This window comes from Danaus plexippus, chromosome 24, assembly GCF_018135715.1.
Source record: "Danaus plexippus chromosome 24, MEX_DaPlex, whole genome shotgun sequence".
NCBI classification, from domain to species: domain Eukaryota; kingdom Metazoa; phylum Arthropoda; class Insecta; order Lepidoptera; family Nymphalidae; genus Danaus; species Danaus plexippus.
The window spans coordinates 1,227,072-1,515,429 of NC_083552.1; the positions used below are offsets into that span (position 1 = coordinate 1,227,072).

The window sequence follows — 288,358 nt, forward strand, 5'->3', positions numbered from 1 at the left end:
GAAAGGGTGGGAAAAGGGAAAGAGCAAACGGCTCTATCACTCATCAGACGAAACGCAGCCATTTAAGACTATTTCAAGCCGGTCTTCTTTTAAAGAGTGGTATTTCTCCAGTTGAATCAGCTCATGTTGGAGCTCTAGTAACTTCACCACAGCTTGGCTATACCACCTTATAAAATTATACCGTATAGAATGATCGAGAATTAACAAAAAAGAAATATAATTTAACCAGCCCGTACTTTCTAAATTGGTTCAGGGGATACAGGAGTACGGGGGTTTTAGATTGGTTAAAAAGAGAAATAGCGGTTGTTTTGGGTTCCCACGAAATTAAGCCTCGCTTCGATTACAAAAAGAAAAACATACCTCCCAACATATGTATACATAGTAATAAATGCTTCAGCGTTTTTTATATATATTTCGGAGAGTTTAAAATCTCTAGGTGTCTACTTTACAAAAAGTGACTTTTTAATTTAATTAGACGAGTTTTTTTTTACCTGCTAATAAAATAACATTATTCGAACAAGTTTCCAAATCTTTTGACTATAATATCTACCAACAAATAGTAACACTTAATATTATATGTATCTTTATAACGTGCCCCTCCCATTTTTTTTATTATTTTCATTAATAAACGTCAGTTCGAAATTTCTGTAAACTTTATTGTAATTGATATTCAATTCGATACATATTCAATTGAAGGATTATAAGATTCGATTCGTCGATAGCAATCGATATAAATAGGTCTATTGAGTATGTATACATCATATATATAGATAATAGATAATCCCTTAGGTTTTTTTAATAAACAGATAAAATGTACGTGCATAATTGACAGTACCAATTATCTTAGTAGCTCTTATAACTTATTGGCAATATATAGCATGTTTATATAAAGCACTTTTAAAAAGATACTAAAGAACATTTTTTTTTTAATTCATTTAATAAGCAAATTAAACGGCTTTTGAAAATTAAGGAGAAATAATGACATCAGGAATTCATTCAAAGCAACAATTTCATTGACGTGAAGTGGGAGAATTTAGAAATAATTGTCTGATAATTAAAATATATTGTCTCGTTTCATCTTTAGAAATATTTCACTCATTACTTCCGCAATATATTAAGCTGGTTATTGTGTTAATCTATATAACCATTTTTTTTATTTATCAAATAACAAAATACGTACGCTACATTGCAATAGCACACGACGAAAATGCATAACGTGAATTTTAAACATGCTGTATAAATAAAAAAATAAGATATACCTAGTAGATATTTAACAACATTATATATAAAGGTTGATGCAAATTCAGAAAGTAGGTTGCAAGTCTGTTCTGTACATCGAAACATCATGGTTTTCAAAATCGTGTTGGTAGCGGTTTGCTTTACATTTGCTGGTAAGTTTTTAACTATCACTGAATCTTCAACATCTTAAAACTTATTAAATTTACAATATTACACTATATACTATTATTATCAATGTAAGGAAAGTGCAATCAATTGAACCTGTTTTAAATTTAGCTTAAAAATTCCTTTAATATATAAATCCTTACTTCTTTTCCTCCTTAAGACCAGATTATTAACATGTAAATACGGATCTTATGAGTGGTTTAATTTAATTAGTAGACTTAACTGCTAATAACTATTCTTTTGTTTTGAATAACAAATGTGTTCATGTATTTATATGTATTATTTCGAAGTTCAACATTTATCTTCTGAATTTTTTCTTATCATACAGTAATTTAAGAATAGATTCGATAGAATCGTCCCTAATTTCATTTATTGTAATAGTTTTTTCGACCGAAAAACAACTGAGAGGAACTTAAAAATATATTAAATAGGGAATACATATAATATAATCTGTGGTTATTTTTGTCACCTTTAGTATCAGCTACTTCTGAAATAGCGCAGCCTCGCATTGCTGGTGGTACACCCGTTCCCGTGGAACAGTACCCGTATGTATCCGCCTTCGTGTACTACTATCCTCGACCTGACCTCTGGGTACAGAGATGCGCTGGGACTATAGTCTCCTCCTGGCATGTCATCACGTCAGCTTTTTGCTTTACGTAAGTTAATACACCACTAATTGTAATATGATAAACGTCTTGTTAGAAATATTCATTCCAAGAAAAAAATATACATGTATATACATTATACATGCGTGTATCTCATAATGAATAGCCACAAATATTGTGATTTTAATTTTATTATTGTCTGAATATTCAAATTTATAATATCAATTCTTTTTTATACTTAAGTAGTAAGTAGAAAAATATTTTCCTTTACAAAAACAAAAAAATAATTGTCTGACCAATAAATCGATCTAAGAAGCAAGGTTTGTAAATTTAAATATTTAATTTCAGGGGTGCCACTTTACCCAATTATCGTATTAGGGGCGGTTCCACTTATAGTATGAACGGCGGACAAGTGGTTTCCATTAGAGAAGTCGTTAAACACCCTGAGTTTGTTGAAACTCCTCGTAAAAACGACATCGCGGTTGTGATTCTTCAGGAGGTTTTCAGATTAAGTGGCAGTCTCAATATCATGTACCTCCCTCCTAAAAATATTGACATCCCAAATGGAATACCAGCTACTGTTGTTAGTTGGGGATTTGAATCAGTGAGTATTGTTATACCTATTTCAGACATTTGATCAATAATTCAGTTGGCACAGATTTGGACTCTTATATTAAAACTAGTAATGAGATCTAAGACTTTCGCGAGTTTTATTCATTTAAATGAAACTAATGTATATCGGATATACTACGCGATTTTATTATTTTTAAACTACATTATCCCGACGTTTCGGAAGCGTAGTAACCGAAACGTCGGAACTATGTAGTTTTAAAATAGTAAAATTCGCGTAGTATATACGAAATATATTAGTTTCATTTAAATTAAACCTAGTATGTTACTATTTACAAGCATGTTAATTTTTTTACAACTTTATTAGGAACAAGGCCCTATCCATAACTCTCTCATGGCAATCACCTTGACCACAGTTCCTTTGGAACAATGTCAGCAGATCTACGCTGACGATGCTGATATTAAAATTAATGAAGGTAAGTAATGTTGCAAGAAAGGCAAGACTGCCATTTATTATGAAAATATTAAAGTTCATTATTGCGTACTTTAATATATTTCAACGGATTAAGTCGAATACACAAGAATATTTTTTTAAATGGGGACACTTTTCATAATGTTGCAATATAAGTATATATTTAATAAGGCTATGTATGGTACGTTTTACACGTCTAAGATGTGATTACAATAGTATATTATTATTTGCTAAGTTGATAATCTCAGATTAAAATATCCTTTCTTAAAATAAATCCTAATCACTCTTGACTCGCTGTCATCGACTGTAAATGTCACCAAATGACATAAAATATGTCAATACGTTTAAAAAAACTTGACGTTTTGACATATTTTATGTCAGTTTTAGCAATAATTTAAATGTTATATTGCAGCCGTTATATGTGCTAACGCGGCGAACTCCGGCGTTTGTTCGGGGGACATGGGTGCTCCGCTTGTGTCCGGTGGTGTATTAATAGGAGTGGCCTCCAACCATAAGGGATGCGGTTCGCAGAACTATCCTGATGTCTTCACAAGAATCGACGCTTACGTAGATTGGATCATGGAAGTGGCTGTTGCGCCGTCAAGTTAAATGTATCTTAATTAATTACTTAGGGGCCGATCAGTTTATGAAAATAAAACAACAATCGTTATAAAAATATGTGTATTTACTTATTTAATGTGACCGTTGAATTTACATAATATTATTGTCAAATTATTGGTACAAATGCGAAATCCATAGAATCTTATTTTGCATTAAAATTACTGACGTTCGTTATTATTGTATATGTATAGGTACATATAATTTTATTCAACCTCCATGGACGTGATCATATTACTTTATATAATTTAAGTTTTTAACCATAGGTTTTTATGAGGTTGATTTAGTTAAGACTTTATTTTAAACTAAAGTACAAAATGGGCATTTCCAACATATGATTAAAATTTTTATGAATAAAATTAGAAGATTGGTAGAATGCATTTACACTATTTTTTAACTATAATATAATTTAAAAAACAACTGGAATATATAAAAAAAATTGCCACCGCAGAGTATAAAACCTAGTTTAGCATCAATTGATATATTATCAATTTAATGTCACGTCATAAAATATACAATATGTACTTAATAACAAGGCACATTATAATTTTTCTATAAAATCTTAACTAAACTAATTCTTAGCGTACAATATTAAGAATAAAGTTATTTAAATACGCAAATACAAAGACAGGACAAAAAATCCGAGCACTCTTTGGGCGTTAGTGTTGTAAGGCAAGAAGGATTCTACCGGGCACGGTTATATCTTAAAGTAGTTTTTATATTTATCAATTATTATACCTTAACACTCCATTCGGTGGTTCCTTTTATTATAATATTGATTTCATACATTTAAAATCCTTATTGAGATTGTATATAAAAAAAATAATATTTGACAATACACTAACATATATTATCCTTACCTATAAAGTGTTTTTAAGTGCATCTTGTAATTAACATTTCATCAGTGATGATTGAGTAACAATAGTTAATATTTAAATCCCGCAACAAACATGCATATTAATAATATTATATACAGTAAGATCTGATTTTCTTTTCTCAACTCAATTGAACAGATCTTGAGCAAATACACATATAAAACAATGGAAGTAGGTTAATTTGAATTTTAACTTCATTGCGTATAGAAAATTTGGACGGTAAATTGGAAGGGAATTAACACTATTCTATGTAGATTCCAAACTATTTTCCTATTGATAAAATATTCTATTCCTTACTTAACAATACATTTGATATTAAATTAAAGCTATCGGATGCAATACCCTATGCAAAGGACAGTGGCAACACTCATTGAAGTTCGTTATCAAGCTTTTGTGAGCACTGAAAAGGAAGTAGGCATTTTTTTTTGTTGTAATTCAATTACTTCGACTTTAAATGGCAAAATTTTGAAAATAGTTATGTATGTAGCAAATTATCTAAAAAATATTTATTATATTTTGTTTGTATCAGACATCATTATTTTGATAAAGTTTGTAAAAAAGTTATAAGTGATTCAAGGTTGGATAGCAACAATACTATATCAAGAAGACCCATTGTATGAGTACATAATACTTGGACAATTTAATGGGAAAGTTGTATGATATGTGAGAAAATTTCTTGTCACTTTTTATAAAATTTTGACTTATAGTTTTATGACATAATCATTGCATTGACTGGATCGTTAAGACTTGTTGTAAAGCTTGTGTGAATGTTGTATCAGTCGTGTCGCAGGTCAGGCGGGGCTACGGTCAATGTGACTGAAGCCCCGGATCGCTTGATGAGTGACACAACTTCAGGATGGGGCAGGGCGCGGACTGCGGTGCCGTTGATGGCCACTATGGTGTCCCCCACACGGAGACGACCACAACGAGCCGCTGGAGAGTTGGGTATCAATTGACCTGAGGGTAGATCCACAATGGGAAATAATGAATATTATTTTATATATATATAGAGAAATAATATGCTTATGATATTTTAAAGTTATTGTTTTTATTTTCTACAACAATACATATTTCAAACTTAGAATCTCTGATTAAGAAACATTATTTGAAATTTTGACTTAAAATAACTATCTGTATATTTTAACTTTTTTGTAATAAACAATGTGATAATGATTTAATGTTGTTAAGTCGTAAATTTCGTTCAGTAAAGATTAATATGCGTGGCCAAATTTACAAAGCGGCCCGTAACGAAGGCTCACCTCGATATACAGATTAACTGAATCTGTATATCTATGTGGAAGGTGGAAGTGTTACCAGGATAATCTTATTTTATCGTTTTTGTATGGTAAATTAATTTATGAATTTTATATAGTATAGTAGAGATGTTTTATCTATCAATTATGTTCTGATTTTACGTACATAAAAAATAAAAATAAGAATACATTATGAAGTGACGGGATAATTCTTTTTAAATGATCTTACCTATAGTACTGGTAGCTTTGTTTGTGGACGATATGACCACAAACCCGAACCCCTCTCCGTCATTCCTGGTGACCGTGACGTCATAAGGCGCCGAACACCAACCAGCGTTAGTGTCATATTGAACCCCATACCTAGGACTGGTTATATAATATAACTAAATAATAACACATAGATTCAATATAATACAATACTATCAAACTTCATTTTAATGAAAAATTTTTATATACAGGATGTTAAAAATAAGGTGATTATGAAATATGATGTAAAGACATGCGGGTAATACTCAATGATAGACGGACATGGCTGTATTGGAAGAGTAGAACGGCGCCGGGTGCAGGATGTTGTATGTGGGGCCGTGCAGGGGCTCGCTGGACCGTAACATGATAATGATAGTCAATGATACCATTAGTGATGTACGATAAATAGTTTTAAAATAATCGATAAAGATTAATTCTATGACAGATGTTTGTGACATTCTTTAGGTGATTTCACTGTACAATGTTTGGCTTAATTTATTCAATATTTTAATAAAGGTTTCTTATTTTAGACCTTATTTATATGGAATTAAGACTCACGCTAGCAATGGTTGTGTCGGTAACGCGGGTAGTCCTAGCGCCTGTATGTCGGCCCGATTGTGTCTCACGCCGAGCGTAACCTGTTGCGATATAAACAACATATAGTATGTTGGCCAATAAGCTCATGTATATGCTGATAATATTGCTTGCCACAGACAATATTACATATAAATCCCATATTATTTTTTAACAACTTTGTTTTTATTTTTAATACAAATTTATTTTATACATTTGTTATGTATTTAAAGAGCGTCAATAGTGTTATACTGTTATCACTCACATGACCCCTGGAGGCGGCTTGGCAAACATATGCCACTGCTAAGGCGTGTGTGGCCCCCGCGAGTGGGATCCCATCCACAGAGGTCAAAAGGTCACCAGGTCGTAGCAAACCATCGGCTGGACCCCCTGTAAATAAGGTGTATTTATAACTCCTATTTTGCGCCTTATGTAATAATAGTCCATAAAAACCTTTTTAATATTACCTGGTACAACGTATCCCACGGCGACTCTGCTGCCGTCCTCAGTGCCTCCTACTATCCTGAAGCCGAAACCGGCTGAGCTGCGAGCCAGACGGACCAGGACATCCGCTTCCGGGTCTGTGCTGCCACCTGCTTCCACCTGGAAGTTAGATTGCAATACTTGTAGTACTCAACAGCTTTGAAATTTACTTCAAATTCTAAGATAATAATTAAACTCTTTAATTTCAGTTTATAAACCTTACTTTTTTGTTCATTCATACTATTGTGAAGATAAAATATTTAACTAATAATATGTTGGAGTAATATTCAATTTTCTATAATATGAATTTTCGACAGTTTTTTGCTTTTTTAAAGTATAATTCATTTATAATTTTTTATTAGCAACAAACTTCCAAAGTATGGTCATTTACTTTTAGAAATAACATTCAGTAATGTATGTATGTACGTATGTGTACAATGTTCCAATTTCAAAATAGCTACTGTTATTTTCTAAGGTTTTATGCACTATGTAATAATATATAAAATATAAATCTCTTAATACCTGAGGGTAGTTCGCGACGTATAAGGCTGGGGGCGCTTCACCCTCGAACCTAGGAGAATGTGCCGGGGAGTTTCCACGCAGACTGAGAAACAGTTATAGTAACTTTAGTAACTTATAATATATATATATATATATATATATATGATCTATCTTACGATTACTATTAACTATTAAGTGGAAAATTAGCATATTGTGATCTAAAAAGCTTTTATGTAATTGTTTTATTAAGTATGTTGTAATAATAGCCAAGTTATTCGATAGGTAGCAGAATTATTGAGATTTTATTTTCATTTCACATTTATAGTACAAACTTTGTTTCTAGCTTACGTGGCTTTGTTTTTAGCTTTCGTTGTATTTTTTTTAACCAATATATATACATATTATCAAATATATATATATATATATATATATATATATATATATATATATATATGATTATTTACTGATATTTTTTTTAGCAGCCAGATGTCGACAATGATTACAAAAGTTTTAAAACCTAAAGGTACACTCAATACGATTTTTAATTAAGGAAATTGGAATATAAGATGCTGCCAATGTGAAAAAGAGGGTAAATAAAGATAATATCATTATTGTATTTATAATACAAATACAAGAAAAATAGCTTTTCAGAACACCAACTCAAAATTTTATAAATGACTTACTTATATATAACAATAGTAATAGGTCTGCATCTCCTATAGCAGCTTAGGAGGTAAAAAAGAAATATAAAAAAGAACAAAATTATTTGAAATAAGAAACTTTTTTTAAATGCCAAGTGCATAACTCAAAACAAACTGAAATAAGATTATGAACTAAGATTTCAATTAAATTGATGAATTAATCTATACCAATATATTGTGGCTATCACTAACTAAGTAATTTATATACCGTAAAGGAGAGCCTTTAACACGACTGCTGCTGGAATGGTTTGAAGGGGATTGGCTTTGAAGCCTGGAGGGAGAGGAAGACAGTAGACGGTCTGTGGCACTCGCTGTGGACGGAGAGTGAGACCGGAGACGACCTGGAACAGTTAGGAGATAGAGTTGATATAGTCTAATAATATATGTGGGTGTGATTGAGCTTTGAAATTCTGTAAAACCTACTTTAAAGCTGTTATCTTAAGATTTATAATCGCAATTCATTAAGTACATATTTCTATAATGGTGATTATATAATTTGTCACCTGTAGAGTTGTCTGGTGAATGCGAGCTGGGCCCCGGCCTGGCGGGTGACGCCCCAAGCGGACAGCCCGCGGGGGATGGCAGGAGACCGTCCTCCGGGAATCCTGGTACATAGAAAATAATCATCAAAGATAATTCACCATAAACAATAATAACGTATATTTTCTGGTGTACTACCTTATTTAAAATTTTAATAACTTCACTTAAAGTATGATGTTTGGTTAAAGTCATATTTTTTTTAAGAATTAACGGCTAATTTAAACTAATAACAATAATATAGTCTCATATAATTAAATTTTCAAGACATTGCATATTAAAAAAGATTTTAATAAGAGGATTCACGAACTACGATATGACTATGTTTCTATGGATATATGATTTGATTGAAATGAAGAATGGACCAAACATTACCTCCATGATCGCTACTGTCAGCAACACTCGCATTTCCCCTCCAATAACCAGCGTTCATATCCACATGCACTGTGGGAGTCGGGACTTCCCCCCAATTATTGTTCCACCGCTCCCCGTTCCCCTCCCACCCGTTACCCTCTACCCTACCAATATATTCAGTATTATTTCCATCCCATTTTTGATTCTCATCCCATTTTTGGTTATTTTCAGCCCAGTTGCGTATAATATTTGTGTTGTCCGTTCCCCTGTTCCACGGATGTTGCCAGTCTTGGTACTCGTTCCATGGGGTAACAGGAGTAACGGGGGTAACGGCTGGCAGCGTGAGTCTAGCTCCCGGGGTGCTACTTCTACGACGCCGTTCCATTATACTCTCTCTGTTGTCCCGATTTTTATGAGTTGGGACCGCATAAGTAGCTTCTACTGTGAATGATTCGTTTAATGAGTCCCATGGACACTATTTATAATGAAAAAAAAAAAAAAACTTATAATATAACTTTAATATTCACCTGAATCCATTCCGTTTTGTATATCTCTTATATCACTTTCCGTGTGTAAGGTAGGCGGAGACCTCAACTGCTCGGCTGTTGGTGTCTTACTTCTGCCGAGTTGGTTGTTGTTGGTAGTGGCTGAATAAAAGATATATATCATATTAAGTTATCATAAAAATTATGTTGTATCAGAAGAATAAAATATATAAACATATTATAAATTTTTTAATTACATAAAATACTATATGAAGAAAATATTATGTACAAATTGAATGTTCAAGCAAAAGTGAGACGAAACTTCTAAGCATTCCATGGATTCACAGTGCGGGTGCCAGGTCCATCGTTGTAGAGAGAGGAGCTTCAACATTGCCAGGGACTTGCCACCCAGGTGAAGGTTTAAGGGGGGGGGGGATTTAAAATAAACGTACTTGTTTGAACTCTTGTGGCGGATCTGCTTCGTGGAGCTCTTGTGATGGTGTTTCGTCTCCAAACCCTTAACGTCGTTTCCAACATAGCTGGACAGTCTTTGAGGACCTGGAAACATTGGAAAAATATACTTCATTTATAATCTTGTTAGCATTTAATATGAATTTTAATAGTTCATATATTAATACTTTGTACTAAATTACTTGATAAACGCGTTATCGTCCGCATCGTTTGTTGAGTTGACACAGGAAGAAAATGTGTTAGTATATCGCATTCTAACACAATAGTATCCATGCTTATGAATAACTTGGGTTAGTTGTGTACGATAATTTAAGATTTTTCCATACAAAAAATTTCTATAGTTTTACTGATATCATATATTTATATCTTCGCTTCATTAGTTGTTTAACTGTCTATGTATGTATGTATGTTTGTCCTCACCTGAACAACGTGTTGGTGTCGGGCGTGTCTGACGTCATTATCCCCGATGGTCAACAGCAGGTCCCCCTCGCGGAGACCAGCACAGCGGCTGCGGTCCAACACCTGGAGAAGAATATATAAACTTTTTACAACCAAAATAAGCTCATTAAAATCTTACTTTAAATATATACTAGCAATATGGTAGCTATTTACATATAAGAGGATCTCCTATATTGTTAGTACTTATTTTTCTCACATTAAGTAGTTTTTAGGTTATACTTGAATTAAAAATCCAATAGATATAGTAAAATAAAAAATTGATCAATATAAGTAATAATCATTGGAAACTGTGACTTCTGGAATATAGCATTCCAATTTCAAATGAATGAGTTTTTCATTCTATTTTTAAATATGTTTGAAATTGTTTTTTATACGTATATTCAACAATTATTAATAAAATTATATATTCAATAAATTAATATATTAACGTTCAGTAATATTCAAAATTTAGGGCCATTATTTATGAACTTTGCTATTGTTTATATAAGTTACCTTTTTAACTTTCTGTCCGTGTACGCTGTCAGCTATGGTGAATCCAAACCCAGCGGCTCCTCGTCGTAGAGTCACCTCTAATTCCCTCCCCGGCTCATTTGCTACATTGTTATTGCGATGTTGATCTATAAATATAATCAAATGGAAACTATTTCTTCATTTAATACATATACAACTATTCATGTACTGTTATCAGTGTTTTAATAATATGAATGTATCCTATGAGTTGATTGAAATATTAAAAAGAAATGTAGTTTATTCATTTTTTTTTTTTGATATTGCAAGGTTCAGCATATGTTTCTGAACAGCGCTGTCTTTAAATTTCGAATTAGGAATGCTAACAAGTTTTAATATATATAAAACATAACACATGTCAGATGTTCTAGAACATTATATATATTTAAAAATAAATGAAAATTATCATACCAGTGACTAAGCTGAGCAGGTGATCAGCAGATGGACACCTAGGAGGTACAGTGCTGGACTCATTGTTCAGTTCATCCAAGTCAAAGGAGCGAGACATAAGCCGTCTCTGGTCCGGACTGTGTTCTGGAACTGAAGTGTCCGGCTCGTCTCGACTTTGACCATCACTTGGAGAATCCAGGTTAAACCTTGAATATTATAGTTATGTATCAGTCAAATTATTTGTATAACTAAGTTATATATATTTTTAAGATTTGTTTTATTCAAATGACAAGAATTAAATATATTATTTAGCTTTTGTAGATCTGTGCTTATCACAGATAATAATAACTAATAGTTCAAATTTTTAAGTCTTGGTTCAAATGCTGTTATTTAATTGTTTTATACATATTTAACCTTTATTATTAATTTCGTTTTTTATATATAATAAGAATAAATAAATGTACAATTTATGTATTAAGTGTATGTTCAAAATAAAAAAAAATTATACACATATTGAAAGTACTGGTAAATTTTGAAACGAGTATTTGGATAGTGTACATTAAAATATTTACCTAGTTCTAAGTGCTCTTGTTAGTTGTTGCATGGCCACTGCATCTGGTGTGGTAGGGTTGGCATCAACCGCTAGGGTTGACAACACACGCGTGTTCGGATCCTCGGAGTCAAATGATAGTGGATATCCTGGAGAAAATGGCCAGGTTATTGTTCTGTTTATGTACTGTGCCTTGAGTATTCTCGAAAAATTAATACATATATATATATATAATCTTTTAAGGTATTTTAAGTGTTATAATTTGTGCCAAATAGTATTTTTGAAGGGGAAAATAATGAGTTTGAAGTAAGATTTGTTTGGTAAAGTTTCTATAGTGTCTACATTAGTTATTTTTTCCTTGAATTTGAGTCAATATATATATTTTTTTTCATATGAACTCATCATTAAGCTAACTACTTTCTTATTAGAAGATTGTTTGTTTTTCTGACCTGAGCTCTGAATTCTAAAAGATATAATAGCAGATGCAAATTAAATATTACAAGTAACTTCATTGACCTCTAACGACTTGTAGTGTGACGTCCGTTCCGGCCGGTATGGATTGGAAGATCTGTGCTACTTGAGCGTGGGTTAGACCACGGACCAGTCTGGAGCCCACGCCCATCACCACATCACCTGGCCGAAGACCACCTGATGGGAGAGAGACGGAAGATTAGCGTCATATGGATAGAAATTGTTGTTAAGACATGACATTACCATATAAGTAGGCATTTTCCTCAATATGACTTAAGAAAATTATTATATTAAGTTATTTAAATGTTTGTAATATATTGATTGTTGAATGACCCAGGATTAATAATATTTTCTGTAGTAATTACCATCAATCCAGGCCGGGCTGTTATGGACAATACTTCTGATTTGTAAGTAGCCATTCGTTTCAGGTGTACCTTCAGCGCCGATCAAAGTGAAACCTAAACCCTGGAATAATAGATTTTAATGAAGAAACCAACAATCATTTTGGTCATATATTATGATTACTGAACTATGAACATGTTGTTTATGATAGAAGTGTAATAAGTGACACAGAAAAATAGAGTAAATACAACAGTTTTTTCATCTGCCCGCGATCACGGTTGCTGCAAAGTACTCGAAACGTCGGGAGTATGTAGTTTTTAAATAATAAAATACGCGTAATAATCCGAAAAATATTAGTTTCATTTAAATGAATACTCACGAAAATCTTATCTCTCATTAAAAAGAAGTAAATAAGTTATTTGCATACAGACAAGGTGTCAGCTAAGTGTGTTATTTACCTGAGTTCCCTTAGTAAGTGTAATAGTGAATCTCTCCCCTCGTAATTCCCCAGCAGGTTGAGGTCCATTTACTTGATTGTTATTTCCATTCTCTGCAGCCACTTTTTCAGCTAAAAATATATAGATATTCTCAAGAAATTACGCTATTACAGTTTTGAGCAGATCCTCACTCAACTCACCTCTTAGCCTCCGAGCCTGTAACACGGGATTTTCATATTGTGTTCTTCTATTGATATGGTCGACGTAATAGGAACCATATCTCTCATCCGTAACCCTCTCCCAGCCATATGGCAGTTCATCTTCACCACATTCACCGAGAGAATGCTTTCTAACCCTCGCTAATCTAGGGTCCAACCAATGTGATGTGCCAGTGTTGTTGCTAGAATAATAGACACTATATTTGCACAAGTATAATCTATAACTATAATATTTATCAAATTCTAAATTTCATTTATATACTATTGGCTTATAATTCAGCGAGGTTAATGTGAAATGTGAAATTAATTTAAAATTTCTATGTAACTTGCATATAAATCTTAATGTACATAATTTATAAATACGATTACATTTTAACACGGTAAGTATTATATAAGTAAAGGTAATAATTTGATTGAATTAATGCATTGTCGCCAGTCATTGTTAGGTGTGCAAAGTTTAAAAGGCATCTGATCGCTGGAAGTAGTGCGGAATCAAGCTCAAAGACTTAATACATGTAAACAGATATACACAGCTAACAAAAGCATGAGCAATTGTTACATATATATATACATATTTATTTAGCATAGATAATTTTCATTAAAAAAATATCCAAGTCGTCTAGATTCGTTACAGGCACAGATATCATAGTAATTCCCTTACAACTCGATTGCATTTACACTCTATACATAGTTTTCACTTTTTTCATAACCATATGTTGGTAATATTATGTGCAAAGATTGTTCAAAGGTATAACTCCCAATTATTAGTATATAGTGTACTACAAACATGTGTTAAGGATATAATTAACTATACTAAAATTACAGCATCTTAATGAGTTATTTGATATAACAAGTTACCTAGAATAGTTAATTTTTGCTGAAAATAATTTTACCATTTAGCCGATAATGTTAAAAAACTTTTGAAATATCAGCCATTATATAAAAAGGTTTTATATGAGGAATAGTTTTAATTATTTTCTTTGTGAATTTGTATATAGAACTCAAACTACAGATACCTATCAATTACATTATACATAAACCAATTTGTGCCATCCTAGAAACCTTGTGCCAGTTTCAATAGTCAGTGTTTACACTAACAAATAAACATATTATTAAGTCAAGGCTTTACATATATTTTATTTACTGCCAATACTAAATATGTCTGCAATGCACTCTTGATATATGTCCTATAGAGATATTTACCATTTCCTTAGCTTCTGTATTAAATAACAAGTAAACATATTTAAAATCACTATTTCATATGCTGTTATAAGGTTTAAGGTAATTTACAGGCGGGAAAGTTACAACACAACTGTTAGATAAAAATCAGAATGAAAACAAAGATAAAAAAACACAAGAATATCATGAGAACACATCTAACAACTAGATAAGACTAAACTATTCCTCGAAACTATTTATAGTTCAGCAAAAACACTATAACACAAACCACTGTTCAACATCACTAACAAGCAATGTAAACATTTTCTATTGATTGAATTGGTAATGCATGAATTAATTACTGAATTCAGTAAACATGCAAGGTTATCTAATTTCTTTTGGATATTATTTGAATATTACTCAAGTGTTAAAAACTACTTACTCGATGAAATATTTCTCCCCAGAGGGAGTAAATGCTTTCTCCCACATAGGTGGTAGAGGTCCCAAGTTATAATCATCTTCATCTTCCCTCTTAAGATTTGAATCTCCCACTCTCACACCAACCACTGAACCACCAACTGTACCAGCAGTTCCAGAACTGTGAGTTGATATACCTGCTGATGACAGTCTATCGGAATCTACAGAACTCTGCGCCATAGCAATAATGAATAACACAAGTTCTCAGCACATAATAACATCACATAAATCTTCCCGCCAAACTATGAAATTATTGACGACTATCTTCTAAGTTGCATTCCTCGGTTCTTACTCATCGGATGAGCAGGTATTGAAAAACAAAACAATAGCGGCATGGTATTGACCACTTGTGAGTCATTTTGTGATCTGATGACTCCTCTGTTGTCAGGTTTGTGTTTTTTTTTAATATTATTATTACAATAAATGGTTCCACGTAGCTAACGTTACAAGTTTCACTAATTCACCTCTTCCATGTAAAACAACGCTCACAAGCTTCTGTGCGTAACGTTAATCAACGCTTGATGTATCTGCACTGCAGGTGCATCGTAATCGTAAGTCGTAACGGATTAAGTTATCACAAATAACACACATATCCGTCTCCCCTTCCCTTAATTTAACGGTAAAATAGATAAAATATTTTAAAACCAATACTACGACATGCTAATTAGATATCGTGTTCACTTTCTTATATAAACAGGTAAAAATTCAACTTTTGAAAGTAGGTGCAACAAGTACTTTGTAGATATTTTACAAAAAAATTGAACATCAGGTATGCCATACGCTGAGATGCATTCAGCTGTTTGTTTATTTTAAGGCAGATGTACACTGAAGTACAAAATTTTGAGATTCATATATATATTTCCCTTTTAATAATTGTTATATATATATATATATATATATATTTCTTTATTTATTTACACTTGCTGATCTTAAGAAGTCACATAACTTCTAAGTTTTGTATAGAAAAATAATACACGGCATTGTTCTACACCGCAATTTTACTAAAATAAAAAAAACATTGAACTATAGGGAATTGTTGAAGTTGTTGTTCTATTATATTTACATACAGTAATATGTTTGTGTATTCTACTATTCTGATAAAAACTATGATAACGTTTACAGATTTTTTTTTAATAATATGGCCTTCATTCGTGCAAAGACGTGCACAGTATATTCTGAACGTTTACAATTATGAATGCATTGCCTTAATTCATACTGTCAATTTCAAGTGTCAACTTTCTTAAGACGTTGAAAAGTCGTTATCATATTTTTTGACGTCTTTTGTATTTAACCGTTTTTAATATTTACAATTAAAATTTTTAACTTAAACTAAATAGTTTTTACTTCTACGCCTGTGATGAGAATAGGGAAGAAGAGTTTAAGATAAAGTAATTTATGGAAAAAAAGTTTTTTCATTTATTTTACCCTTAGATTTAAGAATAAAAATAAGACAAGTATTATTCAATAACAAAAACTTTCAATTTAAAAAATGGACTTCACCGTTTATGGGGAAGTAAGATTGAGTAAAAAATGAATCGGTTGAAATTTTAAAAAGGTGTAAAAGTTTCAGAAGATTGTTTATTAAATCCAAGCTTACTATTAGGAACATTTAACTTAATTGATTTGTAACAATTAAAACTATCAAAGAGCTATTGAAGTTTTGATATTTGCTCTGAGGTTTGATTTTAAAATGCGCTGTTTTGGGTTGTAGACTACCAATAATGATTTTATCGGTTATATGTAGAATATATTTACACAAAAGTAAGATGAAATTTTGTGTAGAAAAATATTTTATTTGTAGGATTTAATACTTGTCATTTTGCTTTCTATCAATGTCTATAATAGACAGTTTTTAAATTAATGGATTAAAGTTTTTAGCAGCAAATATCATCAGCTTCGGTGTTTATTTTAAATAGAGCCAATTGGAATATTCGATGTTTTGCAATATCGTTTAAATCAAAATGTTTCTTATAATCGATTTTATATATTTTCGAAGTTTATTTTTGCGAGCTGGATTCCCGGATCTTCAGAGGTTATCAAAAATAGATTGTTTATTTTATTAAAATCTATATTACTTTAAAAACGGCCATTTTTGTTTTAATTAATCTTTCACATGTCATGGCTCATTTGTTTATTCCATCCTGTTTTAAGACCGAGAACATATCTCTATAATATTTATTTGTCACGAAATCTTTTATCGTGAAACACAGAATGCTAATTTACTTATAGGACGTACCATTTAAGGATTTGTTTCTATATATATATTTATCTCTAAAAGGGTTTAAATTTAGTGATGTTTTTAAGTGTGTAATATTTGTACCTATATTTTTGTAAATCTTTATTATAGTTTTCTTTTTTAACGCGTGATGCAAAAACTGGGGTGTAACTATTAGTCAGGTGCCGATGTCTGTCTGGCTGTGGCATCGTAGTTCTCAAACGGATGGACCGATTTCAATGCAGCTTTTTCATTTCTAGTTTCCTTGCGTTAGATCTAAGCCAAGTATTGTTTATGTATAGTATTAGCTCTTTTCCAATAACATTTAAGGCATTTTAACGTTAGATTACTCGATTTAGTATTTTGCACTTTTGTAATTCATTGTTAATCTTGCCCTGACGCTGCAACAACAATCGTAAATAGTAGGAATCTAACAAAGTTTATTTTGTCAGAATCTATATTTCAGCTAAATAAGATCTCAAATACATGGGACCTGCACCGTAAAGAACGACTCGTTAGTTGAAAATTTGAAATTAAAATTTTATTTGTCTTAACGCTTTATTTGTTGGCCTTCGGTCTGGCTCTTTGTCCGATTGTGTTTCCTACAGTGTTGGACTACCAGCCTACTAATTGGCATTTTGAAAGAGTAATCGATGGTGAATACCATCATACGTCAATCCATTATCGGATTTGGCAAAACAAGAGAGGCGGGGTTAAGGAAGACTATGCTTTCATGGGAAGTCTCGATATCTTCAACTCCTTCGGGATCCTTCCTTGAAGCACAATAAGTGAGGTCCTTGAGTATCACGAGTTGTATTTTTAACTATGTGTCTTTTGTGATTCTAGCTGTGTGACAAATCGTTGAGGTTCATTGATCAGCACGGTAGAAATGCTCTGAAGAATTGTTTCATGGTTTCCCATTCTGGTGGACTACTGTAAAACCCCTACTATGAACCTTGCCTATGACACGGGCCATCGTACTTTCTCCCTGGTTCTGGTATGGGAAAAATTGCCTTCTTTGGGGAGTAAGAAAGTTTCGTGCTATAGATGTGTGAATAGCACTTCTTAAATACAAATTGAGGTACTACAGCTGAGGTAGTGCTAATTTTCAGGTAAATAAAGTACATGGCTTCATCTTGGACAGCCGGTACGTTAGGTCTTGATAGTAAGGGGTCCTCTCAACCATCTGCTGCTCAACCCCAAGGAATCACCGGAAGTAACTCCACTTTACAGTATTATCGACGGATCCATGGCCTTCTGCGGGAGGCCATACTATGTACATGACATCATTTATGTTTCCCAATAGCATAGCTCTACTTTGTTAACTATAAGTTGGAGAGAACATAGATGCAAGCAAACTGTTGCGATCCTTTGTATAATTTCGTTAGAATACGACGAAGATCTATAACAAAACCACAAAGGATCGCAATACGTCTGGTTATGTGATGTTAAAAATAATTTCACTCACACCACTCTCGAATCAGAGTTAGGCTCTGAACGCATCTTCAGAGTTTATACTGATTTCTTGAACTGCCGGAGAAGGCTGTATTGTGGTTGTAATAGATTTGTCCACTTTAGAGCCGATTCTGGCGTCTGGGTATGCATAATTTAAATATAAAAAGTTGTAGGGACTGAAAAGTAGGAAATACATCATAAAATCTAATAGTTATAATCGTATTTCGTGTACTGTATGTAATCTTACTAAAAGTTAGCATTCCCATTGACCACACTTCAAACGGCGCGTTAATAGTCTTTCATTCATCAATATTTGCACATAGCAGTAACAACGTGGATTATTAAATGGGAACCGAGAAACTATTCGCATCTAAAATGACGTTACCAACATGTAATTCAATCTTTGTACCGATGCTTTTTTTGTGTCCAATGTATGACAAGCTACAGTCCCAATCAAGTTTGTATACACTCGCTTATTGTAAAGTAAGGTAAATGTGATATAAAAAACGATGCAGTGAATCCGTGTATCATCGTTTTATATTAATTGTTACTTTCGAAAACCTGGATACCTTTTTCAAAAAAGGTTTTTGACTATGGAGCCAGCACAGAAGATTTCAATGATTTCTATATACTTTTTTCTTCGCTATACATTTTCATTATGTATTAATAAATATAAATAAACGTGTGAAAACTTAAATAAAATTGAATTTCATATAAATTAATAACAATGGTACATAAAACGTTTTATAACCGACTGCTCGTTATAAGTTTTTCTCCAAACTGATTATTAAATTACAAATCAGTAAACTGGAAAGCCATATCCTTAATACGGCTAGCGTTAATGAATGGTTTAATCTGCATTGTCTCATTAAATTTTAATATATATTAGTATACTTTTTTAAGAGTGAATATTTGAAATCGTCAACCCGTCTTCAGCAAGCTTGGTTATTAATGCTCTAACCTTCTCCATGTGAGAAGAGGCATTTTCCCAGCAGTGGGCTTCGATTACCTGATAAAGATGATGATATTGATTATTATTTTAATAGATCAAATTGAGACTAAAGTTGTGACTAAAAATCCAATCAAATGTCAGGTTTCAAAATTTAGAACTATAGTTTTATATAAATATAAAAAAAATCGTCCAATTCTTAGCATTCATTAATTATAACTAAGCTAATAAATAAGTATCATTATCTTGCCTTAAATAACATTTAATAGTCTAAGAGCTAAAGCGGTGACAACGTATAATTTTTATTAGAAGTAATAACCGAAAGAATTAATATAGAAGCCGATGTCGTAAATGAAAAAAGATTTAGTTCGTAGCTATTAGCGGCTGATGGGCTTATGTAGTTCATAAATATTCTTAAGATCGGATATTTTTAAAAATGCCGGGATAATTATACATATTTTTTATATAAGTCTAGTGTTAATTAATGGAGCTCACTCACCATGGAGGTTATAATTAACGGCTTTTAGGAATTCAGCTGAATGTATATGTGCCAAAACCATTATAACATATACATATATTAGTATTAAATCGACCTTTAAAAGTAATGTGTATTGTCACGAGTTTGCAATGATTTAAGACTGTATAATTCAAGCTGAACCCCTACGATATGAATAAAATAGGACGGATTGGCTGAATTTTTTTTTTTTTATCACAATAAAGCTTTACGTTTCTGTCCAGGGTTCATCGTATTATAATTCAATGCAAGTGGGAAATGAATGCAAGATTTACGCGTTCCAAAATACATCACACTAATTTTCTCCGGAGCCATCTAAAATTTACATTAAAGCACGTGAAACATCTTTAGTCACGTATATTCCTTGGCTCCGTGCACACCCGCTTTAAAAATTGTCCTGGAATCATTAATATTTAAATTTTCATATACAGTAGGGTAGTATATTAATTTATTTGAATTTAAAATAACGTCGGATCCCGCGCCATAAACGTTCCCGCCATCGAATACTTTTTTTTTTATTAGACGTAAGTGATATCAAGATTTTATGATAACTGCCAATGTTTTGTAATTTAAGTGTGTGATTGTTTTAAAAGCAGGTAAGGTTTTTAATTTGATTATATAATTATAATAAATAACATAATAATAATTCATATTTTAAAGTGAGAACGCAAATTTCTTGGAAACGACACATACATTTGATAAATGGTTGTCGTCTGTTTAAGAAAGCAATTATTACTAAGAGACATATTAAATTGGGTTTTGAATATCGCACAAGTATATGTAAATATAGTATAGACGCCGTAGATAATGTCAACAAGTGATGTAATCGGTAGTGAAATCTCTCTATTTTCGGGTTACTGCTGTCCTAATCCGACGAAATCCGGAGCGTGATCAGTTATTATTTTTAATACGTAATCCTTACATATCGGATGTAGTAACGTTGTTACACACTTAGTCATCGTGTTTGGTGCCAAAAATCCTTAAGCTGTGCATTGAATCGTGAAAATTTTGTCGAACTGAAATCATTAAAATCTTAAGGCTAATAAAATAGCGTTATTTCCTTATTAAAAATTGGTTATGGAAAAACTCTCATCGTGATAATCAATCACAAAAATAGTTTTAGTTTTCAAATAATATTATAGCACCGAAATATTATTAAAAATATTAAATTCTATGTATGGTTTTTTTTCAATATAAAATGAATATTAAATTGAACATTGTATTTCACACATCGCCTCAAATTCAGTTCAGGAATGCTAACATCTAAATAAATGACAGCGTGACATCCAGACATACTCGCGGGAGGTGTTACATTACTGTATTAATTTGTTCTGTACTGCTGTAAGATATTAATTAATATAAAACGAGCGTTTTGTTAATACTATGAGAAACATGAACTTAAATTTTCGTATGAAAATTTAAATTATTTATCAGTTTATATATATTCTAAAGTCATTTGTACATTAATGAACAGTTGTGACTCGCGTCGACGGTCAGTCTAATGCCAATTGGGCATAAAAGGTGAAGCGCCGATACAACAAACAATTTTAATGTGATATTATATGTAATTTGCGTTAAATTATTGATATAACAATATATTTACAAATGTCATACCAGGAATATGACTTTTAAATTTGTTGTATCAAGTACATTTTAAACGTCTGTTGGACAGAAAAATATTTTTTTTTTTTTGATATCAATAAGATTATAATATATTCTATTGTAATTATTTATGTAGTTTTTCCTACAAAGCGAATCCGTGCTGGACATTTCCCTAGAAACTAAACTAAATGCGTGCTCCACTTGCAACTTGCAACTGATTAATTAATGGCGGACAAATTTTATAAATAACTTCACTTTCCAGAAATGTTATACAATTAGGAAACACTATACATTAATGATTTTAAAAAGCTTTTCTTTTTATCATGTATTAATTTATATATATTTTATTGAATATTTAGTAAAGGAGGAAAATATAATAGACCTTCATGGACACAACTGGCAATCAAAATCGCAGAGAATATTTTTATCACAGATAAAAAAATATTCAGAATTAAAAAAACTTTTTTCAGCATTTTTAAAAATGGCCATTATTTTGGTCAATATTTAAAGGTTAATTAGTACAACACTTAATAATATAAGTCAAGTATAAATAGAAAACAAAGAACTCAACGCAGGTAGTACAATCTCTCTCGGTCTATTGCATATAAGAGCACTAAATTATTCTAGACATTTATTAGTCTAGTCTAAAATGATTCACAGACATCCAGGTTTGATATTATATATAAAATTATAGTATTATAAGGGTGTTAATATAAAATATACCACAGATATCTATAATAACTTAATTTCAAAACGAATACGTTTGTTGTAATTGAAAATTTAATTAGCTCGAAAAATTAAATGGTGTTTATTATCAATTTAATTATTTATTATTTTTAAGTAGTGTAAGTAAGGAATTAATTTATGTAATGACAGATATCATCGTCAGTTTAGTTTGTTAGCAAATAGGTTTCTTTAAATCTCTACCAGAAGTGTTCGTTTTGTCAAAATGTATCACGTTACACGGCCATGTTATAAATCTATAAATACAACGTCAGCCATTTTAATTAACGATACAAAATAACGTTATTTTTAAGTTCGTTGTAATCCGGGACGTTATGGAAAGTTGTCTTATGTGAAAATAGATTATATTATAGATTTGATAAGGACTCGTTTTGTCTGAATTTCATTTAAAAAAATTTGAAGAGTTTATACTAGATTAGTCTTCGATATGTTTAAATCTAGGCTACGTTTCGTTTCATTTTAATTATTCGGAAATATAATCCAGAGACAATTACTCAAGTTCCGTTTCGTCCGGTCTCAATCGTGACTTAAGCAAAGTAGTTTAACGTACGGTATAACCTTCCATAATGTAATTTCAAATTTAATTCCTAAAACAAACATAATTTTATTTCGACGATTAATTAAATTAAAATCACATAATCATTGTAGTCTTAATTTTTATTTAAAAGGTGATACATAGAAATGTCAAATAGGTTAAAATTTCGTTAGTCATTTAAATATTCTATTCTAAAAATGTTAAAACCGAATAATAACTTTCTTTTGCCGAATACAATTGTTAACTCTTAACAAATAATCTGTATTCTTCTCAAATATCAGTTTAGAAGTTTTTATACTTAATGATTTCTTCTCAAAATGCCTCAATTCCCCCATCAAGTTGCTTAGTAGTTACTTGCAAATTTTTTGTATTAAAATTTAAAATTGAATTTTAATTAAATTTAATATATATGGGTAAGCACTTTTAGGGATCTATCAAATTTATACCGCGTTGTGAAACCATGGAATGCTAAGAAGCTTCGACTCAGTGTGTTAAAAAAATGATAGGATATTTCTTTGTATTTTATCGTTGGTGCAGACTTCTTTCCGCATACGAATACGTCGCGATACTCTCTATCGTCAAAGTGGTTGAGCCAAGCTTCTGTATTCTGAAAGAAGTACAAAGTAAGAACTGCCTCATTATCTTCTGTGGATAAGCCTGATGGTATTAGCATTTAGCTCAAAGAAAAAAGCAACCCTGTTCGCTCAACTTCTTGCTTAAAATTCACGTCTTAACTTAAAGCGAGTATACTTCCTAAATCTTTGTTGTTTGCCAGCCTGCTACCTCGACCTAAAAAAGGTAATATGCTGGCCAAACCATACGATTTCAATTATGTTCCTCTGTAATCTGCCAGATTATGAACCGGTATTGAACGGACATCTCCTGGCATACCTAGAAGATAAGAAACTTGTTAGTGATCGACGACACTGAATTTGCCGATACGGTCATCCCCTGGTTTACCTCATTGGTGCTGGTACTTACAGTAGAACTTACGATCCACATTTATGGGAGAAGGTTCAAGAAAAAAATTGTTGGAGCACTCGCATTGTCTCGAAAGCTTTCGACAGGGTTTACTGCGATAGGCTTGTTGGTAAATTTTCTAGCTATGGTATTTATTGCAGTCTGATTTTTTTGCTTCTGACTTTAAGGTGCACAAACGGTCAAGAAAAACCAAGTTTATATTTAAAACAATTATCTGGCGACGAAAATTTGTGCTAAACATACATAATTTTTTTTTTTTAATTTGGTGATAACATAGTTGTGGGACGTAATTGCTAACTAGAACTTAAGGCTTATGGAATTATATTGTTCGTTTTACTATACTATCAACATAATTTAAGCTTTTCTTCAATATAGTCGTGAGTGCGAAAAATATTTTTTACTTTATTTGTTTCCAGCAACACGCCTCGGTTAACAAAATAAATGATTAAGTTGGCACTGATTTGCGACAATGAATAAATGTATCATCAGTACGCTAATATTATTTGAGATTTTAATGTGAACATTTATTATATGAATTAGATCTGGAATATTTGGTTATAAAACCCAGATTACACTGGTACAATAAATAACCATTCAAAATAATAAATCAAAACACACAAAGATTATTAAAATCTGTACAGTAGCTTCTATTCATTATTCGTAAGAGTTGGTCTTTTTATTATTTGCGATGTTGAATAGTATTTTTTTTTAACAATAAGGTCAATAGACCCAAAACAAACATCTCTGATAATTATAACATATCTTAAATTGTTTAAGTTAACACATATAAGAATAATATAAATGACATATATATTCAAATATAATCCAATAATATATCCAAAATAAAATAAAAAGATCTAAGACTTTCTCGAGTATCCATCCACATAAAACCGATATTTTTCGGATATTATTACGCGTACTTTATTATTCGTCTCGTCTGCCCGTGATCACGGTTGCTGTAAACTAACGGAAACTTCGGGTGTATGTAGTTTTTTAAAATAATAAAATTATCGTAGTATAATTCGAAAAATATTGGTTTTATTTAAAAATAAAATAGTTTAGTTTGACCGGCAATCGGGCATTGAGCACTAACGCTTGAGGGACAGCGTTTCTCATTTAAGAGCACGTGTCAGTTGTCACAAATAAGTTAGATCACGAGATTTATGTTTATATATATATACATAAATATATTACATATATATATGAAAATTTTTATATATACACCACTCATTACCTTTCTTTTATGTATTTAAATAAATCTTTTTAATTTACGTGGACTCTAAATAGATTTTATGTCTGAGTATTTATATATAGCGACGCTATTGTTTGATGTCGAAACGATAAAATAGAAAAGAAACTGTTTTCAAAAACACATTATCTTGTTCGGTGACACTGAAGTATTTTATTTTGTAGACGTTCCAATGAGAATAAAACTTGTGAATATTTGTAAAAAAAATTGAGACATAACCTCTTAGCATCAATGAATTCACCGTACGGGTGTCGAGTCCATCGCGTTGCAGGGAGAGGAGCTTCAATAGTGTCTGGGACTTGCAACCCAGGTGTAGTTTTAAAGAGCCCCTATCTGACGCGCATTAAACGCTCACCTCCACCGTTCAAGCTCCACTCTCTACCTAACCAAATTTAAAATGAACATAATAGGACTGTCTTCGACGCACGTTCCAAGAAGGAATTGATATTAGTTCTGGACAGGCCCAAGTGTTTTAGTAGGTTGTAGGGAGATCTAGTCGTTATACCTCTCGCTACCACTTCTAACGTGTACAAATCCACGACGAACCTATTTCTAATGAGTTCGTTAGTGAGCTCTTAATATTTATTGAATTCGATAGTATGGTCTTTGGGAACTTGGTTTCCCAAAGAACCGTAAGCTCTATTGTCACATCGCGCTTTAAAATTCGCGATTACATAAATATGTCTGTTCTGGGCGCCGACACACAAATATTCTCTGGGTTTTTGTATATTTTCTCATATGTATCCATCATTATAGTCTTATCTGAAGCCGCTTTAAACCAATGATGAATCAGCCGAAAAGGGTTTTATTAAAATCATAGACGAAGACAGGCCAATTTAAAAGTGAAGTTGGGCAATTATCGTAGATCCAAGCTTTTTTAACGTTACTGATCTGTTGGCTATCTACCTTGTTGAGATCGTTTAAAAAGCTATCTACTATTCCTTCTAAAGATGGTGTACGAGTACGTATATATTATCAATCTTTACGACCGAGAAATTTAAATGGTGCATTTTCTGTAAGCGTAGAAACGAATTGACCGCCTAACTATAATCCCGGATCGCATGAGATATATCTTGTAATCCGCCTACCGAGACACAGACAGTGACATTTACTTGGTTTTGTCCTCAATCCATCCGTCCACTCACAGAATTTATGCACTTCATTTAATAGTACTTGACAGTGTTTGGGATTACGTGTCAGTATTGCGAGATCGTGAGCGAAGGCTAAAACGGATTCTGTCTATTCTTTTTTTAACATGAACCGATACCCGCATTTCTTCTCGGTGCTGATTAGTTTATCTACTAACATATTAATTACAATATTAAATACTACTGGAGATAACCAGCAAAACTTTGAAATAGTCCTACATTGCAACTCAAAGTTTTTGAAGAGCCTTCTTTAGTTATTATAGATAACTTTAATTTTGAGTAATATGACGCGATCATACCACTAACTAACGGTAGAAAGTTGTAACATCTTAGCGCAAATAGCATTAATTCATGTTGTATCGACCCGAACGCGTTCTAAGTCTATCCAACAAACTATAATTTGCCTCCAACTTTTCCTAACCTCTTTTAAACTCTCCGACAGCAAAGTATTGTGTTCTAGGCTTACAGCAACCCGCCGTAAAAACCCTTTCTGGTGATTTGGCCTAAAATACCTGTTGCTGAGCATGAATCGCGTCATTCTCGTTTGTAGAACTCTGAAAAAGATTCTAGATATAGTATTTGTTAAGGCTATCGGTCTAGTTTCTTATACTTAATTTTTCATATAGAATTTTCTAGATGTTACGTTTTCAATTATTCCAGACGACTTTGATGTGAATATCCAGATGTTGAGATTTTATAGCGGCATGACATTTGTTACATTTTAACGTTATATAGAACGTGAATCGATCATAAAATTAAAATTATTACATTATGTGTGAAGAAAAATTATATGTAATATCCTCTTCCGTCGCAGAAAACTTCGCAAGTAATTAAAACGAGAACATTATTAATTTGTTTGCTGACGCTGAATTTGTATATAGACTAGGGATGTATTACACTTCACAATTCTCTAAATAAAACAGATAAAGAATGAATTTACATTAACGTGTTGTAAATATAGATTAGAAGGATCTCCAGCCATGAGACGGCTACGCAAAAATAACCGAATAGATCATTAATTTTTTTTTATAGATTTATTGTATAATATTTATGTCACGAAAAATTTTAACAATGACATCAGAAAATTTTATGGAAAAGGTAGCAAGCAGTATTGAAATTTTTGCGATCTTAATACTACAAAACAATGTTATCTTTCAGATTTCTTTATTATCAGAAATATTGGAATAACCATTGATTTATTCAGTTTGAAGTAAGAAAAAACAGTTTTTTTTTACTCTAAATAACATCTACACTGGCGTGTATAATTCTTTCATCTAGATATAATACCTTAGATCTAGCTTTACTATGAAATAAATTTAATTTGAAAAAACCGCAATATTAGAACTTTTTGCTTTTGAGTAAAATATTTTTATATTTCAGGGGCCGTAGTATATCTATATCTTGTGATGACATATACAGTACACGAATTATTTCATACTATTAAAATAGACTAGTTTTTAATCAGAGTTTAGTTCTGATTTAGTTCAAAATATAATAAATAATAGCAGAGACGAAACCTCTTAGCATTCAAAGGATTCAGCGTGCGGGTGCTGGGTCCATCGCGTTGCACGGAGAGGAGTTTTAACAGTGCCTGGGAGTTGCGATCCAGGCGTAGGTTTCAGGGGCTACTATCTAACGCGCGTTAAATGCCCACTTCCACCGTCCAAGCTTCGCTCTCTAACTAACCAAATTTACAACAAACCTACTAGGGCTGTCTTCGACGCACCTTCCAAGAATGAATTGATATTAGTTCTTGACAAATCTTTTAGTAGGTTATAGAGAGATTTGGCTGTTATACCTCTCGCTCCTACTTTTACCGTGTACAAATTTACAACGAACCCAATCTTAGTGTGTTCGTTAGTTAGCTCGTAAAACTTATTGACCTCGATTGTATGGTCTTTAGGGATCTTGCTTTCCCATGGAACCGTGAGCTCTATTATCGCAACGCGCTTTAATATTCGCGAATATAAAAATTTGTCTGGTCTGGACGTCAACGCACAAATATCCCCTGGGATTACATATTGCTTCTCATACGTATCCATCATTATAGTGCAATCAGAAGCCGCTTTAATGATAGAGTAAGGCTTGACGTTAAATTTTGTAGTCCTAGTGCCTTCTCTCACAAAACCTATTATATTATAAATCGTATAGTGAACCGATAAATAATAGTTTTATTTAACCTGTACTTTTAATTTGACCATTTTAATATCGAAATTGTATTTAATAACTAATAAAAAAGACAAACTATAAGTTTTATTTGATAAAATTATACGTAATTTACTGATGTATTGATTAAATCATTACTTTACATTATATTATTACATAAAACATTAGACTCGCAGACCAGAAGCAGCGTTTGTATACATTACTGAGATTCATCGGACGGTAATTTCCGTATTAATAATATTTACGTTTTGTATTATCAAATAAGCTTTGATTCGATGTTTAAAATGTTATGTAGCTGCTAATTTAACGTTATTTATATTTCCAAAAAGGTTTAATAGTTATGGCTAAAGAAGAATGTATTTAAATAATATGTTGCGAAATTTTTTAAGACTTTTAAGCCACTCAATAGGTTTGATTAAAGTAGTTTTTATATGATGTGTTATAATTTTTTTTTTGCAACGGCTGCGTTCAACAACAAAGGTTTCTATTCTGTATGTTTGATTGTATATGTGTGTCTCTGTTTATGATTTTTTTATTACAAAAAAGCAGACAAATCGTCTCACGGAAAGTATTCCATAAATATTTGTTGCTTTTCATAAACATTCTTCTCTGAGGAGGATGAGTTTTCTTAGTAATTTTTGTTCTGTTTACATTTTGTTTATGAGTACTTAAGAATTGCCACGGACAATATACTTTTAGTGGTTGTAAGTGTAAACGAGTTTTTAATAATACAACATTTCTTACATATTAATTCATCTTATTACGGAATGAATTTAAATTATCGCGGACATCATATTTTTGGATACATTAAGCAACACCCGGTAAGCGCTAATTGTTATCGTGATCTTACAGAAGATAATTTTGGTTAATATGGCTTATAAGAATATTTTGATATATTAAAGAAGAAACAAAGTCAGAGAAAAATCTTACATGTACGACTAATATTCATTCTATTCAATTATTCACATAGATTAATGCATTTATCTCTATATATATTATAAATCATGGACATAGCTGTAAAATATAAAAAATAATAATCGTTAATAATTATAATTTAATATATCTATGGGCGGTATCGATGACACAAATCCCTTTTTGACCCCATAAAGTTTATGTTAACATGGAATTTTCATTACGATTTCAGCTGTATTTATAGAGCCGACGAATTTCCTCACGACGGCAAACATCCGATATTTTAAACCTTTATTACTTGTACGAACGCGAACACGTTTAATTCTGACTTTACTTGCTGTGTACAGATAATAAAAAAGTGTCAGTGTATCAATTAAAAACGCGGTGAGTTCGATTTATTTAAATTTCCGTGACTTTTAGTTTTTTTTTTTTAATTTATTTTATGACAAAATACCTACTGGCCAGTATAAAAATATTTTTTTTATTACATAGTTTTAAGTGAATACATGTTTGAAAATAAAAAATAGAAAATAAAAGAACAAATTAAAACAAGTATATATCATTGCCTCGAAATTTAATTCGTAATGTGATAGCTTTTTAAGTTGTCTGTCTACTAATATAGCTTCGGATCGGTCACTTGTGTCTTCGTAATTATAATGTTTTGATACATTTATTTTTAAATACAGAACGTATAATTAATTTCACTGTATAAATTAATTATAACAAACAAATTTTTGCTTCGTGACAAAATATACTTTAATATTTTCTTATAAATATTATTCAAATATATATAATTTTTAGGTTCTGCTTAAAGAAAAAAATATTAAGGTTAAATTTGAAATGATGTTGGCTGTCTGTCACAACATATCGTGTTACAGAAGCTCATTGTTGAACTTTTATTTTTAAGCCTGTCAACAATTTTTCTATATGCAAATGGCGTCTGAGATATCTTTAAATTTGTTGACTTAGAATAAAAATATATAATTGTTTGAATAATAACATATTAAATATAGAGCTACATTATGATATACCACTGAAATTACACTTTTTTAATAGTATTTTATTATAATTTTACAAATTTTCTTCCTCTTATAGTTCTGAATTAAGATCAGAAAGGAATCCAACATATGCAAACGGCAACAACGTATATGTCATTTAACTTCAAGTAAAATATAATTGTTATGCATGCATTTTAGCCAATATCGCATTTTGATCACAATGTTACAATGTTGTAAAGTGTTATTAAAATCTGTTAAGTAGTTTTAGAGTGAATGAGGATCAAACATCTATACGTTCTCACAATTTTTCGTGTTTATTACATTGGTAGGTTTTCATGCTGATATTTTCGAGTCATATCTATATATGACAAATTTTATACATATTTTATGTGGAATAACAATTATTTAATTTCTAGTGGTTCTATTTGAATGAAAACATTCAAAATTTTCCTCTCAGTTTCCCGCTAATTCTTCGTTGGTGTATAATTTGTAAGAAAGTATAAGTTAAATTTAGTAATGAGATTAAAAATATTTCTAAAGTCGTTTCCGAATTCATTCGTATCTTATCACAGCGCTCTGGTTACTTTCAAGTGATCATGTTTATGACATTATAGGTAAAAAAAAAACAGTACGTATTAGATTATTATTAAATATTTCGAAGTAAAAAAAAACATAAATCCTAACACATTTTATTCCTGAAGTCAATAGATTTGCTAGCGATGATAAAATATATAAAAATTGTGCTAAGTTAAGGAGATATAATGAAATCGCGGGCCTTAGTTCTAGCGGTAACAATACTATGGCAATGATTTTTTAAAAACGCGTTTAACATTACTAAATCTGTCAACAAACTAAACTGGACTCTATAGTAAAGATTAAAGGTTTAAATTATTTATTATTAAATGCAGGCGAGGGACACGTTCACTGTAAAACTATTTCTCTCGTAAGAGAGATATTCAGATCGCTTTGGTTAACTACTATGATGTAAGCAGATAAATGAATAAATGTAATATGTGTAACGAAAACTCCTTTCCCAAATAAACCTTTATGAAACCTTGACCTGAAGGTCGCGAGGTCGTCCTTGTTCCTCATCGAGGGTATTCCACATGGCCTTGTTTCAAGGATAGACCCTGAATGAGGCCGATCAAGTTCATGAGGGCCGCGAGATTTAGGGCAGTCTTCGTTCTCGTTTCACAAGGATACCGACCGGGGTTGTAACCTCGTTTGTTCAAGCTAACCTCACCTTGAACTCCGAAGATAGCGTTACCGATTCCCCCTGACTACGAACGAACCTCTTTTGGTTTATTTTAATTTCATCTTTTTTTTTTAATTATATTATATCTTGAGATATTTTCACATGACATTTATAGAACATAATTCTTGTTTGTCATTGTTCTAAGAAAATTAATTTTAATTCATCTTGAGATAAAAAGGAAATAGTCACATATGGTCTTGTTGGAGTAGAGACAAAGCCGACATATCATTTTACAGTTAAATTGTAAGCATATATCTAGTATTAAATTTAGTAATAAATAAGCTAACGTAAACATGTCTTCAAATTTATCTCAAGAAGATCTATTATCTAATTTAGAATCAGATACGAGTATATAACATAATGAAAGTAATACGTAATATACAATTAATATTAAACAGAGAAAAATAATCGTGATATCAGGAATTATTCTCACAATAAGTTAATTACTTCGAGATTGTCAATCAAAAGACATCACGGGCGGGCGGTGCGCCAGGACACCTGCTGTCACACATCACCGAATGACTTTAGGAATCCGTTGGTAAATACAAAAACCTCATTATAAATATATAATATAATAAAATATCATATTGTTAGAGGGGATTCTTTTTAAAGAAAAATTTTATTCTAAGTTTTTTTTTAATGGTAGAAAAAAGTTTGTATAATCTGTATTTAGTCTGATAATCGTTCGATTTATGAAATAATCAGATTAAAAATAACTATGTGTTATTAGAATAAAATTACTAATAAAAGGTATGAAGATGTGTTATTAACATTATGACTATAATTTATTATACTTTATATTAAAAAAAAGGGTTACAAAAATATTACAATGGAAAAAAGTGACAAAGCTTTATATTGAATTTAAAAAGTCTATTAACTATAAAACTAAAGCAACGGAACCTAAAATAATTAACATTATAAACACACTTGACAAAATTTCAGATATAATTCTAATCGTATATGACGTCAGAGAAGTTTTATTGCAAAGAAATTTATTTTTAAACTATTAAACGGTGTTTACTTTAACACAATTTATATTCTAGTATAAATTGTTTAAAAAAACGTATGGATCGATGCAATCGCCTTCGGATAATCGATTGCTTTAAAAAAAAACTTATTATAGTCTATTATAGCATACTTAAAATTTTAGAAATAACATTGAAACAAATTAACAGTATTTTATATATTTGAGACGCCATTTTGAAATGTGAAAATGTTAAATTTTATTTCATTCCAATGTAATCCTCCCGTAATTTGTATAAATAACAATCTTGAGAGACTGTTAACATTAATTGTAATGTCAATTAACCCGCCATTTTAACTGATGCCATTTTTCTTTGACAGTACAAGTTAGAGCGTATTTTTTTGTTTAAAAGCGTATTATCGCTCTTCTGTTGTATGGTCTTAAAATATATCAAATAGTTTTATAAAATTTTAAATATGGTGTTAAAATATGCTTAGAGCACAATTTGAACCTAATATTGTTTCATTTAATGTTTACTGGGATTAGTATTAATTTAAAGTTTAAGGTTTTTATTTAATTTATTTAAAAAAAAAATATCCGATTCTTCAACCATCTCATTTAAATTGAATTAAAAATGTCCTAATACGTTAATTTTATTATAATATACATATATGTAGATTAAAAAGGTATTCAATGATTTTAATATTGTACATAAACGAGTTTTTAGTCATCTTGCGGTGGTTGTTAGTGGTATTTATGTTTATGAAGTAGAAATTAATTATATTAGTAGTTATAGTTATAATATTAACTTATAATTAATAGACTGAAATCTATAGTTGTATGTCATTTTTTATCTGTATTTATTTAATGTTTTACTTGACTCAACAAATTTACTTTGTATTCTATGTTTTTTGAGCATGTTTTTTAAAAAAATTAAACATTATAAGGTATTTACGGCCAGTTAGTTATACTGGTGCGGTCTTATTTTACCTACTAGGAGTTTGTAATACGATACGGAGCGTGGCTAGTTTTTCATTCCTCATGGACGGAGAATCATGAATAAAAAAAACTTATGGTATCTGAACTTGTGGTAACTGTTCACTTCGACCATAAGGAAGTAATGAAGAGTATATTTTTCAAATAGTATCGAAACGAACTTTTTATATATATATTTTTTAAATAAGTAAGAAATTATCTTCATATTTAGTATCCCGAGTTGTTTTAATTATTTGATCGCATAATGTTTTAATTTAAAGAATTCTGCCGACATTTGCCCGACGTTTGTGTTTTATGAAATATTTTAACATAAAATTGCATATATTTTTTTAGGTTACAGATATTTTTGTTATAATTTTAGTTGTTTCGGTATTTTCACGAATCTTTAAATCCATTGTCTAGCTACTATAAATATAAACCAGGTTAACAACGCTATAAGAATGTCATCTAAAGACGTAACACGGGAAGCGCGGTTTTGTAATCAATTTATAATTAAATGTTGCACCATTAAAATATTAATAATAATGTTACATGGCAACACTATATTTTTTTTAAATATAGAATATCTAAGCTTTATACAATGTTTCTTAATACTCCTTGGTATTCCTAACAATTTCAAGGGCATCGCTAAAATGTTTACGTTATGTCGGTATTTCAGTTTTATGAGAGATTTTAAATTTGCTTACCCGTCTACAGCTGGATAAATTATTAATATTATTTTGTATCTTCATTAGTCGGTCTAGGAATGTGTATTTTTATGTTTTTTTATCGGTATTGTCTATAACTTTCTGTTACTAAACTTATTATAAAATTAAATACTTTTTTTTAGCTTTTTTTTTGTCACGTTCAATCATAATATGGTGTAATAAATTTATTGTTTAACACTAGCACTATCTCAACGTTCAAACAGATGATGAAATGTGAATAATTATAAAGGCGTTAGTTAAATATCTAGTACAAAAATAAATACTGTACAAATTTTACCTTTTATTTTATTTAATGATGATTTAATTGTTATTTATTATAATTTATGTTAAATAAAAAACAATCCACGGCGTGTGATAAAAAACGTGTATTAATAACCGAAAACCTTACTTTCATTTCACTACTATTACGAGTACGATGAAAACCATTCTGCAGATCATGGATGAGTTGTTCTGATCTTCTGACTAATACTAAAGCTGGCTCCAGAGAAAAGAAGCGTAACTCTGGCGATCCATCCGAATTTAATGATTTTTAGTGCCCCACTATACACGTTCCAGGTGGGCGGAAGGCCTAATGTGAGGTAATAGCAACTCAGAGTGCACCAGACAATGATTAGATGACTCTAATGAGGCATCGACTAATAACTGGTAATCACTTGGGGGTGAAGTCAGATGAAGGTACGCCTTAGAAGGATTATGTTCATTTAGGTCTGAGGTCCTGGTGAACTCTGAACTGATCAGTGAGATCATAGACCACGGCAAAGTTACAAACAGTTCATCCAGCGTAGTCTATGGTACATGATCGTAGCTAATTACGGTCTCATGTCACAAAACTGAAAAACCTTTAGCCTCATGAACGTGTCCAAACAAATTATCGACTTCAGTTCTTCAATATAAGACCTGTATGTTTAGCACGAGCTTGCGCTCTCACAACCACCGAAGAGTTCCCTGTTGTTAAGCAAACTATAGACAAAGGTAGATACTTCTTCACTCACCAAATTCTACTAGCGACCAGGGAGTAGACATGTCCCTTCTTTCCAAATTGTATCGGGGTTGACAGCATAGCCTGGAGTACATAACCTGGTTCTTGGCAGAAGTTTGTGTTCAATCCTATACCCGGAGCAAATAAGGTCTGAATGATGAATGAGGGATGATATTTCGGTTTATAATAAATATTCTCTTTGTATTACAGAAGTCCACATTAAAAGTGGAAGAGATCCCACTGTATGGACCAATTTTAGTCTTCTGTCATTTATGAATCCGCCTTCATTTTTATAAAAATACATAGTTCATAATCTCGATGGAGCCAGCTCCCGCGCGGTGAACCCATGGAATGCTACGAGTTTCGTCTCCTTTGATATTTACTAATCTTTAATAATCTCATTGATTTTTCTGCATAATTCAGTTGTATTATAAATTTACAAAGATATCGCCTAACTCTTTATATAGATGAACGCGTTAATAACATCATTATAATAAATAATATTGTTATATTTATCTGTCGCCAAAGTCTTTAAAACTGCTAGACGCTAGATAACATATCGTCACAAGCGACCCCACAACAAACGGAATCCTTTTTTTTTTTCTTTTTTTTTTTTTTTTTTTTCGGGGAGAAATCCTCTTACAGACTGCTCACTGCCCTGGCTCGACAGTGAGTTTTGTGTGGGGGTCGCCCAGCGCCTGATGGTATTGGCACTGGGAATACCCACTAAAACTCCCCGGCTTCCCTTCCTGCCCGTATTTAGGGTGATTTGGGACCTGCTGTAGCAATTCACCAATTCACCCCCGGGCCGCCCGGCTACTGTGCCGGACTACCTCGCCGATGGGGAACTACCCGGGAAAGCCGAGATAATCCCCAAACGTGGTGACCAGGTGCAATGCCTGCGTCAGTGCCATTTGACGCAGGCTGGTCGAACCTCCAGGTCGTCGAAGAAAGGCGTTTACGGGTTCACCCGTCTCCTCCGACCCATACGTCTACGCCGGATGGAAGCGGCTAGAGCATTTACCTCCCGCTCCCTCTCCGCGGCTTCCTTCGCCGACATTACTGCTTCGGCGAAGCAAGCGGCAGCCTCCCAAGCCTCATCGCTACCAATCATGGCCTCGACCAAACTTGGAAGCGAGAGAATCCTCCCGCCGAGCGCCGAAGTGAGTGCACGGCGCTCATTTTGCCACGCCGGACACACTACCATAGTGTGGTCGGCAGTGTCGTCGGGATCGCCGCAGTGGTGACACTGTGGCGTTTCTTTCCTTCTGGCGACCCGGTGCAGGTAGTGGCCGAAACAACCATGTCCGGTTAGAATCTGCACCAGGCGGAAGGTGAGGTTGCCCCGATGGTGCCCCACCCACTCCTCTAACACCGGACGAAACGCGGCAATCGTCCGGTGACCTGCGATAGGGTTGGCAAGTGCCTCCTTCCAACGGTGTAGAGCCTCAATCCGCGCTTCGGTTCGGGCCTGCTCTATGTCTTCTAGAGCAGGCTCTTCACCCCGCTGCCTCGCCTCGACTCTGTGCCGATACACCTCCGCAAGCACAATTGCATCGATGTCAAAAGGAGGCGTGGCCGCTAGTACGCAGGCCGCCCCGTGGCTAACCGTGCGATATGCCCGCACGGCTCTGGTTGCGATTATCCTTTGCGGCCTGCGCAAAAGGGCTTGCGTGCAGGGTGTGAGGCACTCAGCCCACACCGGTGCTCCGTATAGTGCCGTCGACCGTATCACCCCGTGAAACAACCGACGGCACTTTGCACCAGGCCCTCCCACGTTGGGGAGGAGCCGTCCGAGGCCGGCTGCGGCAGCGCACAGCCGTGGAGCGAGGAGCTTAAAATGCTCCTTGAAGCTCCACCGGGAGTCCAAAGTAAGGCCGAGGTACTTCGCATGCACCTCGACTGGAATTTGGACGCCCTCTACCATCACTTTAAGCTCCAGATAGGCTCTGCGGCGAGGGGCATGGAAGGAGATGGCTCTCGTCTTATTTAGTGCCACTTCCAGACCCAGGAGGCGGTTTCGCCGAACTACCAGGGAGGTGCCGAACGACGCAAGGTGTACCGCTTCGTCCCAATCTTTCGCTGCCGCCACGACCATCGTGTCATCCGCAAAGCAGATGACATCCATGCGCGGCGGCATCACTCCCCGCAGGATCCAATTGTATCCCAGGTTCCATAATAGAGGGCCTAATACGGAACCTTGGGGTACTCCTGCCGCCACTCTCCACGACTCGACCCGGCCCTCCGCGCTCTCATAGAGAATCATCCTGTCCTGCAGGTAGTTCCCGACAATGGCGCGAAGGTACGAAGGCACTCGGTGATACTTGAGTGCCTCCGTGATACACTCGTGAGGGATGGTGTTGAATGCGTTCGCGATGTCCAGGGACACCGCGATCACCACCTCCCTTCTGTCGATAGCCGCCTCAGTCCACCTTTTGAGGTGCTTCACCGCGTCGATCGTGGACCGTCCAGTGCGCAAACCGTACTGGCATTCCGCCAGATCTGGCCCACTGCCTTCTAGATGCTGAATGATGCGGGAGGCGAGGATCTTCTCGAAAGTCTTCCCCGCCTCATCCAGCAACACCACAGGCCGGTAGCCCTCTGGGGCATCCGCCGGACGGTTCTCCTTACGGAGTAGACAGAGCCGCCCTACTCTCCATCGCCTGGGGAAGTGGGCCGCCGCAATGCAGGTGTTGAGCACTGCGCGGTACCGGTCCTCCAGGGGCCCTAAGGCGATAGCCAATACCTTGGAGTGGGCCCCATCCGGCCCCGGCGCCTTGCGTTTGCACCGGAGCCTCAAACGGATCGTGCTGAATTCAGCATCCGACACGGGAGGGCCGTCGACCCGCTCCCCTTGAGCGAGATCTGCGGTAGTCATGCGCGGAGGTGCGAACGGTCCAGGATCAGGGAACAACGTCCCAAGTACCCTCCGCAGCAACCCAGGCTCCATACAGGAGGTAGGAGAAGCTGGAGTAGAGAATTTCCCCCTAATCGTCCTGTAGGGCCTACCCCAGGGGTCGTTATTGAGTATGCCCAGGAACTGGTCCCAGGCATCCTCTTTGGCCTTGCGAATGGCCGTCCGCAATGCCTTGTTGGCATCCTGGTAGGCCCGGTATAGACTTTCTTCTACACCGAGCGTTCCTCGGGCGCGCCTACGGTAACGCTGGTAGGCGCGCCTAGCCCCCATACTGGCGGTACGTAGGCTGGACAGTTCCTGCGTCCACCAGTATACCTGCCCCTGTTTCGGGGGCAGGCCTGCGTCCTCGGCATAGCGGCATCGCAGACAACCTTAATGTCGTCTGCGAAAAGGTCCGCCATGCAGTCGGCATCCCCAGCCATGGTGTCGGGCACTGCGGCCCATGCTCTCACCATCGCTGCCTCCTCAGCCACATCGGGCTGGAGGCGAACGAGTGACCACCTTAGGAAAGGTGGTCTGCCACCCAGCTGGATAGGGGTCCCGGGGAATGCTGGGGAGATATCATATCGAACGTACCGATGGTCCGATAGGGTCACCACTTCCTCCATCACCCGCCAGTCACTGATGCGAGCCGCAAGTGATGGGGTGGCAAAGGTCACGTCCACTATGGATGTGCCTTGCCACCGGACGCAGGTTGGAGTGTTGCCTCTATTGAGAATCTGGAGTCCCAATGACAGAACCCAGGACTCCAGGACACGACCGCGGGCGTTAGGTCTGGTAGAGCCCCAAGCGCGAGACCACGCATTGAGGTCCCCAGCCACCAGCACCGGACTGGGGGCCACCCGAAGGATGACTCCTTCAACCGTAGCCAGGAACGACTCAAAATCGGCCCGGCTGCGGTTTGGGGAGAAGTATGTAGAGACCACCACTACTTCTCCCCATCGAGCTGCCACAAAGCCCACTCCTCTCTCCACAACGGAGTGAGTGCAGGCTACGCCGGGAAAGAAAATAGCCGCGGAACCATCCACGGACCCGGCCCATTTATGGGTTCGGGGAATAGAGTATGGCTCCGCAACGATAGCTACATTTATGTTCCACTCGGCCACAGTCTGGTACAAGAGGTCCTGTGCTGCGACCGCGTGGTTTAAGTTCCCCTGAAGAACTTTACCTATGGGCCTAACTGGCATTGTTGATTTCCATAGGCATCTCTACAGGGGCAGCCGACGTGGCCGGAGAGTGGAGGGCTGATCCCCATTGTAAGGAGCGGCCTTTGACCGGAGGGGGGTTACACTGGGCTCCCCCCATTCGGTGACCCGATGCCAGGCCCCGGTCTTTGCACACCGCGCAGCAAAGTGGGGCTGAACAGTCTTTAGATATATGCCCCTCTTCTCCGCAGCGGAAACATAATCCGCTGCGGTCCTTGTTAGAGGGGCATAGTTGCTGCGGGTGTCCAATACCGTAGCACCTGTGACACCTCATTGGGCGCTGCTCCAGAACCCTGATGGAGGCAGCGCTCCAGCCCACACAGAACCGACCCGCTTCCGCCAACTTAGGAACGGTTTCAATGGGGCAGGCAGTTATAGTAGAGCCTATCCCAGTGTACCCGTGGGTAATTAGCCCTACCTTAAAGTCGTCCGGGGAGACTCCAGTTTTTTCCGCCAGGGCCTTGCGGATTTCCTCCGGGGTCACCGAGTCGTCCAGGCCAGAAATTCGGACGTTGGCTATTTTCCTGGGGCGTGTCACCTTGGCGGCATCCCCTAAAGCTTGGCCAATCCTGGACGCAAGGCTGTCCGCCTGGGCGGCAGAGACCTCCTTAGGGAGCTCGATAATTCGAGCCCCCGTTATCCCCGTCCGGAATTTGGTCGAGCCAATTCCCAGCTCTTCCAAGTTGACGGACTGTTTGGCCTTAGCAATGGCATCCTTGTACGTGATGCCCTCAGCCACGGCCTCTGGCTTAAGGGTCACGACCACCGCTAGGGTTTTCGGCTGCTTCGGTAGAGAAGGCTTCTTCTTTGGTGCCTTAGGGGCAGAGGGGGCTGGCGCGGACTTCTTGGATTTTGTCCGCTTCACCACTGTCGTCCAGCCTTCCAAAACCACAGGTGGTTCCTGTTGGGAGGGACCCACCGCCTGCTCTGCAGCTCGTCCTGAGTCCGTTGCCACGGCCTTCGTTTTAGCCCCCTTTTTGGCTCTCGCCTCCTTAGGCATGTTCGCCGGTGGGGCAAGAGTAGTGGGCTTACCTACTTGCTTGTGGCTCCATTTCTGGGTCTCAGATGCCAATGCTGGACGGTGTGAGACGGCTGGAAGGAGTCGGCCATCCACCTCGAGCCCCTCCAAGCGGGCACTTAGGATGCGCCCGAATTGCTCGCTCAGCTCTCGCTGGAAGCGATCCATTATGCTGGCCAGCTCCGTCCTAGTGATGCCTTCACTAGGCTTGCTGACCTGCGTCTCTTCTGCGGTGTCTTCCACCCCGGCCGAAAGGCTCTTCCTTTGATTGCCGCGCTCAGCAAATGCTCGCCTAAGCGCGACCACCTCGCCCTCTAGTGCGGACAGCTGGCCCTTTAGGCGCTTGTTGTCTGCCAGCACCCTCTTGAGCTCCTCGCTTGTGGACCTTCCCGCAATTGCCTGGACCATCTGGGACATGGCCATAGAGGTGTCCATGATCTCCTTCTTTACAGTTCCTTTTAGGTTTTTGGACATGGACGCCAGCTTACAAATCCTTTCGGAACTCTCCTTGGTTTTGTTTAATAAGTTCTCTATTGAGGTGTCTGGCGACCTCCTACCCTGCACCTTTCTGGGGGAACGCATCTGGTCCGTTTCCACTTCGGTCACGGTAGAATCGGAGTCGGTGGCCACCATCACTGCTTCCCTCCTCTCACGCTTGGCTTGGGACGAACCAGCATTGTGGTAGGTCCCTCTGCCGTTCAAACTTCTGAGGACTTTCGGAAGGACAACGTTCGGGAACTTAAAAGCGAAGTCCGACTGAGAGTCCGAGTCCTTCCTCTTCCTCGGGTTAGCTTCGGAATCCAAACCGCTCGAAATAGTAGCCGCCCTGCTTCTGGTATGCCGAGGGACTGGGGAGACTTTCCGAGGAGCCTCCCCTCTCCTGTCCGACGACTCTGAGTTCTCAGACATTGTCCAGTCAAGGGCCCTGCCCAAGACTGATTCTGTTGGGGAAAAAATGTTTTCCCCAAACAGATTAAATGAAACAAACAAACAACACAAACAAATAAAAGAACTAACACACAATTCAACAGATCCACACCACAATAGCTACAAAGTCCAGTAGGCAAGCCAAGTCAGTAAGGGATCGAATACAGAAAACAGTTAATACGGAGAGCCGCGCAATAGTCACCTCCCACTGGCCACTGCGTTACCGCACACCAAGTGGAGAGGGTCAAATAGCAGAGAGAGCAGAACAAAAGTGTAAGCTCTGACAGCAAAAAAACGCAACGAAAGCACTCCTAAAAGCCACAAGTAATGATATCCAGATTTGGTCACCCAACCTGCCACTCCGTTACGGTGGTCAGGAAGGGGTCCAGGGCACACGACGGGGACGTAGAGGATATCACTTGGGGCGTGCCCCACAACAAACGGAATCCTAGCTATGAGTTAATATTGTATGTCTAAAAACTATCAGTTTGAACATTTTCTTCATAAACCGTCAGATTGATTAGTGTAGCTCGTTATTTATTAAATTAAAACTAACAAACTTTAGGTTTTCACGTACCTAAGTTTAAGATATCCAAATGCCTTATAACTATGAGTGTTGTAAGAGCTGCTTAGTTGTTGTACCTACGCATTAGAAATTAATAAAAAAAATCGTTAAGACAAATACACTGACGTTTTACTTTTAATAGAATCTTATTTTCTATTTCAAATAAAAATTGCATTCAATAAGAATGGGGATTTCATAATTTTACTATTTAGTACCCTTACGTTATTAATCTAGGTCGCCTATTTCCTTTTAGTCGATGTGTTAATTGCCTATTATTTATTTCCTATTGTTAACACGAAAGCTCTTAACATTAGCAACGGAGTTAAGACGTTACGAGTAAAATAGTGATATGGGATTGAGTTTAAAAAATATGACCATAGAAGTGAGTTACACAAAAAAACAAGAAAAACTATGTATTGTTTCAAAGGAACGATCTGAGAGAAATAAAATTGTATTCTTTCTCATACCTCTTCATTCCTATATATAATAATAAAAATCCTATGTTCCTGCACTCTTCTGGAGCCCATATATGCACAAATTTATTAATAATAGTAAATTAAATGTTATTACATGAGTTATACGGACGAAGTATTTAATAATCATGTCCATTTCCTTTTTTATTATTAATAAGTAGATCGGAATTATGAAGTTCAATTTAAATTAAAATATCATTAGTCTAACAAAAATTCACGACATTTGCAATTATTTGATTACTACTGCCATCTATCGGACGTGACTCAAGTGTATAAGTCTTTAGATAATCGATGAGCTGCTGCGCCATCTTTTGTCCAAGTTTGAAACAACTTTTTGCTTCAGATTCAAACCTTTGCTGAAAGTACATAATCATTCGCTGTAAGTTTCAGAGATATTTATGTTTGTGGCTAATAGTATGAACTTGGCGCTCCCAAAATAGTACCGTTTGACATATGTGTGGTGGAAACATGTAGTTTTTATTTTGAATGTCGTCGTTTGGCGAATTTTATTTCACTTTAAAATCCCCGTGTAGATGACTATCAACATGGATTCGGGGTAAATATGTATTAAATCGCTTGCACTATCGTGATAGCGTATAGTTAGAAATACTGAAATTTTCGAATGTTTTTGTTTTGTATAACCTCTTTATCGGTGTTTTGGATGACAAATTTAATTCCTATCCTATTAAATTCCCTTTTATCTTTACATTGCGTCCGACAATTGTACCTTGACATTATATTTCAGAGCCATATACACTTTTCTTTGTCTTTGATTAATTATATTCATGACAAATAACTTTAATGTATCACATATCATACTGATACTGATAAAAATGAGAATAGTAATTTGTTTTTATTAAAACATAAGAAAAATATCACTTTAACAGCGGATGTTAATAATAATTAAAATCAATATACAAATTGAATTGTACCAACATGATTTTATTAAGTTTCAAAGTATGCTCATCGATAAAAATGTATCAAGCTAATGTTATTTTTATTTGTATTACAGAGAAAGCAAGAGGCTGGGTGAGGGTGACCCTCGCTGGTACATCGATTCCGCTTACGCATCGTCCCTGAAAGTCTCCCTTCGTTTACCAACCAGACAGTTTTTAGAAGGTAATTTTAATTTTAAGAACTTAATTTAATATTCTCATTTGCTTAGTCGTGAAGAGTTTTTAATGGATGCAAGGAATCTGTTTCCGTATACTGAATGCGATTTCAATGTGTCCTTAGATCACAGTCTAGTAATGTAGTTATATCTCACAAAGCAGAAATCGTTTTAGTACATATTTTATATTTTGATAGAATCAATCTGACTCAACTTTTGCTATTCAATTCATATCTATGAGGTAAGAATAACAACAACCTCATTTTATCTATTATATAAAATCTTTCATAGCGAAATTTATGATATTCGTAATAATTTGACTTCAAGATTATTTTGAGACAGCATTTCCTTGGTATGCTTTCGCTTTTGAAAATTATCACCACAGTATACATATAAGGTGTAAGGAACATAAGAATAAATCTAGTACCCTGAAAACACAGTGGAAGAACAACTTACAAACTTACCACCCACCGCTTCAAAATAAGATAATATTTCCAGAATATTCTCAAGCAACATTTCGTCTGAGTCAAGTGATCAAACACATCATGGGTGCGTTTTAATTTACCCCAGTGTGTCTTATTTACTTTCCATTGCCATTTTTGTTCCTATATTTAGGATTGACGATTGCATGAGCCCTTTACTTTTGATACCTCACCTCACCAAGTTTTAAAATAGCGCCCTCTAACGTTGATCGTAGAAACTAAATTATCCCTAGAGTATAACGTTCTGTATTACATAAAACAAGATGTAAAATGTAGATGGCGCTGTATCATGTTGTGTTAAAAAAAATAACCAAATTCTGTTTTTGGTCGAATTAAATCAATCATAAATCATAATATAATTTTAATAAAACGAAAAAATAATAATAATAGAGCAATTTCTATATATTTTATAACTCTTATGATCTGTGTTAATCTATGAAAAAACACATTTTTTCACACTAAAATTATTTATGAAAAAACACATTTTTTCGCGCCAAAATTATTTATGACATATAAAAGTACAGAAAACACAAAGGAAAGAATATTTATAGCTAATTATCAATTTCGTGGATTGTTTAAATGAGGATCGAACTATACTGCGTAGTAAGTCATAAAGGTTGCGAGAGATTTTCTTATTTTTAAACAAAGTCAAAAATATATACAAATTTTATTGGCATTTAAAAACCAATTAATGTGAATTTATTGTGTGAATTATATAGTGAATGAAGTCTTGATATAAAGAATTCATTATTACGAACCGAGATCCGCTCGTTTCATGTAATAATGTCCGTTGTAGTTATATATACGTATGACGCATTTGCATATTTATGTGGACAGGTGGACAAGTTTTAATAATTTATTGTATATACTTTGTTGGAGATAGATTCTGTAGAATTTTTGTATAAAACATAGTTTGAGATTAGTTCTGCTTATATTTAAGTGTCTTCAAATTAATGAACTGCTACACGCGTCGCTGGAAAGGAATGTTATGGCATTTGGCTATGGCTTATGACATTAGTATACATTGATTTCTTAGTAATATATAATTTAGTATGGACTAGCTTTTCGAGTTTAAAGTAAAAACAGATAATTGGAGACGTTATTCTAATTTTATAAGTAAACTAGTTTTGCTAGACAAACAAACTAGACTGGGAATTAAGTTCAGAGAGAAATGTGTTGGAAGAGTAGATTTTCTATACAATCAACAGCGACATCTAGTGTGGGTAACGTGTTGTGTTGCGTATAAAACCATTTTTATGCCCTGATACTGAGCAAATTACACGAAATGTAGTGACAGATTATTTCTTGTCTCATTCTAATCTCTTATCTATATCACTGGAAAGTTTAATCTAAGTCCGTTAAGCAGTTTCTGTGAAGAAGAGAAACAGATATACGTACATCCTCACAAAATATCACATTTATAACATTAGTAGGATCATAGAATACTACATCAAGATAGTTAAGGACTGATAAAATATTTTATCTCCTTAAAATTACCTAAATTTGTATAGTCTATCATACGATTGCTAATGTTGATCTTACCGTCCTTCCATTTTATAAGAATTCCATATTAATGATAGATTTAAACAGATAGTTTCTTTAGAAATAATTTATTAATAATTCGTAATTTTAATTTACTTATATATATGTTTTACACAATATTTCATATCCTTACTTTGCTAATGTCTGTTGCAACTGTTAGATATTGCTTTAATTTATTTCCTTGTTTATATTATTTATTATTATATTATTATTATAATCCTAAACTAATGCATAAGTTTACAATATTTCCACATTCCTAACAGAGCTTTTGGCTTTACCCCAAAAATTGAAAACATTAAATTTGTCAACTTCTCTGAATTATGAGGAAATGAATTAATCCACCTAATTTGTATCAAACTAATGAAATGTTCAATTAAATTTTCTGAACACCCTTTATAATGTAGAAAATTATATTTTTAATACTATGTTATATTTGTACTTACAATAATTATAGTAGCCAATCGCCAGCGACCTCTATAATCTGTGTCGGGTTGCTCCATGCAAAATATAACATTTATGACTTGATCGCGCGGGAACTTCACGGGATTCCGGGACAAATTATATCCTACATATTCTGATGTCCAAGATATATTTATGTACACCAAAGCCTGTTCAGTAGTTTCCGCGTGAAAGACCAACATACATCCATACATCACCAACAAACTCTAGCGTTTATATATAGGTATATTTTAGGGATATTTTTAAGATTAATTAATAAACTAAAACCGTACTCGCCTACCACAAGTTCTTATAGCTTGACAATAAACGAATAGTTTTATCGTGTTTCACGAAGTAATGACTTTATTGCTGCGTTGCTGGAGACACATACTGAAGGGAAATATTATATATATTATAAAATATATTTCAGAACTGACAAAGAAATATATATATAGAGCTTTTTTCTATCCACTCATTTATTATAATTAAATAATTGCATCAACACTTTAGTTCTTATAAATTTAATATTAATTCGTATCTAACAAAAAAGTATTCTCAAATCCCAGCTGGCCCTTACACTTTAATATATACGTATGATAATTGTAAAAATATATATAAAAACCATAATAAATATGTTTATAGTACATTTGTGCCAAGGCTTGTAAATAACTTCTAGCCGTGGGCGTCTAGACCCGGTGAGTCATGGCGGCTTAAGAATAAGTTTTAGGTAAATATAATGCAATTATTAAATGAATGTAAATATAATATTGCGTGTTGTTATATTTATATTACGAATGATCAAATAATTGTTGATAACTATTATATAATACGTATTGATATTTGATAAAAAGTACAGTTGAATTTACAAGGGAAAAGCTTGGTTTAAAGAGCGGGAAGAGGACGTTTTTATATTTTAAAATGTCTACCAAACGCTAATAGTAGTGGAGTTTAAGCCTTTCATAAGTAATTATGAATTATAAATAACGTAAAGTATTAAATCTAGAATATTTAATATTAAATTATATAAAGCTAATGAAAAAATAAAGAATGCGAGCATGGAAGCTACTGGAAAATGACATGTCGGCAGATGCACGTCACCTCTCTTATCGATGAGTTTTTAATTCAATGTTTTTCTTATTATAGACTATTCTATTTTTTTTAATTGAATAGTTAAATAAACATGGTTATGTAAAGTCATAGAAAATTTATTCAATAATATGTATAGTGAAAAGAATAGCTAAAAATAAGAAGAAAGACGTTGATAATAAAAGTAAAATGTCTGATATTGTGATTTTTTTTTTTTAATCAAAGATAATTATTAATTGAGTAGTGACAGATATATTTTTTTAATAAATGTATAAAACTGTTCTCGTCCTTCCGGAGTTAAAAGTTAGGACAGTTGAAAATTTATTTTTGGTAAAACAAACTATGGCTAAATTATCGTCACCAAAGCTTTAAATATGAACATAAGAAGATAAATTGTTGGTAATATAATAATTCTTAATATTAATGTCACTCTGTAACTCTACCTAACACGTTATATGTATCTCACAGAGAAATCTTAAATCATTTGCCCCAACAATAATACCAACGACCGCCATTTTGAAGTCAGAATAGATTATGTACAATTTTTAAAATTTTGATAAATAATTTTATTTTAAATATTTTTATAACTGATAATTATATTTGATTGTTCTTACTGAATAATTAATTAGATAAAATTTTTTCGGATGTTTTGAAAAAAAAAACAAACGTTTCTAAAGAGTTTAATTTTCTATAATATCTGTCATTATCTGACGGGCTGTCAAAAAATTAGCATTTAATATATATCATGAATTTGAACCAATGATTCGCTAAATTCTTATATATATTTTTTTACTTCATAAATTCAATTATGAACACACACAGATCACAGAGTATATAAATGTATCGTCTGTCACATTTCAACATAAAACTATATAATCGTACATAAATCAATATATACATATAAATAAAATAAATGTATTCCTAGTTATAAGTATTTAATTCGAGGCCAGCTGTTTCGCTCAATTTAATAGGCGGCTTCCTATTCTCATAAACTTTCATATTATCTTTGACGATTTTTTATACATTGTCTGTTACACTTTTAGATCTTTGAAGTTCTCGTAATTCTTTGAATTCAAATACAGATAGATTATGGAACGCCGTTACGATGAGAATTGATAATATAATTCTGTTTTGTATCTGTTATGTTACGCAACAGTAACATTTTTATATAAAAAATAATTATAATGCAATTTATATGTTTAGATTTTAATGAGTTTGCTATAGTAATATTCCTAATTACGTGTAAATTTTAGTTTAATTTCATCTATGAGATAATTTGTATGTATTTCATACATTTGCACAATCACGCATAAGAGGAATAATTATTACAGATACTGTAAATTATTATTTTTTTATTTTACTATAGAAATGTTGAAAATTATCATTCGCTCATTCAAAGAATGAAGTAAATACTTGGACAAAGAAATATATATTTTTAAGTAATATAAATACAATTTGAAATTATTTGAACGGAAATTAACAGATATTCATTTTCGATATGAACTTGTGTTCCCGTCCGTACAACGTGTCACTTTTGGCACCTGTTCACATAAAAAAAAATAAGTGACAGAAGACTGAGTCATTTAGCGCCATTTTATAAGTGTTGTTTTTAATCGGACATTTTATTTGCATTGTCAACTTTTGAAACTCGTTTAAGTTGAACTAAGTTATGTTTTGTTGTGGACTATTAGAGAAATAAAAAAAATTATTTCTGACACAATATAATATATATTTTTTTTATATTATATTATATTATCATGCGTTCGCGTTGTTTCTATTTCAATGTATTCTTGGCCTAATTAGTGAAAGGAATTTTAGACATTGTAATGAATTCAACTATACATTCAACACATACATTCAACTATAGTTTAAATGAAGTAAATAATTACATAAAAGCATTTTATCATTTTACATACAATGTTTTTTTTTTCGGTTGTACGTACTAATGCTGGTTGGATGGATTTTATGATTTCTACAACCTGTATAATATTCGCAAAGAAATTGCATAAAACAATCTAGTGTTAAACAATAAACAATACTCAATAATAAACAGAGTTGTTTACACCGCTGTATAATTTTATTAGTTTTTTTTTTGTTTACATTTAATCCGACAAACCGATTTAATAATCCATTCGTGGTTACATCGCATTCAAAAAGCTTTGTTCAAACAAAACAATGGCGTGGAAAGTAGCCAGGAGATTATTTAAAAAGAAATCATTACTACAATAATATTTGATATGTTTAAAATATAAGGATCTTTTTTATATTTGCGTTTTTAAGATCAGCGTTAATGTATAAATAAAAAAATATTGAATTGAACGCGTTATAGTAAAGTAGGTATATTGTGGAATGTCAGTCAAGTTCTAAAAAGTCGAAATTAAAAAAAAATCAATCAAAATCAACAGTATTCTAAAATCATAGTTATTTTAATTTTATTAAATCTATAAGATGATTTGTTTGTTAAGGAAGTTTCAAATGATATGTTTCTTCAAAATATTATTTGACATTTCATTTCTGTAACTCGACACTCACCGTGATTGATAGCAGATGGCTTATTTAAAGATGGCGTCATTTTAAATGTAGAATGTATTTAAGAGCCATTTTAACGGGTTATATATATGTTTGATACGTGTTAATTATTATAACACAGTCGAATTAATATAAAAGGAACGTAACGTAGAATTTTATGTTGTTATTAAATGTTTCATTATAATTGTTTTCTTTTTTAAAGTAACAGAAGATCGAAATCCATTTCATCCAAATATAAGAACTCATTGCAGTTTTTTTCTGTTAAGGTTAAATGTTTGACTTTCATTTACTTTGATTATAATATTTTAGTTTAAAAGCAGAAATACTTTTTTTTATTATTTTACTTTTAAGCCGATTTCGACTAATAAGCGAATAACCAAGGCTAACGACGACGAGACGAAAACTTCTCAGCATTCCATGGATTCACCGTGCGGGTGGTGGGTCCGTCGCATTGCAGGGAGAGGAGCTTCAACAGTGCTTGGGACTTGCGACCCAGGTGTAGGTTCAAGAGGCCGATATCCAACACGCATTTAACGCTCACTTCCACTGTCCGAGCTCCTCTCTCTACCTAACCAAATTTGAAAGGAACGTACTAGGAGTGCCTACAAAGTATGTTCTAATGAAAAAAAGGCATGTTTAACAACTGTGATACACCGATTCACTGATTACTGGTTAGCATACTGATAATAAGTGGCCACTTGTACATGACTTCAGATGATTACCAATATGTGACACAGAAGAATCTGGGAAAGAAAGCGGGGGGAGATAGTATGAGAGAGAGGATATACCTTGAACCGAATTAATGATTGAGACATCTGTAATAAGTTTATTATTATTTTTTGGGTAAAATATTATAATTTGGACACTTATAGCAAAATATATATTTTAGTACTAAATTATGTTTTAACAGATTATAATTGCATAGATAAAATTTTTAAGTTTTAATTTTGAACTTTAAAAAATTCAATTGATATAAGAACTCATTTAAATTCGAAAGACTTTAACAGCATTTATATAGATAGTAACACTTGATTGTATGACATATAAAATTAAGATTTACGATAAAAAAACTAAAAGTAGATTTTATATGTTTACGTTAGTAAAATATATTTTTATTCTCTCGAAGAGTCGACTTGAGTAATATTTAATATGAAATATAATATAAAAATTGCTTATATAACCTACATAGTATGTGTTTACTGACAGACGGGGATTTGAGAGACGTTCAGAAATATGTTCGAGGTCGTTTTTCCAGCGACCAAACCCTAATGTATGTCATTATATTTTATCTGTCATTTGTCATTGTAATTTACTGTTAGATTTCTTTAAAATCACTCACAAAATTCCACAGATTATATGTATTTTTTTATTATAAAATACATGTTTGTAGTTATTTTTAGTGATTTATGTATTATTTCAACATGTTTTTTTTTAAAAAACCGATCACACAATCAAATGTTGTGTTAGAAGTGAAGAAGAATATTAATAAATGTCCAAAAATTTTATTTCACATGACCTTTAAGAATCTACAGCTGAGGCACGTTTCAACGGAAATAACACGTCTAAAAAGCTGGCAATAAGGGTAATTATTTTAATATATATATATAAATAAATATTAGATGCATGTTACTACGCGACTGGATGTCGATTGACTAGTCGCAGGTCGCGCGTACTGCTGTGCGGTATTCTGGAATTCCACATTCGAAATAAAAAAAAAATTGTGGCCAGTGTGTAGTGATTTGAGTGAAAAAAAAAATATATACGGTTGGTGTTCGAAATTCGAAATGGCGGGAGTACGGTTTTATATATTTTTTACACACAACACTATACATATTTTTTTTATTTAACTCAACGTTACAATGCCTTATATCGGCTGAATGGAACAATCGCTACGCAGACGCTACGCGGCGTACTAGATGCTACGGGATGAATAATGCGTTAATAAGTCGTAAATCAGCGCTCGATAATGCCAACTATTTACAGTTTTATAGTACGAATGAGTTATTGTACCTTTTTAAAAGCAATAAAACTTTCAACTTGTCTTAAAATTACAATTATTTGTGAGACAATGTATCTTTTTGTAGATTTAAATTAAAGATTTAAATATTTGACTAAATTATTCGTATGATGAAGCTTACTGATTGCAAATTCATAGAAAAAAATAATTAAAGTTGACGTAACATTGTAATATTTTTCTAAAAATCTAGAATCACATTTAATGCGTCCAAAAATTCGTTGTCATTTCGATAAAAAATATTTTAAATGCTGGAATTCATATAAAATCTATTCATGTCGCGTTCGTTATACATTTGCTAAATTTATTTCGCTTTGCTGCCCACGTTCATAATAGTACATAACTAATGATTACATTTTTAGATGTTGCATAAAAATATAAAAAAGATCCACGGAATTAAATTATTTAAAACCATTAAAAAATATATTCTATTAAAATTATCATTAAGAAAAAGTTTTTTTTTTAAGAAAAAATTTATTAAGTTTTAAGCTAGAAATAGATTTTTTATTCATTCTTTTTTTAAACTGGCAATTAAAACTATATGATAGATTTAAAAAAATCATTGAATTCGCTAGGGACTATTAATATACCCATACAAAAAATTGTATTATAAATTTTGACAAAAATTTAAAAATAACTTGATGTAGAAATCTTTACAAAACGTTCATTATAATAACAAATATATATTTAAAATAACTATATTAAAATTATCTTCATCACAATTTGAATTTAGAACAATTAATCGATTCTTTTACAGCAATTTAAAATTGCTACTTAATTTTATTCATACATAAAACCTTAGATTCTTTCATCGAGTTAGTCCACATAACTTTTTATAGTGTATATTTTCAAATTTGAATCTAATTTAAAGCATTTATTTTTGAAGACCATCATATTTAATGAGATTTCATAATATATTTGCATCATTAACGACTTTAACTGCGCCATTATTGCCGTTATATAAATAGCTATATCAGTATACGTAACCTTCAACTATATTAATGATTTAAAATCGATTTTTCACGTCCTTCCTAGAATATCTGTCAGATATGCGCAAGCGTAGTCCTTAACCATGTCGCAGAGAATTTAAATAAGCTGAGGGCTTATTCAAATATTTACGATAAAACTCTAGTTGAGGAATTCTTTTCATATGTGATGAAAATTTTAATAATGATCTGGATTTTAATAACACATATTAAAAAATAGATTTTTTTATATGAAGTTAGTGTCATAATTCATACATACATATGTCTAACTTCCAAGCTAGACACATGTCTAGTTACCAAGTGGACATTTGTCTTGCGACGTGAACTATACTGACTATATTAAATGTTTGTAAATGTCATATAAAAGTGACGATCGTATAACTACTGGGTTAGCCTGCAGCTGTTCTCTTGGCGGATGTATAAATTTGATGTGGCATTCTTGGCCGATATACGCTCCGGTCACGGGAGAGAGACGCCGATTATTTCTGTAATATCGGATTATTTTCATAGTGTCCGATTATTTTATTAATGGTGTTCCATTGAATGTGTGTCGTAAATTAGATTTTTTTACTACATTTATATTGCATGGACGACGTTTCGGAATTAGACCAATGAAATGTCCTGTTTGATTCCGTTTTCGTGGTATATTTTGGTTGTGATTGAAGTAACAATAGTAATTATATTTTATTAATAGAATTAAATTCTTATTAGAAATTCAAAAACAATCATTCAAAGCTATTTTTCAGCCAATTTGCAATGAGCATCCATTATCACTCACCGTGTAAACGTCTCCCGGTCAAGAGTGCGGAAAATTCCAGAACATTAATCAAGCAAGGCTAAGATATCATAAATGAGTGATGGCTGGATATTTACATGCCTCAAGGAGTTTGAGCCAAATAGGTCAAGTAATTTTGGATAGGAAGCCAAGATGACAGCTATGAAGTTCTCACTGGGTCTTCAAAATTATTGCAAGGCTTTTTAACGAAACTTTGTATATACACCAATTAGTTAAAACTAGCACATTACGTTTGATGATACGAAACCTTTTATTTTGCTCTGTTACTAACAGCTTAGGTCATTTTTACCAAACTGTAAATAAGTATATTCAATGGTCCATAGCTCTTCTTTTTTCTTCATTATTTTAATATGAGTTTATTTACTTGGTAATTTTTATTCGGTCCATAGAGTTATAAGTTCCAAGTATAATTTTAACGCAATTATCAATAGTGTAATAAGTCTAAGATATGTCTTCAAGGCATAACTGATAAGGCTGTTACCGCGGCTTTACTTTCGCTTGAGTGATCATCCTTTCTGACGATACCTATTTATGTTCACATCAATACTAGTAAAAAAGACATTATAAAATACTTATTTGATAAAAAAATATGAAGTTTCAATGTTTCTGGACGTAACGAGTCTTAAGACGTCGCAGTTTAGTCACAAAACGTTTAAAACAGTTTTTTTTAAGGTATGGTACTTGGATAAAAATTTTGTGTATCTAAATTATAGTGAATAGACCTTTTTCTTAGAAGTATTAAAGAAAATGCAGAACAACAATGAAATTACTGTTTTTATTTTATACCAAATCTCCATACGAATAAAACTTATGCATTAAATTAATACAACTTGCGTTCGATTGGAAAATTTGCGTAAATCCTAAACGTTTCCCAAATACCATTTAAATATCACATACACGAAAGTCGTGGTGGCCTGGAGGTTAAAGGCCCGCCTCTCATATTGAGGGCGCGGGTTCGAAACCTGGCAAGTACCAATGTGATCTTTTCCGAGTCATATGTACTTTCTAAGAGTATTTAGACACCACTGATAGACGGTGAAGGAAAACTTCGTGAGGAAACCTGGTCTTATAATTTCAAATTATTAGATTGAAATCGCCAACCCGTCTTGAGCAAGCGTGGTGATTAATTCTCTAACCTTCTCCATGTGAGAAGAGGCCTTTGCTCAGCAGTGGGCTCCGATAGGCTGATGATGTATGATGTATCAAATTCACAGTATAAATGAAATATTTTAGGAATTTGTAATATTAATTATGGTGAAGGTTTTTCAGGTAATTTTAAACTGTAATGTGGGTAGAATGAAATTGAGTATAACTGGATTTAGAATTAAAATAATAAGCATTAAATCAACTCATATGATTCAATGAATTCCAGTGATTTATCTGATATGAGCCTTATTTGTTATTTAAAACTGGTCTTGTGACTTTATTTTGACGATTTCCATTGTAATAAAGACATTTTTATATCTTCCATTTTGTCTGTCTATACACTGCTTTATTGATTTTTGTTTTTTTTTTTTTCATTTTCATATATCTATGGTCTCCATGCATTCAGCCTCTTTCAGACGTATGTAGGCGAGAAAATATACATTGAAAAAAGCAAGATTTAATATTATTATTTTATATTATCTGTTAGGGTTTTTTCAATGGACTTTTTATAATGTAATTAACATTCTTTTATATATAATTAAATGTAAATTAAAGCCATAGTATATTTTTGCTATGTAAATGTGTTTTTTTTTTCAATATTTAACACGGGAATAGATAGAGATACAAAATTTTATATCATAAATATATTCGAAAATGTGATTTTTGGTCCGTATTATTTTAGACAAATCCTTTTAGAGAAGATATATTTAGATAAAATATACATGCATTACACCAACATCTTTGATTTCTTCCAACTAAACAATTTTTATATGAAATAAATGAAAATTTAATTTATTATAATTAACTTATATCTGAATTACTATAAATTTACAAAACAGATTAGTAATGATATTTTTTTTATCCGTTGGACATATATAAGAAAAGAAAAAATGAAAAAATAGAGCGCTCGTAAGGAAATAAAATAAAGATATGGTTTCAACATTACAATTCTGATTTTATTTGACATTTATAATTTATATATATACATATAAATTATATAAATATATATTTTACAATTGTTTTTTCTCCGCGTAAATCTCTGATGTTTCTTCCTCATTGAAAAGTATCTGCAAAAAGAGTTTACATTTGGTTAGATTATAAAATAATCTTTTATTCAAGTCTATAATACATTTAAATTTCTTGTAAATTGATATACCACTATAATTATTAATTTTAATTTTTTTTATAAATATTCATAAATAAATTTAAGATATAAGTTCGTATTTTTTTGATATTCGATCATTTAAAATTGCCAACGAAAATGTTAAAAGTTTTGTAAATCACGAATAACATCCCGTCGTCTTTGAAGATATGGCAAATGGGATTTGTGTTGTAAAATACGACTAGTTTACTAGACTGCAATTATACGAGTTTACTGAAAATTTTAGATAAAATATTTCGTTAGATCAAAGGATATAATTTAGATGAAAACGAGTTTACACAACTTGACAAATAAATTTTATTAAAGCTTTACATTTAATTTCATTCGTTCGAATTATATGAACAAATGTATTTACATTTACTTTCATTTGAAAGAGTGAAATGAATGGAGTTTTTGCAATAATTTAATGTATTTTCATATAGAATTATAATTATAATCTTAGTTATTTCATAATATAACATCCAATGCCACACCTTTGGTAATCTTCCAAACACTTTCTATTAACGTCAATCATTCAGAAATGTTTGGGATAACTTAATTGCGTTACATTTATTTCATATTTTTTTATAAAAACATATAATGATTTTATTCACATATATACATTTGTAATAAAACTATTTAAGAGAATATGGTTCTTGTACCGCGATGGACTTGTGTCGTTGGTTTTACTACTTCATTCAGAGACGTCAAACTGTCAGTATGTGAGTTATCACGCTTAATACATACTAGATCGCAGAATAAAACATACAATGGGAGTATTACGATGTATTGTCCAAAATAACTTGTAAATTGTTTAAGATTAAAATTTATGCGAGAAAACGCTGTCGTCATATTATTTAACGGCCCACATTACGCGTAGTTCCCTTATTCGCGTCGGCAAATTGTCACTGGACGGAAATGTCAGTGGTAAATACATCGGCAGATATTCGTTATGGTTTATATTTATGTGTTTATAAAGCAGCGTCTACAACACTGGTTTAAAAACGACGGACGATAGTGTAGGCGGGGGTTTGGTCACGTAAAACTATCTGAGGTCTGTAATGAATATCTATTTGATCCGTTATCAAACGATAAAACATTTTTCATTTGTTTTTTTTTTTACTATTTTAATGCTTTATTTTTTACATCCACTCTCGTTCCCTGTAATTCTCTTGACGTATTTTGGGTAATTCTTATAATTAATTATTACACTTCACATTATCATAGAGTTCTTTATTAAATTACGAGCTGAAACAATTTTAGAACGGACAACATAAATTCAACGTGATAAAAAAAAATAAAAAATTAATCTCAATTATATTCCACGGTCTATAAATCAATTAGAGATGTTTAGACTGCGCACAGAAATCGATGATTTAAAATAATGTCATATCTCTCACCGGGTCTATCGATAAAATAGTAAAATCTTCGTATATATCGTCCACAGTGTAATAAATATAGTTTATTATAAAGTTGCCAACAATTTTTATGGTCTGTTATGTCAAAACTATCTCATAAACCGGACATTTTATTCACACTCTTGCGGTTTTACAGTCGGCGACACGATGACGTGAATGTTACGTCATGTCGTATCGGATTTAAATGTAGTTAATTTCGTAAAAGTTTTTAATTTTCTGGTATTATGCTTTGTGCTAGAATAACATTATATATACTTTCTCGCACATTTAGAGAAAGGAAATTAAAAAAAATATGTATTAAAGTGAAACGAATTCTATAGTATTAGGAGTAATCGTTACTTATAATGATATTTCTCTTACAAATGAATACTTAATAAAATTGGCATTTCTTATATATTTACCTTTACGGAATGTATCTTCTGAAAATATTACACCATACACAATTTTACAAAAACACTTATAGTTATACATAAAAATTATGAATTGCACTGAAATAGTTGAAATCTTAAAATTAGACGTAGTAATATCGATTTAATTAATGACAATAACAGGGAATTTGACACAAGTTCGATGTATTGTGTTGAGTCCGCTGAACAAAATACACTCAGTGCAGACACATTACAGAATTACTAGAACTTACTAGATAGCATCATGCTATAACACATAACACACAACATACAATATACGTTAGTATTGAAGAGCTAAATAGTTATGGCGTTTATGTCCGGACTCTGGAACTCGATCGTTGGTGGCAACGAAAAGGAAATAGATTGGACGGAGACATCAGTACTTTATTTGGACCAAACAAAGAAATACTTCTCAGTGTCCGAAGTTGACAAGGAAGATATACCGATAGTGTTCTCTGAGGGCCATAAGATAACATTCAACAAAACCGGCCTAGGGTTGTCCTATACACCCCTTAATTTCATCACTATATATCATATCGATACCAGGAAAGGTTTGTTATACTTGTACAGACTAAAGAAGTTACATCCCTCATTTTGTGCTGTACTTTCATTCCTCATTCTGTTACATTTACTTTAACAGCTTGTTGTTAATATGTAAATTCTGTCCCTTCCCCTTTTAAAAATGGAATTGATCTAAAACACTGTGATTTTTTTGTGACAGCTGAAGTAAAAATGCCGAGTGGTCACGTCGATCAGCCGGTGATTGAAGATAACAGAGATGGTACCGTCAGCATCAAATACGATCCAAGAGAGGAGGGAGTCCATGAACTGTACGTCAAATACAATGGAGAGCATGTCCAAGGTAAGGTTCACAGCATAATAGATGAAACCTTGGAAAAAACATACATATGATCGTTTTTTGTATTATAGTCCCTTCAATTTGCTGTGAGAGTTTCATTTTTGTTATTTTGATTAGTTATATGTATATTATCATTTATTTAAAGTATCCTCGTAATTTCTGACAATGTTTTCAAAATATTACATAACTCTAAATACATTTGCAGGCTCTCCATACAAGTTCCACGTGGACTCCATCTCCTCAGGGTACGTGACGGCTTATGGACCGGGTCTTATCAGTGGCGTGAGTGGTGAACCAAGCCAGTTCACCATCAGCACTAAGGGCGCTGGTGCTGGTGGGTTGTCTATGGCTGTTGAAGGACCGAGCAAGGCTGAGGTGATTGTGGAACATTTAATTTTCAATATAAACGTTTCGTTTAAAAGCAAATATCTCAAAGGCGTTTCAAGCGACTATATATGATGTTTTAGCTTATTAACTTAATATGATATTTAGTGATAACTATATTTATCATAATTCATTTATTAATTATTTTAGATTACGTGTCACGACAACAAAGATGGCACGGTGTCTGTGTCCTTCCTCCCGACAGCCCCTGGGGAGTACAAAATATCGGTCAGGTTTGGAGATAAGCACATCAAGGGATCTCCTTTCGTGTCCAAGGTTTGGAGATTGATGCACACAAAAAATTAATAGTATTTAGATCTTACTCTGAAGGCATGTGATTTAGGAAAGAAGTTTATTATTTTTTATAATTATGAACGACCAGTTTTGTTTATTTTAGTATCTCTTAAAACACTAACACAGTTGTGATAATATTTAATACATATATGTCGGAAGAACGGACTAGTATATCCTGAAATATATTCAGAGATTACGTATTTTTGAATAGGAATGTCACAATCAACTTGGTTTCTATCGCTCTAGATTTTAGTTAACACGACCAAAGCCGCGGTCTAAACTAGTCCTGATATAATTTTCATCAAATTTTATTTCGCCTGAGACTAAGATTATTTCTGAGATTAAATATTTTTACTTGCTATCATATCATAATTATTATAAAATAACAAATTATGAATGTATTCTTCAAATCTCAGGTGACAGGCGAAGGTCGCAAGAGGAACCAAATCTCAGTCGGAAGCTGCAGCGAGGTCACGCTCCCAGGCAAGATCAGTGACAATGACATCCGCAGCCTCAACGCTTCTATTCAGGTACTTCCTCGTTAAAACATATTTCAAGGAAAAACCAATAGAATTCAAAGTAAATCTTTAAAATTGGGTGTAATTTAATTTTATTGTAATGCGTATGTCGTTATTTTCCAATCTACCTAAATTAACTGTAAAATGTGCTTAGAATTATTTAATATTGTTTCTTGTTTGTAATTATACCTACTGTATTTACTTTAGGCTGTTTCTTGTTGCTTAGATATGAAAGAAGCATAGAGAATTACGTTTCTTAATAATTCAGTCAGATAATATAGTCCTATTATGCACATTTGAGTAGATACATATATGTAAAATGTAGAAATAATCAGTGTAAAACTTAGGAAAAACTGACTTTTCAATATATCGCGGTCCTGTTTTTAACTATGTATAATGTATATAAAGTGACGTAATATTTTAACTTATATCCAGAAATGATAAGTCATATGAAAGGCAAGCAATTTGAGCCCAGAACTTTTTTGTTTTTCTTTCCGCTACCATAATAAGCATCCCATTGAACCGGAACTCGATATTGGTGGTGTGCAAGTGTGTTGAATACCTTATCCAATGATGCAAATTTATTGGCCAGGCTCCATCCGGTCTGGAGGAACCTTGTTTCCTAAAACGCCTGCCGTCCGGCAACATCGGCATCAGCTTCACTCCTCGTGAGGCTGGACAGCATATAGTAGCAGTCAAAAAGATGGGGGTTCATATCCAGAATTCTCCCTTCAACATCACCGTCCAAGAACAGGAGGTTGGCGACGCCAAGAAAGTTAAGGTATGTATGCACTATACTTACATAGTTATTTCAATTTATTTTTAATTACGACTTTATTATCTATCTTTTATGAACCAAGATGACTTCGGTGTATTTTTAAAAGAAAGTGTTTTAAAAATAAAGTTGATGAATTGCGTTTTCTTAAATCTCTCAGCAGATATTTCGCATACTTTGTTTAGATGTCATATTTTAATTTTTTTTTTATATTTCAAGGTATCCGGAGCGTCTCTTAAAGAAGGAAAGACTCATGGAGAGAATACGTTCATGGTAGATACAAGGAACGCTGGTTATGGTGGTCTGTCACTTTCCATCGAAGGTAAGGTTTCAAATTTTTTTTATACCTAATAGTGCTACCATTTGAATTTGAAGTATCAAATTATCATTGAAGATTTAGATAGAGAAAAATAACGCTAATCATTATTTCTTCCAATAAATATTAATAAATAAATGATTTCTACTTTTATTATATAGGCCTATTACCCACTTCAAGAAACAAAATATTTTTTGCGCTCCCCTTTTTTACCTATTTAAAAACCAATATAACTTATGCTAGCTAAATTAAATTATAAACCCTCTATATAACGCCTCCATTTTTTTCTGGGTCTCTGGGTCTCTAACCTTCCTCCTTTAGGCCTGTAGCCCCCCACACCCCCTGTGTTATCGCCCACTTTGGGAAAGGCTGTACTAGGTCATATTTTATTTTCTATGATTGCATCTGTTCAAGTTAGACCACAAACAACAGTAACGTAACAGTCGAGTATTCCTTGTCCTTGAATTCCTTTCCTAATATTTTCAAATTTCTTCACTTCTGTATCCAGGTCCAAGCAAGGCGGAGATCCAATGTGCTGATAGTAAGGACGGTGTGCTCGCCATCAGTTACAAACCAACTGAGCCCGGATATTACATCATCAACCTTAAGTTCGCTGATCACCACGTGGAAGGATCACCTTTCACTGTCAAGGTATCCGAGACTTACAATTATAGTAAGAAAACATCTAAGGTGTCCCTTGAATCTTGAATTGAATTTTATATTTTTTTTATGGATGAAATTGGACTTTTTTTATTAATTTATGTATAAAGAAATAATCTAATACGTCCTAACTCAACCAAATCTTTTGAGAGCCGGAAGTAAGGCATTATATAGAACCAACATAATTTTTGTTCCACCAAACGAATCTTGGTGGATATATAAATTTCCATAATTATTCTGAGGCTTTGCCAAGACTAATTCTCTCTGTTGTATACTTACTTCTCTACCAGGTAACTGGTGAGGGCAGTAACCGTCAACGTGAGAAGATCCAACGTCAACGCGAACCGGCACCTCTCACTGAGGTCGGCACCAATTGCAAGCTGACCTTCAAGATGCCCGGTAAGCAGTTGCAGCGCTTTACAGCCGCTTTTTCAGCTCTCAGCTGATTCCTGTAGAAATTTTACTGAATAATGGTTTAGCGATTTAGCGCGAAAATCTCATCAATTAAAACACGGATTGTGGTATAAATTTATAATCAGACATTTTTTTTTGTACTTTTGTTTTGGTTCAATTGGCATAAATATATTGGAAATTTTATAAAAAAAATATTTTAAAGAATTTCTTACCTTTTCTAAAGTTTACTTTAATTGGAAGCATTATCAACTTATCTTTAGTGTAGTTATTGTGGTTACGAAAAACGATATATTAACAAAAGTACTTTTTATAGACACTGGATATGCTGGTTCGATATAATTATTCAAATATTTACACAACTTAATAATATTTTTCAAAATATTCTCATTTCGAGATATCTCGTACTATAAAAAACAATTCCCTATAATTGTGAACGTATAGTATTCATAAATTAAAAATCGCTAGACAAAGACACATGTTCAGATTTAAGTATTTAAATTAAATTTTTAAATTTAGAATACTTTCAAGTGTAATGCAGTTTAACAAAGTTTGAAGGAACTTTTATTTATTCGTACAAACTCAATGCCAGCGTCAGAACTATTTTTTTTTTAAGCAACAATTTTTATTACGTATATATATGGTTGAATTTAACTTCAAATACACCAAAAACGTAGTCTTGTTATTCAATTGTTATCTAGAAAGAAACAACAAGTATTGTTAATTAATTTATTAGTTTTATTTTAATATAATGTCCATAAAAGATGAATAAGAATTATTTATTCATTTTTATGTATTCCGTTTTAGGTAATCAATTTGTTGAAGTTAATATTACGCAAAATCTTTTGAACAAGGCGTCGTAGCGTTACACTTCTTACTGTTTATATGAGACGAAAAACAGTGTTCTTCTGATAAGATAGACAGTTTGTTTTCAATTAGTTTTCAAGGACTTGATGTCATTTTAATAACACTTTTAATGCATGATAATGTAGGAACATATTAATTTATTGCGTTTAAGTCGAGTCCCTTCTAGAATGATCCACTATGACTAGACGATATTAAATAAAGCATAAATTTTTTACGAATATTTTCCATCTTGAGGTAGATGTGAATATAACTTAAACTAATATTATCATAGTCACGTAGAAATATACTTTATATCAATTTAAATACGTAGCAGTTAACGTGGGAAAAGTCGTCAAATAAAAGTGTATCTAAAGGTTATATTATATATAAATTATAAATAAAATATTCATCAACTATTAATGTTCTGTCCAGGTATAACGTCCTTCGATCTGGCAGCTACAGTCACCAGTCCGGGGGGTGTGTCTGAAGACGCTGAGATTCAGGAGGTGGAAGATGGTTTATACTCAGTGCACTTTGTACCCAAGGAGCTCGGAGTGCACACAGTCTCCGTGAAGTACAGAGAGATTCATATTCCTGGTGAGAATGGCTATAGTTTAAGCAATTCTTAAAGAAAATTCTAGTTCATCTCTATGAGCTATTGTGGTTTGGGTTCTTTTATGAGTTCAGAGAACAAAAATATTTTCCTCCTCTTCGTTTTTTTACGGTCAGTCTTTACTTACTCTACTTTCTGACGAACTGTATCTGGAAGACAATAATAAAGTGACGAGCTCTTTACTAAATTATATTCTTCTCAGCTATAATTTATGACATTTTACTCTTCTGACCTACAATTCTTCTCTCTTTCCAGGATCCCCGTTCCAGTTTACAGTTGGTCCATTGCGTGATTCCGGCGCTCATCTCGTTAAGGCTGGTGGGGCTGGTCTGGAGCGTGGAGAGGCTGGAAGATTCAATGAGTTCAACGTCTGGACTAGGGAGGCTGGAGCCGGACAGCTGGCTATCTCTCTGGAAGGACCGAGCAAGGCAGAAATAGACTTCAAGGATAGAAGGGACGGCTCCTGTGACGTGTCATACAAGGTCGATGAACCAGGTCAGTTGAAACACTAGTTAATTTCTCTCATACAGCTTTAGTAAATACATGAGGAAAACTAAGTATGAGGATCTGTTTTATTTGATGTAAACCTTCTTGTCTTGCAGCGTGAATCTGTATTGGAGATCAAATTCGAGACATTGTTCTTGCAAAAAGATCACATGCAATATAGACATTTGAAATTTTAATCGCGAATAAGAACGGGCTGGAAGTTTTTGGATGTTAGGTTTTTTGTTTAATACGAGATATAAAATCAACTAATCTACACATTTCTCTTACATCGATCACGGTTGTAAGGACCGGCAAAGTCGTACCAACCTGAAAAGCAAATAATTCATTTTAAAGCGCTTTATCGTACCTGGATCTGCATCACCAAGTAAAATGGCCCGCCGCCCCGCGGAGCCATAGTCCATACACCATAAAAAAACCCACATAAACAGTGAAATGCACTTCATAAATAAATCGCCTGACTCGTTCCTTATGCCACCGTCCACGCCCCCTGTACCTGTCAACCAATGGTGGCCAATTGACCGCAGCCTCGGCTGAATTTACTGCGGACCATTTTGACAGATCGATTTTTTTAATTTGTTTTTCTTTTTTGTCCCAATGGCGATACAGATTCTTTTTTTTGTTAAGTGATAATAGCTGTCGCGTTTTCGGCCAGTGATTACTCGAATTTATTGTATCCGTTTTTGCTAATGTCCATCATAACTCTACGTTGCATTTTTGTATTCTGTAATTGTATGAAGCAATTTTTGTTATTTTTTTTTAATAGTCTTATTAATTGCGCCAATCGGCAGATAGCTTTAAATACATTTGAAGGAGACCGTGGAGTTTGTGGCTTTGTATATATATTTTTATGTTATTTAAACTGTATTAGTTACATATATAATCACCACTTGCGTCAGCTGCAAGTAATCGCAGTTTAACTGGCGGGGGCTTGATATTAGGTTTGCTAATTAAGTAATTTACATATTACGACTCAGTTACAACTAAACTGTGTTTGATATACTCGCTAATGGTGTTTTAAGTTTACACTTAAATTATTATATAGAATTTAATGATAATAATAAATGCAATGGTTATAACTATTAATAATTAATTACTTTAATGTCAAGATGAACAAAATTTTCATAGATATTAGTAGGAATCTAAATGTATTAAAAATTTATTAATAAATTAATGTTTTAATTAATTCATAAATTCATATAAATGATATTATACGTAATTCTGATTATATTTTATAATCTGTCATCTGTTATCTGTAACAAGTCAAGGAATTCCGTCATAGCGCGTCCTTAGTCTATTTTTTACCCTTCATTATAGCAGCGGTCAATTAAAATGACTTCTAAACACCAACGTCAAGGAATTCCTGAACCAAAACTAAATTTGTCCGTGGTCCATTGTATTCGTTTGAGCAAAAAAGAAAACCAACCATCCGACAAAGAAGCGGCCTCTTTTTGTCCCCGGATACTTCATAAACGCGATGCGATTAGAAATTTCTTAACTGTTCCGACAATAATGACTTAGTTTCATCGATTTTCATCGTTATCGTTTCATTTGTTTGGCGAAAATTGTTTTTAATATCCGCGTTTGTAACATCATAGAGCGAAATACTATGTCTCTGTAGTGTTGTAGAGCAACACAGATGTTATGGCTTAGACTACTTCTGACATGAAAATCGCTGTTTGAATTTTGCTTTGGCTGAAATTAAAGAGCGATTTAAAAAAAAATGATAAACAATCAAAAGCTTCTTCAAAAGTAAATTAAAAAGACAATTCTAATAATGACGATTTAATATATACATATATATATATTATTTTTATAGATACATTTTATAACTTTATACAAGTGCTTCTTGTTTAAAATAAAAGTTAAGTTTCTAGCAATGTTTATTCAGTTTAACGAGCTTTTAGTTAATATTTTAAGCAGGCTTAAATAACGACTTGTTCTTAAACGGAATAAAATTCAAATAGAACTATTTTAATATCACGCATTTATGTCACACTTGAAGTAAAACGAAGAAAATATTAGCAGATTGAGATTTTATTTGAAGCTTGTAGTTACTGATAACAAATATTACATACTCTTACTTTGAATATTCATTGAACATTTAAATATAAATTCTCCGTGTCTGTATGCTTAACACAAGTTTTCATAACAAAACTACATACGTAGCGTTAGAAGTTTTCCATTCACGATTCATATTAAAGTATTAATCCAGGTTAATGAATGGAAAATTTGAAGGGCTTCGTGTGCAGTCAGAGTATACAAACTCGTGCTAAGCATACTATAGCTTTATTTAATGTCATTGTGGCCATTTAGTGTGCAGCTATTAACAAAACAGAATATTATTTATTGAAAAAAATCTATTATGAGTATCCGAACACAATTGGAGGCCAATTTTCTATGCGATCTTCCCAATCAGGCCGAAAACAAACATACAATGAACCTATAAAATGTCTAAACCACTTACTTTTTTGAAGTCGGTCAATAAAAGCTCGGAGTCATGAGCTTTTACGACCTAATTTCTATCGGGAGACAAAAATGCTTTCTTTTATCTTTTCTATGAAAGAAAAAACAAAACAATGGCAGACGTCGGTCAAAGCTACCGACTTGGAAGTCACGGATCCGTATCAAGGGCAAATTCTTTGAATTTTACGATCAAAAAATCAATATGTTTATTTTATAAAAATAATACGATGATAGCATTAATATTAAATTGACTGATTGATTCAACTTTGAAAAAGGAAATGAAAAATTTTTTTTTAGAAAAAAAAAATTGAGTAATTTCTGAAAACTTTTTATTACTCACATTTAATGAGTATACTTATTTATTTTTCAATATTTTTCAAGTTTAAAAAATGTTTACTTATAAAATATACAGTGTTTATTTTCTAAATTCACTGTATATCTTAATATTTATATAATCTTTTAATAATATGTTATAATAGTTATTTATAACAAGTATGTATAAAAATAAAAAAAATCTTGTATGATACAAATGATTTTTAATACAAATGATTTTTGTTACCAAGTTTAAAGTTCGGTCTGTCTTACTCTACTACTTTCTACTGTCTACTGTTCTGTTCTACTGTCATATAATGTTCTATATTGAATTAAGGTTTTTTGAAAGTTAAATAATATTTGCGGGTTTACGTGTAATATTATTATTTACGAAAGAAAAATGAGTTATGACGACTTGAACATAATGTTATTGCAATCTTAGTTAAGCTCACTAACGGCTTGATACATCGATATTTTGCTAACGAAACGATGTATTGCGCAATTCAGGTTCAATTGGGTTTTAAATACAAACAGTCGTAATATTTTTAATTAAATATTGAACGGGATAAGTATATAACATAAACATCGCTAGGAAACCTGGTCTTTATAATTTCAAATTATAAGATTGAAATCGCCAACCCGTCTTGAGCAAGCGTGGTGATTAATGCTCTAACCTTCTCCATGTGAGAAGAGGCCTTTGCTCAGCAGTGGGCTCCGATAGGCTGATGATGATGATGAAGTATATACATACAAGTTTTATAACTATCTGTCTTTATGTAAATGCTTACCTAGCTGTCTCATACTGAGTTATAGTCATTATCACCTTTCGCGGTCTATTTTCCTATCTCACAATATACTGACTCCGTATTTGATATTATTAAATATTATTAACATAATAATATAGGCGAATCTTTTAACTGGATGTTTTTGAATTAATATTGTCACGTAACAATTATTACGTTGTTTCTGTTAAGTCAATCACGTTATATACGTACGATCACGTATATAAAACACACGCACCTGCCATACAAAAACTGAAAATTTATTGAAACAAAATGGAATGGGATATAGAACCTGTGGCATGTCAGTAGTGGCTACACTGTGGCGTGTAACATCATTATTTGAATGAAAGGAAACATCGACGTAGTTTAAATAAAGGTTGGGCAATCATCTTAACTTTTTCTTTATCATTTTATATTTGATATATATATATTTTTTTGATATAATTTTAATTGTATACTAAAATATTAATTGATTAACGTATCGGTGTTGTAATATATAAGATTATTTGTTTTTAATAAGATAACAGAAATAAAGTGATCTGATTGGAAATAACTATTTATAATTGTTTATAATTTTTCCTTGGGTAATTGGAAATAAACGTGTGATTAAGTGAATCCAGTGCCACCTGTCCTTAAACGAGAAAAAGAAAGTTCAAAAACACGAAACAGTATTTTTTGTCCAATCAACGAAAAACACAGCAGAAAAACCACTGCTGAGATGCAAATACGTAACAATATGCCCTCCACGAAGATCCGGCTGTAACATAAACGATAAAACTTTCTTTTATATGTTAAAAAATATTTTTACTTAATAACATTTATTAATCATTAAACATAGCTATTATTTATCGAAAATTTTTTCTGTTTTTAAACTTTAAAATGATTATTAATTTAATAAATCGCTGTCATTATATTGTTTACTGAATTATAAGACTACATTTTTATTACTTTTTTTCATTTCATTATAGCTTTCAAAACTTTCCGTCTACCTCGAGTTTAATATAGATCTTATTTCGTGTAAAAATTTAAATATTTACAACATCCGATAACAAATATATGTATCTGACATCGTTAGTCCCTTGCACAGATTGACGTTTTAGTGTATTATGCAAGTCAAATTGAGTTTTTGTAAAAATTTTTTTTCCCAATTTCGACGGTTTTTTTAGTTCCGTTCCCTAATTTATTGTTACATTTGTCGGCGTTTTAAAAGGGATGTAACAACTAATTTATGAATGAAGTTTAGACTTTTTTATGACAATTTTATTCTGATAGGAACAGAGTAGGTTATATGGATATAATAATAGGAATATGTGAGTTTAGGTTATATATATATGAGAATATTTAAAATTTCTAATAGGAATGGATCGTCTCCATAACAATTGATGACTTTTTATTCCAGGTGAATACCGTATCGGTCTCAAGTTCAACGAGCAGCACATACCGGACTCGCCGTTCAAGGTGTACATTTCACCAGCTGTTGGAGACGCCCACCTGCTGGAAGTTGCTCAGTTCCCAGACTCAGCTCAAGTCGACAAGCCCACTCAGTTCTATATTAGACTGAACGGCGCTAAAGGAAGCCTGGATGGCAGAGTGAGTATTGTTTGTAATAAAGAGTAATAAACGACAAGTCTGAGAAAAAAAATCGTTATCAGAACAGAGATTAAGTATATGAAAAATATGAGACACAAGGACATTCAAATGTTATTAATGCTATTAAAAGGAGTCGCCTATAGTAATGTCATTAATTTTCTATTTGGACTGACCGAAGTAACTAACCCAGTTGTTAAACGCAGTTAGTTTAACAATGTAGTTATGAATGTGTATTTTTTAATAGAGATCAGGATATATTCATAAATACGTATTTATTGACATAAAAAAATCTCAATACAAATAGATCTATGGAAAAACAAAAAGTAAATAAGTGTAAGGGTGTCCTATTTATAAAAAACTTCTTTAATATTCCTCTCTAACATCAATTTATTAATGATTTTTTTGTGAACACAAACACTTTTATTAACTACTATGTGTATAAGTTCTTAGGTTCTTGTAACCCGTTTAGTAGTTTTTTCGTAACAGCAACTAGCATCCATCCTCACATACTTTAACATTTATAATATATTATTATTAGGATTTACCACAATGTGTTAGTATCGTGCCATGAATCATGTATTTAAATCATCATAGGTTTGCGAACACAGACAATATTCGCACAGAGGGTCACTTTGATTTATCGTGTGAACATGACGGTCCGCTTATTAAAGATTTATGATCGATGGACTCTATGCTGTGGCATTGTTGTAACGTATTTTACATACATTGCTCTGTGGACTAATTTTTTTAAACAATAAGACACGACAATGTTTAGACTTTACAGCCAACATAAGTTACACCAAAGAGTTTCTGTTTTATATTACAATTTCTTAGCCTTCAAATAACTCTTCAATGTTCCGACAGTCACAAGAAGAATATGTATCCTTATCAAAAACATATTTTTCATTTTTAGAATCAAACCAGTAAACTTAGATGTTACTGTTGTAACCGCTGCGTCCGACTTTTAAACTTTTAAGCAAAATTGAACAAAATTGTTAAATTATTATTCGTAACTAAACATCATATGAACATGTCAATTCTTTGTATTAACTTCCGTAAAAATAAATGTAACATTTAAAATGTTATGAGATGTAACATGGCGGATCCTGTACAAAGTTTTCATAAAAAGTGGGAAAAAAAAATCTCATAAAAGGAGAGTGAGCGCACGTGACCGCGATATATATCATGATTCATATTTTATAAGCCGGGGAGAAATGTGCTGTGAGAATTAATATAAAATAAATATTGATATTGTTCTGTTAAGGAAAATATGCTTAGAAGTTTTAAGGAACTTATATATTTAGCTTGAACAGGAAACGTCGGGATTGTGTTGTTTGTATGATAATAAAATACGCGTACTTAGTATGATCAGAAAAATATTAGTTTCATTTAAATGAATACTCGCGAAAGTCTTATATCTAATTAAGTTTAGAAATATTACGTGATCAAGAATAATGAGTTATTTATTTTATATAGGTAACGTCCTAGGTTTTATTACGATTTTTCTGTGAAAGAATGAGGTACAGTATTGTGAATATGTTATTGACAAAACGTAACTTATAGCTTTTAATAGTATCGCTGTGTAAATTAAATTCTTCATTGATAATATTTAAAAAAATGTTATTTGAAATAATAAGTTTCCGTATTTTGTGTCAGGTGATCTCGCCATCCGGAAAAACTGACGACTGCTTCATCCAGAACATCGACGGAGACCAGTACAGCATCAGGTTCATGCCTCGAGAGAACGGGGTCCATAATATTAATGTGAAATTCAATGGGGTCCACATCCCCGCTTCACCTCTCAGGATCAAGGTATTGAATACAACGCAGATTTTAATTATCTTTGCATTCAGTTATCAATTAATTTGTATAACGAAAATATATATATTTTAAATTTTTTTATTCCCAGATTTTCCCCTCAAAAAACAGTCAAAGATATTTAAAAAGATAAAATGTTTATTAATTTAAAATTTCGTTTAAATCTTTTTATAGCTAACATATATTGTCGAAGCATGTCTCTATATAGTATATAATAATATCAATGTACAGGTTGGTAAAGATGACGCGGATCCCGCTGCAGTACATGTTCACGGGCCAGGTGTTGGAAGTGTTAAAACAGGTCAGATTGTGTAATTATAAAACTAACGTGACATACTGTAATATACAATAAATAAGGCACAAGTATATGACTGTAACAGCCTACGGTTTTACGTTAATTATGATTATAGTAATAGTCTCACGAATAAAGAATGGCATACACATATATATAAGATAAAGAATTACTATCTTTTTATAAATCGGTTAAAGAGCATTAAGAAACAAGATACTTTGACAATTTATTTCACCTTTATGTAATTAATCGAGACAAAATAATTCAATGACACGATAGTTGTCAAGACAGATCTTAAGATATATGTTGAGATGTATCGGCAGGTGCTAAGACGGACCTCATTATAAATACATGCAATGCTGGTGCTGGTATCCTGGCTGTGACCCTGGATGGACCCTCTAGAGTGGCTATGGACTGCACAGAAGTTGAAGAAGGATACAAGGTTGGGATATAACCATCACATCTGACCTTGATCGCCTTTTTGATAACTTTCATTTGGTTGTTCTACGTTTAAAAATGTTTGCTACAATTTAAATTTAATCAAATTCGTCTAATGATTTTTGCTTGTTAAGTTTCTACTTTTGCAACATAGCAGGTGGTAATATTGTTATTTGATTATAATACACGTTCAAGACAATTGTATTATATGTTAATGATGAAGAACAGGAATTTATTCTTAAAGTCGTGATTCGAGAATGCGATTTCCGCTATATTTCATCCCAGTCTTGTCCAATTAAGTTTAAAGTTAGTTGTTGTTTTAAAACGTTTTATTACAATAGTGTTTTATATATTACTTTTAATAGATGATTTTGCCTAATTTTATTTAAAAAGAGAAGTTTAAATTATTAACGTATTTAATTATTGAAAATTTTTGAACATTTCAATTTAATAAATTATAATTTTTAACATGTAATGATTCTTTCAAACAAGTTATGTAGGTACACTAGTTTCTCCCCACGGTTTTAGTGTATGGTATCTTTCTGAAGTCCTAATTATTTCACTAAAGTTTTATCGAAATCTGTTCAACCTAACAAAGTCACAGATGGAGAACCAGGCAGTGTGTAATTTTTTTTATAAAATCTATATATCTTTAAAAACAATTACAACATAACACTTTTGGTTACGCAGACAGGATTTCCGTTAGGTGAAAAATATTTTCGTTCAGATAATAATTAAAATCATTTTAATATTAAGAAAAAATTCAAAGAATAATAATTGCGATATGCCATCGATAAATCAATCACATACCCAAAAAAAAAAAACCAACTTATTATAAATACTGAGAATAAGATGCAATCGATTATTTTTTCGATATGTTAGTAATGTTTTTGTGTTGAAGGTCCGCTACACGCCTCTAGCACCAGGATTCTACTACTTGAGCGTTAAGTACAACGGAGCTCATATAGTGGGCTCGCCGTTCAAGATCGAAGCCACTGGTAATATTTTAAATTCTATACAAAATATTTAACTATAAATTTATCATTAAAATATAAAGAGCGGTTAGTGTAATAGAAGATTTGTTACCAGGCGAGAATCTCGCGGAGATTGGTGCTCAGGAGACGTCTTCAGTGACTGTGGAGACGGTTCAGAAGGTTTCGAAGGCGGCACAGAAGCAGGGACCGGTGTTGCCGCACTTCAAGTCGGATGCCTCAAAGGTTACCAGCAAGGGTATGGGCTTAAAGAAGGCGTACCTCAACAAACACAACCAATTCACTGTCCATGCGGGGGATGCTGGTAAGTGTGGCTTGGTTGTACTGGCCTTTTGTGGCTACTTATCATATATATATCGTATGTATAACGTAACGCAATCTAAGCATTTCTGGTTTTGTTAGTATCTATCAGATTATTCGTTAGTTAAACTTAATAAGGAAACAGATGATAATCAATTTTATATAGTGTTTTTACACTTAATATTTTTTCATATATTGTTATATATATGTATCAATATTTATCTCGCAGGCAACAATATTCTGTACGTGGGCATCTACGGTCCCAAGGGTCCTTGCGATGAGGTTCAACTGAAGCACAAGGGTAAAAACAACTACGAATGTTGGTACGTCGTTAGAGACAGGGGAGAGTACATCGTGATTGTCAAGTGGGGAGATGACCACATCCCCGGCTCCCCCTACAAGGTTGAAGTCTAGACTAGTCTAGACCAGTCTAGCGTCTAGTCTAGAATCATGATCGCTTGTCGTTTTATTTCGCGGATTACGCTGCTTTCTCGAATTGTTTTCTGGTTTAGGATTTGATCTCTAGATATAAACAGTTTCATCTTAAAGCATTTCGACAATAAACTCACTGTTTTATATGTTTCTCGTTTAGTTTTAGGGCGACTAAATGACAATACATATGAAGTATTATTTAAAAATATTCCCTTTTAATTCTTAAGCAGGAAGATGTTATTTATAAGCCACTGAATGAGGCGGATTCTGATTGTTTTGTCTGCGACTTTTTGTCATAAAAAGTCTGTTTGAGGTGAAAAGAATTCGTCCTTATTGTCTTTGGATAAGCTGACCATAGATAATCTTTTTTTTTTCTGTGTTCGTTTTCTAATAATACTAACTTTTTAAAATCATTATTTATGGTCAGCTTCGCTTTTGTTTATGAATATCATCTTTTAATTCTTTAAGTATAAAGTATTTTGCTTTCTAATTTTGTATGGTTTGAGCTGTATGAAGTTTACCTACGTAGGTATAATGTCCCCTTTTATATTGTAAATACCTATTTTAAGTACATATACAGTAATGTATTTGCGACTGTTAACTAAATAAAAATATAAAAGTTTGACAAGTGCTTTTCATTATAAATTTACCTGTGTGTGTGTGTGTATGTTAGTGTGTGTAAGGGGTAAATAAAATCAATATAATTCTTGGCATAGTTGTAATTAATTTTTAATCGATTTTAAGTAACAAAAAAAAAGATTCCTTCAACTTTCGTCTATCATAAACGGGACCGCTAGATGAAGCGAGACTATTTAAAAAAAAAAAAATTGAAATTAATTACAAAAATATATTCCATGATTATAATAAGTTTACACTTAACTAAAGAAAAACCATTACAATATCACATTTCTACTTACAATAGAGAGATATTGGCGATCTTTTAATCCCTTATAAATGAGAATTAAAACAAACAAAAAAAAATACAAGTTCTCGGCCGTGTCCAACTACAATAATCACTAAGTTATCGGAAGAGATAAAATATTGCCCGTAGATTATAATAAAAACAATGTTTTGTACAAGAACTTAAAATTAGCATTTGGCTAATAGTGACAGACGGCGTTCAGGTCCCCAAGGGACCGAGTCAACGTAACCACAACCTAACAATATCATTGAGACACTTTATTACACCCGACACATCCACCTATCACATTTTTAACGTAAATCAGAAATAAAACGAATTCGTATACGATAAAAATTAAACTAGATTTCATAGTATTCTATGAGAAAATTGGTTTTATGTTAAATTTTTCAGGCATTACAATATTAAGTACGATAATATAGCAATCATATTGCTTTAATCTGGAATAGTGATGTGAGCCGATTGTCCGATAAAATTATACCGATAAAAATGTTCAGCTGTTAAGTACATTTACAACATTTTACACGGCCCATGTATACAGGACATGACTCGAGCGTCGCAGGAGTTTAACTGAGATGTGTCCAAAACTGTACGACCTTAAGTCTAAAATTGAGCATAAGCATGTAAGACTTAAAAGGAAACAAAAAAAAAAGTTGAATAAATTTTTAAATTTCCTCAAAAATGTGTAAGATTATTTACAAAATATTTACATGAGTGCGTTTCCATCGATGGAATTTGAAAAAAGCGATTTGGCCACGTCATTATAAAAAAAAAAAAATATGAAATTCACGTAGAAAATGTATTCAGCCTTCTGAAATAAGACGTGTATGTGATATTAAAATAAAATAAGTTCATAACTATATGCTATTGAAATGAAAGATCTTTGACCGATTGTGTTAGAGACGGATAATCGCATCACAACCTTATCTGCAAGTAACTCCTAGTTCACTATGTCGTTTACATACATACATACATACATACATATACATGTATTAATCACAAACTAATCTGAAGGAAGACCACATTTTCTATATGTCCATGGATAACTAACAGTAGCGTAAAATAGAGAAATTAAATCTAAGAAAATTTTTATTCGATCTAAGTAGGAACTGAGTGCAAATGTGATGGTTCAAGAGATCTCAAAGAAAACGATGAAAAAATGCAACGGATATATAGTGATTTCAAATGGGATTTGTATTTCATCGATATTGTTACATCACTAATGTATCGATCAGGAACTCTATTTTATTAAATATAGATAGCTATTTGACAACAAAACTCTTGTATATACTATTGTTTATTGCGCGATCATAAAACCTGTTTTAAAAATTTATATATCGTTTTTGAATTATATATATATTTTTTTAAATTTCAGTACTTTTAGACTCATAACTAGGTACAGGTTAAAATGTGATTGTTCTCACAGAACATATAACGCTCGGTGGAGTTACATGTACGTGTAAAGCTTTCCTCTATCATGCATGTAAACAATACTCTTATATAATATAGAGTGATAATCAGATTATTGCTTCCACACACCGATTGTAAAGATTAGTTTTCTTAAAGGCATCAGATCTCACCGCTGACGTAAACTTAACGTAACAAATAATTAATCTCTAGAAGATCATAAATTTCACAATAAAGTAAATACAACCAAATATTATCGTCTGGTAACTGTGCTTTCATGAAAACTAATCGATAGTTTAAAAAAAAAAAAACAATTTACATAATAATCGAAATCACATTTCATACCCAGTATAATAGTTACAATAACGTCTACTCGCGTAATTCAGAATATTTATACACAATATCGATATAAGTTCTAAAAAAAGGAAACGTGAATTTCGCATCACTAATGTCAAAACGAATTTCGTATTCGATACACACCACTGTTCGGGAGCGAGACTCTAAACATTTTTTAATAATTTTTGTTATTTTTTTTATATACTAATAATACCATCATTAGTTCTAGTTTAAGTGCACCTACATAACGGCAAAGGGGTTACTGTTTGTCTTTGTGAGCTAAAGTATGGGGGAGGATGTGTTCCGCGGGCAGCAGGGAAGGTTGGTGGGCGTAGTTCCTGATCTGATGGAGGGAGATCAGCTGATTGGGAAACGAGTTCGGCTGCTGCTTCCCTTGTTGGAAGTGGAGCGGGTCGTACAGATAAGGTCTCGTGGGCAGCGCACTGTGATGGGACAGTCCGTTTAAGTGAGGGGCCATCGAGTTGATCGGTGTGAAGGCGGAATTCGCAGCTGATGACACTGGAGGCTGGATGCGGTCTTCTTGGCTCTCGTGCTGAGCGAACAATGCCCTTTGTTGTTGTAACTGTTGTTCGTGATGCTCGTCGCTTTCTCTCTGTTGGTGATAGCCTCCCTCATCCGACATGTGTGCCGCTGAGTCCGGGCTGACTTCGGCCAGTATGGGTGGTCAGCAAATGGAGCGGCAGTGGGGGCGGCCGCCGCCAGGGACCTGTTTAGACCGCTCAGACCTAATGCAGATATCGGCGGCCGCTTGTCTGCTCTCTCCGCGTGCTTGTTCATATGTTTACTTAAGTATGTCTCTTGAGTGTAACTTTTGCCACAGTATTGGCATATGTGCGTCTTGAGATGCTTCGACTCCTTATGTTTAGGAATGTGTTCCAGCAGGTCTTTCTCGTGTGTGAAACACTTGTAACAGGAATTACATTTGAACGGTTTGTCTGTTTGGTGACAGCGACTGTGGCTTTGGAGGTTAGAGAGTTGGGAGAAGGCTTTAGTGCATCCGATCTGAGTGCATCGATAGGGTTTGTCGCCGGTGTGGGTGCGGATGTGTTGCTGAAGATGAGACAGCTGCGTGAATTTACGCTGGCAGATCTCGCAGCGATAAGGTTTGATACCTAAGTGGATGCGGGAGTGTTGCGCCAGATACGACGAGTTTGCAAAAGCCTTCGGGCACTGCGTGCATCGGTAAGGCTTCGCTTCGCGGAGATGAATCTGTGTGTGCAGCTGTAGATCCGCTTTGGAGCCGAACACCTGAAAACAAAAAAAAAAAACATATGTTAAATTTAATTTATTAAGCAGAATCTATAGTCATATTGTAATAATGACCAGGTTTACTAGGAGCATATTTTAAAAAAAGTGCATCTATATTTATTATTACTAAATGCAGCCACAAGTCGTAAACTAAATTTGTCCTTGAACGACATCCGCCGGTAACGAAACGAATTGCTTGTAGTTTATGCGAAACAAGGTTTTTTTATTTACTTAAGAGTATAACGCGGTAATAAAGCCAGGATGCCACCTTCACGGCGGTTTTTCACGCATCTTGAGTAGCCGACTTCCGCAAAGTTAATCTACTGGAGAATTTTTGTAATTATATTCTAAACTAAATCATTATTAAAAAACGAATTAGTCACAGTTGAAGCTATTATTTGTCTGACCAAGTCGAGTGTTCCCCGATATCAAATCGACAGTATTGTGTTTATCTGCTAATATATTTTGAAATGTTGTTGCTAAAGAAGCTTCAAGTTCTAGAGATCACGCGTGCCAACGACGTGTATAATGAGAATGGCGCACAATCAAAGGCTGTTTCGGAACCGCACCGATACTCATTGTGATATTCTAAATTAGTTTCTGAACTAAAACCTCTGAGTCATCTCACCGAGACGGTTTATTCAGTGTCCAACAATGAAACTGTGGGCCACGTTCCTCCAGGCACCGGATTCTATTGACGAAACACGACTCAATTTTAAGTTCTCAACAACATTTTTCGATAGATTCAAATCGAAATTATCTCTTGAGAACCAAGCAAATAAAACTCAAATTACATCATCAAGTATAAGTATCTATTGACGAAAACAGTTTAGAAACGAATCAAATATAAAATGATCTTAATAATGTTCGTGTTCGTATGATTTTATCTCCTCGTGCTATGTTTATAAGGGTCATTGTTGCTGTTGTCAATGATGATGGCAATGAGTTTCTATTTGACAGAGTTGCAGGTTCGGTAGCACGTTGCATGACTAGTCAGAATACGCAAACACGAACCCGATTGGTCACAGCCTGAACATAATTAAAGTTTGGAGCAGCACTTAATGGCATGAGGCTGGTAATTCGAGGTGGTGGTTGACTTTTAATAGGACTTCGTGAAGGATTGATTCACCGCAAAGGAATCTGTGTTAAATTGATGTATTGTAACAGCACCTTCCGCTCCATCTAAAATAGCTTCGGTTATTTAGGAATAGTCGTTTGTTGCCTCCAACATAGAACTTTTACAGAGTTGTGGAATGAAAAAAGATATGAATCATTCGATTAAAAAAATCGACCAATTGTAACAATCACTAATGAAGTTATGATTTGTTGATGTAAAATAAAATTAAAATAATAACCAGAGAATGTGTCGAGCGAAACAAATTAAAACAAAAAATATGATCAACAACCAACAAAAAAAAGAGCACGAGTGTGTTGTAAAAATACATTCAACTAACAGTGAAGTTCAATAATAAATTAATATACAAACTAAGAATTCTTTGAATTGTTTGTAACACCAAAAAAAAAAATAAGTAAAAAAAAGAATTAAAAATTATTATTATTTAAAGTGCGGTTTAAAAACATTTAAGTTATCGTAAGCTCAGCCTGACGTATAATGATAGGGTGACATGAAATGCTTTGATTTGAAGCAGATAACTTCCCCTAAAGATGTTGTGAGGGTAAGGGATTAATGTCCTTATTAAGGACCGGACATCCATTATAACGTTTTAAACTGACCCTTAACCCGAAAAATTGCTAGACCTCAAAACAAACATGTCACGTTTATCTTAAACGTCCAAAGAGGTTAAGAGGGGCTTATTTTTTGACACTTGCAAGTTGTAATGTATTATTTTGGCAAAGCGTCCACACTAACACTGTTTATGAATAAAAAAAGATCCGTTTAATTACACAAACAAATTACATTTCATAAATTATTTATGTTTTGCAAAAATACAAGCAAGATTTTAACTAATTTCCTTAAGGCCCCTTTCGGTAAAAACAACCACAAAAACTCACAACGGACAGATTCAGTGTCCTAAAATTATTATTTATCGTCAGCATACATCCCGCCTATTTGTCTGCAAGGCTCAGGGGTCGTTCTGTAATGAGGTTTTTTTGTCACAATTTTGACTATTGCGAAGGATTTGTAACAATACACCGAAGTAACTGACCAAAGCGTTTTCTTTGTCTCTAGTGTGAATACAGCCTTACACTAGCGTACACGACCTAAGATTGACACATTACATACATTTTTAAGATCCGCATGACAGGTTAGTAAGTGACACGGGTCGACAAATAAAGGATAATGAAATTAATTATACCGGAGCTTCTTACCGAAATAAAACGCAGTGGATTCAGATTATCTACTTTAAAAATGACTTCTTTATAACCGATGAAGTTCGAAAGCTGCTCCGCAATTAATCGATGAATGTTAATAAAAATGTGTTTTAGAATTACAACATGTACAAACCCGTTTATTATATTTAAATACGTATTGTGGCGGAAACAGCTGCTACTGTTAGATAGTAGTTAATTTACTGTACTAAATTGTACAAGTTTTTTTTTTTTTTTTATAAAATTAGCTCAGCCAAAGGTGATTGTTTCAGTCTTAGATATTTCCAATTGCAACTAATACTAATTGCAAATTAGCTTGACATTTGATTTATTAAAAGACTTCCTTCTATTAAATCAATACCATTGAATCGGTTTATTCCAATAATTATTTTATTTAAATCGACGTATGAACGTTAACGTTTTTTAACGGAATAAATAAAAATAATAATAATAATTAAAAATCTAAACTTAAAGATATTATAACGTCATCTTGATATGGAGCCGTTAAATTTTGAACCTCAGTGACAAACATCGTCTTAAAAAAAACTTAGCAATGATTAATTATTTCACTGGCAACATTGACTTTTACTTCAGTTCGTTTTTGTGCAATCTTATAATTCCTTTTTACTGATACAAGCAAAATTCATACAGTGTAAAATTCTATAACATCGTTCTAGATGTTTAAGAGACATTGTATTTCACAATAAATTTTCCATGGCCTTCTATACAGACCATTGGTTTTGATAATTTAGAATTATAGTACTTGTTATGTCATAGATAGAACGAATTAGCCGACCTCTTTAGTTTTTTTTTTTTTTTTTAGAAAAAAACTGTCAATGTCAAGCTTGGCCATGCGTTAAATATTGGCGCAACGATCGTAAAAACTGGATAATTCAGGTAAATAGCAAGAAATCAACTGTTACTAAACCAAACGAATCGATTCAAGCGAGATCATATTTTTTGTTACAATATTCATAATTTGTAAACTTCAATGAGACTTATTATGGCTGTGGTGAAACTATTTGTTGTATTGATTGATTTTTTTATAACATTTTTTTTTATTATACATACCTACCCAATAAAGATTATATATTTAGATTTAAAATTATTAACATTAAATGTTAAGAATGTAAAATTATCTCAGTTTTATTTTAAGACAGGCAAAATTGTTCACGATTTGATTGAACTAAACAAATTATTCGTCGAAATAATATAAGATTTTTAAAAGTACATATTTTTAAACATATAACTGGGTAATTAATTTCAGAATAATTTTAATAAAATTACAATTTTAGAAGCAATAAATATGAGTGGAACTAAATATATGATTTTTAAAAAGATGATATACACTTGTAAAATTAAATATGTACATACAGATATAAAGAATATTTGGAGGAGAAATAAAATGGAATTTAAACTTTATATTGATTATCATTACGCCAAATAATTTAGAAAAAATAATTATTTATTAACTATAACAAACACTTATTTACGTTCAAAAAATGTATATAAAAAGAATTTTATAAAAGATAGATAAATCTACAAAATCCATTTTTAGTTAGTTTTCACCCTATGCGTGGGCATATTATGAAATACATAGGAATTATATGTAAAATACTATCAGAGATATTTATGGCATCCTCAAGTAAAGCTGGGAGATACAAGTAGTATGTTGATTTGTAATTCCCAAAGCTGTAACTGATAAATTGAAATCTTTGGACGAGTTCGTATCAGCACGTGCCGAATAAAAACCTATTTCAAAATAACTGTTTTTAAAGCATTGAGGTAAATCAGTGGGACCAAGACCCCAATTGGACCCTACCGCGATCATTCAATTTTGGACCCTAAATTCAAACACGTTAGAACGGAACGTAATAATTCACAGTAGTTTTTTACTTTGTCACCCACAGCAAGTAAGAAAAAGTTGGAAATCGTGCGCTTTGACAAAAAAAAAAAAAAGAAACCATTCAGTATTGGCATTGAAGTCGGATGGATTTGGGCGTGGAAATTCGTTTTGGGCGTCCAATTTGGCGCAAGTCTCTCAGATGTCTTCGTCTTTTGTAAGACGTGAAATCATATTTAATGCTGTTTGTAAATTGTGAAAGATTACTTTTCAAAATTGATAGATAGATAGATGTTTTTGGCTGACTAGAAAAGGGATAGTTCTTAATTCTATTTGTCATTGCAATATTTTTGGGTTTTCCTGGTATTTGATAGATTATGTCCATTATATGTTAAGGGAGAGAAATCTCTACGAAACGTACTTAAACAATTGCTATCGATAAATATTAAATTGGTTAAGATATTTTTACTTAATTATTGTGCCATCTTTAGGAAGTTAAATAAGTTTTTTTTTGGGCGTTTGTAATGATTTCTAATTATGTTATAATGTATTACAGGTACAACATTGAAAGGCTTAAACTTTTCTACGGCGCTAAGGACATAGTGCTGATACAATGTTACTGTTTTGACGGACGCATACAATGAACTCCTGTTCTATGAATTCCCATAAAAAAATGTGAACAAAAGCCATTACCTACTAACATAACGCAATATTGGATCGATGAAACCCATCGTTAGTGGGGTTCCAGGATCCATTAAGATTTCCGCCCGATGTCGTGAGATGCGCGGGAGCATGATTATGTACAGATTTCAAACGGCCTAAATACTTCATATAAGGTTTTCTAAATTCGAACTTATTACTTCCCGTATAAGGTTCATTTTGAACGTTTCAGATCTTAAATGGATTTGCGCCTACATTATTACAATGTTGATTTAATGTACAGCACATTATAGTTCAATCTCGTTTGGTGTTACGCAGATAATTGTGGTTCGACCAGAGCTTGAGCCTCGTCACGGGAATTTAGTGTTAATGACAATAGCCATAAAGGTAGTAATCCTTTGAGCTTTATAGTTTCGCAGAAAGCCGCCCGAGTTGTTTGGTATCACTCATTTTTATAGTGGTTTTGAGATAATGGTATTGATTTACCACCATACTTGGTATCTTTAGAAATCTGTTATATTTCGTATATATAGCTATATAATAATAACTCGCTCTCATGGATATGAAATTTCAATCTTATTATATATGTTTATATAATATAAATATAATTTTATTTATCAATAAATATTCTCGAGGTCGATACGGTTGTTAAATGTTTGAGTACTTTAATGTTTTATATATTTGAATGTATATTTAGGACTCGGTGTAATTGTTTTCGTCGTAAATCATCTTTAATTATATACTGAGAGAGATAAATTTTTCAAATTAGTTTCCTAAAATGGTAAGTAATTTAAGGATCTCGTTTAAAATTGTGTTCAATTTTAAGTTTAATAGTAATCCAGCAATTAATAGTCATTCCATTAACGTGAGGAAATGCGAGAAACTTATACGTGTTTGGTAAAAGGAGTTTTCATAATGCCGTCTCTTTCTATCTCCGTGTAAAATATATAGCTGTCCTTATCACCCGTGATGACTGTAAATCTACCTTCTTATAAGTAAAGGAATTAAAACTTTTTGCTTAAAAACTTTTTGCATTGTGAATTCCGATCAATGATGTCGGATGTTTATTTTGTTAAGCAATTATAATGGCTGGACTGACTTCGATAAAACTTTTCAAAGCAAGCGGTTATTGTTTTTAAAGTGCTTCTTTAAGGTTAGCAGCATTTAATCCTTGAAAGGCCCAGCTGGTAGACATGGAGATTGGTAAGAATCTTGACAATTCGCGAAAATTTCTAAACTTATTTCTATGAAACATCATATTAAAAAAGACAATAAACTACCAGAGCAGTCGCGGGACGCGACTAGTCCTTTGTAACGTTGTGATGCAAATGTTAATTATTAAATATATACATATATATAATTCAAAATCTTTATTAGTATGCCCTTTCTAAACATTACAATATCTGTGGCTTGTGACGTCATGTAACAGGTGATCGGGAATTTCACTGAACTGTCTTTGTCCTTATATGGAAGTCGTCGTCATAAAAAAAGATTTTATAACATACAGATAGGAAATATTAATTTCTGATATTATTAATCTATACCTATTAATGCTCAAAATAAATACAGTACATACAAAACAGTACGCGCATGAATTTTCTGTGAGATTGTTTATTTATCAAAATAAAAGGAATCATGACGTCACTCTTGGGCCGAGGTCTCGATATAATAATTATAGTTTACTCATTTATGTTTTATGTATGTTTTTTTATATACACGTAACTACAAAACCGGTTACAATTAATCAATAATTTGGCTTAAACATTAAAATATGTAATTCAAGGGCTACAAAGCTATGAGGATAATTTATAAATTATATATACTATTCTATATAAATATAACAAGAGAAGGAATCTATCAAAACTATTGAATTTCATAACAATGGGGATCCATTGATATCCCTATGGGCATTACCCTCCCTATTAGGGCATTGGGTCAGTGTTGACCGTTGCATTGTCATGACAAAGCAACGACAGATGCACAACGCTGCATACACTGATTTAATCCGTTGCGCAACTCATCTTATATGCTATTATTATTGAATTGTCTTTACTAATATTATGGGCGAAAGTAAATCATTTATGCTAATTCATTGCTGAACTTATTTTAATGATGTTTTGATATTCTAATAGATAGAGAATTGGAGAAGAAGCTTGGACATAAAAAAAAAGGTTATCGATAAGTAACCGTGCTTTAGGTGTTGAGCGACAGAAAAATATTTGGTCAAAACAAGGAGTTGTGCTTAAAAAATAAACGTTAGCAATTATTTAAGTCCTTTTTCACATTAAATGTGATTCTGTTTCATAAAAACATTTATATTATAATGATTTATTTCAAAATTAGAATTAAATATATAAAGCTGAGTATTCATTAGGTAGTTGATGTAGATTGAGTTATTATATCTAAGGCATAAATTTTTTTACTTTATACATATAAATGTAGAGATTGATAATAAGCAATCGCGAAATTTTAGGGAGAGATGAGACGTAATAATCAATTCATATCGAAATTTTCAACACCTCCACTTTTGTAGAGTCATAGATATACAAAAATTATTGGTCATACATTATTCCATCACTTCCCATGTATTGTAGAGTTCAGAATAAGCCTTATTAATATTATATTCATCCCCAAAAATAGACGCAAATAAAGGAAGTTCTAACAAAACTAATGTGAGATTCCGATAAATCATTCGATCGTACAATGCACAAAAATCCACAATTGGGTAAACTTTTCCCACGAGGATGTACCGTGTGTATAATTTAGAATGAACCTTATTCTGTACAAGGAAGATTCCTTTTTGTTTGATTTCTGTGTGGAGCATGTGCGCCACGGACTGCAAAACCTTATTTTATAATGCGTTTAAGATGAACTTTATCACGATGTATTAAAATTGGTTTTCGGTGTGTCCGGGTGTAAGCATGTGTTGCGTCACCTGCAGGTCGTGGGACAGGTCGTATCCCTCTTATGTTACATCCTGTTAAAATTTAAGATATTTTCGCAATCTGAGAACTTTTAGGGGATGCTTAAGAGTTCCGTCTTCCCACTCGTATAGTGTTTAACATTACTTTCAATTTAACGGTTTACGTATGTTTACATTAAATGCGACAAGCGTAAGTAAAGTCAGTACTAAAATTAGACCGTGTATTGGGAATTTGATTGCCAAATAACTTTTACAATACAAAAAATATCGCTTATAGACATTTTAAGTTAGCGAAGATTAAATATCTCCAATCAGTAACAGGTAGAGCCACGTTAAGTTATTATTAACCAAGCAATTACGGCTTGAAATCAAACTACACGCATTATCAGAGATTTGGAACATATGGGCAAATAATCTGCAGGTGCCAATGTCATAGGGCTTCCAACAGCTGGTCGGTAGTAGGTCACTCAGGATAGAAGACCACCCTGACTGATCACATGGGAGGACGGACAATGTTCACAAGCTTATAACATGGCTTCTCCCATTTAGCAGATTCCTTATTTTTTTGCTGTACCTTAGATTCCATAAATTTAGATCCCCAGACATCGTCTTAGTGTACAGCTTATCTATGCTAATTGAGGGATACTTGGGGGCTTATAATTTATTTGCTGAGACCACCCTGTATAGTGCACTGTGAATATTAAACCATATACACTGTTATGTACAGGGTGTTCGGACACAACGAAATGCTTTATATTTATATACATATATTGTAGTGGTAAAGGTAGTAAGTTTTAGATGCCCTGTGTATTGTATGAAATAAATATTTAAACGTTTATACTGTGTCAAAAAAATATATAGATTCGTTTTAGATTTAAGTACAGAACTTCAGATAATACAAACGCTATATAATTAAAGATACAAAAAAATATATAAAAATATTTAAATATAATAAAAGTTATATTAGCGGGAACTAATACTCTAAAATCAAAGTTGAGGGTGACTTCGGCCCTTGAGTGATGACTTGGAGTTTGTTTAAAATTCGACCTGCACTTGCTAGGGTTAAATTAATTGTGTAAGGGTTGAAACTATAAATTATGACATGAGGGTTAACTATTCAGATCGATATCTCGTCTGGATATTAATTTCGAAATACTGTATTTGTATTTCTGTATAGAAATTTAAATATGGAATAGAATTAAATCTAATATTAATTTGGAAAGCGATATTATGATATTAAATATAAATATTATTTACAGAATTTAATATGCATATCAGAATTGTACATAAGATTTTTTGGTTTCCTTATCTTTCATGTCATTAATATTGCTCTGGTTGCCTTCATTCGTGTCGCTTGCAATGAGAGCTCTTCAGTTATATATTATGTAACGTGTGAGTGTACGTTTGTTTGCTACCTAATTTCTCCTGGCATTGAGCCCGTCCAAGGCCGAGCTAAATTTGTCTAGTGACGTCACAAATACGTCCGGCAAGCTGTGGGTGTGTTTAATAATATAGTATTTTATCTATTTATATGTTTCTACGTAAATTATATTTTCAGTATATTATAGCATTTTAAATGCAGGCTTTATCTTGTTAGGATTAAAACTTTCTATTGAGATGTATTTTTTAATGACTTAGATCTTATTACGAGATATATTTTAGATTTTTTTAACTTATTGCTTAATGAATACTCTAGGTATCATCCCGATACTAATCTATATTATTGCAAAGTTCCATTAAAATCCGTAAATTATTTGATAAGGTAAGAATAATAGATACAATAAAATAAAATAAAAAAAATGATAACATAATTACATTTAATATTGAAAGTTTATGGGATATAATAGTTATGGTATTTCGTTAACTTGTATGTTTGTTTTGTAACAATGTGAGATGCTAACCACAGCGCGGTAACATGATAGTTGACAAGTATTAAGCCTTGCAATGATTTATAGTTGACTAAACCGAAATATGTGACCGTTTGAATTATTCTTCTTTCATTATCATTCGTATGTGTTAATAGTTTAATGAAGCAATGAAGTTATTCCGAGTATGCGATTTGTTACATCTAACTCAGCCTGTTGAAATCTCACTGTGATACCGACGTATACTTCGTTTCACATAGTAAGTACTATAATTTACTTATATGATATAAGTTTTTTTTAAACTAAAACTTTTATATATATATATAATTTATGAGATTATTTTGTCCGTCTGTTATTATGTTTGTGTTCATTGTGTATGAGAAATTGGTAACATCAAGAGAGATCGTCGAGCTAGCCTTAGGCGGGGCCGTCAAAATAATTATATCACATGAGATAAAAATAGCCGAATCGCGTGACGAGGATTGTAATTACTGTAATTTTGTTACATATATTATTATTTTACTCGTTATTAAGATTATATTATAGCATCTAACCTTGTATTTTAACGTTGAACGTATATATGTGTATATAGAATCTAAATATTATATACATATATATATATATAATATTTACATTTTTATATATATACATATATATAATTAACATTTTATGTTAACAAATTACAAAACAAAAATAACCAACGTAATGGTACACGCCAAGAGATCACTAATAGCTGTAGGCAACCAAATATAATAGCGTAATCACTGAAACCGACCTTGACTTTTATTTCAATGTCTTAAAGTTCAATATCAGGATACAAACTATAAATCAGTTGCAATTGTAATGTTGGTAGCGCCGAAAAAATAAGGCAAAGTATGTCCGTAGTTAACCGATGACGCAAGGCCTAACTCGCCCGTAATGGTCGGTGTCAATCAAAATTACAGTGTAAATTTGTTGATATGCGCCCGTGGATGATATTTGCTACAACACTATAAACTTTACTGCCTTACAATAAGGTGGATGATTTTTTTTTTTTTTGGATAAATATAAAGCAAAGATTTTGGTGATACGTTCCAAGAAATTGTTCGGATGCAAGATGTGGCGAGTTGCCTACTAATTATTATGTTTTGCTATTTTAATATAATAAGGAATCATTGTTAGTGTTAAATGCGAGACGAATATAAACATGAATATTTAATATACACATATTAAAACTATACAATGACAACATATTAATAAAATTTATTGGTGCCGAAACAAATTTACATTCAGAGTCAATGAACTTAATAAAAAGACGTTTGTTAATTAGATTAAAATTACTGATACATATGCAAAAAAAACATTTAAATGACATGTCTGGTGCACACTCTATTGGCATTGACCGTTCGAAGTGCGGTCGTAGATAAAGTCTAGAAGACGGAATCGGGTTTCCTTGCTTAAATTATAATTAGGAATTTAAAATTTTATCTAACTTTGTATATCTTAATTATAACAACTTTATTAAAATATAAACTGTAGGTATAATTTAATTATTTTAAATGAAACTGTCACTTTAAAAAATCGTAATAAAGTAGCCAAAGAAAACATCCGTCATGCGCACTGGCGACATTGACAATGGTTTGAAATTGGAATGCGGCCTTGAAACAAATTCGGTTTCTCGTGAAGCGATTTGCGCGGGAAACAGATCAGGTTTTTTTTTTATCGATAGATTCGCCGTGCAGAATAGATTACTACATGCAGGCGGGAATACGTATCGGATATTATTTATACAGCCGATATGGTTACCATATCATATAAGATATTTAAAACCGAGTCCTATAGATTCATATAGCTCAGATGTTCCGGTTTTATTATATAATGTGACGGTTTTTTTGCCTAGCTACACTCGATGTTGTTATAGTGATGCCAAAAAATTTAAATTTAACCTTAAATCGGAAAGTGAAAAATGATTTAAATTTGTGTTAATATATAAGTTAAAAAAAAACACTGAAGGTTATTCCTGTTCATTGAAATTCAGATGTGTTGGAAACAAGACGACAAGTATTAAAGGAAATACAATTTTATTATATGTCCGTCTGGATGAGAGCAACAGCTTACGTAAAGATATAACGACATTTACGACAAATAAATCATAAATTTTTCGTAATCATCTAACAGAGTCCTAATCATTTGTTATGTCTATTTTCGTTTAGACATTGCGGAGAAACCCGTACATAAGAAGCGTGTCTCACAAGGTCTAAAATTAATTTACGTAAAAAATAATAATTAATTTTAAATTTTTTTTTAAATAATGATGTAAGATACTTTGTATATTTTTTTTAATGATGTAAATATCAGTACTATGAATATATGAAAATAATTGCTTGGGTATTTGATAAAAAAAAAAAACTGATTTGTAAGTAATGTTACTACATAGATAAATAGATGGGAGACTATTTTTTTAACAGTTTGTAATAATTATTATACCTAAAAGGTTAAAATTCGAATCTCGATATTAATATGGTTTAAAAGCAATATTTTTAATTGAATTTATTGTGTGAATCAAATAAAAGCCATAAAATTGAATGGAGGACGGATATTAATTTGAAAAATATATTTTTCTTATTTTTTTTTTGATATAAAAGATATAAAACCTACATTTATTCTTATAGGTTGAAAATCCATCTAGAATTTTTGTAAGGTGTAGAATAATTTAGTAGAAAAAGTTTGGCGTAATTTCTAATAGTGAGGAAGTTGCTTCATATCGATAACTTTATCTTTAGCTGTAGGGGTTAAAGTAAATAGTTTTATTTTATATAATATGTCGATATCATTCTGTTTTTTCTACCGGGTCAATCCTTATCTCAATCGTTTGATGTTTTTTATACAAAAGACCAAGTTTTCGGTAGGTTATTTGGTCACTATGTCATTAATAACATATTAGTTTATAACGAAACATTAATTATAAAAATCTTCAAAAATGCATAGACTAATTATCAAAACAATGGAAGTTGTGTGAGATGTGAGAGATAAGTTGTATAAATTATACACAGTAATACTTAATTACCAACTTAAAATGTTTAAATTAACTCGCGATCTTCACGGAAGCGACTGAGTTAAGACCGATCTGAACAAACCTAACTGGGTTCCGTATACTAAAATGTTAAATTAAATTGTTTTTTATCAGTAAATTGTATCAGATCAATATCAGGTTGATAATTAAAAATTGACACAAGTAATTCATGCCTGAGAGTACAGATTGAACGAGTTTAGCTGAGTGCGACATGTACCAAAAGTTCTTATCTATTGCATGAGACTGTACTTATTGTCCTTTACAACCTCTAATCGACCTGAGTACGGCTGACCTTGTACGTTCAAGGCACATCCGGACTCATCAAGCGTAATGGAGGCTTTCGTTTCGGAAATTCGTGATTTTGGCACTTAACAACCAAATATTAAAGATGATATTGGCTTAATGCAACGAGAGAAAACGTTTTTATCATTAAAATATAAAAATTGATTTAGAGAAATATTCTTATATGACTTATGTCGGATTCTGTTTACTGCTGTTCAGGTTAAGGTATTAGAATGTTTTGATCCGATAAGAATATTCATGTGTAATGTGTATTGGAGACAACTTAATAACTTAATGTTTTATAATATCGCCATTAATGCTGAATATATTTGAATTTTGTTAAGGCGATTGCTATGCAAATACGTGGACACTCAAAAAGTCTTACACTAGTGACTTTTAAGTACACTACAGACTAATGTTAATAGACACTTGTAAAAATGTTAAATAATAATTGAACGAGGAAGCGTGTACTCGGACATATTAGGAAAAACGTTGGCCAAAATAGCATTACAGCGAGATTAATGTTCTGTTACGCGGAACAGACTTATATCGTGATCCTCGTTATTATGAACATGATGTCAGAAGACGAGAACTTCCGAAAGGTTCCAAGGATACCAAAATAATTATGATAACTTCATATATAAAATCTAACCTTCTCTTCTTGGATGCTTTGTCCACCGTTTTCTGATAGAGGCGTCGACGGCGCGCTGTATCCTTTGCCATCGTCGTGGGGTGTCATTTGACGCTGTAAATCATTTTCTTGGTCGTTGTGGATTCTCATGTCCTGGAGGCCGCTCTTGAACTCCGACAGCCTCAGAACGGACGGTTTTATCTCCGGCATATCATCAGGATGTTCGTATCTTCTAAGATCCGTCAGGTTAGCTGCTAAATGTCTATGCGAATCTATCGGTGGTGCCATGCCTATTGATCTTAAATGCTCTATACTTCTGTGGATGTGGGAGTAATTGTCTATTGGTATTTCTGCCATGAGCGGTGAGTTGTGGTAGTCAAGACCTCCACCGTCGGGCCTGTAGTCGATCGTGCGCCCTTCCATCATCTTGATGTATTTTATTATGTCCTATCTAATTATCAAAATAAATGTATTTAAAATTTTTCTAAATCCTATTTGGCACTATCATATAAAAATATTCTTCTGTATTAAATATCCCTTGGTATTTGATGTGTGTGTCATGGAATTTCGCAGAGATCCTTCGTTTTATCTGGAATATATGATATTATAATGAGTTTTAATCATAATTTCATTAGACTAGAATGTTGTCCGAATTTAATACGATGCATAAGTGCTCTAGAAAGTCTTAAAAACATTAGCTGTTTATTTAGAACTTGTCTGACAGCTTCGTATAGTCGCGGACATATTTAAAACAAGATTCATAGTACAAAAAAAACGTCTTTTTTCTAGCAGGTGACGAGCTAGCCGCGTAGGTTGTGTCAATGATCTAGCCCCTAGCCCACATGCCGCAGCGAATAAGGCTTCTGTAATCACACGCTCTTGTACAGCCACGGGTACGGTGTGTATTAATTACGTCGTTGAACAGATTCGTTGTTTAATATCAATTAATAAAACTTAATTAAAAAATACATAAATATTTTTTAGTTTTTAACTTACAATAATTACAACATATCTTATATTTAAACAATTTCTATATTTTATGAAAATTAACTTTAAATTATTTCTGTCTGTAATTATTTCTAAATCATACATACTTATTTTGTCTATAATGTTTATTTTTTTTTTAATAATTACGTAAAGCACTTATGTTTCTAACTGTACGTGAAGCTTACTATACACAGCTGTCAAAGATAATAATTGCGCGTACCGAATACATGACCAACGTACAGTCTTGTTGGTTTAGATTTATTCATCGGACCTTGACGCTTAATACAATAGAAATAGAGACCACAAATGCGTATGTGATATTGGTTAATAATTTAATCTTTGTTGAACTCAGTACCGGGCCCCACGGTCGATCGAATTTAAGATTTGTAATCTTTACGTGTCTTAAAATAGGGAAGTGTTTGACAGAATTGAATTTGATATATATCATAATATAAAAATAGTTTTTTATATTTGTGATTTTTTCGACTAATATTATATTTTTATCATTATTTCTTTTGCAATACTTTTCGTTGGAAACTTCACTTGAAATTTTCTGTAATATTGTCGTTGCAAAATTTTTAATTTCGTAGTAACTGAAGCGAATAATAGAGAATTGTACAATCTAAGTTTTTTAATAAAACCATTTTTAGATCTCCGTCGATTAATCTCAATTAACTCAACAAATTTTTTAACGAAAAAAAAATTCATAAACATCACACATTTTCTTTTAATTCTGTCACACACGGAAAAAGAACAAAATACTTTTGATTGCTAGATTTAAAGAACTGACTTATTGTTTTAAATATGTAACATAATCAATGAAAAAATATGAAAATTTAATGACACTAAATTCAGACAACATTTTAAATAAAAAAAAATTTTTGAAGGTATTTACTTAGAATATAAAATAATGTAAAGTAATCCCGTTATTTACAAACAAAGAAGTAGACCGGAGTGTAGAATACAAATTATTTTTTTAATCATTGTACACTGTTGATGTCAAATGTTTCCGTATATATTATAGTTTGGGTACACTTCAAGGTCGCCGTTGACAGACGACGACTGGCCTGCGATTTTTAGCATACAGCCAACGCTGGGGGGAAGATATTACGTAAAAAACACTCTCCCCTCACAGACAAGAGGGTTCGCTCTTAAACATTCTAATTAAATACCTTCAATTTAAATTAAAAAAAAATATATATTAACTTTTTTTTGTACATACCTTTTATAATGAATGTAACATTTTTCAAATCACCAATATCACCATAATAAATCACAGTTTGTTCCTATCTAAATGTCACAAAAATATCACATAATAAGGTAACACAGTGTCACAACAAGTCCAGAAGGCCACAGTCCCAGGCTTGACAGCCAAAATATATCAAAAAATTCACGTGCGACCGGCAAATAAACATTTAAAAAACTAGAGAGAAAAAACACCGAGCCGTGCTGATGTTAAGTTATGAATGCGAAGCGTCGTTACTAGGTTCCGAATCCTCGGATAATATATATATTTTTTTTGTATTCAATATTTTTGTGTGCTATATTTTGATATCCACACGTGATGGTCGCTCTATCCTTATCGCACCCGTCTGTTTGCGCGTGCACCGATTGCAGCGAGGTACGCTAAGACATGTGTTACGAAGCCGGCCTCTATACTCCTGGCTGTGCTGCCGGCTACTCGACAACAGCAAAAATGTTATACAAAACGCCCGTTCGCCCGCCTTTAGACCGACGCGGCAAAAACGAGACTGAATTTCAGATCTATAGTAGAAAAAGTGAACAACACCGAGCGAGGGGTACACTAACACATAAAGTGGAAAAAAATACACGGACGCGGACAAATACAGCGGAGCTTAAAAAATAGGAGTGGGGAGAAGTTGGAACTGCTCTCGTGGATAGCTGCTTCTCGTTCTAGCAGCGTGAGGCCGCACTCACACACACAAACGGTGGTTAAGCGAAAAAAATGTGAACACATTTTTTATTATTCACGATTTTTATGTGTGTAAGTGGGCTCCGTGCGAGAGGGACGGACGACGGCGGGTCCGTCTGCTCCCCTGACGAGGAAGCAAGAGGGAATACGTCGCCACGTGCTCGTCCCTCGGTATTAAATAATAATTAAAATGGCTACAAGACCGGCGTTACGAGATACGTTCGGTAGACGATTTTTTGGCAGAGCTTTTTCGCCTTTTTGCTTGAGCTTTTTTACGATTTCTACGAAAATGGGGTAATATGTCAATGTAGCGTCATGCGTGAAATGTAACGCGCTGATTGACACTTAATATAAACGTAATTCGCGCAGAATGTCGCGCCGGAGAAAAAAAAAATAAAGCAAGGACGCGACGGGAAAAAGAACTTATTGATTAAAACAGGGCTGTCATTGACCAGACTTAAATGAGGGTGGTTAATAGTATGCAAGGATGGAACCAGTTTAGACTTTTTTGTGTCGTTGATCAAAAAAGTTTTTATATTAAAGATATTGATATAATAATATTGAGACGTCACTGGAGGTCACTAAATAATATTATTAAAAAAATATATATACTTCCATTACCTTAAAATTAAACATTTAGTCATGTGTACGTTGGATTGAAAGTGATGAATATTTGAAAGCTATTATTGCTTAGCCTACAAAGTACGATTAATTGTAAAGTTTTCATCAGATTACGGCTGGTCAAAATTTTGTATGAACATTTGAAATTATAATTAAATAGCAAATTCGAGTGCAATCGATACCTACTGTAACATTGAAATAACACAAAAAACATTATTTTAATAATATATTGACTTTTAACACTAATTTACCTACAAAAGAAACTGTTTTGGTAATAAATTCCTGTAAATTTTAAGTACTAACAGTGACACATACAATTTTTTGTGATATTAATAGATTGTGTTCACATACCAGTATATATGAGGATGTGTTTCTGTGATAATATAGATCTCAAATAAAAGATTTTCACGAAAAAAAATGTATTTGTGGAACATTTTCTAATAGCTAAGAGTAATTTCATATAATGTTATTTTAATTGATAGTTAAAATGCATAATATATCAGTATGGTTTAATTTGCTTAGTTTTTTAGATCCAACTGTCACAGAAAAGGTTTGAAACCAATTTTAGTTATTGTAACTTCAAAAGTTTAATATAAATAACAATTACTTTCTTACAACTAAACTTAGATAAAATATTATCAAATCATCAGAAAATGTGTTGTTGTTTCAAAGCCTTTTTGTATATATATTTATATTTTTTTTTTGAACAAAACAGAAGTAATTGTGTCGGAAGTGTCCAATATCGTAATGAAACAAAGGGGGTAGTTTTATTACCCCCTAATAGAAATTATACTTTCAATTTTTAAGGTTGTAAAAATCGATAGCCTTAAAAGTAAAAGTAAAATAGGGACGGTATTTTTATTATTGTTATGGGTATCGTAAAAAAATAAAATTTTAAATACGTCTAAGTTAGACGTAAGCAGAAGTAATCAATGTGATTACTATGTTGACATAAATAAATAAAATAAATTTTATCAGAACATACAATATATAGTGTAATAATACGAATGTTCTTATAAAATTTGTACAATCAATTCATATACGTGTTTAAAAACAATTTTATAAAAATAATTTGCTAATGAATGCAACTCATCAAACGTACACATGAGAAAGATAATTTATCTAGTCGATGATTGATATTTAAATTTAAGATGGTATTAATTTACATAAAGTTAAGGCTATGGAGAGGCAACGTAATTAAAAAAATCAATCTGGCACACGAGAAAAACTACATATTACATGAAAGAAAGAAATTCAATACGGTTTTTATAAAGTAAATATAAAAAAAATATATAAACAACGACTCACGCGTGCTCAAGACAAAAAACCTGTAAAGATAAGAATAGACTTAGTCACCGGTTATTGTAACACCGAAATTATCAACGTTGCTAAGTCTAGACATAGTCGTCAGTTATATAGATAAAGTTATGACCTTATTTGTATGATTATTACTAAGTTATCACTTTTTTATTTAGTGTGAGATTGTTTTACGTTCTGTTATATTAAAAATTTTTTCCTACGTAGGACATTTGTCTCTAAAAAAGTTAAACGTTTATAAAATATGAACAAAGAAAAAAACAATAGTGAATATTGTTAAAACAGTCAAAAAAGTTGTAAAAAAAAATATTACCAGGGTTGTTACATTCGTAATTTCATTTTCGTTTGTGCTTCAATGATCTTTTATGTCTTTTTAATGCAAGGGTTGTACAGACAGTTGAATGGTTTTTTTTCATTTCAATAAAAAATCACCTGTTTTGGACGCGGAAGTAGGATGTGGATAGGATTGGTAGATTCGAATCGTGGTTCAGGTGCTCCTAGCGATTTACATATCCCTTAAGACCTTTTTACTCACAACATCCAATGTATATGACTTCAAATAAAAGTTTTAAGACAATAAATTTTAAGACCACTGTTGCATTACTTTTAATGATCCAATTACTTGGTAACATTTTGAAACTCTCATCTCATTACATCTCAAAGCAACAGGAAAGAGATAATGACTTATTACAATAAAATACATGTACGCCAACTAATCGCCTAGCGTCATCATATTATCTAGAGCTAGAACGGAACCTGTATTTTAGGAGCCCGCCATTTCAGATCTCGAAACATATTACATTAATCATTAGTACCAAAGCTTCAATGGACAATATCCGTTGCTGATTTTTCTATCGATTTTGTAATGATGACTAAAACAAAAGACGCAGTGGATGCGTAAATAGATTACACATTCGGCTTGGTTCAATAGTAACAGCATTCCGTGGTCAAGGAATAGGCGTGCGAGTGCCGGATCATTCATCACGCAAATGTTTAAAACCGGAATAAGAACAAGATTTGAAATAATATAATTTGAGTACCTCAGCTGATAAGTTTTATAACCTATTAATAGCCGAGAACAAAGCTACCGACGTTGTGTTGTGTTCCAACGGACTGGCTTGCTCTACAATAAATGTTAGGAAGCCGCCGTGATAAAGAATGTTTTACGAAGCGCAATTAAGAAAAAACAATGTAAAGAAGACTTTCACTTTCCTGCTTTTTGTGGACACTCAAAATGCTACTGAGAAAAAATGAGCCCCAATTGTTTTTTCAAAAATATCCTTTTAACCAAAGGGTGTTTCACAGATCGGATATTACAAGACAAACAATACGATTGAAAATAAAAAACAAAGTCCCGCACCTGGTTTTATATTTTTTATTATAATGTTTATTATAATCAAATAAGATCCTGTTCCTGTCGGAAGATGGGCGCCCAGTTTTTCATTGCCCTAAAAAATTTCGCCCCACGAGTGGACCAACTACCCCCATATTAGGGGTTACATATAAAGCTGAATCAGATTTTTTGTTAAGTTTTTTCGTATAAGACAACATGTGCGTCATAAATGACTTCAAAGGGATGCCTAATTCAATATGCAAATGTTTTTTTTCTTCAGTAAATTATTGCTCATTAGTTGTTATTAAAACAAACATTATGATGAATATCAAACTTAAAAATGGATGCTTTTGTCCTTAGTCGAATATGCTGGTCATACGAATATTGATAGTTATTCCAAAATAATATGGTCTGTGGGCGATGAGTAATTCAAACGAAGTCTCAAGTGGTCATATTCAATTAACTGCCTCGAAGTGATTTTCGAAATCAGCAGTAGAATCTAAAACTGCATCCTTACTCCATCCATCGCACAGCTTGACGCCGACACCAGCCTTTGTATCTTAAAATCGACCCTTGTTTTTTTCATCATCCCTCAAACGTTCGAATTTCTTTACCTGCACATCCCTATAGCTGGTAATACTTTTATCACAAGCATAGATTAACAGAAATTCTACTTTATTTGAAATAGCATAGAGCTTATTTCTATTTGAAATTAATGTCGTTTAAGTCGTTTAGAATCTGTTCATCATTTGTAACATCTTGTAAACCATCCCTTAAAACTTAATAGCCTATTTCTTGTTAATTGTAAAGAAATTTGTCGTGTAGATCAACAGTATAAGATCAAATGTAGAGTATCTTCTGTGGAGATATGTCCTTTCATTTATGGATGCCATGAAGCAATACTAATAGTATTTGCTACAGGGCTCTGCGCGTTTCCCGTAGTTTAGGGATTTATCATCGTCCCTGCGAGGTGCTTTTGGAGATTTTAAAACTCTAACAAAAGCATATTCGGGTAGTGGACAAACAGATGTCCGTCTGTCCGTCAAGCGACTTCGCCTAATTTATGTTATTAGTTCATATCGCAAATTATGCGTTTTAAGGTTACGTTGAAGATAACATAACGAAGATATAAGTTTATCAAATTTTTGAAGGTTGCTTTACTTATTTAACGTACTAAAAATATGTACATAAAGGTAGATTTATACGTAATGGTATTTTATAGAGGCGAAAACATAAGTGACACGGACCAAGTGTATTTCATGAATATCCTCAACATTGTTTTAGAATAGTTTGACTCAGCGAGGACTCTATTCATCATAGTTTTCCTGCCAATTCCTCGACAGAATTCGCTATTCATACCAACCACCTGAGTCACGACAAAAGCACATCCCCTTTTTTACTAAAAAAAGAAGCTTTTAATAGCGAAAAAAAATCTCCCACGACGAAAAATATATATTTTTTCTCTTTGTGCTCAATTTTATGGTCTCTGATTAAATATTGTTCACCTATTATGTTTTTTGTGTGATTTATTCCTTTAAGTTATCGCATTGTCGAATTTTTATTAGGTCAGTTTGGACAAAAATTTTTTGAGGGCATTTTTATTTTAATCAGAGTTTGACAAGGATATAAAGAATACTATAAGATTTCATCCACATTATATAGGGGCAAGATACAGTATTAACTTGACACTGAAGTATTTTATATACGCATATAATTTGAACGGAATCTGTAATATTTTATAACGAAATAAAAATACGTTAAAATCCACTTTTGAGATATAATTGAATAATAATATATGAGGAACTAAGCAAATATTTCGTTTAATATAATCAAATACTTGTAACTTGCCTCTAAAGATTTCGATACAGCAAGTCACGATTGTTTTGGCGTATTTTAACACTTACCGTTACATCGGCAATTAAAAAATAGTCATGTTAATACATATTTATTTTATTATAAAAAAATGTACATATCACACATTAAGAAAAGTTTCGTCGAAGTTATTGCTTAAAATTTTAATTATGTAACTTATTTCATATGTTTTTAATACTAAGCCGGGGTACACTGAGCTCATACCTACTAGTTTTTTTTCGTTAAAGTCATGGCCATTCCTAAAAACTGATACCTTCTGTATTGAGTTGCTGTACACATTGCTTCGGTGAACATAATAAATAAAATATTATTTCGTGATGGATTTGATTTGACTTCTCAATCGAATAAAATTAATTATAGTATACGTTTTAAATTTAATACTAATCAAACAGTTTTTAAGGAATATCGTAAGATTTAGAACTAAATTTGCGTTTAAGTAATAAGTTCTTTTTTATTACTTAAAAATCTATTTAGGAGTTATTTAGTTGAAAACCGACCAACATTCTGTATATAATATAACTAGGAAGTGCTGTCGGTCGTTTCGTAAACGAAGTAGCCATACTTGTATATAACACAACCAAAGGCTGTACTTCGCGTTAATATTATTGAAGGCAAAAAAAGTATTACGTGTTTATTAAACATCCGTAATAATTTATAAAGTAATATCTACATTGAAATGATGTTTTGGTATGATCATTCATCATATTTAAACTTACAAGTGATCTAGAGGCAACTCGCTGAAGGTCAACTAGTTTTGAATGGTGTATATAATTTCAGTTCGAAACTATGACGTTGCCAAATAAACTTGATATTTTTATGCCATTTTAATTCCGAACGCTTTGATATTAGACACAAAATATGTATATATTTTTTGGTGCAAAATGTCAATGACCTCTAAACAGCAACAAAATTATCACCCTTTCGAGTAGATATAAACATCAAAAAAATTTACAAAAACTAAAGTTTATAGCAAGTGAAGTTACAGTAAAAAATCTAGCAAAAAGCCCCCTCAATGCTCACACTAGATATTTTTTCTTAAACATGTTAGATTCTGCGCATGGGCACAGTGTCAGGTAGAATTCGGGTTCGCAGGTAGAAAAAATCTTTTGGTGGATGTTAAAAAAAAAGGTTCCTTTATGCGACCCACCCTTGTACGCCTACGACGCATAGCTTTTATACTGTGATTAGACCATTTTGAAACTTAACATTCAACATACAGGTGAATTTATATAATAATATAAAAAAATACTTAAATAAACAAAACTGAATAATTTATTATTTATTGCTTTAACGATTTACGACTTGATAAGGCTAATAAGACATTCAGAACTTCTATAATTATATACGGAAAAACGAGACGGCAAAGTAAAACTATTTCACCTGATTTTAGTCATAACTAGTAATAATTTAATTCTATATTTCTATCATAGTTGTAATTCAATCAATGTTTAGTTGTAGAAAAGTAATGAAGGGTATATCCATTGAATATATAAAAGTATCAAGTATGTTTAACGAACTACGTTAGCGGGGGTGAGAACAGTATGCAACATCGGGATCGCATAGCTGCGTCTGCGCATTAACGCACACATGCGTAACGCAAATACATACAAGGATTTAATTTAATTGCATGAACATGGAAGTTCCAAGTCCGTCTGACGGAGTAACATAATGTTAACAATGTATTACAGAATATTCTAAGTTATGAACATTATTTATACTATTGAAACATTAATAATATTTCTGGTTTTTATTAACAGCTTAAAGAAAATGCCAACGAAATCATAGAAAGAGCTGGGTGGAAGATACAAATAAGTTATAATGTTTGACGTAACATATTTATATATATATATTATATTTTTTATATTAATTTCGCGATTTTATTATTATATATGATAATAAATCGTAAACGCGTAGTTATAATTCAATGGTTACTCCAGTAAGATTTAAATACTACTACCATTCTTTGGTTTTACATAAAATTAAAGCGGACTGCGAATAGACATATGTATATATTATAGCGTCTTCGTAACGTGAAGAAGGGGATTCCCCTATCATATGATCATACAAAATTAAAAGAGTTTTTATATTTATAAATAAGAAAAATTGAGAATAAAATTTTTAGCATAGATTTAAATTAATTGTCACTATCATAGGTCATCTCAATATATAAGACGTCATCCTAAATAAGATGAAAACAACAAAATAAAAGACTATAGAATTAACACAGAGCAATTAAAATTCAAATTAAATTGTTTTCAACTTCGATACTGCTTTTGTATTTCTTTAGTTATTTGAATATTATAAAGGTTTTTAAAATGCACGGAGGGAGATTTTTTTTTTTCTAATAATGATTATAATATTAAACTCATAGACAAAAAAAAACATTTACAATATGTTTACGCTACAAACAAAGTGTTATACAATATTTGTAAGACAATTGATTACAAACGATGTCACACCATGACCTAAGGCAACGAGAAAAACCAAAGCAAAAAAAAAAAAAACAATTTTAAAAATTCAAACGCGTGCTGGAAAAAAGTCGGGTTTATATTTGCAAAAAGTCATTGTAGACTTTTTGTGGATAGTTCTTTTTGCTTCCGTTTCGAGAAAAAGATTTCGGGCTCGTTTTACTAAGGAACCCGTTACGATGTTTTTGCCCTTTGGAATGTGAAGTCATTGTTGGTTTTTGTTGCATAACTCGGGTCAAGTTGTGGCCGAGAATTTTGAAATTAGACTGAGGTCAGATCAAACGGTTGCAAAATATCTTTTGATATCTATGGCCTTTTTTGGGTTTTAGGCGAATTGTTCCAAATAAAACATAACACTGTAATGGACTAGTGCCTAAGTTTTGCCAATAAATATCTAGAATGCACACGGTGAAGTCGGTTCTGCGTTTATTATTTAATGTAGACGATCTGTAGTAGCAATTAAAGTTTATATAAAGTATTCGTCACGGATCGAAATCAATTTGCAATTACAAAAATATCCGGAATAAAATGCCTACATAATTAATTTGTGCCTTAAACTAAATGTCATATTGTGGAATAATTAAATGATTTAATATCAGTTTTGACAGATGGTCCGCCATCTTGAATAAAAGACAGCGGTTGGCGGATGCGTAGGCGCGACAGGTGTTGGCATGGCGGGATTTTTTAAAGCATTTTTTTATATATGATCCGGTGATACGCTAGTTGAAAGACGGTGGGAAGATTTCAGAGATTTTTCAATTTAATCAATCGTAACATATCAGATACGAAAAGAGATAAACTAACGATTTTATGAATATTCCAAATTTAAATTTTATAATTATACATTTACATACATATGTATATATGCAATGCGTCAATTTTATTTAACAATAAATATTAAACAAAAATTATATATAATAATTAAATTTTTTGTATCACGACCAAATAATGCGAAGATCTTTAAATATCTCGGTCATATATAAATCGCTTTTAAATAAATCAATATGCACAAAATAAAGAATTATTCCGTAGACTTAATATTTATCCATACTGTAGACTGTAGGAGCGGTCTAAGTCTATCACATGTGTTGCACACTTGTCTTCGCTGACGCTAGACTAATACTGATATACGTCTATTATAAAATGCTTTGATAATATAATAATGTTATACGATTAAAATTTACCTTAAAATAGTTCAATTAATTTTATTTTTGTTTCTATATAATGCACCCATATATATGTAAATCTATAGCGTTGTATTTGTATATTTAATTGTCACTTTGATGACACTCCAGCTATGTTATAGTATAGAGATATTACGAATATATTATTCAATATTACATCATAACAAAATGTACTTTACGATGATACGATTATATGAAAACATATAGTAATATAAAATTTTAAATGCATGCTTGTCCACGTTATGCTATCGATGTGAAAGCGTCAGTTGTAAATCAACGCGTATTGATGGCGGGGGTGAAGTTTAGTGTTTTCTATCACAAAGTTCAAGTTCAGGAAACGTATGGAAAAAAACATTGGCGTAAGCTCTCACTTAACCGCTCTATAAAATTTATTACAGAGGATTGTTAAAATCGTTTGTTGATTATAATAAAAATGACTTAAATATGAAACGTAAGATGGAATAATGGTTTAGTTTAAAATTGAAGATCACTGAGATTGTATATTATTCTTTAAAAAACTTTTTATTGATCGACAGTTATTTTTTTGGTTAAAACGCTTTGCTAAAAAACAATTGGTGAGAATTACTGTAAGCATAATGCATAGTATATGTTGTTTCTGTTTTAAGACGATAACAATCAGATATGAATAATTGATGGCCTAAGTAACATGGGTCGGGTAAAATCAAATTAGTAATAATAGTTTAAAATAAATAATAAAAATAAATTCTTCAAATGTTTATTATAAAGACGAGAATGATTTTGATTATCTATATTATAAGATAAAAGGTGATTAAAATATATTAAATTTACTCTAAACATTTAGGGTCATTATATGAGTATTAAGTTGTATGACTCTGATAGAGTCAATTTCTTTGTAGTCGATAAATTAAAGCATGATGTCATACACACGAATAGTAAATCATGGCTCTATAATTTTTACGCTTGTGTTCTATAGAGTTGATTTATCTCTATGTTGAATTGTTATTACAGATTAGCAGAAGTTATAATATAGTGACGGCAAAAAAGATATCGATAAAATTATTCTGATTGATACATCGATATTCTAAAAATCTTCACAGAATAATCGTAAATCCAGCGGTTTATAGTAGTGTTATATATAGAAAAGTCTAAGTTTTTTGTTATCGTATATATGATTTGTATATTTTCAATTCATATTTATCATTGAAGGGCTTAAGAATAACACGTGATTTCACAACAGTCGAAGAGATACGAAGGGAACTAGGCATTAAATTGTTTATGTTGGAGTTTGTACGTTATTTGGTGTTCATAATGACTGAGTTATTGGAAGTGTTATTACATATATTATATTATGTACCATGAGGTCAGATACACCTCGAAAACCTGTCGTTAGGGACACCATGATGCTAGTAATCTATGGACGTATATAGCTTGATGATATTGAAATTATTGTTTTTTTAATGCATATTTTTTATTCGTTGTTTTTAATTAATATGGTTATAAAATTGTGTTTTATTTTCATATTCAAATATTATCCTTTGCTAGTCAGACTCATGGCCACCGCAAACTAATGCCTCACGTCAATCAATCTGATAGAACAGATAGCAATACAACACATGCATCCGTATCCGTTCGTTATAATAAAAATTATTATATATATAATATTTTTATGAATCTTTATGTATTTAATAAACCTTTTATATATAAAATTAAATGTTAATATAGTAAAGAGTAAACAAACTATTTGTTGTATTAAATACATGTAACGACGACATTCATTCTTATTTACATGTGTATATATATATGTATGTATGTATTGTATACGTGTATATATTCGTATTGTTTAAACAAACAACAAAGGTAAACCATTTTATTATTAACGACTGTAATGTTTCTTGACACGCAATCACTCTATAATAGTCTGTGGAGTGTAATTCTTCAACTTCCAATGATTTATAATAATAATAATAAAAAAATATATGTAGGTACTTATAAATTTTTAACATCATATCTAAAATTAATTACCTCCGCGTGGCCTTGACTTTGAAGGTGTGACGCAACACAGCCAACTAACATTTGAAGATTTCTGAACGTATATTTTAATAAACGAAACTTATTAATATTTATTTTTAAAATATGAAAACTCTTTTATAACTCAACTAACGAACTGTCATTCATTTTTTTTTTCATATACCGGCCAGTGTTATTTTGTACAAGTCCTATATTGTGATATAAACAGCTTCGAGCGTTAAAAAAACCTTTTTAGTCATTACGATTAAGAATTATTTAATTCGTAGATGATTTTCTATATACATATATATAAAAAATGTAAACAAACGATAAAATTATAAAGGGACACGAATGAACCGCTAGCTCTGAGTCAGATATTTAAATAAAACGACAAATACGGTGTTGACCCAAATTTTTATAAAAGCGATAAGTTTTTTTTTTAAGAACAAAATGGCCGGCAATTGTTTTTTATGTATAAGTATAACAGTGTTATATTTTTTATGACCTTGAATGAAATAATTTAAGACCGTAACTATTGATATACTTTGATTTTTTATCTCCATTGCGATATAATCGAATTAAAAACAATACAGCTGATGTTATTAATCTGTTTTAAAATCGATATTTTTTTTCGACGTTATAATATCGATTTTAATTTTAAAAATCGAAATGACTCCGAGAAATTCGGTAGTCAATCTAATGTTAGCAGAGACAACATTAACAAATCAATTTTAAATATCAAATAAAACACTGAATATAGTGAAGCAGGTTCTCTAAACACATATTAACATTAATTGCAGTATTCAAATCCGGTTCTTAGTAATTATGATTTGATTTTTCAAAAGCTTTTCGCTCGAGCGAGACACCGTCGACCTTGAGTGACTTAGCTATCTGCTTAGTTTGGCTAAAACATTATATTATATAGAAATATAATTAAATACGTCTGTCTGTACTCGAACGTCTTGTGATTTTTGAGTAGGATCACTCATATATATATAATAATTATATAGGAAATGTTAATTATGAAATAAAATTATTTAAAGTTATTCTTAAGTCATGATTTTATTATTAAATTTAATTACGTTAGGTGTAATTATTTCGAATTTTCGTAGTTATTTATTTAAATTTAAAATATTAATCTTACAAAATTATTTATTAACGTGTCCAGCGAAATGCGAATCCTCGTTGAAGATATAAATAGTCTTATAATTTATGTTTTATTATGATAATGTTATATTCTTTATTTATATATATAATTTAAATGTCTTAGAGTGTGTCGTTAAAGGTTTTTAATGTTTTAATTAAGTTTATTTATAAACTAAAATTAACAACGATATGCTCGTTGAAATCTTTTATACATATACAATTTTTTCTTTATAATTCTCTTAATAAATCCAAGTTCTAAAGTCTTAACCCACCTTCATATAACATCGGTATTAATTCCCATTGTAATTTTATTGTAATGTATAATTTAATTGATTTATATAAAATGAACTATCAGATAGAATTGAAGCCAAATAAACCAATGAAAACCTTAAATTATCAAAAACACACGCGGAAAGACATTGACGGAAAACATTACTTAGTAACCGTTGAATAGAAGCGTCTCGTTTTGATAACGTCTAAATAACCGCTATGTAACGACATTGAAATATATACTTAATCGCGTTAAAAATAAAGTTTATATTTGTATGTGAAGGTTATGAATTATAGCGTTTCAAGCCGTGTGATGTAATATGTCCGCCACAAGGTCAACATAGACCGAAAATCAGGTTTGACTCCCCCTCCTCATGCATCGTCATGGGAGGCGCCGAGTACGTTACACCGGCAGTGCAACTCAAATATTATAAGACCTGTTTTACGAAACTTAATTTGTATGATGTTTACCACAAATGTATTGGTAAATAAGTTAATATTTTACGATGTAATCAAACACCTAAACAACTGAATAACGTGATATTTCTTATATCAAACCTTTTTATTAACTTTTCCCTATTCAAATTGCATACATTGGTATAGTTTTATAGTAAAACTCAGTAAAATAACTACGAATTCTCGCAATATATATATAAAAGTGTACAAGTAAAAAAAAACTATATTCTGTTGGTGTTGATGCCCTTCTAACGCATGTCTGTTCTATTCGGAATTCGTCAAAATACTTGGCGACTACCACATGGCTGGAGTCATTCCTCATACAGCTGTGTATGTGTGCGTGTGCGTCATGTCTGTGTGAGATCGTCGTATGTGAGCTGCGCTTGCGCCGATTTATTTAATTTCAATATAATATTCAAGAATTAATTGTTTAATAGCTGTTAAACGATAATTCTATTAAAATTTATTGCATTGAAGACTACAAATAATTATGCTGTAAATTTGATTCGGAGAGAGAAATTATTAAATATATTATTGAGTTTATATATAAAATTTTTTAGTCCATGTTTGCTGAAGCTTCTTTATAGGTAGATAAAATAAATATCTTCGTACACATACATCATTGATCGTAAATCGTCCCACTCGTTCCATCTATTGGAGATCTATGAAACTATAATTAATAGTTCCCTACGCTACCGACAGATGTCTATAGTTTGATTGAGTTATGTCAGTAGTATTAAATTATTTTTATTTTAAATTATATCTGCAATAACATAACTCTAGTTACAGTTAATGTAATGAAACAAACATGTATATTACTTTTCGATTTTATAAGGGAGATAAATACCTTATGAGGAAGGGTTGCTTGCACATACCTGTAATATAAAAAGAGGTTGAATTAAAATAAAATTGTCATTAAGAGTAATACAATCCAGATATTTTTATCATATTAAAAATACGTAAGAATAAAACGAAAAAAATATGTATGTATATTTTTTATGGCGTAAGAAAATGAAGAGGTTATAACAAAACTAAACGTTGATTTACTAACTGTCCTACACAAGTATTTAATTAATCATACTTAATCATACAAAAAAATAATTATCAGTTACCGTTTACCCTAAATATAGGTATATAGGACTTAGTTAGATCTATCCATATATAATGTATGGAGGGAACTTAAAAACAATACAACGTTGAAATAAATTATATACAAAAAAAATAAAATAAAAAAATCTGTCAGTTAATTCGAGACAATAATTAAAAAAAAAAACGTTAAGCAAATTCAACGGTTCTCAAAGATCACCCCAGAACAAGGCTCCCACAGCGAAGACAGTACACATTTGCATATGTAGAATCATTAATGTCTCATACAAAGTTTTTCTCATGTTCCTACCCCGCGGAATCCGCGCGACTATACGCTGTAGATAAAACACAAAGAGATTCCCTTAAAATAAAAGATTACCAGCCATCCGCAATTTGCATACTAAACTTGTCCCGTTACTCACAAGGAACTACGTACGGCCCTACGATTTATGTACGGACGAGACAATGCAAAAATTGTTTTTATATTTATCATTCAGCCATAGAGGAGTTTTTAGACTATTTGTTTTTTACAGTCACTTCGCACGGTGATTTGCATAGCCAGTCCCGGCCGCCCTAATTCTGCATACTCCTTTGCATATTAAAGTCTTAATACTGTCTCTTTGAGTGCGTGTTTATTTTGAGCTTTATTTTAGGTTCTATTAATTTTATTCAAAAAAATTCTTTCGGGGGTCACGTTTTTTATATCATTAGCGATGCTCCTCCGTGAGATCTCAGACCGGGTGGATCTTATGGTGAATAATTAAAGTACTGGAACAAGAACTTTGTCCCTTCAATTTCTTTTGTGCGTCTAATTGTGAGCCGGTTTTACTCGTCATCATCATCTGATCATTCATTGTTTGATGATTATTTAGATTTATATTCGGTTGTATTATTTTTTTCGTATCGAACAAAACATCTGCTGGGTTGCAATTAAAAAAAATATAATCGTGAGAACAGTGGGGCAAGAATTTGAATTAATTAGATATTTTTTTACGATAAATCATGTTTTATTTAAGCGAACCGTTTTATGAATGTATGCAAGATTTGTAATAAAAAAAAAATGTATAAATAGTTTTTATAAGAAAATATGATGATATTTTAAAGAAAGGTGCATTGATAAGAGCCAGTGTAACGTATAGTTGCTGAACACGCAGGTGTGACACGCACTTTACGTTAATATTATTAATTTATTAAACATTTATATTCTAATTAATTGAATTCAATGTTTCTACGGTATGATATCTTGTTGTCTTAACACAAGTTACCATCGGTACACGTCATACGGGACGTTCGCAGTTTTCCTTTCATAAATCTTCGCAAGTATTAAAGTAGGTTATGTTTACAATGTAAAAGATATCCTACGTGGCCAGTACTATCAGCAGTGAGTAATGGCCCTAAACAATGCTTTGGTAAAAAACTAGATGGTGTACAACGTACAATAATTACTATAAAATATTCGATTTCAATTCCAATTTTGGACATACTTTATCTTGGTTTATTGCCAAACAAAAAATTAATTAATTCTAAATAGATCGATAACGGAATCGATTTCATAAATAACATCGATTATTTATTAATATACAATAAATGTTTTTATGCCATTTAATTTGTCGGTTTAATGAACCCTGCAAGTAATATTATATTCTATCAATAGTACTGTGAGTATAGGGGTCGTGTACACTATAGTGTAAATATAAAGAGTACAATAATATAATAACTGTATGAAAGGGTTAAAAATTCTCATTTCATATTGATTCTATTGATTATTAAGTTTGACATCGGCGCGTGCGATCTCAGCGCTGATATACGAAACTTGATAGCTCACAGACGGCGACAATAGCGGTTAAAGGAAAAAATATTTTGCTTAGTGATAATACTGATTGCTGAGTAACAGAGATTTATGAGGATGACATATTTTTTAAGGAATTAATGTATAATTTTATAACGAAAAAGCTCCTTTGTGCTGTATCAGCTTAGTTGTATTAAAATTAGTCTCGTAATAACGGTCATGCCTTGGCAAAGATGGTAAAATAAAAATAGTGTTCTTTTTATAAATTTCAACACAGTATTTATTAAGAAAAAATTGCGTCTGAACTGAACCTATTTCTATGTGCTTTCCAAATTCTCAACACTAAAAGCTTTCTTGTCTTATTACAATTTTAATACTGTGTAATGACTAAATGACAAGTGTATGCGCTGATAGTTATCTGTTATCGCGGCCCCAATAACATCTGTCAGGCTAAATCGGCTTTGCTAATCCGAGCTAAAGAACCTTAACCCTTCGATTGCTTTCAATAAAGTATTGTCTACATCTCAACCCTTACAATGCCATTATAAGATTATTGGGTATTGATCTATTGTGTGGGGCGCGAAAGGATTTAAGTACTGTGCCCTTCTCCACCTTTGTGTTATGGAAGCGAGCCGATCAAATATTAGGAATTCTTATTTCTCGAGCGGAACATTTAAAAGAATGGTCATATTGTTGTAGATATAAATTTTCTTTTAATAATTTTTAAACTCAATATTTAAATTCTTATTAATGTAGAAAATGCCCGATAATTATAACGATCACAACTTCCAAAGCGCTAAAGAATTCACAAAATTGTATTTGGTTATTATACAACTTAAATGAAGTAATTAATCACGTTTGTCTGTTTTTTTTTTATTCCCACAAAGCAATGAAACCTAAAATTTAAATAAATCCAAAATCTACATTCTTCTTAACATAATTTTGGCAATGACAAATTCTTCAAGACGTTCCCATGCGCCTTGAAGTAATGTTTTATTCAATAATTGACAAGCATTACAATTATTATGCAAAAATCCCGATTGTGCATGTTGACATAATACGATCAATCTGTTGTTTGATTTATGTCGGGATGCTGTAATAGAGTTGCGCTGTGATATATCGATGATTTTTATTCGATGTTTTAATTTTTGTAATTGTTCTCAATAACACTAACTGAATGCAAGTTTAAAATTTATGATGTTTAATTTAGATAAATATATGGTTATACTCTGATAATGTCACGTATAATGCCAATATAAAATATCTAGACAAGCATTTCTGTGTTTAGTTTCCATTCATTAAATTTTTTTACATTTCCCTTGTCATAAATAACTTTACTGATTTAAATTAATTAAGTATCATTGACTATAGACGTGGATTTTAGTCGAATTGTATTTATAATATAGTAAAAAAACTATCGATAAAACAAGATATATATACCAGATACAAATCACATGTGCCGGTTCCATCCCTAGTTTGGTTATATTATAATGATGGATTATCTCGGTCACAATGCGTCTTCGCACCGCAACGCCTATTAGTTAAGGACATTGTCATTTAGATTGTGTTTAACCTTTCCCTTTATGAGCCTGCATCGGGAACGGCTTGGAGGATGTCACGGGAATATATTAAATATAAGTAGCTTGAGATACGAGACTAGGATCCAAATAGCGTCATAGACAGTCAAATGTTCTTAATTATAAAAACTTCTCGTACCGTTTATAATATTTACGTATTTATAAGTGTAATATTTAAAATATATTCGACTGTAATTCTGTGTATTTTTGAAGTAAGCTCTCTTTTTCATTTATATTTTTTCCGTTTTTATGTAATATATTATTTTTAATGATGCAACTATAGTACAATAATTAAGTGATCTCAATATACCTTGAACGTAGTTCACATAAATTGAATAAAACATAATATTGTCCTTTAGAGCAAGATGGCCGTATCTTACGTGTAATCTATATTATTTTAGAGTTTTACGATAGACAGTTTAGTTAAGTATTTGAGAGACCAATAACATCTATATAACTGCAGATATTTCCATTGAATAATATTGAATGAAACCACAAATATATTTTAAGTTCTCCTTACATAACCGTTTTTTATTCAACAAGGAATTACTTAAAACTTAATTAATTATAGTTATGGAACATATAGTAAGTTTAAATGTTTCATGCCGTACAATATTCTGATTCAATACTTATCTTTGATCTAGCTGAAATAATTTACATGTTTAAAATGTATATTTATATAATAATTGTATTTGAGACGTTAATATGAGTTGTGATATTATTTTCAAACGTTAATACTGTTGTAAACGTCTTAGAGCTTTCTCGGTAACCGCAAGACGCTTTGCGGTCGGTTTCCAACAGACGTCATGGAAACCACATATACATTAACAAATGTTTCTTAAATAAATTTCATAAACAACTTATTGTACGGTCTATATCTCATACAATTATAAAGATGTTTTTTTTTTCTCATCACAAACGAGAGTTTGTATTTAATTAAGATAATAATAAGAAAAGACGTAATTACGTAAAATCATTACGAGAGAATAAATTTAGGTTAATAAGTTAAGAGAGTTTTGGAATAGTTTATGTCAGTTGAAGAAATTAAAATGTAAAGAACTATAAGTAACATTAGAATAGATTTAACAAGCACTAAATGATAACTTTTTTGTCATTTAAAATCACTCGAAAGTTTTATCGAAATCTGTCAAGCCTATCGCTATCCCGAACAAAGACACATACGACTATTAAGTTTAAAATTTTATATTAACATAAAAAAAAATATATATTTATAGTCTCTATTATCTATAGTCTATGAAACATATTTATTAAAGTCATCGGTTAAAATTTATCTAGAAAAAAAAAATCAAAAAAGTTTTCTTATCTGGACTATTTGTTACAATGTATTTATTAACTGTATAAACAATACATCGGCTGTATAAACTGGACTGTTTAATTCGACGGTTAGTGTAGATTAAATGTGAACACTTTTTAATTGCATGTCAAACGCATGCTTGACTTTTGTGGCTATGAAACTAGACGTGTCTGCTGACGTTATAAGGTAATACGTTCTGTATGTTAAATCCAATTATTTTTTTAAAATTCTATTTGGTATTTTATGTGTTCGGTTATTTATAAGGAGCAAAAATTGTTTCTATCACATCAAAGCCATTGATTTTCCTATAAGACAAAATCTCTTTATTAAGTTGTGCAATAAATGTCACATTACAAAGATTGTTACAATGAAATTTCTGTTATTTTTTACATATTTTTTTAATGATAAATAAACATAAATATTTTGTCAAATTTAAAGTATAATTTACGTGTGATATTACGACATATATCATATTTAAGCGACATTCGAGGCCCAACATTGATAGCGCATTCGTTTCCAGTGACACGTTTTAATTGCGCAGGCGCACGTTCAGGACACCTGCCGGCGTAAGAACAGTACTAATGACTTGTATTATATATTACGTTAATATATACATTTTATGTATATATAATTGTGAATTGCGTTCAATATAAATATCTGTTAGTTGGATGAAATCTTTGTCAAAGACGTCTCGCATCAGATCAATTATAATAATCGATTGACAATTAAAAGCAGTTCTTGTGTAATCTGTAACATGAAGCGCTGTCTGACAATTTATTGTTTTATTTTTAAATACGTCTTTTAATGATCTGTCATATTTTGCATCGTTGTTGACAATGTTTTTTTAGCACCAGCCAGTACTTCCGTAAATATGACGCTTCTTTATATAAATAATGTTATAGTTTATCGACATTATAAACTATTATGTTGGTGATAACACATCTTAAACAGCACGATTTTTTAATATTTTTCGTATGAAATTTACTGATGTGTTGTTTGATAGAGAGTATGCATTAGCTGTAGTGGTGTACATATCTAAGACAGAAGTCTAAGAAGGTACCCTGATCAAAACGATCGAGTTTAGAGCATCTACCAGATACAGCAGTGTAGCGAATCATGATGACCTGGTTCTTGTGGACCAAGCTTTAGTAGTTTCTTTGGTGGACTCATAATTCTAATGCTAAGCCCACAATATTTTATAAACCTCACTCAGAATATGTAAGGATAGGTCATATTTCATGAAGATTCCTTTTATATTTAAATATTTTGTACTAAACATTCATAGTAATTCAAAATAATAAAGATTTTTTGAAATTTTTTTGGCACTGGTATTAATCAACCCTGGTAATGGTAATAATTATACAAATGTGAAGCTTAAGGGTAGTTTGACCAGTCCTTAATAAAATTTTCACTCGATTTCTGACGTTTAATGAGAACAGACCTATATAAATAACTGATTTATGTTAGTGATTGGAATGACCAATATTCCATTCCAAATTCCAAAGTTTGTATCATTTATTGATATCAGAAACCTGATATATACCGGATAATATATATTAATACGGCTACTAATCTTTTTGGGACATATCAGCAACTGATGTCGTAACAAGATGGACTGAGTTAAGTGGTCGAAGGGCGATGAAATGGCAATCAAATTAAAGATGGCGGAGATCACAAATTGCGTGCAATAAAAAACCGCGCCTAAGCACCTCCAGGAAGACGACAGATGACCGGAAGTCGGATGCGATTTCCATTTCGTGATAAATAGACGCCATAAGAGCCTGTCTAATATCGAGCAAAAAACTATTTGATTTATTACTCTAAAGCCAACTCTATACAATAGTGGTAAAGTCCAAAATAATCTGATCCTTTTTTGGTACTTCGAGATATTACGCATTTTCTTGTAGGGTAGACTATTCTAATGGTCATTGCTATTTGGACTTAATGTCTTCATGTTAAGGTTGATTTTTGCATAGTTTTGTTCGTATAAAACTGTGGTGTAGTGTTTGACAAAATGACAGAAATTTGTATGATAGCTTGCTGAGTGTTAGAGGTTATTACGTGCGTTGTTCGAGTAGAATTCCTCGGACATTCTGAGAAGATTCTACAATATATACATTATACGTATATGTGAAGCTATTTTTAGCCTCGTATCATACAAATTATGTGTGTTTGTTAATGGCAAAAAATCTACCGATAGGAAGATTTATTTTATATAATATTTAAACAAAAAAACCTTAAAAATAATAAAAAAATACACCATAAATAAAAGTTATATGACTAGTTCGACTTTCTTGGACTTTCTATGTGTTTTTTAACCGTAATTAAAATCAAATATCTTTTTCGCGGTTGACCGATTTAGTGTCCGTCGGCGATTTTAAAGGGCAAACAGTTCACGAGGGATAGACAACCTTTTAAAGATAGCACCTTAAATATAATAAGTCTAAATAATTTATTATTTTCTGAATGATTTTGAGCTGAAGGTAAATTATGTTAGGACTAGATGTTTCACAACATTTGAAGTATTGTTGAGTTTATTTATTTTCTTTAATGTTTGTTATTTTTCATTCTATTTGATCTCAATGTAGAAATTTATTTTACGTTTGGTCCCAGTCCTTTTCGTTATTTCGTCGTGGACATTTCAGAGATTCTTCCCCCTATGGCAGTGTTCGTACGAAATTTATTAATTAATTCGTATTAACAAAAAAATTATAACGTTTGGCAACTCCTGTGAGGAATTCAAAGCTTTACACAAACGCACCAAGTATTAGCCGATTCAACTTTTTGCCGAGCCGTCCGTCTCTCGGCCATCCTGCATTTTTGCTATGACATTCTCCAGCTTCTGGTTTTGATTAGCCACGTGATGGCTCGTATCGCTCAAACAAATTTTAACCTTATCCTGATTCATTATAGCCCATTTTTTGTTGGTGTTGTTTTATTTTTTCTAATTAACAAAAGTCCACAGGATTCGTTTTTTTTTTTATTGCGATCCCGCCGAAAGTCAAATGGTCTCATGCACTATTGTTGGGAAGCGATTTTATGGCCGGAGCTTTTTGTTATCGGACAACAAATAAATTTTTCTATTTTACGTATGTTTATTTTCGATGTATTCGTTGTTTGTGTATCACTTTAGGATATTAAGTTATTTTTTTTTTTGGTAATACCCAAGTCATTAAAATAATTAATTTAAATTTTCGTCGTTAATATTATTAGAATCGTATAATAAAGCTGAACAAAAACCCGGAGCGTTTTAATTGAAAATTAAATTTAATGTACCGTTAGAATAAAAATGTCAATGTGAAATAGTTTATGAAGAATATGTATAATTTCACGTCAATTAAAATCTCTAAATAAATGAGATATTTGTATTTTATTTGATGACGGTCCTATGAGATTTAATTTAATTCATTTTCTGGTATGTTTAACGATTAAGAAACAATGAGGATGATTTTATTATAATTCAATAATAATCAATGTAAGAAAGAATAAATAGAATAGAATAAGAAATTTAAATAATGACTGTTGAAAAAAAATATATTAAAGATTGTATTAAAATTTATTAAAGGAAACAGTAAATAATCGTTAAGTTTCAAAACTAACTGATACGAATGGTTTTTGAAAGGACATATACAGACATACATGCATATATATGTATATATATATATATTAAATGTGTGTCAAAAACAAGGTATTATTATGTAATCTGATATAATTATAATAAAATATTTCTATTTCTCCATGAGCATATAATATTTTTACTATATATAACAAATATATTTGATCTGTGAGCTGTACTCCGTTGACGAATCGTATTTTGATGTGCGAGGCGGCTCATTATAATTTTGCAATCGTATAACCATCTTCGTATATTATATATTAATTCCACATAATAAGACTGGAATTAAATGTCACTTTAAAGGATATCTCAGACGTTGTAAGAATTTAAAGAAAATTGAGATTATTGACTATATACATACATATATATATATATATATATATATTTAAATAAGATTTTTAATTCTTTTTATAATTCTCTGATTTATTATAATTGTTAGTAAAAATTTATTTTTATTATAAAAATATTTTATTTTTTATTTAATGAATGTCTCCTTTTTATCATTTTATGTATTAGAATTATTTTAGTATAACTCTGGTGATAGGTAAGTCAGTTTTGGATACACACGTGTGTATCCCCAGCCTTATCTGTGAGCGGTTTCCGCGTGTCGGATGCTGCCTTTGGATCCAGTTTGAAACACTTTCAAGATATCTTATAAATATTAAGCATCTTTTAAGATGAAAAACACTCAATACAACATACCACCGAGATTATACGGAGAGATTTCTTTGTATTTAAACTTAGCATCTATATTATTAATTTATTGTTTATAAATTGAAAATATTTTTTTTTTTAGATTTGTTCGCTTGAGATAGTGTCTTGGTAACCTTCATGAGGATTTGGACTAGAAATACATTATATATAATATATATATGTACGTTTGTTTTTTTTTTTCTCAGTATGAACAAAGGTTTTAACGTCTTTAGCAACGGTATAATTGTAGTGTTTTATTTTGTTTAAAATTTTAAATAATATTTTCGTAACATGAATGTAAAAAAATAGCTATTAAAGTCTGATCATACCTGTGGACACATCTTGCAGTGATATTTCCTGGCGTGTGAATGTAGAGGCTGTAACTTGGTTGGACCCTTGCCGAGTGGTTGAGGCACCACCAGCAATCCACTGCCAGTATTGTTACCACCCACCGGTGATGAGGAGGATGATCCTGGAGAGATTTAGGCGATGATATAAAAAAGCGCAGTAGAATATAGAAGTAAAATTATAATAAAAAAAAATTGAGAAGATCGACATGATTTAGCAAACAGGTCATTCCACTCAAGATATCTTTATTATCATAAATAAAAATAAAAGTAAGTCACTGTAAGATACCTAGTTACATTTATATATATAAAAAAATATATATTTATCTCTTTCTTGTCTATAAGATATCTGTTGAAAATATTCATTTAAACTATTAAGTGCTCAAATCTGTAAAGACTGATTAGTGGGAGGTAGGTATGTGGAAACAAAGTGGTGAATAGCGTTTACTGTATGACCTAATCAAGATGATTATGGTCATTAGTCATCAGATAGATAGACCATGAGTCAGTACAGGTCTATTAAGCGAGTGAGAAAATATGAAATGGAAATCTCAGCAACACGACCGGGATACGAACCTGTACCTCCGGAACATAGCGTTTCAGTTGGTTTAAGGACTGAGCTGGCGCATCCTTTACTCAATCCATGATTTTTACATTCTTAATTATTTTATTTAAATAGTTCCATATTGCTTTGGTTTTAAAAACATATTTGTATGATTTCAGGTCTATTACATTGAATCCTGTATGAAGATATTTGTACAAGGATATTGCTGAAGTGTGAGTGAAGTTGGAGGAGTTCCCAACGAAACCTTGTCAAGACATGACACAGTTTATAGACCCTGTGGGAATGAAGCTAAATTTTTCGAATACTACGCATTTTTTTATTATTTTATATGTACATAGTACCAACTTATCGGTTCTTTTTAGCGACCGTGATCACGGGCGGATGATTAAAGTGCCTGAAGTGAAGACTGTGCGAATGTTAGTCAGACAGGGAGGTATTTCTGTTATCTGTCAAGATACTCGTACATGTCTTAGTCCACACCTACTGTGAGATAGTTAGGACAGTCCGAGTAATTCTTACTTAATCCTCTGTTTAGATATGTCATACTCCATAAACACTTTGGGGAAATTCTCACTGGAGGCTGTATCAAGCTGTGTCATGGTCCATAGATACTAACCCGACCGACCTGGTCCGAGACCAGCTCCATACAGCATCTGGCTCATGGACTGGTGGTGACCGAGCCTGTCGTCTGTCTTCTGATGGACCGTACCGTCCCCAGTGCTCATCTTGGCCTGTAAGATACATACAGTACAGTTACTTCGATACGTCTAGACATTATTACAGAGACTTTAAACAAACCAGAACAAAATAATATTCAACACCTATCTGAAACATAATCACGAACGGACATTAATCTCCCTATCAACTAAAGTAAGTGTAACTTTGTAACGTTAACCCTTAAATCTCGTTCGTAATAAATAAGCCACTGGTCTCCCTCCGGTCACTTTGTCAAGAACTACACGCGCATGACTTATAGATAAACGGCCATATAAATCATATTGTTTTTGCTGTCTTTACTTAAATAGTTCGTAATTTATGTGCTATTTAATATTTGTTTGTGGACGTTACGATCAAGGTTTTGCTTTAAAGTATCTAGTCTAGTTGTAGAGCCGATATATATGTACCTAAAACATGTGGCTCTATTAGTGCTACCGCAGATTTAATTGTTTAAGAAAAGATGTAGAATTTTCAATTAATTATTGAAGTGAAATAACTTTGAATACTCTACCGTCAACTTTGTATAAGATACTTATAATGAATCAATTCACAAATAATTTAGTTTATACAATTATAAGGATTACTAACTGTTAAACAAAAATATATCAAAACAAGCGAGTTAACAATAACTAAATGAGATAACAGCGGTACAGAGAACACGTAAACAAAAGCTCTATAGGCAAATGAAGTCGAACAAAGACAAAGGGCAGTCCGCTCGTAATACATTAAGGAACAGTCTCAATTAAGTGTGGCCGAGCGCCAAATCGACTGTTAATAATGAAACTTACTTTATGTGAATTATTGAATGCGAACAATTCTATTTGATTATTCGGAATGGAATATCTATTTTGTTATCACAATGCTCCTAACTAGAGCTTAAAACTGGCGTGTTCGTTTTTTATCCTGGTGAATTTCTTTAAACTAATTTATTTAAACATAATCTTATTCTTATTAATTCTGTAGGTTTTTACCTTAATGTATAATAAAAATATACTCATAAATGAATCATGATACTTTCTTACTTATTTAGCTAGGATTGTAAATGTTGTATAAGCCATTACAGTATGATGGAAGAGATAAAATAAATATAAAAAAAACAACACCCTGTATTTTTTATATGAAATGTATTAATAGTAAGCACGTTGTTATAAGTAATCATATTACGTTATACGTAAACAAACAATAAATCAGGAAACTATTCGGGTTTCAATGGGATATTACAAATTAATTTCAAAGATAGCGCCCTACACGGGACGCGAAATTAAATGTAAGTGATCACATCCGGAGTTTACGGTTAAATTATACCATGTAACCGTTAGTTTAAAATGAACCAAACTTGACCGGAAACGAAACAGATTAATAATTTTAAAATAATATTTATAAACTTCGATGAGAAGAATATGCCTTTGTATATTTACGTATAACTAAGTCCCGTGTGTATGATCCAGCAATAATATTTTACGACTCAATATAAATGCGTATAAAAGTGTTCGCACATTTATTATTATCATCGTTCGCAATAAACTGAAAGCTCCGAAACTTCATGGACTTTATAGTTTAAATTACTTCCAACTATGGCATAGATCGCGATATTCAAGGAAAAATACTTTTACAGAGTGTCGTAAAAGAAAAATAACTTGCGTCAACCTCCGGATTCCTTGCAGATTCTTTAGTACAGCGCCATCTATCGCAGTTAATAGCGAGTTTTGACGTAAACTGCCCTCGGTAACAAACAGTTATGTTTTGCAGACCCACAACCACAATTTAGGTTTATGTAGTGAACTTTTAAAAATGCTATCACATTTATATGTAGCGAGAGTTATTAATATGTACGATTTTCGTATTGTTTCCGTGTTAGGAATACGACAGTACGTTCTTAGTACACGTTATAGGCGTTGCATTCGTGATGATAGCTAATGCTGATAAACAAAAATGTCAAAAATCTTCCAGATGGGGCGGGCTCCTGCTTAGGACAGTTGCAAATGAGTGTTCTTTGTCATCTGACCCCACGTCATAAGTCCCCTGAGAACCGCTGACTTTTGAGATTTCACATTAGATTGTTTAATTGATGTTTTCAAATGTTTCAGTACGAGATGTAACGAAAATTCAGATACGAATAATATAAAGGCATCACGCTATAGAAACTGATTGATATTTCCCATGTACGAGCCATTTGTTCCGCAAACAATGTTTTCATCAAATACGAGTGCAGAGGTTGTTTGTAGAAAATATATTTATCTTATATTTTGTTTTCTTAATATATTTATTTAAACCGTCTATATTAAACATGAAGGAACAATTCAAACAGAATTTTCATTCATGTATACATCTTTCATCCAGCCCAAGATTTATATAATCATAGAAAAAAATAATTATACGGGTATTAAACTTTTAATATAACAAGTTTGTGTTTACATACTGAAGTCCAAAATAAATGATAGTCCTAGTGAAACTACAAGTTATGTATCTAATCTAGAGTAACTAATAAATACTGATACAATTAATTAACTGAGTGTACAAAAAAAAATATATATTCACTATTGTCTACAAAATTCTTATCATACGCTTCTATACAACATAAAAGTAGTCAAAAATCTGAATATCTATATATAAAAAAATTAAATAAAACTCAATTTAGATAAAAATTTGTGCGGAATCTAATATTGAAAGAGTCCGCTACGAAATGCTACATGCAACATTACAATGCCACGATTGCAATTTGCAATGCCATCATAATATGTGGTATGTACACTAGAGTCTACAACATGCAAGATGGCCACCACATCAATTCTCACCTCGTAGCCCTGTTTGATGGCCATAGCGCCACGTGGGCGCGACCACGCTCCATAATCCAGATCTTTTTGTTGGCAATGCTGTGACAAGAAAAATATTATGACATTACATAATAGAACCCATCGTGTGCACCCACATGATATTACGTCTGGATATGTCAGCCGTTCAAACTATCTGTATTATGTATACTGTGTGATAATACCTAGAAAGTTTTTAATCATATCAAATCTGCGAAACCAGTGTTTTATAAACAAGGTAAGAACTGAATCTGTAGAAGTATAATCCAAAGTCTACACAATAGCAATATTTCTCCATTATTAAAGATTTCTAATGCCACTACGTTATAGCTATTACATATATATGGGAAAAGCGATTTTATATCCATGACCCGGCTAACATATAAAATGTTAGCCCTAAACGTTTCCCGTTCCTCTCCATCGCGCTGGGTGTGAGAGGGATGCAGCATCACGTGTGACGCACATCTGAAGACGTGTGTGTTAGTGAGACGCGAAGAAAACGAGGGTAGTGGAGATGATGGGGAAATTTTATTATAATTGAAATATTATATTGAAATAAATTCATTTTGTCACTATGTCGCGGAGTTTTGTATAGTTTTATATAAGATTTGATGTAATGTATGAATGAAGTTGCTTTAAATTAATTTCTGCATATAGGTGTTATCATGTACAAATATTTTAATTGCTCCTAAATGAAACGTATTTAAGGATATCATTACACTTATATTTTTTTATGAATATAATAAAAATTAATAATAAAAATTCAATAACGGCTCCATTCCTTCCTTGTTCCCAAGAAAAACCCGCGACACGAGTATTTTTCTTAAGTTATCCATGTGTGAGTTTTAGATGTGTTTTGTATGTGTGTGTGGGTAGTAAAATATTATGCTGTCGGGTCTTGAAATAACATTGTATAGATAATCAATAACAGAGCCTTTTTATGTTAGATCCAGCCTTTGGGGCAGGTTAGGTATGATCTTGGAAAGTAACAACCAAAATAGCTATTCAAACTCACAACATCTTCCACTTATTGTGACTGAATTAAATGTGACTAATATATCGTACTACCAATTCTTGAAAATTATGTAACAAAAAGTTTGTACGGTTGAAGAACTTATATTTTTGTATAATCGTATCAAGAACTTTTCTTCATTCAGTGTTTTTTTTTACATTTAACGTAATGGCAATAAAATTTACGTAAATCGCACCGATTATATTATATTACATTTTTATATACGTTTCGTAGTTTGCAGCGCAAAATCTTGTGCATCAGATTAAATTAAATATTGTATAGAGAGAGGAAAACTTTTGGAAAATATAAAGCTATGATTAAATGTCTCGGGACATTCTGAGTCGATTTGGGACGAACCATCATTTGTCACCGCTAACTGATCATCTATACGTCTGATAAGGCATGGAATACTAGACACATCCCCCGGCTTCTACCGACTTTATGTGGCTAGATAATAGTAATATGTGAATTTCACCCTTAAACATAACCTATTTTACAGCGCAGTTTCATAAAGAGCTGTAATTTTTTGTTTGTATTTATTTCCTTTATTTAATATAATTATAGCATATATAATATGTTGATATAATAGCGTACTCGGTTTCGCATTAAGGAGTGATTGATCTAACTTAAGCTGCTAACTATATATATTAAAATGTATATCTTCAGGCAAATGTTATATATTTTTATTATTATTTCTTTGAATAGATTTTTCAAATATAATATAGTAAGGAAAAAATTACCAAAAATCAACCTAACGTCTAAAGATTCTTGAGTGTATGTATGTATGTGTGCGTCAAATTTAATTCATTATATCTTGCACACAAACATACATAGCAATCAATGATATTAATATATTTGATCGATCGTCGTCAAAACAAGCGGCTCGGTGCAGTGTCGGAGGGCGGAGGGTAGTCTGATATTATAATTGTTTTGTATTATTGCACAATTAAATATTCTTTTATATGACATATTTTTGTTAAAAAAATATATATAATATATAATTATAAATAATTATTATCTCTATATATTTGTATTGGTTTTGTTGTAATTATTTTGAATGTATCATATATTTATTTATGAGAATTTATATCAAACCTAATACATTATGTGTGTATATTCTTGTTTTAATGTTCGTTAAAATTTAATAATGAAATTACTTCTTGTTAATTCTTCATATATTTATAAGTAAATAAAAATATTTAATAAATAAAATACTTTTTAGGTATTTACATATAACTCATACTTATATAAATGTTCGTTATTTGACACAGGTCCTGAAAAGATTCCTCGTTTAGTAATAAAAGATTTCACTTCAATTTGAATGCTAAGAAAAATATTTTTATTTGAACTAAATTTTATGTGACCTTAACAGAGATGTAACATTGTTTATTTGATTCACATTGTCTTTAAGATTGCTAAGTTTATTATAATAATAATTTTAATTAAATAGAAATATAGACGAAACTTGCGAAAGTTCATTACAACATTACTGGGTACACAGACATATTGTCTTGATTAAAAAATATATATTATACTATTTTAATTTAATATATAATTATTATGTTTTCCTCAAATCAAGTGTTATATAATGCATTTAGTCATGTATATTTTATTGTAAGAACAAAACCTTTAATATTATATCAAATAATGCGAACAAAGATGCGGTATCAGCTAGTAATATAAAGATGTTTGTCTTAACACGTGATTAGTTTAAATATGTATATAATTTAAAATTACATCAAATATATCATTTAAAAATTAGGAAGAATTCGTTCGTACGTCAATAAGTATCGGCAACAAGGTGCAAGATAATTGTTTGAAATCAAATGTAACAAAAATGTCGAAACTAAAATATATCACAGCATAATTCGGAATGTCGAATGAGATTTGCATTACGAGTTATATATATTAATTATATTAATTTTGAATAAAAAAATTATATTAGTAATTTCAAAAAATACGTTATATATATGTGAAGTCTGTTAAGACTTGAAATTTTTTAGATTTATTTTTTTTATTCCATAATTACGAAAAAATTAGAAAAAAAAATATAAACAAAATAAGATATCAATATCTAAAATAAGCAATTCTATTCCACAGTAACAAATTACTGTGATGACTCGTCAGCCGGCTCTCGGTCTAAGATGGATGGCGTGGGTGTGTCGCTGCGGCGTTTCGCTGAATTTGCCTTTATTTTTCTTTATTTTTCTTTATTTTTCTTTATTTCTTTGCTATAATATTATAGTTTACGGCTATGAATAACAATTTTAATTTATTTTACATATTTTATGTATGTTGTTTTTATTAAGGTAATCATTAATTTGTCACGCTAAAGATAGTATGATTTAAATGACTGACGATATAATGTCTTTCCAGGTGTTATGATACTCAATGGTCCTGTGAAGCCTTAAAATGTATTTTGGTAAACAAATCTATTATAAAGCATGAATATTTTTTTTATCAGACAATAGGAGACGTTAATTTTGATTATAACACAAACAGAATCCATGTTTTTTATTAGTAAATAATTTTAATTGCCGAAAATCAGTTAAGTATATAAGTATATAACCATCACAGGTCCCTAACTGCAACAGTAACTTTAGTACAACACTAGTAATACCAATTGTAGGCTGTGTGTTACTAATAAGTGGATACATAGTACGTTTCATTGATAATAATTTTATTTAAATAAAAAATTTTATATGCATATATAATAATAAATAAAATTATCACAGCCTTATCTATTTCATATTTTAAATTTCTACGTAAGGTATATGAGGAAATTATTTTAATTGATTTATTTCTACGAAAAAATTTTAAGGGTAAAATAGAATGCTTATCTTTTTTTTTAAGAATGTAAAAGTATTTAAATATTTTTTTACAAAAATATTGCTAAATTATATATATTTTCTATGACATTACCTACAAGATATAGATTTCATTGTCTTAAAACTATAAGTTGAAAGGGAAATTTCATTGTGGACGTGATTCAAGAATTATTTAATGAATAGTCATCAATTTCATAGTTACCGTCAGAAGTTATAAAGGAAATAATATTCTTTAAGTCTTATAGGCTTACCACCAGAAGCTCTAACCCTTGACTGTTCAAGTATTTACACTCACAATGGATTAACGTGAGTCTTAAGTTTTTTTATAATAGATTTTTAATAACGAAATCCAACAAAGACGATGACAAATAGACGTGTAGCGGTTACTTCCATACAAGTTGTATGAGAAACAAATCGTGTAGGTCGTCCGTGAGGTTTTGATACTTGATAACAATACATAAAGTTGAAAATGATACTTTAATGAAATTAAAGAAGGATAACTAGTTCGTGTCTGCGGTTTTCTGTCTTGTGTGATATAATCAGATTGTAGAGTTTGATAATCCACATAAGAAACATTTTCCTAGTGCTTATAAAGATCACTTTAATAGTCACTTAATTATATAGATATATCGTAAAATATTTTTTTATATGGACCAAGTATATGAGAAATAAAAATTATACAGTAGTTTCAGAACTACGGACTGTCAATTAATTTATATGAATATATCAAAACTGCTACGTCTGTCTATAGGTAAGTGGTATAACTATTTACCCCTGGTCCGCTCACCCCCTTCCAAATAACGAAGGATTTACGATCCCAATAATAACTATCAGTGCATTATTGTGACATCATAATATTGTATCGACACTTTATTTATTGTATTTTATCAATGTCATTTTTTATAATTATCGACTAACCTTTTTATTTATTGTTCGTTTTTTGACTTAACTATTTTTTTTTTTATTTCACATTATCTGTACACAGTTTGACATTAAAGTAAAAAAATGAACGACTCAATAAATACTTTTTTTTAAATATATATTTTTATATTTAAATTTCGAATTCAATCTGAACACTTGGTTCTCGGGCAAGCGGATTCTGAAACTTGGCATATACAATATATAAATTATAGCTGGAGAATATGAGCGAGGAATACTATTCCCACAGTTGCCATCTGAATCAAACTAGAAGCCATAGCTTTTACTGTCCAAATCCCCAGGAGAAGAAACTCTGTCTGAACAGTAAAGGTGACTTTTTATATGAGGCCTGGGAAATGTTGGACAGATGGACATCGTGTCTATGAGACCTACTTTTATATAATATAATGGCTGCATTTTTACATTTTTATACCGTGAAAAAAGTTTTATTTTAAATTAGGAATATCACAGACTATAATACAGATTTAGGATTTTATATGAAATAATTTTTCAAATATTTTTTTTATTTGGAATTAAAAACTTTTTCTATATTATCTGAATACTGGATATTTTTTTGCTAATAAATATATTATTTTAAAATGAAGAAACATATACGAACAATAAGATATAAAATGAAGCCACTTTCAACATTTATTAGAAGTCGATCAACAGTTGTCACATTTACTAAGAAAAACATATTCAGTGAAATAAAAAAGAAAATTGAAATGAATGAATCGAACCAAATAAATGTAACAATAACAAAACGTATTATCGTTTACAATAAACAAGGAAATTATCCGAACGCTAGGGTGTTCACGATTAATCCGCCAAATTAGACATGTCCCGGCTAAAATCGATTAGGGGCCGAAACTCACGGGCAATTCGCAACGACTCCGCGTCCCGGCAAGATAAACATGCCAGGCTTTTTTTTTTCGTTACAGCAAAGACATTAACCAAGGATGCGTTTAGGGTGACCATCGTGCTCGCGGCTCGCGGGACATTAATTATTTATAATTATCCCGTCTCGATGTACTAATTGAGCTAAATTGTATTTACAAAAACTAAACAGTTTCAAATACAATAGATATAGAAAATGAAATGCAATTAAATCTGACCACGAGCTATTTTTGAATATTTATAAGTAATTAATAATTTAGGTCCAGCCAGTTGTGATTATATAATAATTGATTTGTACAGCATCTCTATAATAGACCAATTAACGCTTGGTTGGAGGTGATCTTATATTTTAACTAGCTTCCAACGTTCAGGATTGAGGTCTCGTGTTGTTTAGACAACATAGTCATCCACACCCTACTCTGGATGTCATTAGACCGCGAGAGGGGGTCATTACTGCGATGAGTAGACCGTCCATTAATCTTCCTGGACCGGTCTCTCGCCTGTCAAAATTGTGGCCACCGTCCTCCCATAGATATGTTATAGTAACCATTGTTCCTAATTCGGCTCTCGTTTCACCAGAATAGAGATCGTTGTAATATTATTAATATTAATATCGCTAATGACTTCTTTGTGTGTGATTAGTTTTGCTAGACTTTTCTATTTCAACGGTTTTCCTATTAGTTTGTAATTAGCCTTATTGCTACCGTATTTAAGAGGTGTTGAACACGAATGTTTTATAATATTTTTTTGTTTACCAACTGTTCAGTTTTATTTTCACATTATACATATAATATACAATCCGTTGCACCGTTTACGTCTATAGTCAAAAGCTTAGTGAATTGTAATTTTTTTAACCATAACCTGGTATCCATTGTATTAAATAAGATTAATATATTAAAAGAGTTACAATAGTACCGCTAAAGGCAAATCGCTCACGGTCGTAAAAAACTCGGCTAGGCGTGAGTATTCAAAATAACTGTACACCTGGATTGGATGTTGTAATTAGTTAAGAAGATAAGACTGTATCTAATCAGGCGTTCCACAGACAATGGAACCACCCTTTTACCTAATACATTGCTCGTTCATATCACAATATAATACAGCAGTTAGTTAGGAAAAACGCAATGTATAACAATTAGGGTGATATCCCACAATTGACTGTAATAAATGATTTGGCAATACGTCTTATACATATAACTGAATAATTCAATTTGACGTACAGTAATTAAGACGTTGGAGATTTGACAGTCGGTTAAACGGCTTTGTTGGCTTAAAGAGAATTCATACGGTTCAACGAAGTCGATGTTTCACTGTGAGAAAAATTATATTGTATAGACGGATTAATGATTTAGATACAATTAAAAATCTATTTACATATATATATATAATAAGTAGAATAACGATATTTTCGGTTTTTATTAATTTTATATATATAAAAAATATATAATCAACAATATGTTTGAATATAGCTTTCTAAGTATTTTTTGTGCGACCCTTTGGCAGTGAGCTTTTTTTTTTTTTCATTATCGCGAAGCAGTCATCAAAACGTCGTTAACACGGTCCAGAACAATGTATATATTGGCAATTTTTTTCTCGTAACTCAAAAACTCTCTTATAATATTTTTATTGTGTTTTGATGAATCAATGCGGTATTGTATTAGTATATATATTTTTTTTGTTAACATTTCATTATGTGTGAAAATGTCGTCCATTGTCAGACGCCGGTGTCATGTCTGTGATATATGTATTGTGGGACATTATTTTTTTCGCTGTCTTAATTTTTTTTTAAACTACTTGCTATTTGATTGAAATGAATTTGAAAAGAGAATTTCATTTTTTTTTAAATTTGATCAACTAGGTTTTTTAGTCATACGAAATGTTGAATGTATGAGAGATAAAAAATGATAAAGTGAAATTTAATTTATTATATTCAGTGCCACATATTTAGATGAAAGTCAGGACGATAGTATGTCTGGAAATATATTTGTTATTATTCTTATTATATATATATAAATATATAAACGAGTCGACGCTCTCACTGATAACAGGATAGCGTGGAGGTATGCACTTTCCTATTAATCGCGTGATCTATCACTGATAACGTGTTGGTTATTGTTTATATTAGTTAGTTCTGTATGTATGTGCCACTCATATCTCAAAAACTTGTTTTAATAGACGTTTCATACATATGCAGGTGTGGTGGTAAGGCGCGTGAAATAAAAAAAAACTAAGTGAAAAGAAGAATAACAGTAAAAAATTTGTAGTACATTCAGTAAAATTAAATAAAATATTTTTAGATTAAATAGAATAATAATAATGATGAGAACAGATTAAACAAATTTTAATCAAAAATAAGAACATATAATTAAAATCACCAATATTTTTGTTTCGTATGTGATGATATTTCACAAAAAAAATAATAATAATCGGAAGCAGTCAAATATAAACCTTATTAATTACATCCGTAAACATTAAAATTCATATGTAGGTTTTATTTGAAATTTTTTTTTAATATAAATATTCTTACATGTCAGTGTGAACGCGGTCTTAACGGGCGTGGAGATTTTAATTTAAAAACTCTTACAAGATTAGAAATTACTTAAAAATATAAATGTTAATATATTATAATTTATTGTGATGGCATTTCCTCGCATGTCTTTCGTTAACTTTTCCTTATTTTAATAATAAAAATATTTCTCACGATAGATTTATATGGTTATAAAGTATGTATGTATGTGCAAGTGTTACAAATGATCTCCGGAATTATATTTAAACTCTGTCATATGCAAAACTAGTACATGAGAACAATATTAAATAGTTTTAACCGACCTCGCGATATATTGCCAATAATTAATCAAAGTCTCCTGAACTATGTGATTGCCGAAAATCTGATCTAATGTATGTTTGTTAGAGTTCAAAATGTAAATGATCTATGATATATTTATCAAAGGAAAATAATCTTTATATTCATTGCAATAAGCATACGTTTTATATCCGTAATAGGGCTGTCCACAGAATTTGCATACATTTGCAGGCGCCCCGGGCGTCGATGGTATTGTATCGAGTGCTCTAAGAATGTCAGTATAATGATCCCATTCAGTGCCAACCCTTATTTCTTTGTCAAAATTATAAAGAAATGTGGTAATGATGCGTTCAGAATCGCTAAACAGGTTTTGTCTACTCGGTATACGGAGCACATCATCCATTTTCTTATTACAAATGATCTAGTTAGGGTCGGCGCGTATGCAAATCTGTGAGAAAAAAGTATGTGAGTAACGTTTTTTATTAAGCCTTATTAATTACCTTTCGCTGTACGAATTTCAGTTCGAGTTCCCATAGTAACTTTGAGATGGTACAGAAATAATATATGGTGGTATTTAAAGGACGGAAATTAATAAAAATATCCACATAACAGGAACGTATTCGGTTACTTTATTTTGTATCAAAATACATAAATATTCTTGACAGGTATTTAAGTCCAAAGGTCATTGCTTGATTATTTTATTTGAAAAAGCATAATATTATATCTTTATAATCTAAGCTGCTAGTCCTACGAGTTTAAATCAAAATTTTTTTGTCAAGAATTTTTTTCGGTAAAATTTTAATTTGTATGTGAATAAATAATTTTAATCGAAGCCAATTACCATACATTTGATATCATTGCATGCGTATTTAATTAATTTATTAAAAATCAATGTTTCTTGTTGCCAGATATCGCTGTTATATTATATATTATTTCGATTAAAGAGTGTGCTTATTAATTGACGTGTGAACAAAAACATATACATATATGTGTGTGTGCGTGTGTGTGTGTGTGTATTTTCAATATACAATACAATCTTAAGTTAAAAAATATATGTAATTTACATGATCACCGGAGTTTACAAATGTTGTGTAAGTTACATCACACGAATTAGCTTTAAGGTTTTTTATTTTAATTAATGAAACGTTATCAGCAGTCATGGCTTTTTGATAAGGTCAGGTTTAAAACTGTTTAAATGAGACTAATTTCATTTACGTATAGATAAAGGTTTGAGATATTAAAGTTAAGGCTACGTGTATATTGTATTATGTTATTAATATAATATTTTCGTGTGAAAGTCCTTTAACTATTGTTTCACTGTTTAATTAAATTTTTGTATTCGTAACAAGTTTTGTAGTGTTAATTTTATTGGTCGCTAGATTTGTACACCAATATTTATATATATATAGAAGTATGAAGACTACACTATATTCCGTTTAATTTTTAATACCAAGTTTAATTCAAAATTTTTAAATGAAAATTACAAGTAAATTGATATTGTTATCACTTAACAAATTTTTTAAGTGTCAGCCTGAAAATATTTTATATAATTATATTTATTACTGTTATGATGTAACTAAAAAAAAGCTAAATCTGAAATTGATTTAAATTATAATAGCCATATATAACTAAGTGGATAACTCGCTACCACAATGTTAAGCAATTTTGAGTGTAATTCAATGGAAAGTATAGATCCATATTAGGGAGCGCTTTTGCTTTTCACAGATCTATATAACAGTGAAATGATTAGTTCGTTGAATTTTGAGATGAAAAACACTTATATTATCCGTCTTAAAGTTTTTTCCGTACCATTATATACAATATCATAAAAAATTCACTTCTGTTCTATTCTAGTCATGATACTTTTTTTCTATTAAAAACATAATTCTCTATCTCCCTCTGATTCCACTTTTTTCTTCATAAGCTTAGTAACTTAGATACAGCAACCTTCACCCGTCTTCGTTAATTCGTAAACTAGGTAGGTAATTTGTGAATCTTTGCTAGTTCTAAAATTAACCCTAACACGTATTACTTAGTACTTATATTTAAATGAAGCCCAAATTCATAATGAATATCCCTATCGATGTATTAGCGAATTTTTAAGATGTTATTGTTAAAGAAATATTAAAATATGTAGTTGAATGTTTGATTTTTATCAAATAATATGATAAGCGAACCGCTCACGATAAGAAGCTCTTACGAAAGGCTGATATTATAGTATATTCTTATAAGAATATTTATAAGGTTATATCTCATACGTTGCAATAAGTAAATATGAATGACATGAACTGGTCATTCTCATTATAAAATTTTCACGGAATTTATTGAGGTGACTTCTTGTGTAGCTTGAGGTACCTAGGCGTTAGGGGATGTGAGATATGGTACTTACATCGACACTGCCGTTGTTCCATGGTGGAAGCGCATAATGGGAGTCGTGGTGACCACCTCCCATATGCTCAGCCATCACCGACATCCAGTGAACGAGGCCCTGCGCCCCGCCGCCGCCTGACGTTCCTAGGGATCAATCGTTTTTGGTTTATAGTCATTTAAATAAATGATTTGGCACAAAAAGATAAAGTCTTAGTGGAATAAAAGTAAATATGATTTATATATCTTTGAAACTTTCAGGCATTTTGTATTTTAATAGTACAAGTATAAGGTCTACTCTTCAAGTTACCTATGGTTTAGAAGATTTTGGTTTTGTAATAATAAAAAAAAATTCAAGAAGACATCAGAAACAATTTACTTCTGATAAATTCAAAATAAAGTTATTAAAAGGTAGTTCTTCCTAAATATGTGAAGTACCCTGGGCGCATCGATGTTATTTTATTTCCACTAACCAGTAGGCACGGCGGCGGGCTGCGGTGCTGGCTGTTCCTGGCCCCCTCCCCCGGTCACCCCCCCGCCACTCCACACGAACGCTGATGAAGCGCCAGCCTTCTGGAACAAGAGCCCGTGATGAGGGATCTCACAATGGTATTATCATGAAGAAAACATGATGGCATAAAAGAGTTTTATTTGAATAAAGAAGAATTCAGTTGTCTTCATGGGAGCTGGAATTATTAAGAATCTTTGAATTCTTTGTTTGATACAAAAGCAGTACAAATATCTGTCACGACAGGGAATCGATCGGCGGACGGTGAATGTGACGAGAGCTTACTTTAACGTACACTCACGAGCTGCAAGCTTCCGTTGTTTCTCGCAAGACATTTCTAATAGGAATCAGATAGGAATTCCTATAAGTTTCGTTGATGTAACGATATCTAAGATTTTCCTGTGTAGTTATTTAAATGCAATACTCAATAATATACTGTAATATGTTACTGTAAAGGAACGTCGTTATGTATTTATAAAATAATATAAGAAAAACTCGTAGTACCCGAGTAACTTAAGTAATTTAATTAGTAAGTAATTAATGTAATAAAATTTAATCTTGCCGTCTAATAATATCATCTGAAACTAATTAAATTATATATTTTGCTAATAATATGAAACATGACGCAAGATAGTCCAAGTGTATTTTTATAAATTTTCAAATTAAACAGAAAAAAAAACGTTATATAAATAAAGTTAATTAAAGTATATGCTATACAATTATATTTGCAAATATAACAGCCAATTAAGGTTATATGGAAAACCATTAACACTTGTTCTCGATTCAATATGTTAATTCGTAATTGTATAACGGAGGGGCATTGAGTAACTATTATATGCTAAGTTCTTTTTTCACAACCGTTACCTCATCAGGGGAGTTGGTTATTCTGTCGGAGTTCTCATCATCAGGCAACTCAGATTCCAAGCCTAATGTATTACTGAACAGCATATTTCTTGAGTACAACGAGTAACAATCCGTGATGTTCCTCCTCCTCTTGCCGAGGGTGGCCAGGAAGCTTTTGTAAAGCTGGGACGGCAATAGGAAAGGCGATCTCGTGTTCTGGAAGCCATCCTTGAAAGCGAGGTTCTGGTTCCTGAATGGATTTGCGAAATCAAATTCTGGTAGGAACTCTTTTTTGATAAAGTCTGCCACTGGCTGTGATAGTGTGTTCTCTGTGTAGTCTAGGGCCGAGCTGGCCTCGTCGTTGGGATTGTTTTCGACGTCGCTCGCCTCTGAGTTACCGTCGCTGAATGCTGTCTCGTTATCATCTTTCTTATCATCATTGAAGTCATCGAATTCACGTTTAATTGGAAAATTCATTTGTTTCTTCATAAAAACGTTCGGACTGGTCAACGTCACGGACATTATTGGCACTAAATTCACTTACACAAATATATATCTCCACATAAACTTACACTAGCGTCTATAATAAAAATAAAAATATTTTTTTCTTTCGTTATTTTAAAATTATTTAGGTATTTTTAGGAACTATCGTTGGGTTGGGAGGCTGGGCCGCTGTAACAAAGTTATGATTGTTCTCTCGCTCTTATTTATTATTAACAATGAAATCAACGCAATCTTTAAAGATTTTTATTTGAATTGTTTATATTTATGTTCACCCGTTTCGTGCGTTTAAGTTTAATAATATTGGATTTACTCAATAAACCAAAGAAATCCAATAAGGATATCTCAATTAACTATAATCATATTTATTTGTCCATCAGTTTAAGACCGTGAACTATCCCGTGATGGACGCCATATAACTCAAGACATAATTCTATAGCTTCCAAAGACTTGAAAAGTTAGCGATAGTATTTTATGTCCTAAAATAAATGGCAGTAAAATTAAAATCGATTTCGGTGTATTCGTGTAACTGGGTCGTCGTTTCAGAACGCTCATATTTTTAACATTGAAATCTATAAAGTATATGCTATATAATATTTTTATTAACATAAACATAAATTCGTTTCTAAATTTATCTTTAAAGATATTTTTTATCTTTAATGCGAGTGAATGAGTCCTTTTAAAATTTATAAAACCTTTTTGTGTTCTAAGAAAATTTTCTTTATGACGTTAGCATTCATATCACTATTTAACTTTATAACTACGTATGAAACTGTATCTTATTACGATGGACATAAAGTATACAATGTAATGACGGTCGGTATAAAGGAGTCGGAAAATTTTTGATATATGATATTATAATAAAATGAATAATTGTTTTAATATAGATGAAATTTTTACATGCGGTTTAAAAACTACGTGTACTGTTATAAATTCCATCTTTAAATACTTTTAAAGAATATAATTTGAGAATTTAAATTCAGTAGAGTCATTGAAATAAAAAAAAAATATTATAACATTACACAATTTTCTGCAACCAGCCATATGAAGTCTGTAAGATAGTAAACAAAGAAAATTCGATTAATTTTAATATTATTCGTCACTAAATAAAAAAATATATAAATTAAGTGTGATTAGACATATAATATTTTCTTCAATAAATCTATTAGAAGATAATAATAATCAAAGAAGTAATTTAATATAATATTAACAAAGGGATGCATGTATTAGACGTTTTCAAACAACACGCCAACATTCGATTAACGCAATCTAACAAGATCACAAACACACACAGGCGCACTCATTAACAAACACATTTACATCACTAATACAAGCGACACGTGTCTCGAAGGAGGTTTGTTAAAACTTTTAATCTACAACTAATTATTTCTTCACGGTCTGTCCTCCTTTTGGCGCGAATCACAGTATTCTAATTCGTTTTTTAATTTCAAAATTCGAACGCGTTTTTATACGCCGCGAAACGGGTGAAGAACTTTTCAATAACAAACGGCCGTGGCCGATCGATTGACTATTTTAATGTGACATTTCTGAAGCGTTTCCCCAAAAAAACGTTATTATCATTAAATTTTTTGCTTGAAATTTTTTAGAGATCGTCTAGATGTCTTTACCGCGAGGTATTCGCTATGAAACTCTTCCCGAGAGGTTGCTGCAAGGAAAAGCATTTCAACAACACATGGAAGGTTTTCTTGGAGCGCGCGTGTGTGAGAGGCTCGTACAGCGTCATACGTGTCTGTGTATCCAGACTTGAGACGCGCTCTCTCAGTGTGCGTGTTTCCTCTGTGTGTGTATTTTATGACTCTGAGTGCATCCCTTTCGAACTGCATGCAATTTATATGTGTGTGCTTTATTTTTTTTCTAAACGGCGCGGTTCCGTGTGTACGCGGACGAAATTCTTGGTATGGGTGTACTGTTTTTTTGAGCTAATACAGGCCATTTTTTATTCTAACCCGAAGCGTTACGGTCGTTATTGGTTTGAATAAATTAAATGTATTTTTCAGTTTTATATCGCCGATATGAGAATCGCGGATAGAAAAGAAAATGTAAGAGGAATAAAAAAAATGCATGTATCGTACGTTTTCAGGTAGACACATTTTTCTTTAACCCATTTATAGAGGCTGTTGTATGTGTGTGTGAGCTTGCATTGGTGGATGGGGGAGTCTTAAAAGGGTTGAGGGGGGGGGGTGAACATATAAAAATGATAACGCATCGCAAGACGGCTGCTTTTATGGTTTTTCTTTATTTTTTAAAGGTTTTTTATTATTGAAGCAAAGAGTAATACGTCCGTTGAAAATGTATTTTCAGCTGTCTGGTAATATAAAACATTTTTAGTACCTTACCAACTTTTAAACGAAATAAATTTGGGATCAAGGACCTTTGAACATAGAGGAGGCGACATTTCATACCTGTGTTAGTTGAATAGTTATTTTTAATTTGCATGTCTCTTTACGGAATTAGAACTCCTTCGTAGTTTTAAATGTATGGTGAAGCGGAAAAATATTCACTTACGAAGACAAGTAGAGACTATGATCTTGAGTAAACTCTATGTTTTTGCAGAAAATGACTATCAAATAGGTGACGTCACAAGCAAATAGTGTTAAAAATAAAAAATATATATAATGAAAAAGTCAATAATATTATAAATCATAGGAAATATGCCGCATTAATTATATAAAGTGTTAACATAACGTATACAGACAGACAAGTTGTCACAGCACTTCTGTTGCCAAACAATGTACAGCGACCTAAAAAATATAAGGCTGAGTGTAGATAGTGTGTAACAAGCTTAATGTGAAGAAATGACTTGATTAATATTAAAAGTGGGTAGATATAGATTTTAGATAAAGGTTCAGTCTGGTTAGATTTTCGTTCTCGTTGGCTAGATTATTATTATTGATAAACCCGAGGTTTATTTTGGTTTTCGTTATGCTTTTAAATGAGATGGAAAACATCAAATTTGGATTTAACTGATCAAGATGTAAAAAAATGTAAAAGATATTCTTCATATATGGAGATAACTATCTCATTATTTTTGCTTTGCTTTACAATAAAATATTATAGGCTGGTAATATTTAATAAAAAAAAATTAAAACGGCATTAAAGCCACGACTATAGGTGGCGAAAGAAATAATTTCAAACAATTTTTTTTTTACATATAAATAAATTAAGCCATTATAATAATCGAGAATCGTACAACCTAGTCACATGGTTTTACTCGTGTTGTCGTATAAGTATATTTAAAATCGTCTGGTAAGTGGACAGATTTATATATAAATTTCCTATTGGTATATAAATACAGTCGAATATTTACGAATTAATGTCTCTTATAAACTGTTAGCATGAGCGATAGAAACTAGGTTTTTTCGTATTATTATAAAATTATTTCGCCCGAACATTCGATTAGGAACTTTACAGCAATTTGATAAATGACAGATGAGATGAAAGTGAATATTAGAAAATGTAACTCCGTCTGTAATTTATTTTCTAATTAGGATGCAGATTTTTAATACATATATTTATATATATATTAGTTAATCAGAGAGAATACAGACGGACGAATAAAATTAATTTATATATAATATTATTAATCAATCTAAATTACTTAAAAGGCTGTTAATAACTTTTTATTTTAAATCGACGCTATACCAGCAAGCACCTCCATCACGGAGACGAGATTCTCAACAGTTATAAGACGTAAGAATTGATCTGTATTAAATCCCGGATCTAAATCTCTATACTTAAGTTTAGGTAAGTCACTTTATATTTACAGGTAAGTACCTATAAATACTGGTAAAGCGGTATAAAACTACCTATATTGGGTTATCATTTGTTAAATAAATTTTCATAAAGTTATACCATTCTTCTTAATTTTGTTTTTACCTGAAAATCATCAGAATAGTATGAGTTTTGCTAAAAATATGATATAACATACGAAAAGTATAAAAAATTTAATATATCTCCCGTTCGCGTGTATTGTAACGTTTCAAGACGACGGCGGGTCTATCAAATAGAGAGAAGGTGAAAAATATAACAATTAGTATAATATGTTGTTAGTACGTAATTATTAGTACGTAATAGTATGGGACATGTTGATACAAACAGGAAAGATTCTTGTTAAGGAGACCAATACAACTTTTACCTATAAGAATAATATATACATATATACCATTAGTTTATTTCTAAACTAGGGGTCACCTAAGGATTTATCAGAAATCCCATATAAATCTTGTAAGTGGTTATTAATATTCATGAGCGATTTAAAAATTTTTCAGAGAGTTCGTACAAAAAGCTCCTACGGAAGAGACCGAGCAAAAAACCTTATGTGTACATAAGAAAATATAAAATACGACTAAAAAATATATAAAGGCAACAAAAATATATTATTCTTGAGACGTAACACACAGGTGTGCTTGCGTGTGTGAGTGTGTGGCTGTGTGGCTGTGTGTGTGGCGAGAGGCATAGAGTCGACAATAATTGTATGGACATCCAAATATATTATATATACAGTATTATTGATAAAATACAATAAACATACAAATTTTGTTAATTAAATATTTGAAAAATTTTCACAATTTTTATCACTTATTTGTTTTATATACCTATTGAAAAGAATAAAGAAAATACCTTTTATTAAAAGTTATTATAAATTATTATTGAAATATATAAATAAAAATTTTGTTTTTAAAATATTATGAACACTGACGGCTCCATGTATTTCTATAAGACCTATTCCTAGAACGAATAGACGTGTTTGTGTATGTGTGCGTGCATGCACCTTCTCCTATGAAGTATTGACGCGGATATTAAAAATGAAAACTGGACTAGATGTAACTTATATATATATATATATAAGTTTAATAAATTTTTAATATGGTATATATTTTATTATATCAATGTGCAAAAGTTGCGTGTTTGAACTAATAGACGATTGTTATAATTACTATGTTTTTTGACAGTATGAAAGCACGAGTTTTTACGGCCTAGGAAATAAATGTTTTTTTTTTTTAATTTTATTGTAATTGAAGGTATATATTAATCTGATAGCGTATTTAACTATTACTTATCTATTAATTTACGATCAATGATGGCTGTATAGATATAGACAATATAAACATTTTCTATGAAAATAGCAAATGTTTAGATAAAAATTGAACGAGTTTATATTAAACTATCATTGTATCGATATATTATAATAGTTTCTGCTTCAGTCTTTGGAATTTAGCTCTAAAAGAAATGTATAGCTCGTTAAAACTATAACCATGGTACCCAACCGCCAGCGACTTCTATCGTCTCCGTCAAGTAACTCAATATTCAATACAACTGTCACGCTTTGATACTGTGGTAACTAGTCTCAACTACATTGCTTTAAAGTTTAATTACAGTCCGCTCGGTATTTTATCCGCAAAAGCGTAACAAACGTCCATACGCATATATCTTAATATATTTTTGTATTTATAATATCAATGAATATTAAACATGATAACGGTTCCAGTGTATATTTTCATGTGACATCCGTGTACACGCACACAGACACATGTACTACATAGATCTCATATCGTACTTACGACCTTCTTGGAACTCAAGAATACACGGACTTGTCAAAAAAGTATACATCATATATGTAGAATAGATATATACATATATATAGAATTAGGGAAAATTAGGACAATTTGAAAATCAAATTCAATACAACACGAATGAAATGAATTTAAATATATATTATATGTTTTTATTTTACAAATATCATTTTTATGTTAAACTCTTTCTGTATTTTGTTTTTCATGTACGATAATTTTTTTTCAAACTTTGTCATCTGATGTAAAATAAATATCATCAAACAATACATCCAGTTATATTGTCCGCGAGTGTAAACGAATGCTTCGTACGGTCAGAAAATGCATAAAATATTCTATGAATTTATTTCCGAGGATTTCAAACATAGCTGCGAAATGTCTTACGGATCTCATTTTATATTTTTTTTGTTTGTTTATAATACATTCGCAGCGATATAATCAAATTTTATCTAAAATATAATAAAATGAGAGAGAAGTAACGACGATTTATGTTCGATAATGCTATTATTCAGACGGACAGTATTTTTTTGCTACATGAATAAAAAAAACTTATAACGTATGAATACAGAGATATTAATAACAAGTCGAAAATAGTTTAATATCAAACAAATTGAATTGTTTTCAAATAAAATCAGTTTATTAAAATAGCTGTGTTGTTGTCTGTACGCTATCTTTCTTGCTATAACTTATAGTTTCGGATAATGCATTAGAGAAGTTCTTTATGGAATGGAAAATTTCATATCTATGTATGAAAGGTATTTTATAGTTTACGGTTTTACCTATTTCTAGACTAACAAGCTGGCCGTACACAAACATTGAATTATAATATAATTGTATTTTCGAATTTGGAATAACTTTTATATTATTTATATTTTTTATCTCGTCTCAATGGATGTCCGGTTCAGAGTGATCGATGTTCTCGTATAGCTATAAAGGATGGGGGTTTCAAAAGTAATGCTTAAAACTAAATATTATTGACTTTTAAAGCTAAAATATTATAATACTGTTTCAACTATATTTATTATCGCTTCGATTATTACCAGTATATAATTGTATATCATATATATGTACCCAAAAATATTCAATACATTGACAATACAATGGCTGTAATTAAACAGCAATTCTATACAAAATTTTATATATGGATCAAAAACGTATGTAATTCATGTAGTACTGAGGATATTTATATCGGTTTATTGTTTTAATTCATGAAGAAACACAATAGTACTGCATAGACAATAAATTTATATGATACTCCCTCTGTAATACATACACCTTAATAACGCTTGACAGAAAAAGGCCGTACCAATTATTAAGATAGGACTTAACCACTCGAGCTCTCATTTGGTATAATGCTTCTTAAAATTTCTGTGTGATTACTTTAAACGATCAATACAACTCCTTACATCCTCTGATTAAAGTGATTGTAGAGTATTTATATCAAATTACATTTAAATAACTACAAACGTATCATTTTAAACGAAACTCAACAGATAAAAAAATATTATATTAAATATATTATCTGTTGCATAACAAAAAGTACGACCTTGAATGTATAAGAACTTAAAACGTTTGATAATGTGCCAGAAAACGGCAGGACACAGTACGAAACTTTACTAATAACTGGTGAATTGAACAATAGTATGAAAGATAAATAAAATCTATTTGACATTTCAAAATAGAGCCGAGATAATGCTTTATATCGTTACCAGCGATTGGGTGCCATCGTTAGCGGTACACCGCAGCGGTTTGAAGCAATCTAGATGCTATTGAAAATTCTTAATGGGCCCACTTCCTCTGATATGGCATTATACAACTACTGGATATAACGCGTGATGGAAGTGCTAAGGTATGTTAAACGCTAAGTTATTACATATAAAACAATGAACCATTATATATAATAGAAAATCATAAAGCTGATTATAATATTTTTATTAAACAAATAATAACCGATATTTTCTAAGAAAATTTTTCATCAAGCATTCAATTTCGCCAGCAAAAACCGAGATCCAAAAAGATCAGAATGTATTCAATTCATTATAGCCCCCGCATTACGCCGAACAATCATCATTAGCCATACGCCGAAAACAATAATAAAGGCTGGAAAAAAAAAAATAAAAAAACACGCGAAACCATTAACGCGGAAAAAAAATAAAAAAACGCGGCGGGAAAAAGTTCTAAATTCAAAATCCGAGCGGAAGCTGGAGCGGTGCAGCGCGGAACGAATTTCGGTATCATTAGCTTTTTTAACTTAACATCTCATTTGGTGGAGTCGATCTTTACAACTATTTGTTTTATTGCTTGTTTGATTGTAATTGAACGTGCTCTATACATTTTTTTTATAAACGAAAGTCGTAAATTACGAAATCTTCACAGGAATCGTTGTTAAAATAAAGATCATGAATTGTTTGTTTAAAATGTAAGTCCGGACGGCCATAGCTGTCAATATGAAAGTTTGACGTATTTATGGGTAAGGTAAGAATGCGCGCGCTGATTTTTTAACTGACTACCAAGCTAAGAGATGTTGCAATATCGAGAGGAATTTATTACAATAAAATTATTTAAATAAATTTATCTTTAACTATGAGTATGGTCTTAAAACTTTTATGCATTAATTTTCATAGCAAAATTCAAGGAATCGAAGAAAATGAATTAAATTTTCTTATAATAATGAAACAATGAAGTAGCTTATATCGTTTATTATTAAATATATACAAAAATATTTACACTGTTATGTATATATATATATATATTTATTAACAAAAGAAAGCATCGGTCGATCTCAAAAATCGCTTAACAAGCAAACTATGAAGGCGTGCCGCATAAAATGTTAAACTTTTGAATGTTTATGGGTTGTAAAGTTGCCAGCTCATTATATTACCAATAAATAACACCGTTCATTTGTTTGGATATGGATACCACAGCATTTACATTCAGCTATATAATTTGTATTCCGAGGCTTTTTATTTGAGCTTTTCATTATTTATGATAAGCGCCATCTAGTTTAGTTCTGACGTAACTAGTTTCGGTCTAGTTAGACATCCCAAATAGTGCTAAGGGTTTTTGATCGGCTCGGAATGGCGCTGGTCATCGTGTGTGTCATTATTAAAAGTAAACATTATTGAATGATTATTTCTATACTAAGTATACTATTATGGATGATCATTAATCATTTAAAGAACATACATATAATCTATATTAAATATCAACAGCAAAATGACTACACTATATGAGAACCACGCACGGGCTTAATATATTTCTAAATATAATATAAATTAAAACTATTATTATTGAATATCATGTCTTTTTAACGATGACTGTTTGTAACATCAAACGTCAACAGGTGTGTGTGACGTCATCTCTAACAGTAGGTAATTACTGTGACACGGAAAAGCAAATAATATTATAACAAAACACCTATCATAGTATTTTGTTATAAAGTTGAACTATATGTAGACTATGTGTAATAATATATTAAAAGAAATAATAATTTACCTGGGTTACATCTTCGTTGTAAATATTTGTGTATTCACTAAACTAATTAAATAATTATCAGCACAACATTACACGACACATATTTTCCCACCAAAATGTATCGGAATCCACGCAAAGCAATAACAACATAACCTGAACACACACACGGACAAAAACACGTCAGTTATTGGTAAATAAATCGTGAAAAACGATTTTTTAAAGCAAGAAATGTTTCAGAGGTACCTAGATACAGCCGGGCTCGCAGGCAAATTAAGTCGATACGTAATTAAAACTGGCACAACGCACACATACAAAGGATCGACATAAAAATGCGGGAGAGGAAAAAAAAAGTATAGCTTTAAAATTTACCCGGTATAAATTTGTGTTTTTTTCCCTCACCTACTTATGTATAGGGACATGCGCAGTAAAGGGTTAAGACGGTTGTAATACGACCGTATCGAGAAGTCCATACAAATGGACGGAATTAATAATTATAACAGCCTTTTCATTTAGCCGGTTAATAATGTAATTAGTTGCGTTTTTTCCCAACGCGAAGGTGGCGCTAGGTGTGCCGTCAGTAAGCAGAGACATAACCTCAAAATTTTATTTAATTTTTGTTGTATTCAATATAATATATTTGTGACGTTCGTGTAATGCGTTCAATTCATCAGGATTCAGGACATCTTTTATTTACTATATTGGCGTTAAAGTGACAGTTTGAAAAGTGTTAACGAGTTCTGTAAGCTTCGTAAACGGTGTGCTAAAGAATTAAATTTCACTTAATACAAACGTTAATGAATAATATTGTTATATTTTTATCTTTAACTGAATTTTCATGACGGATATCAAAAAGTGTGACGTTCTCAACAGAATCGATTCTATTAATAAGATTGTATTAATGTTTTTATAGAATTTATGTGAATTAATTAAAAACATTTTTTTTTTAAACTTAAATATAAAGAGTCCTTAACAAAAAGTTGTGCTACATATCTTTGTGTCGTTTTTGCAACTGCTTCAGCGACATCTGTCTGCGGCTGTAATTAACTGTTTTTCACACATTTTTTTCAGTAAAACGTTCAACCGTTGTAAAAGCTGTAAGAGGGCGCTGTGTTGCTGAAATCAAAGTATTTCTTGTTATTAATACTTTTTATTCAATTCATATTACTGTATAACTGTATTTTCGTCTCGTCTCAAACACAATACCACTTTTGCTTACCAACATTTTCCTTAAACTTACCGTTACTTATGAGAAAAGCAATCTCTGTATCGTTGAATGTAATTTACAATAAAATATCACAGTTATTATGCTTTATTTCGTATGAGATACAAAATTAAATTTAAAACCTTAAAGCTCTAGGTCTTATGCGATCAACATTCAAGATATCTAGCACGTGGTAATAAGGCAAAGGAAAACTTTTGCCAGATAACATCTAAATTTCCACAGATAATAAATCCAGTGCCGTCAAGACGCAAAAAACGGAAACGATTTTTCACGATCATCTTCTGTCAGGAACACACCCTTACACCCACACACCCTCACACCCACACTTTGTCACACCCTCAGTAGTACCCCACTGGATTATTTTGTATTAGTTTAATCTAACCTCAACTGTAGATAAACCATTACCGTATAGAGTGACTAACGTTTAAATGTGTCTTATAAATAAAAATATCTTTATTTCGTTTTAGCTATTTCATTAGGATTAAAATGTTCGTAAAGTTGCTATTAAGGTCGCACTGTATATGTTCAGTGATTACCGTAATAACTGAATGTATTAGCTTTGGATGATAATCATTGAATTATAACAGTAATAATACAATGATGAAGACATTACTACAATTTTCGTTGTTTTGCAATGGACGTAACATTTTAACAGTACTACACTATGGATTATTTTTTTAAAGGTAAGATACTTACAGGTCCAGAGAGTACAGCAATTTTGTCTAAGAAAAATTTTATATTATATTAATCTATTAATTGAACTAATGACAGCAACCAGTATAATGATCGTGCCAGTAATGATATCGTTCAGTAAAAGTATGCCCAACCGCGAGCGCTCGTAATTATTTCCAATAAACATTCTAAGCAAAACAATTCCATGTTATTATATAAATGTATTTGCGTTATGTATTTATTATGTACTGGCACTGGGCACGTGCGCACTACATACCTCTGTTTACATGAAATATATACGAGTGACTGTGACAACTATAAATATTGATGGCAGATCATTTATAAGGTTAGGGTTCCGTTGGTCTTATAACAGAACGACTTTAAAAATGTAACATTTATTATTTGTAATTATATTAGATATTAGACTTAGATTTTTTTTATTGCTAATAGTAAATTATTTAAGTAGACCGTGTTGAAATAATTAAATTTAATTCGGAATTTTGGGATATGGTTATGAAATAGTAAATTGTCTTACAAAGAAATAATGAAATTGATTAATAATCGTCAAATAGATATACGGAACCGCACATAATATATCAACTCTACCTTTGCAACAGTTAATTGACGTTTTAATTCTAAATACAATATTTTACTGTAACGAGCTCACAATTGCAAAATTTTAACACTAGTGTACATTAATTGGCTTTGCTCTCGTTTTGATACAAACTATTATTATACAGAGGTAGGATTAAATAAATGTTCCTTTAAACACAAACACACGGACATTTACTGTGTAGTTTTATTACAGGAATACGGAACTCAATATTGTTTTGATAGGTCAATTTATTACTTACTATATATGACATTATTTATTAATACATACATAAAATACATTTAATTCTTTAATAAGATCGTTAGTGATTTTGATAATATTTTATTGAAATGATAATTTCTCGTAAATATTATACAAAACATAAACCTCAATTATATCAAATTTTGTATGAATTTTCTTAACTGCAGCTATTTCAAATCAAATGACAATTATCAGTCAGTTTAGACGTATCAGCTGATCGTATTTTGTTCAGATAAATCATTATCAACTAAAACTCTGATTTTATCGTAAATTTTCTTATACAATGTGCAAAGAAAAGTCGTTTTATTAGTTTAAATTATGAAATAATCAAGAGCTGTCAGTAAATTAGATATCAGTTGATTTATCTTAGACCGCTCAAACCCGCTCGGCCAACCTTAAATTTAAATTTAATACTGTTATATTATACTCATAAATCAATTAGATTTTTTTTTTAATAACCTGCTCATAAAATATTAATTAACGATGTGATAACAGTCTCATTTATGATTGTGTTACTGTTTTGTAGTAACTTAGTTATTTTTAACTTTGTGTTTATTTTAGGAAAGCACTAAATTCTTTATCAGTAGATTAAAAATAATCTTATTTTTTTTATATTGGGATCTTTATATATTTTAAGCTGACCTCTATCGCTTGGCTGTCTACATTTATTTTTTGTTTTGAGTGTATTTAACTTATTATTTATTAAATCATTACGCTAACCACAAGTTTTGTACTTTACACGGGTACACGGATGTAGGTTGTGTGTAAACAAGCATACGTACATATGAATAAAAATTTATCTACACTGTTGAGAGCAACATTTATATTAAGTACATTTATTTTACAATCAGGCAGGGTTCAAAATGCGTTCATAAAATTAATTTATACATACACTTATATATAATTTGTATATAAAGAATATTTTGCATACAAAAACATAGTGTATACGAAAAATAAACTGAAATCCAACATATAGAACCTCTATAATAAGGTCTATTTATACAGTTACAAGCGCCTTAACTTGATTAATAATGAGGCGTCCACAAAAAATATATATAAAGCAATGACTCATTGAAAAAATATAATCAAGCAACCGTGAAATTGTACCAATTAGGTAAGGCCTTGTATAGACGGTAGAATTGAATTATTGACATAATGATTTTACATTAAACGTGCTATAAATCTTACTTCATTTGGAGGAAACTTCATTAACACTTCATATAAATTTCACTTACATTCGAACAGATTTGTAAATATTACCTAATTACGTGTTACATTTAATATAAAACAGATTGATATTTCTAGAATAGCATATTCAATGTATCTCATTGGTGTTGTAAATGTGAAAGTTGCTATAACATAAAACGTGACGTACACGCGTCACGTTAGTTGTTAGTGACTTATGTGGAACTACCCGTCAAACAGTTATCACTTCATTGACTATAGTTATTACAATAATAAAAATAAAAAACTATTTAAAAATTTTGGTACAGTAATATGTTTAATATTATTCTACATACGTCAGAGGTCTCAATATGAAACATTCAATTATATAAAGTATGTGGTCTTAGAAATAGAATATATCCTAAGTTTCTCAAAGAAGCGTGCCTGCTTATTATTGTATATTTGTAAAGTTATATGTATTTCTTGATATAAATAAAAAATATTTCATCCAAATATAACAGATGTATGTATATATAAATTCTGAAAAAGTGCGAAACAAAGAATAATGATATGCTAGCAGACGCTACTATGATATGCTATGATATAAAAAAAATATTTTTCATACAAAGCAGCTTTAGTATTTTATTCCAAATTTGAAAACAGAAGAAGTATTCCAAAATATCGTTCAAAAAAAGGGTTCTGGGCTTTTACAGTTTAAAAAAGTCACCAATACAAATATGTTTTTCACGATATAAAAATGCTTTCTGAATTTCTTAATTAAATAACACACAATATAATAACAAAGGCAGACAGAACCAACAATATATATGTATAAAAATAAAACGCAATTAATGCAATCGATAAGGATATTAATTATAACTCTAGAATAATAACACTTACTCTAATATTGAAATTACCGCCAAGTAATATTATATGTTAATGAGAACTGCAGGTAATATCATTTTAATGATTGATATATCGTAGTTGTATCATGTTAGTATGTCAGTTCTGTTTCATTGCGTTTTAAAATTTATATTACATTTGTTTTAATGACATTGACAGTTGTATTGCAAATTGAATGTCATTTGAAGGAAGTCATTGGTTGAGATTTTTTTTTTAAAACATCGATATTTATAATAAAACAAGCAAAGGTCGGGTCGCTTAATTCCAATGTGGCCGTTTAATGATTTAGACTGAAAGTAATGACTAGTAATGACAACGAAATTTTCTCTTCATAATTTTTTTGTCAATACCCACGTATATGGTTTTGAGATAGTTTTAACAAACGTTTATTAAGAAAACATCAAATGATCCCAGTGTATTGATCGTCAGGTTAGGTCAAAATCAACATAGACTTCCATTAAAGCCTTAAGGTTCTCAGATATATTTTTTGCATATTTTATTGGAATCATGCGTGTAGTAACCTAAATTTATATTACAATCGTCATATAAATGAATTTTTAGCCTGACATATCCACATGTTTTCCTGAAACCTTAAACTTTACAAACTAAATAGAATTACTTGAAATATCTAAGCTAATTTATTTAATGTATAAGAGTAAAATATGGTCTACTGCTAAAGACGAACAAACAGAACATCTTAAAAGATTATTTAATAATTTTTGTTACATTCTAATCACGTGACTTATATATTTTGTTTGTTAATATATTTAAGAGGAATAAACTTTCTTCCTTATAATAGTATATAAAGAAACAATTAAAAAAATACTTAACTATCTACAGTAAGTTAATTAATTTTTCCATAGTCACTAACATCTAACGAGGCTTGACCAATTACAAAATGGAGGCTTACGATACTTCTTTGTCAATTTATAAAAAGAATAAAACTAGATTGATTATTTTTATATTTATCAAAAGATCAAGTCTTTGAATTCTATGACCAAAAAAAATATGTATTTTTACCGCCTAGGGATTCGTATCGTTGGCATAACATACACTTTCAGGGTTCTATATTATTGTTGTAACTGAATATTTTAAAAAACTTTAACCAATCTTTAAACTTTATACCTACCCACAATTTTTAAGCTTTAAATTTAAAAAATTGTGGGTACAGAATCAGAAATAGCATCGAAATTCCAAAGAAAAATGACTAACGACAACCAGTAACATTGACGAGACAAAGAAATAATACATCTTAATATGTCTTGGTATATGATGAGAGAGAATAAATTATTTAAAAATTCTAAGAGAATTGAAGATTTACTATTATCTTTGAACGAGTGATAGTCAGGATATTCTGGTATCCGAGGTCAATTCAATGTATTTCGGCTCTACTGGTTAAGTAGCCTAAAGCCAGTCCCTCTGTTGGGCTCAGGATAGCTTTTTCTATCAATCATTTGGCTATATTTGTGTATATTTGGCGTACACCATTAGGGAGACTCCTTCTATGTCCTATATCCCTTCTCCTAGGCTTTCGGTAGTGCCTTCATTTCCACGTGCAAAAGTGTCATGTGTAACATCAGTCAGGACTCGAGGTTTTTGCATACATTTGCTAAAAAGTACCCCAAGATATAAAGGTCAATGCAAGGTTAGTTTTGACATAAAATTATTTTTATGCCTCCCAGTTCGGTCAAAATAGTCATATGTCATATGAAAGAAAAAATAATTTAATACACAAAGTTTTGTCGATTTGAATCATCAATATATATATACCTTGCATTAAAATGAAGAACATCATAGAGATCTTATACGGCCTCTTAAAAAAATAAAGATATACGACATGGGACTAAATTAATAAACTAGAAAGCTTTGTATCTACAAGTCGCATATCGTCTAATTATGGGTAACATTTATACAAGAAATATAAAGAAAGAACATTTTTTTGCAATGAAATATAAACTACATATATATAAAACTTAAGACAACGCATGTGGGATTTTATTCAAAAGTAATAATCAACAAAATAAGAAATCAATATGTTTTACATTACAATTATCATGAACAACCATTAAGTATAAGTCTTATAATTCAAATATATACAAAGAATATTAACAAGTCACTGTAAATAATAGACATTTTTCTATTTCAAACTCTCTCAATCTCGTTAGAATTTTATAAAAATTATATGACTACAAATAGAGATATTTATTTAAAGGAGAGAATATATGTATATATATATTATACAGATTTTTAAGGCAATATAGAATATGTAGAGATATTGTATTATGTAGAATGTTCTATTACAAGCCTTATTTCGTACAAACTACCAAGTACAGTCAACAAAAAACTACTAAATATCTCACACCATTGAAGGCTGGTTATAATATATGAAAAATAATTATGATATAGGAATCTGTGTCGTGCCGCCATATAGCATATCATATAAAAGTATCCTAAGAAATGATACACATAATTGGTTAGTAATGTAATATTAAAATATATACATGTACATGGAATGGCTTCGCTTGATACCGGTGTATGCTATTAAAAATTTTATATTATTGATATACCACCAACGGCACGCCTTTACATATTTCATATATATCACCTTATGATATTTACTTGAGAATTTACGTGAGAACTATTAACGCATGCGATATTTTTACTTAGACATTTAACTTAATTATCCGTGAGAATCATAAAAAAAGTTTATATTAATAAGGTCTTGTTGCTAAATTGATTTACTGGAAGTTGAAATGAAAAAATTAAGAGCAAAAGTTGGCGGAAAAAATGTCACAGATAACATAAACATAAAGAAATGATCACCAAGTTATATTATCTGTCAAAACTATCAAATGACATTCAACAGTCAGTGGAATAGAATTTCATTCAAATAATTCTTCCTATTGAATCTTCTTAGTGTTTCTCTTTTTTTTTTTAATAAATAGCTTTATACCAAAACTTATATATTTCAAATTATATTCCTTTTTCAAATCTTTTATGAAATAGAATAAATTTAAATACTCTTATATAATAAAGCCGTATGACAACCCCCTCTGACGGCTCTCTCATTGTAACTCAACACGTCACATTCAGTTCTTCATTTATCAACACCCCATACATTGGCTGACGAACACGGTTCGTCTTTTAAACTAATTATTAATCTGTGGCGACTGGCGACGTCATGCGACAACTTTCTCAAAATGGCGGACTTTCATATTATGAAATGTTGTATCATTGCTATTTTATTTCTTTGTGTGTTTATAGTTTAATGTGAAACTGAAGACAATTCATTTTTCTTTAATATAATTTAGGCCAACAATGAAAACTCTTTTAATATTTTTTTTTATTATAGCAATACCAAAGAAAATTTTGCACTCTCCAGAATCGAATTTTGCCTGATGATCAAACTTATATCCTCATTATTTTTCTAACGAATCCACAAAAGACAATTAGTTACTGTTAAATCCAAAGCCGTCCTCAGTATACGCAAGACAAATCTTCCCAGTCGCCACGTCTTTATATGACTGCTGTCAAAGAAAATGTCGTATCTGTAATTTTTTTCTATTTATTAAACATTTGCATCTTAACTTCATGTTAATAAAATTATATTAATATTAATAGTTAATAGCATAAATAAAATATGAAGCAATAAAAATGTAAATTTAATATTACAATACGCTTTATTATCATGTTGTACAGATTAAATATAAATATATAAAAAGTATTTTTACTTCCACCTATAGATGGATTTTTTGTATCGGATGACGTTGAATATTTTATCGACTAGATTTAGTATATATTTATTGAATTTTTCTTATTTTAATTTTTTTTTTTAACTGGTAACACTGTCAAGACCATGTTTTTATGTAACACTATGATTATATATTTTTAACAAGATCTTGAGCCTTCTTATCTCAGTTTAAATAATAAATTTATCGTAATAGAAGTTTTCACAATATTTATTTGTCACATATCCACCACTAACGGCGTCCCTCGTGCGTTTGATAAATGACTGAGGAACGATCAGCCCCCGGATGAGAAGGATTTATTCTTGTTATTTTAACTTCCTTTTGATATTTTTGTTGAACTCACTGTTAAAATAACTGCAATATCGAGAGATTTATAAAAAAAATAAACTGAGAAGAATTCCATTATATATGTAATATGGTAATGAAATATATACAAATGTATTTAATTCTTATTTACGTCTCATAATTACTTTATATTTTTATTTCAAAGGTATTGGCCCCTTTAATCTATACCTGGGTCGCAAGTCCCCGGCACTATTGAAGCTCCTCTCCCTGTAACACGATGGACCCGACACCCGTACGGCGTATCCATTGAATGCTGAGAAATTTCTTATCTTCCAGTTATCTGATCTCTTTGTATGCGTAATTGTTACGTTTAAGTTCAATAGTACAGTACTTTATACACGCAGTACATTTCAAGTTAACCAATCTATGGAAGTACCAAATATTTTTTTCAGTTAAAAAAATAAAAACACATACAAGCATATAATATATCAACAATTACACACACATGCACAAAGTGATATTACATTTTGTAGATTGTTTTTTTTTTTAATTTAAATTATATTAAAACCTTTTTAATAAACTATAGCGTTTTAAACGATTTTTTTTTTCAGTATGAAAGTATATGAATATTTAATATTTTATCTACATCATCCTCAATTATACACCGTTAAGTGAATTACACAACAGAAGTTTAAAAAACCAGTTATTTGCATAAAGCAATTGAACGTGAATCATTCTTGATGCTGCCATAAAAATTGTAATTGTAATTCACAAGAACATTCCAATACAACCATTGAGATAATATCTCCATGTATTGGACATATAATTTTTGGACATATAACATATATATACATACATATTTATTCAGAGTACCGAGAAAAGTAAATTTTTCCTCCCTTTCCAGTCTTCGCTTATAATATTACAAAAGTGACTCTCAGTTCTTCAATACACAAACTGTGATGGAATTTTGCATGAATTCTGTTTGCGCAAAGAGAAAAATCAATTATATTATCTTATATTTCATTTACTGTTTGGATTTAACTATAAAGCTAGCCATAATAGCCAGGTTTCACTGACTGAAACGTCAAATAAGTTAAATTATTTTTAGTCTGGCCACATATACTGTTAAAATTAAAAAAAGATACGACTTTTGAATTTGGAATCTTTAATTTTTATACTATTGTTCTCATTTGTATTTGCTCGTTTCCGCGTCGACATCTTGCATAATATTTCGTTATTTTAAATAGAGTTAGATGATCAAAAATCTGAATCACTGTGATTGTATTACATAAAAAATGTATTTAGCTAAATACACTTTCTAAAATCTGTCATGCAGTTAGTATCAATCAAATATTTTTGCACAGGTCTGTAGATACTTGATAGGTGCAATGGAACCTCATTTGTTTGTGACAGACCAAAATGTGGCCTTCCATGTCTTTTTACCAAGGTGACAAAAGCAGTGAGAAAAAGAAGCCGAAGAACTCACATCCAAAAGATTTTATCTCGGCAGATGGAGATAGCATCTACAGCCATGTTGAGTATTTTAAAAAATGATTCAGAATTTGATCTTATTAGAGACGCACTGGTCATTTCTAACTCATAATTTAAAAATCATGCTTTAGACAAACGAAAGTAAGCAGTTAATCGATACAAAAATGGAAAATACACGAAAATTTTGCTTACGGATGAGAACATTTACAATCAACATTTAATATTTTAGCAAACAAAATACCCATCTCTATAGAAACTTCACAGGTAACATAGGAAAACGTGGAAATTATACGACAACGGCATATGTTTGGTAGAATGTTGCCATGAAGGAGTGACTGACAAGTATTTGTGTGACAATGATGTCAAATTTACAGTACAGGTTTATCAAAATACCATCCTTGGCAATACTATGACCCTTAAAAACATTACATGCTGAAAGACTTGGCGCAATCACAAATCTGGATACCACCCAATATTTGCCAGAAAGGAAATTTCCGAATTTCCTCAAATCCGAAGTACGACCTCACGTATCTGATCATAATCAAGTGGAAAATGATTTATGGTCAGTTTTAGAGAGTAAGAGTGGCCCTAAACGAGAAGACAATGAGTACCAAAAAACATAATTCAGGCAACGAAGATGTTTACTAGAATAGAATTGATCATAACTGTTTATGACTGGCCCTTAACGTTTACATGAATTGAAGTGAGACAACTTCCAATACGCTTATATTTGTAATGGTTCAGAATTATTCTATTAAACTCATGTAACTGCAATAGTAATAAATTTTACGTACAATAATAATGTTTCTCTTTAACAATATTTACGTCCACGCCCAGTACAAGCCCACTAATACCTTTATTTTCGTGTTATATGTATGATACTCTAACTTTACTCCCAATATTTATTACACAGTCATGTTACTACTATAAGTACTTATATCATCTCTACGGAGTCACACTATCATAACTAAATTCAATATTATTTTTTAATATTTTGTAGGAGTAGTTGGAAAGTAATTTATTAAAAGGTTTCCAAAAAAAAAATCAGATAAAAATCAATACTGCACTCTTAAAGTACTTAGACATTAGTTATTTAGTGATTTTAAATTAAAAAAAAATGTTTCTCAATATCTGATGAGTGTTTTCAAACGAAAGCTTCGTTTAATAAATACTTTAATTGAATTTTTGTTTATAACAAACACTTAGTTAAAAACCGTTTAAGAAAATTCATTTATAATTTATACAATATACATCTAAAGCCTTATTTCAGAGATATCCTTTAAAAGAAGAGCTAAAGCATGGAAACGAATTAACTTATTTATGCACGAGACATACAAAGATAGGTTGACAAAAATATACAACGGGTCCTGTCCTCAGCTTCATTACAAAGACAATGTATCACAAAGTCAAATATAATATAATTTATTTATATGTATTGTGACAACAACTATGTTTAATTAAAATATCTGAATGCAGATATGGAATAAAAGGTGGCTATGTACAAAAACAGTTCTCGAGTTACACCGAGACAAATATAAATATATATGTAAAGTGTAACCGTAAAATAAGAAGCCTGTTTTCTTTACATAACTCCTTACTACCATTTATGTTCACTTCATGAATATTCAACTTGGTGTGTGTATATATATATATATATATATGTATGTATATACCGTTCGTATGGGACACGTTTAACAGGACACTAATAACATTTTCCTTAAAGCATTTCTAAGTTAAATCATATTTATATTAAGAGATATAATCTCATATTTAATACATATTTAGAGCTTACGTAAAAAATCATAATGTTATCGGTAACCTAAGAACTTATTTACCATTGTCTAGTTCCGATTAAATGTTCCATGTGTACACTACCTTATTTTGTTAATCTAAATATATTTGAATTGATCTTTTGTGTTTTTTTTCCTATTTGCAAAATTAAATATCTCCATGAGATGGTTTGTATATGATAAATTTCATGAAATCGGCTAAGTAATATGAAGGAAAATTAGGAAAATGTGAAGAAACTTTGAAATGAAGTAAGGTTAGTGTACATGTACTATAAATTCATTTATATATAATCTATTAATAAAGCATTATGTGTAATATTTTCATTTTTATGATATAAGTAGTTTTGTGTGTTTTGTTGTTTTGCTATATTATATAAAATATAAGACAGGATATTTCCATTGCTTTGATGTTAGGTACTTACTTAGAAGTGAATCATTTGATTAGGTACACAAAAAAAATACAGACAGTGTCATTGAACAATTGCAAAACCAATATAAAAGACGGGATAGCAAAAGTTTCGTGAAAATCAATAAAATTATTAATATTTCGTTAATTGCTATACTCGAAAGCGAGTGGTCATTCACCGTTCGGCTAAATCAACAGATAACTAGATGATTGTTCACGTAGCAACAACGTGACAGTTTTAAGCCGCATCCGAATAGAAACGAATGAAAAAAAAAAGATAAGTCGAAAAAAGATTTAAAAAAAAACATGAAGATAATTCAAGATATCGCCCGCCCGATGCCAAACCATAGAGAATTGGATTCAGCCGTGCGTAAAACTTGTCAGGTTGTTTGGATTTTATTGAACAGTTGCGACCTGTGGAGCGGCGCATGACAGGTATAGAAGATCAAAATCACTCTCCACAGACATAACACCGATATTAATTGAAATATTTATAATTTTCTAATATAAAAAGTTTTGTAAAACAAAAATTTAAAATTAATTTAGATAACTCCGTTGTGAATGAGAACCATTCCGTTACTGAACTTTATTAATTAATATAAAGACATTAATTTTTTCATGTATTTACAGTTATAGTGAGTTTTTCTAATAACATAGATTTTCTTTTAAAATTTTCACAAAAAAATATTCCAGCTAACGTCATTACATATACGCGTATTTCTTTTCTAATCAACCGTTGGCTTATTATATTTATTTGCATAATTTATTTAATTGTATCTTTTTTTATCTTTTATCTTTTATTGTTCACGCCCGATAGATTTATGGACGTTAATAAGCGGCGTTTACACTGATTAAGACTATTTCAAAATATATATATATATATGTATATATATTATAAAACTCTACATGTAAGGTAACTGTTGAAATATAATATTTTTACAGAATTTATATTTCTATTATATTAATTGGATTAAAGTATTTTATTTTAATACATTTCACTAATAATTAATCTATTCATTAGTTTTTCTAAATATGATTTTACTTATAATATGTAGTTTTAAGAATAGACCATTAAATCTTTAATATATATATATACACGTGTTCGTGTGTGTGTGCGCGTGTGTGTGTGTGTGTTCAACACAAATGAAGAGTTTCTGGGCGAGGTAAGGTGATTATTACAAATTCTAATATTTTGTTCGACTAACAAAAAAAATTAAGTAATTTAATTTGAGTATTATTTGTTACTTTTCCTCATTATAATCTACTGAATTGAAATGATTTTGCCGTACACTTGCTTCTTATTCAAAGATGCTATTAGTTTATTGCATTATACCTGAGAAACGAACGAATAGACAAACATACAACAATTTTTAATATTATTCATAACATTCGTATAGTTATTTTTTAAATTTAACTCGTTATAAAGGTAAGTTTAACAAATACTATATAATTACTATTTACATAAAAAAAAAAAATAAAACATTTGAAAAAAGGTTAGATTTGATTGAATTCAATATGTGTAATTATTTTAATATAAAATTATTTAGTGTTTTGTTACGCGTGGTCGTTTTAATTTATTATCTGTTTGCTGAATTAATATCGTTGCTGTTAGCCACTTTATACGTCAACTATACTCATATGATGTGGCTAGGTATTGTCTTAAAGACATTTTTTTAAATACTGTGATTGTTTTTGTTGTGAATGTATGTGCGGACGCTTGTTGCTCTTCCACGCAAAAACTGCTCAACCGATTTTGATTAAACTCGATAGCTATGTAGTTTGGAAAGCAGAATAGGACATAGGTAGTAGTTTATCCCTAAATTCATTGTACTAACCGCAGAATCATGAAATAATAGTTGTTTCATGGACAGTAGATGTCGCTATCAATTGTGCTTCATACTTATTTTCAATACATGGTACATTTTTCTTTTAAAATATAACTAATCCTACGCGGATGAAGTCGCATGTAAGCACTAGTATATGCATATGAAATAGAGACTTTAAAATTATTTGTTATTAAAATTTTGGATCTTGATACACACACGTATGTATATTATATGTTAGTGCAGGAAATACGAACAGGATTTGAACAATGTTCATGTTAAATGTTAAAAAGAACAAACGTGTGATCCTATTCTAATCAAGAAGTGGTTTTAGCCAATAACAACTATACATTGAACATTAGGGTCCACACGCAGTACAACCAGTGAGACATTGTGACTTACTGCTTTTAGATAGATAGGTAGCTATTATTTTTTTGCCTACAGTACGTTTGTTGTGTGTATATGAAAATTATTTATGTGAGATAACAAGTAAGTACCTTTAAATAAAACTAATATTTTTCACATTAGGTTAGGTTATAAACACAGGCAGTGGTTCATTATTTTCACCGGGATCACGGTTACTGCAAAGTTCCGTTACTCTCGTTACGTAAGGAGTACGTAGTTTTTAAACGTAATAAAATACGCATAGTAGGTATTATTCGAATAATATTATTTTTATTCAAACGAATGCTTCCGAAAGTCTTGGACGTTACCACGTACCTTTATGGGGGGTGCGTAATCTACAGCCATCATGCAGTCGCTGTTGACCCCAGCCTCAGTCTTGATCATGGGGGCCCCGTGGTACAGCTGACCCATCTGGTGGTGGTGCATACCCCCCTCACCACGGCTGTACCACGTGGTGTACATACCGCAGCTCGCGTCGTAACAGTCGCTCATAAATACATAATTTTAAACACAACACTTTGAACTATGTCACTGTACACTTTTCACTTAACCAAAAGGTTATTTTATATATGACAAGTTTTAAGTCATTTTACGAGTACAATTATGTAACTTGTATTAAGTTGATGTTATATATTAATTTAAAATTACTATTCCGTAGCAGATCATTTCGTCTTTATGTATAGCACTCGTCACTGTTCATTATCTGTGCGGGTTGTATCATAGCTGGACTCTTAATTTCATGTTCAAAGCGATCTGGAACAATCAGAACATTAGTTTACTACGGACGAACTGATGTTAGTATGTTGGTATGTATGTGTGTTTTATACGCTATAATTACTAAACTTAGATTAGTTGGTTATTGAATAAAATATACGTATGTTTCGTTGCGTTTTCTTGTTTAACAACATAAAAGGTTTTAATTATTTTTTCCGTATTTAGATTACGCTATAAATTATTACATATATATATATTTATATATTAAATAATTGTTTGGTTATTTAAACTGATATACCGCGTGTTTTCTCTTCTTTTTAAGATATATCTAGCTATATTTAAGAAACTTAACTGTGTTATAGTAATGTTTAATAAAAATCTCTACTTAATTAAAAAAAAATATCATAGCCCGTAAGACGGATCCCTATTCAGAACGAGAGATGTATTTAGAGCGTAACCCGCCACCCGCATCCGTATGATTCAAACAATCTTATGACAAACTTTCATTTGACACTGGAATTTAACTGGATAATGTCAAAGGTCACTTTAGTCATATATTTTTTTGTACTTTCATTCAGGACCGATTCATAGGAACAGCCTCATACTGTCAACCTGAATACTAATATCGTTCAATAATGATCTCTATTTATATATAATAAGGCTGTTAATTGTATGTCAAATCTATTTCCGTAGTTAGCCGTCATAGAATTGCTAATGACGTTACTAAAGCACACCATATAGAGTCAATATTATAGAGTCGTGTTATCGCATCCGTGGGTTCAATGACCGGGCTTGCCACGCCCACCGGCACGCCCACAGGCACGCCCACACATATTATAATTTAGTATCGGAATAATTATATTATATTTATCAATTATAATAATTGATATTTTTACTTAGATATGACATCAAAAAGTTTCGTATTACGGAATATCAGTCACAGATATATATATACATATATTATATATTTTTGCAAACATACAGACACACATATAAACGTAGTTCTACATACTTATTAAAAATAATATAATTAGCGAATATAATTACTATTAAATTAAGAAATATCCAACGTTTATTCATCAAGGCGACAAAGGCTTAACAGATTGTGATTGCAATGCCTTCAAAAACATAGAGGCTGCGGAGGAAAATCTATAATTTATATGAAAAAAAAATTGTCGAATTATATATATATGTAATAAACTAAACTACTTGTTTGGGTTTCATGTTTTTTTAATGCATTATCCTTAACTATAAACTATCTTAACATAAAATTGCATCGAAATCAGTGTAATATTTATTTACTAAACAAACTCACAAACAGCCGTTCAGTTATTATGTAAGTATAAAAAACTCGTTCCAAAAATATATTTGTGTTCGTAAACTATTATTATATTTCATTTTCTGTATTTCCAAAGCAAAAAAGATGGACTGATTTTGATGTAATCCACAAACTGAAGCAACTATGTTAATAACAAATCATTCACATACGACCTCAGTTAAAATATTAAATCACATAAATAACTCATTGTAAAAAAATCATTTAATTTTTAATTAAAACGTATAGAAGATAAAAAAATAACTTGTATATAAAAATATTAATTACCCATTATAACTTTTTAAAGTAAAAAAAAAATATGCCAATAATTCCAATATAATAATTTCACCTTATATTAAGTCAATCAGATATTTTAATAATATATACTTATAAAATCTTAACAGCAACAATAAATATTTTATATATAAAAAATACTTTAACTCTATATTAGTATGTAGCTATACTCACTTCAAGAGAAGATAATATACGAGGAAATATTATAATCAACGTATCTAATAAACTTTGATATTTAAACAAACTCATTATTTTTATATTAATATAAATTTATTTATTCGACAAAAAATTTTTTAAACATAACCTTTTCTAGCACGTACTAAAACCTTTATTGAAGGTAACAGACAAAGTCGCAGGTGACAGGTAAGTTATTTATAAACAAATTATCTTTAAACCGAATTTATATTAAAAATTTATTTATTTTAAACTAGATATAGCCTTATAGGAATAAAAGTGTTGACAATATAAAGCAATTGAGATGAGATATGTGTATGTGTGTTTGTTGTTACATTACACTAAAGTGGCAGAACAGATTACGATGCTGCTTTTAAGTATAGATAGACAAGTTTCGGGATAAATATATTATAAAATAAATATAAATATAAATATGGTAACACGAATTCCTTTTTCGTGAATACAATACAAAATTATCGACTTTTCTATATAAATAAATGTCTTGAAGTAATCTCGTAGATATCCCTTGCGTGGATTACATAATATAAACAATTTTTAACTTTGAACTCGTTAAATTTAGCCCCGTTTTCTCTGAATGAGGAAAACTACTGAGACGTGTGATCATCCGAGTACAACTCTTTGTTTTAATGATGTACTCATTAACCATGTAACTATTTAATTTTATAACAGCGAGACGTATGTTTTAAAACAATATAGGTATGAAGCTTTTAAATAAAAACCAAGAAGATTTCATTAATATTTTCAATGCTGGCAATGAACGCTTTCGTTATACCGTTTGAAAAACTAAAAAAAAACACTTAAATTTCAACAAATCATTAGATTTCAATATAGATTATATAATATATTGATGCGAGTTTTTTTTTTTAATTTTATTTACATTCCAACGAACATTAGTTTATTTCTGTTTATTTCACCCTAACAAGCATTTTTTTATATAAAAAACATTGTTTGAAACAATTATCTATGAATTTTAATAGTGTTATATTTCTTGATAAACAGATTAATTTTTATTAATTTTTAAAGCTTCATCTAAACGTTATTTACTTAAAAATATATCTGTCTTATTTAATTATATTATATACTTCAATTATATGATAATAAAAACAATTTAAAATTATAACCGCGACTTAATTGTAGCATCTACATGTTACATAAAACGATTGACACACACCGTGTAAAATCGATAACAAATTTTGCGAAACGTCAAAAATGTCTAGTTAACCATAGTTCAGCGGGTTCAACGACCGCTTTAGTGCATTATTAGTAAAGTTATTTGAGACCTAACTCATAAAAATACTTTACAACTATGTATGCATTGTGTTTTGTAACTATTTCTGTTTTATATGTATTTTTGATTTGATTGAGAAAACTTCGTGTTCCTGGTCTGTCTTTTTGTAAAACCTACACTCGATTTAAGACGTTTTTATTAGATTAAATATAATTTGTTATATTTTTTTACAAAATGTCAATTTTACCATTTTGTGTTTTTTTTTTTATAAACTTTTTTTATATCTCATTTAAATATAATTTAGACACATGATAACTTTATTTCAAGTTAAATTCAACAATAACTTAATAAAATTATAAATTTCTGTTTTTTATGCCTCGCATATTATTTAAATTTTCGGTTTTTCATATATAATTTTTATTATAGTTAAAAACAAAATAAAATATAGTTACTTATAACTTTAGTGAACACGTATTTTTAAGTATATCTTTGTGTTTCCGCCGGATTTTTAAAATTTTATTTTATATGTTTGCCTTTTTTTTGTTATAGTCATTATATTTTTAATGAGGTTGAAAATTGAAAAATCTTTTTTTACGTAGTTATGTTACAGATTTATCGAGTCTGCTTTAAGAATTTTATAAAATTTTAAGCGAGTTAGCTTCAATTTCCGGAATTAAAATCTTTAACAATAATATGGTCATTGATAATATGAAAGAAATAAAATACAAATATAACCCAACCTCATCAAAATCTACGTACAGTTGAATATAAAAAAACTCACGATAAAAATCGACTTAACGCCAGCCATCGATAATTACCTTGCACCAAAACAAACACGCACATCACTAGAACCAGTCAAAAAAACCGTATCACTATTACGTTATTGATGAGCGCTGTCAAAAAAAAGCGCGGCTGAAAAAATGGCGGCCGTTTTTTTTTTTTTGCGCCCAGTTTTCCGCAGGCGACGATCCCGCGCGATGTCTTTACGACAACTAAAAACTCCTTGCTGAAAATGCGGAGGCGGTATACATTTACGTGCGATGGATATATCATTCATCTGGTGGATGAAAGGGATGCGAGATCACCGTATAGGCGTGCTGGCGGGTGTGGCCTAAGTTTGCATAAGGCTGTATTCGTCGTCCGGAAACTGATATATTATACGTAGCCTTTTTTTTCGAGTCGAGTGCATTGTCTTTTTTTTTTAGTCTACACGATTTTATAGATCACTAGCTGCGGATTATATTTAGATATTTTAATGATATGATTAATGGTTTTTATTTATTACAATCAATATTATGAAACGAATGGAAATATATTGAGCAATGTTTATGGAATCGTGGTATTTTAATGTGGTCAGTGGTTCCTGTGTGTTGTAATAGTACCCCGGATGTTAGAGGCTACGGCCTATAAATAAAAAAATATATAACAAATCATTATAAATAAGGATAGTATTCGAGATCGTTTTCGCAGATGATTGATGACTAGAAATTTCCCGCGGATTTACTCGCCTATTTATACACTACCAACGGCGTTGACTTTTGGGTATTTTTAAAAATTTCTTTGCTAGTTTCTTGGGTGTTTCACTAGCAAACAGACATTTATACAATTTAAATTAATAATAAAGGAGCATTTTCCATTTATTTTTATATTTTCGTCAACTACAAAACTCATGCTAAGGACACAGACCAGCTTGTGAGAGTTAGGCATATTTCAATAGTTTCCGATAATTTTAAAATTTTCAAATAAAAGATCAAAGAAATTACAATTCCCGCATAAGAAACTTATATGACAAAAAATCCTTCATAAAGTTTACTGAATGTTTTGTTTCACCGGGTGTACCTTCGAGACCTATTTAAATTAAAACTACTGAACCGATTTCTATGGCGCTTAAATTTTTTTAAACAGTAAAAAATTTAAAATAGTTTAAAATATATTATATATATAAAAGCCGAACTTAATACACTTATTCCTATGATTTAACCGACTTGAAGTGATTGAAATTTTCCGTACTTATAACATTTATCACAAAAATATCAAGTTATTATTAAACGTATATAAAAAAATATATGTAATGTTGCAATAATCATAAAATACAATTCTATTTGAGAAAAATGTAATCATGTTTAAAAAAATAAAGAAAATTTTCTAACTAAATAACATATTATCACACAGATAATTTTTTTGGGTAATATTAATTAATTAATGAAATAATAAATATAGTACAAAAGGTACAAGTATTTAATATAAAATTACATATAACCTACGTTATAGGAGAACAGAAAAACTGAAGGAGTGAGTATGGAGATCTCTTGATCACTAGAGAAGAAACTTCTCATCATTCCACGGATTCATCGTGCGGGTGCCGGGCCCATCGCTGCAGGGAGAGGAGCTTCAACAGAGCTTGGGACTTGCGACCCAGGTGCAGGTTTAAGGAGCCTCTATCTGAGGCGCGTTAAACGCTCACCTCCACCTTCCAAGCTCCTTTATCTACCAACCCAAATATCCTCTCTCTAGATTCCTTTTTTTGCCCAAAATTTGCAACTAGTAAGATCAGTACTTCTCTACTAAGGTTTCGTTCAGTAACAGTGGTATACGTTATACATCAAGATATCATAAAGGAGGCATCAGTCAAAACTAAAATTATTGATTAATCCACCTTAGCACGAACAGTTGCAAGAAAGTCCTTGGAAAGTCAAGTCTTAGGTTAATACAGAATAATATCTTAATTTCTCAACTTTTCCATACAATGCGTGGACAGCGTGGCGTGAGAGTGTAATGACATTTTTGAACTGACAGTTTGAAGTGATCTGACGCTGATTTTTTGTCTGATTTGATCAAGAATTTACTTCAAGTCCAAAAGATTTATCGATTCAACACAATTCAGGACTTTATTCAGGTCATTAAAGTGTTTTGTAAGTTTTTGCAGCAGATTAGAATCATTAAATAGATCACAGACATAAGATGGAAGGGAAAAATGTGTTAGCACTAGTATAAAGCCTTCAAGGGATGACATGAAGTATTAATTGTACATTAAAACCTCTTTTATTCCGTCAAGTAGAAAACATCAAACCAAAAATCCGATTATTTCAGGATGTATAAAAAAATCGTTAGAATTAATGATAATTGTGTTAAAAGCATTAACAAAATCTTATCTTTATATTGATGTCCTGCTTGTAGTTTTCTCAGAAAACTGGATAAAATATGTATTTTTTCGGAATTATTTAAACTATTTATAATAAGTTCAATGAATTGAAGACCAAAAATAAATGATATACACAAATAGAGTAGAACGATGTACATAGTTTTTTTTTATAACAATTAGAAAAAAATATAGTTAATAAATATGGGGATCGGATTCTGTTGAAAGTGCTGCAACTGAGATGAGACGTTCTTAAAAAGTGTCTGGTGTTTTAGAAAACGGTGAGCATTAAAATTAAAACTATGTCATGAGAAGTAACCAAGCAATGGCTTGAACAATTTCACAATTTTCATCACTTTTCTTCTTGTACTGAATCATATTTTGTTTTTTATTTTTTATCGCACCATACAAATGAATCCAAACGACATTTCGGTTTCGTTTCGAAGCCGTTAAATTTTTTTTGCAACGAAAAAGTATTTTATGAAAAATCAATAATAAAAAAATATGACAGCAAACTTTCAATGCGATGTTGGAATAAATTAACAAACAATCAAAATATCTTGCGTTGGAATTCTTGAACGTTGGTATTTTATGCTAAATTTGAGATTTCAAATATCGAACGCTTTGAGTTCCAATTTTCGAATTTGAACTTGGAACGTCCAGTTCGGATGATGGACAAAAACTGACCACGCAATGCCGCCCGTCATCTGCGTCGGACAGAGGCGACCGTTGAGTCGACACAATATGTTATTATTGTTAAGGAAATAAAAAGCCTTTAGTACAAATAATTGCATCCAATCGCTTTACAAGAAAAATATACATAAATGTTCTTAATCTTGTTCATGTACATAATTAAGACTAGCACAAAAAAATATTTTCTATCTATTTTCGAGTTTTCACTCTAGTGTGACATATATATTTTCAATAAGTTTTTAGCTTGTTTAATAAAAAGATTTATAAAATAAAAGTTCTCATGTCAGCTCAACACCTTGCTGTGTTTTTCAGAAATATGCCGCCTAGCAGCGCAGACTATGCGCAAAAAGGGCGTCCTCACCATTTTATCACATACGTTCCAAGAGGAAACGAGACAAACAATTATCACCAGCCAAAGAAGACCTTCCCATCTCCGCGCGTCTCAGGAAAATCGTCGAGGAAAGGGAAATTGAATAAAACTTCCGAGCTCCAGCTATAATGGTCGCAGTTTAAGATGGGATTACAAAAAGCTTTTTGTCTTTGTTTATTATTATCGCGTCCGAAAGAGAAGGCAGATGCCTAATGACAGTTTATGTTTATGCACAGAGTTGAATAATTCCTGAACGAACGTGATTCTTGATATATTATCTGTATGTAATAAATAAATTATTTCGAAGCGTGGAATGGAGCGTTTAAAAAATACAAAAAAAAAACTAACAGTTAATATAAGTAAGGATACCGTTATGGTTGATTGTACTCTAAGATTGATTGGTAAGTTCTATTTCAGTTAATTTATTAATTACGATTGGATAGATTAATTCCACAAGCTCTTTTCTTACAAAGATATGCTTTTTGGCGGCATATACTATGAAATTCTCACAATATTGTTTATTTTAATATAGGAAATTTGTTACTCAAGCCACGTGCGAGCGTATAAAAGAAGTTGGAGGCTAGAGCAGTCGTTTGGGGGGTTCGTGTGGTGTCATGGGGGAGCGGACACATCGGAGTAATTAACGGTCTAGCTTGAATATAGTGTTGCCTTCTAAAAAAATAATTATAAAAAGGCCATCCGTGAAATTATATTCTCAGTTGTTTATTTAATTATGTTTATTAATATCTTTTTAAAAAATTTGTATAAAAAAAAATATATCGTAAAATAAAAATAAAATATAAAACAGTTATTATAAATATCGTAAAACGTATTTAATCGTATACAACATGTCGGTTATTTTACCGATTCGTATCATTTGAAGGTTCTTTAAAATTTGACATTTGATGTCATAATTGTTTTGTTCGCTCGATAACTAGAAGTTTATTTTGTAAACGACCCAATTGATTCCATCAGTGAAAGTCTCGTGTTGTGTGAATCTATGCTTTTTACTGCGAGCATGGGAATGTTGCCATTATAAAATAATGAATTTTCCCTCCTTCAATAATTACACAATTTTTATATTTATCTCTATGAGTTTCCATAAGAGAAGATAAAAAAAATGTTTTTCTTATAATTTATTTCTTTAAGTGAGTTCCAGGAATAAAACGTAGAACATTAATACATGTAATATTTTGCTTAGTAATATTTCTTTTACACTTAACTTACTTAAATAAAAGCATTCAGTCGCCAAGAATCCGTATAACGTCAATAAGAATAATTTAATGGCACAGAGTAAAAAAAAATATTACTTTTTAATATCAAGAGAAATAAAAAAATAAGCTAAAAAACTTATTCGGTTATATATTATAATGTAATTCATTCAACATTCTTAGTAATAGGATGGGGGAATAAATATTTAGAAAAGAGAAGAAACTCAACAGAAGCGACATGTTTGATTTAATAGTGTGAAAAAATAAAACATCCTGTAGAATTATCAAAACAGCAAAGGTCATTTCAATAGCTGGCAAGGAAATTACCGCCGCTTTGAACTACAGCCATCTTAAGAGGACCTGAGACACTCGAACGTAGCAAAATTTTTTATGTAAAAATTAACTACGTATGTTTTTCATTTATATGTATTTATGTTATTTTATTATATTATTCCGTCGATATAATAAAACTGGGAGCTATATCCCTGACTAAACTTTCATTTTATATATGTATACACAAATATCTTAAGCTATAATGTACCAGTAGGTATGTCAATAACCACTTGAACTATCTCTTCATATGTCGATCAGCGTCGACTTTGTTTACAACATATTTTAAATACTAACAGCTACGTGTAGTAATTCGTAACATCAAGGCAAACACACGTATCAATTAACAGCTATCAAGGGACATAGATTTTCAGTATTTAAACAAACACCATATGTAGAAACTGGACTGGCTGTTACCGTTTTGGTAATGCTTCTCATTTCCGCCATTTCTCAACTAAAAGAATTTGACAAATGCTCATTAACATATTAAAGTTAATAGTTACCTAATATGTTGTGAGTATACTAACAACAAATAAATAGAGCCTTTATACACACACACACACACACACATATATATATATATATATATATATATATATATATATATATATATATATATATATATACTTATTTCTAACCCCCTATATGTTTTTTGTTTTAATTTCGCAGTTTCAACAATAATACTGTGATTATTCATATCAATATGTTATCATCTTCAATAGTAAATGTTTATTATGCCGTGTGTACTCGCGGTGGCTGACGTCTGTGTGCGGTGCGCGGGCGCAGGTCACCCACACTTAACCTTTAGCGTTAGTTTTTTTATGCAATAAACGGAATATAACCGAGCCTTTTAACTTTATATATAAATGTCAACATTTCCGCTGGCTCGCTCCAATGGAAATGCAATGGAGTCGCAAATATTTTCTAATGTTTTTTTTTTATACGTTAAGTTTTTTTTTATTATTATTTATATTAAAAAATTAATACTCTTAGAATTGTTAGTGTTTTAGTAAAATAAATTAATTTAATTGCTAACAAAGTTTTATATTTTAATAAATGTTTTTACAAATAATATATTCTACGGTTTTCATCAGCTTTGCTAATGAAACATTAAACTAGAGCCTAGCACGCCATTCTAGAACTATAAGACTTCAAACAAACGAACAAGCCCGTCACCATAGCGTAATGTAACGTATCTTAACGTAACATATAACGTAGAACTATTACGTAACAGCAATTAAACGTGAGATTTCCGTAAAAGAAATCAATGATGTCAGATAAATTGAAATAGCTTTTCCTTGATGAAGTTCCATTTGTTAGCAAATCACTCGTTCGCATTAATATATTAAAGATTAATTTCCAAAATAAGTTCAAAGTCGTATGACACCGACATAGAACTTTCTAGAAATAAAAAAACGCTTCTATCATAGGAAAAAAAGTTCAATATTATAATTTTCACAGCAAACTTTGCAAGATCAATACACACTTGTTTTATTTCACCTTTTGAATATATTTCAGAAGTATTATTTGAAAAAAAACCTTACGATTGTAAATTGTGTCTATTGACAATCCAGTTAATGTGGATCCCTCTAAAATATTAATGTATGTATGTATGACACTTGACAGTACATTCGTAATGCTTGCACAGGAAAACTAGGAACCAGATTTGAGTTAGACCGTCACAGTAATGTCAAGAAAAATAATAACACACACACATACACACACACACACACATACAAATATAAATATATATATGTCAATGTACTTATTTTTTAAGTATAAAATATATTTAATATAATCGTATATTAACGTGAAAAGAATTCAACCCTTGTCACTCTCTACATGAATAAAAAAATCTTTGTTTTCAATGTATTTATATTATTATTAAACGTAACTAATAGGTTTTAAAAAACTGGATAACTGAAATAATCTAGAATTATTTACTTTTCATCAATCCACATCTTATATGTACATAGTCTAATAAATATAGTGTCACATAGCACTTTTATTTCTTTACTTTTACTCACGATTTTTATTTTAATATATAACGGAATATTAGATAATTTAGATACAGATCTTTCAGTTCTCTCATAACGTTTGGACGATGACGATTCTAGATTTTTTTTTAATCTGTGACCATGTTTTGTCATTGTATAAAATTAATAAAATCTACTAAGTGTGTGTATAGTACATATTTATATATCATACCGTTTATTTTGAAAATAAACTCGTTACAATACAGATATTTCAAGTAAAACGTATTTATATTTTTATCCATTTTTATAAATTGTTTTATCTTTACTGGACAAAACTTAAGTAAGGTCTAAAAAGTTCTAACAGTCAGAAAGAAGATAATTAATTAATTCAAGAGATATAATTTCTAAACATTTCACGGATTCAGCGTGCGGTCGCCGGGTCCATCGTGTTGTAGAGAGAGGAGCTTCAACGGTGCCTGGGACTTGCGACCCAGGTGTACCAGGTGTAGGTTTGAGGAGCCTTTATCTGACGCACGTTAAACGCTCACCTCCACCGTCCGAGCTTATGTCTCTACTTAAGCCAAACTTCGGAGTACGTTCTAAAAATGAATGGATGTCAGTTCTGGACAGGCCCAAGCCTTTTAGCAGGTTGTAGAGAGATTTAGTTGTTATACCTCTCGCTTCTACTTCTACCACGTACAAGTTTACGACGAACCTATTCCTAGTGGGTTTATTAGTGAGCTCGTAATACTTATTGACCTTAGCATATGGACGGACAGCGAAAAATAGTTTTTTACTCCTTTACATATATTATTTACAATCATGCTCTCAATTTTAATTCATAATAACATTAAATTCTGTTTATTTAAATATAGCACATTTATTGGAAGAATAAATTAATCAATACTGGTATTCTATAGGTTAAGTTAGTGGATTCGTCCGCGTGAATTGTGTTTACAATAATTTTTATCGTAACAAACAGACGAACGTTCACTTTGCCAATGTAAACGTAATGTACATGTTTTCATTAGTCTGTGCAAAATAGACTCTATGAGAACAATAGTTCGTGTAGAAACTTAAAGCAATGGGAACTACTTTCTAAGAACTGTAATTATAGATTATTGCTGAGTTACGAACATTGTCGTTATCACAGACGTATTGAATTAATATGCCTCAGCGACCATTATAACTCCTGTTTTATGAGAGCTTGGCTTCCAGCTTGTATAAGGCTGGCTGCTTCGCCTGGAGAATACTCCACACATCTGCATCGACTACAGTGTAATTGACATTTTGTTTAAGACTAGGATGGATATTTTTCAATGAATTTTGAAACTTATATGCTGTTTTACTGTTGGAGATCACTATTTCCTATGGCTCTGGATTCTAAAACAAGTAATACTATCATGCATGCATCATGCTGCTTCAGTAGGTGTCTAAATCTATTGATAATATAGTGTATACGTGTGTACGTGTGTGTGTGTGTGTGTGTGTGTGTGTGTGTGTGTGTGTGTGTGTGTGTGTGTGTATGTGTGCGTGTTTATTGTTTCGAAGCACTGAACTCTATCAATCGATTAATTCGCTATCTCAAACTTGCTTATAAAGACTATTACTTTAATAAAAAATGTATAAAAAAATAGTCGTAATATTAAGTAAATGATACTTAAAGTAACTTGACATACAGGAATTCGTATATTAACAGATGGAATTATTGTTGATTGTGAATACAATAGTTAAATTTTTACAATTTAATGTTTCAATTTGTTTGCAAAACTACACATTTAAAATATTTTAAAGAGAAATTATCACTAATTTTGATATTAAACGAAGGGCAAATATAGTCATAGATAGATATGAAAGACACTTAAACGATTGTAGATTTAAATGATTCAGTAAGTCCTACTTAAAGTTAAGTAGTTTTTTCTTAGGACACTACAAACTAAGGTCTTAAATATCTTTTCAACAACATATATATATAAATATTAATATCACAGCTTTGTTATATCCTTAACAAAAGTCTTAATACAAAATTAAGATTCCTCACCTTCCTCAAGGCACCAAATAGCCTATAAGCGGAATTAACTAAAGGGAGACACGCCACAACATCACAAGATGGCCGGTCACGGTCGGTTAAAAAAAAACATTATTCTATTTAAATACAAAACAAACTCGCTGTGAAATAAGTGTGAGTTGATGTCTCGATATGAAAGTTGATGGATAGTTTTAATATCAAAGGGTATGCGTGATCTGTAAGAAGGAACGCCGAGCGGCGGAGATCCGGAGCGCTGATTGTATTGTAATTAGTTGCAACTATGAAAAGCGCCCGTGCAATGTGAGTGCGGGAAAATGGCATTATTTTTACATATAAAAAAAAAAAAATTTTTTTTTTGTTCAATGTTATTCATTAAATTTATGTTTTGAAACATTCCGACCTTTAGTCATGTTATAAGAATTTTTTTTTCCCCGCAAAATTTAGCACCGTTTTCTATCGTGTTACGCTAACGAGCTACGGACGCGTACATACATACACACAGGCGACACTAACATCAGATATACAAATATAATTTCACGGTTTGTATCTCATCTTTGTAATTGTTACGACTTGTTTATTTTTACGCCGTGATATGAACCAGTTAGTTGCATTTAGCTTTCACGTTGCAAATTGTATTGCGATTTCCTGCGTTCCGTTGAAACTTTTGATTATTCTAATATATATGATTTATATTAAATGTAACTATTTATTATTTTTTCGGATACTTAACTTTTTTTGATTAGTTTTAACTTCATAACCTGACGTTTCGGTTACTTCACTGCAGCTGATCACGAAGACGTGATGTGAATGTCAGTTAGTCTTGTTATTTGTCATCTAATTCTAAAGATTTATTTATTTTCTAGCGTATGTCTCTGCACGTAAATAGTGGATATAGACACGTGATGACGACACGATATAATAAGAAAAACGTAGTTAAAAAATTAAATATATTTTGGTCATCTTCTGTCATGAGATAGAGATTCTGTCGTAGTTATTGTTAGAGATCAGATACGTTCAGTTAAACATATATAATTATTATTTTATTTAGGATACGTAAGTCTTCCATTATAAAGATATATATTTTATATTTGATACATAGTCTAACTAATATTTTTGCGTATATATGTTATTTCCGTTATAACGGAACATACAAAAATTTTATGTAACAAAAAAAATTGTTTATATAAAATTATCTATATATATATATATACATATTCTTGTTTCCATCTGTCCGTGGCGTGGTACATGTCACGGTGTGTAACATTGAGCAATTACGAAAGTGCTTTGTGACTTCATAATAGTTAAATATCAAAAAACAATCCTCGCGTCAGAACAAACATTGTTTTTAATTAATAACAGCTATTATTCCTCCCCCGGACACGCTTGCTTGGATCGCTGATAAAAAACTTATAGGTCATTCTAGGTCATATACTTATGAACTAACTTATTATAAAAGTTATTATTCCTCACTATCGTGTGTGTTAAATGAAATAAAAAGTTACACACACACACACACACATACACATATATATATATATATATATATATATATATACATACATATATTTCCCTTCCTTAAAATATATATTTTTACCAAACTATGTCTCTCGAAATATTAACTTAGCATACATTATAAGAATTTCGGTTTCAATCACAGAACGGAATTATAATAGATTCAGTATTTAATGCATTTAAAACATTTTTTAAATATATATATTAATAATATACAATGTACGGCGGTTGCAAGCCGATAGATGTCTTAACAATAACGGTGAGTTCTGCGATAGGGTCAGCTCCTTTTTTTTTCAACTTTAATTAACTCGATATAAATAGATGGCAATAGCCTTATTTGTTACAAAACCATAGACCGTGTCTCTGGAAGCGGGAAAAACGGTGGTGTGCACAACCTTTAAGGAGGATTTTTTTTTTTTTGCATTTTGATATTTTTCTCTCGAAAAAAATCTATATTACATAATTTGTTTCGAGTAAAATTATCAAGAGACCTTCTCTGAATACCAATGATTGATTGCGAGCTTATTTATATCTTTAAGACGAAATTGTTAATAAACATATTAATATGAAAATACAAAAAATCGCCCAATAATAAAACAGTCCGTGATGTAATTTAAGTAAGAATTAATTAAAAAAAATTAAGTAAAGCGCCTCTGAGTTGAGAAAAAACAAGTTGGAATGGAAATTATCGCTGCTTAGAAAAAAACATTGAGATACCACTTTACTTACTCTTAGTTGATAAGTGTTGCACGCGATGTTACTTTCAGCATGGAGAGGGCTTGACTATATATATATATCTCACCATTATACTGAATCAATATTTTCCTATATTCGTCGTAAGTAAGTAAATTAATTTTTTTTTCTTTACTCGGTATGAACACAAAATTTTCGGAGCGCGCTTTGTGAACTGTTTGTCTTTATTGAGCTGCGGAATACAAATGTTAAATGAACAAAGCAATGTTCAGGACGGCTTAGCAGTAATTTAAAACACCTTTTACATACACTGTGGGTGAATAACACTAAATAAAATCGTAAAATCAATTTCGCCTTGAACTTATTGCTAAAGGATTTGTTCTGTTTCACAGAGATACTTAAATACTATAATATTTATTTTCTTTGTAATAGACAATTTATCTTTATGGAGACGAAACTTCTCGTCATTCCATGGATTCACCGCGCGGGTGCCGTGTCCATCGCTTTGCAGGGAGAGGAACTTCAACAGTGCCAGGGACTTGCGACCCAGGTGTAGGTTTAAGGGGCCTCTATCTAACGCGCGTTAAAACACTCACCTCCACCGTCCAAGCTCCTCTATCTACTTAACTAAATTTAAAAGAACCTACCACGGCTGTCTTCGAAGTACGTTCTAAGAATGAAGAATGAATTGATGTAAGTTATACCTCTCGCCCCCACTTCCACCCCTCCCCCCACTTTATATCACAGTCTCAAAGTTCCTAAAAGTATTTATTATACATTATACTATTCATCACGCTCCGTTGTCAGCGCTCGTAATCCTTGTAACTATAACATGTCATAAATGTGGCGAAAATTATATATTGACCACGATATTAATAAAAAATATATGCGATATTAATATTTATATAATTTATGTAACAAATTTAACTAACGTATTATAGTTTTTTTATTGTTATTTTCCATTTCTTTGTGAATATATTTCTATGTTTAATCACAAACTTACTAAATATAAACACGTTATTCACAGATTATGTTTTAGTTACGTATCATTGTGGTCTGAGATTTTGAATGTTTTATGAGAAGAGATGTTTTAATTCAGTCTTGTGATTGTTTTTGTTGATTTTTTCTTTACAACAATAAATAAAACCTAAAAATTTTTATCGACTAGTTGACCAATTTTGACACACCCGTATGGCGTAAAGAGTGAGTTTTAGGGATCTTTATCATACAAAATAATAATAATATTTAATATTTTGGTAGCGTGTGAATTGAGAACTATTCAAATAACAATATATTATTTAATGAAGTCAACCAACATACTACATAGTATAATTGACATACTGAAGTCAGTAGTTTAAGACTTAGTATGTAGTCTGTGTCGTACTTGATTTTGGCATTTATTTCTTTGTATGAACTTCAAGTGGAAGAAAATAAAGTATTTTAAAGGATTGTGGAATGAATAGAAAACACTTGAATATAATTTTTTTTCAAAGATAGTTTTGGTATGTCCGTTCAATGAGCACAGTTAATAATTCGTGTATTTATGTAATAAATAATAATTTTATATAAAAATAGTTTCGTGCATGTTCAAGGAATATTAAACAATATAAAAATTTGAAATAATCATATTAAGTTAATATTTTCATTGTTTTGTTTCCCATCAATAGCATCTAACGAATAACTGTATAGAATATAACGAGAGAGAGAACTATTGTCGTCATAGGATGTTCAGGAAAACAAAATAGGACTCTGATAGAAGAGAACTAAGAAGAGTCTTAACCCACAGTCACTCACCTGGAGCTAGATAAATAGCTAGATAAAGTTGATCAAATATAGAAGGCAAGGCTAGTAACTAACATCAATACTAGATACGAGCTACTAGCATGTTATGCCGACTACAACTACACAATAATAATAGTAGTAAACCTATAACAATAATGAATAGTTGTTGTATTGTTGTGTGTCTGTACTCTGTTCATGTAACTTAAAATAACTCATTAAGTTAGTAACCAGTAACCAGTAACCATCAATTATAAATAACTTACAATTTGAACGGGAACTTCACAGGTTTGAAAAATATTCCAATTGGAAATTTTAAAATATTAGTCTCTAGCATTAAAATCAACCTTCTAAAGCTAAGCTCTGGAATTGAATTTATATAAAATTGTGAAACGTTTGTTTAAAATTAAATAGATATGTAACCCACTCCCAGCGCCATCTATCGTCTATTCCATGAGTTGGCACAATACACATCTGCCACGCATTTTTCCCACAAGAACCACAAGGAATTTCGCAATGAATTATATCGTATGGAGTATATGAATATATGAGCGATATTTTATTGCAAAGTTGGTTAAAAATTAATTCATTCGTTTTTGTTCAAAACACTAACAAACATCCTTTGAATTAAAAATAAGACTACAGTTAATTAATTCCATATTTTTTTTATTTTATTTTATTTTATTTAATTCTGTATTTCATTTGACAGGCCCCGAGTGCTGTATAGTGCTGTATGCTGTATACAAAACAATGAGGACATATTTAAGATATAACACGTCAATGAATTTTATAGATATTCTAACAAGTTGTATTGTGATTGTAACAACACCTTCAGACGCGCTTCAGAGGCGATGCTTACTATTTTTTAATTAAAATATTCACGAAACGAGTTTTAAGGTTATATTTATTGAAGTGTGTTACAAACCTTTGCCTCCCACATTATTTCATTCTTCTAAGATTCTTAAAATCTATCTAACCGAAGAAAAACTGCTACTACTAAGCCATCACTTTCACTAAATTATTATGTATTCGTTTAATTTATATAAAATAATATTAGCTAATTTAATTTAAAACTTCCTATTTGAAATTCTTACTCTAAAGCGTTTTATTAATAGTGTTCAAAGACATATATATAATATGTTATTATAGAGTGCAAGAAAAGCAGGGAAAATGACATTTCTCAAATAAGCATTGATAATAACAGTAGCGACATCTACACAGCTAATTTAAACAACTTAGTGTCACAAGGATACAACTTATCAAGGTAAGGAGTTCTGCTTTGTCCTTGCGAGTCGCCCTCTGTTGAAAGATAGGACTTTTTATTTAGCGCCATCTATTGCTTTCTATAAACATTGTTGTTAGTTAGTGAAGCTAGTAAAGCCAATAGTTGATTTGAAAACCGCTAGATGTCATAAAAATTTACCCAATAATGTTTGTTTGTAAAAGTGGGCATTAAATAAAATTAAAATGGTAGGAGTACCTTTAATTATTTGGTTCCATAAAAGTATATTTTATCATTTTAAGATCATACTGAATCGTTTATTTAATTATTTTATTTTAATACTTAATTGATTACTCCAAATAATTCAGTGTATAGAACATTATTTGAGTTTTAGATAGACACTGTTTTACAATAGATAAAATTTTGATAATAATTATAATATGTCATTCTGGATATTTATTTTAATTAGTTTATATTTTGTCTCTTTATCTGAACTCTAGGTTGAAACTTTAAACAACAAACAATTAAATATTATATTGTATAAAAATAGTTTTTTTTAGGTTATTATTTCGATTAATCGTTGTTTAATATTTTGGTGTAATGTTTGAAAAAATATCAATGTTAAATAATGTCTGAAAATACATCTACTCGCCAATAGATGGCGCTCACGATAATTACGTATTGATCTTTATTTTACAAACGGTTTGTTGTTTTGTGAGAAACATTGGGAGCTTAAAGAAAAACACTGATATGAATCATCGTTTTATTTTTTAAAATAATTATAGCTAACCGTTTCGGCAATAATAATTACTATTCTCATTTTAATGACACAGTAAGCATTTTCCGTTGTTAAAAATAATATTTAACATAAATGTAATGGGTTAAGTTTTGTTCATTAAATAGTAAATTATAATATATCATAACATAACTCAACGCTAAAACTTAACTATTAAATACAGAGTTCGAAGTTTGAAGAGTGACTGCTGCGAGTACAAAAAATATAAAATAACCTCTATAAAAATATAATATTTAATAAACACATTGCGGCTTAATATAATTAAAACATGGCATCGCAAAAAAAAAATAATCACTATAACATAACTAATAAAATACTTAACTATACAAAAATACAAAGTAATTTTGGGGGTTACTGTCGTGGAGCAAGTGATCTTCGCCGACATTCCTTTGATTATTAATTTGTTCAGAGTACTGAGTGAGCTAAGGTCGCCTGACATCGCTAAGGTCCGGAACCGTAACCCTCACACGACATGCCTAAACATTATTTACAATTTTTTTTTTTTTGTTAATTTCATTAATATTACTTTAACACGACGCCAAACATGTTTTTTTTCGACTTCTACCTAATTTACTCTAGTGTCTAAACAATTTTTCTCGTACTTTACAATTTCTTACTCCGAAACATAGGTAGGTATCTTAATTTTGATTTTTACACAAGTAATTTTTTTTTTTTCACAATTTACAAATGACCCGAAAGTGTTCTCCGCTCGTCCCCAATACTGTTGTTAGTAACACGACATTCTGAACGAGAATTTAATAAAAATAAGACTAGATTCCACCGATTTCAAACGAACAGTTAATTTTGATACAAAATAGGTTTCTAATAATGTTGTATAAATTTTTCAGACACACGAAGTAGAAGCACAGTAACGAATTAATTTCGATCAGGATTATAATGAAGTGGGAAAAAATAATATTCTAACTGTGCTTGCACAACGTCAATGCTCTGTGACATTATCGAGGCGAGGTATTACAAAGACAAAGGTAGTGCGCTGTTGGTAAAATTTGTATAAAAACACAGACAACTGATTATTTTTTTTTCTTTTAAACATGATATAATTTTTCATGTATGATTTCGATCAATACTAAATGCGTTGTCGTCAGTGTTGCCTGTTTTTTTTTGTTTTTTTTTTTAATATTTTCGTCAACGGTCGGACGTAAACATCCGTCGCGATCTCTTCTCACCAAACCGCGGTCGCTACTCCCAAATGGATATGACGGCTGGATGACTCATTAAACACCAATAATCTATTACATTTAAGTTAAAGTACACGGAGTTTTTTTTGTATTTATATGATTTTTCGTTGTTCACTACACTGATACCGCGGCCCTGCCCGTGGGCCGCCGCTGCGGGCCCCTTTATAAAAATATACCGCCACAATTAGTTTTATAAAAGAGCCCTGTATTACATTACATTAATTATACTTACTTATTATATGAGATACAAGAAATTACTACTATGTGGTACAATGAAAACCTGGCTATCCTGTCTAAGATTATATTACGGTTAATAAACATGTATATTTTACTAAATAGTTTTTTTTTTTTTTTAATATAAAAAATACCTTCAACGTAATAATGAAGCGTTCAAACGAAACAACAACTTTCACTAAGGATGAGTAATCAAATCAACAGCAATTCATTGTTAAAAACTTAACAACCCAACATGACGTCACACGACACCGCTAATGTTAGGAAGCTAACATCAGCGAGGAACATTGCGAACATCATGTTCAAATAAGAAATGTAATGTAATCGCAAGTTGAGAGCGAGTCGAACCTTGGACCTTCCACGTAACCAAGAGCAACTTATCAGCCCATGCAACTGTCGCTATACAACTGATGGTTACTATAACGTAATCTCGCTCGTTGTTATTAATTTTTCCAATATTTTTTTTTCTTCATACCATAATATATAAACAATAGTGCTGTAACATTGTATAATTTATATTAAATTTCATCTGTATATATATATATTTCATCGTATAATAAAAATCGGTACCGAAATATTTCGCGGGTCGTCACTATTGTTTATATATCGAGTTCAACTTATTCCCCTAATAACGTAACATAAAACAATTAATATCGAACATTAAATGCCAAGTAAACTACAACATTGTGACGTCATATCCATTCCTGTCATAGAACCTCCCAACAGCGCACGTACCGCGTGAGACCGTAACGACGGTTATCTGTGGTAATACAACAGAAACCAGAGCTATTGTTACTAACACGAAAGATGAAATGTAAACGGTAAAACCTGAACGTTAACCGATAGATTTAACCTTTCGTTTAATCGTTAATTAGGCTTCATATAGTTAAATGTACACAGCTTAACTATGGAATTTTCATCGTAAAATAAATGTAGAAAAAATTTCTGTTTTATTATTATTACTTTTTTTTTTTTAATTATTTAACATTAAAAAATGTAACCTTCCAAAACTTAAGAATAACCTCTGACAATTCTCAGACACGATGTTATATAAAGACTTATTCCATTTCGATGATCACAGAGAGTACCTTCTGTCTGCATTTTTGCGAATAATTTTTGTTCATAAATACACATATATGGTCGCTAGTTGTTTTTTTTGTATTAATCAAAACCTTACCTAATATTAAAATTTTTATATCTCGAAAATACTTGTATTATTATTATTATTTTATTTTTATTTCGTTACAAATATCATCTCAAACGATTCACAAAAACGCAGCCGAATATCTTTTGAACACTTTCTTGGAAACGTAATCATTTTCTAAACATCTACGTGTAGGATACTCGATCCGTGCTTCTTATTTTGTACAACTCTAACGAGTTAGTTCCTTACACGATGGATTATTAATAACTTTAAAAATACCGAACTTCAATAAATTTTTTTTATTTTCCATCTCCTACGACCTAAATTTAAAACAAATACCATTTATACATAGGAACTTTTTCTGTTGTTATATTAAATTTATTTATATATATGTATTAAAATTTATGAGGATTTTCTTTACATAAATAGCGATCCGTTCACTTCATATTTGTTATTGTGTTCGTAACATTAGTATTATTTTATTTTATTTTTTTTGTATATAATATATTCAGTCCAAACATGTGTCCAAATCTACATCAAACGTTTCCCAGAAACTATGTCATCGCCAAACTGTCCATCGCATTCCAAACAATATATAAAAATGGCCGAAAGTTTTTGTATTTCATGAAATCAAATTAACTAACTTGAAACCATCGTCAAATCATTATTCCAAAACCAAAACGTCACTAATTCAAAAATAAAAACGAGTTTTGGGCTATTGCATTGTTATTTTTTTTTTTATCGTTACGTACATTGAAACCTCGTAGATGGTAATCGAACGATTACCGTCGCAGAGATATCAATATTAATTCAAGAATGAAATAATTACGTACATTAAATCAGCTTACTTTACCTTACCTAGTTTACGATTACATTTACGATCCGACCGTCGCGCGCCGGTCGGGCGCGGTCGAGGCGCGCTCGCGACGGTACGACACTAAATTACAATATACGGTGATAATATTAAAAGAATTAATATTCGGCAACACTTGACATTCTTATTACAGTAATCGGCGCTCCGATGTGACGTCGGAGCGTCTGAGTATGTGAGTTATAAATCTATTGTTCGGGCAACTTGTTTAAAGCATATTGCATATTATATCGTAGTAAAAAATGTTTTCGGGCTATTGTTTACGAGTCTGTGTTAAAACTAAAATAATCATCGGGCTATGTCTGAGTCCACGTTTAAAAGAATGTCTCGTGCTATTTATATGTCCATTCAAGACAAAAAATTTACGTCGAACACGGTAATATTATTCGACGAGTCATTACCGGTAGTCGTCGGACGACGGGAACGTCGATTCAGTGAATAATCGCTATTTTTATTTATCAATAAACAATCATGCCTTATTTACATTAAAAAAAAATATATATATATAACGGCAGTCTTCTGAAAAAACATAATTCGATTATATATCTACAAATATACAAAAAAAAAAAAAAATTAATAATAATGAAAAAATATTTGTAAATAATTTGATATCTTTTATATTTTTACCATCGAAATAATGAAAATAACTTGTATTTTTTTATTCTTTTCTTCTAAACAAAAAAAATAATATAATAATAATATATATATCAACATCTAACCGCTATATTTACAGTTATCACTAATATGGCATTAGAATAAAATATATAAGCCAAGAAAAACATAGATAAATGAAAAAAATAATAAAAAAAAAATAATAATAAATGTAAAAATTTGGATATATTTTAAAGAGCTTGTGCGTTAGAGCCTGACTAGCATGAGACGTGTTATTGCGTGGAAATAGTCAACTTTTATATAAGACAATAAAAACTAGCAAATAAATATTGCGAGGGCTCGCTGTACGCGATAAAACGTGCGGGTTTGGCACATCCAAAAATGTTATTTTAACTAAGCTAAAAAAATACATTGTTCTATAAAGCTAATAAAAAAATAATATATATATATATATATATGTTCAATAAACAAACAACCAAACAAATATTTAATGAATTGCACTGAATTCCACGTAAGTCTACATATAATTATTTGTTCGGGCGAGTTTTTGTTCCATTTTATCATTCGACTATTTTTTTAAATGTATTAAATTATTATTATTATTATTATAATTTTTTCGTAATATTTACATAACAATCTGTCCCATTTCCGTTTCCCTCTAGTATATACAATAGTTAGTTCTATCTAAGTCAGTAAGTTCGTCGTAAGCCCCACCCGCTCCGCACGTCAAACAATATTGTTCGTAATAAAATATTCGTGTTGCGATCACGACAAAGGTAATCACTAACCAGAGGCGATTTCAATTCGCTCGGTTCCAAAAAAAAATTTTTACCAAATATATGGAAATTAAGATATTTTTTTAAGATATATGTTTTTGTTTTATTATTATTATTATTATTATTAATTTAAGTGACGAAATCGCGTCGGATTAGTAATAACTGAATTTTCATGGTTGTGGGTTCTGTTGGAGGTGGACAGCTTGTTGTGCAGCTTGTTGAGCCGCTTGTGCCGCTTGTGCTGCTTGTGCCGCTTGAATTTGTTGCTGCTGTACGACTTGTTGAGCGGCCTGCGCTGCCTGAGCGGCTTGAGCGGCCTGGGCGGCTTGGGCGGCTTGGGCTTGAGCCTGAGCCTGAGCGGCGACTTGTTGCGCCGCCTGTACCGGCGACGGTATGTTGAAGCCCAACATTCTCGGGTCGTGAAGTCGCAGCGCTTGTTCGAGTCTCTGTTCCTGTGCGATTCTGAAGGCTTCGACCAATTCAGGTGATAGTTGTCCGCTGGCGTCGTTCGGTTGGGGGAATCCCCCGTTGTGTCGCAAGGGGCTGGGTGTTTCGGTGTTATGAGCGGCGGCGGCCTGTGACACAGCCAACCGTAACGCCTCCGCCTGACTCCGTAGCAGAGCTTCAGCTTGTTGTATCCTGAGCGCCGCTTCCGCCTGAGCTGGAGGTGTTTCCGGTTGCGGTTCCCTCGCCAGCTGTTGTCTCATGGCCGTTACTAGATTGGCAGCGGCTACCTGTACAGCGTTGTTGCTCTCACCTGGTTGGCTCATCATGTTGGCGGCGGCCGCTGCTATGGCCGCGACCCTCTCGTCTCCGTACTGGCCGTTGTTGGCGCGGAGGAGATCTGATAGTTTGTTGACGGCGGCGCCGGCGTCAGATCCGGCGGATGATGAGAGCCGTCCGTTGGATGATGAGTCGGAGTGTGCTGGTGATGGGGGTGCCAGGTTCAAGAGTCCAGAGCCCCCAGCTGATGATACAGCGGCGATGAGGTCTCTCTCCCGTCTCTCGGCCGCCGCTCGTGACAGCACGTACTGAGCAGCGAACTGATGCTTAGGCTCCATCCGCATGTGCTCCATATGGGATAGAAGACCTGGAAATGTAAATAATTGGTGTTTTTCTTTCAAATGATACATCTTTTTCTTCCCCTGCCCTGGTCCCACGGTATGTGTGGTGCGCGCACCATGTTCTTCTCTTCCATTCTCGCCTATCAGTCTCACACTCATAACTGACATTCTTCTTGTTCATGACATTCACCGCTTCGAATAATATGATGTGTAATCAAAGGAAATAGTCGTTTTTTTTATCTATATACAAACATTCAACTGAGGCAATTAGTTTTTTCATCCAATCTTAGAACATTAAAGTAGCTTAAAGCGTCGTTATGAACGTAGTTGATATATGATTCAAGAAATCAAATACGTCTTTATTTTATCGCAAAAATCATCAGAAATAAATATTAATAAGATGGTCCAATTACTATTTGCTGATGTAACATAATGTTACATTGTTTTAAATTATTTTCGGCTTCCATGCCCAAGATTTTTTTATTTAAATGCCACTTTTTTATCTACTTTTACTTCAAGATATGTTTTTATGTATTTGGGACTATTTAAAATCGTAACAGCTGAACTATTCTAAGGCAAGTCTTTATTGGTTTGTATGTTCGTATACCCACCGCTCTCATGTGTGAACACGGCCTGACAGACGGAGCAGGGCCACATCCTCAGTCCGCTGGTGAGCTGTGTCTCTGGGTGGCAGGCGAGGTGCTTCCTCAGCGAACCCTCGTTCACGTAGTGCTTCCCGCAGACAGGACACGGGTGGTTCGCCGTACGCCGCTTCGCTACATACGGGTCCAGTTTAGGATACGGTGACGTGGCCGGCGGACCTACCAGTCACCGGTGAGGAGTGGGGGGAAGGGGAGGGGGGAAAACATCCTCACGTTAGTAAGTTAGTAAAAGTACGGAGCATAGAAATGATATAAACAAAACATGTTATGATAATAACAACGTCCAAAGAACGGTTGATGTTACAAATGTTTTGAAAACTACGTTTGAGAAACAATAACAGTTGCTTAGACGGACGGTGTGCCTTACACTATGTACCAGGTAACTTAAGCTATGGAAACGATACGTTTTTGGTTTCAACACCCCTGATGGCTCAGAGTCAACTGGAAGGCTTTCGTCACGTAAAACAGAACAATATCTGGTTAAGGAATTAAATTTTAGGTATTTTAAAGCAGTTATAGCCTTCCAGAAACCCTCCTTACAAACTAAATTCCCTTCCGTGAGAGTGTTCTTCGAGCTAATCAGATTTTTAGCTAAATATAAACTATGTATCCATACAAGACAACATATGTGACAACAACACTCATAACAGAAAAGATGCTTAAACTAAATTATAGCTAAGACTTGGAACACCAAAATGAAGAAACCATATCTATACAATAGATGGAATTCCTTTTAGACCCACAATAAAGCCGAACAGCCTGAAACTTACTCGCAACACCGGATGCGTTCGGGTCCTTATGCGTGTTCTTCATATGTTCTACTAGGGCTTCGCCCCCGAAAACAACTTTATGGCATATAGGACACGGGGTGGCCGTAGCGCCCCCTATCATGAGCGCCGCGTGTTGCTGCAAAACACCAAGGTGCAGCTGAAGCTCCTGTTCCACCGGGCGGTGGCGATGCGGGCATAGCAGTGCAAAGATTAGGATCATGATGTCAACAACAAAAGGAATTTTGAAATCATAAGAAACACGGAACACAAATCAATAACAGCCAAAGGGAATTTTGATTCGAACAAAAATTAAACAAAAAAAAAACGCACCCTATATATACATAGATAAAATAAATGGTGCTCAAAATATATATTGCTATAAAATGAATTATAAAGTATATTGTAGACATTATTGTAACGATCTGTGAAGGAGTACACTTTATTTAGATAAGGATTTAATGATATACTGTAACAAATTAGTCATTTCATATGAATCAGCTTCGATCAGACTTATGTCATTCTCGGTGGACTTGCACCTTGAACGTTAAAAAAGTATCGTTCAAAGAGTTTAGTTCATTTTTTATGTTACTGGCAATTTTTTTATTTTTTTATTTCATTGATCTGTGGATCATGTACTTCGATGCTCACCTTGGCTGTATGAGTACGCAAGCTGCTCTCAGTCGCGAATCCTTTCCCACAGATATTACAATGGAATGGTCTATTTTTTGCTCTCTCCACCTGAGCGTCATGGTTCCTCAGATGCTGCTGGAGGTTCGACAGCTGGATGAAGGCACGGCCACAATCAGGCAAATGACATTTATACGGACGCTCCCCTGGAATAATCAAACGATCGGTTCTAGACAATCTATACACACGCCGTAAATGAGACCTACAAGTTGTATCGTGAATAATATATGCCATAAAAAAATCCATTACGTCGCATGTTCATGGCGTCTTAAATTACTATAATATAATACTTGACTAATGATATTTTAAGCATCTCGTTGGTTCAGATTTTTCAACTGGCCACTTCCTACTCGAGCACTTAATAGAAATTACGTCTGCCTTTCATAATGTTAATACATCTCGTGATTCTCGTTATTGTGTTATTATTTTAAGATATTTAATTGATTTTTTTATTATATAACACTACAGTATCGTATCTCTCGTACAGTTTTAATTTGATCTCATTAAAGGATGGTTCATTGAACGTGGTCCGCTGAAGTTCCGTTGTGACCCAATTAGGAAATAAAGCTAAGATTAATAAATATAGCTAAAATTAACGAATTGTATATAAAGAACAAAAAATTTAGACGATTATGTTAATAATGTAGGTCGGTTACCTCTGACGTCGCAGACGTAAATATAACAACAGACAATTGACACATTGACCGCCAAAATACAAGTAAAGGTTGGAAGTAGCCGACGGTGTAACTGACCATTCACCAAATATACCGAAACGTAACACGAACCGCGACCTAACCCAAGAGCGAGCTCATTTTTAAAATAAGTCCATAATAAAACGAACGCATACTTTTAGCCTCACCAAGCAAATGCATAGGGCATTGAACGCACGCACACATACAACAACATTATTTTGTATGTGTGTGTGTGTATGTATTTTGCATGTTTGAGAAGAATGCGCGTGCACACATTTAAGAAAGATATTGTAGAATTATTTCCTAGATGCCACCAACGATATATGAATATGACATACATACAGATATATATCATTTGAATGCATTAACGGAACCATTTCTGTAGTTTATGCATAGCTCTTGTGTACAATTAAATTATTATAATACATCAATAACGTCATTACCGGTTATTGTGAGAGAATGTTTCTAATGCACCGTAAAAGTTGTAAGTTTTATTGACACTAAATTTTACAAGGCCGTGTTATATATTTATGTAAAATACTGGCTCCTTTATATCATACGGTTAATGGCTATTTGTCTGTATAGTATGTGCCCCGCCTGTGTATTTTTAATAACTTTTCTAATCATTTTATATTGTGAATTATAAAATAACTAAGTTTATATATAGACTGGTTTCGGTCAAAGTAAATGTATAGTTAAGTAATATAATATAAGTTTCTACGCCGGGTCCGGATATTATCTAAAAAACTAGTCGTAGTACAGATTTAATCTTGTCCAAAGCGATTTTCTTCCGGGTTCACCGTTCTCCATACTATTGTAGCCGACCAGCCATTTTTCAACCTATACAACCTACGCGTAAAACCGTCCAGCCGACAGTGACCCTTCATTTCGCTCGGCACTACCCCTCGCCCTAGAAACTATTGAGAGATAGAGAGGAGAGGGGGGTCGAGGTAGACTGGTGAGAGTTGTCTATGGATATTTTTGTTATTTCTCTATGAATAAATGTAAAGGGAAAGGCGTTTGCCTTAGCACAGTTTGAACGATGTTCGCAAAGGATGGTATCTACTTAGATTGTAGTATTTATTGGTATTAATTTGCAAATTCCCCTGGTTACAAGGAATTAATTTAATTATCCGTTTGTATGTCGTGTTAAAAATATTTATTACTGTTATTTATGATCTTATTTATAGTATAAAAGACAAATTTAACATAAACATTACCAATAATCCGATTCGTAAATATGTCGAAAGCTGCACAGCACTAGAATAATAAATAAAATGGTAATTAATTTTAAGTAACAATTGTTGATATCGAAATCTAGGCTCTCACAAGAGCTAGGCGGCCTAAAGCCTACGCATTCTATTTACATACAAAAGTACTTCCCCGCTATGTCTTGCCTTTGACTGAGCGTAGGTTTGGCATTCCAGACAAAACATGGCTCGTGTTATAAAAAAAATGTTACAATAAATTTTATTACTCACCAAATTTAAAACATTTAGAAATACACAAAAAAAAAACTTTAAATGTTGGTTCAACTACATTTTTAAATTTGGAATTGTTGTTTTTCAACATTTATTTATTTTTTTCATATATAATTACATTTATTACTCTCGTCGTGAAAAATAAGCTAAAAACATTCTTTGTCGATTTTAAAACGCAGCAGCCGTCGGCGCGCTGCGGATTTATTTTTGAATTTGGAACGCAATCTTACTCGCCATTTTGACTTGTATGTTGAATTCTTGTTTTCAGAACTATATCTTAAACTGTACATTTTGTTTAGATAGACAATCTGTTTAATGTCTTTGATACTATAGCATTGGATTCGGTGGTAACGGTTGTAGCGGATCTTGTATTATAATTGTAGATAAATCCTAAAAATAAATACGGTTACGTAAATATTCTTATTATTGTGTTTTATTTCTTTATCCTTGAAGTTATTTTGATCGTGAAACGGCTTCAAGTGGAGACAGTCGTTATAATTTGTTCATATTCACTAGATATAAATTGTTTCATGTTTCAGAATAGACTTATCATAAAAGATAAAGAAAATAACAAAAGAATAATAATCTTATCATGTCATTAAGGTATAGAATTATAATAATATAAGTATATAAAATAAGTTTATATAACAAAACGTGATTTACATAACATTAATTATGTATTAATGGGTAGCTATCGGAAATTTAAATTATTGGGCATGAATTTGCGTGCACACACGGTAAGTGCATACTCCCGGGTGTGGGTGGGGTGGCTGAGACCCCCCGCGGGTCTGAGGGGGCGAGGGTCGTGTGGGAGGGGGGGGGGGGGGTCACGCACTACCCCCCAACTATCTCACCCTAACTATTCAAGGGTGGGCAGTGGGCATGGAAAAATATAATAGTATTCAACCAGCGACGGGCGATGCGTATTGGCGTTCAGTTCAATGTATGCGACGGCCATATTGAATTTAATACGCCATTTTGTTATCAAATTAAAACAATAATATAAAAGCTATAAAAGTTCCGAGCACCGCTCAAGTTTTATTCCGACTGGAATTCTCTAGTATACACTTTTTTTTTTATCTCTCAATGCTTTTTTTAATTTTCACCGCGGCGCTATCTCGCGAATGCTTCAGTGGTCAAATAAAAACTTAAGGAGTTTTCAACGAACAGGGAAATGCTTGGAGAGTTGTTTGAATTCAAAATGATATGAATATTTTAAATAAACAGTCGAAGTGGAAACATTATATCAGAACGTTATTGTATTCATTTATTTATCATCGTGAGGCAAAACGGACAAACACTCGGTATAAAACAAACGTTACGTCGCTTGTGAGATGTTACTACAAATATTACGACAGTTGTACTAAACGTTTGATAGACCGCATCTAACGTTCATAAATATTTAATGAGGAGAAAATTTTAAAACATTTCACATTGATGATAATTTATTTAGTTTGTTAATTGCTAGCACAATCTCCATTCATTCTTTGTTCTCAACAGTCAACTTAAGAAAGATAGCCGGCCAACTTCTGTAAAGGGTACACGTTTCAAGAGTAAAAAGATTCAAGCGGAGAGGAACTGAAGAAAAAAATAAACGTTTGTCGAGAAAAATGCAAAAAGAACAGAACTATAGTTAGCAAGTTTCCTTTAACTTGGAAACTGTTAGGGTTGTTTACGTTATTTAAAGATTTCAATACATTTTCCAACATAATAAAAATATAATTAAAATTTTAAACAATGAAACTAATCTTTTGATATTATTACGCTCTATTTTATTATTATTAAAACTACATACTCCCGAAGTTTGTGGAAATAAAACGATAAAAAAAAATAACGCGTACCTAGTAATCCGAAAATATTAGTTTCATTTCAGTATGAGTGTTTGAAAAATATAAAATTATTTTTATTTTATTTCATTATACGTATAATAATTAATTCATATATCTTAATCGGACTATATTCTCCCAACCCTAGTGTCACTATAGACGGAGTCTCAGTCCAGATATTATTTTTATTCATCGGTCTAGTTTTAATTCGTAGACGACATTCTGAAACGGCGATGATTTTAAAAATTTAAATTGCAGACAACGCCAACTTCGAAATGCGATTGCACTGCCGGAGTTAGTTACACAGACTAAAAATATTCTATAATACATGTTTATAATTACTGAAATCGATGTTAGGTTAGATATAAAAAACATACTAAAACTATTATAAAGATTACTCACTGAATTATTGTAACGAGCAAACAGTAGTTAAATTTAAATTATTTATTTAACCGTTTCGTTCAACGATTGACCGTTAGTTCAACAAAAACCGTGTAACACAATACGTATAAATCTTTAACTATGAATCTACCCTTGATATATTTTTTTCGTCTAACCGGGAACTAACCCTTTGATTACCTGTTATTACTGACGAGGGTATCGCGGACACACTCGATATGTTACATACTATATGTATATGTCACATCCTATTTTAATTTAGTGTTTTTTTTTTTAATTAAGCAATGCTTTTTATTAAGATTATAAATTACTTATATGTTTCTCGTTGCACATATTTTTAAGATAAACATTGGTATAATTAATAATAATAATAATAATAATAATTTGCAAATGAAACATTACTATTACTATGTGTGTGTGTCTGTGTACGTCACACGTCCCGCTTTCATATCAGAAGCGTATCCTATTTTGTCTATTGTTTCGAAAATCGTCCAAAAGGGTGACCTTTGAACGCATCGTCGCCCAAATTCCGGTGGACAATGACCCTAACAGAAAAAATGGCCTGCAGCTGTCCATTTGTTAGCCAATATGCCGAAAATAATAGTTCTAACGCTATTATTATGCTAATAAAGTGCGAAGCTATTATTTCACAGGTAGACCGGGGTCTGTTGGACCCCATTGTCCGATGTTTGTACACGCCGGGTTAAGTTTTTTTAATTCTGACCAAGTGTGTGGATAATTTGATGGATTGATGCATATGGCTCGCGAAGCTCAAATAATAATATCCCTATCTTATATTAATAAAAATAATGACTGGCTTAGATCTGAGTTATATATATGTATAGCTATAATAACGTGAAATACTTAACGATAAAGTATTAAAATTTATTAAGGCGGTAAAGAAACTATCAGTCTATTGGTGTTGCTGTTTGACATTTAATATTATAAAGATAAAACATTAAATCCGAGAGATATCCTAACTGTGTAATTATTCGTCCAATTAGAATGCACCGCGTCTTATCCGTTCGATTGTTCCCAAATTGAATTTTAATCACCGATTCTTTGCTCACAATGGTCCCACTAAGAACGACAAAAAATAAGGGAAAATTGTGAAAATTACTTTCCTTCGATTTATCTGGCATCGGTGAAAGCGGAGCAATTATCTCGAGTATCTTTTAAGTTTAAATGAAGTGAAAAAACTTTTGTGAGATTTGATTTAGATGCGATTCATACGAGGCTTGTGATAATTTTTTGAATATTTTTTTTTCTTTTAATTGAATAGATAATTCGTTGATAATTTTAATACGAATCAATGTTTTAATTAAGGTGTGTCCAGAGTTAAGGCGAGGTGTACACGATAAACAACTTAACCCTTCAGCAGCAAAGGTCAGTTAGGCCACACGCAAAGAAAACCAAACGCCATACCTAGTTTCAAGAACCAGTTCCACGGTATTGCACGATACCGTTAGCTCTTACTGATGCAACTTTTGATGCCTGTAATAACATAATAGTGCACTTATCCCAAGAAATATATGTGCATGCTAACGTTTTAATGATTATATTATATTTATGTAGCATAATAAAAATTCGAATGCCGCTACAAATATTTAATGGCTGAACATGTTGCTTCCATTGTCTTTTCAAACGGTAATTAAATTAAAAAAGTAAAGCACGCAATCCCATTGTTGCTAATTAAAGAAACGGTGGAAGAATGAGACGCTAAGTAGCAAGTTGGAGGAGAAAAAAAACAAAGGCGAGGATTGAGGGCGAGTTTGCATGTCCTATTCATTTGTATTTGTTAGGGAATTCGTTTGGGACATTCGTTTGTTAAAACGTCGCGAGGAAACCTGCTCTTATAATTTTAAAATTATAAGATTGAAATCGCCAACCCGTCTTGAGCAAGCGTGGCGATTAATGCTCTAACCTTCCCCACGTGAGAGGAGGCCTTTGCTCAGCAGTGATGATGATGATGATTCGTTTGTTTTTGTTTAATAAAGAAGATGCAGAAGTTTGATTTGGCCGAAAAGAATATCTCGATTCCCGTCTCGCACCTGTTACTACGTTCATGGGGTCAGGTAAAAAAGAATCACCGCCGATATCGACGGGTTGGTTCCGGCTTGAGAGCTACATCACCATATGTTGGACGTTCATAACTCATACTCGGTGCTCGGTGCTCGGTACATACAACGCCATTATTAAAAATACATTGTTCTAGAACATGCATATTTGAAATGCAGGAAACCTGTTTTTCTGTTGCAATATTGTCTCAAGGCATCATTGTTATGTTAAAACGGTCATCTCACTTCAATACACACATTCGCCACACTTATAAAAACACCAGCAACTAGGTTATATAGAGAATAATTGATAAAATAGAGCTATTATTATTAAAAAATAAAATAAAAGTAGGCGAACACGAATGTTATGATTAAGGAGAAAATTAAGAAGTTCGACCCTTAAATGAGAGCATATGGCATAACAAAGGGTTAGGGTCTCGTGGACCGAACGAGAATAAAAACAAAGCACTATATAATTAATATCACCAATTAATTGTATTCTTTGTAACGTAATAAAAATGAATTCAAGACGCCGACTGTTTTCCTTTGTTTTTTTTCTCGCTGCTGATTAAATTGTTTCAGTTTTTGTTCGCGGTACGTTTGATACTTTGTTTTATAAACGCGTTTGTTCTCTATTGTTTTATTTCCTTTTTTTTTTCTTTTAATTAATGCAAACGAAGTCACAGGACGTATCTCAATATTGCTATGAGAATAACAGTTAAAAATTACTTGAACTGTCGGTGAGATTGCGGTGAAGTTAATATATATAAATAAAACTGAACCAATATCTAGATGGGATTCTGAGACAATTAAAAATGTAAAATTCTAAGTCCCATTTAATAACCAATCGCCTCTGACACTTTGAAAAAAGGAAGAATTCCTCCCTCAATATAATTTCCTAATCGTCGAGCCGAAAGTCCGGTTCCGGGGAAAAAACGTCTTGGATGTCCCCAAATGTCAAGATTCGATTATAGTGGATGAGGTGTTGAAGAACATGTTAAAATAGATTGTTTTATATTGGAATAATATTTATTAAATAACTAAATTGTAATAATTTTATTCATATATATTTATTATTCTCGTACATGCGAAAAAATCATTTAAAAACAGTATTTTTTTAAGTACGATATCCACAATATTCTTTCACCACATCATGTCAATATTTACCCGGGGCGGGGAAAGAAAGGCGGCAAAAAATAAATTAGGCAAAAGCTCATTTTGTCTCAAAAATCTTACGACATCTGTGCCGGGGGCCGAGGGGACGTGATTTCTTTCTCATTACTTAACACTTGAATGTTCTTCATTTTGATGGGCACTTTAGACCCCAGCCGATATGTAGCTGGGTATATATGTATTGCGCCCTATGTGAATTCCATTTACGGAAATATAATTATATTTCCGTAAATCCGATTTAAGTATATTTTCAAAAAGCTTTTTTTTTAAATATTATTAATATTAACAATTAGTTAAACTAATAGATATGTCTTATAATGAATAATATTGTATTGTTATTATATTTTTTTAATCGAAAGAAAAACGTTCATTTATATAGCGTTTACAATAATTTCTCGAGTGATTTTTGTTGAATAAGAAAAACACTTGAAGTTAATTGAAAGATAACTGGAGTTGGTTCCTCCAAAAAAGGGTTATGATTCGTTTACATTAAATTTAAGGTAAACGGATCAAGTTCTGGATACTTTTTATTTAAAACAACTCTCGATAACAAAATTTCTAACTGAACTTCACGTAAAAAATAACGAAGTGAACGAAGGGAAGATGATGGAAAAAAAGACATAACATTTAGAAGGTGGCGCTAATTTGTACGCAAACACGCCTGAAATCAAATAAAAACCGATCATTCGAAATAACCTTTTTTCCGACTCTTCTGTAAATAGCCTTCATTATAGATGACACGACATGTCTTGATACTTTGTTATATTTAAAAAATTGCTGTTCTTTGTTTAAACAATACGTTTTTGTTAGCTTTTATAGATTTTCTTTTTCTTTTATTGCTTTTTCATAGCTTTTCTTTAATTAAACAATACGTCTCATGTTATAACGATAAAATAATTCAAATAAATGCGATATTTTATTTAATAAACAGAACCGCCATCATGTTTTTTTTCATTTATTCTTATTTGTAATCGTAAAACTATGTATATACACAGCGTAATATGATTCGCTTCAGTGACATTAAAGTATACATATTTATAAGCAGAAAATGTATTCAATACACATAGCCAGTATCAAGATGATACGGTCGATGAATCCTTCCCTTAGTCGAGGGTAGCATGAAGACGCGGCGGACAAAAAAATTACAATAAAAAAAAAAAGATAAGCGACGGGGACTCGGGACCAATCATTGAAATTACATCTCCATTGGTTTGTTTGTTTGTAAAATATCGAGTAAAAATATCATCAGCCACGATAAAGAAATCAAAACGACCGAATGACTAGCAGCGTATTGTTCGAAACATTGCTTAAACTAATTTAAAAATGGTTTCACGACTAGCAAAAAGTTTGTAAAACAAAATTGTTGAACTGTTTCCAGCCAGCTCCCACGTGTACCACTGACAGAACTAACTTATAAAATGATGTTTTTGTTGAACTTTTTAATTAAAATTTAATAATTCTCTAGTTATATAACAGTGCTATGTGCGATCCGTCCACATTATCTCCGTTTTATATATTATTTAATTCGCTATCCGTCAAATATTAAAACCGATTGCATCGCCCCCCCGTGGGCTGAAGTTTCTCGTACAAAATTTTTCCATTAATATCTTTTTATGGAAACGTTAAGACGGATTACGTGCTCAAGTTACCTCAAATCCCGAAGGACAAGGCTTAATATACCCTCCTCGAACAACACAGCCCGTCGAATTAAATAAATATGGCCGACAACTACATGCAGACTTCATTGTAATTGTATAAACCATATATAATATATATCATTTAAATCACAGCTGTTTGTGAATTGTACAGCAGGTTACGACTACAAATCCCTTGTAATTAGAGTTTATAAAATCGAACATTAACGTTTATTCGGTAGAGCTTAGTTTAATTTAAAGGAAATGCATTAGCCGAGCCGCAACTGCGGTTGCATACTGTATTTTACTGTGAACCTTTTAATATTTAGTATTACAGGTCTAGATGTTGATTATGAACTGATAATGGATACAAAAAATATATATATATATATATATGTGTGTGTTTATTCTTTACGTCGGAATAATTTTAAATGTTCCGTTTTTTGCCAAGCAATACATATTTAGTATTTTCGGCTAGCACTGTCGTTGTTTTAACAATGTTTATAAAACGTTATAGCTAAGTGGCAGTTTAAACTATATGGCGTCGGTTAAATTAACCATCATATAATGAACACATCATTGTGATTCGGAAATTTAAGCTCAAAATTAGTATTCAAGTACGATACAGATCACTGGCCGCTCGCACATATGTATATAATTTAATGTTAAACTAAAATGTGCCTTACTTATTATATGATAAACGCTAAAGTTGCGTGCACTATTTGTATAGTAGTACCGTCATCGCGATGATTGTATTGATTTCCTCTCCCTCCTCCTGCCCCCTCCCCCCGGCCTCCCCCGGGATGACCCCCCATCTATATAACACCCCCTAACTACATTTTCGTGGCATGAGTAAATATGACTATGTAGTAAAGTGACCATGGTTTTATGAATTTAATTATAATTAAAGAGGTACAGGTGAATGGAAATGAATTGATGTATACTTAGTATGAAATTAAAAAGTTATTGTGAGAGTTTAAAAATTAAATGTCTTTATAAAATCAGCTGGCGGGGTCAGACGATCAAAAGTGATATCAGAAAATGTTAATAAAAAAACTTCCTAACAATCTCAAAAGGGATGAAACTCAGCAAATTAGTAAAATACTTTTCGCTCGGACAGTCTTTGCTCCGTTTTTTAGGGTTCCCTGGTGATATTGTGGAGCCTTATAAACGTTTTACTAATACTCTTACCATGATAACATGTATTAATTATATTAAAACGTATAAGTAATCATTTTAAATGAACAGCGAAAGGGATATATTAATTTTTGTTATCATTATTAGATGATACAATATTGGTTTGCTGTCCATTTAAGAATGACGTCATAATAAATGTAATGAAAATAATAAATGATCATATATTTTGAATGTATAATATAAAATCCGTCTCGCGCTTTACATTTTCACCTTTCCCGGCCTCCAGTAACAAGTTTTCACGTTTTCCGAACGAGAGATCTCGAGGACATCTTTAAAAAATGTCTTTAAATCAATATTCATTATGTACAGGGTGTTGTTGTAAGACGTCGTTCTATATATTGTAATGTTTTATTCATACAGTCAGAGTTTTAAGAAATTTGTTTTCGCTCTATTGTTATGTTAAATCAAAGAAAATTCCGGACTCAAATGCTTTTATCTACGGCTTTGATAGGAAAATTTATTTCAAAAAGAATTATTATTCTGCTTTATACAGGATGTTCAGCTTGAATTCATTGCATGTGTCCTATTTATTTTTGACTCATTGGGACCAGCGGCCTCAGTCTATGAATAGTGTAAGTTGTCGTTGTAATTTTTTTTTTATGAACATTCGGTATCTTATGTCAATACATATCATTCGATTTACAAATGATATGACAATTTTTAAACCAATCAAAAGATTACTTGTACGTAAAGATTTTTGTTGTATTAAAAATAGTTTTGCACGAATAATATTAGCAGTTTTGTTATAGAGTAATAAATACAGACACAAACAAACATATATCAAAGCAACACAAGCTTCGCATTCCCAGTATTAGTAGAATTTCATATAATTTGTTTTAATTTAAATACAAACGTTATCCACGGTAAACAGCACTTTCACATCTATATAATTTTATAGAACGTTGAAAACAAATAATTACTACGACCGTTCACGACCACATTCAAATCCACGCATTCTAAATACGAATCTAACATAAAACAACGGACGCTATATAAACATTTATATGTTATGTCAAAAATATCAAATGTGAATATGTCATCAGATGTCAAACTGTAACTGTCACGTGTCATTGTAATGACGACAATTAAAAAAGTCATTACAAACGTCAGGCAACGATCGTCGGCATACAGGATAAATATTTAATTATTGCCAGTAGAAAAGAAAACGTGGGAACAATAACGTTTTGTTTCATTTTTTTTTTTTCATTAAAAATCGGTAATACTAATACCACACACAATTGTATATTATTAGATAATATTTAATCACAGTGTACTTATTTATTTGTTTATAAATAGTATTGTATATTCATTGAATGTTAATTGTGGTATAATTATTAGAATTAAATCTAGTCTGTATCCTAAATGTTCATAAAGTTATTTTGTTAATCTCATTATAAGAATCATCAAATGAACATAATGTATGGGTGCAATTTTATAAGTTAAAGATTACAGAAAAGTCACAAATCCAATTACAAGAGGCATAGGACCGGAGCGAGACGCCGCCCATTGGCTAGTTGGAGAATGGAAAAACACGTAAAATATATTTTTTTCTAAAACACGTAGAACGTATATGAGTGCTGTTCTCTGATTGGTCCGTTGGTCAACACCAAGCGGCCATTGGCTCATATTTTTTTCCCGCTTTTCACGTATACGGCAGAGGAGATGTTTTTTTTCCGCGGAAACTCCGACCAATGGTTGGAACGTAGTTTTAATTATAAAAGTTGTTCTAGTCACGGATTGTTTTTGCGGCGGATGTGGGTCTCGTATAACTTGTTTTATATACTATATAAAATATATTTTATACTGTTTTTTGTACGTACGTTACATAACTTATTTTTTTTTAATTAACAACTTAATGTTTGTAGGCTCAGATCATGTTTCATACAGCCATAAAATTTATTTAAGTACATCCTATATTGTACATAAGTTGAATATTAAACATATTTTTGTTGGTTAAACAGCGATGCAATCTGTCTTATAATGGCCGCGTGGTTTAAATTTGGAATTGAAGACGCAAGCCGTATGCCCTGATGTATGTTCGTTTTATTAAATTTGTTTATTTTATCTGTACTGTATTCGTATGTGTGTGTTCCTGTACGAATGTGTGCGTTTTTTTTATTTTACGTTCAACAAAATCTATTATGTAATAGGAATATAAATTACACTGATGAAATACATTGTGTGTGTGTGTATTTCCTTATCTATCCACTTTACTTCCTTAACGTTATAAAATTAAATATATTTTAATTGGATAAACGTATTGTATGGTTTAAAATCGTTTGTTTTGAAGTTCAATCAATATATAAATGTCTTAAAATATTGCCTGAAACCGCTTAAGGCGAAGCTATTACAATATTTACTATTTAGGTACGTCAGATTATTCGTATAACTCGTTCTGAAATCATACAAGTGTGTGAACTTCTTATATATCACTATGACATAGTTATCATATTGAAATCATGACATTACTAAGAGAATAGAAGTTTATATGTATGTTATTTTTCACACAGAAACTACTAAATAGATTAAAATTAAACTTTGCTATAATAGTATGTAATTAAATTATAAATTGGCAAGTTTCTTTGGAGGTCTTATATTTCTTACCTGTGTGTAATCTGGTGTGCTGCTGAACGTGACTGAGCTGCTTGAACCGTCGATCACAATAGGAACACTTGTACGGCTTCTCGCCCGTGTGGACCCTGATATGCTGGACGAGCTGGTGGTTCGAGCTGAACGACTTCAAGCACTGCTGGCACTGGTGCGGCTTCACCTCACCACCGAGGCCGCGCTGCAGCTCGCGTGCATGCATTTGCATGGCGTTCTTGTGCATGAAGATCTGTAATTTGGGATGGCTGATTTTGTTTGTCTTGCATATCATAAGGGTTCTGACGTAAGAATTATCTGCTGGATTTTATTATGTCACATATGGTTCTCGTTTTAATTATTTTTCTAATATGGAGGCTAGTTTAATGTTTTGTGGGACACGTTAGTTACTTTAATGTTGTGAACAATCAAATATTTTGTAATTGAAAACAAATGTAACTCGATCCGTCACGTGTTATTAGAGACAACAGAATATAAGACATGAAAGACCTTATAAGCAACCATAGGTATAAATGTTAGCATTATTATTATTTAATATATATATATATTTATATAATTTGCGTATCGAGTTTGTTTGTACGTGTGTAGAAAACATTATGTGCAGTTGGTGCAAAGTTTCACGCGGGCCTCCTATAATTTTGCCATGGCAAAGAAATTGCTTTCCACCACTGAGTCAGATAAGGCGGAATTATAGGGACTTAAAATTATTTATCGCACGCCCGCCTTTGATATGATATGTGACTCTTGTTGATGTTGGGTAGACGTACACTTATTTCCATTTATTTTTAATATATGAGTATGTATATGTACTTAAAACGTTAATAAAATAACGTATAAATGTTTGTTTAATAATAATAATAATCGATCGTATTAATGAATTTATATATGATTTGTTTAAACAAAAAAAAATATATAATATTCATACACAAATATATAAAAATTTACGAGTATAAACATAGGAATAAAACTATAGTCATTAACAAATAATTTAAGTTGAATTTTGCTTAGTTATATATAGCTATATTTATTGAAAACCTTACTTCTATGCGATTGCAAAGAAACGACTTCAGACACGCAAGTATGCGAAGTAGGACAAAATAAGTATAAACTTTTTATTATTAGTTTAAATTTCAATATATATTTATTTTATTGTATATTGCAGAATTATAAATAAAAATATACCTGTGATAGTATTGATGCATTATCGAACATGTTATATCCCCACAAATCACACTTCATCTCTTGACAATAAAGCGCGCGCATCGCTTGACGACTTCAAAATAATTAAACATTTAAGTTCCTTCGAGGAAAATATATCCAATAAATAATTTTATAATATATATTTTTTTATCTAATTCCTGTAATAAACGCTTATTTTTCAGACAACAGGAAAAGATCGCTTTGTTTGTTACTAAAATTAATTTTATTGTTCAGAGATCATACAATGTGTGACCTTTAAATCTTATAAAATAATTAATATATTGATTATTATTATTGGTAAATGTTATTGTATAGTTTATCTGTCCCGCGCTGTAGCCCTTTCACGCGTGTTAGAAAGTGGAACTGGCCGTTTATCACGCAACGAAGAAATTGCAAAGAATTTATGCTTTTGATACGCTATGGGTCTAAGGTTCCAATCCCGGAAAGTAAAGATAGTTTGTTGAATACAATAAAACATATAAGTACATTGATTAACTAAAATATACTTAACAGGAGTTTACAAGTTAACGAAGGCGTTAATGAAACACATCAAACGACGTGGCTCTCTGTACGTGACTCGTCCCGTGTAATTAGGGACATAAAAAATTTAGAACACAAAGCCATGAAAAATGTACGCTTCATAATATTTCAGCAAATTGTTCCGAGCCTTAAGTCCCTATTAAGAAAAACGATCCCAACCCTTTCGGGGGTTTTTTTTTTAATTATTTTGATAGCTACCGTGATAGCAATCTGTTCTGGTGACATTTATTAAAATATGTGTTATTATGTAGTTTTTGACTATAATTTTAATTGCATTTTATTGTGGTCAGTTGATTTGTATGTTACGCTTGATTTAGCTCAAGCAATTTAATATTTTTTTTATTATGCCAACATTAATGTTCTCAAGAAAAAGTGTTTGTAATGATGATATAAATAGATGGGATTTGAGTCAAGTTCAGAAAAATGCGTCCAGTGTCAGAGGCGCAGGTCGGCACGGCTAAAAATAATGTTGGCGCGATAAAAAAATATATATATATATACAAGGATTTGTTAAGACTTTATATATTAACACTCTGGAACTTGTCTGTGCTTTTATAAATTGTTTAAATCCGTATAGCGAGTCATAGAGTTAGATAATAAAGACCCCATAGAGTTTAATATACTTCGTGTCATAAAAAATATATACAATTTTTTGTATTCAGTCCTTTGTTTTAAAAAATATATATTTTCTTATAGCTAGAAGAATAAACAGTGTACAAGAATAAAATTCAATATGAGTATTTTAAATGAAGTCTCACTAATTATGACAGATTTTTACATTTACAATAAAAAAAGATCTAACCGCGGGAACTCCTTGTTTGAAATAGATTAAAAAAAAGTCAATAAACCTTTTTTTAACCCCAGTCACGTCGAACAGGTGTCAAAGTAACAATTAACAAGTTATCACTTCCCGTGTACCGTACAATTTGGTTGTTACTTAACATGTTATTTAAAAGGGGTAAAAATGTACAATAATTAAAAAACTGTCTTCCTTCGCGGAACATCGATTTTTTTTATTCACATTGGTTTGATTTTAGTCTACTCAATTAATAGTTTTGTAGTCTGCATAATTAAGTACCGGAATATTTTTTTTTGTAGTGGCATTGTATGTCATTTTGAAAATAGAATCTGTCCGGAACATGTTTGAGTTTTTTTTTTTTTGTAGGATATGATTTAACGTAAACAGCCACGTCACATGTGAAACATTAAGAACAGTTTTTAAAGTTATCGACGTATCGGTTCAAGGAGTTACTCATCAACCTTGGATGAAGCTCGTAAACAAAGAAATTATTTTTATATAAAGGATACGCTGTTGAGTTTGTTTTATGTCTGTTTTATTGTAAATATGAGTTACTTGGTCAATTAAATATGTCTTCATATTAAAGCATTTAGATATCAGAGTTGATCTTGCGATATCTGTTATATAAGTGAAATGTAGAGTATAAAAGAGACTGAATTTATGTACAATATCTTGTAGAGTGGGATCTGTAGATGTATTTAATCCTAGAATTAGTAAATAAATGATTCGTCCCTATTTCAAGAATGTAGGCTATTGTGAGTGAAAGAGACAGCTCGGTCTGGCCAGATCCCTGTTAAGATTGCACTATCTCGATTTTACACCCACATACATACTTCCTATTACAGAAACAACGGTATTTGAACCCTATTCTATTACGTTAAGATTGTTTTTTTATATTTTATTCCGTGTCTTTCTGTGAGTGTGTTTTAAAAGAATTGTTTGCTTTTTTAATTGATATTGCCTATAAGCTTTAGTTATTGGATCTCATTGCGATCAATTGGTTGATGTTTAACTGACCCAGTTATAGACCCTTGGGCAACATCAAAGTTACAAATGAAATGTCTTTTATAAAGAAAGCATTGATTCTTTTGATAGCATAGAGCTTGGTGTTGGCATACAAATACTACAGTCTTATTCTTTGCATTATACGTTGAAAAAAGTATATAAATATATACGCGTGAGTGTTTAATATATGGATATGTACACACATAGGCAATTAAATAAACATAATACTCCAATGTAGTTATGTGTAACAGTATCTTATAAAGATGTGGGAATAAAAGTAAACTGACCTATGTCAACACATACACTCTCACGTGTGTGTGTGGGAGTCGGGTGTGTTTGACTGTGTAACATTGAACAAGATATCCCTAAGAAAGTAGAGGATTCTGTTTATATATAAAAATGCAACGTGACTCATATTCGGGAACGTCAAACAAAGAATGCATTAAAATGTGCATTTCAGTATTCCAAGGTTAAGGAGTTATTTTTATTTCCCGCACCGAGCTCGTATCACTTGCACAAACAATGACAGCGCATTCAGATAACCTCATTTCTTTCAGTGATAGCACGCACACACAGGCAGTACTTACGCACACACACACGCACACTAATATAGGATGTACTTGTTAGATACTTTTTACTTATAATATGGGAGGATATTTAGTAAAATAAAATTTAAATCTGAAAAAATTACATAGTTTTCATAAGTGAAATTATTTTTTATTATGTTATATATATTTATGTTATTATATAGATATTATAAATAATAAATATTTTCTAATAAACATCAATAGCCGTAAGTAGACCTATAATAATGGTCACCGTACACACACTTACAAGCCTAACATAATAAAAATGTCCATCAATTGCATCACAGGACGACACTGAAAAATTATTCACGCCAATTTGTTTTCTATTCCATGCAAAATAAGCCTATAATTGCTCGTTATATTTATGAATAGTGAAAGAATTGGCAATATCCGCGAACGTGGACGAGAAGCACAAATGACATTACTAATAAATTATTTCGAGCGAATCTACACTTTCGTGTAAAGTGATTAGGGCGAGATTCGTCTGTCGGGATTATTCTTTACGTATCGAACGATGATGCAATATCTAACAGTGTTTATCGAAGAAATGTGATGCACTTTGAATTTTTATTGAGTTTTTTTTTTATTAGTCACAGTATTACGCACCTTATGTAATAGGAATAGATTTGGTTTTGGTTCGTTTGGTTGTGATACAATTTAAGAAAACCTAAGGTCAATGAACTCGTAATACCTACTTGTGATAGCGCTTTGTTTTTCTTATCAATAGCCCTGAAGGTGCGTTAGCCCTGCGTTTTAAGACCCGAGATAGCGGACAGGGAATTCTTTTAAAAACTGTGACTAACTGATATTGATGTATGTCGAAGGTTTTAAAACATAAAGTCGATACATGCTACTGAGGTGAGGTCTTATATAACGACTCTTTAGAAGATTTTTTTTCAATTAGTACGCTTTTATCTTGCATAATTCACTAAAAAAAATATTTCAATATCCTTCTCTTATATACAAACTATCCATTTGTCAGAATAGTTATAGTAGTTTGGGCATTGAGACGAATTTACACACACATTACGTACAGGCAACGAGTGTCCAGACTGTGTTAAGAAATAAAAAGTATAATGAATACTTTTAAATCTTTCACCAGAGACTATATTTTTAATACAGAATGGTTCTTTTCCATACAGTATTAATGCGTATGCGCAGTTCACGTTCAAAGACCAGATCGCGTTTGAACAACTATACGACATATTATTTTTAAATTTATTACCGATCCATAATCGATTTCACTGTATTATATAAAATTTTATTGAAGTTACGCATAGTCGTGTGAATATTTTTAAGGACGGATATTGTTTCTGTTAATTGATAATTTAAGTGTAGTGTGTTATAATTTCCACAAAGACAGATAACGTAATGGAGGCGCAGTATACAGTCCACGTGTTGCCATAATAAAAATAAATAGGAGTCTGCGAAACGAGAGAGGTCGCTCACCTTCCTAACCTAAGACAAGAGCTACGCATCACACAGACACACATACACATACATAAACACACATACACACACACACATACACGACCAGCGCGTGCGCCGAACGAGTTTAGACAAACGGAAGAAATATTATTTCTCTTTTTAGACCCGCTTTTAATACGCATTTCATACATTAAATATCATCCATTGTGTAGGTCTCATATGTCACGGAACATTTTATATATTAAGTTAATTCGACAAATGTACTAGTAAACAAGCAGAACATCGAATAAGCAGAAACGATGTACCAATTAGAAAGAGAAAGGAAACCAAGGTTTAAATTACATAGCTATAGCTAAAAAACTTATATTTGCAAAATACGATACCGTTCGCGTGCATTGCACTCTGTGCGCGTGTGTGCGGCCTGACCTAAGACAACGTTGTATGACGATGCTCTTACGTAATTCTTTTTTTTTTGTTTTTTTTTTTTCGCGGCAATACCTTTGAGCTGTGTGCCAGTGTTTTTATATTCAATATAAAACTCTTTTTAATCTCATTAATTTATATGGACTGCTTGTTTCAATTATAAAGTTTGTCTATTTCGCGTTTTATATGTAATTTTGTATTTTTATTGTATTTGTGCATTTTTCATATAAAATTTTGCATGTTATTCAAAACAGTCGGAATAATAATAAAGATTTAAAGGCATGATGTAGTCCTTAAATCAAAACTTTGATTCGCGGTTTAAAATAAATTATCAAAATTTCTGTGTGAGAGAGAAATATGTTCAATGTTTGTATTTTTTATTTCCACCCGCTGGGAGTCTCGACTACGGACGGACAAAAGAAGTTTATATTTATCGGATCAAAGAACGCTGTACCGTTTTATATATATATAAATGACATGTTGAGTTATGTTAAATATACGTTGTACTTACACTAGTAACAACACTTAACTTAAGCTTCTGTATTCATAATATTTAGTTATAAACATTTCACCATGATTTATTTTAATTTTTATTATTTATTAATAAAACATATAAGTACTTTTTAATTTTAAATTGTCCAATATACGAAAGTCTATATCTAGCAGCAAGTCCTTTATACACACGGGTCAATCAGAACTGGCTGATCAATTTAGTTTTTTTGTCTTAAGGACCTTATTTTTCGCAGCGGGTTCATAGGCCGCAGAGTGGAAGTGATTTCATTGCTAACTTTTATAATGCAAGAAATGCTACGAATAGCTTCATGAGCTATATACAATACACATACATACATACATTTCATAGGTAACTAAATTATTACATTGTACATAATAAATCCTGCGCGTATTTTGATCTGCTAACAATTTTGTTTGTGTTAATAGAAATCTATTTGAAGAAATCACAAGCACCCGTGCACTTGAAACGGAATGGCATCGTGGGTTATATTGTGTAAGCTTTCACCGTCTCTAATAAAGAGCGGAAATGATGTCAAACAAATAAGTTCCTAGGATAATTTTATCAGCATATTTGAAACTTTTTTATTAAAAAAAATATGATAAGGGTGTTATTGTCGCTGCAATATTTTTTGGACACATTTCGTTATGGTTAATAAGTCGTAATATATCAGTTAATTAACTGTGATAAAAAAAATTAATAAAAAATTTAATTAATGAGGAAAACGAATGTATATACTTTATATAATTTCACAAAACATCTAATTAATATTTCATCGAAATTATAATAACTATCTATAATTAGATATAAAAAAATAGTTTATTTCGTTTTAATATAGTCTTGTTATTATATATTACTTGTATATATAGTTGTTCTTGTGTTATCGAAAAAGGATAAACAGATAAGTTACAATCACTATAAGCTGAGTGACTGTTATGACCACAAAACTTAATTAACAGAAAAACATACATTTAACGGTAGAGGAAATTGATAAATATATAAACTAGTAATATTATTATAACTTTAATACATATGTAGATATATGATAAATAAATTTTTTGATATTAATATGAAAAAAAATAATTTTATACGTTATGTCAGTAGGTACATTTAAAAGGATTGTGAATGTTAATTTTGGAGGCATTTTTTTATATGTTACACACTTAAAAATTGTTTACTCCGTCTTATAGTATTTCAATATATTTCAAGGTCCCTCAATATGTTCAAATTTGTATACGGAGTTGAATTTTTTTTTTTAATTTTTTTGAATATTTGTAGTCTTCCAATCAAAAACCCGTTCCATCGAAGATGTTATACATATTCTATGTTAATATTAAAAAAAAAAGAGAATGTCGCCGTTTGACATTACGCTTGAACTTTTGAGTTTCACAGGTTAACTTTCCCTAACCGCATGTACGGATCAGTTAGAACCTATCACATACACTCACAGTCAGCCACTATGATAAAAACCGATTACCTGCATCTATGATAGCCGGAAACGATCACATCACAGCACTATCACAAATAAATATCACATCACTAGCAAATAATATGTGCGTTATCGTCAAAATGTATTTTTCAAATGTGCAAAAAATCGCAGTGCATTCCCTCCGTGTGCTGTAGGCGTTCTGGTGTAACTACTATACTTGTAGTATGCGCTAACTTTTTTATTATACTCAGTTATCCATTCTGCCTCAGCTTCGACTTGATGCTTTCGTTACGTAATCATATATTTTTTTATGTTCATTTACAATATAATAGTTTTATAGTTTTTTTTTTTTTTTAATTTTACATTTGTGATTTAAAAAATACGTTTGAATCGTTCTTAGATAGCCGGACGTATTGCGACCATTGTGCCTCTATGAGTGAGAGGGACGGCTATACTGTAGTTTTTCATATCGAATTCTATATATTTTTTCTCTCCGGTTTTTGCTTTGCTCCTTATAAGTGTGTTTGGTATTTTTTATGAGATCTCCTCGGTGGTCTTCAGTTTATAAATATAAAGTGCTATCATATATATATTTTAAACAATAGCTAGTGTAGGATTTTTATGACCACATCACAATTAACCGCATGGAAGCGTCGTCAAATGGGTTAATAACATGTAAAGAAAAACGACGTCTTCAATGGCTTATAAAAATACGCCTAGGTCTTACTTAGAACTCACCCAAGCGGCTAATGTCTTAAATTAGGTAAACGAAATAACGGGTTATTTTCTATAATATACGCTCCGTGTTGTGAACTTTATTTAAACACAGCTTTAAAAAAAACACATTACGTCAATTCGATATTCGAATTTCAAAAATGGAATGCTACATTCAAAATTAGCGAAATAAGTCATATTCATAAGCCCAGGATCCAGACAAACGAGTTTAATTTAAATAAAATACATATTTTCTTGATATTTTTGAAGAAAACAGAAATTGTCAGCAAGACAGAATGGCGTTCGTTAGCCTGTTTTAATTTCAGCTAATTTTTATCTTTGAGTCGTCTTTTTTATTCAGTGCGGGCCATTAGCTTCGTCTACCGCGACCAACAATCTTCATACTTCATACATATTTCTTTTGATGTACACAGCAACGTTGTTGTTGAATTTTTTTTAATAATGTACGCTCTTTATTGTTTTGTTTACATGAACGCAATAATATATAGCATTTAAATATTTTATTAACGATTATAAATATATTAATACGTCTTTGGAAAAATGAGAATTGTTAAGTATTTTTTTTTGAGTCATGCCAAGTATCAAATTATAATAGTCCAATGAGCTGTATAAATCAAATTTTTGTCCAGTTTTTCTCTCATTCCGTCCCAGGGGCGCTTTCCCGCCAATTTGTAGTGTTTGAGAAAATGTTGCTTTAAACGTTTGTCATGTTGACGCCATTTTTATAATTTTCAACGACATTTTTTTTTTTCTCATTGCAAATGCTAGAGTTGAATGTACAAAAAGTTAATGCGTTTATGATTGATTTATGGAGACTATGCCATGGACAAAAACTTTGAATTAGCCTTTACAGTGTTTTGTTGAATCTTATTTTTTTTATTTAGTTTTAGGCTGGACATTAAATTACTAACATAACAAAGCCAACGGTGTGACATCAGGTGTAGGAAAAAAAAGTGGTAATTTTTAGGAGCTATAAGAAAGTTTTCTAATAATGTCTCGACGAGTTAAGACTCTCACCGCTAATTGCGAAATAAATTTTCAAGTTTGGCCAAAAAACGCCTTCCGTGGCGTGAGTTATGACACCGTGAAAAAAAAAATAGATAAAGTAACGAACGTTGTTATAAGAAGCTTAAACGTTATTCGTATTTGAAATAATGTTTTAGTCTTAGGCTTAGTTCATAAAAAAAGTAATTTGCTCTATGTTGATTATAAGGCCGCCGTCTCGGAGGCTTTATAACAAAGTTTTTTTATGTAACATTTAGATTATGAATCTCGATTATACGTTAGTTATTGCTTTGATTTAAGAATAGCATTAATTATATTTTTATAATGACTCTACGGCAAAGGAATTTTTATATGCATTTTATATTAAAAACATCGTAAGTAATCTAAACAGGTCTAGACCAGACTTAGACTATTCTAATACATATTAATTATAAAATGTCCTCTACAATAACGCGTCCGACGAGTTTTATTAAGAAGGCAGTAAGTGAGAATCTTTCAAAACCAATTAAGTTTAAAAGCTGTTTAGTCATTAAAGCACTTTTTTTAAGCATCTTCTCGTAGTACAATTTTTCCACCCTCGGACACTTTTCATAATTACCGTGCCACCCCTCACCCCGCACCCCTCACCCCGGCTACTTGTTACAAGATGTTAGTCAAACCCGCTTAAAAATAAAATTTTATTAGTCCCAACTCTTTCCTCTGATATAAATTACTTTTAATACTTTTCATAATAAATACCGACGTTAAAAAGTATCTAAACGCCCGCTCTGTACACATTAAGAACCCATTTTACATTCAGCAACAAAAGTAAAACAGCATTGATTTACTATCGCGCCCAGAAAAAAAGTATTTAATACTCTGTGCGTTCTGACAGCGGAAAAAACAAAGAGCACATGTCGAGGCTGGATGTCAAAATCGTCTCAATTTGAAAAAAAAGTCGAAATTTGAATTTCAAATTTGGAACGCGGTTATTTTCTTAAGATTTTTTTTTTCGGGAAGCCGCATCAATAAATCTTTTTGCAATAACGATAAATTCATTGCGGATCGACATGCAAATGTGGATTTTTTCGACAACGCATGTCAAGTACTTTTGTTACGGACAAAAATATGTGGAGCCGGCAAATGTTACAGATATATTCACGCACGGAAACTAAAACACATTTTATGTTTATATTATTATATCACAATTATTTAAATGAATATGTTTATTAAAGATGTTATAATAAGCCGTCCCTATACACGGGTTGTTCGGAGCGATCGAAGGAGTTCTTATTTGGTGCACTTTTCCGTTCAACATCCGACGTGCGGCCGGCTTTATTTTTTCACCTGTGCATGCATGTTCTTATGCTAATGTACACGATAAGAACCTTTTTTAAAGGATTCGTCGACTAGAAAGGTTTTGCTTCGGACGTTTTATTTTTTGGGTGAGTGTTTAAAATTTATACGAGGAATATAAAATGAGCTCGTTTTTAGTTATTGTCTCTTGAATTGTGCTGTTTATAATTTTTAATACGTATTAACCCGACGCTCGCGGCGCTAATGTTAAATATGTATGACATTTTATAAACTCCTTTCAATTGTTTTAAATAACATTTAACGCCTACATAAGTTAGTTCAAGTTTATGTTTTATGTTACATAAGACGTTCAGTTGTTCCTTAACCCTTGCAATACTTTTTGTTTTGTTTTGTTTTTTTTTTCACTCTGTATGCAATAAGTCAATGAAATACACATGTTGCAGTACAAGTACTTCCTGGGTAATACCACCTTTAACGCAGATGGTGCTGCCTCCGACGTAAGAAAAAATAAAACAAAATCGCCCGTGAATCTCGATTTAAATAAATTGTTAACACGCCCGAGGCGTTTTATCGCATCCAACATTTTTATTATCTTGATCGATTCTATGCGAAATGTTGCCACACTAATGAATATTCAAGATAGATCAAGCTAGATACATCGTAGTTCCTGTGGTGAAAAAAATCGTTTTCCCCACCACCTAGGTTGCTGATAAAATCTTACATCGATATTTATCTATGGCAAATAAAACTTACAACTAAAGAGTTATTGGTCCAAAACCCCTCAGGGGGTGTGTCGGCGGGTTCGACGTTTAAAATAATACAAAAATAAACGTCAAAAATATCAACGGCCATATAAAAAAGTATATATAATTCAAAAATGGAATTATGTTCAAACTAGTATTTCAAATGTCTATCAATGGATGGGTAATTTTCAAATATGGAACACCGAACCCGCCACCACAACCCCTACTCTTGGAAGATAACGATACGCATTGAAACAGGTGCCAACTCACTCGCTGAAGTGTCGACCAGCATTCTTCCAGCGTTCGTTCACTGATGCTCTGACCGGAGCGGGCTTGTTGCTGTTGATAATAGATATATTAGATACAAGATTAACGTAGCTATGTAACAACAGATAATAAAGCGAAAGCCTTTTATGGATTATGAATGACGTGACCGAAAATATTCAGCCAAATACGACTTTGGATCGTAAATATAATAAATAGTTTTGAATAAAGTATTTTCTTCGAGAATCCTCTGCTTTAGGATTACAGGAAAATATATGCGAATGGAAAACCTTGAATAAATTGGTTTTTGAGGTCGACGATGCAAACTCGTATTTCACTTAAAGCTATACCTAATACAAATAATATATCGATTTAGTATAATTAATAAGCAAAACAGCGTAATATTAAGTAATAATTACGATGTAATGTTTCATACAAGCGGTATAAAGCAAAGAAGAACGGAGTCTCGTTCGTAGGAATTCAAATCAATGATAATATAAAATATACGTAACTATAGAAGTCAAAGTTAAATTTAAAATCTTAACATTCTCACCGTCATGAACATAATCATGATCATGACGAAAGTTATGGAGCTTCCATATTTAGATAAATTAGTAAATTTTTAATTAATTTTCAAGATAATTAATACAATTGAATAAACAACCGTAAAGATTTTTTTATTAAAGTATTTTTTTTATATTGTATAATATCAAAATTAAAAGTATAAAACAATTAACAACTGAATCGAACGATACTCCGTTAATATAGAAGAGTAAATGAAATAAATAATTACATCGATATTCAGGCTATTCAGGACATTTACCAGTGCGAATGGTAGCATGGTGCGATCAGCCTCGCCTGATGGGGACTGCTGCTGCGGCTGAGAAACACCAAGGAGGTTGGATATGGTGCTAGTTTTATAATACTGGCTGCTTACATTAATGTTACTTATAGTAATTTGTTAATAGAAAACTATTTAGTCAATCGTTCTATAATTAAAAAACGAAATTAAATATAATATATTATAAAGAAATTAAATGTAAAAAAAAAATATTAGTCACACATTTGGAATACCGAATCAAATTCTAATCAAGTCATGTCTAAAATAATAAAATAAACTGACTTCTTAGAATTTCGTCATACTATTTATGAAATAAAGGAAATGAAGGAACTGAACACACACAATGAAAAATAAAATATTGAACACACACAAATATGTAATAAAATATATTTACATCAATATTATTGAGTGAGGACAGTAAATTTACCAGAGCAAAGGGTACCAGCGAGCGTTCACTCATCGTGGAGTCCGCGGACGGCGACTGTTGTTGCTGTTCACGTCACGCATACAGGAAGACATACGTGGAAGAGAGAGATGGGAATATATTAAGGTGATTTGAAATATACACGGCATTCCAAAATTTAAAACAAATATACAATATTATTTTTTATTCTGGCCACGGTAACATTTTATACTGCCAGTTCTATTATCATTAAGTATTATTTAAAATGCTATGATATCTTAAACGTTAATGCAATATCCGGAACACTCTTTTTAATAACCATTTCATTGTAATAACAAATACTTGAACAGACAATGCCATTGAGAAACATCAAAACTAGTTTTAATTAACAGTTGATGGTACAAAAAATTTAACCACAAAAGTAACTACTTCTCCGCGTCGAACCGTTAAATCTCTATTTTGGAAAAAAAATCCAATGAATGCGAAATATGAATATCGGAAACCGGTTCCATGTTCAAACATTGTTTAAAACAAAAAAAAATGAACCGGGAACAGATTCGTAACAAATAACTGTCAACACCCCTTCCGTGAAACAAAGCGCGGTGAAAAAAAATTAGAAAAATAAAATCACAATGCCCCTAATCCGTGCCGTGGGAAACAGACAAATGCAAGGTAAGCGAATCCGAAACTAATTTAAAAAGTAATATTCTTTTGTCTTCCATTTTTGAAATTTTAATTTTAAAACACATGCACTGCCGTTAATTCTAAATTATTATTTTTTTGATACACCATACGATGAGCCTAAACATAGGGATCACTCCGTTCAACTTCCAAATTATTTTTCAAAACCCATAATAGCCATATGCCCAAAACAAACATTTAACGTAACATCAAATAAAATTAAAAAAAGAATGGAATTTCAAGCATCGTCGACAAGTTGATCACAAGCTAATATCGAAATAATAGAATTATCACTGATTATCGTAATTTACATATCCTTTGTAAAACCGGATGCGACATAAGGACAAAAACGATTTAATAATAAGTTTGACGCGGCCCTTAACCCTTTCTTGGTTAACAAAAGCTTTACAATATGTTACCTTCGCCTTGTGTCTTTTTTTTAAGGAAGTAGGGATCATTCAAATTTGGAACGAGTTCGGTTGAGACCTCTTTGAGGTCAGTCTATCGAAATATTCTGCTGAAGATGGTCGGAATCGAGTCTCTCTTTTAAATCAGAAATTATAAAATATTCATTAATTTCCATCGAGTTCGAGGACTTCATTGAACTTTGTGTGTTGTGTCTTTTGCAAATAAAGAAATTATAAATAGCATTTTTTTTTTATAATAACGTAATTATTTTCAGGTAAGTATAATAATTTTGATTTATTTATTTTTTTATCTATTCTAATCACTATCAGTTCTCTATCACTACTTGACAAGTTACCGCCGGAACGTGCGGCAGTGATATTAGTTTTTTAATAACAAGTAACTTCCTTTTAATATTATTCGTTAAATGAAATTATTGCTATTACAATAAAAAAAATATTATTTGAAAGAGTTTATATACATCAGTATTATGTTTTTTTTTAAATTTGGAATTCCCCTTACTTGTCGAGCAAAAAGAAAAACATGTTTCCACTCACCTGTATTTCATTGACGAGTTTTTCAGTTATAATCTTGTGGTCAGGTGTGGCCGGTGGTTGAGGTGTTGGTGGCGCAGGTCCGGCCTGGTTGTGGTCTGTGGGCTCCTGGGCCGGGCTGCCAGGTCTGCTGCGGTTCCAAAAGTCCTGCATTTTGAACCGCTGGGCCTCATTCTGGAGCGGTATGTGTAGGGACAGGGGCGCAGCACGAAGATCCAGAGCGCTGCCCCCGGCCGCGGCCTCGCTGTTCCCTTCAGCGGCCGTCATCTTGAAGGAGTTGTGGAGCCAGCTGGTCACGAAGTTGTCTTCCTCCTTGGGCGGCTCCAGCAGACGAGGGAACGGCGGCGCGGCGCCTGGCTCGAAAGCGCCCTCGCCGCCGACTGCCTCACCTTCCTCCGCTATTTTCGGTACTTTAGCCTCCCTCGGTGAGTCCTCTACTTCCGCCTTCCGATACTCATGGAGGTCCCTGTACCTCTCCTGGAGCGCTAGGGATATATTCTCATTGAAGTACTTCAACATTAATTCCAGTTTCGGGCGTATGGTCACGACGAAATCATGCGATGGTGCGCGTCCACGCACGACGGATCTGTAAAGGACGAGCCGTTCAGTTCGCCGTTCCGAGTTATCTTTAACTTCGCGTGGTTTATTTACGCGATGGGATCAGAGGGAAAGCGGAAGCGAGACCTCCTTGAGGCGCGGGCGGGCGACGACTAACTTCTTGGTGGAAAACTTGAGCGCCGCGACGCTTTCTTGCGGGGTGGGGCGGACGCGCGCGCCAGCCGAAGACGCCGCTCCAACTAGCAAGACGCGGCGCCGCCCCCGCCGCCTTAGACGACGCGAAGAACATCCCCACCGTGGTCGGGCGCACGCGCCCCGCGTTTTTTCCGCGGAAAAATGCGTCCGGTCAAGGAAAAGACGGTGGCGAGGAGCGACGACGGACGGCGACGCTGGCGGCCGGGTCCGCGGTCCGAGCGGCCCGGGCCAGTGGTCACGGACCGCTCGGACCCAGGACGAAATAAGAACTATTAAAAAGGGCGCGAAGCGAGGGTCGCCCCTCTCGCTCGTCCGCTCGCCCGACCCCGGCCGCTCTCACCCCTGTGTTAGAACGGGACGGGTACTACGGGATTTTTTCTAAGCCGCTATTAGTGAGGGAGGAAATAGAAAAGAATGCCTTCTTTCTGATTTTTTCTTAATGTTCTGTCTCTCTCGCGCCAACTGCTCGTGTATAGCGTGTTCTCGTTAAGCATTTTTAAGTATTTGTTTCCGGTACGCCTCTTTTACTATTGTATTTTTTTTAACTGTTCAGGCGGAGCTTAGCAGACGAGGTTTTAGCCAACGACCTTAACACCGAGTTTTTTCCCTATTTTACCTAATCTCTGTGTCCAGTCAACATTTAACTTTAACTGCAAGATAATTACCACTTGAATATTTCGTTATATTTAATATGTGTTCTTTAAAGTCAGCATGGCTGCTGTTCTTTTACGCATATCCTACACCTGATTTTGTAAATCTTAAAAGAAATAAAGAAATTTAGGTTCTGATCTATATTGTGTTTTTTTTTATACTGTTTAAGCTAACCGTAGCGAAACTTTTCATGTCGCTACCCCCCGAAAGATGGCGTAGCTTGCTACGAATCCGGCTACGATTGACATTTAGATTGTTATTGCAACACACAAGATAAATATTTTGTTAATAAATCAACCTCCTACATGAGTATGTCCTAAAAATATATTATATAAAAGTCAGTTTTATTTAAAATGAAAGAATTACAGATTCCAATGTCAAAAAAAATACTCATTCGCAAAAAGTTTTCATTGGTTTATTAAAAATATCTTTCAAGTAAATAAAATAACCTTTTTTTTATACCAAATCATCAGATGTACCCAGTATTATTTATCACCTCAGTCAAGTCATCACCAAATAAACAATGTAGAGAGCGAGGCGTGCCGACATTGGGAGTATATTTTCCACGGTATATGATCACCATAGAGGGCGCTAGTTTACTTTGATACGCATTTTTCACAAAGAATCATTAATAAATCCTCTCAGACATATAAAAATATTTTCATATATCTTGATTATAAAAACGTTGACACTGTGTCATTGAAACGACTTCTGGGACATGATGGGAATAAAGAACGCGAAATATTTGAATATCGAATCAAACGTCGGTATGAACCACGACATTTTAAACAACCCCACAGCTACGGGGTTGATGTCTAAAACAATCTCGACCCGTGCAGCAACCCTTTACTTATAAAACAACCCTCGGACAATACCCAAACGAGATTTTAGATTCAAACCTAGGTATACTTCTGTAAGAACCCTATGAAAATAGCCTATAAGTATTTATGAAATATTATGAAAAAAAAAAATTGTTAATATACATACATTTATCTGAATATATGCAATACATATATCAGGCATATTGTAGTATTGAATTATAATAGAACCTCCAAGCACGATTTACCCTAACATTAAACGAGTCTATTGAATAAGGAAATAATTTAAAAAAATAAAAAAAATATTTATTACCAAATAAAAATATTAGTAGTATTAATTAATCAATATTATTTTTATTTTATATTAATAAATTATAATGTATATTGTTTATATCATGTGGGGGTTAATTTTAAAATCGTCCGGGATATTTAAACGTAGCAGCCGTTAACGCAACATCCGGATGAAGCTTTGACCCCTACAATTTGGGGGTTACTACGTGATATTGAAGACGATAAAAAAAAAATATTTAGTTCCTTTGTAAGTAAATAATTTTAGTAATTATTAAAAGTGTTTAATTTTTGCTGGCAGCCCGTTTGAAGTTTCATTAAATAATATCTCGAGAGTAACTTAGTTTTTTTTTTTTTATTTAAGTTAAAATTCAAAATTAGTTGATTTTTTTAAAAGAATGCTTCTTTATAATTATTCAAGACGAAATAAAATTTTTAGTAAGTTGTTAAATGTTGCGCTGCATGCCTTTGTTAACAGACGACCAACTGACTATTGTTATGTATATAAAAGTTTTATGTCCGTCTGTCGTTTAATACGACACTTTAATGTATTGAGAAGCGTCGAAAAAAAATGCTTTGATGTCAAAATAAAACTTGTATTACCTGTCCTACAAATATACACAGGAACATTTGTAGGAAAAAATAATTCTTAAATTATTATATGAAAACAGTCTTATTGTTTTTCATGTCTTCGAAACCGGCTGAACTATTTTTGATAGGATTTATATCGGACATTTATTTATATTAAAATAAAAAAAACTAAGTCAATTATTTTGAGCCAAAAATGTCATATAAACACAGATAATAAAAGGGGATTAATTATAAAAAGTACTGCAGGCGCATATTTAATAATACATAAAAATTTATAATTAAAATAATAGATTTGATCTTAACAATTGAACTCCCTTCGAATTAAACCAGCTCTCGTCTCATCCAGATCCCATTGATGCAGACTAGCAAAAAAAATTTATACAATTGCTTACAAAAGTCCCTTCAAATGCAAATATACTGTTTTTTTTGTTTTAATTCCGGTTTCATACTGTATCTATGAGAACTGAGATGTTAGATAGGGCTCATTATGTTCGTGTCCGCGGTTTTTGTCTTCAACGTGAGAAAACATATAACAATCATATGTCATTTACGTTTTGAAATTCATTAATTAAAAATTTTATTCACCATCCATTTGTTGTTGGACGGAAGATGCGTTCAAATACTTTGACGTATGGGATCTAATTAAAATGGTGACGAGATTTAAAATTACTATATTTTAAAATTATATTCCGTTTATTTGTGATTAATGAAAGTAAATATATTTGTATTGGGATTTGTTCTTTTCTTAAAAAAAAAAATAAAGATAAAGAGACTTCTTTTTTTTTTATTTCTGCTTATGAAATTTCAAAATAAAGTTATATATGTTATAAATATAAAAATATTCCTATATTGTATATGTGTAAGTAATGTTAAAAAGTAGTCAGTGTATGTACAGTGGGAAGACCGACACGCACCAAGACACATTTTTAATGATTTTAGAACGCGAAGGGAAACACCCTGTATATAGAAAGAGTTTCATTAAATTAATTATCATTCTAAAATTAATATTCGTTTTTAGTATTCGGAAAAGTATTGAGATACTCTGATTTTTTTTTATAATGGCTGTATAATTTAATTTGAAATATTATGGAAGAAGAAATTCTGTATAATTTTATCGTATGCCTTTTTTAAATATTTTTTATAATGAGTTCTGATTTAGAAATCATTAAATAATTTTCACTTCATGTACGAGATCTGTGTGCTGTTTGTCAATACAACATTAACTCGTGACTCATCCGGCGTTGCTCACATTTAATGAGATCTAAGATAGCTTTGGCTGTTTACATTTTATAGAATTTTTTGGGAAAATAGTCAAATATATATTTTTTAATTGTCCAATCATTCTTAATTTTTTTCTCTTCTAACCCTCTAGATATATCGGTTACAAAAATATTGAAATTATATCTTTTAAACATTTTAAATAAAAAAAATATTTATTTACTTAATATTTAAATGAATTAATTAAATATAGAATTGATAGATGTCGATATTATCAATAATATCTTAAAATTTATTATAAAAAATCTATGTAAAGAAATTATTACTACACCTACCAAGAAATTGGTTGAGATTTAAGTACTATCAAGTCGTTTAAAATATACATATATATATATATGTTTCTTCATTGAATATTGATAACGATAATGATACTGTAATATTAAATTATATATAAAAACAATAAAAGAGTTGTTTCCATAGTTAGTTATCGTGTACGTACAATAATATTGATGGTAGTATTCCGTGACAAGTCATACCTCCGTAACAAAACTGTCCGTCTGTTCGATCAATAACTACTGAACTGAATTTTTAATTCACATGCCACATGTACAACAATTATATTAATTTTTATTACAATAAAAATATATTTTTACTAATAGAAGTATTTCAATAGTAGTATACAATATAATATAGTACTAACAAGGGATTCACTTGTTAAAGTGATAAAAAACTCAGAGTATCAATGGACTGGTAGAAAAAAGACGCCAACAAATTGACCGTTAAACAGAAGCCGAATACCATGCCAGGTTTACACAAAAAATTAAAAAAAAAAAACTCCCTATCCAAATATTGCGTGTCAGAACCCACCGCTGTAATTGTTTAAAAAAAAAGTTACACCCAGTTAATCTTGACACATTTGTTTAGAAATGTACAAAAAGGAGTGGCAGAAAAAACCTCCCCTTGTCATTAGATCGACCAATAAAAAAAAAAAAACGCCAGCATCGTTTGAAAAAAGAACGACTTAATTGTTGGTACGTGCCGCCCTAGTTTTTTTTTTTATTTTTTTTCATGACTCCGCTCTCCGTTGAATGACTTTTTGTACCTGTGGGGTGCATTTTTTGCGACAATTACGAAGCGTTCAGCCGACAAATTATTTAAGATTATAACCTTTTAAAAGCTGTTAGCGCTGCATAATTTTGTACCGTATTTATGTGGGTTTTAATGTTGTATATTTAACGTGTAATTGTATCATGTTACGAGTTATTATACTGACTTATTGAACGTTCGGGATTCGTATTTGTTTTTATTTTCACATAAATAGAATGCAAGAACATTAACACACATTAGAAATCTGTTTTATAGTGATTTAATAAATGAGACTTATACATGTATTTATTATACGTAGCAATATAATATAAATAACAAGTTAATAAAATGTGTTTGTACGACGATAAGGGCACTTAACAAAATGACTTATCAAATATAACAATTTAAATTCGCAATATCAATCAACAAAAAAACATTTTTACAAACCATTCAATTTCGAAACACCACACACACGATTGTAATAAAAAAATATATATATATATATAAATTATTAAAAATAAACGTATTACGTAACAATGGAAATTACCTTAAAACGTTATAAAAAACAACCGACCCGCGCCGCGACAACTTATAAAATTTCCATTTAAAACACACAGCTCATTATCTTTTTTCTAACGAAAAAATACACATAGCACCAAAACAGAACATCCTATATACAGATGAGAGCAAACAGATTTTAACTTAATTTTAATATACATAAAATTTATATTAATTAATATCGAAAATGGCCGTGAGCCCTCTAGTGTCGCGTTATACATTTCTTGGACTACTTTATTAGTTTACAGTGATGTGACACCGCGTCTTAGTAGCTCAGTCTGTACACAGACTAACGGTTCTCTTATACGAATAATATAATACCAACAAGAAATGTAGAAACATCCAATTTAGTTTAAATATATTATATTAATTTGCAAACTGATCGTAAAAAATTCTCCAACTGTATTCTTTTTGAAAAATGCAAGTAAATCTAATAAATTATTATTACTATAAACTCGATTAACTTATATGTTTAATCGATGTCGTCTACGCCGTGCATCGTTAGCACATCACTAGTTATGCTTGTGTTGTTATCAGTTATTCTACGTACGTTGATAAAATTTTGAAAAATTCTCCACTTTTCCTTGATAACCCCGTCCGGACGGAATGAAAAAAAAGCTCCTCGCGCACATCTATAGGCGCGAACGAATTTTTGGTTCATAATTTTTTTTTTGTCATAATTTTGATTGCATTAGAAAAAGTAAACATTACATCCTAAAATCATTTTATTGCTCATAACAAATAACATTGACTCTTTTTATGCTTCAATTTTTTTTTTTTTAAACATATGAGAAAAAAAATTTTTTTTTTTAATCGCGTACTAAATTAGCGTGGAACATAATTTTCAAAATCAAAACACGTGATTTGAATGCTTTCTATTTATATCAATGTTGCATGCCATGTAACTATATTAATGAAATTCCGTTCCTCACTATGAATACGTCCCCTGTTATTAATAAACTGTTTGACCGGCAAGTTATTATTTGCTGTAACGTTATCATGGGACTTAGTATTCCTATATGTCATAAGGTATCTTTGTGAGGGTTTAGATAACTGCTATCTTTGTCTAGGTACGTTTATTGGCTAAAAACTAACTGTGTTATAACCCTAACAGTTTGAGAACGTATTTTGAAAACATAATACAATCATTGTATGGATATATTTTTTACTTAAAAATCCATTGTGTTCAGGTCCAATCGATTAACAAAAAATCACAACAGTGTCACATAAGTGAGACTTAAATAGATATTAATAAAAAAAAACAATTATGAAGTAAATATAGTAAAAAAAAAGTTCCTTTTTTTACTATTAACTAACTCTTTCAAGACTTAACTAATAAGATTCTAAGCAGACTGCTATTTTTAGGTTAAAATAACTCAAAAATTTCCTCGTATCTTTTTCTTTAATGATGTTAATCTATCAGTAACCCGACACTGTGTTGAAACTATTAATTTATGAATTCCAAAGCTAAGATAAAAGATTAAAAAAGATGTCCGAGCAATTCATTCTTATTGGATCGTATTAAGAACACGGTGTCCTCTGTGTCGCTAGTTGGAAAGCGCATAGCGAAGTTTATTATGTTCTGTGCCATTTTACGAATCTTGTGCGGTACTGAGACGCGTTCTTAGATAAAAGTGATGCAAGTAATGTTATACCAAACTATTGATGGTGAGTTTTTAAATATATATGTATAAGTTATATTCAATCAATAAATAATTATTTTTAACAAAAGAATAAAATATATGTAGTACATTTTAGAGAGTAGCAAATTATTTTTTTATTCACAAACGGTTCTATAATATAGTCTATGGTAGGTTTGTTAAAAAAAAACATTATAGTATGCAATACATTATAAAGCCAATATTAAAAACAGATTTAATTACTGCATTCAATTAATAATGGTATTTTCTAATCGGCGAGCGCAAAAAGATTTATCTCATGCACAGCGAAGTTTGCCGGTAATTGGAGTAGATACTGAACTAACGGGGAGCTGGATACATATATATATATATATATATACATACATACATACACTATACTATACTAAATATATATATATATATATATACACTATACACTATACTTATATATATATATAGTTGTAAGGACCTAGTTTGTAAAAACAAAGAGTTACCCGGATAGAAGAAATGGCAAAATAAGATAGAGGTATTAAGAGAGGAGAAGCAATTAGAAGGTTTTATATATGGTGGAAGATCGTCTGTGTGTATGTGTTACGAGATTTCTGTTCAACCAATTAAAGAAAGAAATTAAATATGTTGTTTTTATTATAAAGGACAGCTTATGAAAAATAAATTAAATGATTTTATATATGCAATCAGATAAAACATTTTTTTTACAAACATGAAACAAACGAAAGCGTTTGAATTATTAACAAATATTCAAGTATATATATATATAAATCACATAAAATTATAAACTTATTAAAACTAATGGTACATACGATAACATCCGGTCAAAATGTCTACTGTAATAATAAATTTGAAAGCTGTGACTCAGATCTGGCAAATCGTTAACGGCCAGCTGATCGGGAGTACCAACTGACAGATAGTACACGACGCGGTACCAACATTCCCAATAACTTAATCATAATTAAGCAAATATATATTTATATGTACATTCCCAGCTTCACTGTACCACTTTATACCTCTGCTATCATTGTTTTTGTCTTAAAATTAATTGACCACATCCGGTCAAACGTTAAATAATACGTTTGTTATAAATAATAGTGACATTACGTGTTGTAATGGATATTTATTTTTATATTACAGAAATTTCTGGAGTTGGTGGCAGATGAAGTATTCTACATCTAGACTCTAGAGGATACATGGAAACTTAATTTCGGATTATAACAATTTGTTATATTTTTTTTTTCCTTGGTGGATTTATTTTAAGTTAATTTATTATAACTTGTCGCATTTCAGATTTGAAAACTTGGATTTTGTTGAATTAATTAATACAATGAAAAATATTCTAATACACCCACGCACGAGCTAGCACAACGGACACACACATAGGAAAAGAGACGAAAAAGTCATAGCGAGAAAAAAAGCTCAGCGGACGCGAATACACCCGCGGGTGAACGAACTACGAAAAATAAGACGAAAACGAACGCCTGCGCACATGTGCGTTCCGCCATTTTTTTGCAACCGTCTCACTCTAGCACCAAAAATGGTCAGAAATTAAACGAGCGCGAGCGAGACGGAAGAAAAGAAAGCGCGAAAGAGTTGGCGGTTATCGGATTCCGTGCGTTGCCGCTAGAGGCGCTAGTGTGCCGGGAAATTTCTTCCTGTTCGGACGTTATACGTTTCCATTTTATTTTTCATCCATTATACTTATAAAGAAATGTAATCAATAACATTATTTAAAGTTACACTTGTCGGTGTGAAATATTTTGACACTAAACATTTTTTATATATTCCTTAGAACGTAATAAAGGAAGTTTGGCTGTGGGTCATTAAAAATCTGAACGTGCCGTTACTGCATTCAAAAAGTTTTTTTTTTTTTTTTAATAATTTAAACAATTCTTCGTGCACAGCCAGAAGATCTAAAAACAAAATTTGTTAAGAATATCAAAATACATTATTGTCTTCGTATCCATGTTTATTAAAATAATATCAAAACATTACATTAAGTATACTTAATAATTTTAACAGAACCAAGAATTTATTGTGTAAAGTCTTCCTAGCTGTTTGCTCGATGTAAATTCTACTTTAATACCCAGTTTATAAGGTACATACTTGTTCCGCTAATTTTAATGAAAACGTCATGCAATTTGATTTAGTATAAGAATTTTTAATGAAGTCCTCTATAAGGCCTAAATAAATTATAGACGTATATTTAATATTTTTAAGGTTCAATTACTTATTAACATAACGTGATTTATATAATAATGTTAAAGTTAGTTGTAATGAAAGCATAAAATTGCCGTAATTTTTATGATCTACGGATATGACTTCCTTATAACTTTAATTGCTATGCATCACATATAATAGGAATCATTTTGTCGACATGTAATAAGGACTTTTAATGTAATATGTGATTGGCTTCATTTTAAATGTCGTTTCGTTTTAATCCTTCGGCTGGTTCTCGTAATAGTTATAAAAATTTTAGTACAAATATATATATATATATATATAAAATAATCCAATGTTCAGTGAAGAATATATGTTTGTTGATGTACGAAAAAAACATTGTACTGATATTTACGAAACTTTCAAATAATATAGATCATACGTCGGAATTGTATAATCTTTGGATAGGTATAATAAGGATCAAGATCTCGAGCGAAGACGCAGGACACAGCTAGCTATATCAACAATATTTATTAACGTTTTAATTTCTGTAATTTCTTGAAGTAATAAAAGTACATTTAAAAAAAAGTTTATTCTATAAGTTAATGTTGTAATACAGATAAATTGTTTTTTTACTTTAAATCCATTTAAAATATATGGAAGTGAGCCAAGCGTCACTCTAAACTGAACACGGAGGTGTAAGATATTTTTTCTTTAACATAACCCGTATGCTAGTATAAATAAGGTTCAATTTGTTGATGTAATACAATATCGAGTCGCACAACCTGTTTTTTCTCTATATCACTTTACTAATTCTAATGTTGTTACAATCTCTATTACTGTAAGTATTGTGAGAAATAAACTATAATGATATAGTTATACATATGCATTATATGTGATGTGTGTACGTCTGTGTGTTCCGGCGTTCTTTATATCGCCTCATTTAACTTTGTTATTAATTCTATTTTAAATTTAATAGTATTGTAATTAACATGTAATTTAATCAGTCGCTTGTCAAGCAGTCTTGTTTCCTTCTTGTGATTATTGTTTGTACACAGAAGAGATGTATGTATGTATGTTGGTGACTTCCCTAAAAGATATTGAATGAATCTTATTTAAAAACAAAAACCAAAAATCAAACAGTCTCATAATAAAGGTATTCAAGGTATTATTTTTTCTCAATCTTATCAAAATTCTCTTGTTTATTAAGAAAATATTTTTCATTATTTATAAATTTGCAACTATATAATTATTTCTCACCCAGTGTGTCCCGGTCCTAAGGCTTAAGGTATCCTATGTTCGTTACGCAAACTAATTAGAATGGGATGCCATTAGAACAGTTCAGAAATCCTTAAATATTCCTCTCACATTGAATATCTAAACCGATTCGGTTTTAAAACGAAAACTCATGTAAGATTTCGTAAGACCAGCCTTCAAAGACATTATCACCGTAATATAACTCGTATGTTATATAAAATAAGGTTCAAATATAATATAATGCACTCATCCCCCCTACATAGCTTCGCGTGAGTCAACTTGCGCAGGCGCAATTTTGCAACCGAAATTCTACTAGTTTGAGACAATGGCATTATTAGGCGTTAGACGCCATTTTGTTTAGATAACTTAAGATTTAAAGCACATCTACAATGTTATATCTTTTTAGGCTAACTTTAGTTATGTAAGGACCCACTTAATGTTGCTATTATATAAAGAATATTTATGAAATATGAATTGTAAGGAGATTACCTCTATAGTGTATCAAAGAATCGCTAAAGTAGTTGAAAAAAATATGATAATTCGAATATTTGAAGTATGAAGTGTCTTAAGACCATACTTTAGGTAGGCGTACTCTGAGATATTTCTATAATATCATACAAATTAACAACAAACTCTTAACATAGCCAATATACAAATAAATTTCAGGCTAATAATATTCCATGGCAACAAAATTATTAAATTATAACGATGAATCAATGGTTTAAATATTTAAAGAATTTAGTATATAACAATGTATATATATATATATATATATATATATATATGTGTGTGTGTGTGTGTGTGTGTGTGTTATATAACCAGTTGTTTTACTGAAATATAACCAAAGAGCTGCATACTATCGCAATGTTTGTTTGAACTGGACGAAAGAAGGCAATCTGGCGTTGTAAGGCACAGGACAGGACTCATAGTGTGATTTTTTTTATTACACTCGAATAACACACGGACTCAATTTATTATGCCACATATTTTCTATTATTGTTTCTTTATTTTGTTCAGCTTAAATTTTAGTTCAAGAAGATAATATATAATGACAGGAGATTGCAAAGTTTTTTTATATTTCGTTTTTTAAAAAATGCGTTTTTTTTTTAATATTTACTTTCTCGGGTTTTAATTAAATATACCTCTTTGCTAGCAAGGCACTTTATTTAATAATTATGACATTTTGTTGAATCTCACATGACTGGAATTTCTATATTATAATGTTCAAATGTCGAACTACCCACTGGAGAAATTCAAGCACGTTTTTGTCTTCTATTTTTAGTTTATAAAATAATATATAACTATGAGCGTAATGTGAGCACAGCGTTATATCGAATTCTATTTTTGATGTTTAGATCGGTAATGCGCAGTGCAGTTTTATGCACAATTTTGCGGCCGCCGGATGAAACGCCCGCCATTTTTACATTTAAATTTAGAACCGAATCGCAGGAAGCGCGTTCTATTTTCAAATTTTATTTATTCGCCTAGGCGTGGTTTGGCCGCTCCTAGTGATTCATGGCATAGAAAAACATGGCGGATTATAAATTGTGTAAATCATTTATATGATAAATGCTCGTTGTTATATCTCATTGATTTGAAATTTTTCAATAATGATTAATATATAAATATAAACTGGCATTAGTTATTTCAATAGTCGCATATTCGTTTAAATGTATATAAGTAGTTGTTAATCAGGAACGGCTTTGTCCGCGAAAAGTTGTTTTACCGACGTTGGCTGTACAGATTGGACTGGGCTTAGTCATTATATTGTTGAAAAAGCTATTCATGTTCTTATGAACTATATTTTGTACCATATATTTCCATCATAATAATATGGAGAAGGCGGAATGTCCATGTTAAATATTATCAGTCTTAAAAGAAAATTAAAAAAAAAATAAAGATACATATATTTTAATGTTTATTTATTTATTTCAACCAGTTTTTTTTACCTAAGACGCTCAATCGAAACAAAACATCTTTTTAATCTTTGTATAAATACTTCTTCCATGAATATTTAAACCGTCAAAACATTTTAAAACGAGGAAGATAGTAGAATGTCAGTAAAATATTCCTATTTTATTATATAAAATTAAAAAATATTCCGTAAAAAAATTAACACTAAAAATGTTTTACAAAGCATACATTTATGACATATAAACAAATTGTTGTCATGCAATAATGACATTTAATTAATACAGTATACGTACCATTATCCATACGATTAAATTTTGCTGCTCGCTCTCACATCGTTGTACTTATAATTAATATTTAATATTATTATATTTATATTTTAAATATATTAAGAAAAAAATCCGTTTTACGTCACGTTCTTTTTATAACAAAATTGACCGAACACCAGCCAAGTGCAGTGGGTGCAATGCAAAAATATCTAAAATTCAAGGTTGGATCGGTAAAAATAAATTAAGATTCCCATTTCCATGCTCTTGAACGCATCTTTAGGATTTAAATATTATTTTTTATTGTACTGGAATCATTATGTTTTGTACATTTTTTTCTTTTAAATATTATTTATTGCCATATATAATATTATACAAATTTATATATTCCTTACATATAATATTTCTTTAAATTCATTTATGATGCATAAAAAACCATTCATCATAATTAATGTTGTTAGAAAATTCTTATATTAAAAGGAGGGAAGAAATTTATGAAAATCATTATAATTTAATTAATTAAATTTATGCATATATCTCATATGTTAGTATATAGCAAGCAAGTTAGAAGCGCGTTATATGTTATTCGTTTATCTTCACATTCATTATCTGTACCATTCACCAATAGAATTACCGAAAAAATCTAACACAAACACACACACACGTGACGCTCACTGGAACATAGCACACAAAGAACGTCGACCTGTGATTGGTCCGCGGATGATGTGATCATTTTTCAGATAACTATTTTTGAGAACACAATTTTTTTTATACCATACCGCGACCGACGAGTTTTGATACTATATAATGATTTAAGTTATTTTTATTTTACTACCATTGTTACGATGTGTATCGAATGTAACAGTACTAGGAATTCCATTTGTGTTTTTAGTAGACAGTGACACTGCACACATGTTTTATTTATTGGTCGTTCCCTTTAAAGTCATGAACATCGTTTCCTTTATACACTCAATTGACAGTCCAGAGTACCTCGATTTTGATAGTCCTTTTACGTGTACAGAAATATTTACACTGAATAATTCGTATATAAAATGATGTTTAAAAAAAAATGTGTAACAAATAAATCCAGATTTTTTTTTCTATAATATCAAGATCAGTCGCACAAAGTTCACGATGTGTTAGTTGGCACGGCACCCAGTTTAGGTGATGCATACGCGAAAAACGAACGCACCCATAAACCACACGTTAAACAAACACTCCATCTCACAAGTCGGGATGGATATAAATAATTAAATTATCATACATTACAATTGAAATACTATTCTACGAGCACACAAATATTTTTCTTGTATTACAACATATATTCGATTAATTTCTTTATTAAAACCGATCAAATGGCAATATCCCCCTACAACAACGATATGTCTGAGCTGGCTAACAATGGCTTGTTTAGATAATATACAAAAACAGAGCGATTACTGGAAAAAGGACAATAGAACGTAGTCGACGTTCGTTAACTAGGTATAGAAAACTCGGGGTGGAGGTATTAAACTAAAGGGGATAAGGTAACACAACACACTCTGTAGGGACGTGTCGGTTAGGATACATCAGAGAAAACTACAGTTCTAAACACGTATAAAAGTCAACTAAGAGTGATATAACTGTATATATACACATATATATAGCGCATAACGTCGGTCCCAAATCTATGACCAGACATTTAGTAGAAAGTATAAATTTTTTTTACGATATTTCTCTTAAAATAAATGTGCTTAAATGCAGCCTCATTCGTCATTTCTTTTGCTTAAACTAATTTAACAAACTGAGCTATTTAATTGAATATCAATTCATGTATTATAGCAGCTCCGTGTGTGAACAAACATACCCACACTGATACACTGGCTTTTATAATGTTATAAGGAATTGTATTACAAGATATGCTGTCGTATAGTTTTAGTTGAAGTAATCTTAGTTAACCTAAATACTGACAGTTTCAACGTTTTTTTTAATATAATTCATCCTATTTCAGTAATATATTGTTCTCAGTGTGTAATTATTTTGGATAAGTTAGAATTAATTTTAAGTACTTACAAATAAATTTTCTACTCAAATTCAAAAGTAAAGTATTTTATGTAATTGAGAGTAATTAAAAATATTATTTTTATTTTGTACGTGACATGATATATCACTGGATTTTTTTCCAATTCAGATGATTATCTTTGCCAGTCACATATATGTACTTCATCGAGTTAAAATAATTAATTACAGACGATATTTCTTAAACAAATAACTATGTTTTATTTAACATTCACTGTTTCATAGAAAAATATTACCGACTTACTTAATGAGTGTACACATAAAACTTTATCTAACCGCTCACGATACTACGATATTGTAATGAACATATGATAATTTTAAATTAATATATATTCATATATAAATATAATTAAAACTAATCATGTGATTTAAAAAACGATTTGAAACGCGGCGGAATAACAAAGTTTTTCCACTTACCGTCCGCGACCAGGTTTGTTAAGATGTATGCTAATTTAGTATAAACTAATGCTGTGTGTCCATGCGTACGATACATTAATATATATATACTCATTACTAAATGTATGTCTATCCGTCCGTCTGTTACACGATAACTACTATAACTAGTAGCTAATGTAAATGTCTTCACACAATATTACGGTATATGTTATTTATTTGATTTTACATATGATTACCTAAATTGCAGAGATTCATAGTTTTGATTATTTTTGTATTGTTTAATATTTTATAGTATTATGTGTATATAGCTCTGTATATTATACAATGGACACACACACGTTACATACATATGTACATATTACTCAACTAGGCGCCGAACTATTCTTTTATGTCCTTTGCCTTATTTGAATACTAAATATATATTATAAATAATCACTGTGACGATGAAAATATCATGCAAAAAAATTATCCTTAATGTTACTTAAATACGTTATCTTTAATAAAGACTGAGTATCTTTTAAGATAAAATTATCTTTAATTGAAAAAAAATTAAATATGTCAAGAGCTAACGAGCGTTAATAAATGTTATAAGTTTATTAGAAATACTTTTTCATATTAATATCAATGAGTTCATGTTTCGTCTGTCTGTTGTTATATTTTTTAATAACTGAACCGCTAGACCGATTTTGATAAAATCCTATATTGATATAGATAACCCCTTAGAGTATAATGCTATTAAAGCTGAAGGAACATGTAATAAAAATATATATGTTAAATAAATATACATATATGTTAAATTCTTTGTTTTTCTTACTTCTATACACTTAAATAATTATCTCAGTATATACCAGTGTAAAATATAATTTTAATAAACACAATAAAATTCATGTCCATAAATCTACAACAGAAAAGGTTAATATATACAAATATATAAAAATATAATTCACATGTGTGTGTGTGTGTGTGTGTGTGTGTGTGTGTTTAAAGTAGCATTTATTATGTTGGCAGAATAAATTATATCATCACGTTTTTATTTAAATGAATGTATGTTGAATTGGACGCGATTATTCATCTTATTTAAAAATATATTTAAATAAAAAATATAATAAATAAAATATGTAACAAAATACCTGAAAATGAACTATTCTATAGTTATTCGCTTTAAATAAAAGTATTAAAAAAAATAAGCTTATAAGAGAGCATAACATATATAGCCTTTTTTATTTAATATATTAAGAAAATATGAAAATAATATAAATTAAACGTCACACACGCAAAAACCTACGTAGTTGTTTAATATAAAACATTAATTTACTTTTCAATGTTAATGGATTTAAAATATACGTAAATTCGCCTCTTGTCCTCTTTAATACACTGAGTTAGTAATGTCATATCTTCAATATTAAGTGAAAAGGAAACGTAAATATTTCTTTTTTTTTAACAGGTAACACCAAATAATTTTATAATATTAATTGTATTGTATTAAGTCTTATTTAACACTAAACTGACCTTTATATCCACTGTTAATAGTCCAACTTAATCACATAATAAACTTTATTGTCTGCGGTTTACATTTTTCTCAACAGACCGTTCTAAAAATAAATGCCAAAGTTAAATTCTAACACTTAATATTGCGTAACTTTATTACATATTTTCCTAATTTCACGGTACGCCATATTTCATTTCCCGCCAAACGCCACCGAAAAATGTCATTCGAAAAAATATCTGTCACATTTCAAATTTGGAACACCGGATTATTCGGTAGGTTGGAACGTTTTAGATCGGCCGGACGGAATTTTAGTTGGAAATTTTCGTTGATAGCCGGTTAGTTTTCATTGTTTTGCGACGTAGTGCGCGCAGGCACTTTCAACACTATATGATCTAACACTGGCCGGCTCTCGATTGCAGAACATACTTATTCTAAGTCAACTTACATTCGTTCATATTTGCCTGCGGGGCGTAGGGCTGTGCTAGGACATAGAGCCCCACTTCCTTTTGCATCGACTTTGCATACGTCACTTGCCTAGATTATTTTTAGACAGACTTATGTATCGACCAGTTTTAGGATTTCGTAATTACAAAGTTTTATTAGTTAAATGTTTATTTTATATTTATGAAACGCTTTTAAAGTTTTGAAATCGTTTTATTTCTCTTGTCACGGTTGATATTACGACAGCGTGTATTGATGTAGGTGATTACTTTAAAAATATATTCACTAATGTTGAATGTGTCCAACCCTGTGTATACGTGAAATCTCGCATATAATAATATTTCTTATAGTATAACAAACGCACATTCAACAAAGGATCTAGATATAAATTAATTTCATATCGATTTTTGCAATAATAAAATATTTAAGTCTTTCATTTTACTATAAATAATGTGTAAAAAGAAGACCGGACATGCATAAGGATGACATATCTAATGATTCTATCAACAAGAAGGAAACTCTGTACAAAGAGATGTATGAACAAGTTTTTTTTTTTTTTTTGCAAACGAAACTATTATTTCATCTAACGTTATAATATCTAACGGACATCACTATTCCGATGCGAGACTCAACACTAGTTTTATGCATCGTGCATTGGCCTGTACTGCCGCATTCTTTGACATAACAAAAGGAAACAAAATTCACTACCGCTCAACACAAATTACACTCTATTTTATTTGTGATAATAATAAAATTTCCTTGCAGCCTGTGTTTTCGTTACGCCGTCCGCGGCGATAGGTTTTTTAGAAGCTAGTTCTTATACTTATTTCACTATGAATTTTAGCTATAGTATTAGGTATAGAAAGAAATGTTCGTCTGTAGGCGTAGCTCGGTTTGTAGGACGGCAACTGGTAGAAATCTTCGCTGTATAGCGGTATAATTATTATTAGGATGGTCTCGTGAAAGGGTATATTATTTATTTATGCCATCTAATTTGTTGCCATTTTCCGTATAAGGTATTTCTTTAATGAACCTTTCTCTAAATTTGAATTAAAATCTAATTGCAACTGTTATGTTATTTATAAGAATTTATTTATTTTGATATATCGTTTATTCTGAATAATTCGTTTAACGTGGCATAGCAGTATATTTATTTTTATTATTGACTTAGAGAACGTATCTTTGATCACGTTAAATTAGCATAATGTCTGTGTCTCGTCTCAGATTTCTTTTCATCCCGATCCAAACACACACACACGCATACAGGGTTTTTTTATTTAGCCTTAAAATTTAAGTACGCTTTATTTAATTTCTTTTTATATGAAAGAGTCTTTTACTGTGGGTACTAGCTAAAAAGTAACAGTAAGTGATAGTGAAATACCGTTAGCAACAAAATTTGAAAACCGTCAGCAAAAAAGTTATCTGATAAGATAATCTAATTACTACTCTCTTAAGACGCTTATGTCCTGGGACTATTATTATAAGAAAACAAGATGAATTCTTTAAGCTTCAAAAAAAGTGGAAGTCCAAAAAAAATACAAACATATATAGATATATTTATGTACAAAAAATCCGACGTATTTAATTTATAATTTATAACTCTCTTACCAACCGTTTGTATACCTAGTTACACTTAGTTACGAGTATTTTCCGTTTTTTTTTCACTCAGAAAACTACAGTCATGATAGTACTTATTAATTATTATAAATAATCATGAATTCAGACTCGTAGTAAAAATGAAGAGCTTGGGGATTTCATTAAATCAGGTACAGGCTTAGATTCATACCTTAGACAGAGAGAAATGTAATGTTTCATAATAAAAAGAATTACCATTTAAATTCTGATATTTGAAGATTCTGTGTAATAAATAAATAATATATAAGCACTTACATACATGTACATACAAATTAAGCTTAAATGAATATATATATACATAATTATATATATGAAAATGATAAAAAAAATATTATATATTTTTAATTAATGAATAATAATATATTATAACAAGATAAATTAAGTTATTTAAACTTATATTTAGTATTTATCAGTGATTTTTAGATAAAAAAAAAATATATTAAATTTTTGAAACGATTATAATGTTAACTAAAAGTATACTTAATATAATAAATAAATATATATACATATATATGTGTTGTATAATATATACACATATATATATATATATATATATATATATGTGTGTGTGTGTGTATAGGAGTGATTGTAGTGTGTTAGAAAATGAATTCCCATGTTTTTCTTTTATTCAAATAAAATCATTGTTTGTATAAAATTATTATTTTTTGTATTAAATACTTTTTTTATATTACAACTCAGAACTTTAAGATTCCCAGAATTATATATAATTTAAGTTAATAAATTTTTCAAACGCTTCTAACAAAGTATTTTGTTATCGTTATAAAAATATACTTTGTTAGCCGTAAATTCTAAACAATAAGCCTTCAAAAGATCATATAAAGACTTCGATAACACCCATTTCTTACCATTACATTAAAATTATATTAAATATATATGTATATTTTATCATAAATAAACCGGACATATTTACGAACACTCTACACACATCCGTTATAACGTAATTTATTAGTTATCTTATTGTTAAACATAAATAAAATTACTATTTTTACATATAAGAAGTGTTTTCTATTCAATGAGTTATATTCGCGACCCCGGAACAGAACCCCGGCCACCGTAACGACTCACGTTCCGACATCCATCAATACAAATGTTTGCAAAACACCACTTTAATGTAATAAGTCGCATTTTTCTTATGCAAAAACATATATGCACTTAATGGTGTTAGAGAATTGACGATGCTAGTTCAGAGAAGTGCTGGACTGGATGATGCTCTACCCTGTGTTTGTGTGAATTCATTATAACAAATAATATAATCCTGTTAAAAGATATGATGATAATTTTCATTTAAATAAAAAAACGTAATAATTTAGATAGTTCTATATTAATAGTATCTGTGAATTCATTATGATTAGTAAGTAATCTTATATATTTTTTGTTATAAATCTAAGTATAAAATATCTTGTCATAAAAATCACAAATCATCTGTCATTTGAAGTAATTTCCAGATATTTAGGAGTTAATTTATTTTACACTCATATAAATTCTTAAACTACGAAAATATGTAATTAATAAATAATATTATGAAGCGGAGCATCGTCTCGTTGCAGCCGTAATACATCTGACAAAGTTTTTACTTGGCATTCTTAACCGCTGCAAACATCGCATTCCTCGGCGCAAAACAAGTAAACTACCCACGCGGCGGCTTTGGCAATAAATCTATCTTGTCTATTAACATTGTTAATGTCACTGAGATGACTACGAAAAGATTTCGGTGGTTAATGAATTTAATTGGCCCTAAATCATGTTCGCCTTAAAATATATGTATATAAGAAAATTTTATTTATACGTAAGATAAATGACACAGTTGGTGAAATTGTGTAGTTCTGTATGGATCGGGATTGGCGTATAGAAGGTAAGTCAACGCAAAAATATTAGGAGAAACACGTAAGCATTGTGTTAGAATTAATCCGGCTTATATGTATAATAAATGTGACAGCTTGTTTGTATGTTTGTTGTCACCATTGACTTACATAAGCCCTTCAGCGACGGTAACTTAAATGAACTACGTACTGACGATCATACAAAAGAAAATGTGTATTAGAATTTTTTATTCAAATCAAATTTAAACCTTAATATATTTAAAATATTGTTTAAATTATGTTAAATATATAAAAATTATATAAAAAATCGTGGTGTTTTATAACTAAATGAAATAATTATCGTCTTCACGTAAACATAAAAACAATCTGTAGTATACTTGTATTTGTTGAGGCGCGTAATTTTGTCTGAATATATTTGAAGCCTAGCGTTAGTCTAGGAGCAATTGAGACTTAGCACCACTGGATCTTTCTCCTCAGGAGCCATCCTTTCAACCAGGACATTAATAAATACATTAAACCGGTAGACCTTAGCCGTTGAATTGAATAGAGGCTAGTCCATTCCGCGTTTTATTAGTGAATAATTTCCGTATCTGTAAGTTTATTAAAATTGTATAGCAAATAAAACCTATAAAATAAAATATACTATTCCTATCTATACTTCAGTGAGAAATTATTTATATGTAGTTATGTTGGGCTATCAATTAGTATACATATGAAAAAAATATATATAAAAAAAAATATCAATTGACATAAAGGGATTGTTTATTTGGAAGAAAGTGTATTTACGAGAAATTACTTTGTTATATAATGTGTAAAGTATTTATCAGGATGTTATTAAATCAGGCAATAAAAATTTGTATATATTTGTCAATATACGTAGAAATATTTTTCGCTCAACGCAAAAAAAAAAAATATAAAATAATCTCACCTTCTCTGGCGGATAACATAGGTAGTTATAATCACCAGGATATAAAAAAAATATTACTTAACTAACTAATAGATTCTGTCATTAGTACTGTAAAAAATTAATTAATTTTCTAAATACTATCCAACATATATGATTGGAATTGATTATTTTTATAAAAAAGATATATAAAAAATTAAAAACTACTGCAATAGTACTCAAAGATATTAAGCCCTTAATTTTCCCGAAGGTTCTCATTAAAACGCTTTTTATCTCACTCTCTCTCTCTCTCTCTCTCTCTGATTATTTATCCCCCCTCTTTTAATGATGGAAATGATGACACCGCGTCACAGTCCGGATGCATCCGACGGCATTATAATGAACGTATTTAATATCCTTAAACGAGATAAATATTGTGTGTTAGCTGGATTTTCACGTTACCATGAAGTTTTTATTTCTGTCGAAATAAATAAATATATTTTTTTAATCTGCTAAACAACTATGAATTGTTACTACTGAAAGAATATATCTGTTTGCAAAGCAAGGTCTCGGGGATAGTAGAATTACGAGAATGCAAGGCTTTTTGCACTTCTAGTTTAAGAATACTCGGGGATAGACATTTAAGTCACTTTTTTTTTAATAAACGCTTGTAGTCAAACATAAAATGATAACATATAAAAGATCGTGAGCCAATTTTTAAAGCGACGGCAAAGTTACTTGATATTAGAAATTAATAGTAGTTAGTGTGAGAAATAGTTGCCTAAGATTTAATGTAAGATATAATGAGATTTTGAAGCTTCTATTTAGAATTAAAAAGATTAAATTAACAACGGTTATGGATAACATTAACTGCGCCGTTAACTGAAGTTTTCTGAGATCTTAAACACTATTTTCCGTTACATATAATTATATGTACCAAACTCTAGTTTAATAATTAATTATATAAAGTGTTGTAGAAAAGCTTTATATTTTATTCGGTTTTACTTATATTTTAAAATAACTTACTATTTATTTGCCATTTTGGTTATTTAACACTAGTCTTGTTAGGTTAATCCGAATCAAACAACTTTGAAAGTAGTTAAATTTTTTTTAAAATAAAATAAAAAAATATAGAGTTATTTTTTGTTTAAAGTTCCTATTTATTCTTAAATCTGGTTTTGGCTTAGAAAAGTTATTGCTTGGTAAAGTAACAAACACGCCGACGGATACATTTAGATTTTTTTTGCATCTAGAACATAACTGTTGATTAATTTATGAAAATAATACTAAAAAATTATATATATTTTTTTATTTTTTTCTACAGGTACAGTAAATAAATGAAGTGACTTTGGCGAAACACTAATATTATATAAAACATTTCCTTTAATTTGACTTTAAAAAATATACTTCAGATAATAAACAGAATATCTTTTCTTGACGGTTAAAGATAAAGTTCTATAAAGCTTGTAAATTCAAAAACTTCACTAAAAACCTTCATTTTATATAAAATAAAATTCAACTTTGATGCAGAAAACAAAATATACTTAGGATTTTAACAAAAAAATAATATTCTTATCTATTAAATCTATTTTAATCTAAAAGTTTTTAGAAAAAATAATAATACAGCAACAGGCTTTAAAAACAATTATTCAGGATTTTCTATACACGAAATGAAATCCCAAAAATACGACACAAATCTGTAAGACTGGTCGCTACTCCGTCGGATCTGATACTGCGTTGGATCTCTTAAGCATCCTTGCTAAAGAATCATTTGTAACGATATACATCTAGCTACTATAAAAAGTATTTTAAGAAGATCTGAGTTAATTTTGGTAGTAACAATCACCACTATCATTCAAACTCAAGAGAAATTAAGTTACTAAGTCTTAGAACCCTGGCTTCAGTGAGTCTAAGGTGCACTCGTATTCAGAAAAACTACTAGGTACCTATATTTTTTACCTCAACCAAAAATGATTCGAATAAAAAAATCATCTCGCTATATAAAGCTATATTTAAAAAAAACGCAAGAACTCCATATCGATAGATTTATCGATGAAGAGCGGTTCCTTTTTGTAAGAAAATATACGGACATTTCAAAACATTGCAAATAAGATGTTGAACGAAAAAATACTCTTTGTCCCTGCTCTCTAGCTCCTATGTATTTGAAGAAATCCTACTTCTCTACCGGTATTTGCATAGAAATAAAATAGGATAGTATCCATCACATTCATGAGCAACACAGCAATAAAATACTGAAACTCTTAAAAATTTGAAAACACTTTAGAGAGTTGAATATTAAAGTGTGAAATTGTTCACCAAAAAACTGTTCGTTATTTAAATTATTTAAAAGTCTTTCATTCGCTTTCATTGCTTTCCTTGCTTTCATTACTTTCATTGCTTTATTTTTAATCACTCCGCAAGCTGTTGATGGATTTGTTATTTTTCAAAAGTTCGATATTGTATGCCGGTTGCTTAATGTAGAGTATGAATTAATTTCAAAAAGGCTTACTATATATGACATATCCATTTAGATGTTAGATTTGGGACGAGGCTTTGTTGCTGGCTGTAGGTTTTTTTTTTTCAAGAAGTCTATCAAATTATGCAAATTGAAATTCAAATCTTTTATTATTTTATGATCATCCTTCGGCGAGACAAATACTTAGGGATCGATAATTTTTAGCGAAATCCTAGACATTTTGAAGTTATTTTAGATCCATAAATCTTTCAGCACGAAAGCTACAATCTTGAGAGCTTCTTCTCGTTTAGAAATGTTATTTCTTATATTAAAGGACGCTTTATGTTGATTATTCACACCAATCAATGCATTTAGTTTAGTTATACCTAGTAGTTATTATTATTACTTAGTGCCCTGTATTGGCACAATAATATTTTAAGTCCAATAGATCTGAATATTATTTGCCAGACCCAGAGAAAACGTTTACAGAACAAAAAATTAGAATATTAATGAAGAAATAGTTGGATAGTCTTAAGAGAGAATATATTTCTAACAATTCTATTTCATTATACTTAACGATTAAAAACCTCAATAACGCTGTCAAAGATAATAACAATTTGTAACTACCCGCTTTATATAAGTGAGCTCCTTTTGTCTTACGGAAAAAAGCTTTAACAATAAAAAATATGGCGAAGTGTCTATTTTTAAATTCAGGAATGTTTTTTTTCAATGATCATTTTTATCCACCAAACCATCATACAAGGGCCCAGCGTCACACCGGTTCCAGGTCCTAAATTAAAATTATTCACCATTAGGAGGAAAGCCAATGATAAATGGGGAACTTAATGGGGATAATTTAAGCCTAAAAGTCTGTTCATGCATAGGTATCATGTATATGGTGAGTGGCAGGAATGTAGGGATATAGTTTATTAATACCCCAACCCTAGACCTAGGGTGTGAGATGTCTATGTCTGTACGTATGCTTGTACCAGCGTAACGCCGTTTAAATAATGCCAAACAAATCAATCGTGATCGCTGAGATTTGTGTCTTAATTCATCGTCCATTCGATAGGATATATTGGCGGCTGTATATTTCTCTTTAGATGAATCTTCTCCAGAAACGAATCTGGTGTAAGCAGATTAAATAATTGCAGACCGAATCTGAACTCACACACGCGTAATGAACCGCATTCAATATTTAAAAGCAATTTCAATATTGATGATGATATTGGAAAACTACATATTCAACATAAAATATTTAATACGTTTAATGAAAACCCATCAATGTTCCGCTAAAGCCTATCCATAAATTCCGGCTGCAGGCGGGGCCGATAGAATTTAATACAAAATCCGTTGAAATCCGCCATATTGATATATACATTTTTTCCCCCACCTCCCCTCCACCACCCTACATAATTGAGCGTTGTGAAAACTATCACATTGGTAAATGACGCTCCCCCCACTCCCGCAGTTTTCCGACTACCCGCAATCAATAATTTGGCTGGGCAATGACTGCGATGACTTAGGCATGCGCACTGACTACCGCCCGAGTCATCGGCAAAACCTGAACTTGACTTGACGAAAACGAAAGTTAGAGGCGAATGTTTCTATGCCATTCTTGGCATTGGTCACGCATGAGGTGTCGAACGTACACCTACATACACTTGAACGTTAGAAATTGATTTTCTTATAAACAAATATCGGACACGCCTTAAAAATATTGCAGATTAAGGAGATCATTTGGAATATATTGTTAATTTATAGGAATACGTCGTTAAGGAAGCGTTGGGACTTAAAGTTATGATGACGTAGGAAGAGTAGGAAAGCTTAAAGTAGGTGTTAAATGAGACGATGATCGCGAACAAAATGTTGGTAACGCTTCACGATCACGCGAGAGCAAGAGAGACAGAAGTACTTTAGACGAGCGATTGCCATGAAACAACTATTTGTAATATTAACGTATATGAGAACGTTAATTTAAAAAAAAAACCTTTGAGATCTGAATCAACTTACCTATTTTGAAGTCTTCGTAGCTCTTGTGTCAGTCCTTGTAAAAGTTTGTTTGTTAAGTGTTTCTAATCTTCTAGAATATTCTCGTGGGTTGTCTTAGTTTCCAACCCGTCTTGAGTTATCTCGATGATATCTTCTTTGTATGTCGTATTGTCTTAATTTATTAGATCTAGCCCTTGCTTATTTTTAAGCCCGTTAAATTTTATACTCATATAAAACGTTACAGGTATAGAAATAACAAAAACATTTAACTAAGTCTTAACGTTAATTTACTTTCAATTTTGTACTATTAAAGAAATCTAGAAGTCATTCAACAGGTAGGTAAAATTGATAAATTTAGATTTTTTTTTTATTTTTTTTTCGGCGTAATTTTATCTTACCTTTTTTAATATTAATTTAAGGCCAATTTAAGGCACATGTTTTTTGCTATTTTGCTTAATTTTATTTTCACCTCCCATATATTCTGAAGTAGTAGATGAAAATTGGTCGAAATTTTTCCAAAACTTTTTTGCCAAAAGTCTCAAATATCACTTAGCCTTACTTTTAGGTCCAGAGTCACTTATTTAATTTCACTATATATATATGGAGAGTTTGTATATAAAACTTAAGGAAAATCAATCGAAAAGTTCCAAAAATAACCAGTGTTGTTTAAATGTACTTAAAAAACTTAAATTCTTAAATCCTTCTTTCTATTGTTTCCTTGTAATAACGGTTGATATAAACGTAAAACTTGTTCTATTGCGAAAAAACGTGTTTCTTTATCGTCAAATGGCGATGGTTGTTATTTGTTTATTCTAAATTTCCTTTAGCTATAAAATCTTGCTTGCTTTAAGGTTCTTGCGCATTTAACTTAGTTGATTTTGCATTTGAAGTTCCACGGTCTTTTGCGTGTGTTTCCCATGGATCTTCTTGTTAACTATGTCAGCTGTTCCTCCCGGATGGTCTTCGATGTTCTTTTAGCCCTTTTGCGACGAATCCGAGCTGAACTGCTTCTCAGTTGCCTTAACACTAATTTTATAGTTTACAGAAATCAAACCGGTGTTCCGATCTATTGCAAGAGTTCAAGTGTTGCTGAATACTATTGATTAATAAACCACTTAAAATCTAAGATGATTATGTGAAAAAACTGATTATAGTCTATTGAATAAAACTAACACTTGAATGGGTCAGCGGGCGGCAGCGATGACTCTAACGCATGCGCGGAATTTCGAAATTTTTATTAAACCAAAAGATTGGTATTTTAAATATTCGATAATTTTTTTGAGTTTTAGGCCGTTTGAATTTTTTTTTTAGATATTTTATATATTGTTTTGTTGCGCGGTGGCTTTTTTTGCGCGCCTTGCGTAGGTGGTAAACACGCGTCGTCATCAGCCTCACTGGCCACACTGATGCCGGAGGTTGCATGCTGCAGCGTCCAGCCGGGGGTTGGAGGGACCCCCTACCCCATCCCTCCTCACGCTCACCTCGGAATCATCAAATAATGATTTTGTGTGTTTATTATAAAACTCCATATATATGCCCGCCCCTGTAGGCTCTAGTAGAACCTGGCCGAGGAATTCAATTTACAAATTACAATATATATGTGTGTGTGTGTGAGTGTGCATTTTGTATGGACGTTTAGAATAAACTATTTGCTAGTTATTAATTTCAGCCGAGGCGTTATCGTGCGATCAATACCATGAATTTTGTGTACATAAAGATAATATACAAAATGGGGATCGACTCTCTGAATTATATAATACATCGGCAGCCATTTTGTCGAAAATATGTTAAGTTGGATTTACCCTCATAATTAAGCATCCATTCCACGTTACTTATATTATATATAATTTTTTCATCGTCCATACATTACGAGTGCACTAAGACGAGCTGAATGTTGAAAAGGCTGATCTTAGTTATCAAGTGGCCGGTGTTAGTATCAAGCTGTATTAGAACGTCTTCTTTGTGCCGTAAGGGTGATTTTGGCGAAACGATATTAGTGATAATTCTCCGTATGGTTTGTAACTAACCTAACCCAACAATGCTTCCGCCGGGCTACAGCCGTTGGTATTATTGAATGTTAATTGGAATCTTACTTTTTCCATATATTAATTCTACTATGACTGTTTTGTAGAACGTTCGAACTGAAAATTATATTTTTTGCAAGTGAATACGTAAGGGGTTGTCATTGTATGTATGTCTTTAAAAAATATTCTAAGTAACAATTTCATAATTAAATTGCTATTGCGCTCGTGACGTTTTATTTAATACAAATGTTTTATATACGTAAAAACTATTTCTACTATGATTTTAATTAAGTTAACTTCCTTTGATCCCTTCGAAAAAAACTTAAAGGCACATTTATTTTCTTATGGGATGTATATAATTATGTATATTTTATAATAATTATATATGTTATGTATTTAACATTAATGAATAAAAATGTATGACTAATGGAAGCATTAAAACGCGTATTTGTATATCGGTAAATCCCTCGATTACAGGGTGCTCAAACCTCTATGTGTCATTATTAATATCAAGCGGGCTTTACTTATGTTGACATGTAATTCAGATGTTATATTAGTGAAAAGTATTTATTAATATCATTAATTAAATATTATGATAATGTTCCAATTATATATTTTTTTTCTTCAAATTTTAATTTCGTTCAAAATTATCATATGTTAAATATAAACACAGTTAATGGATTACGGCCGCGACTGTACTACGACGTTTTCGTTAAGCTTCGCGAAAATATGAGTTGACAGTACAGTCACGCTCATTTATTTTATGCTTATATTTATAATGAGTATATAAGGTGAACACCTGCACACCGTCTGTGTGCGTGACTGTACTTTTATTATGCAAGGATAGTCGACGACATAAACCATTACTATGTATATTATTTTTCTTGTCTTTTAAAATCTGTTAAAATTTTTCGTAAGTTTTTTTTTTTGTCAGACCTTTAATGTTAAATGTTTTTTTTTATTTGTCCGAATATAGTTAATATTCTATCTGTTTTCGTCTGTATAGTTTATACCAAGGATATAAATAAGATTACTAGTTGAAATTCTAATATATTCGTAATAAAAAAAAAAAACTTTTCGTTGTCTATACATTTACTTAACACAATTCAACCCTAAAGCTATGTTACAACTACAGTTCCATAACTATACAATACCTCACCGATTAAGGAACTTCCATGTCAAATGTTAAACATTGATACTCATATAATTAGGTGATATGTTTTGTTAAGGATTTATTGCGCCACAGATGCTCCCATCGCCACGACATTAATATTTCAGGTTTGTAATTTGAGCTAACTCTATACCTAAATAATTTCTATCTGAGGCCGAGCTATTTCGCATAGTTAGTGCTGTAGTGGGCAAGGGTGAAACCAATAGCGGAGTTATGTGTGATGGCATTTTTAGTAACATAGCTCCGCGACTTTCATTAAAACCCTTTGAGGTGGCGCCCTTTACAAAAATAATGTTAATAATACGCTAAATACTCGGCTTTCATCAATAAAGTTTAATAGCAGGGAAAAATGACTAGTTTCGCTACCTATAGATGTACAGCGTAGGGTGAAATAACAGAGCTATAGGTATCCTAGATAGTTTGTTTAGCCGTCTCACTCTAGCACTTGCGCAGACCCGTCATCGTCATGATGATCCCCCCAGGGTGGGGGGTGGCCGGGCCTCCCCCCACATCAATATACGGCAAACGGCGTAGATAAAATAAACCCATACGAATGCAACGCATTTCTATGTACGTACACGCCACTATAGCACACATACGCATAATTAACGCACACGCCAGTGATTTTATACAAAATTGAAGGTGGATAATTACATTAAGGTTATATATGTAGGTATATTGAGGGAGGCTTCGGAAATGTAAAATGCTTTTTCAGTGATTTTTCGGTTGAATATTCGGACGTCGGCGTCGATTGCATACGATATTTTTACAAATTGCGTTCTCTACGGAATGAATGGACTTTTTGGTATTATTATTTTTTGTTGGTCGGAATCGTTTTAGTGAATTGCCAATTGTTTTAATTCTGACGCCTTTTTAAATTGATGAGTTAACAAATCGAACGCTTTCTCCGTAAAACCTAAGCTACACGAGCGAACCCACAAAACTTGACACTGTTTCTTACAGCCAATCAATTTCTCTGATATATAAAATTGATTCTTTTGTTGATGTTTTAAAAATTATAAATGTACTTCATGCTGTATAGAAATAAGTCATCTTATATAACATAATCAATGTTTAACGAACGCTGTTCAATCAATTGATATGCAACATAATATCCTCTCTGTCTTTGAATTAAAACCTGAACAAAAGGTCAACGACCCGCATTTCCTCGCGTTAACAACCAAAATTCAGCTTACGTTACGCCTGAAGTACCTCTATACAATACAATTGTGAATACAATATTAAAATAAGTGCACATTTGTGTGCAAGAAATATTTGTACATTTAATGTAAGCTCATTTAACTGTTAGCACGAAATAAAATGTTATATATATTTTTGTTAATTTATGTTATGTAAATTAATTTATACGTGTGAAGAAAATAGAAGATATTCTAACATAGATATTAGTTATTTTAAGTCTTTTCAAATAAGCTGTTGATTCTTGAAGATGGATGTTTTAGAGGAAGGCAAACAGATCATTCATCTATCAGAGACTCGTCCATCCATCCATCCATCCTCATTGTTTTGTTGGAACTAATGCTATGGTCCTCACAGAAGACATTGGAGAAATAGGAAAATTATTATACTTCTACAGTCTTGCTGAAGCAATAACAGACAAAGAAAAGCTTTTTTTTAAGAAAATAAAATAAAAATTCTAACAAGTGCGAGTCGGACTCGCCCATGAAGGGTTCCGTACCAGCAAGTAGATGACATAATATAAAAGTATTTTAGTACGTTGTGACTTTGATCGATGTTTTATAAAAAAAAATAACTTGGTTTTACATAGTGTTTGTATGAACGACAAAGTTGTATATGCGTTTTTTTGAAAACGTATTATTTCTTAAAACTAATAATGATATTTCGTTCAAACCAATTTTCGTTGAAAGTTTCCATTAAAATCTACAGCATATATTTTTTTTCGTGGTCTCACTCTCTTATTTTTAAAGTTAGAGGCCCCCTCCCCCCGGGAACCCTCATTTTTCCACTTTGGAAGCGTCTATCTTTCAAACAATTAATTTTGACGAAAAATGGTTTTAGAAACTTTAATGTATTTTTTAAAGCCCTATCCATAGGCACCCATCACGTATAGGTTAGCTGAAAAAATATTTTTTTGAATCAGTTCCATGTATGGAGCACGTTTAATTTTTAAATTTATTATTTTTTATTCAAAATTCATATAGCAATCACCAGAATACATCAACCTACAAAGTTTCAGCTATGTTATCCCAACAATTTCGGAAATAAATGGCTGTGACATACGGACGGACAGACGGACACGACGAATCTATAAGGGTTCCGTTTTTTGCCATTTCTCTACGGAACCCTAAAAACAAAGCAGTACACGTTAAAGCATACAAGGGAAACTCGCTTTTGTTTCTTAGGATTGAAGATAGTAGACTGAGTGTAAGTAAATACAAGTTGTGTGGATGGAAGTGGTATGCTGATGATGAAGATAATAATGAGCCAAAGAGAATTAAAAGAACATAAATATTTTTCCTGTAATAAAATACCAAGTTTCCATTATTTTTTTTACTAATATAACTATCAATTCATTCTTGGAACGTACTTCGAAGGCAGCCCTAGTAGGTTCTTTTCAAATATGGTTAGGCAGGGAGAGGAGCTTGGACAGTGGAGGTGAGCGTTTAACGCGCGTTAGTTAGGGGCCCCTTAAACCTACACCTGGGTCGCAAGTCCCAGGCACTGTTGAAGCTCCTCTCCCTGCGACGCGATGGACTCGGCACCCGCACGCTGAATGAGAGAATTATGAAGTCATATACATAAGTATATGTACAAGACAATATACTAGTATATACCGATAATCATGAAACAAAAATAACGAAAATTTAATACTATTAGTATGAGTATACATATAAGAAAAATGCTTTGAAATTTTCATTAAAAAAGTATGTATGCACGTATAGTATGTTAGTAATTGTTTTGAATTTGAAGTTAATATAGTGTATACGAAATTAGTTCTGGTGTCTCTCTTTCAGATGAATCTTCATATGTGGAGTGTGACGGTTAGCTTCTGAAAGTCCTTTTTACTAATGGGCTTATCAGATATCCTGAAAAAATCCTGACTGCACAGGGCTATAGATATTTCACACTTTTCCAACATAAAGTTAACTATATTAGTGCTGCAGTCTCTCATCACCTCCTGAACCAGGGCTTCGAGAGGTTATTTAAATCTCACGTCTCCTGAAGGCTCTCCGAACCCATCTAGTCAGGTATGTGATACATACTCCAGACGTTTCGGTTACTTTTCAGCAACCCTGATCACGACAGACGATATAAAATACGCTTAGTAATACGAAATATATATATATATTTTTAAAGTAATACTCGCTAAAGTCTGATTAAGACACAGATATATTTTATAATAATCTAAGAAAGTGCTATTAATCATAATTTCATAGTTTCCTTTTGTTGGATAGAAGGCTGTAATTAGATTTGTTTTAAACCGTAACCACTACAGCGGTATCACCCATGTGGCCTACAAACGAAATTTACGAATACTCATTCAAGTATTAACACAAAGCGCAGTTTTTACTTTGCTGTAATAACTTAAAAAATCTTGCTTGTTTTGTTTAAATGCGAATATTTGTTACATTTCAACGTCGTACTTATGGGAAACGTTCCGTTATGCGAATTCGATCTTTCTCCACCTCGAATGGAAGATCGTCTATAAATCTAGAATAATTTTCATATAATATTTTTTATTTTTCATAGCCGGTTGCATCCATAAAAATAATCGGGGTCTGCCGGAATTCAAAACAATTGGCAAAAAATTTTTTTTTTATTATTTAATCATACATAAATTAGACTTTTTAAGTGATATGTTAAAAAAGGTATTCTAGATACGATCATGGAGATTGAGGTAAAATTTACATCGAAATAATTGTTACATACAGATGCAAACAAAAGAATTCTATTGATATTACAATAAAATATTACGTGTTTGTGCATAAATAACATATATGTATCTAATCTATTCAGACACTAACAATTATCTGAAGTAGTATAAAGATAATTAAGTGCACCACATTAATTGATTTGATCTTATTGTAATTAATGATCGATTGGTAATCAATTTACCGTACGGTGTATTGTCTGATCCATGATATAATACCAGGATTGGACACGTTGACGTAGACCCCGGGTACACCGCGCCCGCAACCGTACCCGAACGACGAGAGACCAACCAAACGGTTGTTAGACACCGCACCACCGCCGCTGTCACCCTTCAAAGCAATCATAAATTATCTGCTTTATTTTTTATACTGTCCACCAAAAAATAAACAAAAAAATTTTCAGAATCACGTGAAAAAAACTACATTGACATTTTAAATCAAACAAAAAACCTCATTGAGAAATAACATTTGCTCATTTCAAACGATGATACTATCCTCGTTACCTGACAAGCGTCACCCCCTCCGTCTGGCCCTCCGCCCCTCCCTCCCCCCGCGCAGAACATTCTCCCGGTCAGCGTTCCGTTGTACCAGGGCTGATCAACCATCTGACATAACTCGAATACCACCAACTTGATTCTTACTTGTTGCAATATATGATTGTAGTCTCCCTGAAGATGATATGAAAAAGAGAATAAAATAAGCTCACTTTATTTTACAGTACAATAAATGTCTAATGAAATCTATCCGTCCATCTATCGCATGTCGCATTACAACTGGCATTGGAGTGGGGGCAAAATTAAAGGCACTCGGAAAAGTCCAAATCAGTACGGAGTGTGTACAATTCATATTCTCATTTATATACGTACTTTGTTCAATTGTATTAATAAATATCGTGATATTTTTTTAACAATTCTTTGATATATACTGTCATTATTTGTATATACGCGCAACAAAGAACTAATCACTCTAAAGACACGAGGTGTTTATAAAAAGATTTCTTTCTGATAACTATTTATATAAAATTAAATTAACTTTAAACTAAACAAAACAATGTCTAAAAGTCTATTATAAAACTTAATTGTAATCTCTATAGTACTTTTATATATATATATATATATATAAATGTTTATTATTTTGTTTATATAAAATGTACACACAATAAAGTCTAAGCCCATAGCTGAATCGCAACACATATGTTCCTGCTATTAATTTTTAACTACCGTTTTAATTTTCCGATTACCAAATTAAGATTAAAATGGCGTTTTAAAATTTTCATTTAAATGCCTACAAGCCGTAAAAAGTTACACGCGCATCGCGCTTCCATAAAACCTTAATGACGACAGTAAAATAAACAAAGAATATCAGAAAAAAAAATAATTAATGATAAAATACATTTTAGACCTAATCGCTATAAAAATAATGTCGGAATTGCTGTGACAATTTTTTTAACAGAAACCTATTTAGTACTAGATACATTAACATAAAAATTATATTATATATGTACCTTTACATATAATTTTATCTTAGTTTCAGTGATCTTAGATTATGCCAGATATTCCAACGAATATATACATAAGACAATCCAATGCTGTATAGTAAAAGTTTTTACGATAGAAGCATTAGTATGTGTGGTATTTTGAGTATTTATGGGGTATATGGGTTATATAGGGTATAAACCACACTCTATTACCTGTATATTATAATATTATCGATCTGTTCCGTCACAGAGCGCATCACTAGTACAATGTCTGTCGGAATCACTAATGACGCCACAAAGAATCGTCAGAATGAACGAATTACTTACAGTGAATGATACTCTTATATTTAAATATTATTTTACAAATTGTATGTTATTAGTCTTTTATTAAAATATAAAATACCTGCTATCTCTTTATGTATTTTCAATGTATCATGGAATTTTTATTAATTATTTGCTAAATTGATTCAGCATAGGATTGAATTTATAATTTTAAGTTAAAATTTATCGCAGCTTAAAATAAATGATAATTAAATGTTGTGGAATATGGAAAGTAATATAAAAAATATTATTTTGAAACATAAATAGGTAATACATTAATTTCAAATTATGAAATTAAAATCGCCAACCCGTCTTGAGCAAGCGTGGTGATTAATGCTCTAACCTACTCCATGTGAGAAGATTTTTGCTCAGAATTGCTCAGCAGTGGGCTCCTATAGGCTGATGATGATGATGATGATGATATGAAAGTCTATTATCTTTTGACTAAAAACCGTGCATTGATTAATTTTAAAATTAAAAAAAAAATACTTCTATTTTCGTATTCTAATGATTTTCACATCTCGCCCGCCCGTGATCCCGGTTGCATCAAAGCAACCGAAACGTCGGGAGTATTTTTTTTTAATAATGAAATAACGCGTAGTACCTCATCCAAAAATATTAGTTTCATTTAAATGAATGTTAACCAAAGTCTTAGATCTCATTATACTTCTGTATGTTTCTATATATACTTGTATGTATCCTGAAAACGTTTTTGACACTCTAGATTATACCTCAGTATAACAGATGCATCAGATGAACGAAGGAATTAACTTTACATATCATTTGATTCATTGAAATCAATGGATATATATATGTGTGTGTAATTTTGTATTTTTGCGCTTATTTTTATTCATAAACAAAACTAAAGCCTTATTTTTGTAGTTTGCGACTCTCTTGCTTAGCCTTAACTAATTTTGAACACGTTTTTCATCATATGTTTACTGTTTAAACATTCTTGCTCGTCAATCCCAGCTCGATACTTCCCTTGCAACATACGATTTATTAATTCATATCGAACTGAGCAACATTTGGAACGTGATTCAGAATCCGGTCTGAAGGCCACAACATCAGTCTATACTGATAGTAAGGAAACAGTGTATAATGCTAGGAAAGTATTACCAATTATATTTTCATCGTGACAATGAAAGTGTTAGTAAAACCTCCTTCAGATTACAAGATAAATGTATTGGCAAAGTCCTAAGCCGTAAGTCATAATGTTTTTTAATAGCACTATAGGAGTCGCAAGAATCCTTGATTGAAAATAAGCAAAAAATTCGTTTGCCAGAAAAACCCAAAAAAAATCTATTTTACGGCGAGCAGCCAACTCAAATATATAGAAAAATATAAGAAAATGTATTGTAATAGTTATAATTTTTGAACAGAAAAGACTTAAATAATCTTTAAATTCTTCAGAATGTCTGAAGAGGTATATAGACCATTAATAACATAAGAATCATCAGCCGTCTAACCTGGAATTCAAACGAAAAATAAAAACAAAAATCTTTACCTAATTTTGAAAACAAAAAATAAAAAATTATAGCTTTTTCCAATGATAAATAATTTACTAAAAAATAAATCACGATATTCAAGAAATATTTTCTTGTTACTTTTTTATATACTTCGGGAGTTTTGGTTTTTTCACTATCCTTAAAAATGTGTAAGGATCTCGAGACTAAAATTTTTATTTCAACTGATAAAGCTAAAATATATATTCTTTTACATATAATATTTAGGATTTTTAGTTGTTTATATATAGATGAAAAAAAAAATGCATACCCTCTCCTCACCATATCCCCAACCAGACATATCAATATATTTGTCGCATCCTCCATCACTGATTTCAATATCTTTGATAGTTTTCCCAAAATTCAAACCCCGGAACAATCCCAGCAACTGTACATCGAAATCGAAACTGTGCTCCTTTTGATATAGAGGGTGTATCAGATGTTTCTTAATTTTAATCTGAACACCCTTTAAACGGTATCTACTCCCCACTCTTATGTAATCTTTATCTGTGCTAAAAAATAGATTAATAATAATTAATAAACCGGAATTAACTTTATTTAATATCAGGTATATATGAATGATTTAATAAGATTTCCATATAGCTGTCACGTCTAACATATTTTGAACACCCTGTTAATAAATTAACAGATTTAAAATCCAATTTATTAGAACATGTTTTACGGAGCTATATTATTATTTGTAATAATTAACAGGTCTGTAACTGCGCCGTAAATTGATTGGATATGTGCTATTTTAATTTAACGATATTGGATGTCGGATTTAATTTTAGTTGACCATACAAAAAAGTTAACATAATAAATATATTTACGATTTATAATAATAAATAAATAATAACAAATTTAGGTATTTTTTTGGGTATGTATGTCTGTATATTAATTTGTATTTTTTTTTTAATGAAACAAAAAACGACTCAGTTCAAAATTCAAACAATTGGGGTCCTAAGAAATATAATGGGGTAAAAATATATATTTTTAAGATATGTATAACTCGTACTCAATTACAATTATACAATTAAATGATTTTTGTAATATTCTAATTACCTTTTTAGTTCCAAAGATACGTTAAAAAATATTGTTTTTATATATATAAATATATATATATATATAAATATATATATATATATATATATATATATATATATATATATTCTTAACCATTATCATATTCTCCGAAACTTGTAGCAAACATATCAGCGTGTTGTTTAAATACATTTGATATCAAAGTTTATATTTTTTCGGGCGTATATTATAATCATTTACCCACAATGAGCGACTGTTAGGGCCCATTTTCTATGAACAAGCACTCCCCCGCAGATATCACCATAGCTGACGTGGTGCGGGACACGGTCTATTGTCACGTCACGACCTCCGAGGATACTACAATCATAATATTATATAATGAAGCTATGTTTAAAATAAAAAAATAAAAATAAATAATAACAGCTAATAGTAAGTTTTGTCGGATTAAACGACGAGTTTATTTAATTCTTTTATATTTAAATATGTGATATTTTTTTTATCTTATCTTTTATATATATAGGAAAAAATAATACCTTGAATATTATTTAAATTCAATTCCTATGAAACTGTATAACAATACGCACCCGATAACGAAAGTAATCTCTGAACTCACAACTATACAAACACATATAAAAATAATCATATTATAATAATAAAGATTTGCCGAAATTATTGTTTCTTTACTATTTTCATTTCCCCATATAATATAGATATAGTTATAAATTATTTAAAATGAAAAAATACGTACTACGTTATATTTTGAGTGATTTTTGTGAGTTACATCGAAAATTATGTTTAAAACTTTTACTCAATATTAAAATCATCAATTTTAAATTAATATAATAAAAATACGAAAATGTTACAGTTTGTATTTAATATTACGGAAACGGTAAGTACCAAGTTTCCTAAAACCTACAATGTTACTAATCGAAAGAATGTTCATAATTAGGACATTAAATAACAAATTTTATTTCTCATAAAAAACTTGTTTATTTTGTTAAGTTTTGACATGAAACATCGCGAACATAGTTTGATATGAATAAAGCCTCTTTATACATGGAACAACTGACAAAAGTCAATTTATTTCACGTCAGAAGTAAAAAAAAAATAAAAGAGAAAATAATAGCATATATTATTATCTAGACAGGATTAACTAGTTAAAATTTTAATAACAAAAATTAAAATTAATTATGCTGATATTCACGTACTATTTCAAATTAAATTTAAATATTTCTTTTACGTCAAAATTCTCTTAAGCGTATGTGAAATCATTTGTATTTAAAATTAAATATTACGAGGAGTAAAGAGATCATTATAGTATTAGTCAACCTTTGTATATATATGTATGAACAATTTTTTTATGTATTATAATTTTTATTTAGAACAATACATCCAAACCATACTAAAAATCCGTCCGCGACAATTTTTATGACTTTTAGAAAGTCATCCAAATTATAGTCTTAAACCAAACGTATTTGAAGTTTTTACTTTAAGAACTCTACAAAAAGAGAACAGCTAGGTCAATTGATAGATCTGCTTCTAGTCTGAACTGCAAAATTTACCATAATCTGTGAGTAGTCAAACCAAAAACTCGAAACGAAAAATGTCGACCCAAAAACAGCATTAGGTGGAGCGATCATCACAGAACCAGCAGCAGGGTTAGCGCCACAGAGCGCGTCACGATCCACAAAAATTAATTCAAAAATAATCGCTAGGAATGCAACCTCAACATACTCATATTTATAATCTAGGCCAAATGGAAATTACCGTGAAATTTCCAGTAAAATGATTATTTGCCTTATCAATTAAGTTAAATCGCTAATGATCATATTTGGCAGATCCCCAAATCCTAAAACACGTTATAAAATCTATTTCTAATTCGTATGCTGTTCAGACTTTACGATGACCACAAAAATTTTATATATCTACAACTGTTTTGCACTAAAGAAAAGATATAAAAAGTTAAAAAAGATATAAAAAGATAAAAGATATAATTAAGTAAAAAACATCACCGTTTAAAAAATGTTTAATTAATGTATTCTATTCTAGACTAAGCCCTGTGACTTGTGATATCCATGACCTGACTTTCGCAACCTTGCTGTAAACGCCATAGGAGCCGGGGGTGGCGCACCCGTAGCCGAACGACACCATGCCCAGAAGACGTCCAGACGCCACTGCCGGACCCCCTGAGTCACCCTGGCGTAAAAGAAACAAGATTGGAACTCACTTGATCAATTACGTGTAACCGGGAAGGGTTCAAAGACAGTTCCAAAACTCTATAATATATATTCATTAAAAACTATCGCTATGTGCATATAAATAGAGTCTATTTTGACTTGAATCTATTTATGTTTAGTAATAACCGTTTGACAGATAGTTAAACAGCTGGCGTGACTTTTTCATACGATATCATAAGGTCAGAGGAGGTGATCATCCGAGCGTTTCTTTGCTAGGATCGAGTTAAGGTTTTTTTGGTCTCCGCTTAGTCGTCAATCTTTTTGGATGAACATCAAACGGGGAAAAACCTTATAAAATAATTAGATCAATATAACTGAAACTAGCCACAAACTCCTCATTACAAAAATATAGATTTACGACGTATATGAATGTAAGCCCCACAGCTATATGCAAATAATCTAATAAGCCATATCTAATGTTCCTTTACCTGGCAAGCATCTTTCTTTCCCTCTGAGAATCCAGCGCAGAACATCCGAGGAGTGAGGGCGCCTCTGAAGTATGGGAACGGCACTTGCTGGCAGTTCTCCTTAGATATGATAGGGACCCTCACCGCTCGGAGTACGTTAGAATAAGGCCCCTGGTAACAAACGATACTTTAACGTGAAGTTGAATAAAATATACAGTAATTAGGACATTAAATGAACGTAAGGACATTCATGATTATATCAACGCTGGTATAAATTATCATATATTAATCAATAAATCGTCAAACATAAAGAAATTGTAGAGAAAGCTGGCTTGATTACATTAAAAATAATGCAAATATATATATAAATATATAAAATAAACTAACATTCTCCTCTGTGTTTCCCCATCCGGTGACTGTAACCACCTTCCCGATCACCATATCCTCGATATGAGCTATTTTGATGGCTTGTATATTGTCGTCGAATTTCAAGGGTTCGCTCAGTTCTAGGAGTTGGAAGTCATAGTCGAAGGGATGCTCCTTATCCTTCGCCGTCCACGATGGGTGGATGAAATTGTTCTTCACAGATATTTTCTTGCCTTGATTTAAATATTTGGATCCCGCTTTTATGTATGGTTTCTTACTAAAAATTATATACATACGGAATTAATAAAAAAATTATTTATTTACGAGCCCTTCAAAATCATCCTCATCATATGACTTGAATAATACAAAAATTGTCTCATAGTATGTGAAGGCTCTCACCCACAATGACCAGCAGTGATGATCCACTTCCTGTCAATGATGGCGCCTCCACAGTTGGTGCCGTACGCCACATGGTAAGGATAGAGGTTTATATCCACTTCAAAACCTCCCACTATTTTATCTTCCTCGTAATTTCCCAAAGGGTAATCCAAACCCAATCTCTGTGGTCCACTACCCGTTAACCCTGACACGTCCAGCGTGCTGCTGGTGTCTCCGAAGCTGTCCACATCCAAGGCCTCTGTCGCTTCCTCATAGTCCCCTATGTCCAGTCTATCGTAATTCGTCCTATAATCTCTATGAAAGGCCCGAGGTTTTCTATTTTCATTGATTCCTTCATCTTTCAGTATCGGTATTATTATAAGATCGTATTCTGGAATAAAAAAAAAAATACCTCAAAAATATTCACTTACGATAACAATATAATTCTTATGAAGTATAACAATTTACTGTTTAAATCTCCCGGGGATACATTGTACAGTATGAAATATATTATGATGTAATTAAACATTTTTTGTTTTTGTCTCATGTCACCACACTCATAGCGTCGGGCCCAGTGCAGTGTGCTGGGTTACGTTTTCAGTTATTAATTGATTTACGAGCGATAACTAAATGTTGGATTTAATTAGGTATGAAATTACTTACTTGCAAAAGTCGAACGGCCCTATCGCAGAACACGATAGAAATTAATTCTATTATATTAACGTCTTAGATCTCATTAAATTAAATATTGTAATTTTTATTTTATATAAATTGTATGATTTTTATTATTACCGTTGCTTTATAATCTGTGAGATTAATAATTTTTCTTTATCAAAATAATTCATATTATCTTCAATTTAATGTAATGAATGATAAAACCAGGAAATAGAATAAAAATTATTAATAAATTTTTAGTTTTGACATTTCTATTGAAATTTATTCTGTGATGATGCCTTCTATGAGATGACGATAAGATGAAGTACTATGATTTGCGATAAGAAATGTGTACAGTTAATTGACACGTGCAGAATAATTTTGACAGCTAAGATTTATAAAAAAAAAAAATTAATTGTATTTTATTAACTGTTTTTTTTTTTATTATTTAAATGAAAACAATAAAGTCATAGATTGATTTGAATATAATATTATTATTTATATATTATTTATTTTTGAAACAGTGCCAATATAATAATAATTTAATATTGGAATATTTTAAATTATTGCTTTTTATTAATACTGCCATCTACTGCATAAGTCTAAGAACTACACCAAAGTTGAAGCTCAGTGCTGACACCTATTAGGCAACACTGGAACTGAATAAACATTTATAACTTACATAGGTTTTAATTATTTTTAGATATCCCAAAACGTATTTTATGAACTTAATATCACGAATTTTCTCTTAAAAAGGAAAGTATTATTTTCAACGTTCTATACGTCTCGTGGCGCCATCTCTTATTGAATAGCTGAAGTAAAGGTCAACCTCAAGGCATTCTATTTCCTAATTTTATTATTCTTCCTCTTCTCAATTATATTTTTATAATAGTTTATTTTTTATTACCTTATATTTTTCTTGCTTTATCTTATTTTCAATCCATGTGTAATTAATTTATTAACATTTCGTGTTTCACATAAAAACGTACAAAATCAATGTCGAGTTGTCAATTTGTTTATTTAATAAAAGGTAGTACCAAATTGGTCAGCAAGTTTAAAACTAACAAAAAAAACCTCCGAACAGCTTTCTTTCCCTTACCATTACTTGTCTTACGACCGGATACAACACTGATTTTGATAAGATTTTTTCTTCTGGATCGAAAGTTATTTATCGTTGGACCTAAGACATCATTCAATTTATTTCTTGAAGTTCAGATGATTGAGTAAAAATAGAACACACACACACACACAGACACACACATACACACACACACATATACTGGTAATTGGTTTTTTATTGATATAAGGATAATTCTTATAAGAATATATTTTATTAATTAAATACAAAAACATAACCATCTTATAGCGTTGATATAAACAAACAATCTATGTTAAAAAACATAAACTTAATATATTTAGTTCACTGTTTTTTTTTATAAAGTTTTATTATAATTAAAATATTCAATTAGTTTCATTTGATTCTTAAAAAAATAAAACGCTTCCATGTCTTAAAAACATATATATTTTTATTACTTATACGTAAATAGCACACTTTTCTCGTAACGATTCACACGTTAACAATATCTTATACGAAATTCACAATATTTTATTTATATATATATATATAAATCTAGATTTTTTTTCCTACGTTATATAACTTCAACATATAATTAAACCAACCTATTTTTCAATCAGATTTTAAGGAAGAAATCAAATCATAATAATCACGTAATCACGTATATTTAAAAATACTTGGTAACATCACCTAGTGTAAGAGAATTTAAAACCTATTGGAATTTATTCTGTTATACGATAATAGATCGCTGTCCCCTACCACGGTCTTCGTTGTTTGTGTCGTTTACGTTTGATGACATTTTTCTATCTGAAACCTGTCACCGATCCATCCCGGATGATTCCCTTCACCGGATAACAAATGAAATTATTGTTTTTTATCATCCCAGGGACCGATGCGGATTTTAATTCCGCATAAATCCCGAATCACAACAAGTCAGCTGTGTAATAATTACTGCGATACTAGAATAGCTGACGACGCTTCTACTAGTTGTATCTTGTATACTGGTTACTACAAGGACTTACGTGCCGACTTCTAGAATTAAAATACGTTTTTAGTTATCGCTATGCCATTGTTATTGTTCTTAATAATGTTGTTTTGTTAATGAAAAGCTGAACCGATTTTGATGAGTTTTATCTCTGGTGTAGATTATAACTTTGAATAGCAAATTTGTTAGTTACACTTATAAAATCGACACCTCGACGAAATATAGTCGATAAAGAAATATGTCTCGGAAGCAAAGACGAGGAAGGACAACTTGTTATTACTTGAGAAATATGTAATGAAAGATAAGTTGAATTTATAATATATATATATAATAAATCTAATAACTAATGAATACATTTTATTCTGTGAGTATTTTTATATAATACAAAAATAACTAATAACCTACTACACAGGTAACGCTATACGCAGAATATTTTTTCTGCCCTTCTTCACATCTCCCTCATAGCTCTAGTTAGTAGTAACTATGAACTATGATACTGAACAGTTGTGTTTCACATATAAATATTATACATTATAATTAATTAATAATAATGTTCTTTATATAATCGGACAAATCGACCGAAAGCGACAATTCCAAGAAACGATCTTGTAATTAATGTTGACACATAAATTATTTTAGACAAATAAAACAAAAAGATTTCTATACACTTTTCTTGGTCTAATCACTCGATGCTAAAAAAAATGTCTTACCCATTATTAATCAAATATAAATCAATGTATGAAAAGCGGGCACTGATCCTGTTTTCAGTAAATAAAAACGGTTTACTCAACAAGACAAAAAATGTATTTGAAACAACGCGCAAAAACTTAAAAACACTCCATAACGAAACAAATAAGCCGATAAGAAAAGTCCTAGAATATTGAATATCCCTTGTCATATACTGCGGAGAGGTGTAGCCGGTGTCTTTGTCTGTGCCTGTGTCTGCTCCTGTGCCTGTGTCTGTGTCTGTGCTGCCTCTGTTATAATCTTGAACATGCGGAACAAAAGAATCTCCATCGATATCAAGAACAATAACTCGCAAAGTAAATAAGCCGGGGGATGAATATATAATGAAATTTCGCCCTTGCCGTCCGTTAATCAAAAACTGCTGCAGAGCGGGCGCAAAGACGTAAGAAAATGGAAATTTTCCTACCCTCCTTTTTCCTGTTTACCCCCTCCCCCCCGGGAGGTTGGACACCCCCCCTCCCGGGATACGATCATGCGGAAACGGCTTCTTATTATTTATATCTATTTATATTAATATGTATTTTATGAGAGATCGAGTTCCTCGTATTAGTGTAGATGCTGATAACTGATGCAAGTACTACAATGCGCATGCCAACCATCCTTGATTCTATTATCCACTGTGTATAAGATAGGTTCCTCTCGAGCCTCCTCCACACGCGTCCCCACCCCGCCTGCATCACATCGCCAGCCGAATGCAAATTTTATAACACGACGCCGTTTTCTTATAGGCATTGTCGTAAACCCCCCTCCCTCCCCGAACTCCTCAGCCCCGCTCGCCCCTCGCTCCCTCGCCCCCCTCACCCCTCGACCGCCCCGCGACCCCTCACGGTCATTCGTTCAGATTTTATATATAAGGACTTAGTAATTAATATAAAAATACGTCACAGAGTGATAATGCCAGAGATATGTACCGCGTGACAGAGTTAACGTGAGATTTTCGTCTCAATTCAAACGGACGAGTCCTCGACACATTAAGACCAGACTTAATGGGATAGGATTTTATATTTTCTGCGCCGTTCTTTGTTCAGACGTTACCAGATATTGAAGGCTAGTCGTACTGACAAAGATGTACACTCGATCGATATTTTAAAAGCAGACATTCGTATGGTCTTGATCGAAGTATTCTTTCACAGATAACGGTAATAAAAGTTGTCTAACGCCGAAACTTGGTAATGATAGCGACGTGATCTTGTTGGGACCAACTAACGGTTCTCGATGTAAACTCGATAGTTAAATATTTGAGTGACAATCGTGAAGGAGTGTGAAAATTATTTGACTGACAAATGAGAGTGTCGTTCAAACTAAGATTATTATCAAACCCATATCATTTATAATTTAGTGTCATTGTTTGAATTTAAAACCTTAAAGACTTTATGTTTGTTTGTGTGCCTTTACGTTCCACCACACATACGAAATGAATAATGACATGATAATGATATTATTATAAATGTTCTATAAAATTCTTGTTATAATTTATATGCGTATTTATTTACTTCAATAACTTATTAATTTATGACTTATATACGTCACAAGAAAAAAAATTGTTTGATAAATCTAAGATGAGTGGTAAATAACATATTATTTATATATATATAAATATATATATATGTATACATTATTGTATTATATCTATAAATAGCAAATGATTTTATTAAATTTTTAATTTATAAATAGTCAATGGTAGTGGAACATAAGCGGAGCGTATTGAAGAATTTTTTAGGTATAGGTACACTCATTATATTCAAATTTGTAATATCATTGATAACTTTACTAACAATAAATATAGATATAAAACATATATAAGGATTTAAATAAAACGCATTGTTAACAAAAATATGTATTTTATTAATAATTTAATATCCTTAAAATAAAGCTATGAACAGACTAATAACTGAAATACAACTAATCAAACGAACTAAAGATTTTAATAATAAAATGAAATAAGGTATAAAGGAAGTTATACATATGTGTATATTTTTTTAACAAAAAAAAAATCAGCTAATATTCAATTTAAACTTTTTAAATTTAAGATTTAAATACTCGTAACCGTATAAACCCTTGCAAGAATTTAAATTTAAAATCAATATATTAGATCAGTATAAAATCTAAATGCACCAGTCCACTATCGGACAGGTTAATTTTAATTTGTATGCAAATTCATCCATTACAGTCCGCTTTGATGTGGATGACACTCGGCTTTCTTAAATACTTCAACTAGCAAATAAAAAATTAACTTAAATTCATATTAAATTTAAATTAAATTATCCACGATTAAATTTAATAACTAACGACCACAGATAATATCGGAATATAATTTTTAAATATTCTCATAGTTAATATATATATATATATATATATATTTAATATACAATAGATAACCGCTTACATAACATAACGAGGATATTACTTCAAAAGTTCTCCAGAGGTATTCGCGAAAAGATATTTGGCTGAATTAAAACAACACTTAGACGCGTTCCCCTCCACCCGGCAGTCCGTTAACCCCCTAACCCCCTCACCCTTAGACCCAAGATGGCTTCTTTTATACAGGGTGGACAAAATAAAAGTACCTCACGAAGGTGGGGTCTTCGATTCGGCGAAATTTTAATTGGTTGGCGGCCCCATCATATTATTATTTTTTTTCTTCTCGAATATTTTTCAGCGTTAAGTTAGGTATATTGTTACGTATGTTTTTTTATGACGATTATAAAATTTGTATTATCCTTATCATGTGTATGGTAAATCGCGGACCTGTAAACAGTTCCGTTACGAAAAAACAAAATAAACTTTACGTTATTGTGATAGAATCTTTAATTAATCCGCGTACGTTAACCTTCACATATGCGTGAGTAGGTCAATGTACGATACTAAAGGTCTTCAGTGTGACGTCACACACCACTAACATACATTTAATGTTAGTGACGTCATAGAAAGTATTTCTCCAACAAGTAATTAATAAATATTAGAGATAGTTATTAATCATATTCATATATGAGTGTTTTTTGTATGTTTGTTTGTGGTTTTTATTTTTAATACTCACATAGAAATAACAACTTTTAAATAAATGTTTTTCTTTGTAATAACTATTATAATCGCTGAAATAAAACGAAGGTTTCCGGATATTATTACGCAATTTTTATTATTTTACAACTACGTAATACCTACGTTTAAATTCTTTCGCAGCAGCCTTGATGACGGACAGACGAGATGAAATTAAATTAATCGTCTCATGATGTTGTAAAATAATAAAAAAACGCGTGAGAACATTAATTTTAAATCATACATCTTAAATATTAATATAAACAAAATATTTTTTGAAGTAAAACTATCCCATGTCAAGGCTTTTCAGTCACCTTTCGTCTTACTTCTAGACTAACCTTTCAAATGATTTAAACATAAAAATATCTTAAATATAAAAAAATATATATAACTAGTGATGTGACCATTTATTTTACATATTATAGTGATTTCAAGTCTCCTTTAATCGGAACAACATAAAAATAGTCACAGATATTTATTTACTATTAACGTTCCAAATACGAATTATAAATATATTGTCTTACGATCAACTTAGCGCTAAATAATGCTTCGTCACAAACTAAGATGTAACAAAGAGAGATGACTCTTGCATTTTTATTCCGCCATAATTTTGTAAGCATAATTAATCGCCCCCACCCGCCCTAATTGAATAATATCCCCCCAAAGTCCCCCAGGAAAAACAACCCTTTCTTATTTTTACATGTCCCCCTTGGAAGAAGATAAATCCATGCCGGAGACAGCGGGGAGATCTTGCAATCATCTTTACAGCTACATCGTCACAGTACTACCCTATTGTTACTCGAATAGAATCTAGTTTCGTTTGTCGTTTTATTAATGAACGGTAAATTTAAATTGGTTTTTAAAACAAGAAAAACCCTCCGCAATTCGTCATTCAAATTCCGCGGGCATCTAGAGACGCCATTTTAGAATCGGTATTATTTTTTTTTAATTATTGAAATATTTGTAACTTAAAATAGTACAGACGAAATAATCGAAAAAATTTGTAATTATTTAATTATTATCCTATATAAATTTGAAGTTATAAAATTTTATGTTGATGTAATAAAAACGAGCATACAACTGTACTTAGCTATTAAGATATTATAAGAAATTTGTTTTTTTTTTTTTATGATAAACATTTATGGTACATGGCTTATAATATACGTCTTTTTATTCATCTGAAGACAATTAAATCTATATTTGCTTGAAAAGTATTTTGTTTTTCAAAAAATACACCGCGGCTAGCTTTACATAACTTATGAGAATATAATGAGATCTAACACTTTCGCGAGTTTTATTCATTTCAATGTAACTAATATATTTTCGGATATACTACGCGAATTTTATTATTTTAAAACTACATAAACCGTGATCACGGTTGCTGAAAAGTAACCGAAACGTCGGGATTATGTAGTTTTTTAAAATAATAAAATCCTCGTAGTGTATCCTAAACATATTAGTTTCATTCAAATGATAATATAATCTCACACACATAATACGTATGAATAATTCTCAAAGTGGAGTAAGACTTGAAAGGATTTGAGAATGAAATAGTAAAAAAAATATCTTATATATAACTTAATATATAAATAACAGATGTACATAGAAATATTTTAACTATCGGCGATTGAATTTTAAAAAGTACTGATACAAACGCAGTTAGAGTTTTTTAAATAAATAGATATTAACTATATGTACATATTTTATTCATATAAAATGTGATTATTTATTGAATATAAAAGACAAATAAAATAATATAGTACACTATAGTTAAGTAAACATCCAAAATAATAGGATTTTTAGCTGTTAAACAACTTGAAAACCATTTTACTTTTCAACTAGGTATATAACGATTAACGTAAGAGGATTTTTTTGTTAAAACACTCGCTACATCCCGCGGTTTCGCTCTCCTATAGTAACAAATATGATGATAAATTATACGACAATCAAATAATACCAATTTTCATGAACATTTTAAAGACAAAGTTTGAAATTCGTTTGAGAAAAAATATCACATCACCCAATGTGAGTGAAATTTACTTTAGTCATTAAAAATCATGAAGAAAATAAACTTATGAACATTAAATGTACTGAAATAACATATATATTAATTTATTTATAAATCGAGATATCTCACGCGAACACATTTAATAAGAAAATTTATTTATATTATATATTTTTTTTCGTCTTAACAAATTTAATAAGGAATTAACGAAACTTATATGAAATAAAAATCTTGTCATATAAATAAAATACAGTCCTCAAAAACAAAGTAAAATACCTATTCCTAACAAAAATGTAATAATAATAAGAAGCAATCCTACCGTGACACCTCCCTCGATTAAAAGGGGCTCCGTTTTTTAGGGGATGCTACCTCCCTTACGATGGACCAGCCAAGGTCGATCCCTCGGCCCCGACAACATCGTCTTATATAAATGGAAATATAACGCGATCGGTAACAAGGGTAGGTCAACTTAAATTGGTCACCTTTAAGGGAGAAAAGAAGAAATGAGTACCCCTTTTAAATTGCAAGATGGGGTTTTACTTTCCCGTTTGAGTTTGATAAATGTTATTTATGTTACAGAAAGTTGCATTTCCCACATTTTGTAAGGGAAATCTCTAATTTCGTTCAAAATGATCAAACGTGGCTCCTTAGTACGCTAATAAATAAATTCCTAGCGGAAACTGAAGCGCTGGTGGGATTAAAGTAAGTTTTTATTTATATTGATAATAAATAAAATGTTCAAAATAGGAGTAACCTTGATTACATTCCTTGAGTTATCAGCTGGGGAAAATCGTCTCAAAATTGATCAAGACGTTACAGAGGCTAGCCAGAACAAACAGACAGGAAAAAAAAATATTCTTGTATATTATTAAACATGTATATATATGCAGTATAGTTTATCAGAATGCAGAAATTATTTTTAATATATTAAAAAAAATGTCGAATTAATGACAGGAATAACTTTTATATGTAAGTTATTTAATATATGAGATTGTTTGAGATTTTTATAATACATATGTATGTGTTAAGTGTACAACCACATGCCGATATAACAGATAGTTTTAATACTTTAATGTAATAATTTTTAATAATTCACCTCAAGAAGGCTTCAAGGGTAATAAACGTTTAATCAATTCTTAAACGACAATTAAAGCTCCCTGAGAAGGTGGAATTTTACGAAAAACTTCAATACTACCCTCCACAGCACCGTTATGTACGCTATAACCCTATCTAAAAATGCACTCAGACATTTAAAGATATAATTAAGGGGGTGTAAGCACCCTTAGGGAAATTCACCTTCTTTCGACATTTTAAAGACCCCTTTTCTTATAATCTCCCATCAAAGCATTTCCTTTTAATTACATCCTGGATGTGACATTTTAGGTTTTCATATAAAAAATATATTTATATTTTTATTTAAATTATCATTATTATTTGATTGAAAGGTTTATGAAAATTATGTAACAAAATAAAATCTTGTGTAACTCGCTTTGTATTTAATACTTCGTTAATCTTTATATCAATGTTATTTGAACCCCGATATCGTTTAAGAGTATATAGCTCATAATAAGCCAAGGAACAATGCAATAAGTTTTAATGTTTTCACAAAAAAAAAAAGTTAATACAAAAGAGTATTTAATAAATTATGAAAAAGTAGCTATAAAGACTGCATATTATTTAAGTGGCAGGTATTAATGTACAATGATCTGTATGTATCGTGAATTTTAAAATATATATACATTCTTTATTTAAAATTTAAATTTGAATATAGAACAGAATATAATAAACATTAAAAAGCATATCAACATATGTGATGACGAACTCGAATGGATGTGAAAAAATGTGTTATGAGCTTAAAATTCATGTTAGTATAAAAAATATCATTAAAAGGGAGCGAGCACAACATTTGTCGTTTTAAATTGCGGACTGGATTTCCCTGGTCGCGGGGGACGTGTCGGGCGGACGGTTAAAAAGGCGCCAAAAATAAGGAAAAAGTGTACACGAGTATCATCCTTGTTAATTCACCGGCTAATTTAATTCGAGCTTAATTCTATTTGCCGAGAAAAACGGGCGCGTGATAATTGTAGGGGGACTTTTTTATTGTTGAGGAAAAACCGTGATTCTTCTCTCGTGCGAGCTATTTCCGTGGGAAACGGGACGTTTTTGTCTTACCTATATAGCGTTTAAAGAGATACAAATTATAAAATTTCGTATCAAATCACAGTGATATACACGCGGATGTATCTAACGCTTTTAATGTAGACTCTCACAACGATCACAGTCAAAGTTTATTTCCCGACTGACCGATGACCGCTAGAAATGTTAGACGTTAGTAATAATACTATACTATACTATAACCCCTTGAAATTAATACCGGTTTTGGACAAAACACGCTAAACTGACCGGTGTCCCCCCGGGGTCAATACTGGGTCCGTTATTGTCTATTTTTTGAATAGAACTGGTCATTCCAGTTCGGAGCTAGCTGATGTCGAATCCAAGTGCTCATTGAGATCCAACGCAGCTGTCCGAGCTGATATTAATATATTACAAAGCATCGGAGTATCAAATGTTATATTAAAGGTAAACGGAAATGCGGTTAGTGTGGATAGTTATAATTTATGTCGTCGGTAAAACTGCATTTAGTATGAGTTACACACAGGCGACGTGTAATTTGAAAAAGACTGTATAAACAATTTACTACGCCAGCCCTGTCATTAGACGTCCTCCGTTAGAATGCGAAATAAAGATGATAATTGTTTTTTACAACCATACAATTTAACTATTAACGTATATATATGATTTTAATTTATTTGTATTCGGATCCCAAACTCGACAATCACGCGAGTTCTCGATAAACGTTAATCGATATATGTAAGTTTTTATCGATTTTATTTCAGTCTCGGTAGTTGGTACCATCTGATTAGAGGTGAATTATTTTCAGTCAGGCTTTTGTATGACCTTAATAGACGTTCATTTCTTAGATTTAATGTCTCGTAAAATACATTCATTGCTATAACCATACAAACATAAACGTGTTTTATTTAGTGGATCGTAAATGAGAATAATATTTATAGATATACATATGATATTAAAATATTTTTAAGGTGTATTCAATATATTAATATAAGTAACAAACCGGATGATGCGTGAACAAAAACACGTCAACCCTTTAGTAATAGTTGCGTTACGTGCGAGTAAGACTTGAATGTGTCCGTGTGTGTTCGGACTTTGTGTTTTTTTGTATTAACAATAATAACATAGATACTGTTGAATGCAATTTCGGTGCGGTCAGTTAAAGGTGACCATATGTTAGCGGATATTAAAAAAGATATATATATACATATATATATATATATTGTCCACCTGTGATAGTCTTAGAACATCAATGTACATGTAACTATGTAGAAATATATACCTTTGTATAATTAGATTCTATAGGAAATATATTCACATATTTAAGGATTTTTATACGTTTAAAAAATCACACATTCCACCAAATTAACTAATACTATCATATAATTTATAAAAATTACATGAATTTATTAAAAAAAAACAATATGATTTGAATAAAATTTAAGTCCCCAAAACACATGTGATCATGGTGTGCATTGTCTAGTTCAAACCGGTTAATTCCGGAACCGGCTAGATCCGGCCAGTTGTTCGCTTGACCCTTCCTTATTGTAGCCACCTTCAGCAGATGTCAAATGCATTGGCTTTTATTAATAAAATGTTATACCCGTGCTTTTTATTACTAGTTTTTAATTCGAAAACGGCGTTGAAGATTTTTAATAATTTTTTTAACATAAGAAAATATTAAATGATTTTGTTTATAAAAAATAATAAGTTATATGTTGAAGTATATATTTTTGGTTTGATTAATCCATAGTTACAATTTTAACTGTAGTTAAGGTGTAGAATCGATTCGACTAAGTTCAAATGTAAGCCAGTTTTCAAATACCCCGGTTGTGTCGCGAACAATTTGTGAAGCAAATTTTTAGTGTGACGTCACCGGATATCCGCCAGCGAGCTAACTATTCCTCTCCGGATAACCGGTGTAAATCTTACATTAGAACTGCTGGGTACACACAAAGGAGATACTGTATTTAATGGCTATTAATTCTATATATTTTTTTCATTACATTGAAACAAATATAGTTTTCAGTCAATAATTTTTTTATTATATTATTAAAGTGGGTTATCAAATGACAAATTACAAACGCTTCGTGTGTAGCGAAGATACAAACTAGTATCAAGCTTACAGTACACAAGTAGTGGACCACCACTTGTGCGCTACTAAACTCGCATCCTTAATACCCTTCGTCTATACCGCATATCTGTGTAAGTCTGCAATAATTCGTCGGTGTTTTCGCGAATTCTTCCCACTCAGTCGACTTCCGCTCGCATACCGACATACAAGCGGATACATGTACGGTACACTCGATATATGTTACTAATAATATTGCTAGTTTGTTTCGGTTATCAAATTAATACGGAATTTAAGAAAATAATATTTTTATTTTTATATAACAAATAATTATCAGTTTCATAATATAAATGTATTGTACAATGACATTATTTCAAGGGTTCACTATTTTAACATTTATAAAAATAAACTCCATGGAGTTCGAATAGCAATATATTTTTTTTTATCTGTGTCCTTTAAACAAATCCTTCGTTAACAGGGTGGCGAAGACAAGCGATTTATTGAATATTAAGAATAGGAATTAAAAAAAAATATATAAATATCATTTTGAACCTTAACCCCATCATAATAAGCCTATATAGCAGTCCATATGTTCTTTGACAGCTGTCAACAGACAATATCTGTGACGTAATACAGGGTGTTCAAAATTGATTCGTACATGTATACAATAAGGTTTTATTTGGATGTAATTTAAATATTTATAGAGAATGACTTTCATTTATCGATAGCTGATGTTCGAGGGGCGGAAGTCGTTGATTTTGAAAGTGAAATCAATCGATTTGTATACTTTTATTATCTATAAATATTGCCACCTGTTATATATTTTTTGTATTAGTTTTGCATACAATGGTTTAAGTATGATGAATGGTTCTTTTTTATTCAGATTTCTGTCTCCTAAATCATATGAGGATTTGTGATTTTTGCTGTGATGATTTATTTATTAAAATTACACTACAGCCCTTCTTTTCCAGTTCCAGTTACTTGGAAGATAATTACAAGATTTTTAACAAGTTTCGCGTATTTTTTGTAAGATAGGTGTGAATTAACTTAAAACAATTTTTGTTCTTTTTAACCTAAACCAGTTTGAATCAAATTAAATGTTTTGATGTATTTAAATAAATTTCTTACGTTTTTAAATCTGTCAATAACTATGATAATATATCAAAAAGTATTTAAATTGAATTTTATGTTAAAATCTATATGCATACCTACCAATGTTTCTATATTAATGTAACATTTTTAAAACTGGCTACACTAAATAAATTTCTATCAAATCTCCGTTAATTTAATCGGTTATATTAAACGGGGCCAGTCGCATTAAAAGCCTATCCTACTTTATATACGAGAAAGCTAACTTTACACAAACCTACTTATAGGTACGGACTCTACAAAACATCCAAGTCGCCTCTGCTATGTAAGTGCAATTTAAAATGTAAATTAACGACGCAAAGAAGTTGGGGGCGCCACTCGGGGAAACTCACCGACACTTTGAACGGCCTGTACCTTAAGCGGATTAAATGCCGTAACCACTGAACAAATTCAACCAAATATCAACTTTATGTCTTTTAATTTTAGGTTAAATTTCAATCGTACGAAAATTTTACTTATGCTCTTTTAATAATTCATATTTTAAGATGAGATGCTATATATTCATTTTTAATTTCAGCTTTACATCTTTTAAATAAGATTGGTTTTTGAATGTCACCTAAGTTCGGTATGTAGGCTCCTCTGGCAGTACTTTTTTTTATTTCTTACAGAGTAAGGATTTGTTTTGAGAAAATTTGAGTTGAGAGGCGGACGTCGTCTTCGGGCGTGCTTTAATTTATTTTCATGAAGGAAATTTAATTATCAGATGTGGAGTTGTATATGTATAGGCAATGATACAACGTATAGGGTGATCAAAAAATGATATAGCACCAAGTGTGTTTACTATACAGGATGTTCGAAAAGTACAAAGCGTTTAATATCTGAGTCTAAACAAACTGTAATCGAATATCACTTAATCAAACGGAACTAGCGGAACTTAAATGAAGTAACGGAACACTCTCCCGTTGCTAAGCAACGTCCACCATTTTTTTCCCCCCGGGGTGGTGGGGGGTGAGGTGGGAGCAGAGAAATGGAAAACTCTGGAAAATTGTAGCATTCTTGAGGCAACGCGCCGCTCACACCTTCTTGGCCAGGGGTCGGGTACATTTCTATATAATCGTTCTTTTGAATATTTTATAGCAAAATATACATACATATATATGTATTTAATACAAGTAAAATATAACAATAATTAAATTAATTAATTAATTCGTGGTTGTATTTGTATTTAATTTCAATTAAACTACAATTCCCATTAAATAAACGGCATAAATTTTATTATATATATAACATGAAGTAAATCAATTAATATATTATATATATATATATATATATATTTTTTTATTATTATAAATGTTGGTAACCCCTGTTCATGAGGAACTTAAAAAGGAGCGTTGTGTTGGACGAACCTCCTCCTACCACGGACTGCGATGGAGCGGACTCGAATAGAAATAATATAAGAATATTAATATTATATACATTATTATATTACCCTACAAATATTTGATATTAAAACACTGAGAAAATATTGATATATATATTTTTAAATATATATATAATTGAATGAAGAGGTACTGAATTCATATTCACAAAATAATATTAAGCCTTTTTTATGAAAAATGTTTATATATATATATATTTAATAATAATAATTTCAAATCCCTGTCTGTCTGTCGCGGCGGGCGCCTCGTTTTACATATTTCTTAAGTTCATTGTGAGCCATTGAATCGCTTGGGCCCGTTCTGTGGCTATACTTACTTATAAAATATTATAACACCTTAATGTTATTTGATTGAAAATTTTACAAAAATATATTCTATTCATAAGTTCTCGTTCTTCTTAAGAATTAAAAAAAAATTACTCCCAAAAACGCCGAATGTAGGATAACAAAATTATCATGATCTATGTCATCCTTATGGGGTTTCGTGAAGATAGGTTATGTTATATCTGTTGTGTTTTATACATAGAGATATTAAAAAAATATTTAGGAAACTAATTTATTTGTATCTATACGTATATATTTTAAATGTTACATATATTATGAGTTACTAGAGTAATGCAGGCTGCAATGTTTTATCAAATTTATGTTTTTTGCCAAATGTAACCTTATCTTTGTTTTAATGTACCCAGCATTATTTTCGCCCCGAGCTGCGGATTTGGCAAGATTTCCCTGTTCATGAAACTATCACCAGTTTTTTTATATATATATAATTTTTTTGTTAAATCCAGAATATTAGGTATGAAAAATAAAAGAATATTATAGTGTTAATAAAATAACATTAATTATTTAAGAAAAGTAAAAGATTTGAGTTATCGAGAATTTGATTAGATGGATTATTGGCTGACAAAAATATAACGCAATCATGATATATAATACAAAAAACAAAGGTAATGAAATTATTAATTAAAATAAAATTTTATATCTTACAAAAACTAAAAGATGACGGAGATATAGGAAAAATCAAACAATAAAGAAAATACGTCACATGTATGTATCAAGCGTTACAGGTTAAAAGATAAAGAAAGATATTTCAACAATAAATTATTATTGTTAAAGTAAATCTTAAACCTCCCACTAATTAAAGCCCTGTCTAAGCCCCGGCGAATTTTTCTTGCGGTTACACAAGCGTCACACACACATACAAGATTTTTCATCTGTAAGAATAAATGTGAGCGTACGTACGCGCGCCCGTCGCTGTGTGCGTGCTAGCCGGTGCCACGATTGGACACAGCGCTATTTCTTTATTGATCCATATTTCTTCTTCTTTAGACTGCCCCTGCACCCCCCGGCACCCCCCGACACCCCCTGGAGGTGTTTTTCTACAGTTTTAAACGGGAACTCGAAAATACCGCCAAGGAGTTTTTGGGGGGTGGAATGTTATTAATGGTTTTTAAGCCGAGTAATTTCGAGCGTAATGTTGCGAGTGTCGTGTTTTTGTTTCGCTCATTGTTCGATGTTAAATTGCTGTTTTTAGAACGTTAAGTTCCCTCGCCCGCGTCGGAAGATTGTATTTTTGTCTTCGTTTAAATTTGGAACGTTTCTTTTTTACTACGATTGAGGTTTTATATATATATATTTTTATATACCTTTATGTCATAATTTAATTATATTTGTTCGACGTTTAAATTTATTACAGTAAAGCTGTTAAAATATTAACACGTACGAGACAATAAAAATATACATACTTAAGATACTAATATACTTCGTACCTAGATAAGGACGTATGTTAAGCACAAAAAGAATATAAAGCTCGAATACGGACAGTCGCACGAACACTTATCTCGTACAAGCAGAAGCTCGGAGAGGTAACAAAAAAAAATCCTCGCGCAATCTCAAAAACAACCCTAATAATTCAACTCATTACTGAACGTAGAACATATTCAGGCTTAACCGTACCCCATAAATAAGAATGGGGCCTGAAAATTTTATTATCCCTCCTCCATAAGAGGAAAATGATATAAAATGAAAATATTATAGACAAAAAATACAGCTCGCAAGACAAAGGGACGGAAAAAGTTAACCTGTTACGGAGATGGACTTTTATATTAATATAAATTACATTGACAATTAATTATCTTATAACTTATTAGAAATAATTGTATATTAAAGACGTTTTTTTATACACTAAATGTATTATAAGATATTTTATTTGATTTTATTATATAGTTTAAAATGCAAAGTTATCATTATTTATATTATATGAAGCTAACTACATACAGATGTAAATATGGTAAATTAATATTTTTATCAAATGAAAGTCCCTCTCTATATATAATGAGCCGGTAATGGCGGCCACAGACGGCGAAAGCCTCTGGCACAAGATTCGTTTCTATAAATTGTACCTTATCGTTCATCCCCGCGCCATATTTTTAGAGTCGCATTTAAAAAGTTTAGATATAAAGAGGATTTATGCTCGCCTTTTATTATATTCAAAGAGCTGTTACACGGTCTAATACTTTTTATATATTAAGAAATATGTTTGTTCCGGTGTCTTAAAGCGATTGGATATAAGTGTCAAGGATATTAACACTTTAATAGTGTACTGTTTATAGCCCGTTATGTTTCTTCCTTTGGCTTCGCTCGTGTGTTGATTGTTTCAGATTTTTTTATCTCAGATTATATAATATAAAAGGCGTATTTACTCTTTAATTGAAATTTTTTTATTAAGAAAAGAAATAGTTATTAATTTTATATAATTTAAATTTAAATATGATTACGTTAAAAAATATTATTTCCTCAAAACTCACAGGTACAAGAAAGCATCCCTTGCAAAAATCACCCCCTAGGGTGTCACCCCACAAGGGTGTCACCCTCGGGGGGAGGGGCTAAGAGCATTTTTAGACTATATTAGGGAGAGCCATTGTTACTTTTTGTGCTGCTGTAAGTGAATTTAGGAGATAATTCCTGTTTTTTGCCTAATTGTTAAAAGCTTTCAGACTTGAAGCCCTCGCACGCAACTTGATGTACTTGGGCATACCTGGTAGGCGCGATTCAGGTAGAATTTAAGGTTTCAGAATTTAGAATTTAACCTAGATCGGGTGCCAGCGTGAGGAAAATTTAAAAAAATGTGATAAAATAACGTTATTTTCAATTCTGTTTATGAAATTATACTATCATTACAATGTGTAACGTAACAAAGAATGCGTTTTTACCGTATTTAATTTGGACGTAAAGGAAAAAGGGTAAAAAGCTCCCCCCTCATCCCTCACCTGTACCCCCCCCCCCCCGCGGCATCCAAGTCGCCCCACAGTAATTGGAGAATCCGGGGATTATAATATTTATTTTTCAAAAAAAAATTTTACGTACCCACCGTCCCGACGGAAAACCTGACGGAAAAATTATCAAGCATCAGAAACATTTATTGTGTAACGACTTAAGTAGAACTTACCTCCAGGATGGACTTTCAATAGAGAGTGTTACGTAGTTCGTCCCACGTATGAGACTGTGAATTGTAAGGTCTGATTCATAAAAATAATAATATAAATATATATAACTATTTAATGTAAATTTTTTAACATTATATATATATATATATATTAAATACAGAACAACTAGAGCCCGCTCATTATACTATATATAGATATTTTTCTATTTATAATAATATATTTGTATATTTCGCACAGCTCCACGGTTTTTCTGTCCATCCTAAAGCTCAGGACGAAATCCAAAGGATGTTTTTAATAAATTTTTTTTTTCATTAAAGTTTTTAATATTAATGTCTGAGTATCGTCTCGTTCCGTTAATTATTTTCCCTACATTCCCTTATCCCGGGCGGGCGGATTCATTTTTTTTTTCCATCCCGGTTTTCAATTTTATCCAGCGAGAGGTTTATTTAGAAATTAGTGCCGTCTCGACGACTCGAAAGATACCGGTAAAGGGATGCCCGCTGTTATTTATAACAAAAATATTATAATTTTTTTCGTTGTCATAAAAAACTAGCGGTTCTATTCGGCTTAACGTGATGTCTCTGAAGCCTTAACTACATAACATACATATGTGTCTGCTTAAAATCTACGTCACATTTTATTTCAAATAAAGTATTAATTAGTTTTGTAATTTTCTAGTATTTGAGTAACATGCATACATCATTTGAAACCTTTACATCAATGACAGCTTAGAATTAGAGAAAAAATAATAAAATTATATCACTTTTATACAAAATATAGAAATATTATTTAAACTAATCTGTAGTTAAAATTACGAAACAGGTTTATTTAAAAGATTTGTGACGACATCAGAGAATTTCTATGACAATTACATGCAACGGAAAAACACTTTATTTCCTTAAAACCCGTTCAAGGGAGAGTTGTCTAAACTAAACTCAGCTCATTCTATAAAAAATACTATTTAAAATATATTAATCTAACAAAACAAAATAGTTGCTAGTTTTATCGTCTTATTAGAATATCAATATACATTTGTTGTTAATAGTCTTATGTTAGATTTTAATCAAAATTCAATACAAACATTGAGTTAAATGTCACTGTGTATTTTATTATACTTGAAAAAATAGGAAACTGTAAAGACATCTCAAATCTAAGAAACTTAATAATTACTGTGTTTTTGTATGAGCAAAACTATTTATTATATATCAAATTATTGATATAATCAAGTATGATTTTAGTAAAGTACTTAAATTATTCCTAATAAGACTAGGAAATAATTCAGTCGGCACGCCATCTAGTATTGAATAGCGGTACTAGAATTGTGATATGTAGTTTCTTTAAATATCTAAATAGTTTTTTTTATTATTTTATATTCAAACTAATTCTCCTGTGTTTCATACCTCAATCAATAATAATATTATTATTGATATAACTCTCCTACCGCCACCTCTTACTGAGTAGCTAGACTATTCGGTTATTAATTTTTTTTTTTTGATTGAGACTAATGAGACCCTAATATAACCGTAATATAACATACAACAAAATACCTATTAATTATTAAGAAAGACAAATTATTATCAGAAATTTAAACGCAAATCCTGTTTTCATAATGATTGTCGCTTGAATATTAAATTATAACGGGCCGTGTACATTGTGATAAAACAGATGAAATTGTCAAAATGAACGTGATAGAAGTTGACGGCAAGAGTTTTTTAAAAGGTTTTCAATATCAATGCCATTCTCATTTCCCCTCGTGGACCGTTTTTATACACTAGAGATCTTCACGGAATTCCGCTAATATAATATCCAAATAAATTTTATCACTGAAATATATTAAATTACTTGTAATTTTGTAAAAGCAATAGTGAATATTTATGAGCTATTCAAGTACATATATATGGCATGTATAGATATTTGTATTCTTATGATTCAGTTGCATTAGTTTTCTAATTAGATTGGACTTCGTTAAAAAAACCATTTTAATAAAAGTGCAATACGGAACCCAACTCGGAAAGACAGTTCAAACTTTACAATATTTTTTTCCCGACCTTTTGCAATTACACGCCACGCGACTGAACATCACTGAATGACGTATTTTTTGCCGCGTTTTTCCTTTACCGCTTTTTCAATTTATCTCTTTTTCCACGAGCGGATTTTTCGCTTATTTGCTCGCTTCATTGGCTTGTAAGTGAGATGGGTTTGAGGGGCGACTTTTTCTGTTTTGTTTTCGCAGCTCAATGTGAAATGAATATTGAATTGGGTCAGATGTTTTCAGTTCTTTTGTTTTGTTTACAGCGCCTCTGGTGGATTTTATATGAACTGCTATGAAAACAACAGACCCATCTATTGCCGAGAAGTTAAAATATTATATTAGACATAGATGATACAAAACTCAATAAAAATAAATGCTTTACCAAGTTCATTTTGAAATTCTATTTATAACATTACTTTTAAACAACTAAATGATTTTTATATCTTTTGCTGAAAGCGCCATCTGTTGTCCAATAGAAAAAATCAAATATATGCATAGTGATAAAATGAAGTCTGCACCGCCTTTTTCCTAATAAGCGTCCAGTAAGAATTTTACATATTAAATAATTTTTTACCTCATACAGATATTTACTAACACAATTTAGTTTAATAACTTAAAGCTGTATTGATTAATGTTAACTATATTTATTAGTTACTTGTCATTTACAATTCACTTAGAATAAAGGTCTACATATAATACATTTAATTTCTAATAATCTAATACTTATGTCTGGTTGTTTAAAGTTCTTCATGATACGTAAAACAAATTTCATTACTCATATCAATTATTATTAAATCACAAACTGTTTTCTAAACAAAAATTACCTCAAACTTTTCGAAATCAAAAGTTGTGATAAAACGTATTAAAAAAAATAACTCAAAAGTATCATAATGAATATCAATGAGTGTGAAATAATTTTATCAAAAAGTTCCCGAAAATACCGAAAAGCCTCAGATTAAGCGATTATTTCTGAATTAGCGTAAACAATTCCCGGTAGGAAATAACGACGTGGTGTAAAAAACTCCCCTCGAGCTAGTCTTCATTAGGGGATGGAAGGTTTTTTTTAAAGCGCTTTGCAGTGATTTATTGTATGAACATCGGCACACCTTATATGGAGACGGAGTCTTCAGCTGTCTACCGAGAGTACGGTCTCCATAATACATATCATTAGAATGTTCTGTTATTGTACATTAAATAAAAAAGCTCCTTTTAATAATAACAACGCAAAAACACAATCCAAAGACATAGCTATTTAATTCATGTAGGATTATATATTTGTCTCAAAGAAAACAAGTCCATTTCCACAGTGAGTGTTTTTATTTTTTCGTCCTACAGGGGCAGTGATTACCGCTGTCTGTTAATCGTTGTTTAACCGCCAGTTAATTTAACACTGAGGTTAACCTAGCCACATGTTTTTCCACTCATTTATAAATTGTTTTTTTTATACAGCGCCCGATCGAGAGTGTAGTTTATTTTGTCCGGCAGTTTATTTAAATGTATTGTTTCATTGAGACTTATGATTTTAAACTTAATGGCAAAGCACTATTATTATTTATTAATATAATAAAGGAAGAAATATATATAATTTTCAGTCTATTTCTGGAACGGAAGGCTTCAGTCAGAATATTTATTTTTAATGTATAATTTATAGAAATGTAAAAATATAATTTTATTTCAGAATTATATTTGTATTAATTCATATGCATTGAAAAATATCCTCAGTGACATTTACTTAAAGTTTACAGTTACTATTATTATTATTAATTGCAAAACGAAAAGGAAATTAAAAAAAAATGTAAAAATACTTCAATAATATTCCCTAAAGATATTTTCCATAATAATTTTATTTGGAATCCAATTTACGCTCAACATGTAAACATTTTTTACAGAAATTCCATAAAAATAACAAAAATATATATTTATATATGACCAGTTTTAATTTTTTTTTTTCATATTCCTAAAAAAAAATATGACTTTTCAAACACACTGCACACTTATAATAATTTTAAATTAAATAAATCTATATACAAATAACAAAAATCAATTAATTTACTTCAGAATTAAATCTAATAAATTACTTTAAGGACATATGAAGGTATAAAACTATCACAAGTATGAGAACAGAGTTAATATATTTTCAATTAATATTATATTTTTGCGAGTTATAAAATGAAATTGAATACATATAAAATCTTTATAAAACAAAATAAAGAAACATTATAATAATTTAATTACTTTATATTCTTATTAAAATATATAATTTTAGACATTCCTTAAAATTACAACCAAGTCCTTGTCGACGAACACGTTGGCGTAAACTTTATAATATTTTTTGTAGAGAAATAAAGTATTTTGTAACAGTTAGTTAAGCAAGTGATATGGTTACCAACGGACAGTATATTGATATCACTCCACGCGAAAATAACGGAATATCTTGATAAATTATAGTTAATGTTGTTTTCTGAAATCTAAGCTACGTTAATGTGAAGTTTAATCAAAATCTGTTTAGTAGTTATGCTTGAAAGAGCGACTAATTCCCGTACATACATCCTCACAAACCCTATCATTTATTTAAATAGGATATGTCACTGTAAGTTATATCCATAATATATACACAGTATATTAATTGAAAAAATAAATACGAATATCACTATGGCAACACTGGGCATAATGAGATCGAGATGATAGCGAGTTCGTTTAAATGATACAAAAATGTTCAGATTGCTATTTTATTATTTTACTACACACTCCCGACGTTTCGGTTCCTTGCAGCAGCCGTGATCACAGAGACGAGATGAAAACAATGATAATATTAAGATACCGCGTAACAATCAGACCATATTTGCTTCTGAAACGCGTCTGTCTGGATGATGGCTGACATTTTAATTTTTTTGTTATGATGACGCAAGGAAACTCTTTTTACGAGCCGTCTAACCGGCGTTGATGGGGCCGATGATAGCTGACCCTGCTTATACCACTACAGCAATGTGATGACCTTGATGTACTAACACAAGGGCTATATTGTTGTTTATATTATTGTTTTTTTTGTTTCATATAAAACCTTTACGTTACTGAATGTTCATTAAATATATATAGAAATATATTTTGATTCACAAAACGTTCCACTTCAACTTTTAATTGTCTTTAATTGTTTGAGCATTAATATAAGAATAGATTTTAAGGAAATCTTATATTTTTTTTAATAAATTGTGAATTGAAATGTCGTCGAATCCAATTTTTTTTTTAATATATATATATATATAATACTACTGTAAGTGTGTATGTCACTGAATTCCTTCTTAACGGCTGGACCGATTAGAATGCAATTTTTTATACATTTAGGTGGTGTTCTTAATGGTTCAGATTCACGAATCATTACGGCAGATGGCGTTGCAGACTGTATCTAGGTGATTTAAAATGAAAAAGCTGCAATGTAATTCACAATAGTTATTTTTTGAACACACCTTATACATTTCTCTCCGCACGCAACTCGGATGTTCACGCGGACGGAGTCGGTAGCTGAAACTAGTATATATGTCTATATCATATTTCTTAAAGGAACCGCATACATTTTCGTAGCCGTAACCGTAGCACGTCTACGGCTACGAAAATATATGCTCTACGAGAGCGTAGCACGTAGCTAATGTTATTTATTTATTTACATATATATATAATAACAAATTGGTGTCTAAATGTTGGTTGTTTTCGTGTGACGTCATCAGCAAGTAGCCCCTCAATACCGTAGCAACATAATTAAATTCCATAACTCAGAGCGAAATCTTAATAAATTTATAAATTTTCCATCCAACGAGCTTTCTTCCAACGTAATTTGAGACACACACTCACACATACACACACATACATACACACACACACAAGCTCGTGCAATTTAAGATGAATAATTATGTGGCAGAGCGCGCGGTACTATGAAGGTAAAATAGAAACTGATGGACATTACTTAACATAAGAAAGTTATCGCTTCTATTAAAAAAACATATATTTTCCAGCTGAAACATCACTAATACTATATTTGAATATTTTAAATTCAATATAAAATTATTTGTTCATAGACTTGTGTTATTTATATAAAATATTCTTAAGAGAAATATTTCTTAGTGATAATTTATCTTACTATGTACAGCAAATGCTGTCTTATCCACATCATTCTAGCAGCATCTCAAGAAGGGTACCCTAAGAAAACACATACTACACTTATTTATCTACGGACCCCCACTCTTTATGAAAGGAATGATTAATGTCTGCCGGCATTAAGGCCCTAACGAACCCCCTGAGACCCCCACAGACCCCCTCAGGCCCCCCGGACCCCAAATTATTCGCACTTATAAGAGTTTCAGATAAACGAGATAATATAACCCGGTGTTTTCTTACTTTAATCTTACAAATAACTATGATATCTATATATATATACATATATATATATGTTAATTCTTAATTAATAGACGAACATATATATATATATATATATATATATATATATATATATATATATTGGTAAGCACCTTCATACAATAAAGTCATTATGTTTCGTTAAATGAATTAAAGTATTATACAGTTTAATATAAATTTTTAATATATGTATGCGATTATTGGAGATATATTTTTTTCCGTATGAAAATCGTAATTCCATGAAAAAACTATTACTTCGATAAGAACAACACAAGCGACATTCACCTGTATTGGAGATGAAATAAAAAAATGTTACCTGTTTTAAATGTACCCACATTTTTATTAATTTTTTTTTTTCATCAAATTCAATAATTAGTGCTAGTTTAAATACTTGTTACAGAATAACAGTTAAACTTATTCCTAAATATATAAATAAGGCTTAAAATAAGACAGCATTACGTAAATGTGTTACGAGATATAAAACACTTAGTGAGATAAAGAAAGATACTAGGCGACAGGAAAGAGTGTGTAAAGCCTTTATATAAAATAACTTTAATATATATATATAAAAGTATATATAAGCAAACTTATTTTTTGTATTAAGGAATCAATTAATTTATTAAAACGACTTGCTCTCACCCCAACTAATCCTTAGAATATGTTGTGTGTGTGTGTTTGTGTGTGTCACTGTGGGTGTGTGCGTCTGACACTAAGAACGTAGTTTTTGTGAGCCTCCTTCGTCGTTAATTACACGCGTTAACCATATACAGGATGTTCTACTAATGGTCTTCAGTCGAACTTGTTTATCATTATATACATTTAATATATCAAAAATTATGTTAAATTACAGGTTTATATAAATACGTTAATAAAAATGTCTTAATATTAATTGTATGTATGTATAAGGAATAATTTTAACTTAGTGAATCATTTTTTTTTTGTATGATTTGTGTGTGTATGTCGGAGGCCTATTATTGTGATACCTTACTTGTGATTTGTTTGAGAACATTAAAACAGATTTCACAGTAAAAGATTTATATACAATCCAAGATTTATATATAATCCACACAATCAATGAAGCCTTGCTTTGCTTGCACAATATTCGCCCTTTTTAAAGACAAAAGCGGGTATTTTTTTAAAAAGATATAAATTAGGGTAGTATAACGTGATTATATTGCATTTTAAGTTAAAACATAACTACATATAACTTTGTTAATATAATCAATAGACTTCGGAGTCCACAGGCACTCTCATATGTATCCTGAGACAATGAACAAAAAAAAATTGCCTATGAATACCTTCAGAACATAACTAGCAGGTCACATTCAATGAGATTATAAATATAATTTTATATTCTATGTACAGTTAAATACATCACCCTGTATATAAGACGATCGTTAAAGAAAACGTCGGCCGGCAATTTATCAAGAAACGTAGAGGCGAGGCGTCAACACACGACGTGGAAATGATCGGGTTATTGTTGAACCAAATAACGTATAATGTAGATATGAAAGAGATAATCGATTATAATATATTTTAATAAATATATATATGAATATATTAAAAGCCTTATTTGTCAATATACTGTATGTTTTAAGTTTGTTTGATTACTTTAAGTTCAAACAGAAGACGTTTTCAAAGGCTTAAAAATTTGGATATGATTTTACAAGCTCTTGATTTGGTCACCCATCAATAATCAGTCCATGCCGTAATTGCTTAACTAGTGCTTTTTAAAATTCGATAAATTAAAATTATAACATTTTTTTTTTTTTATTAAAAATCATCTTTGAAAAGCACATTATTTATCAGCGGGTTTGAGTAAGTATTACCTTTTCATAAATCACTTAACTGATCTTGCATTTTAGTCCAGCCGGCTATCTGTTACAAGACACATGTCATAAGCTAGCCGGCTTACTTATTCTTTAATTTGTTATTTTAATGTAAGTAACATATGTATAGTTCTTAAATATAATTTATATCTTACATTTAAAGGAACTTAAAATTTGAAAACTAGTAAAATAATTTAATTATATATTTATATATGTTTCATATATCCATCTCTCTCTTTCGTTATATCCGTCCCTCTCTGTAAAAGATAAACTTTAAAGTTCTGTTATTTGCAAGTTTATCCATCAAGTAAACGATATATGGCCAGATAACAAAAGCCTGTAATAAATATTAGTGCTGTCAATACATATATAAGTGGAACTTATCTTCTAGATATTATATAAACGCCTCGGGGTATAAAGGCGGGAGACTGTCAGGTCGACTTACAGTGGGAGGAAAAGACGCTTGTATCAAGTACAGTAGTAATTAAGATACATAACTAAGAAACGAAATTTAATAATGTCATATGTGACTGAATATCATTACAACATATATATATGTGAATTCATTGAGATTTACTATATTCTATTCGATCAATTTGTTTAAATGAAAAAGGCAATATGAAAAAAATAATAATGTCACACTGACACATTCAAAGAGGTCGAATAGCAAATGTCAAAAGGAGGCAACTTAAAAAAAAAATATTAAAATTCTAATCCTCCGGAAACTTTAAAAAACAAATCATCATAATTTGATTAGACCAATTCCGTTTGGGTTTCATCAAAATTATACTATAACAAGTTCAGTAAATAAAGACGTCGACCTTGGCTTTATATTCCACAACTGAAGTGTGAGTGAACGCTGCAGTATAAAAAAAAAAATTACATATTATAATATATTTTATATTGTGTTGTGGCGTCTTTTTACAGCCAATGTAAGCCTGTGGCGTGGTAATGAGCTCGGCACAACTTTCTGCAGAGCCGCGAAAGTAGCACGGAAAACTTTAACGGCGTCTTCGTTATGTACTTCAACCGAATAAATTGATATTTGATAGAATATACCATATACTTAAATATACTTTTTATGTAATTCTAAGACGAACTAACGAAAAAATATTAGAAAGTTTTCGCACTCAAATACTCGCATTGTATTAAATTTATTACTAATTTAATAGAAATACTATATTACGTTTAAAAACTTAAAGGCAGTCTGAACTTGGTAACAATATAAACTGAATTATATATTTTTTTCTTTTTATAACCAAAAACTCGTTCTTAATATATGATAATACTTTCTATTCTGGTCATTGACACATTCTGACCCTTCCTTTCCCACGATGACCATCTGATGACGCTGGTCATTGTCCATTATGACACAACACAGAACATCCAGAAAAACTGGTTTACATTCTCATACTTTCTTCGAGATATCCTTACACTTTATATAAGAAGGGTGAAATTACTTATTACTTGTAGTTTTTTATCAATACAAAATGCTTTCAACTCATATTATTAATGAGAATTATTAATTCATATTAGTAATCAAATAATTAAAAAAATTGTAAACAAAAAATATGTAGTATATGTAAATAAAATAATAACAAAATATTATTTAAGTATTATTATATGAAATATATACTTTAAACAATATTAAATTTTTACTTTTTTATGATATTACTAAACCAAAAAATATTAAACGGTCTAAAAAAATTCTCACGGTTGACCATAAGTGTACTGTCCGATGTCTTTTGTGAAGGGATGGTCAGTACTAAACCCGTTTTACATTATTAAGAAACTCGCATAAAGAATTACTTTAAACCCTACCTATAAATTAAAACTGGTTTACTATCTATTTATACTCGAATTTATTCCGATCTGTATTTTTTAAAATAATCAAATAGTTCGGCTGCATGATTTTGGCTGAATATTTAAAGTCATAAAAAAAATGAATATTGTTAATTGTCAACTGTCAAAACTGACGCGTCGTTGTATACCGCGTTTGAGATAAATTTCGTAGCGTCAGTGAAATTTTAATAACTAATTTTCTTGGAGGACTCGCGCCCTCAGCTCTGTACATATATATTAGATATGCATAACAAATTGTGTGTCATGTTTTAATAGTAGATAATTAACAGTATAAAAATGTTTATTTAAATTTAAAAAAAAAGGTTTATTACGATGTTTGTCAAAAATTTTCAATTAATATGTTAAATTTGATGTAGATATAGTTAGAATGTAAAAATGTAAATTGATATATAAAAGAATAACAATAGACATACAAGGTGGATCCCCACGAATTACCTAAGGCAGTGTGGGAGAGGGGGGGTGAGCGCGAAAATTACACAAGAAAATTTCTCTATTCAGCATCTTTGTGTTTTCCTTTCAAGATGGCGGCCGCTCGCTTTGGAATGGGACGGGCGAAGGTGGATTTTTGTAGGTATATTGAATAAAACTTTTTTTTTTTTTAAATTCGTTTATTGTTCTATATAAAAAATGGTTAATACATAGTTTTGGATATTTAATGCATAATTTGAAAATTATAAATTATGGAATTTTGAAAAACTACAAACAGATTATTAATATATATATTTTTTTACAAAATAAAATACAAAGAGGTTGTAATTGTTGTTATATTAATTTATTCTTCTGGTTGTTATATATAACGATGTTTCAGTAGCATCGTTCTACGTCGTCCGTGTAACAGGAAGTCGGTACAATAGCTCGGTTCTTCTTTGATCACCACTTTAATTAACGCGTTCTACTTTACAATCTAAAATTCAACTACCCACTTTTAATTTGAAATACTATATTAACCTTGTATTTTTACGTAAGGATTTTTTTTTAAACATTTTATTAAAAAATATTCATAAATATTTCTAGAATACGTCTTATGTTTTTTTTATTTTTATCAACATTTTCTTTGACTATACACTTGTGAATAATATAAAGCTATTTTTTAAATTTAATTTCATATTATATTTATGTCAATTTCATTGAATAATTTTAATTTTTAATCGCTGTTATAATACTTCAGAGACAAATGTCGCGTATTCAAAATAGCGTTTTTTATTTGTATATATTTTTTTATTTATTCTTTTAAAAAATATATAGCATCTGTAAAAGAATATTAAAAAATTCGTTTTATTTTTCATTATGCGTCACTGCAATTCGACCTACACGTGTCCTAACTGACTGGTCAATCTGGTTTTTAAAATTATAAAAAAATCAAGTTTTGATACAAAATGCAACTAAAGGAATCTAGTTGTAACCCCTCCGACGACCAGTCTAGTGGACACGTGCTCTCTGACTGGACTCCACAACTAGTTTGGTCAAATTTTGAACCGGTTTCATTTGAATTTAGAATTATTGATTATACTTTTTAATTGCGGCTCATGTTAGCATCTCTTTAATGCCAGTATTAATTTTATTGTTATAAGCGTTGCTTTTCATTTAATTAAAATAATTTAAATGACGTTATGTAATTTGTTCATTAAATTATAATCGCGAACCCCCAGACATGTGAGACGTTCGGTAATTAAAATTGGAAAATTAAATTTCGAACGCAGCCCGTCTTAGGTCTTTTATCGTGCGCTCGCTAGAAAACGTCAAGCCATTTTAATTATAGTACGAACGGCATAAAAGCAGTTTATCGCGAGGGGGGGAGGACCACCCCGGGTGGAGGGGGGGGCAAGAAGCAGAGATTTTATAGCTCAGTACCGTCGCAACGCTTTTAATGGCTTATTTGCCCGGCCTTTGTAAGGGGCTAAGTTGCCTCCCGCTTTTGTATTGCCAATTTTATTCAACCGAAGAATGATAACGGCGTTGATAAAATACTCACGTGATTCGTCTGTTACATACAGCAAAAAAATATTTTAGTACATATAAGGTTCTCACATAATTATAGGTATATTGATTATTATGATACATTGTAATGTTCTATAATTTTTTATAAAGAACGTGGAAGTGAAGCCTGAAAAAGACCGTTTTCAATTCAATGTATCTTAGAAGACATTTTAGGATATATTTTCTAGTCATGTTGGTAAAGGGTCGAGTGGCATAATATATTCCACATCCATGCGGGTTTGGAAACAAATAATTTCATTTATATGTACTGATAACTTTATATTAAATAAAACTCTTTAAGTTTTAAAAGCTCTAGAGGGTTGTTGCATAATTGATTTATTAAAAATTCCAGCAACATTCCCCAAGTCAACGAACTCATCCCTAAGAACTATTCCCAAGTGGAACAAACAATGAAAACGATGTATTTATCATGGTTAACATTAATGGCGTTTATTATATATAACAATTGCTGTTTTAACCTGGTTATGTTCTAAGACCTTAACCGCAGAATAAATTCAAAACACCGTATAATCCGACTAAAATCAATACCTTTTTACCTCTACCCTCGAAAATGTTCACAATCCTCAACCCCCCCTCCCCACAGCATCTCCCTGCAATTTCAATAAACGACAAAGTATTATTTAATTTTCGCCGTCTTTTCTCCATTGTAAGGCGCCGAGCGAGAGAAACGTTCACTCTTTTCTTTCTTAAGACGTTTCGCTCATCCAAGCACCGCGTCATACTTAAAAGAGTGGGTGTGAGAGAGACGGCTGTATATAAGAGGCTGCTGTTCAGTTTTCTTAATGACGTCATATAGATTTATAGATGTACCGAGGGTGGCACGCCCCGGTGGAGAAAACTTTTCGCTGGCCCGTTTTATGAATGTTTTAATACGTATTATTTTTTTCTCCTTTTCACAACACAGAAACGCCCCATGTTACATCAATTATCCCCTATTATACAACCAAAATGATAAAATTTTATCGTTTCAAATCAGTTTCCCGGTGTTCTCATTTTAAATTAAAAGATTATTTTGTATAAAAAAGAAGGTTTCATATGGAAAAAAAATACTGGCACAAAACCGGCTGGAACGGGCGGAGCGAATTAAACATAATTTAATTTAAATTCAGAACCGCGTTCCGGAGCGGAGGCATAAAACGCAGAGATGGTTCGAAATTCGAAAAAGCCGTTGTAAATCGCGTAATCTTGAGACTTCCCTCATGATGTATGGCGAGCACGTCGACTACGGAGCGAGATTCAAATTAGCAATACGCCATCTTGGAGTCGCCATAGAGTAATTGTTTTGTTTCATTAATTATAAAAACTGTCACGATATTATTGCGTCCTCGTATCTTATGTTTGATATAACAATAATAAAATATCTATAAATTTCTTTCATCATCCCCTTCCTCGCTACGATCGCCTGTAACAAAAACAGAAATATGCATAAAAATCATTCTCTCAACTAACGAAAACAATGGCATCAAATCATACAGCCATAAAGGCAGTTATCAATCTGTGCTTCAATACTGTATATTTAATCTGTGTAAGTGTACACGGACGAGATAGTGGAATCTTGGGCGGTCTAATCCAGCAATTACGCATTTTAATGGCGTTCGTTCGTCGTACCGTTTTAATATTCCGCTCCTTGTTTTACGGCTCACGGCTCAGCCCTAGACCCTGATATTGAGGTATTTATTTTAATATTATATTACATTTTGTTCGAATGCCGTTTGCATACAGATATTTTTAACCTGACTTTACTCTTAATATGCACTTGCTAATACCAAATATAGTACAATATATAATGATGACATTAACACATCTATAACGTACTTGTTTGTTATTTCAAATTTCAAAACTTTTCGTTCAATATCACATTTATACAAGAAAAAAAATTATTATCATTTAAAAGAACAAAAACCAATGAAGAAAACAAGAACAATATAATTAATATCTCATAATTATTATTATTATTATACTAAATAATCACAATAAATCAATATTCAAAGTCACATTTTAAAACTACCCACATAATTAATTTTATCTTGTATGTAGGTATGTGATATGAAATATTCAGTCACAGGATTTATTAAAACCAAAGTTAAAATTAAACATGAAAAACGACCCCCCCCAGCACGGGGTTGGGGGAGGGGGTTGCACTATATCGTGCCTTTTGCTGTGAAATTTGTAAATTTATGTAAATTTTCCGTCTTGGTGGGGTGAAAAGTTGCCCCAGAAGGTACAAATGTGAAGTCTGAGTTTTGTATTTGAGATGTTAATACAGAGATAAACATTACGTTTGTCTGGTTACTGTTTTTATACGAATTAATGTGTTGTAACATATCAGTGGGAGATTATTTAAATTTACATTTATGTATGATATGTTTCATTTGATATTATATAAAGAATTATGTTTTTAATAAATCTAAGCGTCCTTTAAATATAATTTGTTATAATAAATTGTGATTTTTGCCAAAATATTCTAATATATATTAAAAAAATGCTTTACATCATCTTATCAAAAAAATCTCTAAGTATAATTTTGTTCAGTTAATTCATAAATAAAATGTTAATATAATTACCTTAAGGTTATAATACATATACAAAAATAACTGAAAGATTCAATACAATGGACGAAATACGAAGAAATGTATTCACTAACAGAGGTAAACGTGACGTCACATCCTGCAAGTTTTAATAGAAATTTTGATTGAAACATTCGAGAAGGCGCTTTGTATTTTGTATATAATCGAAACACTGAATGAGCACAGATTACATAAACTCAAAAAGACATCGGAAGAGGTTGCATACAAAATTGAAAGTCTTGAAGTGCACTGAAGATGCAATCGTAGACAATGTAGCAAATATTGGCAAGGAACTATAATTACGTCATAATACGAAACTAGCATTTATTTGTATGGTGCTAGAGATTAAAATTGTATAAAAAATAAGTCTAATTCGCCAGATGTTAAATTTCTCTTATTGTCAAAGATGCGGACTGCGAGCAAGTTTTGATAGAATTTTCAATTACCACTATTCGGTGCGAGTGTGGAAACGGAATCGCTGTTTGTATATTTATATATACATATATATATAAAATAATATTTTGTGAAAAATACCCACATAATACATACGTCATAACTCAAAGTGTATTATAACATACATGGTATTATATATCTACATACATACACATATTTAAACAAACAAACAAACATATATATTATATAACCGTACATACATAATTATCTTCCTAGAACTCTTAATATGAGTATGTTATGTATTATTTTTGTTACAGCGATTTGTATATCATGAAAAAACTCCCCCGTAAATAAAAATTTAAAACTTACTCCTTCATATAATTCTGTATTTTTTATTCATGTATCTTGTAAATATATATTATTATAACAACATAAACGAAAGCAACGATAAATTTATATCACAGAATCACTCTCAAGCACTAT

General features: G+C 31.4%; 7 protein-coding genes and 2 long non-coding RNA genes across 32 annotated transcripts; 3 read left to right on the forward strand and 6 right to left on the reverse strand.

Annotated features, from left to right (window-relative positions):
- Positions 1–1,304: 1,304 nt before the first annotated feature.
- On the forward strand, positions 1,305–3,729 carry LOC116776063 (trypsin alpha-3-like). Its single transcript, XM_061524320.1, has 5 exons — positions 1,305–1,391; positions 1,880–2,060; positions 2,358–2,613; positions 2,947–3,055; positions 3,464–3,729. The coding sequence occupies exons 1-5, from the start codon at positions 1,346–1,348 to the stop codon at positions 3,658–3,660; spliced, it is 789 nt and encodes a 262-aa protein (XP_061380304.1). The 5' UTR covers positions 1,305–1,345; the 3' UTR covers positions 3,661–3,729.
- LOC116775902 (membrane-associated guanylate kinase, WW and PDZ domain-containing protein 1) lies at positions 3,719–15,918 on the reverse strand. Of its 2 annotated transcripts, none has more exons than XM_061524319.1 (21): positions 15,123–15,918; positions 13,505–13,704; positions 13,326–13,435; positions 12,891–12,990; positions 12,571–12,702; positions 12,077–12,203; positions 11,526–11,710; positions 11,100–11,224; positions 10,569–10,670; positions 10,130–10,235; positions 9,720–9,839; positions 9,214–9,630; positions 8,805–8,906; positions 8,510–8,642; positions 7,622–7,703; positions 7,084–7,219; positions 6,882–7,006; positions 6,602–6,681; positions 6,326–6,394; positions 6,027–6,163; positions 3,719–5,501 (listed from the first exon to the last, which is right to left on the reverse strand). In XM_061524319.1, exons 1-21 carry the CDS (start codon positions 15,335–15,337, stop codon positions 5,320–5,322), a joined length of 2,985 nt encoding a protein of 994 aa, XP_061380303.1. In that variant the 5' UTR covers positions 15,338–15,918; the 3' UTR covers positions 3,719–5,319. The 2 variants fall into 2 exon arrangements, with proteins under 2 accessions (XP_061380303.1, XP_061380302.1); XM_061524318.1 differs by having other exon boundaries at positions 9,214–9,633.
- Positions 15,919–20,642: 4,724 nt separating this feature from the next.
- LOC116775906 (filamin-A) lies at positions 20,643–73,957 on the forward strand. 13 transcript variants are annotated; one of them, XM_061524381.1, is made up of 20 exons: positions 20,643–20,814; positions 43,644–43,750; positions 44,241–44,291; positions 58,449–58,589; positions 58,792–58,961; positions 59,121–59,246; positions 59,681–59,794; positions 60,375–60,563; positions 60,777–60,879; positions 61,382–61,524; positions 61,824–61,932; positions 63,223–63,387; positions 63,659–63,898; positions 68,867–69,057; positions 70,714–70,869; positions 71,107–71,176; positions 71,491–71,609; positions 72,507–72,603; positions 72,695–72,901; positions 73,127–73,957. In XM_061524381.1, the coding sequence occupies exons 3-20, from the start codon at positions 44,288–44,290 to the stop codon at positions 73,309–73,311; spliced, it is 2,529 nt and encodes an 842-aa protein (XP_061380365.1). In that variant the 5' UTR covers positions 20,643–20,814; positions 43,644–43,750; positions 44,241–44,287; the 3' UTR covers positions 73,312–73,957. The 13 variants fall into 13 exon arrangements, with proteins under 13 accessions (XP_061380365.1, XP_032524831.1, XP_061380367.1 ...); XM_061524382.1 differs by lacking the exon at positions 20,643–20,814 and adding an exon at positions 20,870–20,886; XM_061524380.1 differs by lacking the exon at positions 20,643–20,814 and adding an exon at positions 29,860–30,011.
- On the forward strand, positions 51,624–57,673 carry LOC133319521 (uncharacterized). The gene is made up of 2 exons (XR_009753107.1): positions 51,624–53,492; positions 53,566–57,673. It is a non-coding gene; the product is annotated as an uncharacterized LOC133319521 (long non-coding RNA).
- Positions 63,258–63,727, reverse strand: LOC133319522 (uncharacterized). Its single transcript, XR_009753108.1, has 2 exons — positions 63,636–63,727; positions 63,258–63,552 (listed from the first exon to the last, which is right to left on the reverse strand). It is a non-coding gene; the product is annotated as an uncharacterized LOC133319522 (long non-coding RNA).
- A 76-nt stretch (positions 73,958–74,033) lies between the features above and the next one.
- On the reverse strand, positions 74,034–162,167 carry LOC116776062 (zinc finger protein rotund-like). The gene is given in 9 exon segments (XM_061524384.1): positions 74,034–76,657; positions 76,660–77,260; positions 116,829–116,971; positions 118,028–118,142; positions 120,924–121,001; positions 131,786–131,910; positions 132,237–132,333; positions 157,759–158,196; positions 162,008–162,167. Coding segments are annotated over 8 exon segments (1,743 nt in total). The 5' UTR covers positions 157,936–158,196; positions 162,008–162,167; the 3' UTR covers positions 74,034–76,250.
- A 14,725-nt stretch (positions 162,168–176,892) lies between these two features.
- Positions 176,893–230,452, reverse strand: LOC116775882 (zinc finger protein 287-like). 10 transcript variants are annotated; one of them, XM_061524456.1, is made up of 10 exons: positions 230,043–230,452; positions 212,874–213,456; positions 211,255–211,317; positions 210,810–210,866; positions 209,993–210,061; positions 198,022–198,253; positions 184,920–185,104; positions 184,272–184,437; positions 183,451–183,660; positions 176,893–182,865 (listed from the first exon to the last, which is right to left on the reverse strand). In XM_061524456.1, the coding sequence occupies exons 2-10, from the start codon at positions 213,387–213,389 to the stop codon at positions 181,946–181,948; spliced, it is 2,418 nt and encodes an 805-aa protein (XP_061380440.1). In that variant the 5' UTR covers positions 213,390–213,456; positions 230,043–230,452; the 3' UTR covers positions 176,893–181,945. The 10 variants fall into 10 exon arrangements, with proteins under 10 accessions (XP_061380440.1, XP_061380438.1, XP_061380437.1 ...); XM_061524454.1 differs by having other exon boundaries at positions 210,780–210,866; XM_061524453.1 differs by having other exon boundaries at positions 211,222–211,317.
- Positions 230,453–245,079: 14,627 nt separating this feature from the next.
- On the reverse strand, positions 245,080–251,415 carry LOC116775883 (trypsin 5G1-like). Of its 2 annotated transcripts, none has more exons than XM_061524407.1 (6): positions 251,304–251,415; positions 250,960–251,076; positions 249,950–250,190; positions 246,879–247,043; positions 246,560–246,705; positions 245,080–245,212 (listed from the first exon to the last, which is right to left on the reverse strand). In XM_061524407.1, the coding sequence occupies exons 1-6, from the start codon at positions 251,360–251,362 to the stop codon at positions 245,107–245,109; spliced, it is 834 nt and encodes a 277-aa protein (XP_061380391.1). In that variant the 5' UTR covers positions 251,363–251,415; the 3' UTR covers positions 245,080–245,106. The 2 variants fall into 2 exon arrangements, with proteins under 2 accessions (XP_061380391.1, XP_061380392.1); XM_061524408.1 differs by having other exon boundaries at positions 250,964–251,076; positions 251,253–251,349.
- A 1,312-nt stretch (positions 251,416–252,727) lies between these two features.
- On the reverse strand, positions 252,728–254,696 carry LOC116776061 (trypsin-7-like). The gene is made up of 5 exons (XM_061524406.1): positions 254,576–254,696; positions 254,129–254,498; positions 253,751–254,006; positions 253,385–253,534; positions 252,728–252,915 (listed from the first exon to the last, which is right to left on the reverse strand). Exons 1-5 carry the CDS (start codon positions 254,652–254,654, stop codon positions 252,760–252,762), a joined length of 1,011 nt encoding a protein of 336 aa, XP_061380390.1. The 5' UTR covers positions 254,655–254,696; the 3' UTR covers positions 252,728–252,759.
- Positions 254,697–288,358: the final 33,662 nt, after the last annotated feature.

Coding starts and splice junctions, on each gene's coding strand:
- LOC116776063 (XM_061524320.1), top strand. CDS start 1,346: ATGGTTTTCAAAATCGTGTTGGTAGCGGTTTGCTTTACATTTGCTG. Junction 2,061..2,357: donor ACGTCAGCTTTTTGCTTTAC/GTAAGTTAATAC, acceptor ATTTAATTTCAG/GGGTGCCACTTTACCCAATT. Junction 3,056..3,463: donor TGATATTAAAATTAATGAAG/GTAAGTAATGTT, acceptor GTTATATTGCAG/CCGTTATATGTGCTAACGCG.
- LOC116775902 (XM_061524318.1), bottom strand. CDS start 15,337: ATGGCGCAGAGTTCTGTAGATTCCGATAGACTGTCATCAGCAGGTATA. Junction 7,704..8,509: donor GTTAAAGGCTCTCCTTTACG/GTATATAAATTA, acceptor ACTGTTTCTCAG/TCTGCGTGGAAACTCCCCGG. Junction 7,220..7,621: donor ACGTCGCGAACTACCCTCAG/GTATTAAGAGAT, acceptor TCTAACTTCCAG/GTGGAAGCAGGTGGCAGCAC.
- LOC116775906 (XM_032668933.2), top strand. CDS start 58,032: ATGGCGTTTATGTCCGGACTCTGGAACTCGATCGTTGGTGGCAACGAA. Junction 61,525..61,823: donor GATCACCTTTCACTGTCAAG/GTATCCGAGACT, acceptor CTTCTCTACCAG/GTAACTGGTGAGGGCAGTAA. Junction 71,610..72,506: donor AAGTTGAAGAAGGATACAAG/GTTGGGATATAA, acceptor TTTGTGTTGAAG/GTCCGCTACACGCCTCTAGC.
- LOC116775882 (XM_061524450.1), bottom strand. CDS start 213,389: ATGTTGAAGTACTTCAATGAGAATATATCCCTAGCGCTCCAGGAGAGG. Junction 210,867..211,221: donor CCTCACTCAATAATATTGAT/GTAAATATATTT, acceptor GGTGTTTCTCAG/CCGCAGCAGCAGTCCCCATC. Junction 185,105..198,021: donor GCACACCAGATTACACACAG/GTAAGAAATATA, acceptor TGATTATTCCAG/GGGAGCGTCCGTATAAATGT.
- LOC116775883 (XM_061524407.1), bottom strand. CDS start 251,362: ATGATTATTTTTATATGTGTTTGTATAGTTGTGAGTTCAGAGATTACT. Junction 251,077..251,303: donor GAGATTACTTTCGTTATCGG/GTGCGTATTGTT, acceptor TTATGATTGTAG/TATCCTCGGAGGTCGTGACG. Junction 245,213..246,559: donor ATCAGACAATACACCGTACG/GTAAATTGATTA, acceptor TCTCTCATTCAG/CGTGCGGGTGCCGAGTCCAT.
- LOC116776061 (XM_061524406.1), bottom strand. CDS start 254,654: ATGAGACAAAAACAAAAAATGTTTAATTACATCATAATATATTTCATA. Junction 254,499..254,575: donor ATCCCCGGGAGATTTAAACA/GTAAATTGTTAT, acceptor TTTTTATTCCAG/AATACGATCTTATAATAATA. Junction 254,007..254,128: donor ATCACTGCTGGTCATTGTGG/GTGAGAGCCTTC, acceptor TATAATTTTTAG/TAAGAAACCATACATAAAAG.